At 42.6% G+C, this 270869-nt stretch overlaps 6 protein-coding genes across 7 annotated transcripts; 3 read left to right on the top strand and 3 right to left on the bottom strand.

The window, feature by feature from the left end:
* Positions 1 to 10730: 10730 nt before the first annotated feature.
* brap (BRCA1 associated protein) lies at positions 10731 to 34895 on the bottom strand. 2 transcript variants are annotated; one of them, XM_080743228.1, is made up of 14 exons: positions 34741 to 34895; positions 33277 to 33381; positions 31445 to 31606; positions 30347 to 30575; positions 28400 to 28589; positions 25791 to 25904; positions 21556 to 21704; positions 20456 to 20531; positions 19757 to 19895; positions 17197 to 17306; positions 15470 to 15559; positions 13567 to 13670; positions 12779 to 12918; positions 10731 to 11020 (listed from the first exon to the last, which is right to left on the bottom strand). In XM_080743228.1, exons 2-14 carry the CDS (start codon positions 33353 to 33355, stop codon positions 10794 to 10796), a joined length of 1809 nt encoding a protein of 602 aa, XP_080599354.1. In that variant the 5' UTR covers positions 33356 to 33381; positions 34741 to 34895; the 3' UTR covers positions 10731 to 10793. The 2 variants fall into 2 exon arrangements, with proteins under 2 accessions (XP_080599354.1, XP_080599353.1); XM_080743227.1 differs by having other exon boundaries at positions 30347 to 30578.
* Positions 34896 to 65700: 30805 nt separating this feature from the next.
* Positions 65701 to 84296, top strand: slc25a1b (slc25a1 solute carrier family 25 member 1b). The gene is made up of 9 exons (XM_080743230.1): positions 65701 to 66027; positions 72019 to 72126; positions 75796 to 75895; positions 77019 to 77157; positions 79132 to 79216; positions 79756 to 79860; positions 80210 to 80325; positions 81078 to 81151; positions 82263 to 84296. The coding sequence occupies exons 1-9, from the start codon at positions 65910 to 65912 to the stop codon at positions 82375 to 82377; spliced, it is 960 nt and encodes a 319-aa protein (XP_080599356.1). The 5' UTR covers positions 65701 to 65909; the 3' UTR covers positions 82378 to 84296.
* A 10100-nt stretch (positions 84297 to 94396) lies between these two features.
* On the top strand, positions 94397 to 201464 carry pi4kaa (phosphatidylinositol 4-kinase, catalytic, alpha a). Its single transcript, XM_080743222.1, has 53 exons — positions 94397 to 94510; positions 95963 to 96056; positions 97021 to 97109; positions 97220 to 97295; positions 98687 to 98955; positions 100132 to 100198; positions 102247 to 102395; positions 103685 to 103750; positions 104263 to 104359; positions 104749 to 104940; positions 110411 to 110511; positions 110705 to 110834; positions 113461 to 113590; positions 113985 to 114080; positions 115249 to 115432; positions 116527 to 116627; positions 117808 to 117982; positions 119560 to 119610; positions 121307 to 121415; positions 122218 to 122354; positions 124947 to 125080; positions 126272 to 126354; positions 127045 to 127115; positions 128439 to 128563; positions 130230 to 130311; positions 131036 to 131119; positions 133290 to 133379; positions 135379 to 135498; positions 139887 to 139979; positions 140917 to 141073; positions 148894 to 149021; positions 151588 to 151746; positions 152871 to 153022; positions 155342 to 155449; positions 156092 to 156312; positions 164366 to 164524; positions 169088 to 169167; positions 169541 to 169740; positions 171420 to 171507; positions 172605 to 172772; positions 173547 to 173600; positions 173868 to 173988; positions 175075 to 175204; positions 177283 to 177353; positions 179867 to 179939; positions 181786 to 181966; positions 193902 to 194006; positions 195196 to 195321; positions 196302 to 196422; positions 197471 to 197630; positions 198862 to 198951; positions 200185 to 200268; positions 200719 to 201464. Exons 1-53 carry the CDS (start codon positions 94412 to 94414, stop codon positions 200768 to 200770), a joined length of 6282 nt encoding a protein of 2093 aa, XP_080599348.1. The 5' UTR covers positions 94397 to 94411; the 3' UTR covers positions 200771 to 201464.
* On the bottom strand, positions 166054 to 168288 carry LOC308299087 (uncharacterized protein; the record flags this gene model as incomplete). The annotated part of the gene is made up of 3 exons (XM_080742812.1): positions 166054 to 166203; positions 166386 to 167581; positions 168218 to 168288. The coding sequence occupies 3 exons, from the start codon at positions 168286 to 168288 to the stop codon at positions 166139 to 166141; spliced, it is 1332 nt and encodes a 443-aa protein (XP_080598938.1). The 3' UTR covers positions 166054 to 166138.
* LOC308299088 (tRNA (adenine(37)-N6)-methyltransferase-like) lies at positions 189964 to 191517 on the bottom strand (the record flags this gene model as incomplete). The annotated part of the gene is made up of 1 exon (XM_080742813.1): positions 189964 to 191517. The coding sequence occupies one exon, from the start codon at positions 191515 to 191517 to the stop codon at positions 189964 to 189966; it is 1554 nt and encodes a 517-aa protein (XP_080598939.1).
* A 44423-nt stretch (positions 201465 to 245887) lies between the features above and the next one.
* Positions 245888 to 246922, top strand: LOC308299861 (P2Y purinoceptor 1-like; the record flags this gene model as incomplete). The annotated part of the gene is made up of 1 exon (XM_080743644.1): positions 245888 to 246922. One exon carries the CDS (start codon positions 245888 to 245890, stop codon positions 246920 to 246922), a length of 1035 nt encoding a protein of 344 aa, XP_080599770.1.
* Positions 246923 to 270869: the final 23947 nt, after the last annotated feature.

Here is a 270869-nt window from a genome sequence, read left to right on the forward strand (position 1 = left end):
TCAAAAAGAAGGGAATGTTCGCACATGATAAATTACTGCTCATCCCATGTTTTATTTAATTAACCAACATAAGAACAACATTTGGCCCATGCAGAGTTCACCAGGTTTCAGAAGTATGGTCTATTCTAGAATAATAAAATGGGTCAGTTAATGGGTGTCATCACTCAATCAATTCATTAAAGGTAGGCTATCTACAGTAAGTAAGGTTTCCCTACTATGAAAATGTAAAAAATGTGTTCCTTTTATGCCCATATATTCTGATCTCTGTATCTGTCTCTGTCTTGCCTTGTCAATATTTGCGAGCAGAGATATCTTTCTCTGTCTTCCGCCTGTGTCCCTTTTATGCCCATATATGGAGATCTCTCTGACTGGCTTTCATACTCTTGAAAAAGTCCAGGAATACAGAGAACCAATGGCGTGGTGAAGATAAGCTTCCATTTCGAATCCTTTTTTCTGTTTTTCTGTTGCCGTTGTTGGTCGTCATGGATGCCAGTTCCAACCTGATGTCTCGTGGAAGTCCTGACTGCTCCAGACCGTACTGAATAACTGCCAGCTTGCATAACGACTTCAGACTAGGACTTAAATCTAAGATGAACAGTTCATCAGCTCTATGTCCTCCAAAGAAGATGATACGATCTCCAACCATGCAACAGCACATCCTAGACATCGGACCGCTGAAGTACCCTTGGGCCCAAGGGGACTCTTTCCCGTTGGGCTCAACCTCCGTCCAGGAGAAGGTCTCTGGATTGTATTTGCAAAAATCATCGAAGTGCCGGTACATGTTATTTCCACCAAATATGTACAGCTCTCCGTTGTAGGCAAAGGCTGAATGACCCCAACGACTTTCTGGAAGAACCTGTGAATGTGTGGTCAGCCAGCATTTGGTCTCTGTGTCAAACACACTGCAGTTGTTGCCAAAGTAGTTGTATTCGTAGCCCCCGAACACAAACATCCTTGTCCCGATGATGGTGGCAGAGTGTTCAGATGCCAGTGTTCCTGTGGTGTCGATTAAAGACCAGACCATCGTGGTGGTGTCCAACTTGTGGATGTCGTTGTAGCTGTGTCCGGGAGCTCCAGATCCTCCATAGATGTACATGTCCTTCCCCAAGACGCAGGCCGAGTGCTGCCACCTCGCCTCTGGAACGTCCCCGTAAATCTTGGGCTTGAACCATGTTTGGGTGTCGACGTCAAAGGCGTAGAGGTCGTTGCAGTGCTCGTTGGAGTACTCCCCTGTGTAAGTACGCCCGCCCCAGATGTAGACGATATCCTCTATCAGAACAGCTGTGTGACCGTAGCGCATTGAGGGAACCAACTCAAGGGCGCCGTTGTCCTCTTCTCCGGCTCTCACTACTGGAGGTAACTTCACCCAGAGCAACGACACTGTGTTGAAGATGTGCACATCAATCTGACCAGCGTGGGTCTCCTCCCGCGAACACAGCCCTCCAAAGGAGTACACCTTGTGTCCCACTGCCACCGCAGCATGGTAGTCCCTCTTAAAGCCTCCTTTCTTATGCAGCGTCCACAGCATCTCAGAGACCAAAATTCAAGAGCCTTGAGAGCTTCGTCGTCGGTTATCTGATCTTTCACTGAGACGGGTGGTTTATACCGCTCTGGTCGTGACATCATCACTCAGCACGCCCAAATATGGGGTCTGTGATGTCAGACTGGCCTATTACTCTTCTCAACAGAAACCGCGGTAACCATGGCAACGTAGTACACAAACGTATTGCGTAACCGTGGCGACTTGATATCAACATACCTGGATGCAGTCAAGGCCTTTTTAAAGCCAATGACTGTTTTGGTAGAGGTTTGGGTTGTGTAGTCCGATGTTTCACAAACTGTGGGTCGAGACCCATTTTGGGGTCACGCAAGCAAGCATTTGTATGGACTGCTCCATGGACCAATGGATCCATTTGGTTCACTATGACTCAGACATAACTATGAACAAACCCGATACGCCAATTTATAGTCACAACTTTGACCACGTCACTGACTCGTACATATCGACCCGATGCACCCATATATAGGCAGGACTACGGGCATGTAACTCTGACTCAGACATAACCACAAGCAAAACTGATACACCCATATAAAGGCATTCTGTTATATGGAGATCCGGTTTTCCAGAGGCACAGATCCGACTGCTAATATGCACATATGCTCATGTGCCTAACGCCTAACTTTTGTTCAATGTATGTGAGAAAAGTGGGGTTGCACGTGCACCCATATTTGTGGGTGTAAAAGTGTCGGGACACATTAGACAGGCGGAAACAGAGATCTCCAAATATGGGTACAAAATTGACACAGACAAGTCCAAAGGGTACTATGACAAAGCCCCTTGTGTGTTTATGGTTACAAAATCACTCATATATGCCTTACAAGGACATGGCATGGCACCTAATATGTCCATATATGGACATGAATCACTCATATGCCCTTATAAGGCCATGGCAACTCATATGTCCATATATGGACATCATGGACATGATCACTCATACGCCCTTATAAGGACGTGATTCAGGTTTGTTTACAGCCGGTCGTCATGGTTACTACTATGTTTGAGTGAGTCCTGGTTGTTATGGTTACCACTGCTGGTGGTCTGACAGCACAACTCCATATTTGGTTACGGATGACTCATCGTGACATCACCCAGTACACACAGTATAAAAGCAGTCTACATCTATCAGGAAGCCACATTCCAGCTACTCCCTCTGTATGGTACTGAGACCTCCACAGCTCAGTGTCCAACCTGAGTTCTGCATCTGCGTATCTCACAGGGCTTTCAACAGTCAGTATCAACCAGGATCATCCAGACTTGTACTCCAGATTCCTCTACTGCCACACAGGGTCAGACAAATCTGGTTCAGTTGTGACCGGACCTCACCACCGCGGCGGGTCCCGGACCAATAATCCACTTTCTTTCCCCCTCGACAAGAAGAGCACTGTATGTCCACCTGTTCTCTCTGTGCAGGGTGGAACCATACGAATCGGCACAAAATGGGGACCGAAGACGAGGCCAATTGCACTCTCTTCGTCGGAAACCTCGACCCGAGAGTGACGGAGGAGCTTCTGTTTGAGCTGTTCTTGCAGGCGGGACCTCTCGTCAAAGCCACGATCCCCAGAGACGCCAGTGCCGGCGAGGGGAAGCAGCGGAGAGCCTTCGGCTTTGTGGTCTACAGAGACGAGGCATCAGCGCCGTACGCCGTGGCGCTGCTGGACGGGACGCGGTTGTTCGGAAGAAGCATCCACGTGCACCGAGACTCAGGGAGCACCGCTCAGGACGTGAGCTCTGCACATGCTCCTGATCCACACGGCCTCCAGAGCTGGCCTCACCACCCCACCTACCACAGCCTTCAGACACAGGGAGCCCGGGAGCGACGCTGGCCGAGCGGGTTGAGGCGCGTCGGCCGCCACGCACCAAACAGGCTTTGATGGCCTTTTGACAGGGTTCGATTTCCCCGAGACCATGCTTTCTTCTTTGTTTGTTTCCTGTCTTAGGGCAGAAACGCCCAGAAACAAATCTAAAATAATAACAACAAAACAACAAAAAAGCACAACAAATACAAATAAAAGTATTCAAACACGTTCCCCACTGAACACAGATCCATTATGTAAGTCATCATGACGGGGTGTATTCACCTTGACTTCCCCAGAACCAGAGTCCCCCAGTGTCTCCTCACTGCATTTGATTGTGAATCTCAGTGCATGGCCATCACTACAGTGAACAGGATGGGGGGGCAGAGTGTCACCCTGTAGGACGCTCGTTAGGATCTCAAATGATCCAATCCAATTCACCCTTTGTCAAGTCCCGCCCCTCTTCTGGGTCCTACCTCACAGCAGGTCATTCCATCTTTGAATTCTTCCAGTTCATTAATTTATAACAACAACCTTTGCGTCTTCTGGTTTCGTTTCATCCAGTTTGATACACACTTTGCAGCTAGCAGTCCAAGCATCTTGTTTTGTGATCTCAAATAAGCATTCCAGGGAGTGTTCTGTTGCTTTTGGTAGTCAATAGGCTCAGTTCCCACCTGATGTCATGTGGGAGTTCAGACTGCTCCAGACCGTACTGAATAACTGCTTGCTTGCATAACGTCTTCAGACTAGGACTCAAGTCAAGGATGTGCAGATCACCGGGTGAGTCATCATCCCGATATCCCTCAAAGAGGATGATGCGATCTCCCACCATGCAACAGCACAAACTAGACGTCATAGAGCATTCTCCCTTGGATTCAACCTTCCTCCAGGAAAAGGTATCAGGGTTGAACCTCCACAAGTCACTTTTGTCGATAACAATAACGTACAGCTCTCCATTGTAGGCAAAGGCTGCTGCATGCAAGCTTTGACTTCCCGGACAAAGCTCTGCAGAAGGTGTGTTCAGCCAGAAGTTGGTCTCTGTGTCAAACACTCTGACGTTGTAGTGGTTGACGTTGTAGTAGCGTCCTTTACCCCCAAATACAAACATCTTTGTCCCGACGATGGTGGCAGAGTGCTGCGCTGAAGCAGGCGGTGTGGTGCCTCTGGTGTTAATTAAAGACCAGACCATTGTGTTGGTGTCCAACCTATAGGTGTCATTAGTGAGTTCAGCCCACTTGCAGTGTCCTCCATGGATGAACATGATCTTCCTCAAGGCACAGGCAGAGTGGTGCTCCCTCCCCTCTGGAACCGTCCCGGACACCCTGGGTTTGGACCAGCTGTGGGTGTCCACATCAAATGCATGAAGCACGTTGCTGTAAGGAGGACGACCTCCCCAGATGTAGGCAACGTGTTCTATCGGCACAGCTGTGTGACCCTCAGGGCACCTGAAGTAACTCCATTCAAAACACCCTATTGTTCCAGTTGTCACTGAGGTCAACTTCCTCCAGCGTAAACACTCTGTGTTGAAAATGTAAGCAGTCAAATAAGTGTACTCGTTGCCAATACTTTCCCGTTCAAAGGCGTATACTTTGTGCTGCACTGCAGCAGCAGAAGAGGAACCTATATTCTTTTGTTGCTGCAGTCCTGCATTCACATGTACCATCCAGCAGAACATTTCTCACACTGTAAATCTGCTTGGATATGTAACAATTGGTTCTGAACAACACAGGAGTCCTAATGTGTGCATTTATCGCTTATATTTACTTCAGTGGCACAAATGTCACAGCAAGCTTGGCCAATCCACAAAGCCGATCAAGAGCCTTGATCAAGCTCACCGCTTCCCTGTTCCCTGCTCTACCCAAGGTCTACCGCGGTATGTTTTCTGTATGTTTCCTTAATGTTTAGACTACTCATGAAGTGTGTTACAAAATCATTGTCTAAACGTCCAAAATAGGACCATCATTTTTAGCTTGTGGCCTTTGGACTTTTTCTATTTTAAACCTTATTCTAGATAGCCTAAACTTTATTTGTGAATGACAAATCCATTGAGTTCAATGGGGGAGTGGATGCAATTGGAAAGTGATGGAAACACAATTGGGAGTGGTGCTAGCTCTAGTATTGGTTGAGCTTCACATGACAGTTAACTTGCTGCAGAATATAACCCTTGGCAAACACACTTGCGATTTCCATTTGCATCTTTCTCAACCGGTCAGCCAGATGGATCTCTGACGTCAGACACACTCAAATCACCATGACAGTCATAACCATATAAGTTCCCAGGTTTCCAATGCAGATACACCCACATATGGAATGTGTTGTTTAACCTCAAAGTGTCGTCCTGGCATCAGCTAACAAATCAGCCGGCTCCGTATATGGGCACAAAAGGGGGCATGCCCATATGGGCATAATGATGACATCATGGATCTCCATATATGGGCATAAATGGGACAAGAATATAAGAAGTAACACACCACTGACTATTGCCGATGATGGAGAGGTTATATAGCTTTATGTATTGAGAGGCACTCTTGCCGATTTCGTAAGAGACTCGTCGCCAATTGCAAGATATTTAAACGTTATTTGGTGCCATGATGATAACCCTTTCTTCCCACTACTAGACTAATAAGGATTTTTATTGTCTGTGTTATTGTTTACAACCACAATTAGTCACGTGTGGCAAGATCGCGGTTCCACTAGTTTTACTAGTAGGCTACTGTAGGCTTAGAAGCCTTTTCAGAAGTTAATTTAATGTTTTCCATTTGATTTCCTTTATCTTCATCTTGTGCTAATGCATGCAACTGTTTTCTCCAGGTTTAAGGTCTTATTTTAGTTGTTTTTCATAAGCTCTCGACCCTCCTTGCCCATCGGCCCCCACCGTTGCGCTTAGGTTCACCGGGAAAACCGCGGTCGTGTCAGACCTTTGACATAATGAGGGATGAGTTTATTAGAATCGCAGATCTTTAGCGGTACAGGAAACATAAACCAGGATGTACGGTTTCAGAGGGTAAATGATCTTCCTGTATCATAACTTCCGAAAGCAAATAACACACATGCTTCCAGGGAGAGTGTTTTTGCAGGTCTTTCAGTCCGAGTGTATCTTAATGTCAACTGGGTTAACCCTGCAACCGTAGCTTTTTGGGCACATTTTTTAAATCATTAAATTAAAAAAAAAATGTTATAATTAGTTTTCCTGTTCTTTTTTCACATTAACATCACCATTAAATCCTATTGTTTAGTATTGCCATTGGCCACGATATTTGCATATGAATACCCCCCACAGAGGCTGACATTCACATAACTTCAAGATCTCTGGAGTCCAGACGAACAAAATCTCATTTTTTCACTGAAGCTAATCCTCACAAAAACAAAAGTAAAATGCCTGTAATATTTTTTTTGTGATCATTAGAATGTCTAGAACATGTACATATTTTATTATTGTGAAAAATATCCCCAAAATGCTAATTAGAGCATGATTTATGACTATAAAACCTTATGAAAACATTATTTTTTTAACATCACATTTTCCTCTGATTAGGACTCCTACAACACCATCTGATTTTACAAATAATACAAAATTGGCCAATTAGAAATTAGTTCGGGCCTTGCGCGGAAGTGCAGAAAGTTGGGGGGACAGATGAGATACACCTACCATAAACCTAACCTTAACCCTAACCTGCCAACACTGTTAAATGCTAACCTGGTGAAATGCTAACCTGCAGACGCTGGTGAATGCTAACCTGGTGAATGTTAAACTGGTCGGACCAACGGTGCTTAACCCAGTTGCTTTTTTGATACACTTGGACTGAAAGACCTGCAAAAAACACTCTCCCCATGCTTCCAAGCTCCACAGAACCACTGCATATACACAATGGAAACAAGTGTCCAGAGCCTTTAGCCCTTTTTATGTGGTATCATTTTAGCCTTAATATCTGACTGACCAATCAATCAAAAGGTATATTTTATATATTATGGTGATCAAAGTAATTCCCAAGTCTGTAAGAGGGGATGATAGACTCAACAGCTACTCCAAAGAGAAACATTTTGGATAAAAAAAGCTACAACTTTCGCGGGTCTCAAAGATGAAATAGTCTTCGTTTCAGGCTACTCAGCCATTATATTAACTGTCTGCAGTTGCTCTTTTGATCCTATATATATTATGTATATCATACTGTGGTTCATCTATTGTATTTGTTCTATTTTTCCAGTGGGGTTCTATTCAAACCTCATGTATTTTATCTCTTTTCTATTTGGTAGTTTCTTCTTATATATTTATGTATATCGCTTCTACTGCGCTAACTTGTAGAAACGATTCACTGGCCAATCCGAAGGCGTCTGTACTATAGCCCGAGACCAAACAAAACTCTTCATCGTGACCTCCTAAGACTGCACATAAAACCAAAGGATGAATTTTGACAGATTTCACGATAGAAATGTTTTTCAACCAGGATTTAATAATATATGCACATATGAGCGAGTCCATTCATTCACCCACAACTCCTTGTCACTCAACATTTTTTATACATACTCATACAAACATATATATATATAAACCACCAAACTCCAAAGTTCCTCTTCATTTGGTTCACAAAGGAAGGCCACGCTTTCTTTCTTTCTTCTACAAAACGACTGTTTCGCTTTGTCTTCAAGTCCATTTTGACACTTTGGCCATCCTCCCTCCTCCTCGAAATACAATCTGAGCTGACCTGAAATATTATAAACAATACCTTTCCAAAACAAAGTGGGGCAAAACAACCAATAAGGCTATTTCTTTTTTTTTATGAGTCGGGCACGGGTGTCAGACTTAAGTATACAATGCCGAAAACAGCCGATCTACAAGCTTCGTAGGTTGCTTTTTACCCCATCACAACGATCAAATTAACAACTCTATATTCCTAAATTGTGTAGACGTCTTGTAATTTAAAGGAGGACTTTGCCACGTTTCAACCTATATTCATCTATATTCATATAACAGGTCCTCACTAATGTTCATAATAAAATTGCAAAAAAAAAAAAAAAAAAAAAAAAAGATTCTACTCTGTCCAAGTCTCTTAGGAGAGCTGTGGGAAGTTAAGAAATCCATAGTCTTGTGACATCATCGTTTGACAGATTGTTTTTTTTTAAACAATATAAAAAAAAAGAAAATAAAAGATTTTTATTATCGCGAGAACAATAGCTTCCACTTTAACATTGCAACTTTTCAGGAATAGAAAGCCTGCATTTTCTATTAGCTTGGATTCCCCATTGATGATGTCACAAGACCATGGATTTCTGAACTTCCCACAGCTCTCCTAAGAGACTTGGACCGAGTAGAATTTATTTTTTGCAATTTTATTATGAACATTAGTGAGGACCTATTATATGAAGATATAGGTTGAAAAGTGGTGAAGTAATCCTTTGAGTAACGCAGATGTTAACAACATTTTTACTCTTGAGAGTGTCAAATGTTACCTGTAAAAGGTCCATTTGGGCTCAGTTTACATTATGGGATCCCTTATTATAAAGATCTATAAGGGTCCATTTGATTACCGACTCTCGCATCGTTTAGCTGGGGACCACCCGGAATCCCCGGACCACTGGTTGAAAACGCACCACTGCACTACATTATGTACATACATATATCAATATCTAGGCTATGTGGACATACAGCTATATATCCACATGCATATGAACCTGAATATGGCATAGAATGCAGTATATATCCAGCATATACTTGCCGTATATTGGCAAAAATATATATAATTAAAACAAATTATATATATAAAAAAAAACCTTATCGTTCCTGTGTCGTGAAACCTTGTACATCGGCTATAGAGCATCGCAGTGGGCGTGGTTTACTGGTCCCACTAAAAAATATCCCGTTCATTTTCCTCGTAGACTTTCACGAAAATATGTATAACAATTATGTTAAGCCTCGAACCAAGCCATCCGAGATGGCAGTGAATCATGACCATACAACCTTTGTTTCTATCAAAAGAACATTTTGAAAATCGCTAAACAGAGGGTAGTTATTAAATGTAGTATATCAAATAATTTAATATTAAAATGTTTTTTTTTTCACATAGGATCAAAGGTTGTATGGTCATGATTCACTGCAATCCTGGATGGCTTGGTTCGAGGCTTAACATAAATATGTTTGTGAAAGTCTATGGGGAAAATGAATGGGAGATTTTTTAGTGGCACCAGTAAACCACTTCCGCTGCGATGCTCCATTCTGGGGGCGCGTGTGCCAGCGGCATTGAACATAGTATATAAACCAGGCCCCCTTCATACATCATATACATTGAACATAGTATAAACCAGGCCCCCTTCATACATAATAATATACATGTCCGTGCTTAGGAGAGTGTCGACGCCTCCTTCCTTCAACGTCTTTTTTCTTTTTTTTAACCCTTTAAGACCTGGAAGTGTGTCAGTGTAGATTGTAACCACTATAATAACCATTATTTAATGCTTTAGCTATTGAAAAATAGCAGATACACAAGCTGGCAGCGCGGCACTCGATCTACTATTTTTGAAAAATCTTCATTTTCTTTGAATATACTGTATATATTTTTAAAGCCAACATTTGTAACTAAAATATTTGCTTCTGGGGAGTCACTGATACATAATATTTTGAGATGGGGGTCGGTGGCCAAATATACATAATTCCAGGGGTCCTTGACGTGAAAATGAATGAAAACTTTAGAAGGATTTAGAAGACATTTATAGAATCGGGGTAACAAAGGTATTCAAAGACTTGCACAAGTTCCCACGACTTTTCCAAAAAATAGTAGATCTACAAGCTCGCAGCGCGGCACTCGGTGCCGTGAGCTTGTATATCTGCTATTTTTCAATAGCTAAAGCATTAAATAACGGGTTAAAGTAATGCGTAATAATAATAATATTAACCCATTTAGAACGGGTACACATTATTGTGTATCATTATTTTATGCTTTAACTATTGAAAAATAGCAGATATACAAACTCGCAGCGCGGCACTTTGAAAAATCCTGAAAATTAGAATTTTGACCCGATTCTATAGGTGTCTTTTGAATCCTTCTAAGATTTGAGCACCAAGAAAAGGTCCTTTTCACTTAACTGGAGATCAGTCTGTTCTTGAGAGACTACTATGTCAGTGGTTCTCAAACCTTTTCATGTGAAGGACCCCCAAAATTATATTTATTTGGCCACGGACCCCCATCTCAAAATATTTAGTTCCAGGGACCCCCCAGAAGCAAAATTTGAGTTACAAACGTTCGCTTTGAAAATACATGCATTCAAAGATTTGCACACATTTTCACGACTTTTTCAAAAATAGCAGATCTACAAGCTCACAGCGCGGCACTCGGTGCCGCGCTGTGAGCTTGTATATCTGCTATTTTTCAATGGTTAAAGCATTCAATAATTCTAGGCCTAAATGGGTCAATGCGTTCCAGGCCCTAAACGGGTTTTATTAAACATTATTTCCTCCTCTTGGCGCGGGCCCTCCTGCCCCGCATGGACGAGGGCCCCTCCCCCAAGGCCTCTGAGGACGGGGGGCTGGCGGGGGGGATGTTGATGTGTCCCTCCTGGATCTCGCTGCGGGCCTCCGGGGAGAGGCCCTCCATCTGCTGCTGCGTCTCCAGGTAGAACATCACGTCCCGCAGCTGCTCCTGCAGCTCCGCTATCGTCCCGTCCTTGTGCTCTCCTGGAGGGCGGGAGGGAAAAAGAACAGGACAATAAGACCACAGATATAAAAAGCTAGATCATGCCTCATCCGCCGCTGCAGTTCATTGGAGCGACGTGCAACAACTGGGGGCCGCACGTCCGGGAGTGTCGGTAGGCGGTGACCATGCTGCCAGTCAAAGTGACTTCTGGGCCAGTGGCCAATCACAACGCGTGTTTTCCGGGACTTATCAATTCATTTCAACAGAGCTTGTTTCCATCCAGTTCTGATGTTGCGCGGCTCAGCTGTTCTTAGAGGCTGCGCATGTAAAGACCTGCCTCTGATTGGCCTACCAACTGTCCTTTTTGTGAGTCCCGCGATGCATATGCCCCAGAGCCGAAGGATGCTTCTACCTTTCTATGAATAAGACTAGGGCTCAAAGAAAGGTGTCTGCACACTGGCTGCGTCTCAGGTCAGGTCCTTAAATTAAATCCTAATTCCTGCACTTGCATCCTTGTATATTAATCCCTCCCACTGAGGACACATAGAAAGAGAGGAAAGGATGAACATTTGTTTAGAGAAGTGGGACGTCAATTCCTCTGAAGTGGCATGTTGTGCGACATCCATTTCTGTTGACAACATCACAGGTGTTGGCCCCCTCCCTTGTAGGGGTGTTCTATTGTCAGCTGGAGGGGCGGAGTAATGCTTGCTCAGCTTGCAAACACTTCCCGGTAGGAAGCATCAAGGTTTCCTATGTACTACCTCCTCATTGATAGTCTCACGTAGCCAGACAACTATTCCACAACCTCTGAATGCTATACGCATAGAGTCTGGAACTACACCTCCCGAAAGCAGAGTAAGGGAAGTAGTCACTGCTGCACAGAACTAATAGTCCCATTGGAAACATAACAGTAGCACACTAGCACAGACAGTCATTATAATGAACTGTAGTCCCATTGGAAACATAACAGAAGCACACTAGCACAGACAGTCATTATAATGAACTGTAGTCCCATTGGAAACATAACAGAAGCACACTAGCACAGACAGTCATTCGAGCGGCATATTCTTGTTATGCGTGTATAGTTTAAGAAAACATTTGAAAACAACATGGAAGTAACACCAGAGAAAGACGAAATAACGCCCCCAAAAACATAAAAGAAGACATACAGTAACACTTCCAGTAGGACTTGTTATCGCTACTGCACCAAGGGAGAGGGTGCATCAAATCCGCTTTATCACATACCCATCAACCGTCTTGGCCACACGAGACTACCTCTTTGATGACTCCTGATCCTATTTCCTATGTCCTTCGAGCAGGCACAAGAGACTTGACCCGAGGAAAAGAATTGCCTGAGACTCAGCCCCTGGGTCATGCTCCAAAGTTAACCACTAGGGATGGGTATCGTCTGCGATACTTTTAATGGTATCGATTGATGACATCGATACTATCGGGTATCGGTTCACGTAAAAACGAACGATACCTCGTTTCCATACTCTGGAACGCACCCCTGGCCGGTCGCATCTGTAACAGTTGGGCTGCTGAGAGTTTAAAGACTGCTTTAGTAGGCTACACTCGTTACTGTGGAAAATAGCCGACAATAGCCTATAATGTTTATTATTATGATGATTATCCAACGTCTATACTTTCTTCTCCGCCACACAGTGTGATCATCATCATCACCTAAATTTAAATAAAAAGTATCGAAAATGGTATCGAAAAGGGTATAGTATCGATTTCCAGGTATCGAAAAAGGTATCGTATCGATTCAAAGGTGAACGATACCCATCCCTACTCACCACTCTCCCTGGCCTTGCGCTCCTCCTCGGCCAGCTGGGCTTGCAGCTCCACCTGGTTGGCCCGGAGGCAGCGGTTCATCTCCTGCTCCTCCTTCAGCTCCACGCTCAGCTTGGTCATACGACTGCTCAGATGACTGTACCTGGAAGCACATTAAAGGAGAGAGCAAGACCAAAACACACACAGGGTTACATCTGCCTTTTATCAGATCCATTCATACTGTACAAGCTGCAGTTGTTTTTTATATATACATGCCCCTGTTCTGCATTCTCCCCACCCCTCCACAGCTAAAACGGGGGTATTTGACTACTCGCTAATGCGGCTATTTCTGTCGCTCCAAACTTCAATGGATCGTGCATTTACATGACTCATAGATGCACTGTTCGTCCCTCCCTAGCAGCCGTTAATGCAGAAATGACGAGTAGTCTCTGTGTTGAGACAACCCTGCTTGTCTTTGTGTAGCAGCAGAACTTACTTCTTGTCCATGCCCTGTTTGTGTTTGTGTAGCATCAGAACTTACTTCTTGTCCATGCCTTGCTTGTCTTTGTGTAGCATCAGAACTTACTTCTTGTCCATGCCCTGTTTGTCTTTGTGTGACATCAGAACTTACTTCTTGTCCATGCCCTGTTTGTGTTTGTGTAGCATCAGAACTTACTTCTTGTCCATGCCCTGTTTGTCTTTGTGTGAGAGCAGAACTTACTTCTTGTCCATGCCCTGCTTGTCTTTGTGTAGCATCAGAACTTACTTCTTGTCCATGCCCTGTTTGTCTTTGTGTGAGAGCAGAACTTACTTCTTGTCCATGCCCTGTTTGTCTTTGCTCAGCTCTCCCAGCCGTCTCTCCAGGTTATCGCAGCGCTCCAGCGTCTCCTTAAACTTAGCCTTCATGTTAGTGATCTGAAAACAAATACACGAATGAAACAGAGATGAACACAACATTAACAGAAATGTCAAAACTATCATTACTTCAGAGTATATGGGACGAGTTACTGTATTATTTTAATTCCAGTACAAAGGACCTGATGGATAAGTCTTGTCATTTAGGGACAGCTTTTATGTAGCAGACTACAGTTTACAGATCCTTAAAAAAAATGTTTGAATAGTGTTATTCTCTAAAGTTTCATACTTTTTTGTTAAGATTTTGAATTTTTATGGCACACAGCTCATGAATATCAAAAGTCCAAATTTCCAAAATATTACAGCTGTCAGAGCCTATTGCACTCCTCTGTATACTGCCCCCTTGTGGGTAAAATATAAGCAGTCAAGCATCCAAAAGCTACAACAACTGTATGAGGATTCTACTCAGAAAACCTAGATGGTCGAGGTGCCAGTCAATTGTTAAGTAGGAGTAGGACTGACGTTTACGTTTATTTGTTGTCTGAATGTGTCTAATAATTTGATTATCATGCTGCTGACGAAACCCGATTTCAGTAATATGTTCTGATTGCTTTATCTTTTATTTTTTATTTTATTGGTGTGATGTTTTTAAATGTTGTGTTGTATATCTTCTTATTGGACCTTGTGTCTGTCAATAAAAGTTGATGATGGTGATGATGATTACAATATTACACGAGAAAAACAAGGATTTATAAGAAATTTCTGTAGTCAAAGTAGCTTGAAGTCCAGTGGGAAGTTTCCTCTGTCAGTTATGATTTGGTGTGCTATGCTGGCATCTGCAATGCTTTTTCACACAATATTCCTTTTTCTTTTTTTAGATGGATCTGTATGGGTTACGAGTTCCTGTGGTTCCATGAGGTGTTCATCTCAGATGGGGCAGTGTCTCAGGAGGATAAAGTTACTGTCCAAGTGTCCTTGAGCAAGACGCTGAACCAAGGAGCAGGTTGGTGCCTCGCATGGTTTCCTCTGTGTTTGAACATGTGTGTAGGGATCGGACGATTATCGTTATTATCGTGATAAATAACACTCACAATAATCGTGTCGTGGGGATTTACATTTATCGTGGAATTATCCTCATGGGATCAATTCACCATTTATTTGCAGAGCTGCATATCCAGTACCATGTATTTGAAACCCTCTATAATTGGTGAAACGGACCTGGAAATAACGTATAGTCTTTTTTCAGTTAAATCTCTTTGCCAAAAAATAGCCGATCTCACAACACAAGCTTGTAGATCTTATATTTTTTGGCAAATGTGCTGCCCCAAGATAATGGATGTTGGGGATATTTTGATTATCGCGATATCGTAAATCACAATTTCTTTGGTCACAATAATCGTGATATGAAATGTTCATATTGTCCTATCCCTACGTGTGTGTGTGTGTGTGTGTGTGTGTGTGTGTGTGTGTGTGTGTGTGTGTGTGTGTGTGTGAGAAATATGTGAGATATTTGATGTGAATATCTAAATACTGTAATACAATTCGAGCAACTTAAAAACTGTCTGGGGTGCTCACAAAGGCCTGAGTAGACGATAAATAATGCCAACAGAACAGTAATGCAGGCCATTTTGACAGTTTATTTGAGGGGGGTGCTACCCATACGTTTGGCTGTGTTGCTCATTCCACAAATGCCTGATGCATACAAGCTGCACCTCATTGTAAAGGTGGCGAATCAATGATAAAAAATATATAAAACACAGTATTGTTAAAGGGGAGATATAATGGACCGAAGTTGAGTTTCCTAACTTTTTGTGCGTAGTTTTCATAGTGAAAGGGCTTCATGCCATCATGTCTCATACCTCCTCTGCAGTGTCCTTCTCCAGATGAAGGATCTTGTTCTCCCAGTAGATCCGCTGGGAATCTAGTTGACTGGTCAGCAGGTAGGAGTACTGCACACAAAGAGAACATTTAACTCTCCATGGAGCCGCCTCAGCTCTCACACTCCGCTCTCTTTGTTGTCTATTAGGCAAAAAGTACACGGTAGTAGTAGTTGTTTTTTTTGTTTTAGTTTTTTGGCATCACCTCCTTTGATTGTCCAAGCGAAGCTGAATTGATACTACCAGTAAGACTCCCTAATCAGGAGATAAGTAGCCTCGGAAACCCAGGCTTCTTTTGGCGATAGGAAGAAAATGAAGCCTGGGCGATCGCGTTATGATCACTGTTGGAGGAAGTGTAGAATTTCCCTAACCAATCAGAGTGCAGAGATCGTCGCACCGAATGTGTTGACGTCATGACGCAGCAGCGTTCTCTGCGCTGAGCAGAGGAGCAGAGGGGGGTGGGGGGAGGAGAACACATGCTATTGGCCAGAGACTCGCGGAGAGATTTGCCGCGCCCGCCCATCTGCCTACACAAACTGGTCTGCGTTAGGTTAGAGTGGGAGATAAGTGACCGTCAGGTCGCATAAACAAACTTTAGAAGGCAATCGTAGCCAATCAGGAGGGAATATGGGAAATGGGACAGATCCATGTTGATGACATGACTGTAGAGATACTGTGACGCATTACTTGGTGTGATTTTAGGCCAAAATCTGTAGGAGGAGTGTTTTCCAAAAATCAGCCCGATGGTGGCGCTAGAAGAGCTGAATTGATACTACTACTACTTATATAATAATAACTAGTAAGACGCCTCTGGGCGACGCCAATTCTTTGCCATCTGTCCAGTGATGTACAGTATATCGGACCTGGTACCCATATATGGAGACCCCTGGTACCCATATATGGAGATCCATGTACTGTATATGGAGATCTGCTGTGAGAGCCCAAACATGCTTACTCAGTTATTCGTTATGTAAAAGTCCAATGATGTCTAGTATGACATATGACATCATACCCTTTTATGCCCATACATGGAGATCCCTGTCTGTAGAACCAGTCACACAGATACAGGCTGTCTTGGCCATCTGTCTTGGCCATATATGGATTCTGTTAGTGTGGTATGTGGCTGATGTGGCCTCATTCAGTATGGGCATTCCCATATGATGTCCTGTTAGACTTGGGCTTAATATTGATGACATCAGGGAACTCCACATATGGGCATAAAAGGGATTCTGTTAGTGTGCCATCACAGTGAAGCCAGACCGTGATGTCAGAGCACTTGGAATTGATTACATTTAGTTTGACCTCGGTTACAGAGATAAATACATATTGTGAAAACAGCCGATCTACAAGCTCACAACGCCACACAATGCCACAAATGCAAAGTGTTGTGAGCTCCTAGATTGGCTATTTTCACCTTGGTTTAGGAACCACAGCATTTAAAGCACACGTGGTAGGCCTGAAATTATGTTAGCTATTGAAAAATAGCAGATATACAAGCTCACAGCGCAGCACCGAGTGCCACGCTGCAAGCTTGTAGATCTGCTATTTTTTCATTTATTTTTTTATCTTTTTAAAAGCAAACATTTATAACTCAAATATTTGCTTCTGGGTGGTCCCTGGAACAACATATTTTGAGATAATGGTTAAAGTGGTTCAAATCTAAAGTGACACAAGTGGTTGGTTAGGGGAGGACAAGAAGGACAGCTCACCTCGAGCTGCAGAGCGTCTATCTTCTCGTCGTGGCAGGTGTCTCCTTCACACTCATACTGCACCATCTTCCCATCCGTCTTACTGGCCACCAGCCGATGGACGTAGTTGTCTGTAGGGGTGGGCGATATGGTGATAAATATCGTTGAGGCGATACAATGTCAATTGACCTTACCAGGGAGGGTGCTCATGTTGCTGCGTCGCCCTTTCTTGTTTTTCTTTGCACTGAACATTAGACACTTTTTTTGTCTGGCTCTGCACTATTAGGTTGTGTTAGTATTTTTTTTTTTTTAATGTTTTTTATCCCACGATTTTTGCAACCCATTTTTCTCACCCGGTGACTACCAAACCTGTAGTCCTGGTTTCCGCTCTCCCCCTGCCGCGCCAGGGGACATTGGGGAGCACCCAGCTGGCTAGGGGGAGGTAGTATAGAAACCAGGACTACTGCATGTTTTTGTGTGACAAGGAGACACAGGGAGAACATGCATGTTAGTAGTTTTGAGTATTTTGCTTAAGTTTGACATGGTAGTGAGATACTTGTAACACTGAATAGCATTGACTGTTATGGACACTTTTGTTTGGGCACTGTATTGTATTGATATTGTATTGATTGTACCGCTAAAGGTATCCTCCTCTATCAATGGAATGACCGGAGGCACCAGAGTTCTCACTCGGCCATTAATTAAGGAGCTCCTTGCAGCAGCCGCTGCATTCTTTTGGCGAGTCTGGATAGAGTGTTGAACTTCTTCTTGTCCAGGCAGTATGCCAACGCGTCTAGGGCACCCACAGCCCCAAACCCTACTGCCTCGCCAACTACGGCGCCGCGTGGACCTCCTCCAATCATTCTTCCAAGCAGAGTGCCAAACGTAACACCGAGAGCTAGCCTGTGCGTCGTGTCGAGGAGCCATCGTTCCTCGCGGCGACGGTAGAAGAGGTACGTCAGTCCTCCTCCGGTAGCTGCGACCGCTACCGCTGCGCCGGCTAAACCGCCGGGTGGACCTCCGGTCAGCTCTCCGAGGGCAGCTCCAAATAAGACGCTGCACTGTAGAACGATTGGCACTTTTAACGCTTGTTGATAATCCTCTTCCTCGTGGCGACGGTAGACGTATGCCAAAGCTCCTCTCGTGACCACAGCCCCTGCTGCTAAACCAAGTAGAGGCCTCGGCCCGGGCCCCACAATCAGTTGTGCAAGGTCACCCCCTGTGTTAGCGCCAACAATAATGGACGCTACCCAAGGCTGGTCCATTTATTTGTCTAATATTAAAATATTCAATACAAAATCCTTTCCTGACGATTCTCTTCCTCTTGTCTAGATCAGTCTAGTATGAAGTCTATTGAGTGTCTGGTGTCTGCTAGGGCTCGGTGGAATTCGCATCGATGCTTTGTGTCTTATGACGCTATTTGATTCTCAGGGTACAGCGTTAACCTTTTATATGTTTAGCTGCGGTGTTGCAGGTGTCGTTACGGTGATGTGGGGTCATATATCCATAAGTGGAGCCCCGATGTCCGTCATGCCCAAAGACAGGGTCTATGTATGATGTCAGGCTTGGCTGTTTATCAGTTATCTCCATATATGGGGTTCCAGGAGAGAGTCTATGATGTCTAAACTCTAAAAGAACAGTCTCTGTGCCGAAAAGGAAAAAAAGTTCGCATCGGTGCAAAGTGAGCGGTGCGAACATGACAAACGTGCATATATCTCCATTCTGTCCTTTTAGACCAAGTGTTTGTTTGTCTGCTGCTTTTACATTTCTTATAATAAAATATTAAGTACATTATGTCCATTTGTCAATATTTATACTTACACTCTATTATTTTCAAAATATCTTTGCAGAACGCATGTCAATTTAGGACATTCTGCATAACGCGAGTACTTATCCAAAATGAGTACTTACTTTTGGTACCTTTAACTTTTACTCAAGTACAATTTACTTCTACATTGTAGTATTGCTGCTTGTTCTCTGTCGGTGTTGGAGGAAGAACTTGTGTGTGTATGAGGAGAGGACTGAGGAGTCAAGTAGCCGTCCTCTTCACGTTGGTCGTGACAACGTGCTTTTGTTTTACCGTTTCTTCAACATATTTTTTAGGAAAGCGCGACCCTGACAGAACCTTCCAGAGACCCCACTTTGGGTAGCGACCCATAGTTTGAAAGCCCGCTGGTGTATACCAGTGGTTCTCAACCTTTTCAGGCCGCGACCCACAAAATAATCATATTTATTTTGAACCGGGGACCCCCCACCCTGACGAGCACTAAGTTCATTACATTTTGTATAACATGGCTCTATTGTGAAAATAGCAGATCTTCATGCTCACAACACGAGGCGTTGTGAGCATGAAGATCGGCTATTTTCACAATTTCTGCCTCTAATATTTGACAATTTGGCCCATGTTTCATTTGTCAAGTATCAAAAAGTCCTTAGATTGTCACTTTAGAAGTGTGCATAATTATACGCTCTATTACACTTAAACTTTATGTTGGTTTGTTTACTGTTTTGTGAGAAAAGAATGTTTCACATCAAGTTAGTCATCTGGGGGTCCCCAGAACATGCGCTGGTGTGTACGAACCTCCTGCGTAGTCCCAGACGCGGTGGTTGGTGAGCTGCATGGCGTACGTGTGCTGCGTCTCCTCAAAGTGCTTGTAGGCGTGGCGGCTGACGTAGCGGCCGCAGCCGATGTGACCGCAGATCAAACAGATCCACAGGTTCTACCGGCAGAAAGAGAGGTCAGGGGTGACGTTCACGACAGCTGGTGTTAAAGTCATGTAGGCCTAGAATTATTTTATGCTTTAACTATTGAAAAATAGCAGATATACAAGCTCACAGCGCGGCACCGAGTGCCGCGCTGCGAGCTTGTAGATCTGCTATTTTTGACAAATCGTGAACATTTTGTGCAAGTCTTTGAATATTTTTCACCCGATTCTATAAATGTCTTCTGTAAATCCTTCTTCTAAAATCAGTGGTTCTCAAACATTTTCACGTCTAGGACCCCCAAAATTACGTGTATTTGGCCGCGGACCACCATCTCAAAATATGTTGTTCCAGGGGACCACCCAGAAGCAAATGTTTGAGTTACAAATGTTCACTTTTAGAAAGATATATTCAAAGACTTGCAAAAGTATATTCTGAGAAAAATCATAGTGTTTGTTCAGTAACAGGGGGTCTTCCCTGTCCCTTTAGTAAAGCTCTTTAGTAAACAGAAAAATACATTTTCAGGCCAGGATACTACCAGCATCCTTTTTCTGAGGAGGTTAGGGTTCAGCCTCACCTCCTGCACTCCACACTCAAAGCACTTGTTCTCCTCCACAGGTTCTGGTGTCTGACAGTACCTGCACACAGGACACCTGGAGGACACAGCACAGCAAGGTCATCAACACCACACCACTGAATACAATGTTATTTCAGCCTTTTTGAGCGGCGCAAACCGCTGCCACGTTTGACAGAGTGTGTAGGTCTGTCCCTACGTCCCTATGTGGGCAGCCGCAGTAGCAACAGTTGCAATGCTGCATGGGTGACCTACCTACAAGTGGTGCTGTTGTGCCACCTACAGGGCCATTCACACTGAGCACTAGAACTGAATACAAGTCTGTTCACAGAAATCTTACACATCGAATAATTGCTGACAACAATGTGAGCACATAAATGTCAGTTATTGGCGAAAACTCCAGGCGAACGGACAGCAAATAATAATTGGCGAACGGCCGAGCGGGCGAACAGACTTGTTACCCTATATTAACTATAACAATAAATACCTATCCCTATGCACCGCTCACTTCACACAGGTGTTATTTTTCTTTTTTTGACACAATGATAATGAATAGTTTTGAAAACCACTGATGTATGTGTATGGGTGTATGTGTTGTGTATGGGTGATGTGTGTGATGTGTATGGGTGTGTGTTAACTTATGTGTATTTTTTTTTTTTTTTTTTTTTTATCCCTCAATTTTGTAACCCATTTTTTCACCCAGTGCCAATTGCCTATGTAATCCTGGGCTCTGCTCTCCCTCTGCCACGCCTGGGGAGACAACGGACTGACCTCATGCTTCCTTCTAAGCATGAGGAGTCCAAGTTGCTTCTTTTCACCTGACAGTGGAGATTTCCCTGGTTTGGACGTAGCGCGTGGAAGGAACACGTTATTCCAACCAGTTCCTTTCCCCTCCATCAGGCGCCCCGGCTGACCAGGGGGGGGAGGCATTATTGAGACCAGCATTACGTGCATGTTTTTGTGAGGGTATCGACCCCAGGAGACACGGGGAGAACATGCAAACTCCACACAGAAAGGCCCTATCGCCAACCCCACCTAGGGTGTGGGCGCTGATGACGCTGTTATGTGTATGTTTGTGCGTGTTATGTGAGTGTAGTACTGACGAGGCGTCCTCCCAGCGCTGCAGACACTGGCTGTGGAAGCTGTGGTTGCACAGGGTGGTCAGCACTCCGTTCACAGACTCATCCATCCTCTCCAGACACACCGTGCACTTGGGAAGCTCTGTCAGCTGCATGACCGGCAGACTGGCTCCCTGAGGGGGACAGAGTGAACAGAGAACCATAGGGTTAACACATGGACCAGCAGACTGGCTCCCTGAGGGGACAGACAGAGAACCATAGGGTTAACACATCGACCAGCAGACTGGTGACACTGAGGGGACACAGTGAACAGAGAACCATAGGGTTAAACATGGACCAGCAGACTGGCTCCCTGAGGGGACACAGTGAACAGAGAACCATAGGGGCGCTATATCAATCCTATATGACACCATCTCCAATCTGAAATCCGCGCCATTGGACAAGATAAGAGCTGACTGGGAACGGGATCTTGGGCTCGCTTTATCGGAAGAAAAGTGGGATTCAATTTTTTCCTCTATACATAAATCCTCCCTCTGTGCCCGCCACTGTCTAATACAGTTCAAAATAGTTCATAGGGCCCACATCTCTAAAGCCAAACTTGCAAGCATATACCCTGACGTGAGCTCTAGATGTGACAAATGTAACGGTGAAGCCACGCTTATACACCAATATTGGTCGTGCCCACGGCTACAGTTGTTCTGGAGTGGCGTATTCGATACACTGTCCAACATTTTAGACCGTGATCTAGACCCGGACCCCCTATTGGCTCTGTTCGGTACAGTCGGAACTGAGGGTCTTCCCCTAACACGGACAGAGAGTCGTATGGTTGACTTCACGTTATTGATTGCTAGACGTGCCATTCTGCTTAAATGGAAAGATGCTGTCCCGCCTGGGCTTAATCAGTGGCTTTGCACTGTGATGTCCTGTCTGGAGCTGGAGATGCTGAGGTTCTCAATTGCTGGCTCTGAAAAGAAATTCTATAAGACTTGGAGCCCTTTTATGATGTTCTACCGTAATACCCAAATGGCGTAGTGTGGCGCTTACCTGCTCTGACCAACCCAACACGTAGCAAGTTCTGAATATCTATTCCGCTTTCTTCTGACTTTCTCTCTTTTCTCTGTACTAATTTTTATCTTATTTCTTGTTTTATTGAATCTGGTGGGCAACCGTCCTGGGGATTGAGGGTGGGGGGAGGGGGGATAGGGGTCGGGTTTTGGTCTCTCTCATAATGATGTACTCAGATATCTACATTTGATGATGTTTTTTATTGAGATTGTCTACCTGCCTCTGGGCTATTCTATGTGAAAATATAATAAAAAGATTTGAAAAGAAAGAAAGGTGTCTCCACACCAAACAGCCTACAGCAGACTCCTTCTGACTGTACACAGACTGCAAAGAACTGCAAAAACTAAGCACTTATTTATTCTTTTCAGCCGACACCGACTGTAGTTACTGTATGGCAGTGGTGCCAGGTCTGCTCGTTATAAGCAACGTTGATCCTGTTTTCCTGTAATGTTGCTAGTTGTGAGTTGCTTTTGTTTGGGCTTGTTTCTGAAGTGTAGTTGCTTATTTGGCCTTGCTTTCAACATTATTTTAGAGAATAACTAATGTAATAGAGCTCAATAGGTGAAACTGGTCGCTGCTTTTGGGCTTATTTTCATAGACCTGGTCGCTTATTTCACTCACAGAATCTGGCAACCAGAGGCACTCTGTGTTCTCCATGCAGAGGAAAAAAACAACAACACGGGCAGCTGCAGCATTATTACTAGCCTACTACTAGCTTTGCTTTGGATCAGATTGGAATAGGAATTGAGAGTTGAGATTGAGAATCTGGTATTTAGTTAAAATGTGCGACGGGAAAATGTCTCTGGCTTATTTAGGCTTTGTTTCTGCAGCTGCAGCAAACTAATGTCCACTATACAGGAGTATCAAGTCGCCTAAATCCTACCGACCGACTGCAAAAGACTGAGCAGGTTCGGTTTTCGATCGACGGGTTCCGACAGCCCTATCGACGGCAAGCGCCTCTTGCCGACAAGTTGCCGATGGCTCCCGGTCGGCGGCAGACGCTTTCCGCCGCCGATTCGTGGCCGAATCGGTGCGGTTAAAACCTTGCTTAACACTTCGACCGGCAGACTGGTGACACCAAGGAGGGAGTGGAGGTGAACAGAGAACTAGGGCTGTCACAATTATGAGATTGTACATGACGATTAATTGCCACTCAAATAATTGCGATTAACAATTTAATTGTGTTTTTGTCGTTGAAAATTACTTTTCTGTTTGGCGTGTAGATTTGAAGTTGCACATGGCAGATATGACACATAACCTAAATATACAAAAATAATTACTGACATATTTATACTTTATACTTGAAAAATAATATTGATAGCCGATGTTTGTAGCTTGTAGATCTGCTTATTTACACTATTTTTTTAAAATGTTTGAAAATATATAAAATCTTTTCCACATGGAAACGATAATGACAAAGTAGTTATGATTATGTCAAATAATTGATTATGTAATAATTGTGACAGGCCTACAGAGACCGATACGGGTAAAAACTATGACGAGAAATATTCACAGAGATATTGTGGACCGTTTTGCTTGATGTTTGGACAAAAACATTGCAAACATATGGCGGAGACAACAGTATTCATATAAATGCAATATTCTCTGGAGATAATTTATTTTTTGAAGTTGATGAATATCAAGTGGGCATACTTCACTCTACACCAGGCGTGTCGTTGCCAGGATTTTATCTGAAGCAAACACGGAAGTCAAAGTTCCTATGATTGGCCGATAGTTGCGCTGTTTTCCCCCCGCGAGGTACCAAAAAGAATTTGTCTACATTGGACTAGGGCTGGGTTCGGTAACCGCCGTACCGCCGTATCGCGGTATACCGCGGCCTACCGCGGTGTCAGGGTCCTTACCGCGGTCAAAATAGTCTATTTTTTATTGAAAACAAGCGAGTTTTAAAACGGGGGAGAGGCGAGGACTGCATGCGCTCCATGCCGCTCTGCTCTGGGCCGCGTACCACAGGTTTGGAACGTCTATGGTTTGGAAGCCACATACGTCACTCGACTCGGAGACAGTCTAGTGAGTCTACACACAGACACAGCAGCAGCCTCGTAGTAGGGAGCACGGAGAAGCGTAAACTTTCTCTGACTGTAATCCACACAACACAAGTATGTTAATACATACCTTGTGTTGTGGCAGTAGTACCTTGTGGCATTTTGTTTTTTATTCATACGGATTACAGGCGGAGCGCGGACCGCGTGGACTAAAAGCGAAAATGAAACTATCTTTTACTTTTCCCACCGCGTCGCGCCGAGCCGCCGACTCGCCCGTTGTGCCCCGTCGCCGATTTTATAACCTTTTCTGTCAAGTCTTGTCACTAAAACCTGTATATATCAGCACTCAATCGCTGCGATTTCAGACGTGAGTTAATCACTGTACACGATCTGATTACCCGTCTCCGTCTCTCTTCTGGTTTGTTCACACACAGCAGTCTGTGTCTTAAAAGCCCAAGTAGCTACCGTTACTATGGTAACCCGTAGTAGAACGCGTCGCGGATGCGACGTGTTGTGAGCTTGTAGATCTGCTCCTTTCAAAGCCAAACCTGCTGTGCTGTACGGGGAAGTATAACTCGGGCAGTCGATCAGGCTGTGGAGAGGCGACTTTTGGGAAGACGATTGCAATATTTTGGCTTATCGCCGAACCTTAATTAATAGATACGGGGGTGCGGTAATTACCGCAATACCGGCGGTAAATGGGAAGACGGTAACCGCGGTAACAAAATGTCGATACCGCCCCAGGCCTACATTGGACCCTATTCGTCTTCCCCTTTGATTTTCTAACCTTAATAAACGTTGTCATAAATACTTTATGGTTCCTGTCGCTAGTGAAAAACTCCCTTTCAATCACCATGATATGCGTTTTGAGCAAAATATGGTCCAATTTATGTTAAACTTGATGATAGATTTGCGGGGGGGAGGGGGGGAGGAGCTGATACCAGCCGGCTGTGTTATTCTTCGTGTGCTGTATTTCGGGAGGCTCCGACCACATTCTCCCATGTATCCCTGCGATTCCACGTGACCGTTGGCAGCCAATAGCATTCCTTATGATTCCTGGGGTACCTTTCAAGCAATGATGGCGTCACCCATACAAGGGACAAGAAAACCTCATTTTCGCTGCATAGAAAGCAATGGTGTCGCGCCGTCCATATTTTTCTACAGTCTATGCTCTACACAGGCGGGGCCTACCTGTTCAGACTTGATGACCTCAGCCCTCTCCACATAGACCACTTGGCACACGGCTTCCTCTATGGAGTTGAACTGGTGGCCGTTACACGCCGTGTAGAAGCTGTCTGCGTCCGCCTGGTCGACACAGAGACGCAAGTGAGAGAGCAAAACATTAACTACCGGTATATTGTTGTAAAAAAGTGGATTTTTCTTTGCGCGACACTGTAGTATGATCAAGCAGGGCGTTGATTTAGGGAAGAAAAAGTAACAAACACAAAGTTAGAATATGGAGATAAAAGGCTTCTGTCCGACAGCAAACTGTATCTAAAAAGACACTTTCCCGGATTGAAAGATAATAATTTAACCAGATCTACAAGATTGTAGCACGGCACCAAGTAACACGCTATGAGCTTGTATATCTGCTTGTATATCTGCTCATTACAAACTTGTAGATTTGCTATTTTTTGAAAAATCATTTTCTTTTGGCAAATCTTTGAATACTATATAGGAGCCTGCAGTACCACTGCGGCTCAAGAATCCACCACTCCTGAGTGAAATGTTTGGCGCACAGGTCCTGGCCCTGGTGAGAGCAGGAGTGGACTGGTGAGACGTAGGAGGGGCCCGGACAGGAGTCAACCCACAGAGCCTAGTCCTTCCAAGCACCAGATTTCCTCTCCCAGTCTCGGCAGAGTAGTTCCGGAGCAGTGGAGTGAATGGTCCCGTCTTTCCCTAATGGGACTGAGCGTGGGCAGCTACTGGGACATAAGTCAGGACTTGATCAACCCCGGCTGGGTCACCGGAGTGAGGGGTATGATGTTGCGAGACCCAAATGAGCTTGGGCTACATCACTGAGGATATGTCCCAGGTGCATACATGCAATGTTTTTTCGTTATATCTATCTATAAATGCGACAAATCTCTGTCTGTTTGTTTGTTTGTTTGTAATCCGCGTATCTCGAGAACCGTTCGTCCCACCGGCTTCAGATTCGGCACGCGCGTTCCCCGCCGCGGCGCGGAGTGCAGTGCCGGGCCTCGGCCCGACCCGGCATGCGGTTTTCCCGAAGCGCCGCGAAACGTTCGGAATCTCCTTACGCGGAGCTGATTGTTAACATCAGGCTGTTCCTGAGGAAATCGGCACAATCGCTGACTCATTGTGACATCACTTCATAAAAGGCTCTGACATCACGTACGCCACATGAGTCAACACAAAATCTCTGTGAATGTGTATGTATGTATGTAATCCGCGTATCTCGAGAACCCTTCTTCCCACCGGCACGCGCGTTCTCCAGATATGGGCATAAAGTCTGACATCAGAGTTTTCTGCAACCGGTACTGTGTGTGCAGAGATCTTCATATATGGGCATAAGTGGACAAAGACAAACAGATGGTCAAAACGTGTCCTATGACAACAGGTATATTGGGGTTTGCATTAAAGGGTGGGGCATTCATGGGGTTTGCATTAAAGGGTGGGGCATTCATTCCCTATTTCAAATTCGGCAGGTATATTGGGGTTTGCATTAAAGGGTGGGGCATTCATGGGGTTTGCATTAAAGGGTGGGGCATTCATTCCCTATTTCAAATTCGGCACGTGCGTTCCCCACCGCAGCAGGTAGTGCAGTGCTCGGCCTCGACCCGACCCGACCCGATACACGATTTTCTGGAACCAGCACGAAAGGTTCGGATTCTGATGTCTGACATCAGGATTTTCCGGAACTGGCACTGTGTCTGCATAGATCTCCATATATGGGCATAAAATGGATGCAGACAGACAAATACAGATATCTCCATATATGGGCATAAATGGACACAGGCAAACAGATGGTCAAAGATCTCCATATATGGGCATAAAGTGGACGCAGACAGACAGATACAGATATCTCCATATATGGGCATAAATGGACACAGGCAAACAGATGGTCAAAACGGGTCCTATGACAACAGGTATAATGGGGTTTGCATTAAGTTTGTCTCCTCCTCCATCTGTTTGTCTGTGTCCCTTTATTCCCATTATGGAGATCTCTGTATCTGTCTGTGCCTCCGACTGTGTTGCAGACACATTGCCGGTTCCCCCTTTAATGCAAACCCCATTATACCTGTTGTCATAGGACCCGTTTTGACCATCTGTTTGAAAAAGCGACAGAAATCTCATATATGGGCATAAAATGGACGCAGATAAACAGATATCTCCATATATGGCATATATGGGCATACAATGGATGCAGAATCACAAAGATCTCCATATACGGGCATAAAAGGGACACAGACAGACAGATACAGAGATCTCCATATATGGGCATAAAATGGACGCAGATAGACAGATATCTCCATATATGGGCATATATGGGCATAAAATGGACCCAGAACTATAACTGCAGTGATCTCCATATATGGACATAAAATGGACACCGACAGACAGACAGATACAGATATCTCCATATATGGGCATAAATGGACACAGGCAGACAAATGGTCAAAACGGGTCCTATGAAAACAGGTATAATGGGGTTTGCATTAAAGGGCGGGGCATTCATTCCCTATTTACATTGTTCCGAGTTGGCCAGGTCGCCGACTAGACGCTGGGCCGCCCGAAGGGCGGCCCAGCTTCTAGTATATATAAATTGAACAGTTTACCTGGGTACTGAACTTGATCAGCACCATGTACTGGTTGGGCGTGGAGTCCCGGATGATCTTCATGTGCTCCATGACATCATTAAAGGGCGCCACCAGCTTCATGAGGTCATGGGAGGTCATGGTGGCGGGCACGGTCAGGATGCACAGCATGGCGCTCCGCCGCACGTCCTCCGTGAGAGACGTCATTTTACTGGAACCACAACGTGAGAGACGTCATTTTACTGGAACCACAACGTGAGAGACGTCATTTTACTGGAACCACGTGAGAGACGTCATTTTACTGGAACCACAACGTGAGAGACGTCATTTTACTGGAACCACAACGTGAGAGACGTCATTTTACTGGAACCACAACGTGAGAGACGTCATTTTACTGGAACCACAACGTGAGAGACGTCATTTTACTGGAACCACAACGTGAGGGAGGTCATTTTACTGGAACCACAACGTGAGAGACGTCATTTTACTGGAACCACAACGTGAGAGACGTCATTTTACTGGAACCACAACGTGAGGGAGGTCATTTTACTGGAACCACAACGTGAGAGACGTCATTTTACTGGAACCACAACGTGAGAGACGTCATTTTACTGGAACCACAACGTGAGAGACGTCATTTTACTGGAACCACAACGTGAGAGACGTCATTTTACTGGAACCACAACGTGAGAGACGTCATTTTACGAACCAGATCAATTCATTAATAACACACCAGACTAGTGTAACAGTTTGCGTTGCAGGACAAAAATCACTTGTTTTCCCAGCAGCTATAAAGAGCTGCTTGCATCCTGGCTTCTATGGAATCCAAATTACTAGGTTGTGTGCAACTCACGACTGGGATCTTTAATCCATGTGCTTGTAAAGCCATCCTCTCCCAACCCATTTCCTTAGCCTAAAGTGGCTTCGAGTCACACGAAAATGTGTAACAGTGAGGTACCCAAGGATCTAGTCAAGTATTTTGTGAATATCAGAGACACCTATCGGTTTATCACCAGATGTAGCTCTACAGACTAAGACTTTGTACCAATACACATTCAACACCTGTAAGGGCAAGAGTACGTTCTTATACTCCTACTGTAAACGTCTTAAATCCATAGTCTCAAAGGACAATTTTAAATCTATGCACAAAAAATGGCTGAATGAAAACAGGACATTTTCATAACATTGCCCTACTTTTGTAATATCATCTAGATATATTACTTTTATTTATATATTACTGTTGTGTATTGAACCATCTTTGAAAAGAACACAAAGGAAATAACCTTGCAAGCATTCTTGTGTTCATCCTTTTGACTATTGAATGTTTTCATAATGCTAATATGTCAATCAATCAATCAAATGCTTAACCCATTTAGGCCTGAACACATTATGACGCAATATTTTATATTTAAAATATAAAAAAATAGCAGATATACAAGCTCACAGCGCGGCACCGAGTGCCGTGCTGCGAGCTTGTAGATCTGCTATTTTTGAAAAATCGTGAAAATTAGAATTTTGACCTGATTCTATAAGTGTCTTTTGAACCCTTCTAAGATTTTTTGAAAAAACCTATGTTTCTATATCAGCAATCTGGCCAGCCATCGTCAAAGAAAAGGTCCTTTTCACTTAACTGGAGCTCAGTTAGTCTGTTCTTGAGAGACTACTATGTCAGTGGTTCTCAAACTTTTTCATTTTGAAGGACCCCCAAAATGATATTTATTTGGCCACGGACCCCCATTTCAAAATATCTAGTTCCAGGGACCACCCAGAAGCAAAATTTGAGTTACAAACGTTCGCTTTGAAAATACATATATTCAAAGATTTGCACACATTTTCACGACTTTTTCAAAAATAGCAGATCTACAAGCTCGCAGCGCGGCACTCGTTGCCGCGCTGCGAGCTTGTATATCTGCTATTTTTCACTGGTTAAAGCATTCCATAATCATAGGTCTAAATAGGTTGACTCACTTGGTCTTGTAGAGGTGCATGATGCCGTGCACTATCTCCACGGAGGGGTTTCCGCTGAAGAAGGAGATCTGGTCTGGCAGCTGCTTGGACGGCGAGTCCGGCGCCGCGCTGCTCTCTGTGCTGCTGTTGGCCGCGTCCGTGTCCTCGCGGTCCTCCTTACCGTCCCCCTCGGCCGGCTGAGACTGCTCAGCCTCACTGGTCTTAGTGCCCAGCGGGTCCTCCTCAACCCCTCCTGTGAAGAACAACAGAGGCTAAAATAGACCTGAAAAATATCTGTAAATGTCCTTCTATATCTTCTTCTTCTTCTATATCGGTTCTATAAAGGTTTTCTGAAAAACTTATGTTTCTATATCAATGGTGCTCAACCTTTTCATGTCAAGGACCCCCTTGAATTATATGTATTTGACTGTGGACCCCCCATCTCAAAACATGTTGTTCCAGGGACCCCCAGAAGCAAATATTTGTGTTAAAAAATATTCACTCTAAAATTTTAGTCTTGAATATCTATTCTGCTTCTACAGGGTTCCCACACATTTTTACCAATTAATTTCCAAAACCTTTCCAGAATATTTAACCCAATTTCCAGGACTATATAACAATAATTCAGCTCAATAACGAGTCACTTACTCCTATGCGCAAGGCCCAAAGACAGGTAGCGTATGCCTTTTCAGGCCGTGACCCCCAAAATAATCAAATTTTAACTGGGAACCCGGCACCCTGACAAGCACTAAGAGTTGAGGAATTTTGTATAACACGGTTCTATTGTGAAAATAGCAGATCTACATGCGTTGTGAGCATGTAGATCGTCTATTTTCACAATTTCTGCCTCTAATATTTGACAATTTGTCCAATGTTTAATTTGTCATTTCAGAGGTATTAACAAAATCAATAACCAAAGACAATGCATAGCTATTTTTTTCAGGACTTTCCAGGATCCTTGATCAATTCCAAAACTTTTACAGTACTGGATTATTATTATTTTTTTTTTTTTTTTTTTTTCAAATTTCAAAATATTTCCAGGAATTCATGACCGTGGGAACCCTGCTTCTAGCTTAGGGCCTCAGACCCGTTGGGGAAACCCCGCACACACCACCTTACCTGTCCCGGGCTGGAAGGTCTCAATGACCATGTCCCCCATGGCCCTGCTGCCGATGTGCTGGTGTAGCACCGAGGCACGTTCCAGCTCCGTCTTCCCTGCCAGGGACAGCTGGGCCAGGCCCAGAGCCTTCTCCTGCATCTCCTCTTCAGACATGCCTTCCACTGCACAGCAGGGGAGCACACAAAACAGCACCTTCTATGAGCTTCAGACGTTACTTCCACCGCAGCAGGTAATCACACAAAACAGCACTTTCTATGAGCTCCCACACCACGCACACACATGCACGTGTGCGCGCGCAACGCACACACAGGACATACTGTAAAACAAAGAAACCCTAGGTTGATCACAACTGTTCCATTTCCAGTTCCCTCTCTTCTCTTCTGCTAGTACACACACTCGCATTGTCACACATAAATTACACAATACGTTTTGTTTTCTGATTGTTGTTTTTCCAATAATGACTTCCAAGTGGAACAAACCTGCTTCTGCAGATAAACACCACCACACTACTGCAGGGGCTGATAACTGATGATATAGAGGGAAACCATGGTAAAAAAAGGGATTTGTGTTATGTAAACAAAGGGCAAAGTTGACATACTATGCCTGTAAGAGCCATTTGAGCCACGTTGCTTATTGTGATGATGTCCCTGAAGTGAAGGGCATGGTCAGTTGGTCACGCTCTAATTGCCCAGGAAGCCTATTTAACAGGGTCTCTGATCGGCCTCAGGTGTTGCCAGTGGCAGAGGCATGCAGTTTTTGACTGCGTTCATGAGAGTTGTCTGTTAAGCGTTTAGTTTACATTTAATTCTGGAGTTCTGCCTCTGATTCTTTTACCGAACATCCTTTTCTGTGACGCACCCGTAAAAAATTGCCTATCTTCTTTTTATCAAACGTCCCAGAGCCAGAGGAGGCGTCGACCTCTCTATGTCCATGGATGGTGATCCAGGGGTTTCCAAACGTTTTTGTCTCAGGGCACTACATGAATATTTTTTTAATCCGTTGGCACCCCTACATTATAATTTTCACTCCCAGCACCTTATATTTATTGCATATCGTCGTTGTTGGGTGGAAACCTTGTATGTCCAAAACCGTTAGTTTTGTATTCATCATCTATCTATAAAATGTGCTAAACTAGTGAAAACAGCAGATCTACAAGCACACAACGTGCGTTGTGTGCTTGTAGATCGGCTGTTTTCACTAGTTTTGTGCGACGGCCTTGTATGATTCTATTCGCCCCCTCTATTGATGCACCTTCTCTTTATTGGTTCTGTACTGCTCTTGTCTTTGTTTTGTTTTTTTCCCTCTTATCTATCTTTTCTTACGTCTCTGTAACTTTGTAAATAACTGTATACTGCTGTGCTACTACTGGACAACTGAATTTCCCCCTTGGGATAATAAAGGTATCTATCTATCTATCTATCTATGATGAAGCGGGGCTTTGCTTTACCAAAAGACGTACACATTTGAAACTTGGAGAATAAGATAGGAGGTTTCTGCCTGACAGTGACGATATTTTAGTGATTATGTTGCGAGGAAAACGTTGAGATAATAGCCATTTTGGTTAGAACTGACTGAAAATAACTTTGTACTTCAAGTTTAAAATTATGCTAAATAATTTTAGTGTATTTTGTGTCCAAATAAATTCCAAATATTATCAAATGATCTCGCGGCACCCGTAGACTGCTGTCACGGCACCCCAGGGTGCCCCGTCACCCACTTTGAAAACCCCTGTACCCAGCATAACCCCTGTACCCAGCATAACCCCTGTACCCAGCATCATCATCATCACCACCACCAAACAGCTGGACAGTGATTATGTTGTGAAACTCACCTGCAGAATACAGGAAGCCCTGGGGAGAAGGAGACTGCTCGGCTAGTTCCAGGCGGATCACCACCAGCGACACGCTCATGTGTCCCCCGGGAGATCACACACTTCCTAAACCACAAGTTTTACATTTTATATTTATTAATCACACAGTGGGTTTCAAAATGTTTTCACATCAAGGTCCATTCCATTATTTAAATCGACATTTGAGCCACGGACCACCATTTGATGAGATAATAGCATCTCAGACCCAACACTTAGAATATTCTGTTATCGTTGGATAAAGATTTTGTCCACAATTCTATGCTGTATTGATGTTGTACCACCAACCATAGGAGAGATGACAGGCAAATGTTGATCAAAATAACAAATCTTCTACATTCTCTAGCACACACACACACACACACACACACACACACACACACACACACACACACACACACACACACACACACACACACACACACACACACACTTTCTTAAAAGACTGTGTATATTTGTGTCATGTGATGTAATGTCTGTATGAATTGAGTACAAAACCCCAATGTAAACATTACAAGCCATTGTGCTTTCTTGGGTTTAAATCCTATTCTTTAATAGACCTTGCATCTGAACTGTACTGTCTTGTGCTTTTCCCATGTACTGTATGTGAACTGCTAATAAAGTATTAAATCAATCAATCAATCAATCAATGTATCTATTGCTTTTACAATATGAGCATTTCTTTTGTAGCTTGCTTTAAAGACAAGCAAGAGATAGAGATTGTTTTCATCTGAGGCATTCCAAAGAGTAATATCCTGTCTATATCTTTGAGAACTGAAGTAGGACAATAAGGGCAACAAAACAACAACAGATGACATAACAGTCAGCAGACATGCTAATCAAGAAGCTACACCTCTTATCAGGGTGCAGAGCCGGTGGTGTGCAGTCTAAGCCAGTGGTTCGACCACCTAGCTCTGGTCTGGTCCATAGCGGGACCATGCAGAGGTATAGGGACCACCAGTGGTCCTTGGGGGGGTTCCAGGTGGTCCCCAGCCAAATGATGGCGAGTTGGTAACCAAGTGGACCCTTATACTGTAGATCTTTAACTCTTGACGACTTTGAGAGAGTAACATGTGACGGGCTCATTTGGTTTCATGAACAAATTGTTGTTTAACATCTGCATTGCTACATTTAGAAGAAGTCTACACGATTACAGAATGTAGAAGAATTGTTATTTTGGTCAGGCTGTCATCTCATCTCTCCTATGGTACTAACATCAATACAGCATGGAATTGTGGACTTAAATCATATCCAACGATAACAAAAATATTCAAAGTTTTGGGTCTGAGAGGATAGATGTCATCAAATGGTGGTCCGTGGCTCAAAACACCGAAATAATAGACCGTGGTATGGAAAGGGTTGAAAACATGTATTGTAGTCTAGTGTAGGCTAACGGGCTAGCTTCCACATGATAGAATAGAAGTTTACCTGTTTTAAAATGTGTACAGTCTTCCCTGGGTGGAGGTTAACTACAGTAACGGCACGGCTGTCGCTCTGACGATAGGTTTAATTGAGATGTTTTGTCATCATATATAAATAGCCTATAAATGATAATTATTAGACTCATTACATCATAGCAACGTCTCTTCTTCCTCTGCGTTCTGTTTTAGACTGGGGGGATCATGTTCACAAGGTGCTTGATCCGGTCTGGGTCTGTACCGGATACGGAAACGGTTCTTCAATGTATGTGCGCGTGTAAATGACCGGATACAGTAGGCGGGCTCTAGACCGGATCACACTGGTTGGTTCGTAATAGGAACCCAGGCTTCCCACGGGTACTGAGGAAAGCTTGGCGAAGCGAGGTTGGATAAAGAGAGATGTTTATGTCTGACAACTTGTTTCTTTTTTTGTGAGGCTTCTCGGAGGCATCGCCGCCCCCTACAGGGAAAGAATGCGTAGAGCCACTTATCTCAGTGGTTCTCAAACTTTTTAACCCATGTATTGAATGCTTTAGTGAAAAATAGCAGATATACAAGCTCACAGCGCTGCCTGCACCAAGTGCCGCGCTGCGAGCTTGTAGATCTGCTATTTTTGAAAAAGTCGTGAAAATGTGTGCAAATCCTTGAATAAATGTATGTATTTTCAAAGCGAACGGTTGTAACTCAACTCAAAATTTGCTTCTGGGTGGTCCCTTTTTAAAAAAAAACATTTTAGTATTTCAGCATGCTCTAAAGCATCATATGATGCGAAATGCATCATATGACTATCCCAGAGGTGAAATGGTCCTTTAACAAAAAAAAAAGTGTTATTTATGAATACATTTCATTAAGCTTGGCCAATGTGACCCTGGGCGTAACTAATTTGAGCGCTTTGTGCAAAGATGTAGGAGTGGGGCATTAGGGATAATGTGGGCACCCGGAAGAGTGGGCACTTTGGGGGCAGAAGAAGAGTGGGCACCAGGAAGTCTTAAGATTCGTGTCCACAGAAAGTGTATTTGATGTGACCATGATGAAGACTCCCTGATCGGGAGATAAGCGACCGTCAGATCGCATGTATGTTGTCTGCAAAAAGCAACCTCATGGTGGTGCTAGAAGAGGGGCATGTGAGAAATCAGGGGCGGAGGTTGTGGTTTGCCAGCCAAGGAGTTTCGCATGGATAGGGGCAACGGTGCCGGAGATGAAAGTAGGGCCAAAAGTGTGACGTGGCGTGACGGACAGATGGAGGGACTGACAGACAACCGGTGGAGGTTTTGATAGTAACTGCGACCTAACGGTCGCAATAAAGACAGTGATTTTTTTATGTGGGTTTCCTTGCCTAATATTAAATAGGCTATGTACTGTAGGCTGCAGCGGGGATTATTACAATCACTTGTCCTGTCCAGTGTTTACCACCACTAATAATAAAGATAGTAAGAGCAAGCCAAGAGCACAAAATGCACTTTACAAGGTGAGAATATACTTGCGTGTGTGCGTGTGGTTCCCGTAAAGAATATGCAAACGGTCTTGATGAGCCGCTGTGCCAATCTTTCTGTTGTACAGTAGCTATTGATAATAGTAGATAATGCTAATTATTTGAAGCAGACAGAGGGTAAACCAGGGGCGTCACACCAAATTCTGGGCCCTGGGTACAAGGATTCACTGCGGGCCCCCCATGAATGTTAACTGAGTCATTCCACGAAATCGGTACGATTTGGACATTTTTTTCGGGAAAATTTGATCGAAATTAATTACTTTTCTGAATAGCCCACACCATTAAGGACATATTTAACATGCAGAAAAACATATTTTCCCATCTCAGGCATTAAATTAATATTTTTATATGGAATAATCCATTCAACAGGGTTGACATTGATAACGGGGTTGAGTGGAACGGGGTTGAGATTTTAGGTAGAGACCTGTGGTGATTAAGAGGAGACCACATGGCATGCATGACATTAGGAAATCAGATACATTGTTGAAATAACAAAGATAGTTTTCACAAATGATTGTTTTCTATCTTTATTTCATGTAGCGGGGTTGAGTTGTTAAAGTGATCCCTGACTAATACGACAAATATGTCTTAATACATTATACTTGTCCTCTATAACTACAATGTAAAATTAAAAACACCTTAAATATTTTATTTCTTCTAGAAATAGCTAATCTTTCACTCAGTAGGGGAAATGCCTGTCGCAAGTTGATGATGTCATAAATGTCATGTGTCATTTTTATGGCATGCATGTGCAAAAAAACAAAACACAAACACATTTGAAATATTGATTTGATGCTCATATTAACCATAGGAAGTATTAAGTTTGTTTTTATTTTCACATGCATGCCATAAATTCCATAGGGATAGATCACACATGACATTTATGACATCATCAACTTGCGACGGGCATTTCCCCTATTGAGTGAAAGATTAGCTATTTTTAGAAGAAATAAAATATTTAAGGTGTTTTTAATTTTACATTGTAATTATAGAGGACAATTATAATGTATTAAGGCATATTTGTTGCGACCGTAGGTCGCATTTACTATCAAACCCTGCACAAAGTGTAAGTCAGTCCGTCCGTCAGTCAGTCTGTCTGTCACACCTCACACGTCACACTCTTGCCCTGCTCATATCTCCGCAACCGTTGCCCCGATCCATGCCAAATTTTGCACACAAAATCACGAAAATCACTACACAGTATGTCTACACTCATGTCATCAACATGGATCAGGAAGATTTTGGCAAAACACATTTTTGCCCTATTTGTGGAGATAAGTGACCTACGGTCGCTTATCTCCCGATTAGGGAGTCTTACTGGTCGTATTAGTCAGGGATCACTTTAAGCTTTACGACCACACTATGAAAGTATAAATGACTATAAATAGGTGTAAAAAGTTGGGAAATGTCCTCTTTCTGCAGCATCTTGCTCAGAAGACTTGTAGAATGCCATTGCATGTTGTTGATGTCACTAAAGGAGCAGTTCATACTTTTTACAGAGAGGAGAATTACTTTGTAACGGGGTTGAGTGCGATTGGGGGACAGAGCTATATTATGTGATTTTAATGATAAATCATCTATCTATTAAAATACTAAACATGACCAGCAATAGAGTACATTGCTGGTGTTATGTGAATAGCATAATTTATGGATTATTTTAAATTTTTATTAGTTATATCTCAAGTCCACTTTCCTTAGCAGCCATCGGGGACATGAGAAAATGGACAAAATAGGTGGTGTCTACTAAAAAAAGGGAAGATAATTTCTGGAATTAAGATAAAATGTATGTAAGTTTTACACAATATTAAAGGGAACATTTCAATTAATGATAAAAGCTTTTAAAAATCAATTTTGGTGACCAAATAGATAAAATACAGCTAAAAGGATTAGAGGGACCTCAAATCGTACCGGTTTCGTGGAATGACTCAACTATTGAAAAATAGCAGATATACAAGCTCACAGCGCGGCACTCGGTGCCGCGCTGCGAGCTTGTAGATCTGCTATTTTTGAAAAGTTGTGAAAATGTGTGCAAGAAACCTATGTCAAGGACCCCCAAGATGATATGTATTTGGCCACGGACCCCGATCTTAAAATATTTAGTTCCAGGGACCCCCCAGAAGCAAAATTTGAGTTGCAAATGTTCACTTAAAAAATACATATATTCAAAGATTTGCGCACATTTTCACGACTTTTCAAAAATAGCAGATCTACAAGCTCGCAGCGCGGCACTCGGTGCCGCGCTGTGAGCTTGTATATCTGCTATTTTTCAATAGCTAAAGTTACTAGGGCCCCTCCACCTTGGGCCCTGGTAACTCAGTCCCACTTTCCTACCCCTTGTGACGCCCCTGGGGTAAACATGGACACATGTTGTGTCCACCGTGCTGCCATGCTGTCTCAGTATTGACCTCATTGTTTTGAGATGGTCACCAGGGCCACTGTTCTAAAGGTGATACACCATGCATTTAAAAAGTATTTATGTCATATTGTTTATGTCCCAAAAACGTTTTTCAAAAGGTTTGAGGCTAAATTACCACTCCTGAATAGAGAGCCTCTCTCATTTCTGAATGGCTCTCAGAGCATTTTCACCACCTTTGGCCTGAACTGCACCACCCCCACCCCCCCATTTTGTTTTTAATAAAAAGGAAAAAAGGAAAAAAAAAGTTTTTCTTCAAAAACGGCCGTCGATGACGTCATCGACGGCAGCAAATCTGGATAGCCTGTGTTGACAACCCGTGGGATGCTTTTAACCTTCGCCTTCCCAAAACCAGAGAAAGACACAATGGTCAGAAATGGGACTTTGTGAGGATAGAAGGTGCTAGTGGGACCCCAAAAAAAAGGTTTTAAAATAAGAAAAGTGAAATTTCATGTATCATCTTCGAAATGTTACAAAGTAAAAACCTACTCTTTAGGAGCAGCATATCGGTGTGCAGACTCTTGTTTCTTACAGTAGCCTATGTGTACAATAGCCTATGTGTCAAGGTAGGACCCGAGACAAAAATAGCGAAAATAGCTGATCTACAAGCTCTCAACGCGTCGTGCTGCGAGAGCGTGTAGACCAGCTATTTTCAGAGTTGCGCAACCCAGCACTCTTTAGCTAGTGGAGATGTGGTGTAACGTCATGATTCCTAAATACATTTGTTCAACACAAAATGTTGTGTTCAAGTTCAGGAGACTTCGGGAAAAAAGTAATTCACCTGAATGCTGAGTTCTGTTTCCACTAATTGGTGTTAATAAAATGTTGCCTTGGCTCCCAGTGTGGCTTATTGTCTCTTTAAGATCCTTCTGCAGTGGGCCGGCAGAAGACTTAGGTGTGCATAGCATTCCTGTGCACATCCTCATCATCCATCTACTACTACAATTCTTTGTTATCCCATGTTAAAGCCCTACAATAATATCCTGTTCAGAAATATTAAGTCCATGTTATTTAATGTTAAAGCAATTAGTAAAGTTCAGTACTCACTAATAGGTAGGTTAAAACACAGTTTGCTTTGACACATGAAGATATGATCATACGGTGTGACACTAAATCATTTGGTGTGACATTCCAAATGTGAAAAATCATACCTTTATTAATGATGAAACCAAAAAAATGTTTATGGATTACATAGAAAATAGTATCAGGAAGAGTCACACATATTTGTGTAATTTTAGAGAAAGTTTTGTCAGAATAAATTAAAAATATGTTGAACGATCGACAACATGGGCCTCACACGGAGTGTTGATTATGAAAATAATATACGGATTTAATTAATTTTCTCAAAACTATAGTGGATCACAGGTTAGTTATGATAAAGGATTTTGATAAAGTGAGTACATCAAACTGCTGAATAAAGTCTGATTCCAATAAAATCTCTAAAAACTAAATGTGTTTCCATTAAGTTGAGAGTGAGTAGAACAAAAGTAAATCATTTTTATGCCTGTCTTGTGTTGCACAGTGTGTGCAATCAATGCAGGACGACGACGTGTTACAATATAGGCTTATTTATTACAGACTGCTGGCATACATGTTATCAGGAAGGCTGACTTCACTCGACTGGCTCTGTACCTGAAGACACACCTATCTAGTGGGTGGTCCTAACATACACAACTGCTATATGGGCAGACAGACGCTAGGTGGTATCATCATATAGATAACACAGGTAACCATAGGTAACAGATATTCTCTGAGAATATTACATCCCCCTTCTTTTGAAAAGCTTGCACAGTACAGTTGTTAATAGAAATGCCTAAATAACGCAGTAGTCTTGACATCAAAAGAATATACTGTTGACCTTTAGCATTGTGCATTATTTCAAAATACATACTGTAACCAGTGCAAAGAAATATTAAATTTCAGTTATCAGTAGGCAGACTCCTTGTAAACAAAATATTCAATATTCAGAAACACACTTTTTTTGTATGCATCATAATACTTTCAAAACAGTAATGTCAACAGCAATCAAATATAACTCGGTGTTCACTCAAAATATTCAAATGACATTTTACAAGCTAATGCTTTTCTTTTTTTCAAGGTCATGCAACTCAGTCCTTGTGTGACTCTACCTACAAGTCCATAACACTTCTAGGTTTGACTGTACGTCCACACCTTGTCTGATAGGGGACAGTCATAGTTGGTGGTGCAGTGTCAGTCACAGCGGGAGGTGCGGTGTCACCTGTTGCCTGTAGGGCATGTGGTGTTGTGCACTGTTCATCTGAGCTCACCTCATCACTGTGCACTTCATTTGTGTCCAGAAGGTGGAGTCTGTTTCGCCTGTACTCACGTCCGTCTGTGGTGCGTACGTGGTAGGATCGATCTGTGTCAGCTGGCTGGATGACGACTGCTGGTTTCCAGTGGCCATTCTCCTGGAGTCGGATGCTTTGTCCTGGCTGCAGTGAAGTCATCGGGCGCGCTGACCGGTCGTAGTACTTCTTCTGATGATGCTGTTGCTGAACTCTCTTGTCGTAGACATCACCGTGGTTGACTACCTCTGGTTGCAGCTGCTGGTGGGTGTTGGGTAGGATTGAGCGTAGGCGACGGCTCATTAACAGCTGGGCTGGTGATTTGAAGTTGTCCACGGGTGTGTTACGGTATTCAAGGAGGCTGAGGTAGGGGTCTCTTTTGTCGACTTTGGCCTTCTCCATGAGTGACTTGGCAATGTGCACAGCTTTCTCAGCGAGGCCATTGCTGCGAGGATAGTATGGGCTGCTTGTGACATGTGCAAACTCCCATTCTTTGGCAAACAGTTCGAATTCCTTGCAGCTGTACTGGGGGCCACCATCAGAAATCACAGTCTGAGGAATGCCATGCTTGGAAAAGGCTGCCTTCAGTTTGTGGATCACAGCGGAGGCCGTTGTGCTGTGTAGCTTATCCAGCTCGAAGTATCGGCTGTAATAATCGATGACGATGTAGTTATCGTTGTTCCAAGTGAACAGATCCGTAGCCACTGTTTGCCATGGCCTGTCAGGGATCTGATGACACATCAAGGGTTCTTTAGTGTTAGAAGGTCTGTATGTGAGACAAGTGGGGCATTTTCCAACCATCTCCTCAATCTGCTTGTTCATCCCAGGCCAGAATAAGATGTCACGGGCCCTCAGCTTGCACTTTTCCATGCCCATGTGACCTGCATGTATTCGGGATAACATTTCTGTGCGCAGTAGAGCAGGAATGATGATCTTTTCCCCCTTGAATATAATGTCATTCATCACAGAAAGTTCACTCCTGTGATTCCAGAACTCTGCTATGCTCTGAGGACACATTCTCCTTTCCTCAGGCCAGCCAGACTGGATTGTTTCTTTCAGTCGCACAAGCTGTGTGTCTTTCTCAGTCTCAGTTCTGATTTCTTGCAGTTTGGTGTCACTGACAGGTAAGTTGCTGTACACTGTGTGCACCTGCATGTCCATACCTTCTCTGAGACTGTCATCCTGGTCAGACAGTGACTTCCTGGAGAGGGTGTCTGCGACAGGAATGTCCTTGCCTGGTCGGTGAATATTGGTGAAATCATATCTCTGCAGCTGGAGAATCATCCTTTGAAGTCTTGGAGGTGCTGCTGCAAGTGGTTTCTTCATGATGGACTCCAGAGGTTTGTGGTCGCTTTCCACGATGGTGTGGCGGCCATAGACATACTGATGGAAACGCTTGCATCCAAACAGAATAGCGTATAACTCCTTCTCAATCTGTGCATAGTTCACTTCACTGTCACTGAGTGATTTGGATGCATAGCCGATGGGCTTTCCTTCTTGTAGTAAGACAGCACCCAGTCCATATTTTGATGCATCCACTTGGAGTCTGAGCTCCTTGCTGGGGTCATAATATGTGAGAACTGGGCCAGGCTCTCGTGTGATCAGCTCTTTCATCTTCTTGAATGCTGCATCGTGCTGAGCGTCCCATAGGAATTCACTTGAGTCCTTCATTAGCTGACGCAGGGGTGCATTGATGTCTGAGAGCATAGGGGCAAATTTTGACAGATAATTGATCGTGCCAAGAATTGTTTCGAGCTCACCTTTGTCTTTAGGTGGTTCCATCTCTCTCACGGCTCTGACTTTGGCTGGGTCAGGCCTGATTCCATCTTTGGTGATGATGTGCCCAAAGTAGCTGACTTCTGTAGCGCAGATAGTGCTTTTCTCTGGGTTGAGCTTTACTCCTCTCTCTCTGGAGCGCTGTAACATGGCATGGAGGTTCTTGTCATGCTCCTCTTTAGTTTTTCCAAAAATGAGGACATCATCCACTATGGCGGTGACTCCCTGTAGACCCTCGTAGGTCTCGTCAACTCTCCGTTGAAACTCGTCTTGGGCTGATATGATTCCAAAAGGTAGGCGGAGGAACCTGTATCGCCCAAACACTGTGTTAAAGGTGGTCAGTTTGGACGACTCTTCAGTGAGCTTAATCGCCCAGTAGCCTGACCTGGCATCCATAACACTGAAATAGCAGGCTCCTGCCAGCTTAGCTGTGATGTCGTCGAGAGTGGGCAAGGGGTAGTGTGGCCTTTTGATAGCCTTGTTCAAGTCCTTGGGGTCGAGACATACTCTCAGCTTGCCTGTGCGTGGCTTTTCAGCTGCCACCATTGAATTGACCCATTCGGTCGGTTCTGTCACTTTGACAATGACCTGCTGCTTCTCCATGCTCTGCAGCTCCACCTTGAGACGGTCACGTAGTGCGATGGGAACACGTCTTGGTGGATGGACCACAGGCATTGCATTGGGGTCGACGTGGATGGTGCATTCACCAGGAAATAGTCCTATTCCTGTGAAGACATCCGCAAACTCATCTAGGATTGACACATCTGGATTGCCAGACACAGATAGTATGAGCTTGATCAGTCCAAAGTCCAGACATGCTTTTAAGCCTAGCACTGGGGGTGCACGTGTGTCCACAACATGCATTTTCAACATTAACTTCATGTCCTTGTATTGGCATTTAATGTTGCAGTTGCCCTTGACATTGAGTTGCTCACCTCCATAGCCATAGAGTGGGCGTTTTGAAGGCTCCAGTACATTCTGTACTCCTAGAGATCTGAATACATCTGGGGTTATGACATTTGTGTCTGCACCAGTATCCAATTTGAAGCGAACTATAGTCTTATTTGGGCCAACTTGTACATTTGCATAGGCTTGCTCTGTATTTTTGGTGTTGTTTCCTTGTGTCACTGCATCAATAAACAAACCATCATTATCATTATCTGTGTCTGGGTTCTGATTCATTTCACTTACTGTATGCACTTTGCTTGTTTTGGAACGGCACACCTTTGCAAAGTGGTTCCACTTGTTGCAAATCTTGCATTGCTTTCCTTTTGCTGGGCAAGTGTCTTGTAGTCCATGCGCCTTGTTTCCACAATATCCACACGGTTTAGAGTGGCCTCTGTCGCCCTCCGTTGGATTTCTGGGGTACTGCGCTTGTTTTCCCTTTGTCCATTCTTGGCGCGGCTTCCAGGCGGCACCCTTTGAAGTATGGCGCGTTACTGCATGAACAGCCTGTTCGCGCGGGCTCGCGCTGCTGTTAGCAAAACTCCTGAGCTGAGCTTGTGCCATATCGTGGCTCCTAGCAATGTCTATTGCTTGATCCAAAGTCAAATCATTTCCGACGTTGAGTAGCTTCTCTCTCACTTTAGGTGAATTGATCCCAAAAACCACACGGTCTCTGACCATCTCTTCTGCCATATTTCCATATTTACAGTCCTTAACAAGTAGCCTCAAATCTGTCACGAACTGTTCAAAAGGCTCAGTAGCTCCCTGCATTTTCTCATGGAACTTGTATCTGGCGAAAATCACATTCAGTTTGGGCTCAACATATGCTTGAAAGCGGTCATAGTAGGTTTTCAATACTTTACGTTCATCTTCAGTGAGCGTCCATGTATTGTAGACATCTCTGCCTTTGTCTCCAATCCAAAGAAGCAAATAGCTGCACTTTTCCTCTTCGCTTTTCTTCTTGAAAGGACCAGAGAACATTAACTCCACATGTAGCTTGAATTTTCGCCATGCTTCGGGCAGGTTGCTTGCATCCCAATCCATTCGGGGTGAAGGTACTCCAGCGTCCATATTTCCTTCTTCTTTTTACTTTTTACTAGTAGGTTCGGGTTACTCTGACACCATGTCTTGTGTTGCACAGTGTGTGCAATCAATGCAGGACGACGACGTGTTACAATATAGGCTTATTTATTACAGACTGCTGGCATACATGTTATCAGGAAGGCTGACTTCACTCGACTGGCTCTGTACCTGAAGACACACCTATCTAGTGGGTGGTCCTAACATACACAACTGCTATATGGGCAGACAGACGCTAGGTGGTATCATCATATAGATAACACAGGTAACCATAGGTAACAGATATTCTCTGAGAATATTACAATGCCTGCTATTTAAAGTTTTTTTTAAAAACATTTTTTTTGGGGCGTCACGTCACTGACCCATTTAACATTTTAAAAATGATTTAAAATAGTGAAAATAGCTGATCTACAAGCACACAAAGCCTCGCACAGCAAGGCATTGTACTTTTCACCCAGTTTTTTTTTCACTCACTTCACTTTGTCTGCTGACCTCACTCAGCAACGAAATAAACAGAAAATAAACAAAAATAAAAAATAAAACAATTCACAGGAGGCAAGCAGTGATCACCCCATGATGTAGTTTCAAATGCACTACATTGCAGGTGCTTTTTGAGAGTGAAACAATAAGAAGACCCTGCCACAGGAAATGTGCCAATCTCAACAGGAAACAATGGTATGCTTGTATATCTGAGTTTTATGTGAAGCAGGGCTTTACTTTACGAAAAGAAAACATACAAATTTGAAGCTTTAAGAGATACGAGGTTTCTGCCCAACAGTGACAATTTGGATCATAGCCTGACATCATTGAATCCTTTCTTCATCTGTTTATGTACAGTGGTCTTTAAAGACCCCCCATGTTGTTAACTGCTCTTCACACCAGTTCACCCCACAATAGGGCCCTCTGTAAAGTCTGTATCATTGATGTCAAATGAAGATCACTGTCAACACAAAGTTGAATGTAAAGCTCACCAGTTTGTTGATTCTCCTTCTTACAGATTGTGTATTGATTAAAGAGAAACACAACCTGCAGGGGGGGGGGGGGGGGGGGGGGTTTGTGCGTGCGTTGCGTGCGTCCATGCCTTAACCTATTTAATTTTGTTGACACACAATGTTCTACCGGTGTTGTACAGAATGTACTCCAGTAAACAGCTGCTTTTTTGTCCAGGACTTTGTTCACAGAGTCATTGGAAACAAGGATGCGTGGCTGGGATTGAGTGACAGAGAGACAGAAGGAGTGTGGACGTGGGTAGATGGAACACCATTGACCACACCAATGTAAGACTATACCCTCATTCTTCTACTCTTTTACTTCAATCATTTTAAATACATTTAAAATGATAAAGCGACAAGCGCCCTAAAGGGGCATTTGTGGGACTTTGGCATTTGGCCAGTGATATATATCAGATCAGTTACCCATATATGTAGACCCCTGTTACCCATATATGGAGATCCATTTACTGTATATGGAGATATGCTGTGAGACCCCAAACATGCTTACTCAGTTATCCGTTATGTCCTATGATGTCTATGACATCTGACATCATACATACAATCCATTTTATGCCCATATATGGAGATCCATGTCGGTAGAAACAGCCACACAGATATGGGCTCTCTTCCTCCAAGTCCTGTTAGATATGGGCTTAATATTGATGACATCAGGGATCTCCATATATGGGCATAAAAGGGATTCTGTTAGTGTGGTTCCCCTGACATCAGTCAAACCCATAGACCGTAAAAAAGCATACACGGATAGACAGATGTCGGGACGGAGACATGATGTGCCGTTTCTCATACTAAACTGTGACCTTCGGTCGTAATAACATAATTTGAAGTCATGATTAAAAAACGAAACTATTAGAGACTAATTAGAGACACATTCTTGTGAATGTATTGCATTGAATGAGATGTTTCTACTTCTACAGGTACTGGCGCCCTGGTGAGCCTAATGACGAGAATGGAAGAGAAGACTGTGCCCATTCTGATGATAATGGAAGATGGAACGATGCACAATGTACTTCCAATTATGTCTTTTGTATTTGTGAAATAGTTATGTAGTAGTAGTTATGTAGTAGTGTACATGATCTAGTGATAGTTATTGAGACCGTAGCTCACAGTTCACTATCAGAACCGTCACAGCTTGCCCGTACGTCCGTCCATCCATCCGGACATTTACACTTTTGCACGGTCTATGGGTTTGCCGCTCTGACATCATGCGTCTGATGTCACTGTGATGTCAGGGGAACCACACCAACAGACCCTCTTTTATGTCCAAATACAGTATGGATTTCCCATAGTATCATCAATACTATGGGTTTGCCGCTCTGACATCATGCTCTGACTTAACCATGATGTCAGGGGAACCACACTAATAGAATCCCTTTTATGCCCATGTATGGAGTTCCCTGTCATCAATATTAAGTCCATATCTAATAGGGCTTCATTTGGGAATGCCCAATATGGGGGGCCACATCGGCCACATACCACAGTAACAGAATCCATATATAGCCAAGACAGATCGCCAAGACATCGCCTATATCTGTGCGGCTGGTTCTACAGACATCTCCATGTAAGGGCATAAAAGGGATTGTATGTATGATGTCAGATGTCATAGACGTCATAGGACTTTCACATAACGAATAACTGAGTAAGCATGTTTGGGGTCTTAAAGCATTTCTCACCGCATATCTCCCTATCCAGTACATGGATACTGGTCCGATATACATCACTGGCCAAGACATGGCGCGACTTTGCCCTAAAGGGCGAGGTCGCTTGTCACCCTGAGGCGTCTTAGTGTTGTAGTAATAGTATACATGATATATATAAATAGTTACAGTATGTGTTAGGTTGTACAAACTGTACATGTAAAAGTTTGTGTTTGCTTTAGTTTGACGGCCTTGCAATTCTACCCATTATGCACTGTATATTACTGAACCACTTGAACCTGCTGTTCCTTGTCAAACGGAACAAAGTTAAAACTAGAGCACTTGTTTTTGGTTCTGTGTGCACAAAATCTCTTTGTGATGCGATGTGAGTTTGTATATATCTGCTATTTTTGGCAAATGTATAAGCATGCTGGGGATCAAGAGGATATAATCATATTCATATTTTCATGACTTAAAGGTGATACACCATGCATTTAAAAAGTATTTATGTCATATTGTTTATGTCCCAAAAACGTTTTTAAAAAGGTTTGAGGCTAAATTACCACTCCTGAATACAGAGCCTCTCATTTTTTAATGGCTCTCAGAGCATTTTCAGCTGCAGTACCACCTTTGGCCTGAACTGCGCCACCCCCCCAAAAATCGTTTTGATTTTTTTTTTTGAAAAAATAAAATCTTTTTGAAAAAAAAAAACGTCATCGACTGCAGCAAATCTGGACAGCCTGTTTTGAGAACCCGTGGGATGCTTTTAACCTCCACCTTCCCAAAACCATAGAAAGACACAACGGTCTGAAATGGGACTTTGTGGGGATAGAAGGTGCTAGTGGGACCCCAAAAAAAGGTTTTAAAATAGGAAAAGTGAAATTTCATGGTGTGTATCACCTTTAAAGGGGCGACTGTGTAATGTAACATGTAATACATGAATAATAGTCATTTGAGACAGATCAATGAAGTGTTTTGCATTCAGGTGTTGTACCATATTGTGATGGAACTGGGTTTGGATATTTCAGATATTTACATACAGTATACTCCATATCTAGACAACTATCAGTTTCTAATGTAATTATATGATTATGATTGTCTGTCCTGATGAAGGATTAACAACCAAAACGTTGAATAAAGAGCAACGTATGTTTTGCAAATTCCTGACAGGTATACTTTTCTTTGATCTCCTTCTGGATATATATAGGCCTATACCTTCTCCCCCTTTCTGAATTAGCATAGATTTTAGGCCCTACCGCAAAATATTGCACTTTGAGACAAATTTGCACGAAATTAGCATTTGCTCCCCTTAAATCCCCACACTATCAGCCATCGTCAAAGAAAAGGTCCTTTTCACTTAACAGGAGCTCAGTTAGTCTGTTCTTGAGAGACTACTATGTCAGTGGTTCTCAAACCTTTTCATGTGTAGGACCCCCAAACTGATATTTATTTGGCTACGGACCCCCATCTCAAAATATTTAGTTCCAGGGACCACCCAGAAGCAACATTTGAGTTGAGTTACAACCGTTCGCTTTGAAAATACATATATTCAAAGATTTGCACACATTTTCACGACTTTTTCAAAAATAGCAGATCTACAAGCTCACAGCGCGGCACATATCTGCTATTTTTCACTAAAGCATTCAATAATTCTAGGCCTAAATGGGTTAACCCATTTAATCCCACCCTTGAATTCATGGAAATATTTTAGTTTTTGGTCACAAACCTGAGCCAATCATTTGATGACCGGCGGGGACTCAAATGAGTCTTGAGAATGTGATGCTGCAGTACAAGAGACTTAAAGGACCAGTTCACCTCTGGGACAACCAGATCTTATTTTATCGTTGTTGTTTTTTTTTTTTTTTATCTGCGTTTTTAGATATTTTAGTATTTCAGCATGCTCTAAAGCAGGGGTGGCCAAAAGGTAGATTGTGATCTACCAGTAGATCACCAAGGGTGTGCAGGTAGACCACATGCCTCTAAAAATATATAATTAAAATATAAAAAGAATATGTCAATATGACATCAAGAAGGGCCTGTCAGCTCCCTTCATGGCTTCTAAAGTAGGCAAACCTCCAATGCAATACTTTGTTCAAGAGTCAGTAGCATTACAAAGAACCCCAAAACCTACCACTTCCGTAAAGAATGGGATGAAGACATTTCACCCATTATTTCCCATTTATTTCCCCCTTACAGTAAGTGTGTTTGCCTAAAATGTAACCGGCTGTCCCTCCGTCACTCCGTCACTCCCTCTGTCACACGTCACACGTCACACTTTTGCCCTGCTCATATCTCTGCAACCGTTGCCCCGATCCATGCCAGATTTTGCACACACACTCCTTGCCTGCCAAACTACAACCTCCAAGGACCCCCGGAGTTTCGGGGACCCCCAGGTCCCTGGGGGACCCCCAGGTGTAAAAAATTACCAAATGTGCAAAAATGACCAAATGACCACCCCAACGGGGCTGCTCACGGGGCATTCCCGGGGACCACCCACTCCTGGTGCTCCAGAACGGATGCAAAAGTGGTGGCGCCCCCAGTGGAGGACCCCCTGCCACTGCAGCTCACATAAAATGCCGTAACTCGGGCTAGGAGCGACCGGGAGAGCCGGGGCCGGTACCTATTCGTCCGCCTTGGCGGCGAGGAGACCCCACCCCTCATTTCTCACATGGCCCTCTAGCGCCACCATGAGGCCGATTCAGATTTTGCCCTAAAATCACGAAAATCACTACACAGTATGTCTACACTCATGTCAACAACATGGATCAGGAAGATTTTGGAAAAACACATTTTTGCTCTATTTATGGAGATAAGCGACCAACGGTCGCTTATCTCCCGATTAGGGAGTCTTACTGGTTGTGTGTGTGTGTGTGTGTGTGTGTGTGTGTGTGTGTGTGTGTGTGTGTGTGTGTGTGTGTGTGTGTGTGTGTGTGTGTGTGTGTGTGTGTTTGTGTGTGTGTGTGTGTGTGTGTGTGTGTGTGTGTGTGTGAGAGCGTGGTGTTATTTATGAATACATTTCATTAAGCTTGGCCAATGTGACCCTGGGCGTAACTAATTTGAGCGCTTTGTGCAAAGATGTAGGAGTGGGGCATTAGGGATAATGTGGGCACCTGGAAGAGTGGGCACTTTGGGGGGAGAAGAAGAGTGGGCACCAGGAGGAGTGGGCTCCTGAAGTCTTAAGATTCGTGTCCACAGAAAGTGTATTTGATGTGACCATGAAGACTCCCTATTCGGGAGATAAGCGACCGTCAGATTGCATGTATGCGCTAGAAGAGGGGCATGTGAGAAATCAGGGGCGGAGGTTGTGGTTTGCCAGCCAAGGAGTGTGTGTGCAAAGTTTGGCATGGATAGGGGCAACAGTGCCGGAGATAAGAGTAGGGCCAAAAGTGTGACGTGACTTGACGGACTAACAGACAGCCGTTTCTTTTTTTATATAATTTTTATCCCACAATTTTGGAACCCATTTTTCACCCAGTGCCAATTGCCTATGTAATCCTGGGCTCTGCTCTCCCTCTGCCGCGCCTGGAGAGACAACGGACAAACCTCATGCTTCCTTCAATGCATGGGTTTGGGTAGTCCAAGTTGTTTCTTTTCACCTGACAGGGGGGATTTCCCTGGGATGGACGTAGCACGTGGAAGGAACACGTTATTCCAACCAGTTCCTTTCCCCTCCATCAGGCGCCCTGGCTGGCCAGGTGGAGGCATTATTGAGACCAGGATTACTGCATGTTTTTGTGAGGGTATCAACCCTAGGAGACACGGGGAGAACATGCAAACTCCACACAGAAAGGCCCTATCGCCAACCCCACCAAAGGGTGTGGGCGCTGATGACGCGGAGGGAGGAACACACCCGCAGCACCCACAGCGTCCCCTGGCGGGAATCGAACCCAGGACCTTCTAGCTGTGAGGCGAAGCGCTAACCACTGTGCCACCGTGCCCCCAGCTGATGGAGGTTTTGATAGTAACTGCGACCCTGGCGGTCGCAATAAAGACAGTGATTTCTTTTTTTTTTTAGCTTGAGTTTTTTTATTTTCCCTTGCCATTTTCATGGAGTGGGGTTCCTTTTCCTTCCGCAGTAGCCTAATAGGCTATGAACTGTAGGCTGCAGTGGAGATTATTAGAATCATGTGTCCTGTCAAGACTCGTGAACAATCAACATTTTATGGAGGGGGGGGGGGACATTTCAATCACACAAACACGCACGCACGCACGCACGCACGCACGCACGCACGCACACACACACACACACACACACACACACACACACACACACACACACACTCAAAAGTATAGTCGCAAAAAGCCAGCATCTTATTTCCATTGTGGTCCTTTCATACTGTACGTACATATTTGGAAATTGTGTTGCATGATGTGATGTATGTGTGTAATTGTACTTAATTCCACACACCCAAAGGTGCAGAACTTGATATGGTTCACTGCACTTTAATGAGAAGAAGAAATGAAGAAGTCATTCATCATGATTAACAGACCGTCCCATTGACAGATGCAAATTCACCATGATCATTGTATTGAGTTTCCTCTTACATTTGTTGAGGTTACATCAGTTAAGGTTAGGCTGCTTGGCATTCATCAAATGGGAAGTTTGTAGGATTAATTGAGTTCACTATTCATTCAAAGCATTCATTGTCCTCTTCCTCTTTTGTGACTTTAAGTCTAACAACAAGCTGTAGAACAGATTCAGTCTGACAATGAACTACAATGAATGAGGAGGTGTATGTCAACACCGGGTCAGACCTGACCAAGAAGGTCAGATATGGCCAAGGAGAGAGACAGATAGAGATGGATGAGAGGGGAGAGAGAGAAGAGCCCATAGAAGATATATATCTCTATCCAGACGACCAGGAGCCCATCTATGCCACTGCAGAAGATGACCAAGACCAGATCTATGTGACTCCAATCGACCAAGACCCCGTCTATGTGTCTCCAGGAGAACTTGACCCTGGGACACAGCAGGATGCTGCAGCAACAGCACAGAAGAACACAGCACAAGAGCAGCAAGGAGGTAACATTTAAACAAATCACTTACAAAAAGGTTAACTAACATAATGTATGGATGTTACACAAGCACAGTGTAGTGGTGTCTGGAGAAGTGGGTAAATACTAACAGCTATGTTTTTGTCCATGCCTTACCCCTGGTGAAAAAAAATATTTTAAAATACTTCAAATAGCCGATCTACATCAACAAGTTGTGAGCTTGTAGATCAGCTATTTGAAATATTCAAAAATAGTAAACAAATTAAAAAACGTTTAGGGATAAGGGGAAAGGAATGGACGAAAACAGAGCTCTAATTCTTCATTACAAGGTGATCCATGCTATTGCTGTGGACTGTATGAAAAAAGTAGAGTAAAAAAAAGTTTAAGAGCCAAAATGGGCAAAATGTACCTTTGAATTTATGTGAATTTCTGTGACCATGTGGTGGCGCTGTTGGCTATAAAAGGGTCAAGTTCATGGGCACTGGTAGGAGGATTGACCCGGAAGGGCAATGGTTTTTGACCGCATTTATGCTGGTTTAAATGAGGCAGCGTGAATTGTTTATTTGATTTATTCATCTGTGATCTGTCTATGGAACCTGGAAAGTGGCTGTATGCACGGTGAAGTAATAAATATAAGCTTTTGCATTGAGAACTGCCTGCATCTCATCATTATAGCATTGAAACACAGCACGCGTCAGCCAGGTCTAACTACGGGCTCAACTCCTCAGCCGCTAGCCGTATAGGACGGGAGCGGCTCTAGCAAAAAGTGACTCTGAAAAGAATGCTGCTCTACATTGATTTCTGATCAGTCAATCAAAAAATCGAAAATCGAAAAAAAATTAGACCAGGGGTGGGCAACTTTGAAGATGGAGAGGGCCACTATATTGTCACACTCACTCCAGAGGGCCACAATGCAGACTGTATAAAAATAGCCAATCTACACTGCTCTGCGACATGTTTGGAGCTTGTAGATCTACAGTATCTACAAGCTCTATTTTTAGCTATTTTTAATTGGAATCCTGAAAAGTATTTTTAATTTATTTTCAAATGCATGTATATGTTGTGTTAACTTTATGAACTTAAAAAACTAATGCATACAGTAGGACATAAACAACAATATATCAGTATACCGATATTAACCTGCAGGCCGCCAGTTGCCCATGTCCAGGGGTGGGCAACTTTGATGATGGAAAGGGCCACTATATTTCCACACTCACTCCAGAGGGCCACAATGCATATTGTTACTGTCAAGCAAAAACCTCTCATCTCCAGTAAGAGTAGCAAAAATAGCCGATATACTTGAGCTTGTAGATCTGCTATTTTTGCTACTTTTGAATTGGAATCCCGAATTATCTTTTGTTATTTTTTAATTGGAATCCTGAAATGTAACAATTTTGTTTAATTTCACATGCATTTAGTTATACTTGTGTAAACTTTATGAACTTAATTACAAATACATTGGACGTAAAAAAGACTAACATTTTAATGCTACCAGTCATTAAAGTGGGTTTGCATTTTTCGAATTGTACCGGTAACAGCTGAAATTAATAATATAAGTTAATATCAGTAGCCTATTAAGTGGTGGGGGCTGCATGTGGCCCTCGGGCCGCCAGTTGCCCATGTATGTCTTAGACCATCAAACATGCATAGGAAATAGATCGCACAAAGTGGCAAGAGTTGCTTTACTTTTGTTTTATTGCATCTTAGGGTGCAATTAAACCAGTCATAAATTACAATATTTTTCATAGCATCACGTGGCACTTATTTTAAAAGTCTTGTTTTGTAACAACACTCTTTAAAACCTAATGTGAGTGTGATGAAGATGAGTCTTAATGTTGGTGTTGGTATGTTTTTCAGGCTCTGAAGATTCAAAGCAGAATCGCTACATAGCTGCTGCAGTGTGTGTGGGGCTCGGTCTTCTCCTGTTGGCTGGCATCATCGTCCTGGTCATACTCTGTGAGTAGCATTCTATAAACACTATCTTTACTGTTGATGGATGTTGGTTGGAATACTTTGGGCTCTGTTGTGAGGCATGCAGTGGAGGGGACTCGTCATGGTTTGGGAGGATATGAGGAGTAGTTGACTTACTGATTAGTCAACTCACTCTGTTGTATTTCGTTGTTGTAGGGTGTAAACCTTGTATGTCCAAAACCGTTCGTTTCGTATTTAACATTTAAAATAGTGAAAATAGCTGATCTACAAGCACAACACGCCTCGCACAGAAAGGCATTGTATGCTTGTAGATCTGCTATTTTCACAAGTAAAGCAGGGCTTTACTTCACGAAAAAACATACAAATTTGAAAAGGTTTCTGCCCAACAGTGACGATTTGGATCATAGCCTGACATCATTGAATCCTTTATTCAGCTGTTTATGTACAGTGTAGTGGGGTTCCGTGTACATGTAATTTTTTGTTTTCATTTTAAATTTGTGTGAAAGTTTATTTTTCACTTCCAATTTGTAGATTATGGTCCATAGAACAATTTTGGTTCGAGTGTCAAGACACCAGATTGAAGAAACATATATTTTTTTATTTCAAAAATGACCAAAATCGGAATTGTTTTTTTTAACAATGTCTTAGTTTTCCCACAAATGCTGTGTAATATATATTTGGTATTGCTATAACAAGTCAATACTGTGTGAGGAATCAACAGGAGTTCAAATATTTATGTTTTAAATATTTGGGTATATATTTCACACAAATAAGACAATATGAGGGGAACTAGAGTTAGATATGAGAATAAAAACCCCACTCCAGTTTTTTATTTTGTTCATAGATTTTATAAAGTACAATTAGTTGTACTATCTACTGCAGGTGTGTAGGTGTGACTTAATTTTTCAGACTTGGTAGCTGTTAGTTATCAGACAGTTGAGAATGTGCATGAGCTGCAGTACTGATTGTTCTCTTGTGATATTGATATTTTGAAGGCAAGCAAACAAAGTTAAACATGTCAGGAAGTATCCTAAAGTGTTTTATGAATTATGAATATGGTCAGTCATGTGAGATAAGTGGCTTAAGTCATTTATCCCAATAGTATAGCATTAAGCAAAGTGTATGCTAGGCTAGCATACTGACTATGACGGTGGATTCTGCTTCTCAATGTAGTTGGTGCCTGGACACTCGCATTGTAGCTTATGGTCTATAGAACAATTTTGGTGTCAAGAAACCAGATTGAAGACATTTCATTTTTTGCCTTATTTCCAATTTTTGAAATATGTCTTAAAGGGATCCCTGGCTAATACAACAAATATGCCTTAATACATTATAATTGTCCTCTATAAATACAATGTAAAATTAAAAACACCTTAAAATTTGTATTTCTTCTAGAAATAGCTAATCTTAAACTCAATAGGGGAAATGCCCGTCGCAAGTTGATGATGTCATAAATGTAATTTGTGATCTATCCCTATGAAATTTATGGCATGCATGTGCAAATAAAAACAAACGTAATACTTCCTCTGGTTAATATGAGCATCAAAACAATATTTCAAATGTGTTTGCATGTGTTTTGTTTTTTTGCACATGCATGCCATAAAAATGACATTTATGACATCATCAACTTGCGACAGGCATTTCCCCTATTGAGTGAAAGATTAGCTATTTCTAGAAGAAATAGAATATTTAAGGTGTTTTTAATTTTACATTGTATTTACAGGACTATTATAATGTATTAAGGCATATTTGTCGTATTAGCCAGGGGTCCTTTTAATATTCCCACAATTGCTCTGTATTATATTTTTATGTTGCTATATCAAGTCAATACTGTGTGAGGAATCAACTGGAGTTCAAATATTGTTCAAAATATATGATATTTCACACAAATGACAAGACAATACAGTAAATAGTGAGCTAAAACATTGTTATTACACGTTTTAACTGTACCACAATATGGTGCCATTGAAATTACGGTCACTATTGTAACCGATTACAATAGCAGCATAGTTTCTGGCTGCACGCCAACAGGGAGCTTCACCGGTCCCAACAACAACACAGTCAATCTGACATCCTGTTTCCGGTGTGGTACCTTTTATCCAGCCCACCTCCGCAGGTAATGTGTTGGCTGGGCAACACACATTGCACTATAAAAGTTACTGAATTATTCATTAATGCATTTCCAGCAGTGTCACATGTTTACTTTAAATTGTCACACGACCAGAGCTGTTTACTTCCTGTCTGCACCAAGAGGAGAGGATGGCGGCATCAAAGCCTCAAAAGAAATGTTAGGAAAGTATCTTAACAAAGAAAGGTACACATCTTATTTAAGGCGTCTAGTATTGGTGTAATTACTCAAATGTGTTCAATGTGGTCATAAACTAACAAACATGTCAACGGCAACGATAGTGACTGGTGGAATAATGCAATGCAACGAGCTATACACTTACTAATACACATAGCTAATTATTCTCTTTCTTCCGTGTTTTCTTTTAGTTTAACCATGGCTAAAATTCTAAATGATCTCCCAGGCAAGACATGCAACATTGCAATGATTCCCCCAAATGAGAAAGATGCTGTCCTCTCCTCAGTGATTGTGATAGTGATGGGTCAGACATGGAGGGGCAAACAGGCCATTTGCCAGCCAGGCTGTTGAATGCACATGCTGAAGTTATGCAAGTAGTTGAGTGGAATGGTGACCTCATCACCACACACCTTTCCCCATAGTCGATGAGGGATGCAGTAATGGTGGTCGATAGGTAGTTAGATGAGGGATGCTGTATGGTGGTGGTCACTTTCATAGAGGGTCCTGAATGGCATGGCCAGTGTATGGAACTCCAACCTCCCTGTCAAATCAAACTCAGCTTCTTATTTACAATGGTAGTCTGTTATTTTCTATGGCAGTGAATGCTGGACCCTGAAGCCAACCCTGCAGAAGTCTCTAGACTGATTTTGGACATTTTGGAAATATACATTTTTCTTCAATCTGGTTTCGTGATACTCAAAACAAAATTGTTCTTTAGACCATAATCTACAAATTGGAAGTGAAAAATAAACATCCACACACATTTGTGATGAAAACAAAAAATGTCATGTACACGGAACCCCACTATGATTATGGGTGGAAGGAAGAGGACAGCAAGCTGATTCCCATTTGGACCACTCTGCCCCTCACCAAGGATTTATAAAAGTGCTTGTGTGCCAAATTGCACTCTGTGCAGTTGAATGAATGAAGGCAGTTGCATGAAGTGTACAGTCTTCGCTAATGTACTTGTGAGAACTAGCTAGACCAGAGCAGACTGTGTATAAGTGTTAGAATAATTTGTCTTTGTTAAAATATTGTTCTAGTAGTCGTTAAAGCCAATGGCACTATATTGGTGTACAGTTAAAAGAAAAGTAAAGCCCTTTGCACACAGGACAGTTGTTTTTTTTTCGTTTGCTGCGTGAATAAAACGCATTGGATTTGGTGTGCAATGCTGTGCGGAATCGGCGCTGCGGATCCCAAAAGGAGTCATAAAAGGAGTGATGAGTTTTTTACCGCATGCGACAAGACGCACGAATCGAACTGGGTTCGATCGAGGAAAAAACGCACAGTCGCAGCCACTCGTCGCATGGCTAATTCGGATCCGGTGTGCATGAGGTCGTAGAGAATCATTGTTTTCTTTTTAAAAAATGAAATTGTCCGTTTTATCCGTGCGGATAAACGCGCCTGTGTGCAAAGGGCTTAACTGTATTGTTGTGTATGAGTGTAATAACCATGTTATTGTCTCATTTGTGTGAAATATATAATACCAGAATAATAATAATAATAATAATTCAAAACGAATATTTGACTCCAGTTGATTCCTCACACAGTATTTACTTAGATATAGCAATAGTAAAATTATTGCACAGCAAATGTGGGAACATTTGGACAAATCATAATTCCGATTTTGGTAATTTTGCAAATAGGGCAAAAAATATATATTTTTCTTCAATCTGGTGTCTTGACACTCGAACCAAAATTGTTCTATAGACCATAATCTACAAATTGGAAGTGAAAAATAAACTTTCACACACATTTAGAATTAGTGTCCAGGCACCCCACTAGTTGTGTTTAAAGACCCCCCCATGTTGTTAACTGCTCTTCACACCAGTTCACCCCACAACAGGGCCCTCTGCATGTAAAGTCTGTATCATTGATGTCAAATGAAGATCACTGTCAACACAAAGTTGAATGTAAAGCTCACCAGTTTGTTGATTCTCCTTCTTACAGATTGTGTATTGATTAAAGAGAAACACAACCTGCAGTCCCGTTTTGATCAGTTACAGACTAGACATGACAACCTGACCGGACTGAATGACCAGTTGAAGACTAGACTTGACAACATGATTGAACTGAAAGACCAGTGGAAGACCAGTTTTGATGACTTACAGACCAGACTTAACAACATGACTGAACTGAAGAGGATTCATTGTGGTCAGTGAAACGTCACATTGTTTTTAAACATTCTTATATCATGTTGTTCATCATTTGTCATTAATCTGAGCACGTAAAAAAAGTGTCTAACATTATATTTTGTTCTTAGAATCACATGGATTCACATTTGGTGATGGTGTGTGCTATTACCTCTCTACTGAGAAGAAAACCTGGGAGGAGAGCAGAACCTACTGTAGAGACAATCGATCTGATCTGATCATCATAAAGAGCAAAGAAAAACAGGTACTGTGTGTGTGTGTGTGTGTGTGTGTGTGTGTGTGTATGTGTGTGTGTGTGTGTGTGTGTGTGTGTGTGTGTGTGTGTGTGTGTGTGTGTGTGTGTGTGTGTGTGTGTGTGTGTGTGTGTGTGTGTGTGTGTGTGTGTGATACTTCAGTAACCAGCTGCTTTTCGTCCAGGACTTTGTTCTCAGAGTCGTTGGATATGCGGAGGTGTGGCTGGGATTGAGTGACAGAGAGACAGAAGGAGTGTGGAAGTGGGTGGATGGAACACCACTGACCACACCAGCGTAAGACTATACCTTCCTTCTTCTACTCATCAATCATTTGAAATACATTTAGCATATTTCCTGTATATTTTGTCTATTTTCGCCAGTTAATACCTATGACATAATTTGAAGTCATGATTAAACTAAACTATTCGACAGTAATTAGAGAAACATTCTTATGAATGTATTGCATTGAATTAGATGTTTCTACTTCTACAGGTACTGGGGCCCTGGTGAGCCTAATAACAGGAATGGAGGAGAAGACTGTGCCCATGATGGTCACAGATACAGATGGAACGACGCACCATGTGCTTCGAAATCTTACAATCGCAATTGGATTTGTGAAATAGTCATGTAGTAGTATGGGGCTTTTAAGCCGTGACATCATTTTGTAGGCAGAGGAGAATCTGCCCCCAGATCATTTTCTGTCCCACGCTATTTTCAACAGATCCGAGACAAAAATAACGACTAAAGTATAATTCTAACACTTTCCTTTCAACAACAAAGAGAAGAAAAATGTGTAAATAGTAAAAATAGTAAAAAGATTCACGGAAACTGGGGGCAGAAATTCTCCTCTGCCTACAAAATGATGTCATACTTAACTCATTCCCCGTCTCCCCCGATAGTCCCGAGAAAATCCCAATGTCGTTCCCCGCCAGGCCCGATAGTCCAGAGAATTTGCTTTTATATAATGTAATGTTTAATTACACTCTTCCCCAGCCCGTGAAAAAGTTTGAGCCTTCTGTCTTAAAGGGAACCAAAAATATCACACATCAAAGTAAGTGTGTTTGAAAAAAAGACTGTAATAATGTATAAATTGCAATACAAATGTATAAATCTCCCCATAATGTTCAGTGAACTGGCAAAGTGACGCATTGGAGCACACAAGGCTGGCAGCCGGAAAAAAAGAGAGAAGAAAAAAAGTTAGAACAGCTGTGTTTGTGTGTGTGTGTGTGTGTGTGTGTGTGTGTGTGTGTGTGTGTGTGTGTGTGTGTGTGTGTGTGTGTGTGTGTGTGTGTGTGTGTGTGTGTGTGTGTGTGTGTGTGTGTGTGTGTGTGTGTGTGTGTGTGTGTGTGTGTGCACATCTCTTAGCTGGCTGGTCCACGGACCACTGTCTGTTTCAGTGGTCCCCCTGATCAGCACACAGTCCCATAAATCAGAGATCTGCCTCTCTCTCTCTCTCTCTCTCTCTCTCTCTCTCTCTCTCTCTCAAGACACAAAAAAATTATCGCCAATTCGCCATATAAATGCTTCTAAAACATACCTGAGAATGGTTGATTAGAATCCACACCAAGGTTTATAATCCATATATCCAGGCTATAATATTTTGTTTTGTAATGGTATGTTAGTCCACAAGCAGATTGGCGCCAGGCGGTCCTTTGCAAAGGGGGGTCCCTGGTCGCCTTTCTAACGGAACCAATAGGGGGTCCGCGGGCCCAACGCTTCGCTCCCCAGAGCAGTGGGAACACGATAATCAACTCTTACACAACGTTGTAAAATCAATCAATAAAACCGCCCGATTACATAAAGTTCACACAACACAATCCAGTTGTGTCAGAGACAAGTGAAGTGGTCCCTGGAAGGGGGTCCGTCCTCTACCCTGGTCTCCAGCCAACACTTCTCAGGTGGTGGTCCGTGGACCAACCGCTCCCCACAAAAAGCAAGTGATCAACTAGTGTCGATAAGCCTCGTTAGCAAAGACGTGCAGCAGACTGAGCAGAGATGTTTAGCAGGGCAGTGCAGAGGATTTTTTTAGGGGCAGGGGGAGACATTTTTCTAACATGTCCTAGAATGTGAAAATAGCAGATCTACTAGCTCTACAAGCTCTCAATGTGTCACAGAGCGATGTGTTGAGCTTGTAGAGCTTGTATATCTGCTATTTTCGAAAAAATATATGTTAGAAAAAAGACTCATGCCCCCTTTGATGTCTATTTGTGTGTGTGCACCTGTACAGATCAAAAACCATCCGAGACACATAGAGACAGAGAGAAAGCGCCCCCAAGTGGGGGCTCACATAAATACTCACATTATACTGCAATATAGTATGTGAAATTGCTGAGTGTATGGTCAGACATAGCCAATAAAAATATGTTTCTCTGCATTTTTCTAAACAGAAAATTCAAAAAAAATAAAGAGCAACATTTCTTTTGCAAGTTCCTGACAGTGTGCAGGTCCTTTTCTTTAATGTCATTGTCAGAGATCTCCTTCTGAACATACTGTATGCACTTTGAAAGTTTTGCAAGGAACCAGTGTTACACCATGACGTTACACGTCCCCAGCTAAATGATGGAGAGTTGGTAACCAAATGGACCCGTCCCTTATACTTGTAGATCTTTAACTCTTGAGAGCATAAAATGCCCTAACTTAGGAATCTGCATTACTTAATTTACAAGAAGTCCTGAATGTAGAAGAATTGTTATTTTGATCTGTTATATCTCCTACAGCAGGGGTTCCCAAACTCTTTTGTCTCAGGGCACCCCATAAATATCTTTTGAATCCGAGGCACCCCTACATTATACTTTTCTCTCCCAGCACCTTATATTTATAGCATATCGTCATTGTCGGGTGGAAACCTTGTATGTCCAAAACCGTTAGACGCACACATTTGAAACTTGGAGATACAAGGTTTCTGCCCGACAGTGACGATATTTTAGTGATTATGTTGCGAGGAAAACATTGAAATAATAGCCATTTTGGTTAGAACTGACTGAAAATAACTTTGTACTTTTGTAATTCCAAATATATATTATCAAATGATCTTGCGGCACCCCTGGACTGCCGTCGCGGCACCCCAGGGTGCCCCGTCACCCACTTTGAAAACCCCTGTCCTACAGTACCAACATCAATACAGCATGCAATTGTGCACAAAATCTAAATCTCAAATGGTCCATGGCTCAAATGCAGAATAAATAATGGACCTTGGTATGAAAAGGGTTGAAAACCAAATGTCAGGGCATTGATTCCACATTATGGTGGCAGAGTAGTATAGCAATGTTGACTTTATGCTGTGCAATATAATGATTGCTATTCCATCCACCCTGAATCCACCGCTCCCCTGCGTGTACAGTGACTGACACATAGGCCTACTATCAGCATGGGTATCACACACTATAATTATTATATGATTTTATAGCCATGCCGCCCACACGTCTCAAAGCTTTGTAGTGGAAACTCGTGCCCCACCCTGAATCCATGCTTCTGCTGCATGCACACTGTCTGACTGTATACAGTACTATCACTGTACTCAGTGTTGCCATGTCTGCTTATTATAAGCTTATTATGTTCTGTATAGTCGCTTGTCAATAATATTTGTAGTTGCAGGTTGGAGCTTTTTGGTCTTTTTTCTGAAGTGTATTTTATTGCTTATTTGGGGCTTGCGTCCCAATATTGGTTGGTGGATCTCAAACATGTTCATGTCAAGGACCCCCATATTAATATACATTTGCCCACAGTCAATAAATTACATACAACATATCACTTAGCAAAATGGAAGCACACATAGGCCTATGGCGTGAGTGTGTGCCGCCCAAACTGTGGTAGGCCTATAGCCAAACTTTGGGTTGCTCCTTTTCGCACTTTCACACGCTTAGGGCACCTTACTAAATAGGCTATTTTGTGCAGGGACCCCTGTAATAAGTCATGGTATCAACTTATACAGTTGTGGCAAAAAGACGTTACCACAAAATAAAATACATCAACGTTATGTCCCTCCATCCTTCAAATATTTCAAAAATATTGCACATTTGTGCCTTTTTTCAGAGATTTATTTAGAAAATAGCTTCACAACGCGTTGCATCGCACCACGGTGTGAGCTTGTAGATTCTCTATTCTCAAATAGCCAATATATTTAGGTTTAAAGTACTCATGCAGTGATGTTACTAGGTTTTCAATGTAATGGGTCCCGGGACCCACAGGTGGTCATTCAAATGGGTCCCAGAAAGGTTTTATGAGTCCTCAATACAATGTTTTCGAGCGCTGTGAGCTTGTAGATCGGCTATTTTAAAAATGTTTGCCTATTTCTTATATTTATTTAACAATTTGGCTAATGTTTGAACTTAGAACTACTACAACTACTAAAACATGTGCCCCTAATGAATTCGGGCGCGCAAAATGGCGTCGGTGGAATCAAAACATTGACGTTTCTATCGCCTGTTTAAGACTTTCTACGTGGATTTTATTTGTGTTAACATAGGGTAAAGTAGGATGCTTTCACCCATGAACAATGGTGGTGTCTGTGGAATTTTAAAATGTTTTTCTTTTACCGCGACCCGGTAAATTATTTTAACATGGACTCCAATGGAGGCGCATCCCCGGGACCCCAGGACCATGAAATGAATGAGTCCCTGGGCGACTTGAATGAGTTTTTGATGCGGGATGCGCACGTAATGACATCACTGCTCATGTGGCCAATAGTCACTTCTTTTGGGCTTGTTTTCATATACCTGGGTGCTTATTATTGCTTAATAATGGCAACACTGGTGCCCCAGCCCTGCCTCCATGCTTCTGCTGCATGCATATTGTCTGCCTGCACATTCTGTACTATCAGGCTCAGCATCACTACACTGTCTGTCACTGTTGTTTTATAGCAACACTATCATTGCTGCTTCTCTTGGCCACTGGGGGAAATAAATAGATCCTGTAATATCAACAGGACTCACCTGATTCATTTAGGAAAAGTGGGAGGAAAAGTGCAGGCAGGTCTTATGTCTTGAGTCTTGACCATGGGTGATAATGTAGGCTACTGACTGCAGAGCTTCTCGGAGTGGGGTCCGGGGACCCCTATGGGCAGGGACGTGCTGGCCATTGGGGAAAGCAGGACAACTCCCGAACGGCCGGTTCATTCCCGGCCGGCCATTAGAAAAAAAAAAGAAAAAAAAAATGTCGGCCTTATTTTGGGGGCTGGGCGGCCATTCCGGCCATTTCGGGCAGAAACCTCGTATCTCCAAGTTTCAAAGGTGTAATTTTTTTTCGCAAAGCAAAGCCCTGCTTCATCATACAAGGCCGTTGCAAAAAAATAAATAAACAGCAGATCTACAAGCACACAACGCCTCGTGGTGCGAGGCGTTGTGTGCTTGTAGAACGGCTGTTTTCACTAGTTTAAAACATTTTTAAAATGATAAATACAAAACAAACAGTTTTGGACATACAAGGTTTCCACCCAACAACGACGAAATATAACTCATGTTATAGTTCCACTGGCTTGTCACTTAAGTTGTCATGATCTGAAATGGATCTTTGAGTAGCAACAGCGCAATAGAGAGATCTCTCTATAGCGCACAATGAGGGCCTCTCCAACTCTTTTATTTCCCGGGCTGAATCAGGGGCCCAGCACGTCCCTGCCTATGGGGTTACAGGGAGGGGATATTCCAGCAGGGAGTTCCCAGCAAAAGTTGATAATATAGCATTATACTGAGTCCCCAGAAGTTCCTTTTTTCGCCACTAGGGGGAAATATAGCATCACAATCATGTCTGTCAACCACCAATCTGACAAGCCATCATCAAAGAAAGGGGAATGCCCACTCGGTCTGTCCCCCTGAGTCAGTAGCCAGCTACAGACTCTGTCTCGAGGGAATGGTCAACCACTAAATCCATTTAGCCCAGGGGTCTTCAACGTTTTCAGGCAGGGACCCCCAAACTGATGGGGAGATGGAGCAGGGACTCGTAGGGTGGGTGTGGCTATACTACAACATATACACATTATACAATTGTGTTTCATGTGTATAAACATACAATGTTATAGTGCATTCAATACTATGCTATTCAAATAATAATACATTCATATAGCCTATTCATGCTTTTATTTTAAACATGCATGTACAACTGGTAGTACCACTTATAAACATAGGCCTACGTTGTTAACTGAGATCCAGTGTCAATACTATCAAGCTATCAAAATCATTTAAGCTATTCAAAAGACAGAATCATGAAATCCGAATAATAATACAAAATAATCTTCTATTATGGGGATCCCTGGCACAACAAAACAAAACAAAAAAGGTAATAATAATTATAATGTTTTGTCACCCAGGCTAGAGTTTTACACACTGTCTGTCTGGATGTATGGATGTCATATCAGTCAGACAGTTTACTGTCAACAGTCAGGAGGAGGAGGAGTCAACAAGCCAAGTATCCCTCACTGTAGCGCCGCCCACAGTCACATTATCCAAGCATAGACTGTAGAAAAGGTATCCAAGCTACAAACCAACAAGATGAGCCCCGCCCTGAAGCTCGACGCACCAGGCACCACTGTGCTGCGTGCACAGTCCACACACACACACCACTATCAGCATCTGGACTAGTAGTGACTGAGACAGATCAGATCAGGCCATACCAGGGGGGCTGCACTGCAGCCTGCTTGCTTCACTAGTGTCTAAAAGTACACAGGCTTCCAGTTTTCTTTATCAGCCTCTGAACACTTCGTACCAAAAGTCCAATGTTCAGCGCTGTTGTGCCTCTCTGCGTGTTGGAGGAGGAGGAGGCAGTTAGCAGCCTGCAGCCTTCTTTCTTTCTCTCTGCACAGATCTAGCAGCAGGCTGCATGGATGCACGCTGGCTCTGATGAACTGAATAGTTGTTTTTTTGAGCGGGGTTAGGGATTTATTAGGCTGCAACACAACAAAACAAACAAACATGTCTGTAAATAACGCTGGGTTGTTCGTCAGTCCCTTCCACAGACCTCGGTGTCTGGCTGCTGCTGCCCCGGCAGGGAAATCCAAGCTCACCCACCCTGGCAAAGCTATCCTGGCAGGTAAGCAAGGACTTATAAAGTTTACTACTACAAACTGACTGTTCTTTATAACACTGATGGTTCCCAAACAGCGGGTCGCGACCGATTTGTGGGTTGCCCGCCGTGGACACATTTTTGTATGTCCCTTTTACTTTTTTATTCCTATACGTTTTGTTTTTCGTTGTTTGTATGATTGCAAAACAGTTTCAAACTACTATTTTTGGGTCCCAGCCAGGCAAACGTTTAATTTCTTTTTTTGGGGTCTTTGAGCTAAAAGGTTTGGCAACCACTGCTTTTAACTGTCGTTACTATGTAGCAATAACAACACATGTACAACAGTTTGCACTCTTCCAAATAGTCTTGTTAGTATGGTGATGTGATCTTTATTGTCTTTCTATAACTGTCCTGTCCGAACATAATAATATCACATCTATAAGCATATATTAGGCTGTTTTCGTGACTCAGTGCAGACAGTGTGTTCTCGTGATGTTAGCTCTTTTGCTATCATTTTTGGTGCTGGAACTCAGCTGATCATTCTCAGTCAGGCTTTAACTTAACACAATTAAAAACCAGTGTAGGCTACATTTCTAATGAGACAGTTATAACCTACAGTTTTAACGGTGTGTTTGTGTGTATGCCATATTTGTGTGTCATCAGGAGGAACTAAATAGTACTCTATACTATACAGGAAGTTATTGAAGGGGAGTCTCTAGTTTTAAGATGGAATCTTGTGTTACTGCATTTTGCCCTGCAGCAGTTACTCTGTTATGCTGTTACTTTAGTACAGCGTGTACTGGCCTATAGGGTGTTTTCTGAACATGTCTCTTTAAATGCATTAGAATGAGCTGAACTCTTCTTAAAGCTGCACTGTGTTCTGTAACTTCCCTGCACTGTGTAACTTTCCTCCTATTCTACCGTGGTTTTTAACCTGGTTTACTGCAGAAAGTGCTTTTTATCATTGACCTATAGTAGATCCTGCCCATGCTTGCTCAGGGGATAAGTTGACTCTTGACCCTCATGTCACAATTCTTGTCAGATCCTGTGTCTAGGTGAGACATGACCTTTGACATGCTCTGAACGTCTCAATAGAAGAGCAGAGAGACAAAATACAACCACCCCAATTAAATGATATAGGTTATATGGCATTAACACATTCTATCATACAGATTTTATGAGTTTATGTTGCATTAACATACTCTACCATACATATTGTATAAGTTAAATTGTAATAACACAGATTGGACAACATTACATTGTATTCATAAATAAAAAGTCACACAGTGCTGCTTTAACCATGCAGGTGCTGCTGAAGCCTATTGATTGACCAGTCTCATCAATCAATGACAGGCTTTTGATCTCTTTGTGTGGGCAACAAAATCCTTATTTTAGAAAAGCAAAAACAAACAATAACACAAACACAGTTTACTATTATGTTAACATGATCGAAATTCAAACACCACCCCCTCCATGTAAAGGTATTTTGCTAATGATTCCTCAGTAAGAGGATTGAACACTGCAGTGCTTTTCAGCTCCGGTCCGTGAACCACCATGACCAAGCACATTGCTCTGTCTGACCTCAGCACACCCACCGTGCACTTTCACCTGCAGCACGCGCACGCACACACACACACACACACACACACACACACACACACACACACACACACACACACACACACAAAGCAAGTTGATCCACTGAACTGTCATGTCGGATTCATAGTTGGTCGCGTGCCGTGTTGTTGCACACCTAAAGTAATAGATCTGCCATGTGTTGTGTGCTTGTGGAATTGCTACTATTTAAAAGCTACACAACACCAGTGTGCAACCAAGTATAAACAAGGCTGTGTTCTTCTCAGTTCTGTAAAGCACAAGAAGACACCATCAGGGCTGTCACTGTCAAAATTACAAATGTGAGTGCTTTTTGGCATTGAACACGCCATGACACACAGTTTTTGTTTGGTCACAAAGTGATGTGTTGTAAGCCGGTAGATGTAGCTTGTAAAACGTTTGAAGATGTATGAATTCTCTTCAACATGAAAATGATTATGACAATTATGCAAAATAATCATGGTTATCTTCTAAAAATAATTGCGATTAGGCGATTACATAATGTAATAATTGTGACAGGCCTAGACACCATGAACTGTAAATAACACAGCCTCACACACACACACACACACACACACACACACACACACACACACACACACACACACACACACACACACACACACACACACACTTAATGACCAATGACCATGAGTTTGGTTGGCTCTCACTGACTCACTCGTGACTATATCAGAGATCAGCATCGTTTTTTTTATGTATTCACTGTATTTATAAAGTTTTAATTTGGAGCTTACCCTTAGAGATCTTTTGATTCTCCTTTGCGGTGGAAAACTAGTGCACAGCATATCTCAGGACTGTTTTGATGCTTGAGATTCCGTGTATCTCCACTGAGTTTGGAAAGTCTGCTTTCAACTTTTGTGCCCCGCATATCTTACAGCAGTGGTTTTCAAGATTTTTCATTTCAAGATCCATTATTTATTCAGCATTTGATGATATTTAGACCCTCAGACCCAAAACTTAAATATTTTGTTATCGTTGGATAAGATGTTGTTACCATAGGAGAGATGACACTGCAGGCAAACCTTGAACAAAATAACAATTTTTCTACATTCTCTAATTGTGTAGATCTCTTGTAAATTAAGAAATGCAGACTTTGGTCACAAGACCATAAGCTATAAGTGTGATCAATTGTAACCAAATGGACCCTCAAGGATCCATTTTGTTCAATTTTTTGTTCAAAGTTATATTGTATTAAAATACTCTACCATACAGCTTGTATGGATCTAAGGTTCCATTTGGTTTTGGTTTCATTTTACGTTCTCAAAAGTTAAAGATCTGTAAGGATCCATTTGATTACCTACTCTGAATCATTTAGCTGGGGACCACCTGGAACCCCCTCAAGGACCACTGGTTGAAAACCACTGCCTTAAATTGTTTGCCTAAGTACACCTCTTTTATTCCCTATAGGTCACTTTCAGTCGGATACACAGTATCACCTTTGGTCAATCTAAATGGCACCCGTCTTAATTGATGATGTTGAATTGAATGTGACGTAGTGTTCTTTTCAATCATGTTATTTTTCTATTTATTTTAAATTCATATTCATATTGTTTGTGCTTTTCTCAGACTTGTAATCTCGACACCACCTGGAAAAGAGGGTCTCAGCCCCTCTGTGTGTTTTCTGATAATTAAATAAAAGGTTGAAATGAGATGAAACATTTACATGGGATTAGCTCCTGTTAGTCAGTTACCCATCAGTCATACAGTATATTCATTTAAGTTATTACAATGAGATGCATCTCTTTCCCCCAGCTTAGGAATGAAGTTACAAAATGAAGGCTTTGGATTGGACAGGTGACGACATGCTCTGTGTGTCAGGGCTTTTATTCGTTTGGCTTATAATAAGCCATTTTCTAACCAAAGGAATGCTGTGGTTGTCAGTTTGTCACCCGTGTTTCAAAACTGACCATGATCTCTTGGCACCAAACATGTTTTTTTTTTTTTGCTGTGACTTGACTGAAGAAAATGTGTTTGTTTGTTTGTTTTGCTTGTACTGGACCCGATTCTATAAATGTATTCTAAATCCCACTACGTTTTTTGAAAAACACATGTTTCTATGTGAGTGGTTCTCAAACCTTTTCATGTCAAGGACCCCCAGAATTGTGTGTATTTGGCCGCCGACCCCCATCTCGAAATATCATGTATCAGGGAGGGACCCCCAGAAGTAATTTGGGTTACAAATATGTTCGCTTTAAAAAATATATATTTCAAAAATAGCAGATCTACAAGCTCACAGTGCGGCACTCAAGCTGTGAGCTTGTAGATCTGCTATTTTCTAAATATATCATTTTTAAAGCGAACATTTGTAACCCAAATTACTTCTGGGGGTCCCTTTTTTGATTGAGTATTTTATTAGGCAAAAGTGGAGAACAGAACAAGTATAGTCAATACATTAAAAGAATGTAGTACAGTACAAGTACAGTTAAAACACCCTGCCTAAAAGGAGCATCCCAAATAAGTCCTTTACATAAGTCCTTTTGTATCCCCTCATACATAATATTTCGAGATGGGGATATTTTTTTTGTAGTTAAAGCATAACATAATGGTTAAAGTGGTTCCGTTTTTCAAAGAATCCTAAACATTTGACTTGTTGGACTATTGGCCTGACCCTGCATGTTGTTGTGGTGTGCAGTGATGTGTTGGATGGCTCTGCATGACTCTGAAGCGTGCAGTCTCAGCTTGAAACATTTGGTGTACTGTAGACAATGACAATGCATGTTTTTACAGTATGCAAGTTTAACACAAGGTAATACTCAAATTAATTGAAAAAGTAATCTAGGATCATACAGTTAGGTAAACCAAGACCCATAAGGGTTCATTTGGTTTCTAACTATCCTTTATCTGGGGACCCCCTGGAACTTCCTCAAGGACCCCTGCAGTGGGTCCCTGGACCCCACTTCGAGAACCACTGAACTAATGAACCTGGCAAGGCTAGGTAGGGTAAGCGCTACGGGCTACTACGGGCATACTGTAGTAGTCATATTTCAACATCTTAGTTGAACTGTAACTATAGTACTGTATGTGTTATGCCACTAAGGCAGTGTTTTGAAGCTACACAGTGACAGTACAGCCCTCTGGAAGCGGACCAGGGGGGAGTATCACCATGTGGGCAGAATCACTCGCTCAGCAGCTCAGCCAATCATGCGCTGCCGTTGTGTTTGCAGTTGAAACACCAGATGTGTCAACCCACTGGTTCTTAAGGTGGAACCGATCTGTTGTAGAGGAATAGTATCGGACATTCTGTTCTCCTATGGTTTATACATTGCAGTCCATTCATGTTTAACATTTTAGATTAAACACGTTTTCAACAAAACAAAAAGGATATTGATTGAAATATTACATATTTTGTATACCATAGCTGTGGTGTAATACACAGTGCACAAGGCATGTAAACACCAAAGGGCAAGTCAGTCTCAACAAGGCACACCTGTACTCACATCTGTGAAAAATAGACTCTAGGCATGCATGGGTCTTCAACAGGGGGTCCGGGACCACTAGGGCATCCTCAGAGTCACCACAGGGTGGGGCCTCCAAATCTTGGAACCTTTATTTTTAATTTTTTAACATTAACCTGTTCTTGGTGTGTAGAGGAAAAAAAAGAGCAGACCAAGTACAGTGCCAAAGGTCTAGTTTACTAAGTAACACTGATGACAGTGCTGCTGTCAAAAACAGATCATCTGTGAACAATGAGATTCCTTTTTTGCCATGGACATACAAAATGAGTGGACAATAATAATATTACCCAAAACACACAAAGAGCTAGCCCTGAATGACCATAACAAGTCTTTAACTCTGACAATGCACAAATGGAACCAAATGGACCTGATAGGGTCCATTTGGTTCCATTTGTACACAGTCAGAGTTAAGAGGAAACTTGCGAATAAAGTATGTGAGGACCACTAGTACTAGTACTATTACAGTATGCCATGTTGTCATAGTAAGTAAGTGTCATACATATTCTGAAGAAAACCTGGAGACTTGACTTTCAGTAAAGTCTCATGATCCAAATAAGAACATTATTGTGTAAAACCAAAAAATCTAAAAATTTGCCACAGACTAGACCAGGGGTTTTCAAAGTGGGTGACGGGGCACCCTGGGGTGCCGTGACGGCAGTCCAGGGGTGCCGCGAGATAATTTGATAATATTTGGAATTTATTTGGACAATTAAAAACAACTATTTAGGATAATCTTAAACTCGAATTTTAAATCTTCAGTCAGTCATAACCAAAATAGCCATTATCTCAAAGCCAAAAAGGTTTGGGAACCCCTGGACTAGACCAAGCCTTTCTCACGGACACATTTTGTCCATGTACGGACACATTGATGCTTGTGTGTGTGTCCTGCTGGGTCTGTGAATGTGATGTGTTTTATGTGCTGTTCCAGGTGGTCTTGCAGGAGGCATAGAGATCTGCATCACCTTCCCCACAGAGTACGTCAAGACACAGCTGCAGCTGGACGAGAAGGCCAACCCTCCCAAATATAAAGGCGTTGGTGAGTCTGCTTCTGTCAGCATTCTGTCCTGCTAGCCAGTGACGCCGCTACCATGACGCGCATGACACAGTGTGCTTCGGACATGATACTGCTGAAGGCCACCAAAAAATGAATGAAGAAACATAACCAAGCCAATCATCATCATAAATTAATAATAACTAATATGTATTTGCTCCGCTTAAAAGTAATCACCAAAATGTGTTGCAATGGCCCTGCTGTTACCGATGGCTTACTTCTAACCCGGTTTTCTTCTACTAATCTGCCATTACAATATGATACGATTTGATTGATTGATTGATTGATTGATTGATTGAATACTGTGTTAAGGGTCATTCCCACCGGGAAAGTCCTGGGGGCTTGTTTCCATTTTGGTCTTATCTATTCAATTCAACAACATGACATACAATAAATACCACGATCATAACTGTCATCAACAATTTCAAACACTATTATGCACAAAAGAGATTATTATCCCCTTCGCTTGATTAAACCCATTAGAACCCAGGAAAGTATCATTTTAGATTTTAGATATATAGCAACATATGTTTTTCAGAACATTCTTAGCAGATCTGCTATTTTCACCATTTTAAAATCATTTCTTTTAAATGATAAATACAAAACGGGGCATACAAGGTCTTCTTAAAGGGGTTAATTGAGCTGGCCATGACCATGTTTGACCTCTTCCCCTAGTCCCCATCTGGCATTTAGCATCTAGACCTACTACCTACTGTACTGTATGTGTGAATCACTAATGCACATCCCCTGCATATAGACCTATTACCTTTCCTACTGTACTGTACCGGTATGTGTGAATCACTAATGCACATCCCCAGCATAGACCTACTACCTACTGTACTGTATGTGAATCACTAATGCACATCCCCAGCATAGACCTACTACCTACTGTACTGTATGTGAATCACTAATGCACATCCCCAGCATAGACCTACTACCTACTGTACTGTATGTGAATCACTAATGCACATCCCCAGCATAGACCTACTACCTACTGTACTGTATGTGAATCACTAATGCACATCCCCAGCATAGACCTACTACCTACTGTACTGTATGTGAATCACTAATGCACATCCCCAGCATAGACCTACTACCTATTGTACTGTATGTGTGAATCACTAATGCACATCCCCAGTGTGAATGAACCATTGTGCAGGTGCACTGACCCACTTTCTAACTGTTATCTGTCAGCAGCGAGCCGCTGGACTTTGGTATGTCTGTCTGATGCCTCTGTGCTTTCATCTCAGTGCACAGTTTATACCATTTACACCAGTGGTTCTTAACCAGTGGTCCGGGGACCACCAGTGGTCCTTGGGGTGGGTTCCAGGTGGTCCCCAGCTAAATGATGGGAGAGTTTGTAAATGACACTTATGGATCTCTAACGCTTACGGTCCATTTGGTTTCATTTTACGCTCTCAAGAGTTAAATTATTATTCAACACCTGCATTACTTAATTTACAAGAAGTCTACACAATTACAGAATGTAGAATACAGCACTTTTAAAAAGCAAGTTTACAAAGTGCTTCAAATCACAAAACCCCAACAACAGTGTGGGGGAAGAAAAACTAAACAAAATAAATCATGAACAAAAGCACAGACAAATTCAGTTGAAACAATACCAACAGCAAAAAAAAAAAAAAAAAAAAGATAAAATAGTCCATCAACCAGTACTCTAGCTAATCAGTCCTATGGCACCACATCAATACAGCATGGAATTGTGGACACAATCCTATCCAACGATAACAAAAACATATTCAAAATTTTGGATCTCAGATGATAGATCTCATAAATAAATAATGGACCTTGATGTGAAAAGGGTGGAAAACCACTGATTTAGACCATAGCCCATTTTTTTAAATATAACCCAAGTTTTCTGAAGTATTCAAAAAGAAATGTAAGAAAATTCATGTTGCTAATAGACAGCTAAATGACACAGATGCTTTCCCGAATTGAAGGGTATAACATTAACAACGTACATGCTTTCCAGTTTATTGGGGCTACCTACCACAGACACTATTATACTGTATTTCAGATATTTGAGAGCTATAATAAAATATCCCTAGATGTTTCCTTCATACCTGTCCTATGCTTCAGGTCACTCTTAACAACCCATTCTGTGCCCCAGAGATTAACGGATTAAAATGTCCAGAGTGCCTCTCGCTGGCCCCATTAACGGCCTGTCTCTTATTTTGAAGGCCAGAAGTCCATAGCGTTAACACTTCCGGTCTGACGTCATCGCGTCATGACGTCATGACGCTCGTCGTCCACGTGGTGTTGTGTAATGGCGGAACGGAGCTTTTTTTATTAGCGATCATCTATTGCCATCCTCCCACTTGAAAGTGTTGTTTTGAGATAATGGACATTAAAGATGAGATTCCCAGTCTGCCTCAATGTTATGGGATTACTATTTTGTGCTCGTGGATCCGTGATGATGAGAAATCAGTGACGGAGATCGGCTCGGAACCTTCCGCCATTGTACCCGGTAGGATAACCGCCGTTACAGTAATATATTACTTTTCGCGAGTATACTCGGGATCGGCACTCAGGCTACTCGAGTACTTTTCACGAGTATTCTAGGGAATGGCACTAAATCGGATAAGACAACAAATAGACTTGTGAATGATATACTGGAAGTTAACCTAGTTAATAGGTCAATGTAGTACATGTTAACATACTTTTCTTGTGATTGATGATACAAAATGTAGGCTACAACAACCAATAAGGTGCGGCAATAAATATTTTGATCACAAAATGATTAAGGGCCAAGATAAGGAGCTGATCCCCTTGTGATTCTATTAGTACCTGTCCCTTTTCACCTGAGGACACAGTACAGCTGGGGGCAAAGATCATCAACACATTTATCCCATTTAGAACGGGTACACATTATTAAATTATCGTAATTTTATGCTTTAACTATTGAAAAATAGCAGATATACAAGCTCACAGCGCGGCACCGAGTGCCGCGCTGTGAGCTTGTAGATCTGCTATTTTTGAAAAATTGTGAAAATTAGAATGTTGACCCGATTCTATAAGTGTCTTTTGAATCCTTCTAAGGTTTTTTGAAAAACCTATGTTTCCATGTCAGCAATCTGGCCAGCCATCGTCAAAGAAAAGGTCCTTTTCACTTAACTGTAGCTCAGTTAGTCTGTTCTTGAGAGACTACTATGTCAGTGGTTCTCAAACCTTTTCATGTGAAGGACCCCCACAATGATATGTATTTGGCCACGGACCCCCATCTCAAAATATTCAGTTCCAGGGACCACCCAGAAGCAAAATTTGAGTTACAAACGTTTGCTTTGAATGTACATACCGGTATATTCAAAGATTTTCACGACTTTTTCAAAAATAGCAGATCTACAAGCTCGCAGCGCGGCACTCGGTGCCGCGCTGTGAGCTTGTATATCTGCTATTTTTCACTGGTTAAAGCATTCAATAATTCTAGGCCTAAATGGGTTAATGATCTCGCCCCAGCTCCTGTCTTACTTTATATTACCTCCTATTCTCTCGCCTCACTCTGACCTTTCTTATATTGCTGTGTGTCTCTCCTCCAGGTCTGTGTGAAGCAGACCCTTTCTTATCCTGCTGTGTGTCTCTCCTCCAGGTCTGTGTGAAGCAGACCCTTTCTTATCCTGCTGTGTGTCTCTCCTCCAGGTGACTGTGTGAAGCAGACCGTAAAGGGTCATGGGGTGCTGGGTCTCTACAGGGGCCTGAGCTCTCTGGTGTATGGCTCCATACCAAAGGCAGCTGTCAGGTACATACACACATACACACTTAGTAGGTCTGCAATTCCTAATCAATTAAATTGATTCAAATCAATTACTAAACTTTTTATTATCAATCTTTTATCAGCAACGAATCACAGCTGTTTTTAGTAACCAATCGTGGCTGTTTTTCCAATTTAACACTTAAACTCAGCGCTAGCTTTGTGTATTTTATTATGAGTTGTAGGCTAATCAGCAGCTGAGCAAAATTGTATCCATGGGTTTCCAACGCCCCATAGTGCATTGCGCAGACGTTGTACCGAGCTTCCGGCGCCGCAGCCGAGTGTGATTTACAAGCTCACAACGGGCTGCATCTGCGACGCGACGTGAGCTTGTATGTCTGCTGTTAAACCGGAAGTGTGGTCCAAATAATCTCCAGTAAACTCCCGCGGAAACAGGTGGATAGCATATACTTTTGAATGAATTATTAATCTAGACAATCTATAATTGTCTTTATTGTTAGTTAGAACATGCCTAAAACAACCTAAATCTTAAATTCCTTAAAGGAGTAGTTCACCCCCCAAATGACTTTTTTTCTATTGATTAGTTATGCCATGGAGAGTAGAGTTCAATAATATTTTTTGGTTTTTGTCACATTCCTAAGACAAAAATGTGATAACAATAAATTTACCCCCATTCATTTCCCGGAATCAATGGGGGTAAATTTACTCAAATCAAATTTTTGTCTTAGGAATGTGACAAAAACCAAAAAATATTATTGAACTCTACTCTCCATGGCATGAGTAATCAATAGAAAAAAAGTAATTTTGGGGGTGAACTATCCAATTATTCGATTAATTGTTTCCATGATCACCTGATTAGTCGATTATGTAAATAATCGTTAGTTGCAGCCCTAGCACTAAATGGCTGTCCATACTGACCACCAAACCTTTCGTCGGAAAGGTCCGGTTTAACTATAAAATTACAACACTCGCAACTTCTGAACAGGATTACCGCAAATTTCAAAAAGCTGCAGGTTGGAAAGCTGCATCTTGCCGACGAAAAGTTCGGTGGTGGTCGGAGACAGTATGGACAGCCCTTTACACATACCTGTTGGCTCTGTTTTGTCATTTTTAAATCTCTCTCTCGTATGATCTTCCATGTCTTTGTCAGGTTTGGAGTGTTTGAGTTCTTTGCCAATAAGATGCGTGATGAGAACGGTAAACTGGACAGCACCCGGGGCATGCTGTGTGGTCTGGGGGCCGGCGTGGCCGAGGCTGTGGTGGTGGTCTGCCCCATGGAGACCGTCAAGGTACAGTTCAATATCATAATACTGTGGTGGTGGTCTGTCCCATGGTAGTCTGGCGTGGCCACACTGTTGACTCCCGCGATTTGCAAATGCTCCCGTCATACAGTCTGGGGCTGTCTGATGATGAGTATGCGATAACACGGAAGTGAAGCCTCCTCCCCACTTCCGTTTCGTTTTTAACACATCGGATGCCCACGTTAATTCAGGGTTTACCCTCACAGGGGCCCATCGTCTCCATGGCAACACGTCATTTACGTACCTTCGCGTCGTGGGAAAAGTATCCGTAATACGTTGAGTAAATGTAATCCAAGTATGTCCAGTTTATTTTCACGATGATCTTTTCTTTCAGTCAGGACAGCTTTTTACCAATCTTGGGCCACAGCGTGTGTATCACGGGCGGTAGAAAGGGTCGCGTTTTGAACATGGTGATTGAAAAAGCTAGACCAGGAGAGGAATCCGCCATGTTACGTTACCTCCGCAGCGTCACTGGGAAAATGATAAGAGTAAATGTAATCCACGGATGTCCTGTTTATTTTTACGATAAAGTTTTCTTTCAGTCAGGACATCTTTTTATCAAACCTGGGCCACAGCGTTTGTGTCACGGTAGGTAGAAAGGACCGCGCATTGAACATGGTGATTGAAAAAGCTAGACTAGGAGAAGAATCCGCCATGTTACGTGTATCTCCGCCGAGACTCCGTTACTGGGTAAATACTAGTATCCATGATTACATACGAGTCGTCTTAGCCTGCGAGGGGACGATAGAGTGCAGCGCAGGATAGGAACAGAAGCTTGTGATTGGCTGCAGGGGGACTGCACATCCTGGTCACATGTACCGCGCTGCATTTTGGGAAATGTAGTGTTTTTCCCATATTGTTGGCGTTTGATCACCGTGGTAGAGCCTTCATTGCGGTAGCAATGTACAGTAACTACAGTATTGTAAAACGCGTCAAACGCGTCGTGGGAACTGGGGCTGGGCATCCAGAGACATCAAAGAGATTGGCGTGTAGACACCACGTGGGCACCCGATGTGTTAACATCGCGCACATTTATCCTAATATAAATAAAAATCATCTAAGCATAATTAGCTTGTTGCTAGGCAGAAATGAAATGTAAAAATATATTTTCATGAACGGAAATGCCAGCTTCCATTACTCGCCGTTCAGGAGCTGTAGTTCCAGACTCTATATAGCATTCGGAGATTGTGAAATAGTTGTCTGGCTAGCGCGAGACTAGTCCCATCGAGACCGTCAAGGTCAGTTCGAGTTCACAGTAGGGATGGTACGATATGAAAATTTCATGTTACGATTATTGTGACCAAAGACACTGTGATTTACGATATTATCATGATAATCCCCTTGTTTTTAGTCGTATTCTTTTGAGTAAAATTTAATTTTTTAGCAATCTGAAATGTTTTAGATTTAGTCTAGTTTAAGTCGACTGAATATCATGAGATTTCAGTCAACTAATTCTACAGTTGATTTTGTCGACTAAAATGTATGTTGGCGGGCTTTGTCTTGATGGTATCGTAATGATGGATTTTAACACTTGGTTGCATGCTGAAAATAGCTTGTAGATCTGCTATTTTCAGAGCGCAACACCCCAGCGCGACCCAACACAAAATGACTTGTCTCTTAGTTCTACTGGATCTCTTCTCCACTAGTCCCGCCCTAACATTTTGTCAAATTTGTATTTGTTGACAAAATTGTCAATATATTTAGTCTTAGGTTTAGTCATCATGGCTTAGTTTCATCATGTTGGTTTTATTTAGTTTTCGTCAGTGAAAAAAGTAGCCGACGAACATTTTTCGTTTTAATTTTAGTCGACAAAATTAACATTTTCTCCATATTCTAATCTTTTGTGTGTGTGTGTGTGTGTGTGTGTGTGTGTGTGTGTGTGTGTGTGTGTGTGTGTGTGTGTGTTTTGTCAATTAACGTTTTTTTTTTTTTTTTCATTTTTTTTTTGTATTTTTTTTTTAGGTAAAATTCATTCATGACCAGACATCAGCAAACCCAAAGTACAAGGGATTCTTCCATGGAGTGAAGGAGATTATTAGAACTCAGGGTAAGGAAGGGCTCTTCAGTTGTGTATGTTGTCAGTTCATTTACTGTAAACCAGCACATATCATATCATATCATATCATATCATATCATGTCATATCATGTCATGTCATGTCATGTCATATCATATCATATCATATCATATCATATCATATCCCTGGAGCGCTTCTTGGTTATTATTGTATCATCGTACATGCTTTCATATCTTGAGGATGACTCACATTGGCTTGCATTATAGATGGTTCAGATCAGATCTATTTTATGTCACCTAAAGTAAACCTGTTTTCATTCAATTTCAATTGTTACATTCTGTAAACTTGTGCTGTTGTAACTGCTCCGATGCAGGACTGAAGGGGACGTACCAGGGTTTGGGTTACAGTAAATGACATTGTTACAGTGCTGTTCTAACTGATGGGTTAGGGTTGAATGACATTGTTACAGTGCTGTTCTAACTGATGCGTCCCATGCAGGGCTGAAGGGGACATATCAGGGTTAGGGTTAAATGACATTGTTACAGTGCTGTTGTAACTGCTCCCCCTGCAGGGCTGAAGGGGACGTACCAGGGTCTGACAGCCACAGTCCTGAAGCAAGGCTCCAACCAGGCCATCCGCTTCTATGTCATGACTGGACTGAGGAACTGGTACAAAGGTGTGTGTTGTGCCAGGCTATAACCTAAGTGGTTAAATGTACACATTAACATGAATCCAACACATTAATAGACAAGATAATGTGTAAAACAGATAAACATAGATTTACGCAACAGTGATGATACATGTTGTAAAACAAATCTATGAAGCTATCTATGAAATTCATTAAAAAAAAAGTTTAATCTGTGAAACAATGTTATACAATATGTATTGAGGGGTCCCTGTTTCATCTCTATCTCTCAGCTAAGGGGTCCTTGACCCGAACAAAAGGTTGAAGACCCCTGCTATAGCATGTTCAACACATTCATCCTCAACTCGATAACGTAATTTTCTATGTGTGGATCATTCAGGTGACGATCCCAACAAGGCTCTCAATCCCTTGATAACTGGAACGTTTGGAGCCATCGCTGGAGCTGCCAGTGTGTTTGGAAACACTCCCCTGGACGTCATCAAGACTAGGATGCAGGTACAGTGGGACACTTCACTCCTTCTGAGCCACACAATTAACTTGTGTTCTGAGGAGGGAAGCTGGGCGGGGAGGATGATATTTGTAACTACACGTACTAGGCTACTACAGGCTGGAGGGGTTTGATGGATTGATTGAAGACTTTATTAGAGGTTTGCTTAGGAAAAGGTACAGTTTCATGACACTGGTACAAGGTCAACTAAAAGGAGATCCAAGAAAGCCTTTCGGCTTATTTACATTCTTTAACTCATATAACATCGAATGACAGACAGATGGAACACCGTACTATGCAGAGGATATCATCAATAGCAAAAAGAGAAGAAAAACACAGTTGTAAAACAAAAAAAAAAAAAAAAAATAGAAGAAGAAAACAAAAATATATATATATATATTTAAAGGGGGAGGTAAATATAGGCTTTGTCTATTACCATTTTTGAGTTGCAGCCGCCTGTAAGTGACTTTTCAGACCACCAGAGGCAGCTAAGAAGTTTAGCTGCCTCTGGTGTTGTAATTGTGGACATCCTTGATGTTTTGGAAGTATTCTGTCAGGTACATGGGTGCTGTACCTGTTAGTGGGGAGTGTTTGGCCCCTACTGGGGCTCCTCCTCACTAGCAGGTGCTGTTGTGAGGATACAACAGCAGTGAACAATACACAGAAATAACGACTAAAACAATTGGGGAGAAAAATAAGTAAAAATCTAAAAAAAAACTGTGTTACGAAATTGTTAACACGTTTGTTTGTCATTCAACAGGGCCTTGAAGCTCACAAGTACAAAAGCACGCTGGACTGTGCCATGAAGATCATGAAGCATGAAGGACCTGTTGCGTAAGTTCTTCTGCCATGTGTATTGTGTTTGGAGGTAGTAGTAGTAGTGCATTCAGGTGAAGAAAAAAAACACAAACAACTGCCGTTTCAGGAACATACAAATGCATTATCCCATTTAGACTTGAGGCCAAAACTTCCAATACAAAAGAATGGTGTTGCTATACTGAATACAGTATTGTCTCTTTTGGGAGGAGTCCGAGCTTGTGGATCTGCTACTTTTGATGCTTCTGTGTGACATAGTATGATCAAGTAGGGCAGGGTTCCCCAATTAGCCAGTAGCTATGCCCCTCCCAAAAAGCTGTTGTCCAATGCTAGCTTAGAATAACTTCCTGCTTGCCAAGGTTTGCCTTGGCAACAGCCTTGGCAAGCTGCCGGTTGCTAAGCTAGCATTGGACAAAAGCTTTTTTCGGGAGGTGCATAGCTACTGGCTAATCAGTTTTCCCCAAGGGACGAATTCTGTCTAGGGTACCAAGCCGAGGGCCACAACATTGCAGGGGGGGCGACGGTGGCGTTCCCGCTACTCCAGCGACAGTTCAGATACTGTCGTTGTCGGGTGAAAATCTTGTATGCCAAAAACCGTTTGTTTTGCATTTATCATTTTAAAAATGATTTAAACTACAACGCCTCGCGGTGCGAGGCGTTGTGTGCTTATAGATCGTCTGTTTTCACTACTTTTGTGCGACGGCCTTGTATGATTTGCGAAAGAACTTACAAATTTGGATACAAGATTTCCACCCGACAACGACGATATACTAGTGTTGTTGCTGCTCTTATACCACCATTATTACTGGGGTTGGTGTGGGCCAGACAGTAGCCCCCCGCGGGCCGCAAATGGCCCGCGGGCCGCCTATTGGGGAACCCTGAAGTAGGGCATTAATTTACAAAAAAACAAATAAAGTTTAGAATATGGAGATAAGAGGTTTCTGACCCGACAGCAACAATGTATTGCAACAACAAAAATGTCTGAGGTGTTCCCAGCTTGATAGGTATAACAATGTAAAGGTGTAACAAGTCTAATAACCCATGAATGGAATGGACAAATCCTAGTGTACAGTACAGTATGTCAATAGCCCAAAGGACATACGCTCTCTTCTTCCTCTGACCCATGCAGCTTCTACAAAGGTACCGTGCCTCGACTGGGTCGCGTGTGCATGGACGTGGCCATCGTCTTCATCATTTACGAGGAAGTCGTGAAGGTCCTCAACAAGGTCTGGATAACGGATTGAGATGGACTCCCCCCGGGCCCCCCCAGGGATGAGTACTCAAGCTGAGGACGGGAACCTCCAACAGCCAAGTCCCAAACCTGTCTCCTCAGGTTAACAACAACAACGCTACTCTTTATAGGTTGTAATATCTACCTCCATAACAACTAACGTTTGAGTTGATTCATTTGCTGTAGATCTCCTTTATTTTGTATTTTGAAGCCAGCCACTTTATCAAGTCTAATCAATATCTGTGGAACAGGTAAACATAGGAGCAGAGATTGCAACGTTAATTGTTTACGCCTTACCCTCGCTCTCATCTTGTGATTCCTAATAAGAGGACGTTCCTTTTAGCGCTCAGGGAAGGGAACGAAGGATTCGTTTCACCAGAGCCAGCCTTCTACAGAAAGTGCTTTGATCTCTTGTTGTACATAGTTAATAATAATAATATTAATAATAATAATAATAATAATACATAATACAACATTTCCAACTTAATGTGAGGTACAGTAGCTAATGTTGTTCACAGATTATACTTGAAACGAGAGAAGAGAGAGTCAACGGACAAATTATTTTAAGGACCATTTATTTTGTATAATATGCAAGTATAGCAGATTCATAAAACAAAGAAATTATATGCTTTATCGATGATAATAGAAGTGTGATCGTTTGTTGATTTCTATCAACGGATGCAATTGAAACCTATGAATGCCTTACGTACGTACCCTACGTACATTTCACGTTCGCATTCACCAAGCATTTATTGAGATTGTATTTTGAATAGAGATTATGGAATATTTGTCAAGCTAATCGACAGAGTTGAGATTGTAGAGATGCTGATGAAAAGGTGATTGCGTTTTCCAGTCGCAGAAATGCATTAAAGCCTGATTTATTGGTAGTTGTGCGCAGGTGTCGCTCACGTCCCCACATCTACAAGCTCAGCACATTGTGAGCTTGTAGATCAGGCTTTCGTTTAAAGGCATCGTTCACGCCCAAAATAGTTTGTTTTTTTCGCATTCCTAAGACACTTTGTGTCTCCATTACGGAACAAAGTAGGAACTTTGTGTCTCCATAGGGAACCGCTGCTAAGTCATCAAATTACTGGCTTAGGAATGCGACAAAAAACAAAACGTATCCATGAATTCAAGTCTCCATGGTGTGAGTAATCGATATGTGAACTATCAGTTTAAGGTAGTCTCCTGTACAAGTGCCTACTCTATGCATTCGTATAATTAATTTACAAAGCCTTCTATGGATTAAATGAGGTAATTTGAATAAGTTGAATGTACATTGTCCAAGGTATAGCCTACACGATTCTATAGCACCTTCAGATGTTTAATGCAAGACATAATCTGCAGTATTTCTGAATATTACTTTTACTTTAATATAATTAACATTTTCATGGGATTTCCGCTTTGTAACGTTTCTTTCTTTTTTATGTCTTAAAGAAAATGTCAAGAATGGTGCTTTTTCCTTCTGTTAGAGGTGTTGGGTTTTGGAGGTTGAGGCTTTTATTGCAGATTTCCAAAAAAATCTTTTTGGAAAAATAGTTTTTAAGCAAAAGTAATTCGCCTAAACATGAATTGCCTTTTATTCCGTTACTTTTAATGATTGTGGACCACTTTTAATTGCCTTCTCATAATGAAAAAGCAAAAGATCCATTCCAGGATTGTGTTTAGTTAAAAAGAAAAAAAGGCAATCCAATGTTGATTTGCCAAATTAAATAAAAGATGCTTCTCCAAGAATGTGTTCTGAGAGATTAATGCCATAGCTGAATGAGCAACAAACCTGTTCTGCCTCGGTCATCAAGCTGAGGATGTTTATGTGCCTTCTGTTAGCCTTAACGACTGTTTGCAGACGACAGCACTATGAGTCTGACAGGATGCTGTCACTAATACTGTACACACTCACTAATAAAACATGGATGACATGGACAACAATAATTGGTCTTTACTCATTTTTTGCAAGCTTATGATGTTGAAACGTGAGTGTTCTGCTTTTGCTTAATTTTTTTTTATCATTATTTGAATTACACTTAAAGCATCAGCCTTCACAGGGTATTTGTTCACAGTTTGTGTATTAGTATTGGTACCAGAAGGTGGAACATTTTGTGAAACTGGCAAAGCTTCTAATGTTCTGTAACTGTAATCAACACTAACATCAGCTCCTTGCACAGGCCTTCATATCAGGATTTAGATGCACCCGACCCCTGGCTTAGAGCAGCTTGAGACACAAAAGAGAAATTAGACATCCGCCCAGGACCCAAACTAGTGATAATAGCAGATCTACAAGCTCTCAACACATCTCTTCGCATTGTGTTGCAAGCCTGTAGATCGTCTATTTTCACTATTATAATTTTTGATTGATGGAATTTCTTAGATGTGTTTATTTGTTTTAAAATGTATACAGTTATTGAAAAATAATAAGACTATTTTGAAATATATGTATTTTTTCAAATGTAGGAAAAGACAATTGGATTTGGATTGGATTTTTTACTGGAGTCCTGACGCATAGAAATTGGTCAGTGACAGTAAAAAGGCTTACAGAGGCTGACCTGAGCTATCCATGGTCCTGAACACACCTGACCTGAGCTGTCCATGCCACAGTTCTGGACCTGAACACACCTGACCTGAGGAGCTAGCCATGGTGCTGAAAGAAGTGCTGATTTATAGCTTTTGATTTTGTGTATAAGCAAAATGTTAAAACACACTGGTCGACGCGACTCCACACTAATAACCCTGGGGCATGAACTACTTGTGTCAAACATATTGACCAATCAAAATAATATAATATAATATTATTTATGTATCTATTGTTGACATTCATTAATTTAGATTTGTCTAAAAAACCCTGTCGTGACCTAGCTGTGACCTTTAATGACAAAGCATGCCGTTTTCCTGTTGTAGAGATACTTCAAACAGCCACATGATGGCAGTGTTCAACCTGGAAATACACATTGTTCGTGAGAACGCATCCTTCAATAAAGGACATTTGTTGACAAATATCAATATCAAAATTTGCTGGAAATATTTTATGGTCATGTGGTGGTATAATTAAACTTTATGTTGGCATGGCACACTGACTATCTAGACAGGTTTAATCACTGCCTGGCACACTGGCATAAGAGACAGAGGATTCTATTTTGGTTTAAAATAACATTTATTTAAAAAGACAATGAGTCAATTAAAATCAAGTCCCCTCACATCTGTATGCAAATGCAAATTAAACCCTGTACACAGTTCTACTTTTATTCTTTCAAACTCTGAACTCTAGTGGGGAAGGAGTCTGGGAGAGATAGTTATTGTGTCTAATGATTGAGTGTAATGATCATTACAATGTCCTGACGAAGGAAGAAATAAGGTTTATATGTTATGGACAATCAAAATCTGCTGGAAATATTTTATGCGTATGTGGTGTCGAATTTAAAGGCATAGTTCACCACGAAAAATACTTTTTCTATCGATTGCTCACCCCATGGAGACTTGAATACATAGCTTTGTTGCATTCCTAAGCCAATAATTTGAGGAGACTCTTTGTGTCTCCATAGGGAACCACTGCTGCTGGTCATCAAATTATTGGTTTAGGAATGCGACAAAAAGAAGTCTCCATGGGATGAGCAATAGAACACAAGTAATGATTTGGGTGAACTATCCCTTTAAACCTAATGTTGGCTTTCTGACAATCTAGAGAAAGGTTTCCAGCTATTTCAAAAAGGTTGACAACCCCTGCTTTAATATTTTGTGGCACTACTTTACTTTCCACCATCACTGAGGTGATGACAACCTATGAGGCTCATTCATTCCATTCATTCCAACGATCCTCCCTCCACGCGTGTATCTATTCTGCATCTAGCTTGAGGCAAGAAGACCCACATTCAGAGTGAAGATTTTTAACTCAAATATTTGCTTCTGGGGGTCCCTGACTCCCTGGAACTAAACATTTTAGGTTGGGGGTCCGCGGCCAAATACATATCATTTCGGGGGTCCTTGACATGACGAAGTTTGAGAACCACATTGATATATAGCAAGCAACATAATGTTTTTAAGAAAACTGTCAGGACTTCTTGGATAGAAGAATCGGCCTATATCACAGCGTCTGGGTCTCAAACTTTGTCATGTAAATGACCCCCAAAACATATATGTATTTGGCCGCGGACCCCCCATCTCAATCCCACCTCCAAAACCAAAGATTTTAGTTATAAAAATGTTCACTCTGACTTTGGGGTCTTTCTTGCCTTAAGCTAGATGCAGAATAGACACAAGCCTCCTCCCTCCACACTAATAGTGGACCTCGGTGCTTGCCGTACCTTATATTTCATGTTGATGTCAGCTGAGCTGCTCTAGTCTAGAGGTCTACTCTACAGTCTGTCTGTCCTGACTGGGACCAGGGATATAAACATGCTAACCTCTTAGCCTTTAGCTCGTCTTTTAAACTATCTTTTATAACAGATAAAACATGTCGTCTTTCACCGGAGGAGGAGGAGTAGGGGGTCCGTCCAGGGGCTTCTATTTCAGCACCGTGTTGTCCCTGGCTCGCTCCCTGGCGGCCCACCGGCCCACAGCACCCATACACAAGGTGAGGAAGAGAAGAGCCGACCCCACACACACATACACACACGGTCACACACACACACAACTAGCTTATTTTGCTTGCTTGAGCCGAAAATAGCAGATCTACAAGCTCCTAAACTTAACCTCTATGGAAGTGTCGCCACTCCGACAATAAGAAGTCAATTTCGGAGTGGCGACATGTCGGAATGGAGAGCGACACCCAGTGAGCTTGAACATCGGCGATTTTCGGTCTGAGTGGGATTAGACTGCACACTACAGTCATAACTGTCAACATTGTGAAACACATCATCAGCCTACACTTTATCTACGTTTAGTGGTTATATATGAATAATACACATGTTTTTGTTTAGTTTTTTGCTATGTGTATAATAATGTATGGCTTGGTAATGGCAAAGTTATTTAATTTCTATTTTTGGTAATATCATATGGCTTACATATATATCACAATATGGCTCAACATTGAAATACCAGCCTATGTGCACTTATATTTTAATACATTTTTTATTTAGTTTAGTTTGGTAAATGTGTATACTGTATGGTTTGGTAATGGCAAAAGTTGGTGGTTTTTATTTCAATTACATTTTTTGGTAATATGGCTCATTATTGTGAAACACCATCCCATACACATATCTATGTTTAGTGCTTTTATATATCAATACATATTTTGTTTAGTTTAGTTTGGTAAATGTGCATACTGTATGGCTTGGTAATGGCAAATGCTGGTGGTTTTTATTTAAATTCTACTTTTGGTAATCACAATATGGCTCATTATTGTGAAACACCAGCCTATACACATATCTACGTTTAGTGCTTTTATATTCAGACATTTTTTGTTTTGGTCAATATGTATACTCTGTAGTTAGTTATTTTTTCATTTTTATTTAATTTTTGGTAAAATATACTGAATACAAGTAGGCTAGGTATATCTACAACGTTTTGTAGTTTTATATTATAAATGTTTTTGTTTTGGGGTTGTATACTATATTATACTTTATGGTTTGGTAATGGCAAAGTGGGTGCTTTTATTTAATTTTAATTTATTTTCTTTTGGTAAAATCTGATATACAAGTAATATCACAATATGGCTTAACACAGTGGACAAACCTTTTCATATCAAGGTACATTATTTATTCAGTATTTGAGCCACGGACCACCACCAGCCTCTCCGACTCATAACTTCTGATTATTTTGTGAAGATTTTTGTCCACAATTCCATGCTGTATTATTGATGTGGTGAATGCACGCTCTGTTCCTTTTGGTTGTGGCACAGTCAGGTTCTCAAACCTTATAATTTCAAGGACGCCCCATAACTCTGAAAGTGTACAAAATAATTGTCCATTTGGTTCCTTTTGTACACTTCCGTAAGAGGCTAAATTAGAACCCCCATCAAGGAACCATGAGGGTCCCTGGAGCTCACTTTGAGACCCACCCACTGGTGTAACAGAGTGTTTCCAGTGGCCCAACATAGCACAATCAATATATCAGCACCCTGACTCTGTTTGAGCAGAATGGAACAGAGCCTTCATTTAGTATTAATAGTATCATAAATCATTGGTAAGACCCGAGAAGGAATTAAGGAAGAGGCCTAGCTTCTTTCCAACATGGATGCTGTGCATAGAGCCTATACTCTGCATTATGACACAGGGGGCTGTATTTTGATTGTCTTAAGTACCAGCTCTTATGCTTTAACTTAAAGGCCTGTCCATACTGTCTCCGACCACCGAACCTTTCGTCGGATAGTTCCGACTTTCCGACGTGCAGCTTTCCGAAGTCTAATTCGGGGTGATGCTTTTCAGAAGATGCAAGTGACGTCATTTTGTAGTTGAACCGGACCTTTCCAACAAAAAGTTTGGTGGTCGGGGACAGTATGGACAGGCCTTTAAATTGAGGCAAGCCATTCTCCCATGTTATCTTCCCATCTTTTCTTTTGTCTCCCTCGTCTCCTGCCACCTGTACGGTGCCTTGAACGATGGTAAGAGCTGGTAGTTAAGACGATCAAAATAGAGCCCTGCGTCTTAATGGTGGCTTCAGCTCCTGTGCGGAATACTTTATTCAGTGATATTAATGAGCCATTCACATTGAACTTAGTAAACTACTAGTTTCAACTTTACATTCGACAACAGGACTCAAACAGTATTTCTACGTGTTTTTTGCACTTTGCACTGCTGCAGAGAGTGACGATTTATGGAGGGGTGTGTGTGTGTGTGTGTGTGTGTGTGTGTGTGTGTGCGTGTGCGTACACAGTGTGTGTGTGTGTGTGTGTGTGTGTGTGTGCGTACACAGTGTGTGTGTGCGTGCGTGTGCGTACACAGTATGTGGTATGCAGTATTTTGTGAACACATGTGTCACGTGAGTCATACATCAAACTTGTAGCAGCAGCAGCCAGAGAGCAGGGACGTGCTGGCCATTGGGAAAAGCGGGACAACTCCCGAACGTCCGGTTCATTCCTGGCTGGTCCAGGCCGGCCATTAGTAAAACAATAAAAATACAATTTCGGCCTTCGTTCCATTTTGGGGGCTTGGCGGCCAACAAGTAAATCGTCACTGTCGGGCAGAAACCTTGTATCTCCGCAAAGCCCTGCTTCATCGTACAAGGCTGTCACACAAAAGTAGTGAAAACAGCAGATCTACATGCACACAACGCCCGTTGTGTGCTTGTAGATCGGCTGTTTTCACTAGTTTAAATCATTTTTAAAATGGTTTTGGACATACAAGGTTTCCACCCGACAATGACGAAATATAACTCATGTAATTGGTCCACTGGCTTGTCACTTGTCATGATCTTAAATGACAAATCTTTGAGTAGCAGCAGCACTATAGAGAGAGAGATCTCTCTCTATAGCGCGCAATGAGGGCCTCTACAACTCTTTTTTCCCGGGCTGAATCAGGGGCCCAGCACGTCCCTGCCAGAGAGACAGATGATGATTAACATGATGAAAGCAGAAATACAACAAGAGGCAGTTGAAGAAGAAGAAGAGGAAGTTTCACACAGAACAGTTGCACCACTGGGCTGAACTTCCCAATCATTGCTGGCTCTGACAGACCGTGAACCGCTTGCACCAACAGTGCATTGTTTGTTGAAGTCATTATGCAGTGGTTTTCACATTAATGGGGAGAAAATGAGGAAAATCGGTCTTGAGCTGTGCTTTAAAGCTATCCACAGAGGCTGCTTGTCTTAGATGTAGTGGGAGTTTATTCCAAGCTGTCTAGTTTAGACGGATCGTATTGTGTTTAAAGATGGTTGCGTACCCTCTCAAATGAGCACTTGCCCGGTCGGGCAACCTGAAAGCAAGCTCCACATGCCTGCCCGAACGTTTTTATTTACCTGCCGGGGGAAGGTGGGCAACCCTTAGTGTCAATGCCTCATGCCTGCATAATGTATATGTGTTGTTTTTGTTTTGTTTAAATATATGTTTTAGGGCTTCTTTTATGCCCTTTATTGATAGAGTACAGAGACTACAGACTGACAGGAAATGAGGGGAGTGGGAGATATGGGGAGTGAGAGTGACACGCAGCAAAGGTCGCTGGGATCGGGTCTCCAATCCGCGACTGTCAGGCTTAATGTCAGGCATTAGTAGTAGCCTGGGTGTCCTTACGGCTACGGTAACGTTCCGGGCAGCCCTATTTGTGTTTTTGACCAAGATTTATCCTTCATATGCTGCCAAGTGGGGAAAACAAAATCGTTTCCAGTTTCCACACTATACGTGTCAGACAACAAAACGATACCGTGATACAATGCGAGAGCGTTCTTCTAGCCCAGTGGTTCTCAACCTGTGGTTATTTTGAGGGGTCCCCAGATGATTAACTGAATGTGAAACATTGTTTTCTCTCTCAATAGTAAACAAACCAACATAAAGTTTAAGCCTATAGTGCCTATATGCAAATGCCTTCATAGCAGCGATTTAACATTGGTCTATGCATATCATGCTGCTCTTTTTTTTATTTATTTTTATTTAACCTTTATTTAACCAGATAAAAAGACATGATCTCTTTTTCGAGTGTGACCTGGCCAAGAGGCAGAAAAAAAAAATGACACAATCCTTGCTTACATACAAGACATCACAACAAAAAATAGAACATCCATGATACACAAACAGATACCTAAGAACTCCAAAAATACAAAATGTACACTAAATACTAAATACAATTCACAGGTAGCAGTACACGCACAGTATGCCCAGTGAATGTACCCAAAGGAAGAGATCACAGAGCAAATTAATTACAGGTCTGAACAAGTGCAAGTGTTTGTAGATCTGTCTAGAGTGATTCTCTTAAAACTTCTCAAAGGAATAAACACAGCCAATTTGAGTCTGGACTGAAGGTCATTCCATGACCAGGGACCAAAAAAGGAGAGGCTTTTTTTGCCTCCCTCAGATGAAAATGCAGGTACTACACAGCGTAACCAGGCATTTGATCTGAGATTTAGCCCATTCTTGACCAGTACAAATTTGGAGGAAATGTAAAAAGGAAGCTCACCAAGTAAGGCTTTGTATACAAAATTCAACCAATGTTGTAACCTGCGAGATGTCAATGAAGACCAATCAACTGCAGCATACAACATGCAGTGATGCGTCCTGAAAGGCGAATTTGTTATGAATCTCAGAGCTGCATGAGAGCAGACTGCATGCGAGCAGACTGCATGCGAGGCACAGATGAGCACCTCCTGCATGCAGTCTGTCTTCCTGTCTGCTGTTGTAGGACACACTGAACTCTACAGCGTTCACTGTTTATTTTACCATATAGGCCTATATATCATATGAATTGTTTGGAATTGAGACAATGTCAATGTATGATGATGATTTGTTAAGTTAAAAATCTTTAATCGAAACCAAATATCCCCGGGTCAAAATTACCAGCAAACAGCATTAGAGGGTAAGAGAAAAAGGTGGAAAGAATTTTAACTTCTACCTTTTCTTTTCAAGTGAAATTTGAAAACGGTTCAGAATGACCCGACCAGAACTTAAGGGTTAATGCTGTAGACCAGGGATCTTCAACGTTTTCAGGCCAGGGACCCCTTAGCTGAGAGAGACATGATGCAGGGACCCCCTCTACATATAATTTTATAAATGTGTGATACAGATTTCCATTGATTTCATAGATGGATTTCAGAAACTTGTTTGACAGCACTGTTGTTAAACTTTGCCTTTCACTCTGTACTTGGTCTGCTCTTTTTTTTTTTACCTCTACACCAAACCTATTTGCCAAAAATAGCCGATCTACAAGCTCATGCGAGGCGCTGAGAGCTTGTAGATCTGCAATTTTTCTCCTCAGAATTGTGTTCAGTTTCAAGTTGTTAATTTAAAAGAATTATCATATAACACAAAGATTTGGGCCCCCCCCCCCCCTGTAGTAACTCTGAGGACCCCCTAGGGGTCCCGCCGTCCCGGACCCCCTGTTGAAGACCCCTGCTGTAGACCAAGGGTTCCCTAAACAGTTCAGAGAAAAAGAGAAACAGTGCTAGTCTCATTCAACAGGGAGGACCTGAGCTTACTGCAGCACAACAACATTTATCAGAATCAGAGAAAGTAGTCATTGATTTATTGGATCTTGAACGTCCCTGGCCCTGCGTCTCACTCTGACTATACTGTATATATATATATATATATATATATATATATATATATATATATATATTCATTGAAGTGTTTTGTCCTTAATGGGTCTGCTGGTTTAATCCCCCTGAGTATTCTAACTTATCCTCCTTATTGTCGGGCCAATGTCGGCCTAATTAATGGTGGAGGGATTTATTTTGTGCTTGCCCGTCTCCTTCCCTGAAACCACATTAGGTTGACAAAATCACTACTATCCTTAATCATCAAATCTCTGTTTTTTGGACAAAGACAGCTTTATTCAGTACTATAATAAACCCATTAGTTTATTAAATTAGAGAGGTACACAATGTTTTATACGGCATGGCTCTTCAAGTGGCTAGCTGTCTAGGACTGATAGTAAACAGTAAACTGACAGGAAATGGGTAGAGAGAGATGGGATTGGCACACAGCAAAGGTTGTCATGATCGGGACTCGAACCTGTGACACGCTGTCAGGCTTATCGGTTACAATATAGATATTGTAATTTCACCAGATCCTCAGGCCTGGCAAAGACCATCCTGCAAGGCACCGTACAAGGTGGCAGGAGACGAGGGAGACACAAGAAAAGATGAGAAGATGACATGGGAGAATGGACTCACTTGAAACTCAGTTAGGCAATGAGAGCTGCCGAGGACAGAGAGGGATGGAGAGAGCTGCTCAGCAGATCGTCTCTTGGTGCCCCAACACGACCCTCCAGGGTTACGGGATAGACAAGAGAATTGTCTATCTGACAGTGAGATAATCAGTTCCTGAAACGGTTCTAAATTTGATGGAACAGATTACCAGCACAGGGATTTAATAATAAAAAGCAAGAGTGTAGAAATAGGTATTGAGCTGTGCTTTAAAGCTATCCACAGAGAATGTCTTGGGTGTAGTGGGAGTTTATTCCAAGCTGTCGGTCCATAGAAGCAGAATGCTGCTTCACCTTATTTTTTATATGCCATTTTAGGCACAGCAAGCAGGTCTGCACTAGAAGACCTGAGGGGGGCGGTTTGGAACTTATCTAGGCAGGCAGTCATAGATTGAGGTACGAAGGTACCAGACCATTGAGAGCTTTATGGTTGAAATGAGTTCTAAGTTGCTTTGTTAACTGAAGCGGAAGGAGCTGGTGGAGGTGATGTTGGAACAGAGTCTCATTGTTCCCTCACAGGGAAGGCTGTTTCTTTTGTGTAGCACATTTCAACAGCAAGGCAAGTCAATGGGCTTTACACAGAACCTCAAACAAAGGAAACACAAATTATACAATGATGACATTTAGGACAGGGGTCTTCAACAGGGGGTCCGGGACCCCTGGGTGGTCCTCAGAGATACTGCAGGGTACTGGCAGTCTGGAAGATACTGCAGCTACACATCTTTGTGTGATTTACATTAACCACTTGAACACTTGCATTCCTATTATGGAAATAGCAGATCTACAAGCTCAGGATGTGCCTGCGACACGTTGAGAGTGAGCTTGTAGATGGGCTTTTTTTTTTTTTACAAAGGTTCAGTGAATAGGGAAGAAATAGCCAACCAATTGCCTAGCAAAAAGGTAAAGTTTACAAAGTATTGAGGGTTTAAGTGGTTAAATCTCTGAAAGTGAAAACGCACATTTAACATGAATCCAATATGCAGTGGGGGTCCCTGCTCTCAGCTAAGGGGTCCTTGGCCTGAAACACCTTGTAGACCTCTGCACTAATTTAGGATAAGAAAAATCAAAGGCAGTGACAAACAAAAAGGTCTTTAGTTGTGTGTGTGTGTGTGTGTGTTTTTTTAAATAAATGCTGCTTCCCCACATTGTTTACCACCACAGGTGCAGAAGTTGCAGACAGTGCATGTGTCCTGGTGACTTCAGGGGACTCTGTGTTCCTCTGTTCTAAACTGTTTTAAACTCATCCAGGTGCAGAAGCTGCAATGCATGTGTCCTGTGGACTTCAGAGGAGTGTTCCAGCTGGACGAGAGGAGGAGGGATGCTGTCATCGCCCTGGGCATCTTCCTGGTGGAGTCTGAGCTGCAGGTATACTTTATACATGTTCCTGGTGGAGTCTGAGCTGCAGGTATACATTATACATGTTCCTGGTGGAGTCTGAGCTTCAGGTATACATTATACATGTTCCTGGTGGAGTCTGAGCTGCAGGTATACATTATACATGTTCCTGGTGGAGTCTGAGCTGCAGGTATACATTATACATGTTCCTGGTGGAGTCTGAGCTTCAGGTATACATTATACATGTTCCTGGTGGAGTCTGAGCTGCAGGTATACATTATACATGTTCCTGGTGGAGTCTGAGCTGCAGGTATACATTATACATGTTCCTGGTGGAGTCTGAGCTTCAGGTATACTTTATACATGTTCCTGGTGGAGTCTGAGCTGCAGGTATACATTATACATGTTCCTGGTGGAGTCTGAGCTGCAGGTATACATTATACATGTTCCTGGTGGAGTCTGAGCTGCAGGTATACTGTGTGATCCAACGCAACATCATCATCATCAACAACGTGTAAACATGGGTGTTGTTAATCAATTTCTGTCGTGATTTATTTCATTTCACATTCATAAATACTATTACAAGTAAGACGCCCTAAGCAAGGCCAAGGAGCGACCGCCAGGTCGTGCTGAAACAGAGCTTCTAAATACAGCACATTTAACTCATTAAAAGCCAACCCCGCGATGTCGCGGGAAAAGTACTCGAGTACTTATAGAGCCAAACGCGCGATATTGCGTGAAAAGTAATCTATTACTGTAACGTTGAGTACATTACCGAGTAGAATGGCCGGATGTCCGGAGACGAAATTCGTCGCTGATTCATCATCATCACGTCTCCACGAGCACAAAATAGTCATCCCATAACATTGAGGTGGACGGGGGATCTCATCTTTAATGTCCATTATCTCAAAACTACACTTTAGAAGCGAAGATGGAGGCAGATGCTCGCTTATATAACACATGTATAAATACTCCGACGCAATCCAGCATGGCACCAGTAAACAACGATCGGTTCCGTCGCAGGATGCGATGACGTCAGACCGGAAGTAATCACCTCGTGGCCTTCTGGCCTTCAAAATAAGATAACGGGAGTGAATGGGGCCTGGGGGGGGCACTCTGGACATTTTAATCCGTTAAAGTGGTTGGCTTTTAATGAGTTAAGAATCAGGAGATGGACTATTAATCTGGCAATGCACGCACGCACGCACGCACGCACGCACGCACGCACACACACACACACACACACACACACACACACACACACACACACACACACACACAGAGAGAGACAATATTAGCTTTTTAAAGCCTCGATCTGTGATTTCTTCACCTGGTTGGCAGTACAGTATGTAGAACAGCAGGAACAATTATGACTAAAATCATCATTTTACACATAATAATAGTGTGTGGTAATCCAACATATCATCGTGTAAACATGGGTGTTAACTAACTACTGTATGTAATTATTCTCTTGTGTTGCAGCACATCGACAGCATTCTGCCCTACCTGCTGACGTTGCTTAAGGGGCTTACCAGAGTTCAGTGGATTGAAGAAAGCTCCGAGCACAAAGGAAGGGGTAAAGTTACCTAAGATCGCTGGTGGGAAAAAAAAGCACTCAAATGTGTTTTACTAGAGTTGCCACATAGCCTGGTGTATTCTGTGTGCTCCTGGGGGTCCTTCACATGAAAAGGTTTGAGAACCACTGACACAGTAGTCTCTCAAGAACAGACTAACTGAGCTCCAGTTAAAGGAGCTATAGTCAACTTTTTCATTGTAGGGCCGACACTTTGTTTACATCCTAGTCTATAGACTAGAATGTAAACAAAGTGTCAGCCTGACAATGGCCAAAATGATTATTTTATCATTATTTTACGCTTTGTGTGGTCATTTTTGAAAAGAAACACATATATGAAGCTTATTCTTTTATAAAATATTTTCGAAACATTTTTATTTTAGCTTCCGTTTTTCAAAAAAAAGTTGACTATAGCTCCTTTAAGTGAAAAGGACCTTTTCCTTGGTGGCTGGCCAGATTGCTGACATAGAAACATAGGTTTTAAAAAAAAAAACCTTAGAAGGACTCAAAAGACACTTATAGAATCGGGTCAAAATTCTGATTTTCAAGATTTTTCTAAAATAGCAGATCTACAAGCTTGCAGCGCGGCACTCTGTGCCGCGCTATGAGCTTGTATATCTGCAATTTTTCAATAGTTAAAGCATAAAATAATGATACACAATAATGTGTACCCGTTCTAAATGGGTTTTAAACTAAAATGCTGCTTGTCTGCTTGAGTTGCCACATAGCCTCGTATATTCTGCATGCTCCAAATATGAAACCTATCCAGTCCATTATGTTATAGTGTACGTTCAAGTGCATGTTTTTATGATGGCTGTTTATGTTTCTCTGGTGCAGAAACTCTCCCTGTAGCAGAGAACTATGTTTTTATGATGGATCTTCTTGGTGTTTGTGTCGTGCAGAAACTCTCCCTGTAGCAGAGAACTATGTTTTTATGATGGATCTTCTTGGTGTTTGTGTCGTGCAGAAACTCTCCCTGTAGCAGAGATCTTCAGCTTCTCTCTGGTAACACTGCTCTCAGATGTCGCCCAGCGAGATGAAAGCTTACGTGGACAGGTGTGTGTGTGCGCGTGTGTATAAGTGTGCGTGTGTGTGAGTGTTCATTTTGATTTTGTGTTATTTTATTTTAACAAAAACTAATCTCTTTTAAATCATCTTCCGTGTAGATCATTGAAGCCATCATGGACACCATGCAGGTGCTACAAGACATCTGCAAGGGTGCAGAGGAGCATGACGATAAAGGTACAAACACTGGACAACATTATATAACCTAAGTAACCACTTCAACCCTGGCATCCTTATTCTGAGGGGAAACATTAGCAGAAAGCCGAAAATAGCAGATCTGCAAGCTCACGTCGCCTCTTGCTGTAGTTTGGCTATTCCTGGTGGCTGTAGCTCAGGAGGTACTGTAGGGCAGGTTTGCCAATGATCCATGGTTCATCGGTTCAAATTAGGGATGTGCCGAAAGCAAAATTCTTGGCCGAAACCGAATACCGAATATTGGAAACATTTGGCCGAAAACCGAATACCGAATAGCCGAATAATACATGTATATAATGTATTTTGTATTAAAAAAAATTGCACCATTGCTGTACCTTTGTTGTAAAGCTACCTGATTATGTCAAAAGACATGATTATGGCAAAACCTACCTTAAATAATAATCACCATATGGTTCCATAAAACATTTATTTCTCACTTTTGAATGCACACATAACATATTTATTTTTGTGTAGAATTATTTATTTACTATTGTGTAGTAAATTTGTAATAAAAGACAAATTATGTCTCAAAATATTAACATTCATATAGTTGAATTATTGCATCATAAAGAAATATCAATGTAATTATTGTTATAAAAAATATATACATATATATATATATATAATATATATATATATATTGAATATCCTATACATTATTCTGTAGTATTCGGTAGTATTCGGTATTCAGTATTCGGTAATATTCGGTATTTGGTATTCGGTACTATTCGGTAATAATTATTCGGCTGTAAAATCAAACCGAACCGAAACCGAATATGCGTTTTTTGGCACTATTCGTCCGAAAATATTCGGCGCCGAATATTCGGTCACATCTCTAGTTCAAATCCCAGCTTCTCCTGTCAACATGTTGAAGTGTCCTTGCAGCAAGCCTCTGAACCCCTATTTGCTCCTGGTGAGCAGGTTGGTGCCTTGCATGGTTTCCTCTGCCATCGGTGTATGAAGGTGTGTGTGTGAATGGGTGAATGTAATGCATATAAAGCGCCTTGGCGCTATATAAATGCACCATTTACCATTTACCCGGAAAGAAATACCTGATCAAGTACAGAGCCAATTGTCAAGTTTACTAAAGTGTTGAGGGTTCTTGTGGTTACACACAATCATTTTATAATTTATTTTAACATCTGACTTTCATAATGACGAAATGTCTCCAAAAGGTTTTGACTCTGTGGAGCTGCTCTAAAGAGCCAAACTGCCCCTATAGATCCCACCCACCTCCGGTCAGAGCTAACTTGCTAGAAATTGACTAATTGATGGAAAAATATCAGATTACCGTAACAAAAGCACTTGTCCGGAATTCTCCTTTAGTTCATTAATGTGGTGACGTGTGTCTTCCTCTGCTCTCCCCGGTCCAGAGTACCTGTGCAGGTACACGGTGCCCTGCCTGCTGGGTGTGGCACGGGCGTTCGGCCGATACAGCAACACGGAGGAGCCCCTGCTGTCCAAGCTGTTCCCCAGGCCCCAGGCCCCTCTGCTAGGCACTGGGGCAGAGGACGGAGACTCGGCCCGCCGGAGGTCCTTCAACGACTTCCGCTCCATCATGCCCGCCTCGCTGCTCACAGCGTGCCAGGGAGACGCCACCGTCAAACGCAAGGGCTCCTCTGTCTCCTCCATATCACAACAGGTACGGTACATATGAAACACTCCTCTGTCTCCTCCATATCACAAAATGGTAAATGGTAAATGGTGCATTTATATAGCGCTTTTATCCAAAGCGCTTTACAGAGATTGTGCATTACATTCACCCATTCACACACACATTCATACACCGGTGGCGGAGGCAACCGTGCAAGGCACCAACCTACTCACCGGGAGCAATGTGGGGTTCAGGGTCTTGCTCAAGGACCCTTCGACATTAACTCAGGGGGAGCCCGGATTCGAACTGGGAACCCTTCGGGAACCCTTCGTGCTCTAATAACGGTTTCTCTACCCCTGAGCTATGCCGCCCCATCACAACAGGTACGGTACATATGAAACACTCCTCTGTCTCCTCCATATCACAACAGGTACGGTACATATGAAACACTCCTCTGTCTCCTCCCTATCACAACAGGTACGGTACAATATGAAACACTCCTCTGTCTCCTCCATATCACAACAGGTACGGTACAATATGAAACACTACTCTGTCTCCTCCATATCACAACAGGTACGGTACATATGAAACACTGTGACGCTTAACACCACACCCTACTTCAGTGGTGGTCCTTGAGGGGGGGTTCCAGGTGGTCCCCCAGCTAAATGATGGAGAGTCGGTTATCAAATGGACCCCTTATAGAAACCAAATGTCCATTTGGTTTCATTTTTACGCTCTCAAGAGTTATATTATTGTTAAACATCTGCATTCATTAATTTACAAGAAGTCTACACAATTAGAGATTGTAGATGTAGAGGAATTGATATATCTTGGTCAACGCTTGAATGTTACAGTATCTCTCCTAGAGGTACCAAGATCAATAAGGCATGGACAAAAGCAAACTGTAACAACATAGTCTATTCTAAGTTTTAGGCCTGAGAGGCTAAATGTCATCAAATGGTGGTCCGTGGCTCAAATGTGGAATAAATCATTGAATGGACCTTGATATGAAATGGGTTGAAAACCACTGGCATACTTGTTCACCTCAGTAAACGTATTATCTGTAGTGTGACGTGAGGAATAGTTGCTGCGAACTTCTAGTTCAGATATTTTTGAAAAGTCTTGACAATGTGTGCAAATCTTTGAATATGTATTTTTGAAGCAAACATTTTGTAACTCAAATTTTGCACCACTGACTTTTCCCCTTCTTCTGGTTCTTTCCAGGGCAGCCCAGAAAGAGTAGGTCTAACTCCCAGCTCTCCTGCTGACCATCCTGCCCACTACTTTGAAGGTAAGAGGACTCCAGAGTCCTACTAGGCCTTGTGTGTTTGCGTGCGCGCGCACGTGCGTGTGTGTGTGTGTGTGTGTGTGTGTGTGTGTGTGTGTGTGTGTGTGTGTGTGTGGCATCGATATACTAAGTATATCGGTAGCACTTTACAATAATGACCTGTTATAAAGCATTTATAAACATTTATAACACATTAATAAGCAACTTGTAGATGAGTAATAATGAATGAACAAGCGGTTAATACATGTTTATTTAAACATTTATAACTATATTTAATAATCATTTATAAATTGTTAGTAACTAGTGAACTATTCATGAATAAGCCATTTATAAACAATTATAAATATATTTTAAATCATTTGTAACCAAAGTTATTTAGTATTTATAAGCTATTTAGAGATAAATAACTAATCATTTACAAGCTATTCATATACATTGGTAAATGTTTAGTAAAACATTTATAACCCTTTTTATGCCTTTGTAAATGATTATTAAAACATTAATAACACAGTTATAAGTTATTTGTAGATAAGAAACTAATCATAGACAAGCTATTTATATACTAATTCATTATTTACAACTGTCTATTTATGTGGCCTCCATTTTTGTTCATGTTTAACAAATGCTTTGTAAAGCATTCCTAAATTATCTATAAATCATTGCTAGATGTTATCAAGAGCCCTAATGTAAAGTGAAGACACTTCATAATCTACAACTGTCTGTTAATAATGTGGCCTCCATTTTTGTTCATGTTTAACAAATGCTTTGTAAAACATTCCTAAATTATCTATAAATCATTGCTAGATGTTATCAAGAGCCCTAATGTAAAGTGAAGACACTTCATAATCTACAACTGTCTGTTAATAACGTGGCCTCCATTTTTGTTCATGTTTAACAAATGCTTTGTAAAACATTCCTAAAATATCTATAAATCATTGGTAGTGTAAAGTGAAGACCACGTTAACAGACAGTTCATGTTTAACAAATGCTTTGTAAAACATTCCTAAAATATCTATAAATCATTGGTAGTGTAAAGTGAAGACCACGTTAACAGACAGTTGTAGATTATGAAGTGTCTTCACTTTACATTAGGGCTCTTGATAACATCTAGCAATGATTTATAGATAATTTAGGAATGCTTTACAAAGCATTTGTTAAACATGAACAAAAATGGAGGCCACATAAATAGACAGTTGTAAATAATGAATTAGTATATAAATAGCTTGTCTATGATTAGTTCCTTATCTACAAATAACTTATAACTGTGTTATTAATGTTTTAATAATCATTTACAAAGGCATAAAAAGGGTTATAAATGTTTTACTAAACATTTACCAATGTATATGAATAGCTTGTAAATGATTAGTTATTTATCTCTAAATAGCTTATAAATACTAAATAACTTTGGTTACAAATGATTTAAAATATATTTATAATTGTTTACAAATGGCTTATTCATGAATAGTTCACTAGTTACTAACAATTTATAAATGATTATTAAATATAGTTATAAATGTTTAAATAAACATGTATTAACCGCTTGTTCATTCATTATTACTCATCTACAAGTTGCTTATTAATGTGTTATAAATGTTTATAAATGCTTTATAACAGGTCATTATTGTAAAGTGCTACCAGTATATCTATAGTTCCCATCAAAACCGCTCTTATGCTCTAGTCTGAAATGATGAAAAACATCTAGTCTCTTAGATTAGATTGCGTGTCTTTTATTAGGGGAAGGGGGGAAATCGTTTTGCTCGGGTCAATACACGTTCAAGACCAGGCAATAAATAGCTGTGCACGGCAGCAACCGACAATAAAGATGAGAAGTACTTAGTCTTAGACACTCTACAAGGTGTGCCTAGTTTTAAATTTAAAAGGGTATTTAAAAGAAAGCAATATCCTTTGGGCACTGCGCATAGGAGTAAGCAACCTGTTATTGAGCTGAATTATTGTTATATAGTCCTGGAAATTGGGTTACATATTCTGGAAAAGTTTTGGAAATTAATTGGTAAAAATGTGTGGGAACCCTGTGTTTTGTGTCCTTTTAGGCTCGTACCTCCCCGATGGCAGCGCCGTGGACCCAGACTACTACTTCTCCACCATCAGCTCCAGTTTCTCTGTCTCGCCTCTCTTCACCGGGAGCAGCACCGGAGAGTTCGACGTCCCTCTGGACATGCTCAGGCAGCTCCTGCACATGGTTAGTTCCATATCGTTACTCACGTATTAAAGTTCTCAGTCACTACAACTGATTTCAGTCATTTGGATTCAACACAAGGCATGTAAGCACACTGAAAAAAACTTGTACTGTTGTTCAGATATTTTCTGGTTGTTTGTTTCTAAGACGGAAGAGTATTTGAATCGGTCACACTAGCCATAGAATGTCTGTGTCAGATAGTTTCTACTTTGCAGTATTGATACTTCTACTTATCAATACTATCAATACTGCTGAGTGCTGAAACCCATTCTGAGAGTGCTGTGTGCGCAGGGTATGGCAGCTGCAGGGGTATGCCGCTGCCATACCCTGGGTCCAGGGGGAAAAATAAAAGTTACTTTTAAATATAAATCCTTGAATGTCTCTTTGTCTATCTGCGCTGTTTATTATGTTGTTAAATTACAGTAGAATTACTACAAATGCTACATTTTACAAAATGGTTCCTTTAAAAAGGTATTATAATGATATTCTCCACACTTGTATTCTCCCCATCTTGACAGAATGGTATATTCCCAGGTTCCGCAGGTCAGCTGCACAGGAGCAATGCATTATTGTTAATTGTGGCACATTTACTAACATGCTAACTTGAACAACCATTCCAGGCTGCCATATCCAGCCCTAGAAACCGTAGAAACCTGTGTAAAAAAAACTGACAAAACTAGTTTTTTTTAGACATTGTGAAAATAGCCGACATGCTCACAACGCCTCGCAGCGCAAGGCGTTGTGAGCATGTAGATCTGCTATTTTCACAATAGAACTGTGTTATACAAAACGTTAATGCCTCTTTTCCATGAGGACTCCCTTTTTGCCATACCCTAGCTTTTGCTGAACTGACGCCACTGGCGTGTGTGTGTGGGTGTGTGTGTACTCAGAGCTCTTAGCTGGGTGTGCGAAATATGAAACCAGAAGGCTTCTAATATCTGATAGATGTTGACCACTCTCAACCCGGCATCCCTGGTGTGGGAAATGGCCGATCTACGAGCTCACAACGTGCCGCGATGTGGGCGCGTTGTGAACTTTCAGTGAACCACTGAAAGTAGCAGACGAAGTGGCTCGCTCTGAGCTTGTAGATCTAGCTTGTACATATTTTGAATAGCCAACATATAAATTGATAAAGTGGTTAAGATGATTGTGATGCTACGTTAACTACTTGTGCTGGGGACCCCCTGGAACCCCCCACCCAAGCACCCCAGGGCGTCCCCAGACCCCACTTTGATGAGAACCAATGCAAAAAAGCTTTTATTTTTTTTCTCTCTCTCTCCTCTTTTGAACAGGTGGAACAGCTTGTCTCTGAAACATTTTTGAAATCTCTGGATGACACCTTGACTGAAGTTACAGAGGTATGTGAAGTTCACATTCTGTCTCAGCAGCACAACACAGTTTGAAAGAGGACTTTTTTAACTAATTTGCTGCTATTTTAAACATAGGCTGAACTGTTTTCCTGCCAAATTGTCCCTACCTTTTAACGTGGGCACGCGCACGCAAAATAAAAATAATCCGCGTGAAAAAATACCATTCTATGGCCGTGCAGTCAGCTCACTTGTTTACAATGAAAAGCTATGCGAACGGAGCTGCGATTGGACCTCAGACCGGATATGGAAACCTAGATCCGGTCCAAAAGGGAAATACGACCGGATACAATTAGGAGGCGGGCCTAAAGAGCCAGAATCGGCTATAATCAGCAACCATACTTTAAATCGTTTCATAATGATTAAAGCTAATTAAATCTTCGGGCTCCTCGGGCATCGCAGAGTGGTACAGCGGGAAATCTCCGGTTTCGACGGGGATCGCCGGAAATGAGTTAACAGCTCAAGTTCAACTGATTTGATGACCATTTCTTTGTGTTTGGTAGTTGAACCCTGGCATCCATGTCTACTATAAAACCTTCAGTGATGCACTGTACGTGGCCGTCTTCAAGATGCTGAGAGACACCCTGTACAACCTGAAAGGTAAGAACACATCCCATCCCAATAATTACCTTTTTATTGATTGATTGATTGAATACTTTATTTGTCAGAGATGTAAACGGCAGCATGTGGTACAGTCAGACATGAGTTAAAGCAGTGGTTCTCAACCTGTGGGTCGGGACATCATTTTGTAGTCAGACTTCCAAGTAGATTTATTGCCAATATGTGTCCCTCACTATTTCAACAGATCCGAGACAAAAATAACGACTAAAGTATAATTTTACCACTTTTCCTTTCAACAACAAAGAGAAGAAAAATTAGTAAATAGTAAAAATAGTAAAAAGAATCATGGGCGCTGGGGCCTTTTGGCCCCAAAAGTTCTCCTCTGCCTACAAAATGATGTCAGACTTAACAGCCCCATATCTTGTCAGACCTCCAGACAGGCTTTGTGAAGGACGTCCATGACTTTGTGCTGGAGCAGTTCAGCAGCAGCCAGTCTGAGCTGCAGAGGATCCTGCATGACGTGGAGTACCTGCAGAGTGACCTGAGCCCCCTGAAGCTGCGCTGCCAGGCCAACGCAGCCTGTGTGGACCTGATGGTGTGGGCTGTGACCGAGGAGCAGGGTGGGTGTCTGTCTAATACCATTATATATATATCTACCTGATGGTGTGGGCTGTGACTGAAGAGCAGGGTGGGTGTCTACTGTACCTTTACCATTTATTTACTGTATATCTGCCTGTGTGGACCTGATGGTGTGGGCTGTGACCGAGGAGCAGGGTGGGTGTCTGTCTAATACCATTATATATATATCTACCTGATGGTGTGGGCTGTGACTGAAGAGCAGGGTGGGTGTCTACTGTACCTTTACCATTTATATACTGTATATCTGCCTGTGTGGACCTGATGGTGTGGGCTGTGACCGAGGAGCAGGGTGGGTGTCTGTCTAATACCATTATATATATAATATCTACCTGATGGTGTGGGCTGTGACCGAGGAGCAGGGTGGGTGTCTGTCTAATACCATTATATATATATCTACCTGATGGTGTGGGCTGTGACTGAAGAGCAGGGTGGGTGTCTACTGTACCTTTACCATTTATATACTGTATATCTGCCTGTGTGGACCTGATGGTGTGGGCTGTGACCGAGGAGCAGGGTGGGTGTCTGTCTAATACCATTATATATATAATATCTACCTGATGGTGTGGGCTGTGACCGAGGAGCAGGGTGGGTGTCTACTGTCTACCATGTTATATACTTAACTGTACCATTATACTGTATATTTGCCTGTGTGGACCTGATGATGTGGGCTGTGACCGAAGAGCAGGGTGGGTGTCTGTCTAATACCATTATATATTATATCTACCTGATGGTGTGGGCTGTGACCGAGGAGCAGGGTGGGTGTCTGTCTAATACCATGTACAGTTATTATTGAGCGGTGGTCACAACGCTCCTATACGTGGCCGTGTGTGTGGGTCTGTCTGTATGTCTGTCTGTCTCCGTGTCCGTAGCCTGCAGTAACCTTTTCTGACCACACATGTTAACTCTCCCCACGCTTTGAACGTTCACGTTCGCCCGATTTCGCAAGACCTCTCCGCCAATACGGCGCTCGTTCGGTTCGTTCGTCTGATGACTGTAAGCTGATGAGGGGTCGCGCGGCCGTCTACTGTAAACACATTTTCCGCGGTGATGGTGTAAAAAATCCATTATGCGTTAGATCAACGGAGAACAATTCACTTCCTTGTTGATTTCCTCTGGCTCTGAGGCTCTGTGGCCAGTGACTGGTCTTCTTCTTCTTCAACACATAACAGGCAAATTCACATTCATTCTCGCATGACGCCGCCCTCTGCTGCCTGGCAGACCAAAGTGCACTATTGCACAACCCAAAAAAATAAAAATAAATAAATAAATGTCTGTCTGTCTATCTACTATAACGTCGCAAAGGTAAGCCGCTTTTTGATGGCGCCAGACCCAATAAATAAATAAATGATCTGGCAGTAGGAGAGTTAAGGGAGGGGCGCTGTTGCACACACACACACACACACACACACACACACACACACACACACACACACACACACACACACACACACACACACACACACACACACCACCGCTCAGTTCACACGAGTGTGATTTTTATATATATATCTACCTGATGGTGTGGGCTGTGACCGAGGAGCAGGGTGGGTGTCTACTGTCTACCATGTTATATACTGTACCATTATATTTCTGCCTGTGTGGACCTGATGGTGTGGGCTGTGACCGAGGAGCAGGGTGGGTGTCTGTCTAATACCATTATATGGGGCTTTTAAGCCGTGACATCATTTTGTAGTCAGACCTCCAAGCAAATTTATTGTCAATATGTGTCCCTCGCTATTTCAACAGATCCGAGACAAAAATAACGACTAAAGTAGAATTCTACCACTTTCCTTTCAACAACAAAGAGAAGAAAAATTAGTAAATAGTAAAAATAGTAAAAAGATTCGCTTTTTTGGGGGGAAAAAGTTCTCCTCTGCCTACAAAATGATGTCAGACTTAACAGCCCCATATATATCTACCTGATGGTGTGGGCTGTGACCGAGGAGCAGGGTGGGTGTCTACTGTCTACCATGTTATATACTGTACCATTATACTGTATAGCTGCCTGTGTGGACCTGATGGTGTGGGCCATATATATATTTTAAGTATATATATTTTTGAGCTATGGTAAACCGCTCCATAGATTGGCTGTGCGTGTGTCTGTAGCCACTTTTCCTCAGCGTTTTGCCATAGCAATGTGTTTTCCTCAGCGTTTTGCCATAGCAATATGTGTGTGTGTGTGTAGCCATATTACATCACATTACATCACCAGTTACATCCTAGACCTATCTGTAGCCACTTTTCCTTAGCGTTTTGCCATAGCAATGTGTTTTCCTCAGCGTTTTCCCATAGCAATATGTGTGTAGCCATATTACATCACATTACATCACCAGTTACATCCTAGACCTATCTGTAGCCACTTCTCCTCAGCGTTTTGCCATAGCAATGTGTTTTCCTCAGCGTTTTGCCTTAGCAATATGTGTGTGTAGCCATATTACATCACCAATTACATCCTAGACCTATATCCTAGTCTTTTTCTTCAGCGTTTTGCCATAGCAATGTGTGTGTGTGTAGCCTGTATTACATCACCAATTACCAATTGAAGAAGCACGACCACCGCTCACTTCACATTGGGTGTTATTCTTTACATTATCTAAAGAACGGTTGGAAGAGGCGAAGCGTGTGGAAGGGGTCAAATTTCTAGTAAATAATTAAGTAGCATAGAACAATAGTGTGTTTCCCTGGTGGGCAACCACACTAATAGTCGCACTAGAACTATACTTTGTTGACCCTGTTGGGCAACCTTTCTAAATATGGGATCAGAGTACATCTGATCCTATCAGATTAGGTCAAAATTGGAGTTATTTGCATGACATTTGTGCCGCTGTACTGATATAAGTTGTGGTGATTGTTGTGGTGATTGCAGTAAAAGTACTTAACAGTGTGAGACAGGATCAGTATATTCATATAGTGGGGTGCCTTTGTCTACAATGTTCCGCTGGACATTGCATCTGAAAGGATCACATCGGAGAACCTTCTCCGCTGCTGTGACAGTAGGGCACAAGCTGTACTCCTTTGGAGGGTACAGTAAAATGAACGACGGTGATCAGATTCATGTGAGTGTCTTCAACACTGTGTCTTTGCGCCGCATGAAGTTGCCTCCCATGACAACTGGAAGAGGACAACTTACCCCTGAGGCTCCCGCCAACCGCGTGTGCCACACAGCTGTGCTGATAGACCATATCGTCTACATCTGGGGGGGAGTAGTGGATTTTGAAATAGAGGACGTTGAGTATGACGACCGAAAAACTATCAAGGGTAAACACTGCAACGTGCTTTATGCATTTGATGTCGACACTCACAGATGGTTTGAACCCAAGATGTCTGGGACCGTTCCAGAGGGGAGGAAGAACCACTCTGCCTGTGTCCTGGGGAAGGTCATGTTTATCCATGGAGGATACAATAATCTGTCTAGATACACTAATGACATCTACAAGTTGGAAACCGCCACAATAGTCTGGTGTTTAATTACAACCAGGGGCGCTGTACCATTTGTCTCAACAGGTCATTCTGCCACTATTATCGGGACACAGATGTTTGTATTTGGGGGAAAATCCCGGGGGGGCTACACCAACACTATCAGAGTGTTTGACACGGAAACCAACAGCTGGCTGAACACGCGTTCTGCGCGGCTTTGTCCAAAACCACGCAGGAGTCATTCAGCCTTTGCCTACAATGGAGAGCTGTACATATTGGGTGGCTTCAACTGTAGCCGGGACTTGGGTGACATGTGGAAGTTCAATACAAAGACCTTCTCCTGGAGGAAGGTTGAGCCCAAGGGAAAAGGCCCGTCTAAGTGGAATGCAAGGAAATGTTGCATGATGGGAGATCGTGTCATCCTCTTTGGTGGATTCAACCTGCATATCTTAGACTTCAGTCCCAGTATGAAGACGCTATGCAAGCTAGCAGTTATTCAGTACGGTCTGGAGTGGTCTGGACTGCCACACAACATCAAGTGGGAACTGGCAGCCATGACAACCGACAGCAACGGAATAAGACCTATTCACGGCCCGCCCACTCAGAAAATTTCTCAGCAATTTCCTGGTGCTGACGTCAGCTTTGGAGGGTAAAATAACACCGAAATTGCTGGACTTAAAGCCAACAAATCATTATTTTGAATGGTAAAGTAAATTACAATGCTTTGTGGCTTTTTACTATCTTGTGTTCTTGATCATGCTAGCCGTATTTTATACTGTACTATTCGGAAATTGCATTAAATTTGCGATTTCTGTGTTAACTCTATGGGCTTTTAGCAGGGTTTTACCCTTCAAAGCGAGACTTCAGAACCAGGAAGTTGCCGAGTGGGCGGGCCGTGAATAGGGCTATGTCATAACCTCTGATCCACCGTCCCTCCAGGCTATGGGATCAGATCAAAGCATGTCTTGTTTTCGTCGAAATTCGATGTTTGCTACAAACAAACAAAAGGATTGGACAATAATATTACCAGAAACACATAAAGAGCTTTAGCCCTGAATGACCATAACTGGTCTGTGACTCTGAGAGTGTTCAAATGGAACTTATGGGTCCATTTTATTCCATTTGAACACACTCAGAGTTATGGTGGTCCTTGCCAATAAAACATGTGAGAACCACTAGTACTGATGGACTCATAATGTGCCATAGTGTCCTAGTAAATCAGTGTCATACGTATATTGAAGCAAACCTGGAGACTTGATGTTCAATAATGGGGTCTTACAGTATGATCAAAAAGAAAATATGTAACAAAGAAAATATTAAATTTACCACATTCACGATGTCCCTCAGGTTCACGTCGAAGACGGCTTGAAATGAGGTATTGGTGTATGTGTCAAATTAATTAACAGACACAATATGAATGCATGTAGCGCATGCAAAAAAAAACCCCGTCTGTAACCAGGTGTGGTAATTTCAATAAAACCATTGTTGGTTTTGCAGTGCGCATGCATGGATATGCTATTCATTATCTGGGTTAGGCAGGCAGTGGACATAACAATGTTATCGAATATCGAAGGTTTTCCTAAAATGTATAAGTGTGATCCCTTTCTGTTAGTGATGTTACGATACCGATAATGGTATCGGATCAGACTCCAATATTGCCTTATTTGGTCATATCGGTATCGGCGAGTACACCAGTCAACACGCTCAGTGAGTACTGCTCATTTTGTTTGAGGGTTAATGCCATTGCACTACTGTTGTAACTGTTACAACAAACGGCTTTACATTTAAATAAAGAGTGTCTGGACTGTCGAACTAAGTTGGATAATAAAAAGGAAAAAAAAAACAGGAAACGGGGGGGAGAGATGGGGAGTGAGTGACACACGGAAAAGGCCATCCGGATCGGGAATCGAACCGGCAACGCCGCCAGGCATCCATGCCTATGTGGCGATGCCTAAGTCGTATGCGCCTGGAACAGTAGGCCAGCGGGTGCCCCGGAAAAAAATTATTGTAACATCCCTACCTTTCTGTCACCAGGAGCTGAGAACCTGTGCACCAAGCTGTCAGAGAAGCTTCAGTCCAAGACGTCCAGTAAAGTCATCATCGCTCACATGCCTCTGCTTATCTGCTGTCTACAGGTAACAGCTTACTAACTCTTTTTACGGTCTCTCTTTAAATGCCCAGGCGGGGTTCTTTTTATATTCATCTTGTCCCACTGTTGAGCACTGAGCCCCACGCAACTGTCTGAAGCGCGTTGGTCTTTGTGACTTATGTACTGTGTGTGTGTGTGTATGTGCGTGTGCGTGCGTGTGTTTGTGTGCACTCGCTCAGGGCCTGGGTCGTCTGTGTGAGCGCTTCCCCGTGGTGGCCCACTCCGCCACGACGTCACTGAGGGACTTCCTGGTGGTGCCGTCTCCTGTCCTGGTCAAACTGTACAAATATCACAGCCAGTACACCACAGGTATGAAGACAACATAACAAATATCACAGCCTGTATACGACTGGTATGAAGAAAACATGACAAATACCACAGCCAGTTGTAAGTACACTACAGACATGAAAGGATTCTTTTGTGTTAGTATTTTATTTCGCTCACAGGGCTCGTTTTAAACGTGAACGTGATTTAAAAGTTAGATTACGAGAAAAATCCACTTTTGTGAATCTCATAACACTGGCTCTCTATGAGGTTAACCGGACTTCCCGGTCACGTGATTTCCCGTTGCATTTCGGGAATTGGAGTGTTTTCTCTTCACCCGCGGATGCCTCATACAGTAAGCTACAGTCTAAGCAAGGGATATTGAATGGCTCCGCGGTGAATGACGATATATAACAGACCGACGGACTGATAACTCCCCGAGGCGCTATCAGGCCGAAGGGATGTTATATATCGTCATTCACCAAGGAGCCATTCATTATCCCGCTTATTACCTGGCTACTAAATAAAATGTATAATTTTACTCAAAACTAAAACCAAAACAAAGTATTTCCTTGTTTACAGACGTCTGAAAGTGCGTCCCCCCGAGCGCAACACGGTCGCCTTGGAAAACAAGGAAGTGCTGATCAAATAGAATCCATTTTCTGTTACTGCGTCGTCTATTTCTCGCCTCAAATGTTTTTTAAAACATTCTTCAGAGCAACGTTTGGTTGTAAATGACGCTGTGTGTTTGTTTATATGGCAGACATGTTGGATACAGCACTAAATCCACGCAGTGCAGCCTGAATACAGCAGCTGCTCTGATCCCTTGATTAGGCAGCGGTGAATTATAGAGCGGAGCGGTCGTTATACGCCTATAATTCACTGCTGATTTCAGCGCTCGACCAATCAGAATCAAGCATCCAAACAAGCCGGGTAATAATTTTAAATAATACATGACGTGTCAAATGCGTCGTTGGCCCTCTGAGACAGAGGGCCTGAGACATCAAACATTGACGTGTAGGCGTGTCGTTGGCATTCAATGCACGGCTCCATAATGGCATGAAAATGAGGAAATAGCCAGGACACAATGAATGTCCTTTTCACATGGTTTATTGACCTCTCAGGGACAGAAACAACGGACGTATTAGGAACAACTGGTCTTCCTCATCGAGGTAAATTAACCATGTGAAAAAAGGACATTCATTGTGTGCTGGCTGTTTCCTCATATTCATGAAGAAAACATAACAAATATCACAGCCAATACACTGCAGGTATGAAGACGTGGACATGAACTCATTCACTGGTTTTCCCTTACGTTTCAACAAGTCACAGAATATTTCGCTTCAGTCTGAAGGAGTTCCCCCCCTGATCGTTGGAAAACACAGAGCTGTCTCTGTGGTTTCAAAAGATGTTTTTGGGGGGGGGGGAATGAGTGGGGAGGCTTTCCTCTGCCCAGCACTGAGCATCGTTGTGGGAAGATATATTGTTTTTGCCAGAGTTCTCAGAGAGTCAGCTGTTGGATTGACAGATAGGGCTGTCACAATTATGACATAATCGTCTAATCGTGATTATTTGACATAATCGTGATTATTTTTCACAATCGTCATAATCGTTTCCATGTAAACGCGACGCGTTGTGAGCTTGTAGATCGGCTATTTCCACTATCAATGTTCTTTTTTAAGTATGAAGTTGTCAAATATGTCAGTAATTTCTTTGTATATTTAGATTATGTGTCATATCTACCATGTGCAACTTCAAAGCCTAAAAGCCAAACAGAAATGTAATTGTCAATGACAAAAACACAATTAAATCGTTAACTCTCCTACTGCCAGATTATTTATTTATTTATTGGGTCTGGTGCCATCAAAAAGCGGCTTACCTTTGCGACGTTATAGTAGATAGACAGACATTTATTTATTTATTATTATTATTATTTTTTGATTGTGCAATTGTGCACTTTGGTCTGCCAGGCAGCAGAGGGCGGCGTCATGCGAGAATGAATGTGAATTTGCCTGTTATGTGATTCAGACCAGTCACTGGCCACAGAGCCTCACAGCCAGAGAAATCAACAAGGAAGTGAATTGGTCTCCGTTGATGTTAACGCATAATGGATTTTTTACACCATCACCGTGGAAAATGTGTTTACAGTACACGGCGGCGCGACCCCTCATCAGCTTCAACAAGGTAAACGAACGAACGAACGCGAACGAGCGCCGTATTGGCGCGGAGGTCTCTTGAGAATTGGGGCGAACAGGAACGTCCAAAGCGGTATAAGAGTTAATCGCAATTATTTGAGTGACAATTAATCGTAATGTAAAATGTCATAATCGTGACAGCCCTATTGACAGAATGTCAGGTTCAAAAATATACAATTGAATTGAACAGAAATTATTTTGAACAGATTAGCATACCAACATCTCTATTATACCACCTGACTCGTTACCACAACCTCGAGAAGTCCATGTTTACTGTTGTTTCAGCCAAGCTATTTGTGCTAATAATGCATATGACAGGACGAACGAGCACAGCTATGGTTGAGTGTGAACTCTAGACATCCAAAGTGCTCCTCCGCTCATAAAACTACTGTTCTGTGGACATGTTGACCCCCTGAAATCTGAATAAAAACACATTTCTGAACCTGCATTAAATGTTGTCTCCTCCACATTGAAAGGGGGCGGAGAGATAAAGATCCACGTGACCAACGAACACTCCCAGTCCACCCTGAGCTCCCACTCCAACAGGAAGAGCCAGCCCTCCATGTATGAGCAGCTACGGGACATCTCTATAGACAACATCTGCAGGTGAGAACAGCCCTACTCTACATGCAATGCACTGCAGTGCACATCGATCTATACATTTCACAAATCTCTGTAACTGTGTATTGTATGTATGTACAGTATGTATGCGGCTGTCCTTCACACATCTTGAGAGCTGTTCAAACCAGTTAATTTCAAGCTTGAGCTGTGCATTGCTGAGCATCCATGCAGTTTGAAATCAGCGTCTCTCCAGAACCTGCAAAGTCAATGCACGAGCGCATATACACGCCAATTCACGCCGGGCGTTTCCCGCTGAACCGAACTCCATATTTTGGCAAGACTGACATGATCAAATGTCTTGGGGTGATGGAAGTGGCCTGTGAATGGCGGCGGTATAAACCGTGCTTACATGAAAGTGACGCGTGTCCTTCTCCCTCAGGTGTCTGAAAGCAGGGCTGTTGATGGACAGTGTCATCGTCGAAGCTTTCCTCGCCAGTCTCTCCAACCGCCTCTACATCTACCAGGAGAACGACAAGTAAGGAAAGCATGTTGTTGGGACTGTCTTTAAAATTCCATTTTGTCGGTGGTGTGGTGGCGCAGTCTCCACCATGCCCACAAGCCGCAAGTGATGTTATCTATGGATAATCGCTATTAAAACACTCACAATATATATATTATATATTTTGTTTATCGCGCTAATATCGTAAATCGCAATTAACAGTAACTGTACTCTGCCATAAATCAAAATCATCTTTTGGATCAGACTGCCATACTTTTCTTACCTTTTAACAGGGGCACGTGCATGTCCATCGTGCACGATCGCGCACAGATTGTGCACCAGCGTGTGCACCCCGCTCACAGCGTTCAAACAAAAACTTGCAAAACGATGCATACAGTACATTGCCGAGCTAGCTTTATATGTGTTTACACAGTAAGCCAACATCCCATTTGACATTTCCGAGCGGAAATGGAAATGTCCATCCGTCAAATGGGACTGGAAAGGACTTTTTTTTTAGGGCACTTACATGTAGCAACCAAAAAGCTACTTTTGATTGTTTTATATCGATTAAAGCATATTACATTTTCGGGTTTCCTGGGCCTGGCGGCCTGAAACAACAGCCTTTCTTCGAGATTCTTTGGTTAGGGCAGTAAATCGTGATATGAAATTTGTATACCTAACCCAGGGGTCGGCAACCCAAAATGTTGAAAGATCCATATTGGACCAAAAAAACCCAAAACAAATTTGTCTGGAGCCGCAAAAAATTATAAAAGCCTTATAAATCGTTGTTTTCAGGTGGAAACCTTGTATGTCCAAAACTTCGTTTTGTATTTATCATTTAAAAAATTAACTAAACTAGTGAAAACAGCCGATCTACAAGCACACAACGCCTCGCACCGCGAGGCGTTGTGTGCTTGTAGATCTGCTGTTTTTACTACTTTTGTGCGTCTTGTATGATGAAGCAGGACTTTACCTTTGAAACAAATTTGAAACCTGGAGATACAAGGTTTCTGCCCGACAGTGACGATAAAAAAATTGTTAAAACAAAAAATAAATGTTTTCATTTTTTTTTCATGAATTTTTAAAAAAGCTCCAGGGTGGCGCTAAAGAGCCGCATGCGGCTCTAGAGCCACGGGTTGCTGACCCCCGACCTAACCCCTAATGTTATCCCTCCTCTGCTTTTGTTTGGTTTTCCCCCTTGCAGGGACGCCCACCTGATCCCGGACCACACCATCCGGGCCCTGGGCCACATCGCGGTGGCTCTGCGGGACACGCCCCGCGTCATGGAGCCCATCCTGCAGATCCTCCAGCAGAAGTTCTGCCAGCCCCCCTCGCAGCTGGACGTCCTCATCGTGGACCAGCTGGGCTGCATGGTCATCACCGGCAACGTCAGTTTAATATTCAACACTTGAAGTTTCTTTGATTTAGTTTTTAACCCATTTTAGGCCTAGAATTATTGAATGCTTTAACCAGTGGAAAAATAGCAGATCTACAAGCTCACAGCGCGGCACCGAGTGCCGCGCTGCGAGCTTGTAGATCTGCTATTTTTGGGAAAAAAGTTGTGAAAATGTGTGTGAATCTTTGAATATTATGGATTTTCAAAGCGAACGTTTGTAACTCAAATTTTGCTTCTGGGTAGTGGTCCCTGGAACTAGATATTTTGAGATGGGGGTCCGTGGTCAAATACATATCATTTTGGGGGTTTCACATGAAAAGGTTAGAGAACCACTGACATAGTAGTCTCTCAAGAACAGACTAACTGAGCTCCAGTTAAGTGAAAAGGATCTTTTCTTTGACGATGGCTGGCCAGCTTGCTGACATAGAAACACAGGTTTTTCAAAGAATCTTAGAAGGATTCAAAAGACACTTATAGAATCGGGTCAAAATTCAAATTTTCATGATTTTTCAAAACTTGCAGATCTACAAGCTCGCAGCGCGGCACTCGGTGCCGCGCTGTGAGCTTGTATATCTGCTGTTTTTCAATAGTTAAAGCATAAATTAATGATACACAATAATGTGTACCCGTTCTAAATGGGGTTATACTCAACACTTGAAGTTTCTTTGATTTTGTTTTTAAAATTGACTGCAGCAGCAGTCAAGACAAAAGGAAAGTGTTTCGGCTACTCAGTTCTAGGGATGGGACGATATGAAAAATCACGATTATTGTGACCAAAGAAATTGCGATTTACGATATTATCGCGATAATCAAAATATCCCCAACATCCATTATCCTGAGGCGGATCTCTTGCTAAATATTTTTGATCTACAGCTTGTAGATCGACAACGCGTTACGTTGCGACACATTGTGAGCTTGTACATCGACAATTTGTTGGCAAAGAGATTTGGTAGAGGGTGAAAAAAAATCATGATAAATGATTATCGTCTGTATAAAAGAAATTACAGAAAATGTATTTTATTTAAAAAATGTTACACCCCTAGCATCTTTCTCTTCATGCTGTACATGTGTGTGTTGTACGTTCAGCAATACATCTACCAGGAGGTGTGGAACCTGTTCCAGCAGATCAGCGTGAAGGCCAGCTCCATGGTCTACTCTAACAAAGACTACAAAGATCATGGATACAGGTATGATGTTCTAAATTGTTACTATGTAGCAGATGACCTAAAACTCGTATTTCTTCCCCGGATGATAGGGAATTTCCTTTAGTCTAGAAGACAAGATGTCTGCTTTCAGCTCGGGAGACCAGGGTTTGAATTCGAGGCTTACATTGTTGGTTTGTTTACTGTTCACTGAAAAAGAATGACACTGATTGCCCTTGTTGTCTTCAGCCATTGCAATTCCCTGCTTCAGGTTCCCTCCATAACGTGAGGTCTTGAAGTAAACTGATAGCAGCTCAACTAATAGGCACCTGTGGGTTGACCATGCTGTGTTCCTGGTCTAGAAAACACTGTTCGCTGGCTGTGATCAACGCTCTGGCCAACATCTGTTGTTCTCTGTTGTCCATGGTCTAATACAGGGGTTCCCAAACTTTTTTGTCTCCCCATGAATATTTTTTTAATCCGAGGCACCCCTACATTATAATTTTCACTCCCAGCACCTTATATTTACAGTATAGCATATCGTCGTTGTCGGGTGGAAACCTTGTATGTGAAAACAGCAGATCTACAAGCACACAACGTTGTGTGCTTGTAGATCAGCTGTTTTCACTAGTTTTGTGCGACAGTCTTGTAAAAAGACGTACACATTTGAAACTTGGATATATGAGGTTTCTGCCCAAGTGTCCAAATAAATTCCAAATATTATCAAATTATCTCACGGCATCCCTGGACTGCCGTCACGGCACCCCAGGGTGCCCCGTCACCCACTTTGAACACCCCTGGTCTAATAGACACTGTTCCCTGGCTGTGATAAACATCTCCTCTGTTGTTCTGCTCTAATAGACACTGTTCCCTGGCTGTGATAAACATAAATTCTGTTGTTCTGTTCTAATAGACACTGTTCGCTGGCTGTGATTAACATCTCCTCTGTTGTTCTGTTCTAATAGACACTGTTCCCTGGCTGTGATCAACATAGACTCTGTTGTTCTGTTCTAATAGACACTGTTCTCTGGCTGTGATCAACATAGACTCTGTTGTTCTGCTCTAATAGACACTGTTCCCTGGCTGTGATCAACATAGACTCTGTTGTGCTGCTCTAATAGACACTGTTCTCTGGCTGTGATCAACATAGACTCTGTTGTTCTGCTCTAATAGACACTGTTCCCTGGCTGTGATCAACATAGACTCTGTTGTTCTGCTCTAATAGACACTGTTCCCTGGCTGTGATCAACGCTCTGGCCAACATCGCAGCCAACCTGCAGGCCGAGCAAATGGTGGACGAGCTGCTGGTCAACCTCCTAGAGCTGTTCGTCCAGCTGGGACTGGAGGGCAAGAGAGCCAGCGAGAGAGCCAACGACAAGGGGGCGGGGCCCGCACTGAAGGTAACTGTACTGTACTGTACTGTACTGTACTATAGAGAGCCAACGACAAGGGGTGGGGCCCGCACTGAAGGTAACTGTACTGTACTGTATGTGCTATAGAGAGCCAACGACAAGGGACCCGCACTGAAGGTAACTGTAATGTACTGTACTGTACTGTATGTACTATAGAGAGCCAACGACAAGGGACCCGCACTGAAGGTTACTGTACTGTACTGTACTGTACTATAGAGAGCCAACGACAAGGGGTGGGGCCCGCACTGAAGGTAACTGTACTGTACTGTATGTGCTATAGAGAGCCAACGACAAGGGACCCGCACTGAAGGTAACTGTAATGTACTGTACTGTACTGTATGTACTATAGAGAGCCAACAACAAGGGACCCGCACTGAAGGTAACTGTACTGTACTGTACTATAGAGAGCCAACGACAAGGGGGCGGGGCCCGCACTGAAGGTAACTGTACTGTACTGTATGTGCTATAGAGAGCCAACGACAAGGGACCCGCACTGAAGGTAACTGTAATGTACTGTACTGTACTGTATGTACTATAGAGAGCCAACGACAAGGGACCCGCACTGAAGGTTACTGTACTGTACTGTACTGTACTGTACTGTACTATAGAGAGCCAACAACAAGGGACCCGCACTGAAGGTAAATGTAATGTACTGTATGTGCTATAGAGAGCAACGACAAGGGGCCCGCACTGAAGGTAACTGTACCGTACTATACTGTATGCCAGAGCTGGGATACCTGACCGAAAACCCGCGGAACCAGTCGGGGACCCAAGAGTTTGTGCTCGGGACGGACGCATTTTCATAATTGGCAGTCGGGCTTCGATTCGGGTCGGACATATTGTTGATATACGACATGCATCATGCACTCTCTCTGATGTTGCGCACTTTCGCACAACTCCTGGTGTGTGTGGCACTGTGTGTGTGCTGCTGGCGCTGATGCAGCAGGCACAAAGACATGACTCTAAGCACAGAGAATGTCCCAAACACTGAGGTAAACGTGTTGTTGTGGTTTGATTGGACGTTGCGTGCTGCCGAAGGGAGCTCGTAGCTTGTTGGCGACGTGTTCCCCACTACTGTCCCTTGCATTGGATGTTTATTTTGCGGCGCTGTGTGTGCAATCGCCTCGTCCGTCCAACACACACATCACCAAAGTAAAGCCTGCCGAAAGTGGCTGATCTACAAGCTCACAACGCGTTGCGGATGCAACGGGGTGTGAGCTTGCAGATCGGCTATTTTCCAGAAGCGGAAACTTGCAGGATGTAAAAAGACATGTTCAGAAATGTTTGCCATCGCAATAAAAGCGTCAGTTGGGCCGCGGCGCAACAGACAGTCCACACTCACAAAATTACTTTCTTTTTGCTTAACTGCAGTATGACACACATGCACACGCATACACACACACACACACACACACACACACGCACACACACGCACACACACTCACACTCACACACACACACACACACACACACACACACAGTATGCGCACACACACACACGCGTGCGTGCGCACACGCCTATTCAAGTTCAACCTCATCTTTCTTGTACTTCTCCATTTCTCAAGGCATCAAGCAGTGCTGGGAACCTGGGCGTGTTAATTCCAGTCATTGCTGTAGTAAGTACTTGACATATTTTAATAGCTTTGACCTGCACTCATAACAGCTCCCTGCTTTTTCTTTTTTTAATCTACAAAGCCTTGCTTAAGAAATTGCCTAATTATCTTAACCCATTTAGGCCTAGAATTATTGAATGCTTTAACCAGTGAAAAAGTGCAAATCTTTGAATATATGTATTTTCAAAGCGAACGTTTGTAACTCAAATTTTGCTTCTGGGGGGTCCCTGGAACTAAATATTTTGAGATGGGGGTCCGTGGCCAAATAAATATCATTTTGGGGGTCCTTCACACGAAAAAGTTTGAGAACCACTGACATAGTAGTCTCTCAAGAACAGACTAACTGAGCTCCAGTTAAGCGAAAAGGACCTTTTCTTTTACGATGGCTGGCCAGATTGCTGACATAGAAACATGGGTTTTTGAAAAAATCTTAGAAGGATTCAAAAGACACTTATAGAATCGGGTCAAAATTCAATTTTTTTTCAAAAATAGCAGATCTACAAGCTCGCAGCGCGGCACTCGGTGCCGCGCTGTGAGCTTGTATATCTGCTATTTTTCAATAGTTAAAGCATAAGATAATGATACACGATATGTGTACACGTTCTAAATGGGTTAAGAGCTTATTAAACAGCTTAAATCAAGGCTTCATCTCAACACTAAGTGGTCATAATTAGATCCTTACCCTGTATGGCCCACTCCTCTAGACTGCATTAGATTCTTCTCTAAGTGGAACACTTGATGTACTGTATAGAAATGTAATCCTTATGTAAGCAATACATATTATGTAAGGATTTAATTTTCCTTGTTTTATGGTTGCTTGTACGGTTAGTTGCTTGTTGTTTGAGGTCTAACTATGGGACGATAAGCTATATTATCGTTTATTGTGATAAGAAAACAATCCCAGTGTATATTAAATCTCTACTGGATTGAAAGCCTGTGACATATAGGACACGCTCCAGTGACTGGCTCATATTAAAGGTCCCCAATGAAAACACTGAACTGGGGAAGACAGCCTCTTTTGCTTTAATACCCCAACAACTTGGAATGAGCTACAACTAAATTTCAAGATATGTTCTCCCATAACATACGGTCAATTTAAATCTTTAATTGACAACCTACCAACAAAATTTGCTTTGTATTGTCTGTTTTTTGTGAATATTGAATATTGCTGTTGTGTTGTTATGTATCTCGATGGCACTGCAAATGAGGGCAACCTCAATGTCTTTTCGAGAATAAATAAAGGTTGAATGAAAAACTCACGATAATCGTATCGTGGAGATTTAATTTATTTTGATATTATCCTCCGTCATGCACAGGGATCAATTCACCTTTTATTTACCGAGCTGCATATCCGTTACCATTTAAACCCTCTATAATTGGTAAAAGGTACTTGTAATATACAGTACGTACTTTACAGTCTTTTTTTCCCCACCCTCTATCAAATGTCTTTGACAAAAAAATAGCAGATCTACAAGCTCACAACGCGTTGTGATCTTGTAGATCTGCTATTTTCTGGCAAATGCTCCGCCCCAGGATAATGGATTTTGATTATCGCGATAATATCGAAAATCGCGATTTCTTTTGTCACAATAATGGTGATATGAAATGTTCATATTGTCCCATCCCTAGGTCTAACTGCAAATGCAAATCTGTTCTATTCTATTGTAACTGTTCTCTGTGTCTCTGTGTCTCTTTGCAGCTCACCAAGAGGCTGCCACCCATCAAAGAGGCAAAGCCACGTCTGCAGAAGCTGTTCAGGGACTTCTGGCTCTACTCTGTGGTCATGGGCTTCGCTGTGGAGGGATCAGGTGGACTATTAAACTAATATATATATACTAAACTACTCTGTGGTCATGGGCTTCGCTGTGGAGGGATCAGGTGGACTATTAAACTACAAACTATATATAATATATATACTAAACTACTCTGTGGTCATGGGCTTCGCTGTGGAGGGATCAGGTGGACTATTATTAAAGCATTTATTTGTTCAACCATCATTAAGTTGTATCTTCTTCAGTGCATCCCAATTTTCTGACGTAATTGGAAGACTCGCCTCCACCTTAGCCCGTAGCACTGGACCTAGCCTTGCAGTCTTATGCCAAGGTTCAAATGTAACTTAGAAAGCATGTTATGTAGACCTTTTGCACGGCTTGTTTGAGTGCTTGATTCTGTTTGGTCAAGCGCTGAAATCAGTGGTGAATAAACTACAAACTATATATATAATATATACTGTATACTAAACTACTCTGTGGTCATGGGCTTCGCCGTGGAGGGATCAGGTGGACTATTATTAAAGCATTTATTTGTTCAACCATCATTAAGTTTTATCTTCTTCAGTGCATCCCAATTTTCTGTCGTAATCTGAAGACTCGTCACCTCAGACTCCACCTTAGCCCGTGGCAATTGACCTAGGCTTGCAGTCTTATTATGCCAAGGTTAAAATGTAACTTAAAAAGCATGTTATGCAGACCCACCTATTGCACGGCTTGTTTGAGTGCTTGATTCTGTTTGGTCGAGTGCTGTAATCAGTGGTGATTATAATTGGACAAATTCAGCCTCATTTCCAACAGTTATCAGATATAATTTAGTTGTTTTCTGTTCTACCTTCAGGTCTGTGGCCAGAGGAGTGGTATGAGGGAGTGTGTGAGATCGCCACCAAGTCTCCACTCCTGACCTTCCCCAGCGGAGAGCCTCTCCGCTCTGAGCTGCAGTACAACTCTGCCTTGAAGAACGACACCGTCACTGCAGTGAGTACATTACATACAGTACAATACATACAGTACAATATATACATACATATACAGTACAATACATACAGTACAATACATACAGTACAATATATACAGTACAATACATACAGTACTGAAGAATGACACTGTCACTGCAGTGAGTACATTACATACAGTACAATACATACAGTACAATACATACATACATACATACAGTACAATACATACAGTACTGAAGAACGACACCGTCACTGCAGTGAGTACATTACATACAGTACAATACATACAGTACAATACATACAGTACAATACATACAGTACAATACATACAGTACAATACAATACATACAGTACAATACATACAGTACAATACATACAGTACAATACATACAGTACTGAAGAATTACACTGTCACTGCAGTGAGTACATTACATACAGTACAATACATACAGTACAATACAATACATACAGTACAATACATACAGTACAATACATACAGTACAATACATACAGTACAATACATACAGTACAATACAATACATACAGTACAATACATACAGTACAATACATACAGTACAATACATACAGTACTGAAGAACGACACCGTCACTGCAGTGAGTACATTACATACAGTACAATACATACAGTACAATACATACAGTACATTACATACAGTACATTACATACAGTACTGAAGAACGACACTGTCACTGCAGTGAGTACATTACATACAGTACAATACATACAGTACAATACATACAGTACTGAAGAATGACACTGTCACTGCAGTGAGTACATTACATACAGTACAATACATACAGTACAATACATACAGTACAATACATACTAGGGATGCCCCGATCAGGGTTTTTTTGCTCCCAAATATTATTGCTTCCGATTCGATCCCGATCTTTCCCGATCCGATCTTTTGGCAAGGCATTAAAAAAAAAAAAAATCTATTCATTCTATCACTTAGTGCAGCACTGAATCAACAAATTAAAAACAAAGCTTATGAGTAGTGTATAGTGATATAGGCCTACTAGTGCAGTGTTTCTCAATCATTGTGCAGGGGACCTTTGGTGTGGCCTTTGAAATTTGGCAGTGAAGTCACGATTTAAGGACTTTAAAAACCTGTTTAATACCTCAAAAAATAAAATAAAATAGACCATTACAGCATCAAAAAATAATCAACAAACTATATAAAAACTGGTAAAACATTGGCCATTTTTAAAGTTGAAACAAAATAAGTTAAGAACCAATTAACCAGTCTGCTTAGTTGACAGTGCAGAGAGACATACTTGCCTTCCTTTGATCCATTAGAAGGGGCCAATTACTACTTATTGGCATCAGCTGCCAGCTGGACAGAGTCTGACACAAACACCTTCCCTCTGTCTGTCTCATTTCTCCAAAAGCAAAAGCCCTTGAATATGATTGAAAATGATTAAGGATTACTGTGATTATGGTAAGCTTACATTTCATATCGCATTCACCTTACCTGTAACTTTCAGTACTCCCAGGAAATATTTTTTTGAAAAAAAAAAATGAAAAAAAAACTTTTTTTTGATATTTTTTTCCCGATCTCCGATCTTATAAAAACGGCCATATCGGCGGCCGATCACGTGATCGGGCATCCCTAGTACAATACATACAGTACAATACAATACATACAGTACAATACATACACTACTGAAGAATGACACTGTCACTGCAGTGAGCACAATACATACATACAGTACAATACATACAGTACAATACATACAGTACTGAAGAATGACACTGTCACTGCAGTGAGTACAATACAATACAGTACAACTCTGCCCTAGCAAGATTTTAGCCACCTCCCAGACAATATCGCTGGGATAATTTGTTTATGTTCTGGACCACGATTCTTATGAGACGATTCTAAGATCATTATCTACTGGAATATTTTCCCTAGAGAAATGACTTCCGAGACATGAGTGAGTGTCGTCAGAGTATCAGATATGACATGCCCAGGACAGGGCCACCGCTAGGGTAACGTGTGGTTTAACCAGGGTTCCCACGGTCATGAAATTCCTGGAAATATTTTGAAATTAGAAAGATATTTTTCCAGTACTGGAAAAGTTTTGGAATTTATCAAAGGTCCTGGAAGGTCCTGGAAAAAATAGCTATGCATTGTCTTTGGTTATTGATTTTGTTAATACCTCTGAAATGACAAATTCAACATGGGCCAAATTGTCAATTATATAGAGGCAGAAATTGTGAAAATAGCCGATCTACATGCTCACAACGCCTCGCAACGCAAGGCGTTGTGAGCATGTAGATCTGCTATTTTCACAATAGAACCGTGTTATACAAAATTCCTCAACTCTCAGTGCTCGTCAGGGTGCCGGGTCCCCAGTTAAAACATGATTATTTCGAGGGTCACGGCCTGAAAAGGTTGATAACCACTGGCATACACTACCTGTCTTTGGGCATTGCGCATAGGAGTAAGCGACCTGTTATTGAACTGAATTATTGTTATATAGTCCTGGACATTGGGTTAAATATTCTGGAAAAGTTTTGGAAATGTTTTGGGAATTAATTGGTAAAAATGTGTGGGAACCCTGTTTAACGGTTCCTGTGTTTTCAGGCGGAGTTGAATGACCTGCGCAGCACCATCATCAACCTGCTGGACCCTCCTCCTGAAGCCAGCGCTCTGGTCAACAAGCTGGACTTCGCCATGTCCACCTACTTACTGTCTGTGTACAGACTGGAGTATATGAGGTACCAAGCTATAGACAGGCCCATGTGTCCACCTACTTACTGTCTGTGTATAGACTGGAGTATATGAGGTACCAAGCTATAGACAGGCCCTTATGTCCACCTACTTACTGTCTGTGTACAGACTGGAGTATATGAGGTACCAAGCTATAGACAGGCCCATGTGTCCACCTACTTACTGTCTGTGTACAGACTGGAGTATATGAGGTACCAAGCTATAGACAGGACCATGTCCACCTACTTACTGTCTGTGTACAGACTGGAGTATATGAGGTACCAAGCTATAGACAGGACCATGTCCACCTACTTACTGTCTGTGTACAGACTGGAGTATATGAGGTACCAAGCTATAGACAGGACCATGTGTCCACCTACTTACTGTCTGTGTACAGACTGGAGTATATGAGGTACCAAGCTATAGACAGGACCTTATGTCCTAGCCTGACTGCAAGCGTCAGACTCTATCACACACTTCGTTTTGGGAAGAGAGTCTGAGATTTCGGGCATACATTCCACTTCTGGGGGGGCGGGCAGGGGGTGGTTTAAAAAAATGTTAAGTTGACTTGCTCTTATTGCTCCCTCTGAACTTCAAAGGGCTTGTGAGCTGCTGTAATTGATTGAGCCATACAAGTGTCAATACCTCGTTAGTCACTGAAAGCATCAAAGACTACAATCTGTTTGATGTCTGTAATAAGAGTGGAGGGGGGAATGTGTTTGAATACACACAGACTCGCCTGATTGGCTGAATGGTTTTGAACCAGGCCACCACCCACCACGTGCCCCAAGCCTACAGCCCTGATTGGCTCGCCCTCTCTGAGGGCTGGTGGAAAAAGCTTATTTAATGTGAAGGGCCAGACTACAGTCTGGTTTATTAACCAGGCTACTTATGTCCACCTACTTATTGTCTGTGTACAAGGTGGTGTACATGAGGTACCAAGCTATAGACAGGAGGGCATTTACACTTACTGTCTGCCTGCGGTCAGTAAAGCTCTTCTTTACTTACTGGATGCTTGGCGTATAAACAATTCAAAAATGCAAAATGCTCACATCAAAACTATTGATCATATTATGATTGATTGAATACTTCATTAACCACATTATTAACGTTACAGGAAGCACAGTCAAAGGTTAATCTAAAAGGATAACACAATTAACTACTTCCTCATGTCTCCTCAATGTGTTCTCATCTCTCAGGATGCTTCGTTGTCTGGACTCGGATCGCTTCCAGGTCATGTTCCGTTACTTTGAGGACCGGGCCATACAGAAGGACAAGTCTGGTGAGAGTTACTGACTGACTGACTGATTGATTGATTGATTGATAGATAGAATACTTTATCAGTTTGCAAAAAGAACAGAGATACAGTTATACAACTAGTAAGACACAAGCTAGAAGACTTGTCTAAGTCCAGGAGGTCCAGTAGGTCCAGTTGCAAATGTGCAAATTGCAGACAGTTTCTCTATGGCAAATTTGAAGGAGGGTGCACTTTTTGATGGCTGGTGGTATGGCATTCCACATTCTGGTTGCATAATGCTAAAATGAATGCATCCCTGTGTTCGTGTCGAATCTGAGGGGGGTAACGAGAACAATGAGAGCAGCGGACACGTTTCAGACGAACAGGTCTCGCTCTGACTACTGTAGGAGAGGTAACACTCTGACTACTGTAGGAGAGGTAACACTCTGACTACTGTAGGAGAGGTAACACTCTGACTACTGTAGGAGAGGTAACACTCTGACTACTGTAGGAGAGGTAACACTCTGACTACTGTAGGAGAGGTAACACTCCGACTACTGTAGGAGAGGTAACACTCTGACTACTGTAGGAGAGGTAACACTCTGACTACTGTAGGAGAGGTAACACTCTGACTACTGTAGGAGAGGTAACACTCTGACTACTGTAGGAGAGGTAACACTCTGTAAAATATGAGAACCTTATTTACTCTCTGATCTCTGCCGTCTTCTCTTGCAGGTATGATGCAGTGTGTCGTCGCGGTCGGCGACAAGGTCTTTGAGATCTTCCTGCACATGATGGCTGATAAAGTGAGGGGGAATTGTTTACACCTTGCACATCATCACATACAGTAGTAGCCCTTTTGCATCAGGATGTGTTCTGGTGATTTCTGATGCCCATATAAAGCCTCTATCAGAGTCCAGGGTGAAGAGCTATTCACCGCAAATTTTAGGTGTAAAGCTATCCACCTAAAGTGAGAAAATAAGTGGAGGCCATCATAATCCGTCACGGTGAAGTGCTAACACTGTGACTGACTGGTCTAGATCGACCAATCAGTGAACGGGGTGATGGGTTGATCTGTCTGATAGTAAAAACAGAGAGATGTGTCAGGGTTCGCGGTGGATAGCTCTTCACCGCGAGTAATGACGCAATGTTGTAGTTCTATGACTTAAAAAGACTACACCGCGGTGGATAGCTTATCACCGCGGTGCCTACTATGATAGGGGCTTTAAAGGCCATCATGTCTAGGGCCGTCACGATTATGACATTTTACATGACGGTTAATTGTCATTTGTCACTCAAATAATTGCGATTAAGGATTTAATTGTGTTTTTGTCATTGACAATAGCATTTCCGTTTGGTTTGAAGTTGCACAGATAGGACACACAATCTAAATATACAAAGAAATGACTGACATACAGTATTTGGTAACTTTATACTTAAAAAAGAACATTGATAGTGGAGTGGAAATAGCCGTTCTACAAGCTCACAACGCGCCACGATGCGACGTGTTGTTGCGTTGTGTTATTTTTTTGGAAAATATAGGAAAAAATGTTAACATGTAAACAATTATGACAAAATAATTGCGATTAGGTCAAATAATTGCGATTTAGACGATTATGTAATGACTGTGACAGTCGATTTCGCCGACTAAAACTATGACGAAAAATGTTTGTCTGACGAAAACTAAATAAAAACAAAACAAAAACTAAGCTGTGATGACTAAAACTAAGACTAAATATATTGACTATTTCGTCAACAAAATAAAAACTACCGTAGACTAAAACTTTAGGGAGGGACTAGTGGAGAAGAGTAATTTTATGTTTGGTTGCTCTCAGGTGTTGCGCTGCGACGCGTTGTGAGCTTGTAGATCTGCTATTTTCAGCACAAAACCAAGTGTAAAATCAGTCATTACGATGCCATCAAGGCCTGCCAAAATACATTTTAGTTGACTAAATCAACTGTAGATTTAGTCGCCATAAAATCTTATGATATTTAGTCGACTAAAATTAGACTAAAACTAAAACTTTTCAGGTGACAAAATTATGACTAAAACTAAATTACATTTTATTCAAAAGACTGTGACTAAAACTAAATCAAAATTTGCTGTCAAAAACAACACTGTGTTCCAGGCAAAGACCAAGGCCCACGAGGAGGAGTTGGAGCGGCACGCTCAGTTCCTGCTGGTCAACTTCAACCACATTCACAAGAGGATCCGCAGGGTGGCCGACAAATACCTCTCTGGACTGGCTGAAACGTGAGTTAAATACCTCTCTGGACTGGCTGAAACGTGAGTTAAATACCTCTCTGGACTGGCTGAAACGTGAGTTAAATACCTCTCTGGACTGGCTGAAACGTGAGTTAAATAAATACCTCTCTGGACTGGCTGAAACGTGAGTTAAATACCTCTCTGGACTGGCTGAAACGTGAGTTAAATAAATACCTCTCTGGACTGACTGAAACGTGAGTTAAATAAATACCTCTCTGGACTGGCTGAAATGTGATTTAAATACCTCTCTCTCTGGACTGGCTGAAACGTGAGTTAAATACCTCTCTGGACTGGCTGAAACGTGAGTTAAATACCTCTCTGGACTGGCTGAAACGTGAGTTAAATACCTCTCTGGACTGGCTGAAACGTGAGTTAAATACCTCTCTGGACTGGCTGAAACGTGAGTTAAATAGCTCTCTGGACTGGCTGAAACGTGAGTTAAATAGCTCTCTGGACTGGCTGAAACGTGAGTTAAATAGCTCTCTGGCTGAAACGTGAGTTAAATACCTCTCTGGACTGGCTGAAACGTGAGCGCTGCAGTTCACCGTACATGCAGCCCTGCTGTTTTCATGGACAAAATGTTTATACATACTAGGGCATACATGGGCAACTGGCGGCCCGGGGGGCTCATGGGGCCCCCACCTTCACTTAATGCGGCCCGCAGGTTAATAACGGAATACTGATATATATTATTGATTTCTGCTGTTGCAATTCCAAACATGCAAACATGACCAGACTAATTATCAGTCTATATCAGTAGCTATTGACTAGTGCTAGTCTTTTTTTATGTCCACTGTATGTATTATGTATTTAAGTTCGTGAAGTTAACATACAGTAAGAACATATAAATGCAATTTAAAAAATGGCTCAAAATAATTCAGGATTCCAATCTACATGCAGGATTCCAATCTACATACATTCCATCTACATGCTCACAACGCCTCGCAAAGCGAGGCGTTGTGAGCATGTAGATCAGCTTTTTTCACCATATTTATCTGTGGAACCTAGTCACATTAAATGTAATACCTACAATTCCAAGTGCTTGTCAGGGTGGGGGGTCCCCAGTTCAAATATGTTTATTTTGGGGGTCACGGCCTAAAAAGGTTTGAGAACCCCTGGTATAGAGCATTAACAAATTCATCCACCAGGGCCATTAACAACTCATTCTTATGACTTCCTATCTAGCCAAGCTTTATAAACTATATATTTTCTAAAGAGAAAAAAAGCGAATATTCGACTTCGGTGAACAACGTCGAATAGTGACTTTGATATTCGAATATTTGGTGAATGCCCTAATACAAGCATGGATCAACCATTTAGACCTGAGGCCGAGTCTTTAAATGTCTTCTAAATACTATCGGTTTTCTGAAAGCACTTATAATATCAGTGGACCCCCATCTCAAAATATTATGTGTCGGGACCCCCCAGAAGCAAAGATTTGAGTTATAAATATTCGCTTTAAAAAGGGATATATTCAAAGATTTGCACAAATGTTCATGAAATTAATGAAATGATTTTTATTAATAGTAGATCTACAAGCTCATAGCACTATGAGCTTTTATATCTGCTATTGTATATCTGCTATGCTTTTTGAAATAATCATAAATGTGGACTCTTGTAACCGTTAGTATTAACAGTGTTTCTATCCTCACAGTTTCCCTCATCTGCTGTGGAGCGGTCGTGTGTTGAGGACTATGCTGGACATACTGCAGACACTCTCCCTCTCCCTCAGTGCCGTAAGTGCTTCAATTATCCACTTAAAACCTACTTTATGCTGAGTCATACCGTGGGCATCGCATAGAAACCAGACAATCTGTCTGCCCACCACTGCGGAGGTTGCCGGTACACCGCAGGTTCATAACCTGCGAGGTATCAGCCTTTGTCGAGCGTCTACTTCACGATCACAACCATCCCGTTTTAGTTCGGGGAGGGAACCCGGGGCGGGGAGGAGGGTTATACAACAGCAGTGACAGCACACAGAAATGTGCTTGGGGAGGAAAGAATTGGCATAACATGCGCACAACATGTTTGTGAGCTTGTAGAGATGGGGCTACTTTCACCTTAAAAAATATAATATTGTGTAAAAGTTCATTTTCTTCTGGAATATAATTCAAACGTTGAAACTTTCATGTATTCTAGATACATTGTGCATGCAGTGAAATATTCAAATGTTATGGCATACAGCTCATGAAAATCTAAAATACATATCTCAAAATATTACAATATTACACGAGACCACTCAAAACAAGGATTTATAATACAGTAATGTACAACCTTCTGAAGTCAGAGTTGCTAGAAGTCCAGCGTGAAGTTACCGCAGTCAGTGATGATTGAAAATATGGATGCCAGGGGTTCATGTGGTATTCCTACATGCTATCTATCCCTGTTAAGGTGAAATGAGTGTAAACATGCACATGTATGGATTGTCAACACTGTGCTGCTATTGATTCTATGTTTCAGGACATTCACAAAGACCAGCCGTACTATGACATTCCAGACACGCCCTACAGAGTGACCGTCCCCGACACGTACGAGGCCAGAGAGGTAGGAAGCCACCGCTCTGCTACTGTACAGTGGTGTAAAGTAACTAAGTAATGTACTTAAGTACAATTTATAGGTATTTGTACTTTACTTGAGTATTTTCAGTACTTTTACTTCTACTCCACTACATCTCAGATCCAATTATTGTACTTTTACTCCACTACAATTATTTGAAAACTTTAGTTACTAGTTACTTTGCAGATATAAATCATTGTATTATATTATAAAACATAAATTAATCCACTTTAGCCCTATTTTATACCTAGGCTATTTGAAAATAGCTGATCTACAAACACGTTGTGAGCTTGTAGATATTTTCAAACATTTTTAGTACTTTTACTTTTTGTACTTTAACAACATTTTGATGCCAATCCTTTTGTACTTTTACTAAAGTAAATTTAGAATTTCGAGCGTTTCGAGCTTGCAGATCTGCTACTTTTGCTACTGTATGTTTGAAATATACATATTTTATTTATGATTACATGATTGCTAAATTGAAATGTTACCGCTGGTCCATTATGCTGTATAATCAACCAAATGTGTGATCATCAATATGTGTGATTTCAGAGCATAGTGAAGGACTTTAATCTAATGAATATGTGTGATTTCAGAGCATAGTGAAGGACTTTAATCTAATGAATATGTGTGATTTCAGAGCATAGTGAAGGACTTTGATCTAATGAATATGTGTGATTTCAGAGCATAGTGAAGGACTTTGATCTAATGAATATGTGTGATTTCAGAGCATAGTGAAGGACTTTGATCTAATGAATATGTGTGATTTCAGAGCATAGTGAAGGACTTTGATCTAATGAATATGTGTGATTTCAGAGCATAGTGAAGCACTTTAATCTAATGAATATGTGTGATTTCAGAGCATAGTGAAGGACTTTGATCTAATGAATATGTGTGATTTCAGAGCATAGTGAAGGATAATGAATATGTTTGATTTCAGAGCATAGTGAAGGACTTTAATCTAATGAGTATGCGTGATTTCAGTGTAAAAAAAACATCACAAGGATGCAACTGGGACATATCATCAGTGATGTAGCCTGGGGTCGACGGGTGTTTCGGGTCTCGCAACATCATACACCCTCGCCCAGGTGACCCAGCCGGGGTTGATCAAGTCCCGACTTACGTCCCAGTAGCTATCCACGATCAGTCCTATTAGGGAAAGACAGGGTCACTCAATGTGCTGCACCGGAACTACTCTGCCGGGATTGGGGGTACCATTCTGGCGCGTGGAAGAACTAGGCTCTATGGGTTGACTCCTGGCCGGGCTCCTCCTACGTCTCACCAGGTCCTCTCCTGCTCTCACCAGGTTCAGAACCTGTGCGTTGCACCAGACCCAATTCAAACATTCCATTCAGCTGCTGCATTTGAATGGCCCTCCTAAAGGCCTCACCGTGGATTTGTTGGGCTTCTTCCTCACGGAAGACACAGGCTCAGAGCATAGTGAAGGATAATGAATATGTGTGATTTCAGAGCACAGTGAAGGACTTTGATCTAATGAATATGTGTGATTTCAGAGCATAGTGAAGGATAATGAATATGTGTGATTTCAGAGCATAGTGAATGACTTTAATCTAATGAATATGTGTGATTTCAGAGCATAGTGAATGACTTTAATCTAATGAATATGTGTGATTTCAGAGCATAGTGAAGGACTTTAATCTAATGAATATGTGTGATTTCAGAGCATAGTGAAGGACTTTAATCTAATGAATATGTGTGATTTCAGAGCATAGTGAAGGACTTTAATCTAATGAATGTGTGTGATTTCAGAGCATAGTGAAGGACTTTGATCTAATGAATATGTGTGATTTCAGAGCATAGTGAAGGACTTTAATCTAATGAATATGTGTGATTTCAGAGCATAGTGAAGGACTTTAATCTAATGAATATGTGTGATTTTTTTCAGAGCATAGTGAAGGATAATGAATATGTGTAATTTCAGAGCATAGTGAAGGACTTTAATCTAATGAATATGTGTGATTTTTTTCAGAGCATAGTGAAGGATAATGAATATGTGTAATTTCAGAGCATAGTGAAGGACTTTAATCTAATGAATATGTGTGATTTCAGAGCATAGTGAAGGACTTTAATCTAATGAATATGTGTGATTTCAGAGCATAGTGAAGGACTTTAAACTAATGAATATGTGTGATTTCAGAGCATAGTGAAGGACTTTGCCGCTCGCTGTGGGGAGATCCTAAAAGAGGCCATGAAGTGGGCACCGTCCGTCACCAAGTCTCACTTGCAGGTAATCTATCTGCTGGCCTGTTTTTCTCCTTGCTATTGGGTATTATTATTGGTGGAAACGGCTAAACTTTCTAACGACCTGCCCACTATACCAAGACATCAGAGACACATGCTTCCCACAGATTACACACACCCAAAGTGAGTTTGAAAACATGACCACAACGACAAAAATCTCCCATACTGTACCTATTGCGAGAAATACAAGTTGCGAACACAGCAGCAAGATTAGTGAAGTGTTGCGATAAACGAAGGCTAGCGAATGCAACCACCATAAGGACTATAAACCATTGAGTGGCATCTAGACCTACTGCACATACAGTATGAAACAGAGCTGCTACCTTTAAACACTGTTTAAATCCATTTAGGCCTAGAATTATGGAATGCTTTAACCAGTGAAAAATAGCAGATATACAAGCTCACAGCGCGGCACCGAGTGCCGCGCTGCGAGCTTGTAGATCTGCTATTTTGGAAAAAGTTGTGAAAATGTGTGCAAATCTTTGAATATATGTATTTTCAAAGCGAACGTTTGTAACACAAATTTTGCTTCTGGGGGGTCCCTGATACAATATTTTGAGATGGGGGTCCGTGGCCGAATACATATCATTTTGGGGGTCCTTCACATGAAAAGTTCAAGAACAGACTAACTGAGCTCCAGTTAAGTGAAAAGGGCCTTTTCTTTGACGATGGCTGGCCAGATTGCTGACATAGAAACATAGATTTTTCAAAAAACCTTAGAATGATTCAAAAGACACTTATAGAATCGGGTAAAAATCATAATTTTCTCACTCGGTGCCGCGCTGTGAGCTTTTATATCTTCTATTTTTCAATAGTTAAAGCATAAAATAATGACCCGTTCTAAATGGGTTAAACACATTTTAAATCTGAGGCTTTTTTGTATACTATTTACAATCGTTTTGAGGAAAAATGCTGCCTTTTGTCCCAAAGTGACTACAAAAGATCGCTGCTATTTGTTTCAAAAAGCTTTATACCCTGGCCTGTATATATAACATGTATATAACAACGAAATGTGACATAGCTCTTACACAATGATGTGCTGTACATGTACTCCCTCCAACTGTATATATGTTACTATTTTCAACAGTTTTTATTATATTTTGAAACTTGCTTTGGCAATGTAAATGTCTTCTCATGCCAATAATGCTCCTTTGAAACAAATTGAATTGAATTGCAAGGCTAGACAGAGTTAACTAAAATACATTAAACATTAGACAAACATTTGATTCCTGATTTTCTGTATGATGCGTCCCATCTGCATTAACATTCATAAAAGTATTACGTTCATTAGTAGCCGGGGACCCACAAGCCCAAAAGCTCAAGGAATAGGGTAGGTCTGTCTCTGAGGCTGTCTCGAGAGATTACTGTCCCATTGACTCTACTAGAAATATTAAAAAAATAAAAATAATCTGCATGTGAGGGGTCAAACTAGGGGTTCTTCATGATTCTGATTCCATTGCAAGCATTTGTTTTGCATGAAAAACATTCCTTGGGTTAACTTTCGCAGCCCAAAACTGTGAAAAGTGGGAAAACAAGTGATGACTTTTCACAGTTTTGGGGGGCCGAAATCTAGCCCAAGGAATGTTTTTCATGATCCAAAACAAATGGAATGAATTCAGAATCATGAAGAACCCCTAGTTTGAGCCCTCACATGCTAATTAAAGCAGACTTATTTTCTTTTCAGAAATATTTCTAGTGGAGTAGATGGGACAGTGAATATACAAATGGCCATAACTTTCTTTTCACGATGTCTCCAGCAGAGCAGACCTCTCATTCTGTGGACCTTAATGACCAACAATAGATAAAACAGAAATAAAAAGTACGGCAGAAAATCACAGGTCCCCTCCCATTTTGGTGACTGGGTCCCCGGCTATAGGTAGGTGGTATTGGTCCGTGATAAAACCAGTAATACAGCTGTAATTTCACATTATGTGTTAATGAAGGAGGGTCCTTGTTCTAACCGTTCACGTGTTCTGTTTTTCCAGGAGTATCTGAACAAGCACCAGAACTGGGTGCCGGGTCTGTCTCAGCACACGGGTCTGGCGATGGCCACGGAGAGCATTCTGCACTTTGCTGGCTACAACAGACAGAGCACCACACTAGGGGTGGGTCACACCTAACCTACAGTCAGGGTTCCCACAGTCATGAAATTCCTGGAAATATTTAGAAATTAGAAAAATATTTTTTCCAGTACTGGAAAAGTTTGGGAATTGATCAAGGGTCCTGGAAGGTCCTGGAAACAATAGCGATGCATTGTCTTTGGTTATTGATTTTGTTAATACCTCTGAAATGACAAATTAAACATTGGCCAAATTGTCAAATATTAGAGGCAGAAATTGAAACGTGTTATACAAAATTCCTCAACTCTTAGTGCTCGTCAGGGTTGGGTGGTCCCCAGTTAAAACATGATTATTTCGGGGGTCACAGCCTGAAAAGGTTGAGAACCACTGGCATACACTACCTGTCTTTGTAGTGTATGTAGTTATGTAGCAAAAAGAAGTTATTGGAATTTTTCATATAGATTCTTGTAAACCATGTTTTTTCTGTTCTATGGACCCAGTAGGACACAAAAAAAATGGTTTACATTTTTTCCCCCACCCTGGCACTATTTTGGTAGCCTCGCAACAGCCAGACTCTCCAAAAGGAGAGTCTGGGAGTTCTCCATAGACGATGCATTACGCGATGACGTAGTTACTAGTTACTCACTTTGACTGACAGGTCCATTCAGTAGTCATCAGCGCATCAAAACATCGTCGGGAGAACATCAAAAACGTCTTTTCCAGACAGAAATTCCAAAGGTGCAAACTGTTGTTCGTTTTTAAGTTATGAGATGCCGTTGATTTCAGATAAAACTTCGCTTAATGCAGCTTTTATTTGCGATTTGGTAACTCGCATCGGACATGGGGTCCGCCATGTTTGTTTGCAAAATGCGAGAGCTGTAGCAGCCGCTCGACCAATCAGGAGCGGTGTGAGGCGGGTTCGCTCGAAATGCAGCCTTTTGATTGGAACTTGAGAACCTAAATTCTCATAAAGAGACTCAATGGGAGGGATACCAGACCGAGAAAGGAAGCACATTGGTGATGACGTAACTCGGGATGGCTTGCGAGGCTACTATTTTGGCACCATGGCAACATATGGCAGTGTGAGGCAATATTTTATGTCTGTCTGTATTTCTGTCGACATCATTTCTTCAAATCTGCCTGGCTGATTTTCACCAAATTTGGTGCACAAGTGTATGGTGTGTCCCATAAGACCCCATAACATTTCCACCATGATCGGCCCATAGGTGGCGCTACAGCAACCAATTAAAAAAGCAAATTCATGGTTACTTACAAACTACTCATCCACTTTTTATCAAATTTGATGTGTTGCTGCATCATGAGCTGAGGCACAACCTCTGAAAATGTGACCACAATCCACCTATAGGTGGCGCTACAGCAACAGATTCAAGAATCAAACACAGGATTTTCAGGACGATGATCTGCATCAATCATATCTCAGCAGATTGTTCAAGCCCACAAATCTAATATTAAATTGTTGCATGACCCAAAGACCCCAGATGCAACATTTCCATCGACAATTGAAACTCCTATCACACTAGGCATTTCACTGTATTGTGAACACAAATATAGAAGCCAGAAACTGTCCAATTTACTTTCTCATGCCGGTATAGGAGTTCCATACAGACGAGTCAAGCAGTGTGTTGCTCAAATCTCAGAAGGAGTACAGAGGAATATGGAGAGTAATAATGGAAGCTATCTACCACCTGGACTACAAAATAAGAAGCGGCTGCGTTTCTCCATCGACAACCTGGATGCAGGTGTTGATACTTACGATGAAAGAAATTAATTCCATGCAACAGCTATGGCTGTGTATCAACAGGAACCCAGAAGGAAGGAAAATGTGGAAGTAACAGAGTATGCAATCCCCACACAGGGCAAAGGAACAGGGCCATTGGAGGATGTACCCAAGACTGTCATCCCATTGATATCAAGCTGGATAAAAGGGGCTCCTAAGCCTCACAACAGTCCACAATATCCAAAATTCAAATTGGGAATGAATGAGAAGGAGCTCAAAATACCTGCAACTGATGTTCTAGCTTGGCTGTTGGTTCGCCATTCCGATCGCACTGATGCCAAACCAACAAATGACTCAGCCGAGTCGCATGATGACAGTCATGTTCAACAACAGCCTGTGCCTGTCTGGACGGCATACAATTCACTTCTGCGTGTCAAAACTGAATCTATGACACTTGACCGAGTGCATGCACTGCCTCTCATAAATGCACCAGCCCAAGAATGGACAACCCTTACTACAGCATTGACTTTGGAAGACACTCAGGATGTTGAGCCTATACTTGTTTGGTTAGACATGGACTTGTACAAAAGAGTTCGAAAACTGAGCTTCCTTGACCAACAGTTCCAATCCATCATCATAGCAAGTCCGGGTGCCTTCCATGTCGTTCTGTGTGCTGTACGATGTCTCGGAGCAATCCTTGAAGGGAGTGGTCTGGATGAAGCTTGGGTTGAATCCGGTCTATATAGCAGGGTTACAGTTGAACAAATACTGAATGGCAAGCACCACAACAGAGCCTTGGAAGCTCACCAGATCACACTGCAAGTTCTATTTGAATTGTGGATTGAAGCATTCTTCGAACAGCACCCAGTGCTACACCAGAAACTGACATCTGCACTCGAAGATCTGAGAAAAGCGTGTGAAAATGGACTAGGTGTTTCTGAAGCCCATGGCACACTGGTCAACATGATATCTGATCTGCAGCTGATGGAAAAACTTGACCAATTTGACAGTGAGAATGAGAAGTACCCGATGTACAAATGGGTTTATATATATGAAGCAGGTCAACAATCTTCTCCAGTTCATACGAAGTACTCGTGATCAGAATTGGATCTTGCACCTAGCCTCATTGGAGCAGATGTATGTCTAAACAGCTCAAGGCCAATCGAGGTGTGGAAAAGATATGTCCAATGCAAGGGTCCATCATAGAACATATTCTGCGAGCACATTGGCAACAATGTATGAGCACAAGACATTGTAGCTCAGCCAAAGGTTTTAGATCCACTATCTTTGGGATGGAGGAAACAAACGGATGGAAGTTGTGTCCCTGTAGTCTCAAAGATTCCACCTGCACCAGAGGCCGTCGTAGAACTAGTCAAGTGTGCATGTGTTGCCAGCAAATGCACCGGCCGCTGTTCTTGCAAAGTCAATAATCTTCCATGCACAGAGCTCTGCAAATGTGAAGCTGCAGAATATTCATGTAATAATCTTCCAAATGACGGCTGAGAGTGATGATGATGATGATGACGATGATGATGATGCCTACAGTGATTGATTCTTTGTTAAGTTGAGAATGGGTACTGTTGAGCGTTCCTTTTGGGTATTATTATTATTTTAGTTCTCTTATTATCAAGGATTCATGTTCCATTTTATCAAAGGTTCAAGACAAATAACCCCTTTGAATTGAAATTAAACACTTTCTGTTTCTGATTAAATAAGTTATTTGTTAAAAATCATCAGGTAGCTTTTGCACCATTGTGTATTTGCATATTGAATCTGTGGCTGTAGCGCCACCTACAGGTGGATTGTGGTCCAATTTGCTGGGCATGTTCCTCAGTCTATGGTGCAACAACCCAGCAAGTTTGATTAAAATTGGACGGGTAGCTTGTAAGTAATCATGAATCTGCTTTTTGAATTGGTTGCTGTAGCGCCACCTATAGGCGAATCATTGCCAAAATGTTATGGGGTCTTCTGGGGCACATCATACACTCATGCACCAAATTTGGTGAAGATCGGCTTGGCAGATTTGGAGAAATGATGTCGACAGAGATACAGACAGACACAAAATATAGGCACACACAGCATTATATTGCCATGGTGGCAAAACATGGCCAGAGTGGGGGAAAAAAATGTAAACCGATTTTTTTGTATCCAACTGGGTCTATAGAACAGAAAAACATGGTTTACAAGAATCTATATGAAAAATTCCTAAAAATACACAATGACATATACTATTGGGCATTGCGCATAGGAGTAAGCGAATTGTTATTGAGCTGAATGATTGTTATATAGTCCTGGAAATTGGGTTAAATATTCTGGAAAAGTTTTGGAAATGAATTGGTAAAAATGTGTGGGAACCCTGTACAGTAGAGTAAACCTGTTGTCAGTTAACTGTTGATGACGTACCAGTACACCCCCTGGACATGACGCTAGTATGTCACCGGAACTTAACCCCAATACCTACCCTTGATGCTGAGTGCCAAGCAGGGAGGCATTGGGTCCCATATTTTATAGACGTTGGTCAATTGTATTCTTCAGTAAAGAAATGTCAGTTAAATACTGTAATGGTACTTTCTAATGCAGCAGACGGTCATTGGTGTCCTGCAGAAATATCAAGGACAACAATATGACTAAATGTTTAACCTAAAATGTCATGAAACATTCATGTTCTATATAATAAATCCTTGTGTATCCACAGACCACACAGTTGATGGAGAGGCCAACCTGTGTGAAGAAGGACTACTCCAACTTCATGGCTTCCCTCAACCTCAGGAACAGATATGCTGGAGAGGTAAAGCCCACCACCCACTCACCCACCAGGGACGTGCTGGGCCCCTGATTCAGCCCGGGAAAAAGAGTTGGAGAGGCCCTCATTTTTTTTTTATATATATTTCGTCGTTGTCGGGTGGAAACCTTGTATATCCAAAACCGTTTGTTTTGTATTTATCATTTTAAAAATGATTTAAACTAGTGAAAACAGCCGATCTACAAGCACACAACGCCTCGCGGTGCGAGGCGTTGTGTGCTTGTAGATCTGCTGTTTTCACTACTTTTGTGCAACGGCCTTTTATGATGAAACAGGGCTTTGCTTTGCGAAAAAATGTATACATTTGAAACTTGGATATACGAGGTTTCTGCCCGACAGTGACAATTTACTTTGTTGGCCGCACAGCCCCCAAAATGGAACGAAGACCGACATTTTATTTTACATTTTTTCCTAATGGCCGGCCTGGACCGGCCGGGAATGAACCGGGTTGTCCCGCTTTTCCCAATGGCCAGCACGTCCCTGTCACCCACCCACCCAATCACCCACTCAATTCAATTCAATTCAAAGGAGCTTTATTGGCATGAGAAAACATACGTTTACATTGCCAAAGCAAGTGTCACAAATAAAATAAAAACAGTTGAAAATGGGGAACATATATACATTGGGAGGGGGTACAGCATCGTGTACTCACCCACACACCCACCCACTCACCCATATATGGAGATCCCTAATGTCATCAATATTAAGCCCATATCTTACATTAGGACTTCATATGGGAATGCCCATATGTGGAGGAAGCCTACATGCTACATGCTCACAATGTTGTGAGCATGTAGATCTGCTATTTTCACAATAGAACCGCGTTATACAAAATGCCTCTTTTCCATGAAGACTGCCATCTTTGCCATACCCTAGCTTTTGCTGAACTGACGCCACTGTTCCTGTCCTCTCTTGTGTCCAGGTGTCAGGCATGATCAACTTCTCCCAGGCCGTGCGAGGCCACTCGGACCTGAGCCGGCTGCTGATCAAGCAGATGGGCGAGGCCCTGGACAGCGGAAACCCCGACGCCTTCACCGAAGCCATGTTCAAGCTGGCCGCGCTGCTCATCAGCGCCAAAGGTTCGTCCGTTTCCCCCGCGTTGGTCTCCATCGTTCCCCGTACTTTGTTATCTTTAACCATGTGAACCCTAGTGTTTCTTTTCTTGGCAGTCATTCGCGATGTATACGGGCTCACACACAGAGTACAGAGTACAGTAGAGATGGACATCGGAATTGGCCGGTATCAAAAATCGGCCGGTGTGATATCAAACCGGCCGCATCGGTGACCAGCCAGTCACTGACATGAATTCAGTTTTTATGCCGATTGTGACTATGGCACTGCACAGCATGATGCTCTGGTCCTGTGACTAAAGTAAACATTAGCAGTAGACGCCAGTCTACTTAGTGGCAGCCTACAGAATACAGATGGTGCTGATTACCTTTGCAATGTATAGGGGAAAAAAAGCATGCGTCACCATGCTTTCCGCCTCCAGTCCAGACGGTACATGCAGAAGGAGTTTACTTTCACTTTCATTTAACAGAATGCAACAGCATTGGAAAAGCTGCAAGCTACAGAAAAAGGCATCCTATAAATGTCCCTTTATTTTGGCCAGTTTCAAAGGAAAATCACCTCACGTTTCTGTTGTTGGAAAAAAAAAAGAAAAAAAAGTCAGTTCACTTTGCCTGGTGTCGTCGTGCACACGCTGTATTAATGCATGTCAGCTGAAGCCCGTTAAAGGTTGTTAGTAGTCTCCTCCGATAGTTTCACAAAGTACATTAAGCAACAGAAATGTATTATGTAACATTTTAAGTCCCTTATAGAGGTTTTACAAGCCAAAACAACAGGAGGGAGCAGTGTCATGAGGTAATATTTTGCCCTTAAATATTTGGAAGGAATAGACTAGAGTCAGACTACTGTGACAAGGTAAATTTCTCACCTTGAAAACAATGAAATGCAACCTCCTTATTTATTTTAGTTTTTAAGAAAATCGTTTTGCATAAAGATACGATTTTGCTTGTTAAAAAATATTTATTCAATAATAATATAATTAATAATATTTGAAATAAATGATCTCAATATGTACCCATAATACCCATAAATCTAAGTGCGACAGGGAGTTTATTCCACAACTTGGGAGCCAAGAGGGCAAACTGTCTCGGACGAGTGGATTTTTGCCCTGGAGTTTTTAGCGAGGGTTCGGTCAGCATCCCTGTGTTGGCTGATCTAAGTGAACGAGTGGGGGTGTAGGGGTTGATCTGATTTTGGAGGTATGGAGGAGCCATACCCCTGGCTGCTTTGAAGGTCAGCATCAGTGTTTTGTATTCCATGCGGGCAGCAACCGGGAGGCTGCGGAGAAGGGGAGAGACATGTGAGAACTTAGGCTGGTTGAAGACCAACAGTGACACAGACATAGCAGCAATGGCACAACAATTAAAAAAAAATATATATATATATATATGTATTTTTTACTTTAGGCCTTTCAGTGAATGATCAGCTGGCATCAATATTATATCCATATCATATTAGACTGGATATTGTGTGATTTTGGATATTGTACTATTGTAATTGATTTGGCATTTGGGTTCTTCTTGCTTATTGGTACTCAAATTGAAGTATGTCTTGTTGGCCTACTTGGCCTGAAAAAGGGTATTGGAGCAACCCTATTTTCTAGTTCTTAGCTAAAGAAATCGGTATCGGAAAAATCCTTTTTTGCAGGTCAGACCTTCATAAAACCGATGGATCGGTACCGGCCAATAATTTTGCAATCGGTCCATCTCCAGAGTACAGTCCATAGTCCAAATATGGATGATGACACTCTAATGACGTCATAGATTACTAAACTCATAGGCTGGCATCCAATATAAATGGTGGCACACATTATAAAACACAATCATTTGCAGAGCTAGCTGCTGAGGATCAGTTCTTATTCAGAGTTTTGCAGCTGAGTCAAATGTTGCACTGGACGGTGAATGTGAGAGGAAAACCAAAAGATGGAGGTCATCAAGCTGCAGTGGCCGTGGGGAACAATCTTCAGGCTGCAGTGGCTGTGGGGAACAATCTGTACTCATTTGGAGTTCACTCAGGTGAACCTCTAAAGGATCACATCAACGTGTACATCTTCAACACAGTGTCTCTGAGATGGAGGATGTTGCCCCCAGTGGCAACTAGAAGAGGAGAACGTCCCGTTGAAGTTCCCTGCATGCGCCAGTACCACGCTGCTGTGCTGGTAGAAGATACCATCTACATGTGGGGAGGTCAGACTAACACAGGTTGCTGCAATGTGATTTATGCATTTGATGTCGACACCCACAGATGGTTCAAACCCAGGGTGTCTGGGACTGTTCCAGAGGGGAGGATCTACACATCGGCCTGTGTCTTGGAGAAGATCTTGTTTATTCATGGAGGATTGACCGGGCTGACTGGATGGAATAATGACATCTACAAGTTGGACACGACCACAATGATCTGGTCTTTAATTAACACCAGAGGCACCACAGCACCTGCTTCAACAGGTCATTCTGCCACTATCATCGGGACAAAGATGTTTGTATGTGGGGGCTGGAGTGACGGATCCACAGATGGTTCCACCATCAGAGTGTTTGACACAGAGACCAGCTGCTGGCTGAACACAACTTCTGCACAGCTTCTTCCAGAAAGACGCAGTGAACATTCAGCCTTTGCCTACAATGGAGAGCTGTACATATTTGGTGGTGTGAGTGGAAACATCATCAAGATGAACGCCTTAAAAGATCTGTGGAAATTCAGTCCAGAAACCTTCTCCTGGATGGAGGTTAAGCCAAAGCGGGAAGGCCCAGTAATGATGATCGATGGCTGCTGTTGCATGGTGGGAGATCGTATCTTCCTCCTCTTTGGAGGATGCAATGATGACCTTTTTATCTTAGACTTGAGTCCCAGTCTGAAGACGTTATGCAAGCTGGCAGTTATTCAGTACGACCTGGAGCTGACTGAACTCCCACAGGACATCAGGTGGGAACTGGCAGCCATGACTGATGGAAATACATCTAAATAAAAACAAAGTGGAGCGCATATCTTCACCAGGAAATGTGACCAGTCAGTCATCTCCATATTTGGGTACAAAAAATTACTTTCATTTAAGTGTTACAAGTTCCAATAACACTTAAATGTTTTGCAACTGACATGTTAGCACTGGAAGCCAAACACCTGGGTGGATTCCAAGCCCCAGCCTCCAGGGGGAGCTGGGCAGCAACTTGGACGCGTATCGATATTTCGATGCCCCGTCGTGACGAGGTCCCAGTAGTCCGAGGCTAACCTGTCGCTGCAGGTGAACGCTAACGTGCCGCCGCAGGTGAATGCTAACCATGTTGAATTCTAACCCAAAGCCTAAACCCTAACTAGGGCTGTAAGCGAAACAATCGGATATTCGAACCTCTGTTCGTTATGTTGGCAATCGAAGTTCTAAATGAATGGGTTCAGTTTTCTTTTCTTTTTTTGAATACACGAAAAATATATTATCAGAATGTGATAGGCCTATTCAGAATATCACAGTAGTAGGGATAGCCAAATAGGTTACCGGTAAACTAACGGTTAATGGTGACCGTTAATAAAAAGTTTTAAAATGCGCCAGAACAGCCTGGACCAATCGAGGACTGTCATCCGCTCCAATTCCGCTCCTGTTGGGGCCGCGAACCACATGCGTTCTGTGCCTTGCTGACTAGGGATGGGTATCGTTCACATTTGAATCGATACGATACCTTTTTCGATACCTGGGAATCAATACGATACCCTTTTCTATACCATTTTCGATACTTTTTATTTAAGTTTAACTGCTCTACCGCAGGTGATGATGATGATCACACAGTGTGGCGGAGCGGAGAGTATAGACGTTGGATAATCATCATAATAATAAACATCATAGGCTATTGTCGGCTATTTTCCAGAGTAACGAGTGTAGCCTACTAAAGCAGCCATAAAACTCTTAGTAGCCCAACTGTTACAGACCGGCCAGGGATGCCGTCCAGAGTATCAAACGAGGTATCGTTCGTTTTACGTGAACCGATACCCGATAGTATCGACGTCATACAATCGATACCATTAAAAGTATCGCAGACGATACCCATCCCTATCGCTGACCCAGTCGGGCTTGCTGACTGAGAGCACAGAGCAAGGCAGACTTTGTGCTCGGCGAACTCCCATAGCGTTTCTCCTAAGCATGAAGCAAAGATGGATTTCATTGCATACCCCCAAAGGATCCATAATGCAATTTCTGGGTTTGTTAGGTCGAGACCAGATCAGCCCGTCCGCGACGCGGTCACCAAGTCTTACATCATCCATGCAACTCCGACATACGTTGACAGAGAAAGGAAAAATGAAACAAACTTCTCCGATTGGATTTTCCAAAACAGATCCCATCACCCCTCGAATTGAAACTCCCAACTCCCAACCCTCGAATTGAAACTCCCAACCCCGTTTTAAAGAGAGAAAAAGTAAGAGCTTAAACACAACTTGCTTATGTTTTAATGGGTAAAATGGTGTTTTTTTTCTTTTTTTTTACAAAGTAGCTTGGTAAAGTACAAAACCATCCATGGTTCTGAGGTTCGGTTTTTATTAGTTCAATTAAAATTCGATAATTCGTACTTTGTTATCTTTAACCACGTTGACCCTAGTGTTTCTTTTCTTGGCAGTCATTCGCGATGTATACAGGCTCACACACAGAGTACAGTCCATAGTCCAAATATGGATGATGACACACTAATGACGTCATAGATTACTGAACTCATAGACTGGCATCCAATATAAATGGTGGCGCACATTATAAACACCAATCATTTCCAGAGTGGGACATAAAGATCAGTTCTTATGCAAAGTGTTGCAGCTGTGTCAAATGTTGTGCTGGACGGTGAATGTGAGAGGAAAACCAAAAGATGTACGTCATCAGGCTGCAGTGGCTGTGGGGAACAAGCTGTACTCATTTGGAGGTCACTCTAGTGAACCTCTAAAGGATCACATCAACGTGTACATCTTCAACACAGTGTCTCTGAGATGGAGGATGTTGCCCCCAGTGGCAACTAGAAGAGGAGAACGTCCCCTTGAAGTTCCCTGCATGCGGCGGTTCCACACTGCTGTGCTGGTAGAAGATACCATCTACATGTGGGGAGGTCTGGTTAACACAGGTTACTGCAATATACTTTATGCATTTGATGTCGACACCCACAGATGGTTCAAACCCAGGGTTTCTGGGACTGTTCCAGAGGGGAGGGAGAACCACTCGGCCTGTGTCTTGGACAAGGTCATGTTTATCCACGGAGGATGGACCCAGCTGACTGGACGGACTAATGACACCTACAAGTTTGACACGACCACAATGATCTGGTATTTAATTAACACCAGAGGCACTACAGCACCTGCTTCATCATATCACTCTTCCACCATCATCGGGACAAAGATGTTTGTATTTGGGGGCTATCCGGACTTTGACAACACCATCAGAGTGTTTGACACAGAGACCAGTTGCTGGCTGAACACGCCTTCTGCACAGCCTCTTCCGGAAAGACGCAGTACTCATTCAGCCTTTGAATACAATGGAGAGCTGTACATCCTTGGTGGTTTGAACTGTAACTATAAAGACTTAAAAGATCTGTGGAAATTCAGTCCAGAGACCTTCTCCTGGAAGGAGGTTAAGCCCAAGCTGGAAGGCCCAGTAATGATGATTGCTGGCTGCTGTTGCATGGTGGGAGATTGTATCTTCCTCTTTGGAGGATGCAGTGCTGACCTGTTTATCTTAGACTTGAGTCCTAGTCTGAAGATGTTATGCAAGCTGGCAGTTATTCAGTACGATCTGGAGCAGACTGAACTCCCACAGGACATCAGGTGGGAACTGGCAGCCATGACTGATGGAAATACTTCTAAATAAAAACTAAAAAGGTGGCATGTACTCAGTGGAGTGCATATCTTCACCAGGAAATGTGACCAGTCAGTCATCTCCATATTTGGGAGCAAAAAATAACTTTCATTTAAGTGTTACAACTTCCAATAACACTTAAATGTTTTTTAACTGACATGTTGACACTGGGAGAAAAAAACGCACCACCATCAATGCGCAATTGTCCCTCAAAGATGAGTGAAATCCCGGCAGTCCAAGTGCACAGCTGAAGTTGAACTTGGCATTGAATGTGTTAAACAGTTAGCGTTGTGCTGTAATGCCACTTCTCGCGTCAGAGCCTAAGTACAATGCACCTTAACCACTCAGCTGTTGGCACCCAAACTCAATGCTTAAAGAGGTGGTGCCATAGTTTTGTACTTTTTCTGGTTTTCATGTGTCTAGGAGGTTGACAGTATTTCATTAGACCCCCTGGTGTGATTGTTATGAGCAACTCTGTATTCCCTTTGTATTTTGGGTTTCTTCCTCGAGGCTGCCAACTTGTGGCTCAAAAGTGCCGATCCAAAAACACAGATAGACTGACATCATATAATCATCCCCTCCCCTTTTACCATTCACCCAACACTGTGGGTGCGGCTAACTTCAGCTGGGTCACCACCCACCATGACAACCACGCATACCAATGAACTGATGGGTGTGGCCACATAACAACCTAATTTTAACTCTTTCTGTACACTTCTTTGGAAAACATCTTCCTCCTAGTATAATCATAATAGCTGTAATCATGTTTTTTTTTGTGTGTGTGTGTGTGTGTGTGTGTGTGTGGGGGGGGGGGGGGGGTCATGGCACCCCGTCTTTAAATAAACAGTGACTTCTACACATGGGCATACAGCAGAAATAGATTAAGCTCATAATCATATAGAAACAATACCTCCTCAAAAATGTAAAGTGGGAAGGTGTTACCTTCACCCAACCTTGAACCCCCCCCCGACCCTCAGCTGCTGTTTTCTTGTTTCTCTTATAGAATGTGTTACATCAGTGGTTCTCAAAGTGGATCCCTGGGACTCCGTGGGTTCCTTTAGGATGACGGAACAATAGTTGTACTGACTCTGACCTCTAAGGACCTTCCAGGGAGGGTGCTCATGTGTGTCTGGCTGTGACACCCTTTCTAGTTTCTTTTCCTTTCGAGTTGTTTTTTTTCTCGCTCTGATTTTTTGACACTGCACTATTAGGTTGTGTTAGTAGTTTTTGAGTATTTTTGCTTGTGTTTGACATGACAGTGAGATACTTGTTGCACTAACTAACATTGACTGCTATGGTCACTTTGTTTTGGAACTGTACTTTTTTATGCAAAATACTAGTCATTGCTAGTTGCACTAACTAGCATTGACTGCTATGGTCACTTTGATTTGGACACTCTACTATTTTGATAGTTGTGCTTAAGGACACTTTATGTATATATATATATATATATATATATATATATATATATATATATATATATATATATATATATATATAATTTGTTCACTCTCTTGATGTACCTTGCTCTTTACTGTACTCTGTTCTTGTTTTATTTATTTTTTCTTCTTACTTCTCTGTAACTTTGTAAAGAACCTTACTTACTTACTTACTGCTGTGCTGCCTCTGGGCAACTGATTTTCCCCCTTGGGATTATAAAGGTATCTATCTATCTATGGGGGGGTCTAAATTGACCCATACAAGTCTGTAACTCTGGCAGTGTGCAAATGGAACCAAATGAACCCTAACGGGTCCATTTGGTTCCATCTGTACACTGTCAGAGTTAAGGAGAGACCTTGAGATGTGAAAGTTTGAGAAACACTGTTACAGTACTTCTTGTTTCTCTGTACAGAATGTGACCCCCTGCTGCACCACCTGTGCTGGTCTCCTCTGAGGATGTTCACTGTGTTACAGTACTTCTTGTTTCTCTATAGAATGTGACCCCCAGCTGCTGCACCACCTGTGCTGGTCTCCTCTGAGGATGTTCACTGTGTTACAGTACTTCTTCTTTCTCTATAGAATGTGACCCCCAGCTGCTGCACCACCTGTGCTGGTCTCCTCTGAGGATGTTCACAGAGAACGGCATGGAGACGGCCATCGCCTGCTGGGAGTGGCTGCTGGCAGCGCGCACCGGAGTGGAGGTCCCTGTACGTATACTGTTACTCTACCCTTATCTCATTCACTGCCCCCTAGTGGAGGTCCCTGTACGTATACTGTACTCTACCCATCTTAACTCATCCAGAGCCCAGGACATTAACGGATTAGGGGGTCCAGAGTGCCCCCTCCCGGCCCCATTAACGGCCATTGTCTTATTTTGAAGGCCAGAAGTCTAGACCGGAAGTACTTCCGGTCTGACGTCATCGGATCCTGCGACGGAACCGAACATTGTTTACGTGGTGCCATGCTGGATTGCATAGGAGCGTTTATACATGTGTTTTATAAGCGAGCATCTGCCTCCATCTTCGCTTCTAAAGTGTTGTTTTGAGATAATGGACATTAAAGATGAGATCGGCCGTCCACCTCAATGTTATGGGATGACTATTGTGTGCTCGTGGAGCCGTGATGATGACAAATCAGCGCGGATTTCGTCTCCGGAGCGTCGGCCATTGTACTAGGTATTTTTACTCGCCGTTACAGTAATATATTACTTTTCGCGCGACATCACGCATTCGGCACTATACGTACTCTAGTACTTATCGCGTGACATCACGCGAAAGGCACTAGATGAGTTAACACATTCACTGCTCCAGGAAATACATGGAGTGGAGGTCCCTGTACGTATACTGTACTCTACCCTTAACTCACTTACTGCCAATTAAAAATGCCCTCGAGTGGCATTAGTGCCAGCCCTCTCCATAGACTTCCATGTAATTTGTAGTGCACAGATCATGCACACCCATGCACAGATCATGCACCATGTTTGTGCAGGCTGTTCACAGCTTTCAAACAAAAAAAAAAGATTGGAAATCCGTTCAGGCATTCTTGAGATAATAGCCATTATGTTTTACATGTTATGTAAACAAAGATGGCTGCCCTGTATAAAGATGGGGTTGTATGGGGGTGGAACATGCAAAATCGCGATTGAAATCATGTTTACTAGATTTAATGGGGTCCAAAAAGATTTTAAAAAAATATATATATATATTATTATTATTTTTTTTTCTAAGTAAAAGTCGCCCAAAGTCGCTTGGCAGGGAAGCCCATAGTGAGAAAGTTGCTCTAAAAGTCGCCTGGCACTGTATGAGTTAACTCATTCACTGCTCCAGTAAATACATGGAGTGGAGGTCCCTGTACGTATACTGTACTCTACCCATCTTAACACATTTCCTGCTATCCCCGTCGAAACCGGAGATTTCCCGCTGTACCGCCCTGCCATGCCCGTAGATCCCGGAAATGTAATTAGCTTTAATCATTATGAAACAATTAAAAGTATGATCGCTGTATATAGCCGATTCGGACTCTTTAGGCCCGCCTCCTAACTGTATCCGGCCGTATTTCCTGTTTTGACCGGATCTAGGTTTCCGTATCCGGTCTAAGGCCCAATCGTCCATTGTAAACAAGGAAGCTGCCTGCACGGCTATAATATGGTCTCTCTTCACACAGATTTTGTTGTATTTGGAAGCTGTTATCATTCTTTTACCCGCCTGGCATATGATCTGTGCACATATCGTCTGCTATGTGCGCAAACGTGCCCTCGCAGGACCATAGCGCACAGCTCAGCCTTTTTTTACATGAGTTTTTATGTAAACAGTGGCGGATATTTCTTTTTCCAATGGGATTGTTTTTTTCGAAAGCTGTGGTCCGGTCTGCAACGCTGGTACATGTTACATGCACAGATCGTGCGCGATGCATGCATGTGCAAACGTTAAAAGGTAAGGACAATTTGGCAGTTGCTGAGTTCAGGCTATGTTTAAAATGGCAGAGAAAAAGTTAATTGCTGCTAAAATGAAGACAGACATCACAGACATTACTAACCAACCCTCAAATGATTTCTGCCTGAGACTCTGACCAAACTCCAACCCAGTGGTGTGTTCTACCGTGATACGCAGTATACAGTAGGTAGTGTGTATTCTTCGTAGCCAATAGTAGCCATTCAAAAAACACCAGAGAAAGCGTATCTGATACTTATCTGATACTACTCTGTTCTTGTTTTGTTTTTTTTCTTGTTCTTTTCTTACTTCTCTGTAACTTTTGTAAATGTCCTTATACTGCTGTGTACACTTTTCCACCGAAGCTAGGAGACTCCTTACCACGAGCCCTCCACACCCTGGATGGACCCTTGACCACTGGAACAAACAGTGGTCTAAGTCAACATCTACGTTGAGGAAGTTCATCAACTCTCCTTCAACCAATCCTCCTGGGTGCGACTTACCAAGAAATGCCTGGGTCAATCTCAACAGACTTCGCTCTGGAGTAGCTAAGACCGAATACTATCTGCACATGATTGGAGTGTCTGCCACTGACCTCTGTGAATGCGGAATACCACAGACTGTTGAACACATCATTGACGAATGCCCAATCTTCAAATCACCACATGGAGTCAGTGGCCTAATTGAACTGGATGACGATACCACTTCTTGGCTGATGTCTCAATTGCCTGTGTAGTCCTACACGAACGAACGACTGCTGTGCTGCCTCTGGGCAACTGATTTTCCCCCTTGGGATAATAAAGGTATCTATCTATCTACTGTATCTGTGTGTGTGTGGTTGCAGTTCATGCGTGAGATGGCGGGCGCCTGGCAGATGACGGTGGAGCTGAAGATGGGTCTGTTCTCTGATGCCCAGGTGGAGGCCGACCCTCTGGCTGCCTCTGAGGAGAGCCAGCCTCTGCCCTGCCCTCCAGATGTCACTCCACACTACATCTGGATAGAGGTTTGTGTGTTTGTTTTGATTGATTGTTTGAAGACTTTATTAGAAGTTTCCACAAGGAGATCCGTTTAGGAAGTATTTTGTCCAGGGCCAGGCCCTTTGCAAGATGCTGTACTCAGCTACCGTGAGACACCCCACACTTAAAAAATGATAAGAGGTGAGGTGACCCTTGTTTGTTTTGGTCCGTTTGGAGCATCACGATACCATGCGCTTTCCCAAAGTGTGTGATTGGTTGAATACTTAATTAACAGTTTGCAAAAAGTACATAGAAGTATGTCACAAAAAGCCCCGAGGGCATGTTTCCATTGTGATCCTGTGTATTCAATTCATCAAGACATATAAAGACAATACTAGGAGCAGTAAAAGTATATTTACAGAAAAACAGTGGGGTGTGATTTCTTTTTAGCTAAACTGGAAGACCTGTCTACAGTAGGACCAGTTGCAAATTGCAGACAGGTGCTCTCTTATGGCGGTTTTGAAGGAGGCTAGAGAGTTGCACTTCTTTCATGGTCCCCATGTTTGTGCCAAATCTGGGGGGAATGAGATGATTGGAGCTCCCTCATTATTGTACTGTATGAGATGTTGCTTCTCTTCATCCATCCCAGTGTTGAATTTAACATCATATTTAGTTTTATTGAATACAATTACATTTAGTTTTAGTCATATTTTAGGCATCTGAAATGTTTTAAAATAGTCTAGTTTCAGTCGACTAAATCTACAGTTGAATTAGTCGACTAAAACATTTTATGGTGTCGTAATAGATGACTTGCGGAATGCTTGCGGAAAATAGCTGATTTCAAGCTCACAACGTCTACAAGCTTGTCTATCTGCTCTCCGTGATATTGTCGGGGAGGTGGCTCTGCATGGCTCTGCATGGTTTTCAGTCACTAATATTTCATACAGTCTGTTTCTAGCGAAAATGTAACTAATTCGGTGACAGTATCATTAGCATTTTCTCACCATCAGTTGTTTCTTCATATCCATATGAGTCATATGAGTCAATGAGATCATTATGTTTGGAACACAGTTCTTATGATGCGATAGGAAAAAAGGTAGTCGACCACCATTTTTCATCATAGTTCTTTAGTCTACGAAATCAACACTAATCCATCCATCCCTCTATGCAGTTCCTGGGTCAGAGGTTCGAGATCGCCAAGTACTCCAGTGTGGACCAGGTGGAGATCTTCTGCAGTCTGATGCAGCGCTCGCTGTCACTCAGCGTGGGAGGAGCCAAGAGCAGCCTCAACCGCCATGTGGCCGCCATTGGACCTCGCTTCAGGTGCACGCACGCACGCACGCACGCACATAGGGCTGTCACGATTAGGACCTTTTACATGCCGATTTTACATGCCGATCACAACGCGTTGGATCTGGCATTTCCACTATTTTTGAAAATCTTTGAAAATATATGAACATTTTTCAACACGGTAACGATTATGACAAAACAATTGTGATTATGTGATTATGCGATTAGACGATTATGTAATCATTTTGACAGGCCCACACACACACACAAACACAAGTGATTTTAAATAGTATACAAAAAAAGCTTCAGATTTAAAATGTTTTTAAAGGTAGCAGCTCTGTTTATATGTGCAGTAGGTCTAGAGTTCACTCAGTGGTTTGTAGTTCTTAGGGTGGTTGCGTTCCATTCTCTAGCCGCCTTTTATCGCAGCAGTTCACAAATCTTGCTTGCTGTGTTTGCACATTCAGGTGTTGACACTAAGGTCTCAGAGGCACTTGCCCGTTGGGCAAGTACAGGTCATGTTCTACTTGCCCAAAGTTCTTGTCCACTTGCCCGAAAAGTAAATCGTCCATTATGAGATGATAGTACATTTTAATTACTGCACAATTTAACACTTATTTCTTTAATTTCTGGGGCTGTGTGACAAAATGTCATATCTCAATACCTCCAAGTCTAAATACCTACATAGCTACAGTATGATTGAATATGCCTATGTTTTCACACTTATTTTATATGTTTAAGTGTAGCAACAGTAAAAACAGCACATTATAGGTAAACAGTGCTCTTATTCCACAGACCAGACCAGACCAGACAGAGTGCGTTGGCCACGCTCAGGTGTTTAGACAGATATCTGGTGTTGTGTTTATAGACGGTTTTGTCCCCTCTCAAATGAGCACTTGCCCGGTCGGGCAACCTGAAGACCAATTTCACCTGCCCGAAAGTTTTATTTACTTGCCGGGGGCAGGTGGGCAAGCCTTAGTGTCAATGCCTGCTTGTTGTATTTCTCCCAGTAGGTATGGGAGATTTTTGTCTCCACCAGCCGAAGGCATGGGGGAGAGTATGTTTTCCCCTCCGTCCGTCCGTGTGTCCGTCCGTCCGTGTGTCCGTCCGTCCGTGTGTCCGTGCGTCCGTGCGTCCTCGCAGTTTGTGTGCAGCTAATCTCAGTCGCCGTTGGCCCGGTCGCTGCCAAAGTGAGCACACACATTCCCTGGATGCCAATCTAGAACCTCTGCCCTAAATTTTTCAAATGGGCTTTTTCTAGCGCCACCTAGTGGCCGATGTTCGCAAGACACATTTCTGTGCACTACTATACAGATTTTGTCCAAAAATCCTACAAATCGGTAGGCAGTATCTCGACAGTCATGTGATCGACACGGATCTGTCCGATTTTTCATATTCCATCCTGATTGGCTAAGATTGGCTTCCAAAGTTTGTAGGATTGAGCCGTTTGGAACAAAATGCCTCAAATCCCAAACGCAAAGTGCAATTATCATGAAATCGCGCACAAATGTTCCCACTAGGTCGAAGAAGAAATGACACTTAACATTTTTGAAATCAGCCTCATGGTGGCGCTATAACAGGCCGATTTGTGGTTTTACCTATAACTCCATCGATCAGTTTCAAACTTTGTAAGCGCATTCCCTAGAGGCTAAGGATAAACCTTTGCCCTGCATTTTTCACATCAGCCTTTTATAGCGCCACCTTTGGGCCGACTTATGTAAAACACATTTTTGGATATTACTCCTTGAGATTTTATCCAAAGATCACGCAAATCGGTACACAGTATCTCTATAGTCATGTGATCAAGTCCGATCCGTCTGTATTTCATATTCCATCCTGATTGGCTAATATTGGCTTCCAAAGCTTGCAGGATTGCTCCGTTTTTGAACAAAATGCCTCAAATCATCAACGCAGCTTGCGATTACCGTGAAATTTGCCACACATATTCCCACTAGGTCAAGGAACAAATGCTACCTTTTTCACATTGGCCTGTTATAGCGCCACCAGCAGGTAGACTTTAGCAAAACTCATTTTTGGAACACAATGCTTCAAATCATGCATGCAGCATCAGATTGCCATGAAAGATCTAAGGTGAAGAACATATGCCACCCTTTTTACATTGGCCTATTATACAGTAGCACCACCAGGACGCACGGCCTGGTGGAGACCTGTGCTCGGAAGAGCACTACTTCTAGTTGGTCATTGCCTTGGTCATGTTTTCAATGCCATGTGTTGCTCTATACCACAGGTATACCACTCTGGGTTTGTTCTAATACAATGTGTTGTACTGTGTACCACAGGCTACTGACTCTGGGTCTGTTCTAATACAATGTGTTGTTCTGTGTACCACAGGCTACTGACTCTGGGTCTGTCTCTGCTGCACTCTGATGTTGTCACCAACGCTACCATCAGGAACGTCCTCCGAGAGAAGATCTATTCCACTGCCTTCGATTATTTCAGGTAAAGAGGGGACGGAATTAGTCCATTGGAAAAAATGGCAGATATACAAGCTCACAGTGCGGCATCGAGTGCCGCGCTGTGAGCTTGTAGATCTTCTATTTTTGAAAAAACATGAAAATTCAAATTTTGAATTCTTGAATATTTTTTTACCCGATTCTATAAATGTCTTCTAAATCCTTCTTCTAAATCAGTGGTTCTCAAACGTTTTCAAGTCGAGGACCCCCAAAATGACATGTATTTGGCCGCGGACCCCCGTCTCAAAATATGTTGTTCCAGGGACCACCCAGAAGCAGAGATTTGAGTTCCAATGAAAAATATATCCACGAGTTTCCAGCTTCCCATCGTGCTTTGCACAGCAGGTGGGCGGCAGTTGCGGTGTCGCAGCTGAGTGAGATCTACAAGCTCACAACGGTCGCATCTGCGACGCAACGTGAGCTTGTATGTCTGCTGTTCTCCGGATATGTCCCACACATAATTCTATAGTAAATTCCCACGGAAACAGGTGGATATATTCAAAGATTTGCAAAAAAAATCTGTGCCACGCTGTGAGCTTGTAGATCTGCTATTTTTCAATGGAATAATTCCTGGTCTACATGGGTCCGTCCTCTCTCTCTCTCTCTCTCCCTCTCTCTCCCCCTGCAGCGCCCCTCCAAAGTTCCCCACCCAGGGCGACAAGCGCCTGCGCGAGGACATCAGCATCATGATCCGCTTCTACGCCAGCATCCTGTCGGACAAGAAGTACCTGGCGGCGTGCCAGCTGGTCCCCCCCGGTGAGCTCGGTACCACCCCGGCACCCAGCAGCCTCTCTGCCGGCATATTCGGATCGCTTATCGTGTCCAGCACCTCTCCGATATCGCTCTTAAGTAAGCTGAAACGCAGTGGGGGACAACACCCTGCGGCGCAGTATAGCATGTCTTTTTAAGCCTGTCAAATTTGATGCTGTTGTTATACTATATCCTCACACAACGTCGCTGTTTGCTGATGCATGCGTCTGACTGTCTGCTCCGCTCTTGTGTTTTCATATCATCTCTCTGGCGTCCTAGGGATGGGTCGATAATTGCTATTGTTTATGGTGATTAAAAAACACTCACGATGATCGTATCGTAGAGATTTAAATTTATTGTGAAATCGCCCTCCGTCATGCACTGGGATCAATTCACCTTTTATTTGCCGAGCTGTATTTCCAGTACCATTTATTTTAAACCCTCTAGAATTGGTAAAACCTGGAAATGACCTACTTGATACTGTCTTTTTTTTCACTCTCTACCAAATCTCTTTGCCCCAAAAAATAGCCGATCTTCAAGCTCACAACGCGTCGCGTTGTGAGCTTGTAGATCTGTTATGTTTGGCAAATGTTCCACCCCTGCAGGATAATAGATGAATGCATATTTTGATTATTGTGATAATATATTGTAAATCGTGATTTCTTTGGTCACAACAATCGTGATATGACATTTTCATATCGTCCCATCCCTAGTGGCACCTCTCGCACACCTGCTCTCACTTCACCCGTTTCATCTCTCTGGCCCGCTCTCAAAGAACTGCTCTCATTTCATCTTCACGCATCTCCTTTTCTGTCTTTCCTGTGCCTTTTCAAGATTAGACTGCATAGATGCATGTGGGGGAAGTTCAGGTGTCATAGCAATAAGCAGCAGTAAGCATGAAACACAGCAGGTACTCAAGTGGATGGCAGAGTTCATATCACTATAATGACGCTAGTGGTGAACAGCAATATTGTTGCGACCGTCAGGTCGCAGTTACTATCAAAACCTCAACCAGCTGTCCGTCAGTCTGTCAGTCAGTCAGTCAGTCAGTCTGTCAGTCTGTCACACGTCACACTTTTGCCCTGCTCATATCTCTGCAACCGTTGCCCCGATCCATGCCACATTTTGCACACACACTCCTTGCCTACTAAACCACAACCTCCACCCATCAATTCTCACATGACCCTCTTCTAGCGCCATCATGAGGCCGATTCTTGCAAAACACATTTTTGGACACTGCTCCTACAAATTTTGACCTAAAATCACTCAAATCGGTGCACACTTGGTCTACACTCATGTCTTCAACATGGATCTGTCCCATATAGCGCCACCTTCAGGCCGATTTTTTCAAACACATTTTTGGACACAGTTCCTACAGATTTTGCTCTCAAATCACGCTGCTACCTGACGGTCGCTTATCTCCCGATTAGGGAGTCTTACTGGTTATATGATAGTGATAGATAGTGCTTGGTGGGGACAGACCTTTAGAGTCTGACCCTAGACTATGAATAAATATAAATAAAATTACAATCTATGTATATGTACATATAGTGGATAAGAGGTTGATGTACTGTATATCAGGGGCTCTCAAACGTTTCAGGCTGTGACCCCACAAAATGATTATGTCAACTGGGGGCCACCAGTTTTTAACAATGACATTTAGTTTTTTTCATTAACAATGGACATTTTCTGTAGCGTACAGCGCAGTAGTCCCATGGACAAGCAGGAGTCAGTAATCCCAGAACAGAACAGCACAAGGTCTTGAGATTCTTGATTGTGGAGCTTCATGGCTACAGGCACAAAGAGGACTGTCCAAGTGGCTTTGTGTTGCTTTCGCACCTTGAGATCATGAGTCCGTGGGTGAATTATTCAATCCCTTTCTGGTAGCACGTCATAATAACTATACACTATTAAGCATTAATACATACTTAATTCAAGGTATTCATAATCAAACTCGCGATTTATTAAGCTAGTTACTTGTCGTTAGTCAAGTCTTTTTTTGTGAGCCAGTCTAAAGGTCAGGACTATGTGCCTTATAAAGCATTTATAAATTAGATAAAAGCAGTAAGATAGAAAATGCATAACTAATGCTAAATAGTGCTTAGTTGAAAAGTTTATAACTGTGTTTACTAATGCTTAGTAATGTACGAATAATGCTTTACAAATGATTAATTCTTGATGAATTAACCCAGCAAGCACGGCCAGGACCTATCAGTGACGTCTCGATTGGGGCCAGATCATGACTAGTCAGATCTGGCCTAGAATTTCACCTGATTTCAACCAACATGAAATCCTGCCCACGCAAACGGACGTCCTGGATTAATCAAAGAGGGTACGATTGAGGCCAGATAAATATCATAACTAGTCAGATATGTCCTAGAATATAACCGTATATGCTCATAGTTCAACTAACATTACAAATAATAACAATAATCCTCTCAAACAAAAAAGTCCATATGATGTCCGGGTAATGACGTCAAGATCATCCCCATATGGGCTGTTATCTGGCCTAGTTCTAAACGTCACCGGAGTCACCGGAGGACGTTATCATGACATCATCATGACATCTTTTGGCTTGCAGGGAAGTATTTACTCATGCTTAACTAATGCTTCAGTTTATAGTCATTACAAAGTGCCACCCTCTGTCATTCCAACTGTCCCATTACTGTCACTTGCTTTGCTTTCCATCGTGTCTGTCTTTATTAATGCTCTTTTTCCTGCTGTGAGGAACAGCACAAATTTGTCATTAAAATGCATGACTTACTGTATCCATCACATCGACCCGCCCCCTCCATTTGGTAAGAAAGATAAACGCACATTTAAATTGAAAAATGTGTGTTTTTTTCCTAGCCCCGTTTGGAACCTCGCCCTCTGCTGTATACTGCTGGCAGAGCATGACACTGACCAACGGTGGCCAACATTGTTGATCCTTACCTTTTTCCACACATTGTATCCAAAAACTAAAGCTATTCCCTGCTAGCCTGGCGTTGCTCATACCGCCAGGGGGTGGTGTTGTGCGGTCTGGTTTATTAACCAGGCTAATTCCCTGCCTGCTGACTGGTTGAAACAAGCATTTAAACTGTTTAAATAATCAGGTCTGGATGCAAATCTGTGTCACTTTAGATTTGAACCATTTTAACCATTATTTTTTGCTTTAACTATTAAGAAAATAGCAGATATACAAGCTCACAGCGCAGCACTCAGTGCCTCGCTGCGACCTCTCTGCTATTTTTGAAAAATTGTGAAAAGTCTTTGAATATTTTTGACCCAATTCTTAATGTCTTCTAAAACCTTCTTCTAAATCAGTGGTTCTCAAACTTTCCTGTCAAGGACCCCCAAAATTACATGTATTTGGCCGTTGCAAAAGAAAAAGAAACGCTCAGCTGTGATTGGATTTCACTCCCTCCGAAGTAGTGAGGAACCAATCAAGGCCCATTATGCAAATGTATGGCAGCTTTATCGCCAGAGGCATTTTTTTGTACCCGCCGCTTGGAAATGCTGGTTCCACACTGAGATTCCAGGCTATTATCTATGCAGTGATATTGTTTTTCCAATAAAACCATAACAGGAGCGAGGGCAGAGGTTGATTGGCCACAGACTGACTTAAAAGAGCGTTTTAAAAGCTTGTTTCAACCCGTCTGTAAAGGTTTCTTGACCGCTAAAATGTAAAACGCCAGAGAGCAGGCCTTTTACCTTTTGGATACGATGTGTGGAAAAAATGGTAAGAATAAACGTCAACAATAAATAAAATAGAGCATCGCAGTTGAAGCCCCACCCCGTCCTCACTCTGGTATCGGAAGCGTTTTCCCCATTCATTTCTTCCATAGACAGGCAGGCAGGGTACAAGACTGTGTACATCATTATTTTTAAAATTGCGGAAACTACACTCCCAGAATGCATTGCGAATGACACTTGTTTCCTGAAATATAGCCCTTAAATCACGCTCAGTTTAGTTATCCAGGCCAGCATATGGCCTGAAATGTAGTGATTGTCATCTCTGTGGACGCTCTTATCGTCATCCTTAACATAGTGCATCATATTTGTAAAAGAAAGATACTCGCTCACGGAGTTCTGCTGAAGTGCAATAATCTGCCGGGCAGACAGGGGGTAGTAGCTACTTCCACGGTAACCGCAAGATATGTGAAAGAAGAAGAAGCTAGACCAATCACAGACGCCGATTTCACGGGATGTACATGTTTAGCAGTATGGGAAATGCAGTTCTTCTCCGTGCGATCTTGATTAAAACGTGTTTTTACTAAAACTAGAGTGATTGCATACATACTCGGGGGTTCTACAGGAGCATATAGAACCATTTTACAATCACCAGCCTAGTGGTAAGTGTACATTGAATTGCTACGACTTTGTGGCTGATAATGAAAAACCCTATGGTAAAAGTAAATGGCCAGCTTGCTTCCGACACCTCACTGCGATGCTCTATATTGGCCTCCCACTCTGTCGTCAACCGATGCAGTAGGGTATCTCATCTCGGAGCTGTAGAGCGGAGGGAGAGGTTCGGATTGGAGCTAGTTTTTTCCCCCCTCCACCATCCAGATACTCACTGCTCTGTTCTCTCTTCCATGAGGAACGTCACAGAACCGTCTCATTTCTCATACACACCACCGTCCACCGCTCCACCTCAGGTAGACCCACCCCCAAGTCCTCTAAACCACAGATCCTGGAGCAGATTCGTCTCGGCCCGTCTGCCGCTGTCGCCGCTTAGCTCAAGCCCGAAAGAGAAATTACTGTGTAGACCAGGGTTCCCCAATTAGTTTTCCCCAAGGGCCGAATCATGTCTACCAAGCCGAGGGCCACAACATTGCAGGGGACGACGGTGGCGTTCCCGCTATTCCAGCGACAGTTCAGATATCGTCATTGTCGGGTGAAAATCTTTTATGTCCAAAACCGTTCGTTTTGCATTCATCATTTTAAAAATGATTTAAACTAGTGAAAACAGCCGTTCTACAAGCACACAACGCCTCGGGTTGTTGTGTGCTTGTAGATCTGCTGTTTTCGCTACTTTTGTGAGACGGCCTTGAATGATGAAGCCTGCTTTGCGAAAGAACGTACAAATTTGGAGATACGAGGTTTCCACCTGACAACGACATATACTAGTGTTGTTGCTGCTCTTATACCACCATTATTACTGGGGTTGGAGGGGGCCAGACAGTAGCCCTCCCGTGGGCCGCAAATTGGGGAACCCTGGTGTAGACGCTTGCCCCGCGGGGGACCAAACTATAGTGAAAATAGCAGATATACATTTGTCACCTTAAAGATCTGCTATTTTCACTACTACTTGAACGTTTATTTGATTTGTTTTGTTTTATTCATCAAATACTTTTAATATATGTTGGAATTGTTCTTAATTTAACATTCTTATAAATATATAATATACAATATATTTTTTTTTTAAATGTAGCAATCTAAGAAAAAGGGGATTTTAAGTCACGACCCAGACATGGGTCCCTGACTCACTGTTTAGTCAAACATGCCATAAAATAAATAATATCTGTTCCAATATCAGTGGTCCAGACAGAGCTAACTCTACCTTACTGTATATGTTGGTGGTTTTCAACCTTTTAAGATAAGATTGTGTCCACAATTCCATGATTTGATGTGTTAGGAGAGATAACAGGCAAAATAACAATTATTCTACATTCTCTAATTGTGTAGACGGGTCCATTTGGTTTAATGTTACACTCTCAATAGTTAAAGACCAATAAGGGTCCATTTGATTACCAACTCTCCGTCATTTAGCTGGAGACCACCTGGAATTCCTTTCAAGGACCACTGGTGGTCCCCATGACCACTGGTTGAGAACCACTGGACTATATGTGAAAAGCATGACCATCTCAACTCCACAGGTCAAATCATCTCATCCTCAGAATGTCCCTCACCACCAAATAATGCCATTTTGATCTGTAAATGTATGCTGTAAATGTACACAGTGTTTGTTATAATGTGAAAGGTAGAGAATGTAGACCTGGCCTGCTCGCTACGTTCCGTGATTTGGTTTTGTCACTCCGCTACTCAGTCTGGACAGCTTCCTATCTCCAAGGTGAGGCGGGACATAGAAAGCGAGTGGAATCCAAACGCGGCTTCTTATTGGTCTGTGGTGCGGGGCGGGACAAATACACCAGTGTGTATTGGCTGGCTGATGACGTAGCTACCCTAACCCTACTCTGATTCATTGGAACAACGTCCAATCAGCTACGACGTCGCCTACGTCACAACTAGGGCATTCACCAAATATTTGAATATTCGAATATCAAAGTCACTATTCGACGTTGTTCTCCGAAGTCGAATATTCGCTTAAAATCTATAGTTTATAAAGCTTGACTAGATAGGAAGTCATAAGAATGAGTTGCCCCTGGTGGATGAATTTGTTAATGCTCTATACCAGGGGTTCTCAAACCTTTTTAGGCTGTGACCCCCAAAATAAACATATTTCAACTGGGGACCCCCACCCTGACAAGCACTTGGAATTGTAGGTATTACATTTAATGTGACTCGGTTCCGCAGATAAATATTGTGAAAATAGCAGATCTACATGCTCACAAGGCCTCGCAATGATGATCCTTTCTTTACTAGAAGAAGCCAGGCGCCAACGTTCATGTCTGCATTGAAGAGTCAATTGTCCACTCTGGCTTTTGGCAAATAGCTTGTTTATTTTTGTTAATGCAAAGCGTCAAAGTTATAATTATTAGAAAAACATACAGTTGCCATTTCAGGTATGATTTCCCCTTACTACTTAAGCCCTATTTTATGCTTGTGGACGACACGTTGCATTCTGACACACTGTGAGCTATTTTCAAGAAAAGGCATAGAAATAGGTACGCCAAGGATAGTGTGGGTAATTCTAATCACATTGGAACAGGATATTGTCAGGTTAAGTGGAAAGGCTGAAGCACAAGAGATTAGAAGTGTAATAGTTTGAGGATCAAAGATAAAGATCTTTAATAGAGTCATAACTCTTGTAGGAAGCTATGAGCTGGACCCTGTACAGTACGTAATCTGATGACTTTCCTCTGGTCTGTGATTTAATATCTGTTCTGTTCTGGTGGTGGGACTGGTGAAATTGAACTGTTTACTGTATTTTGCCAACTATGAACTAAATGAAGGACTTGGACTGTTCGTCTTGACTTCTGGGTGCATTTACACAGACAGCTGAATCGAAGCTCGTTCTAAACCACATATCAAGAGAAAAACTATCAATTTGGTCTTGTGGTTAAGATGTTGGGCTTTCACGTGGGAGACCGGGGTTCGAATTCCAGGTGTTTAAGTAGTAAAAGTATAATTACATAAAAAGAGTTTGGGGTCATTTCTTTAGTCAATCTAGAAGACTTGTCGAGGTCCAATTGCAACTTGCAGACAGCTGCTCTTTTATAGTGGTTTTGAGTGAGGGTAGAGAGTTGTACTTGATGTACCTGATTCATTTCCCATGCATTCCACATTGTGGTGGCATAATGGTAGAATGAATCCATCCCCATGTTTGTGCCAAATCTGGGAGGGAAATGAGATCAGTGGATCTCCCTCCGGTGTTGTGCCCTGTGGGCGTTACTCACTATATTTATACGGGTGCGCTTGTGTTTAATTTGTTGGTGAAGGGGTGTGAATGAATGGGATGGTAACATATCACTGTCTGTTTGCAGCACACCAAGGGAAGTGAGGAGTCAGTCAGTCAGTCGGCTCATAATGTGTTGCGCTGTGAGCTTGTAGATCGGCTATAATTATGGTTCCGCTAGAGCAGTGGTTCTCAAAGTAGATTTCAGGGACTCTCTAGGTTCCTTAAATAATGGGGGTCTACATGGACCCTTACAAGTCTGTAACTTTGACAGTGTACAAATGGAACCAAATGGACTGTTACTGTCAAAGTTAAGGGGAGACCTCCAGATTTCAAAGTTTGAGAACCACTGTGCTAGAGTGATAGGGAGGCTGAAGAGGACGTTTGAAGAGACTGAGAGTTTGTGTGTGTGTGAGAGAGAGATTGTCGACTTGTGATGCTTTTGTGTGACACTGAACACAACGTTAAAATACGGAGATACAAGGTCTCTGGCTGACACCGACGTTGTGCTTCCGTCATGACTTACTGTGTGTGTGTGTGTGTGTGTGTGTGTGTGTGTGCGTGCTTGCGTGTGTGCGTGCGTGCTTATAGACAACCAGGACCCGTCGATGAACAGCCTGTCAGTGATGAACGCAGCAGACCTCAGGAACAACATGGACTCCAGCTCCCGCTCGCAGCAGAGCGGCCAGAGCGGCTGGATCAACACCTACCCTCTGTCCAGCGGTGTGTCCACCACCTCCAAGAAGTCAGGTAATCACTACCCCCTGTCCACTACCACCTCCAAGAAGTCAGGTAATCACCTATCCACTGTCCAGTGGTGTGTCCACCACCTCCAAGAAGTCAGGTAATCATCTACCCCCTGTCCAGTGGTGTGTCCACCACCTCCAAGAAGTCAGGTAATCATCTACCCCCTGTCCAGTGGTGTGTCCACCACCTCCAAGAAGTCAGGTAATCACCTACCCTATGTCCAGTGGTGTGTCCACCACCTCCAAGAAGTCAGGTAATCACCTACCCTCTGTCCAGTGGTGTGTCCACCACCTCCAAGAAGTCAGGTAATCACCTACCCTCTGTCCAGTGGTGTGTCCACCACCTCCAAGAAGTCAGGTAATCACCTACCCTATGTCCAGTGGTGTGTCCACCACCTCCAAGAAGTCAGGTAATCACTGGACCCTCACTATACTACACCACCTCCAAGAAGTCAGGTAATCACTGGACCCTCACTATACTACACCACCTCCAAGAAGTCAGGTAATCACCTACCCTCTGTCCAGTGGTGTAGAAGTCAGGTAATCACCCACCTTCTTTCCAGTGGTGTGTCCACCACCTCCAAGAAGTCAGGTAAACATTGGACGTTCACTACATGGCCGGGTCTGTGAACCTGACACACCAACAGTTTACAGTTTACAGTTTAGGCATTTAGCAGACGCTTTTAATCCAAAGCGACTTACAATAAGCAGATAACATCACAATAATAAACAAGATAATATGTCAGTACATCATCAACAATATAACAAATGCAAATGGATATCTATCTAGAAAAAACACAATATAATCAAAGTTCTGAAAAAACCTAAAGAACAAAAACAAATGCTAACTAGCTTCATGTATTCATTGATTCTTTTTCTGTAGTGCTAAGGGTTTAGGTGGAGTCTGAAAAGGTGAGTCTTCAGTCCACGGCGAAAGCTAGCGAGTGAGTCCGTTGTTCTAAGTGCGACAGGGAGTTTATTCCACAACTTGGGGGCCAGGAGGGCAAACTGTCTCGGACGAGTGGATTTTTGCCCTGGAGTTTTGAGCGAGGGTTCTGTCAGCATCCCTGTGTTGGCTGATCTAAGTGACCGGGTGGGGGTGTAGGGGTTGATCAGCTTCTGGAGGTATGGAGGAGCCATACCTTTGGCTGCTTTGAAGGTCAGCATCAGTGTTTTGTATTCAGTGCGGGCCGCAACCGGGAGCCAGTGGAGGCTGCGGAGAAGGGGAGAGACATGTGAGAACTTAGGCTGGTTGAAGACCAGTCGTGCCGCGGCATTTTGGATCAGTTGGAGAGGTTTAAGTGCACATGCCGGGAGACCAGTGAGGAGAGAGTTACAATAGTCAAGCTTTGATATGACAGATGTCTGAATGAGGAGCTGGGCTGCCTCCTGGGTGAGGAAGGGTCTGATTTTACGGATGTTATAGAGTGTGAACCTACATGACCGGGTGACTGATGCAATGTGTGCCTTGAATGATAGCTGGCTGTCCAGGACCACACCAAGGTTTCTAGCAGTAGGAACTGAAGTCACAAATGCATTATCTATGGAAATAGTGAGATCTTGCATGGGGCAAGACTTAGCTGGGAAGAAGAGTAGCTCCGTCTTGTCCGGGTTCAGCTTAAGGTGGTGGGCTGACATCCACTGTGAGATGTCGGCCAGACATGCAGCAATGCGTTCTTCCACCTGGGTGGTAGAAGGGGGGAAGGACAAAAACAGTTGAGTGTCATCAGCATAGCAGTGATAGGATAGATTGTGAGCAGAGATAACAGCACCAAGGGATTTGGTGTACAGGGAGAAAAGCAGAGGGCCAAGTACGGATCCCTGGGGGACTCCCGTTTGGAGGGTTCGGGGGGATGAAAGCAAACCTTTCCATGAGACCTGATAGGTCCGGTCCGACAGGTAGGAGGAGAACCACTTTAGTGCCGTCCCGGTGATGCCTAGGTCAGCAAGGGTGTCCAGGAGCAGCTGGTGATTCACTGTGTCGAATGCCGCTGATAGATCCAGAAGAATCAGGACTGCAGAGTGGGAGGCAGCCTGGGCAACATGGAGTGCTTCCGTGACTGCTAGGAGTGCAGTTTCTGTAGAATGGGCTGGTTTAAAACCTGACTGGTTGGGATCCAGCAGGTTGTTCTGTGAGAGATGGAGAGAAAGCTGGTTAGAGACCACACGTTCAAGGGTTTTTGAAAGAAATGAGAGGAGGGATACCGGTCTGTAGTTCTTGACGTCCGAGGGGTCAAGAGTTGGTTTTTTGAGGAGTGGTGATACTCTGGCTGCCTTGAAGGCAGCTGGGACACAGCCTGAGGTTACAGAACTGTTGATGATGGCGGTTATGAAGGGGAGTAGGTCAGGTGCGATCGTCTGGAAGAGTGGAGAAGGGATTGGATCCAGGGCACAGGTGGTAGGTCTAGAGGAAGTCACTAGTTTTATGACGTCATCTGTAGAGAGAGGGGAGAAGGAGGACAGACATGTTAAGTTGGGGATACAATTCCGTGTGTTAGACACTGTATTCTGGGGGAGATGGGAGAATGAACTACTGATATCGTCAACCTTCTTTTCAAAGTAGGCGACAAAATCATCCGCTGAGAGGGATGAAGGAGGGGGGGGAGGGGGGGGTTTGAGGAGGGTTGAGAACGTGCTAAACAGTTTCCTAGGGTTTGAGGTACATGATTGAATCTTTGTGTGGTAGAATGATGATTTTGCAGTGGAAAGTGAGAGTGAGAAACCTGACAGGAGTGTGTGAAAATGAGATAGGTCCTCTGGTTGCTTCGTCTTGTGCCACTTCCTCTCTGCCGCCCTGAGAGGTGTTCGCTCAGATCTGAGAGTTTCAGATAGCCATGGGGGAGGTGGATTTGCACGTGCTGGCCTGGTCGAGAGAGGGCAGAGACGATCAAACGCTGCGGAGACAGAGGAGAGAAAGGAAGATGTTAGAGCGTCAGAAGGGAGAGTGGGAAGGACATCCGGGTTTGGGAGGGAGGAGAGAATGGAGGAGGAGAGAGTGGAGGGATCCAGGGTTTTCAGGTTGCGTCGTGTGGTGACGGTCAACGGGTGGGTAGGCACAGATCTGAGGGAAGAGAGGGAGAGAGAGAAGGTTATGAAGCAGTGATCAGAGCATTTGACAGGGGTAACAGTGAGGTTTGAGGAAGAGCATGCTCTGGTGAACACAAGGTCCAATACATTCCCTGCCTTGTGGGTGGGAGGGGAAGGGGACAGGGACAAGTCAAATGACGTCAGTAGGGATGTAACTGGAAGACACTTTTCTGCAGTTGGTAGGTTGAAATCACCCAGTAGAATCAGGGGAGTTCCGTCCTCCGGAAATGAGCTGATCAGAGAGTCCAGTTCTTCCAGAAAATCCCCAAGGGTCCCTGGGGGGCGGTAGAGCACAATGATGGTGAGAGGTACAGGTTGTATTATATAGATAGCATGATATTCAAATGTGGACAGAGAGAGGTGAGAGAGGTTTAACGCACGGATCTTCCATTTGGGAGATGTTAAAATGCCTGTGCCGCCCCCAGTACGATCTGTGGGACGTGGCGTGTGTGTAAATGTATGTGCTGCAGAGAGTGCAGCAGGAGTAGCTGTATTATTCGGTGTTATCCAGGTTTCTGTCAGTGCAAGGAATTGCACTCTTCTAGTAGGGGTCGATGTGGCTGAGTGGGTAGAGAGGCCATTTGTGTTCGACAACTTCGACCCAGTCTACGTGTCGACGGAACAGAGCATGTGAGCGGAGCGGAATGGGTGGACATGACGTTCCTTGCTCCAGGGGGCCATTATCACGCTTGCTATTTTCTAATGTTGATCCCCCCCCCCAGCTCCGCTCACCCCCGCTTCCGTTGCCCACCTAGATTTTCTCACCAGTCGCTTTTTGTTTTTGCTTCGTGACTGAAACACTTCCTATTTTGGCACACATGCCGTCCCCATGAGCCCAGATGGACAGCTAGGCATACTATGTTGCAAAATACGCCATCCAAGTTTCCTTTTCATGTAGACATTGTCTTTTTTTAATAAGATGGACATATCAAAACCTTTGGGTTAATGATTAATCACCATGCCGTTCGAGAGGTGAGAGGTGGAACTCTTACAGCAAGTGTGGTTCCTTTTCGCCAAAACCCATCACTTGCGTTTCAATTGTGTCCTTTGATCGGCTGGTGATATACAGTAACTCAACTGACACAAGGTATTTATAAACATACTTGTGTGGTTATGGAGAAATGTGATGAAATCTTGTTCAGGGACACTGCTGCCTGCAGTGTTGAGGATTTCTTTGTGTCTGTCTGTGTCACCTGACCGTACAGTACATGCTCAAGCAGTTCTGACTCATTTTAAAACCTGCTCCAGTCCACGCTCAATTCAAAATCTCGCCACTCCACTCCCCGCTCCACTTTCACTCCGCTCCGCTCACATGCTCTGCTTTCGAACTGTCCCTGAGCAAGACACTCACCAGCGCACGTCTCAGCAGCCATCTGCTGGGTTAAGCTGCGAAAGCAAACTCCCCCTTGCAATAAACAATATGTACAGTGAAAAAGAACCATGCAGGTGTTTGATAACGGCTCTCTCTGCTCCCATGCAGGCATGTCTAAGAAGAGTAACCGAGGGACCCAGCTTCACAAATACTACATGAAGAGAAGGACCTTGTTACTGGCCTTACTGGTGAGTCAATTCCATCTTGGCTTCCCACATGAAGAACAATCAATACTCATATTATCTAATCAGAAAAGGGACAGAGACTTTTGGGGATACAGAAAAAGGTTACAAAAACGTCCATTGAACTCGATGAACAAAAAAGGTTAACAAGAAACAGGTTTACTTTAGCTGGCATAAAGGTTCTCAGACCTAGAAATATAGTGTGTTGCACTGTTGTCTATAGCAACCACACTAATTACTCATAATTGTCCACCTAAGCACAACCTGGTTTTATTTGTGTCTTACCACCGCTTTACCCCACCACACTCTTCTCATCGATGCCTCTCTCTCTCTATCTTGGTCTCTGCACTCATTATGCTCTCCCTCTCCCTCCCCCCAGGCCAGTGAGATCGAGCGTCTGACCACGTGGTACAACCCCCTGTCGGCCCACGAGCTGGACATCTCCACGGAGCATACGGTGGAGACCAGCATCGCCAACTGGAGGTCCAAGTACATCAGTCTGACGGAGAAGCAGTGGAAGGACAACGTCAACCTGGCCTGGAGCATAGCGCCCTACCTGGCCATGCAGCTCCCAGCCAGGTACAGTAGCTTTACTCTTTATGTGTGAAGCTGGCCTGGAGTATAGCTTTAATCTGTGTCTTTATGTGTGAAGCTGGCCTGGAGCATAGCTTTACTCTGTGTCTTTATGTGTGAAGCTGGCCTGGAGTATAGCTTTACTCTGTCTTTATGTGTGAACCTGGCCTGGAATATAGCTTTATTCTGTGTCTTTGTGTGTGAAGCTGGCCTGGAGCATAGCTTTACTCTGTCTTTATGTGTGAACCTGGCCTGTAGCATAGCTTTACTCTGTGTCTTTATGTGTGAACCTGGCCTGGAGCATAGCGCCCCCTACCTGGCCATGCAGCTCCCAGCCAGGTAGCTTTAATTTGTGTCTTTCTCTTAAATTACATTGTTATCCTCTCTCTGATTTAACACATTAAAGAAATAGTTCACCCCCAAAATTAAAATTATTCTATTGATTACTCACGCCATGGATACTTGAGATTCTTTAGTTTTTTGTGGCATTGAGACAAAAATGTGATTATAGTAAATTTACCCCCATTGATTCTGGAAGAGGACCCGAATGCATTTGGGTCCCCAGACTCCCCATCCAGAATAAGACCGCATTAAAAAGGATCCCTGGCTGATAAGCCGAATATACCCTCATGCATTATAATGGTCCCCTGTAACTAAAATGTAAAATTAAGAACACCTTTGATATTTTGTTTATTTTAGAAATAGTTATGTGCCCTCCACACTAGGCGCGGTTGCCGTCGGGGCTGCCGCTAGGATCAGCAGTGGCCGTACCGCGGTGAACACAAACACACTCAAGAGATGGATTGTGTTCACAAAGATGAACACAATCCATCTCTCACCGCCCGCGTACGCATGCACAAACGAGCACGCTTGTGGTGGATTTCACGGGACCGTGCCCGCTCACCTCGCCACCCCAAAGCTGAAAAAGCCGCCCGCCTCTCATTGAAAATGAATTACTAGCAGGCGGTGACCGCGTACCGTGTGGAAACCCCCTTTTACTCAAGGGTTACTGCTTTCTGTACACTTTTGATGAATTAACCCATTTAGGCCTGAACACATTATGACGCAATATTTTATGCTTTAAATATAACAAAAGCGCGGCACTCGGTGCCGCGCTGTGAGCTTGTATATCTGCTATTTTTGAAAAATCGTGAAAATTTGAATTTTGACCCTATTCTATAAGTGTCTTTTGAATCGTTCTAAGATTTTTGGAAAAAAAAACGATGTTTCTATGTCAGCAATCTGGCCAGCCATCGTCAAAGAAAAGGTCCTTTTCACTTAAATGGAGCTTCAGTTGGTCTGTTCTTGAGACACCACTATGTCAGTGGTGCTCAAACCTTTTCATGTGAAGGACCCCCAAAATGATATTTATTTGGCCACGGACCCCCATCTCAAAATATTCAGTTCCAGGGACCACCCAGAAGCAAAATTTGAGTTACAAACGTTCGCTTTGAAAATACATATATTCAAAGATTTGCACCCATTTTCACGACTTTTTCAAAAATAGCAGATCTACAAGCTCGCAGCGCGGCACTCGGTGCCGCGCTGTGAGCTTGTATATCTGCTATTTTTCACCGGTTAAAGCATTCAATAATTCTAGGCCTAAATGGGTAAACTTGTGCTGTACTGGCCTAGTCAAGAGCATGTGCTAAATGCCTAAATCATAAATTGTGTGCATGAACCAGGTTTAAGAACGAGGCCATCGTTGCAGAGGTGACCAGACTGGTGAGACTGGATCCTGGAGCAGTGAGCGACGTCCCCGAGGCCGTGAAGGTGCGCAGCTTTATGAGCTTCACTATGCTCTCTCTCCAGTACAGGGGCCATCAATGTAATCTGTCTGTACACGGACAAAATGTGTCTGTGGCAAAGACGTGTCCTTGTCCGTGGCAAATTTGAGATCACATTTTTTACACGCCATTATAATGTTCTTATTTTGATTATAAGAGCCAATTAATGAATGGCAAGTCTACAGGTTTTCTTCAGAATATGTATGTCACTGATTTACTGTGACACATTGCATGCCTCAGAGAATCAGAGAAATTACAAACCTTTATGCAAACAGAGGTGTTGTATGTGCGACATCTAGTGGCTGAATGTTGTCTATGTTTGCAGTGGTTCTCAAACCTTTTCATGTCAAGGAGCCCTGAATTAATATACATTTGAGAACCAACTGGTCTATAGCGTCTCTAAGCTTCTAAGCCAGGGGTAGGCAACCTTAGGCACGGGTGCCAACATTGGCACAGGGGAGGGTTATCACCGGCACACTGGCAGAAGTGTGAGAGAGAGGAATTTTATTTCTAAAAACAAATCTTTTTTTAAACGTAGTCAATTAAATGAAGTTAGCTAATTTAGAGCAAATTACATCGTGCGCAAAATTCTACATTCATTAAAACTCTGAACTCTGACTGGGGAGGGAGTTGGGAAGATAGGTGGATTATTGCTAATGATCGTTATAACAATGTACTGCCAATCAAAATATGTAAAAATAGTTGTCATTATTATTTTTTAAACGTGGTCAGTTAAATGAAGTTAGCTAATTTATATCAAATTAAATCTTGCACAAAATTCTACATTCATTAAAACTTTGAACTTTGACTGGGGAGGGAGTCGGGGAGGTGGATTATTGCTCTGAGTCTAGTCTAATGATCGTTATATCAATGTCCTGCCAATTAAAATATGGAAAAATATTTGTCATTAAAATGTATGTTGACATGGCACACTGACACTCAAGAAAATAATAACATGGCACTTCATTTCAAAAAGGTTGCTGACCCCTGTTCTAAGCTTTAAAAACAACAATACTCGGATGTAGGTTAGCAAATTTGGTACAATGAAAATAACATTTAGATGTTTCTTCCTCCTCCCTCCAGTTCCTGGTGACATGGCACACCATCGACGCAGACTCTCCAGAGCTGAGTCACATCCTGTGCTGGGCTCCGGCGGACCCTCCCACCGGCCTGTCTTACTTCAGCAGCATGTACCCTCCTCACCCTCTGACCGCCCAGTACGGAGTCAAAGTGCTGCGCTCCTTTCCTCCTGTAAGTTGTCGTGCTTGTGTTAGATTCATTGTAACATTCACACACTGTACGTACAATTTACAATTTAGGCATTTCGCAGACACTCTTAATCCCAAGCGACTTACAGTAAGCATCATCAATACATCAAATGCACAGCTTTAGCAATCTACAGTAAGAAGAACATGGGAAGACCAAGCACCTACTGAATAAAAAATGTTTTTGAAAGAACGGATCTATCTAAAAACATGTATGGTCTTTAAGCGTAGGCAAGTGGTACTGTACGGTAAGTGCTATGGGCTAAGGTGGAGTCTGAAGAGGTGAGTCTTCAGACCACGGCGGAAGCTAGGGACTCGGGAGTGAGTCTGCCGTTCTAAGTGCAACAGGGAGTTTATGTGTCCGTCTGTCTGTCTGTCTATCTGTCTGTCTGTCTGTCTGTCTGTCTGTCCGGCCGTCTGTGAACAGTTAATCTCCTGCACCGTTGGCCCGATGGCAGCAAAACTGCTCACACACACTCCCTGGACCACTGCCCCAAATTCATGAAGGCCTGTTATAGCTCCACCAGGATGCAGATTTTTACAAAAGTATATTTTTGGTATTACTTCTACAGATGTTGTCCCAACATCACCCAAATCGGTACAAATTATCTCTATACTCATGTCAATAAGACGGACCTGGCAGGATTTTTCACTGACTTTTGACTTCTACTACCTGGCCTGGCGGAGACCTGTACGTGCTCCGAGACGAGGAACCAAATGGACGTTTCCTTCTTTCAGCTGACGTTGTGTTTCTTTTTAGGACGCCATCCTGTTCTACATCCCTCAGATCGTCCAGGCTCTCCGCTACGATAAGGTGATTATTAAACAATCACACCATTCACTGTAATATTATTATCACTAAGTTAAATCAAGTGTTGTTGTAATCCTGGGTTGAGATGGGTTACGTGAGAGAGCACAACAAAATATACATATATTTTTAGATTCTGTCCCTAATATGCATTGTGAGCTTGCAGATCTGCCATTTCAAAAGATGTTTATATACATTATACATTTGAAGATATTCTGCATAGTGAGTACTTTCTACTGTTGGTACTTTAAGTATATTTTGATACCAATACAGATGGGGTATGTCAGAGAGTACATCCTCTGGGCGGCCCAGACCTCTCAGCTGTTGGCTCATCAGTTCATCTGGAACATGAAGACCAACATCTACCTGGACGAGGAGGGACACCACAAAGACCGTGAGAGACTCTTTGTTTTTCATTCATTCATTGAATACTTTTTTTTTTTGCAAAACAGTTTGCAAAAAAAAGGTACATAGAAACAGTTATACAATAATGCTAAAAAAGGATAACACAAAATATCCCTCTGAGGGCTTGTTTCTCTTTTGGTCCTGTGTATTCAGTTCATCAAGACACATAAAGACAATTTTATCTCTTGTATACAATACCATACAAGAGATCATCAATACTAGTAGTAATAACAGTAACAGTGGAGGGTCATTTCTTTTGGCAAGCTAGAAGACATGTCTACGTGAAGTTGCAAATGTGCTCTTTTATGGTGGTTTTTAAGGAGGGTAGGGAGTCACATTTTTTGGAGCGGTGTGTGAAACACAGCAGCTCCGCTATAGGCAGTAATGTGTGTCTGTCCTCACTAGTACAAGTCTGTCCAGTCAAGTTTGAAGAGGATCTGCGCATGCGCGATTTTACCACACACACACACACACACACACACACACACACACACACACACACACACACACATGCGCACAGCAGTTACACAACATTTCGGTACCTATCGAATTGAGTTCCCCTCCGCCCGGATGCATGGAGGCTGATGGGATTTATGTCTCTTTGAAGTGAGCCGGATCTCTGGGATCCGTTCCTTTCAAGGAGCCGTTCGGAACGGCTCCCATCGTTCATTTCAAACAGCCGCTCAAAGGACTCAATTCGTTCGCGAACGTCCCATCTCTAACATAGACTACTGTTCACCGCAGCAGAAGTGGATTGGAGGAGCAGTCACAGTTACGTGAAACACAAGTGGATTGATTGAATCTAAAACATAGACCTGGAACTGCTTAAATTCACCGCTCCACTTCGAACCAGGTTTGATTTTGATGTCTGGTGGAAGGACATTCTACATTTTGGTGGCATAATGGTAGAATGAATTCATCCCCATGTTTGTGCTGAATCCAGGGGGAATTCTTTTCATGCTTGATTCAAACGCCCATAGTACCGACAGCATTGCACGCTGAAAGAAGCAGATCTACAAGCTCACAAGCCATGCTGACAGGAGGTTAATTGTTAAATTATATTTTTCTGTGTCAGCTGACATCGGGGAGCTCTTGGAGCAGATGGTGGAGGAGATCACAGGCTCTCTGTCCGGTCCAGCCAAGGACTTCTATGAGCGAGAGTTTGACTTCTTCAACAAGATCACCAACGTGTCTGCCATCATCAAGTAGGTTTTGTTTCGCATGCACGCACGCATGCACGCACACACGCGCACACACACACACACACACACACACACACACACACACACACACACACACACACACACACACACACAGATTTAGTGTAGAGGGGGAAAAAGAGTAGACCAAGTACAGAGCTAAGGGTCAAGTTTACTAAGTATTGAGGGTTTTACATACATGGAGATCCCTGTCCCCCACACAGATATGGGCTGTCTTCCTCCATATAGGGGCATTCCCATATGAAGTCCTGTTAGATATGGGCTTAACTCATTTACTGCTATTTTAAAACCCTTCTAAAGTTCCACATCACCAGGATTTTGCCTATCTTTAACGTGGGCGCGTGCGCGCATCTCGTGCGTGATGGTTCACCGATTGCGTTCGCTCTAGTATCCCTCATGGTAAGCGTAAAAAAAACAACAGCCCTCCATTTTCCTTAGCGAAACAGTTTGCATGCCACGTGGTTGTTGCGTAACGTTGAAGTGAATGCGCTCGGAGACAGGATACTGGGGGTGGGTTTCCCTGCCCCCCTGATCCGGTCTGGGACTTCCGTTTCCGGTTCACACGGACTCTACCGACTCTATAGCGAAAAAAACATGTCGGATCAGCGATCATATTTTAATATTTTTATAGCGATTACAGCATATTTATGACTCGTCATACTCGTCATACGCAGAGTGGACCCATTTATATAACTCGTCAAACTAGTCATACGCAGTAAATTAGTTTTAATATTGATGACATCAGGGATCTCCATATGTGGGCATAAAAGGGGATTCTGTTGGAGTGGTTCCCATGACATCACAACATACAATCCCTTTTATGCCCATACATGGAGATCCCTATCTGAACAGCCACACAGATATGGGCCATGTGGCCAGTGATGTATATCGATGACATCAGGGATCTTCATATATGGGCATAAAAGGGATTCTGGGGAATACCCATATATGGACTTTTACATAGGTGGAGTCACCTATGATATCACCTGTGATGTCACAGTGATGTGTCAGGGGAACCACAGTGTCAGGCGTGACCTTCAGAGATACACGGATACGTGGACAAGATGTGCCGGTTTTCATATCAGAAACCTCTAGCCCTGAATGACTATTACAGGTCTGTAACTCTGAGAGTGTTCCATTTGAACACTTGGACATAAAACGTTTGAGAACCATTAGTACTAGTTCAACTCCTAATATGCCATAGTGTCGTAGAAAATCACTTGACATTCAGTAATTGGTTCTTAGGATCGAAATAAGAACATTATTAACACCTTCTAAGCCAAGGGGGGCCCCTTAATGTTAAAACCGTACTATATCGCACATCCCCCCAGGGACTCTCAGCCAGGCCGTCTATTCCCGGACTTTGTCTTTAAAACCGGAATAAAAGCTTTTGATCCGAAAATCGGCGATCGTCTAACCTTCCCTAGTCACCACTCGTGCACTGATGGCTCATGCAGACCGTGCATGAAGCAGAGGTGACGTCAGCGCCTCTCCTTCTCCAAGGCACCTTCCACCCATCCGTTTACTGTCTACACACTCGAGCTCCTCCTGCAGCCATGCTTGGGGCTATGCTAGCGAAACTTTTCAGTTCTGTTCTTCAGTCACACATGGACTATTTGCGGGGACATTTACGTGAAAGGATCGCGCACGCGAAACGCACGGGGACATCGACGATCGGCCAAAACCCCCATTCTATCCCAACGGAGATCGAGAAAATCATGGTGAGTTACTGGCCTGGGGGGGAAAAAAAAGAAAAAACAGCGGCGCTGTTCAAGATGGAGGGGCTGCGGGGTCATGTTTATAAACATAATATTATGTCTCAGATCACAATACAATAATAGAAATTTCACGGCTAATCTACCAACCACCATTCTATTTCGGACTGCAACGTGTTAATGGTGCGTAAAAAAGAAAATGTCAAAAAACACATTTGTCCGTGTACAGACAAATTGATGACCCCTGCCTTGGGCCGAAAGGTGTTGAAGACCCCTGCTGTAAGCTATCTGTATCTGTTGGAAATAACAATCATTCTGATTATTCAGCCTGTGTTGCTTTTTTTTCAGGCCGGTTCCAAAGGGTGATGAGAGGAAGCGAGCCTGTCTCAAGTCCCTGTCAGAGATCAAAGTCCAGCCAGGTAACCATGTTTCTCCTGGCTATTCTGATAAACATGCACATTATTTTCAGAGATTCTCATCATAAGACCTACAGTAGCTAACTAAGAGAATATTGGTGACAATGTTTCGTTGTGAAAGTTCTGATTAATGATTACTGATTGATTGTAAAGTAGGGCTTTTGTTGTCAGTTGTTTTTGTCCCAGTCGACCAAGACTGAGCTATATTTAGTCCATGCCTGACCCCTTATCCCTAAACTTCTGTGCTTTTTAAAAATAAAAAAAACATTTTAAAATACTTCCAATAGCCAAGCTACATCGAAATGTTGTGAGCTTGTAGATCCGCTAATTGAATTTGCTTTAAAGGACAACTTTGTTTTTTTACAACAAGGGTTCATATTTTAGATTGTAATTAGAGAAAAGAAAAAGTGAGTGTTAAAATGTTTTCATTTGCTTCGTTCTATTGTTTTATCGTGTTTACCGTGCTAAAGTGTGGGGCATGCGTACGCATGGGGGCATGCGCACAAGTGGCTCAATATGTCTTTTTAGACACAATAAGCCAGCAGTTTCTTTATTGCTATTTACAGTAACACTTCTAGCCCCCATAAGTCACATCCAACCATGAGAGGTTGTGTTGTATCTTGAGAATGGGCTTATTCTGTGTAAAATGACATATTTAGCCACTTGTACGCATGCCCCCAACCACTGAAATAAGAATCTATAAAACAATAGAAAGAAGTAAATGAAAACATTTTAACACTCATCTTTTATATTCGTTAATTACAATCTAAAATATGAACCCTTGTTGTAAAAAACTAAAGTTGTCCTTTAAATGTTTTTCAAAATAGTAAAAAAATGTAAGGGGTAAGGCATGGACAAACTATATTGTATATATAGTAGGGATGCGAAGATATACCGGTACGGATCGTAATCGCGATACAAACGTCCGCGATACGGTTGAATCGGTACATTCAGTGTGTACCGGTACAATAGACGGCCGAAATCGTGATGGATCGTACCGTGAGTGTCTGGATCGGTAAATTCCGCGATTGTATCGGTTCTTCCATATAGTATTTCATTCTATCCTGTGTTTCCGAGGCGCCATGAATGCACCATCATCAGCCGTTCAACCCCCTCCCCAAAAGCCAGTCTTTAACGCGAGCTGCGACTCGGACAGACGGACAACATCTGCACTCTGCATGCAGGCAACCAGGGAGACAGACAGTGCAGCGAAATGCGAGTGAATCAACAGACGAACTAGCAGCCCCACGGGTTAAAAAGATGCAAGATTAGTTGTACAGTACTTAGCTTTATAACATCCAAGTCCACTGCGCTGATTGTTGTCACAGAGTAGCACAGGCTGATCGAGTGATATGTAATCAACAGCCGTTTCTTAGCGAATCTCCGACGGACAATTGATTGAGATCATCTTCTGCGCTATATTAACTGCACACACACAACAACAATGTTGCTGGGTGTTGTAGGACTACTGCTTGCGTTTAAAACAAAGTATTTGTCACTGTTCTACAACTTTCCTGTTGATGCAAGCAACTCTCTCACTTTCTCTGCTGCTAGTTCTGCTCTGCATGGGAAAGAAGCCTAATTTATACATCGCAGTACAAGGGTGTCGCACCTAAAATAGCAGACCTACAAGCTCACAATGCGTCGTGGATGCGACGCGCTGTGAGCTTGTAGGTCTGTTTTAAAACATTTTGGCTATAAAAATTGCATAATCCTGGATTAAATATAATATAATATAATATAATATAATATAATATAATATAATAATACAAACCAGGGAGGGACTTTATTGTTTTTCAGGTCAAGGACCCCTTAGCTCAGACAGAGATCAAGCAGGGACCCTCGCTGTAGGCTAGGCATTATAGCCTACTGTATCACACAAATATTTGGCAGGCCCCCTGTAATAACCCTGGATTGGGGTCCCTGACTCCCAGTTGAAGACATATAGGCCTACTAATAATGACATAGGCCTTCTATATGATTAGTTATGAAACAATTCTACAATAGCCAGCAGCTTTGTGTTCTCCCAGAATACTATAGGCCTATGTTGGGTTGTTAGACAGAGCCTAGTACTACAGTGAAACAATAAATTGCCTTGAATTTAAATTTCATACATTTTTAGTCGCTATGTTTTGTAAATTTTGGGATTTGGGCTTGAATCGTGGTGAATCGTGAATCGTATCGCATCGTATCGGGAACAGGGGTGGATCGCGATGTATCGTATCGGCAGGATTTCAATGTATCGCAATTATATCGTATCGCTGGCAGTGTATCGAGGTCCGTATCGTATCGCCTCAGTGGTCGAGATTCGCATCCCTAATATATAGTCAATGGAGACTGTCTTTACAGTAGGTGAGAAAGGAGCATCTATCCTTCTCCCAGCATCTGGTTCATTGGTTAGGATTTCTGTAGCACTATCTTTTTACGTGGCAGGGTCGCTGGCCCTGCTGTAAAGGAGGCCCTACTGTAAATAAAAGCTATTGCAGACCCACTGTGGCATGTCTTTCTCTCTCTAGGCTGTTATCTCCCCAGCAACCCAGAAGCCATAGTCCTGGACATCGACTACAAGTCAGGAACCCCTATGCAGAGGTAAGCTCACTTTCTTCTTTTGATTTCAAGGTTTTATCCATATACCGTATATTACAAATGTCTTATAAATCCTTCATTTTTTAAACTCTTTCAATGCCACCTTTTCACCACTAGAGGGCGCCCAATGGCCATAGAATCCTACATAGACAAGCGCTGGTATATGCACAAGCCGTGCGCAGCCATGACTCGCCTGAACACTTTCCTTTGTGCATGTACAGGAACAGGATGAAGTTAGCTTGAAGTTAGCTATTGGCTACCAAGCATTTTAGAAGCCCTATTTTCGGCGATCTAGCCATGATTAAACCTTGCACACCCCATGGATATGCATGGAACAGAGAAAATGAGCTCTAAAGATCCTGGATTGCATTGGAGTGAATGGTAAATATCGGTGGCGCGACGCTCTCGCGGGCCGTGTAAACAGATGACGGCCGGCGGCCCGGCTCGGAAAAAAAATATATAATTATTTTTTTTTTTTTTAAGCCGAACTAGTTCAGGATCGGCACCCTGATAAGGACAAATAAAGCCGAACTAGTTCGGGATTGGCACAGTAAGAGTTAAAAAAACATACAGGAAAAGATTTCTATTTCACGATAAACTAAATCCCCACGATACGATTATCGTGAATGTTTTTTTATCACGATAAACGATAATATCACTTATCGTCCCATCCCTTATTAGAACTCCATGCTGATAATGACTTCCTACAGTATTGTCCCTTCTTTGCCGCCTGGTATGCAGGGTTCCCACGGCCATGAAATTCCTGGAAATATTTTGAAATTAGAAAAATATTTTTCCAGTACTGGAAAAAGTTTTGGAATTGATCAAGGGTCCTGGAAGGTCCTGGACATTTCTTTTCTGCATTGTCTTTGGTTATTGATTTTGTTAATACCTCTGAAATGACAAATTAAACATTGGCCAAAATAGTCAAATATTAGAGGCAGAAATTGTGAAAATAGAGGGCATGGTGGCGCGGTGGTTAGCGCTTCGCCTCACAGCTAGAAGGTCCTGGGTTCGATTCCCGCCGGGGGACGCTGTGGGTGCTGGGGGCGTGTTTCTCCCTCCACGTCATCAGCGCCCACACCCTAGGTGGGGTCGGCGATAGGGCCTTTCTGTGTGGAGTTTGCATGTTCTCCCTGTGTCTCCTAGGGTTGATACCCTCACAAAAACATGCAGTAATCCTGGTCTCAATAATGCCTCCCCCTGGCCAGCCGGGGCGCGTGATGGAGGGGAAAGGAACTGGTTGGAATAACGTGTTCCTTCCACGCGCTACGTCCATCCCGGGGAAATTCCCCCTGTCAGGTGAAAAGAAACAACTTGGACTACTCATGCATTGAAGGAAGCATGAGGTCAGTCCGTTGTCTCCCCAGGCACGGCAGAGGGAGAGCAGAGCCCAGGATTACATAGGCAATTGGCACTGGGTAAAAAATGGGTTGCAAAATCGTGGGATAAAAAAAAAAAAAAAGAAGAAATTGTGAAAATAGCAGATCTACATGCTCACAACGCAACGTGAGGCGTTGTGAGCATGTAGATCTGCTATTTTCACAATAGAAACGTGTTATACAAAATTCCTCAACTCTTAGTAGTGCTCATCAGGGTGCCGGGTCCCCAGTTAAAACATGATTATTTCGGGGGTCACGGCCTGAAAAGGTTGAGAACCACTGGCATACACTACCTGTCTTTGGGCATTGCGCATAGGAGTAAGCGACCTGTTATTGAGCTGAATTATTGTTATATAGTCCTGGAAATTGGGTTAAATATTCTGGAAACGTTTTGGAAACGAATTGGTAAAAATGTGTAGGAACCCTGGGTAATGTAATGTGTGATGTTTGTTGCTCCCGTCACGCAGTGCGGCCAAGGCTCCTTACCTGGCCAAGTTCAAGGTGAAGCGCTGTGGGGTGAGTGAGCTGGAGAAGGAGGGCATGCGCTGCACCTCAGACTCCCTGGAGGAATCAGAGGAGAACACGGATGCGGCGCGACGCGTCGTCTGGCAGGCGGCCATCTTTAAAGTGGGCGACGACTGCAGACAGGTATACTTCAACCCATTTAAGGCCCATTCCCACTGGGCCAGATAACAGATATCTGGAGATATTTCTCCAGATATTTTTCCATTCAAAGTGGATGGTAGATACAGATAAAAAATATATATACCACAGATATTTGCCACAGATACTTTTATCTGTGGCAAAACATTTTTTTATCTGTATCTACCATCCACTTTGCATGGAGAAATATCTGGAGAAATATCTCCAGATATCTGTTATCTGGCCCAGTGGGAATGGGCCTTTAGAGTGGGTACACATTACTGTGTATCATTATTTTATGCTTTAACCAGGCATTGACACTAGCGGTTGCCCGAGGCAAGTGAAAAAAGAGGTCGGGCAGGTCAAGTTTGCTACTGAGTTGCCCGACCGGGCAAGTGCACATTTTGAGTAAGAATAATGAGATCTGTGCCTACTTGAACGGGGCTAGTATTCTGTCGCTCTCTATCTCACTCTCCCTCCCTCCCAAGTCCATCCCTACACACACTGAACAAACGTGCAGCCAGTGCGTGGCTCATAGACAGTAAAAGCAGTGGCATACATGAGCCCAGGCGAAAACGGCTAATCTACAAGGCGTGCAAACTCACATTATGCTAAAGCATGGCCAGATTAATGCACACGCTTTACGATGGGGAGAAAGTGAAAGACAGAACTATTCCCGTAAAAGTGCCGAAATCTATAGCAAAGGCTGCTGAAGGAGCGCTCGAGCGCAAAAAATGTGGACGCTAAGGTTCAATTGGTTAATATAAAAAAGAAAGATTTGAAGGACCCTCTGAAGTAACTCTGAGGACCCCCTAGGGGTCCCGGACCCCCTGTTGAAGACCCCTGATGTACATCATCTCACAACACGGGTTCCCAAACCTTTCAGGCCGTGACCCCCTAAAATAATCATATTTTAACTGGTCTGGGGACAATGTCCCATGTATCCCTGCGGTTGCACGTGACTGTTGGCAGCCAATAGGATTCCTTGGGTAGTAATGGGTACCATGATGGCGAAACCCATACAAGGGCAAAAAAAAGCACACTATTCGATAGATAGACTAAATTAGCAGCTCAGTGTCCTTGTGGTTAGAGTGTCAGCCTGAGACTGGGAGTTCAACCTAAAAGAAGGTTCCCAGAACCTTCTCTGAAACTGGGCTGTGTTATATGAAAAAAAGAAAATAGGTTCAGGTTCTGGAACGTTCTGGTTCCACCTCGTGGTGGAAAAGGTGCTCCTGTATGGGGATAACTGACGTTGATACCGTGAAAAATAACGGTGCTAACCACTCCCATGTAGGCCTAGTAGCCTATGTTTGATTTGAACTACGTTCATGTCAGTTGTGTGGTTCGACAAGTCATTAATTATGGTTATCTTGTAATTAGCATGAGGAATGTTTTGACCTGAAAACAGCTTTGGAACTCAGTGGACCAAGCAGCCTTGTAAAAAAGAAGTGTGTAGAGAGAAGGAACACCTGCGCCAATCTGTGCTGTTACACATGCATGTCTACCACATCAGAGCAGAGCTCCAGTCAGCTTATATAAGACGCTGCAGATATGTGATAGATTGAGGCAGTTGGAGATATTTGGAGGTGTGAGAGAGCGACTGAGAGAAAAGCTGTGAAGAGTGCAAAGACAACAGACAAGGGACAGAGACAGACAAACAGACAGAGAGAGAGAGAGAGAGAGAGAGAGAGAATGTTGTGCTGGGCGGTGCCTGTGACAGGAGAGAAAACAGGACCGTCGCTTTTTGGTCCTGCTGTGCCAGTGGAGGAAAAGGTTTTCTACTTTGGAGGGTTCATTGAGGAGAAGACCTACGACGACACGCATCAGATGGAGGTGCATGTCTTCAAACAGTGACTTTGCACTGGGCGAAGTTGCCCCCAGTGGCAACTGGAAGAGGAGGAAGATGTCCTTTTGAGGTTCCCTCCATGCGGGAGTTCCACACAGCTGTGCTGATAGAAGACACCGTCTACCTCTGGGGTGGGAGAGTGCTGCTTCGTGAGGTAGAATATGACACCAACGCTCTTTATGCATTTGATGTCGGCAACCACCGGTGGTTCAAGCCACGGGTTTATGGAACTGTCCCACAGGCGAGGGTCGGTCATTCAGCCTGTGTCCTAGGGAAGGAGATGTGTATTCATGGAGGAGGATGGTTGCTTCCTCCTAATGACTTCTACAAGCTGGACACCACGACAATGGTCTGGTCTTTAATCAAAGTCAAAGGCACTCCACCACCTGCTTCTACGCTGCACTCTTCCACCATCATCGGGACGAAGATGTTTGTATTTGGGGGCTATGCGTGCCAGGACGCCACTAACGACATCAGAGTGTTTGACACAGAGACCAACTGCTGGCTGAGCAAGCCTTCCACAAAGCTCCATCCAAAAGGACGCCATGGTCACGCAGCCTTTGCCTACAATGGAGAGCTGTACATAAGCGGTGGTTACAACATAAACGGTCCCAGGTATTACAATGATCTGTGGAAATACAATCCAGAGACCAGCTCCTGGAAGAAGGTTAAAGCCAAGGGGAAAGACCCTCGTCCAATGAAGGGTGCGCTCTATTGCATGGTTGGTGATCGTGTCCACCTCTTTGGATGCATCCACAACCAACCCGTCTTACAGATCTTACATCTAAGTCCTAGTCTGAAGACGTTATGCAGTTATTAGGTACGATCTGGAGCAGTCTGGACTCCCCCACAACATCAAGTGGGAACTTAAAGCCATGACTACCGACCACAACAGAATGATAAAGAAAAGGGAAAGAAAAAGAAAACATGGTGTGTGATACGCAATGTAACCTCACCCAGAGCCGTTGAAGAGAGAGATGTGTCACACTGTGATCTCACCGCAAAGCCGGCTGCTACTGGCTGTCGGTCCAAACCCTGAGACAGAATGAGAACTTCCTCATTCCATTCTTACAATGGGTCTACGTTTGTGACGCAACTCTCTCTCGTTAGAAATAGGACTTTGTGAGGATAGAAGGTGCTGGTGGGACACCAAAAAAAGTAATAAAAATAGGAAAAATCATACCCAATGTGAAGTGAGCGGTGGTCGTACTTGCATAACGTCTTCAATTGGTAATTGGTGATGTAATACAGGCTACACACACACATTGCAAAACGCTGAGGAAAAAGACTAGGATATAGGTCTAGGATGTAATTGGTGATGTAATATGGCTACACACACACACACACACACACACACACACACACACACACACACACACACACACATATTGCTATGGCAAAACGCTGGGGAAAACACATTGCTATGGCAAACGCTGAGGAAAAGTGGCTACAGATAGGTCTAGGATGTAATTGGTGATGTAATATGGCTACACACACACACTGGAAAAGTGGCTACAGATAGGTCTAGGATGTAATTGGTGATGTAATATGGCTACACACACACACACATTGCTATGGCAAAACGCTGAGGAAAACACATTGCTATGGCAAAACACTGAGGAAAAGTGGCTACAGGCACACGCACAGCCATTCTTAAGGTGGTTGCACACTGCTGCGTTTTTCGTTGCGAAATGCGTTTTTCAGGGCAAGGAGAGAGAGAGAGATAGAGAGAGCAAGGGACCGAGTGGTGCGCGAAACGGGCGGCAGTGTGCAAACGTGACTGACATAACGTGAGGTTGATTTTTTATTTGCGTGATCCAAAATTCACTCCGATATTCGGCCCGAAAAACGCAGCAGTGTGCAACCACCTTAAGGAGCGGTTTACCACCGCTCAAAAATGAATATTCATGGTGTATTCATGGTGTAGTCCCTTTAAACTGAGTTAGAATCGCACAGACATCCAACCCATAAACTCAGAACATTTTAGATTAATATGAAAAAAAGGGTTTCATTTGATACTGATGAAAAGCAACTTAAAGTATACCATCGTCACCTTATTGTGGGCTCGCCTGAAAGGCTCTCGCCACGATGTTATCTTCATTATTTATAGAGTGAGTTCCGTCGCAGACAGTACAAAGGCAGGGCCCTTAGCCAATGAGGTGCAATCGAGGTGTGGAAAACCTGGGAGTGGTGTTAGCTGGAGTATCGGTTGAGCTTCACATGACAGTTATTCACGCTGCAGAATATAGTCACGAACGAGCCCACACTGTTTCGTAGGAACAGTATTTCTAGTTAAAATGATGGTCTCAGTCATTTTCTAAGGTTTTCAGGAAGAAATTAAAACGAATCCAAAACGAAACTATATGATATTTCGTATACATTTTGCCCAACATGTTAATACATAATGACTACCTATCTAAAAATAACACTAATTTGGCTTTAGTCAGTGGGCTCGCTGAAAGGCGAGACCAGTATGTCTTCAGGTTTATTCTCTGCCAAAAAATTACAGACAGTACAGCCAATGAGGAGCAGCGTTCTTGGTGACATCATCACCAACAACTGTGACCTGATATAAATAACACCACCATGTTGGCTCGAGACCAGTATGTTATATCAGCATGTTATGCTATACTTTATACCAAATCTTTATTCTCCGCCAAGAAATGACAATGACAGTACAAAGGCAGGGCCCTTGGCCAATGAGGTGACATCATTTATATTAGCAGAGTTAAAACACAGTGGCTAAAAACTAAAACACAAATAGCACCGGAATGACAATAATAAAACTTACGGGGGAATTAAAACAACAAACATGGAGACAGACAACAGGAGACGTGACTTCACTTCACACAGCCTTTTTCTCAACCAGCTGCCCTCACTGCTGTGAGGCTTTTTGGAGCCGTGTGCAGAGCACATGAGCTCCCTCTGAGTGGCAATGTGTGTCCTGTCTCACCAGAGTCTGTGTCCAGTCGAGTTTGAACAGGATCTGCCCATGCGCAATTCTTTGGATGGGATTTATGTCACTTTGAAGTGAGTCGATTTTTTGGATGGGATTTATGTCACTTTGAAGTGAGCCGATTTTTTGGATGGGATTTATGTCACTTTGAAGTGAGCCGATTTTTTGGATGGGATTTATGTCACTTTGAAGTGAGCCGATTTTTTGGATGGGATTTATGTCACTTTGAAGTGAGCCGAATCTCTGGGATCCGTTCTTTTCAAAGAGCCGTTCAAAAGTTATTTATTTTGTAAATACTTTGTAGATTTTGATTATAATTACAAATCACTTCAATCAAAAACATAGACCTGGAACTAGGGGTGGGCGATACTGGATAAAAGCATTATCACGATATGCTTCATGCAGTATCACGATACACGATATTATCACGATACTGTTTTATGCGGGTTTTTAGGTTTATTATGATTATTAGACCCTCACATATATTCTATAGATAATCTATTCATTTGTATGCTGCAGATAGAAAGATAGATAGACTAATCTATGATTTTTTTAATGATAACATTCAGATTTTTGATTAAACAATTATCATTTTTTACCTCAAAATATTTACTAGTTGGTGTGATGATGGTTCAGGTCATTCAAATGGGTCCCAGAAATGTTTTATGGGTTCCCTTAAAATGTTATCAGAGTGTTGTGAGCTTGTAGATCGGCTATATTCAAAACAATTTGGCGGGACCTCTCTGGGGGTCTCGACCCACAGGTTGACAACAACCCATGCCTTACCATTGAAACTTGAGGGAAAACAAATTACCTTATGGTTGGTTTATTAGACCCACACAGATATTCTATAGATAATCTATTCATTTTTATGCTGCAGATAGAAAGATAGTTTTTTTTTAATGATAACATTCAGATGTTTGATTAAACAATTATCATCTTTTACCTCAAAATATTTACTAGTTGGTGTGATGATGGTTCAGGTCATTCAAATGGGTCCCAGAAATGTTTTATGGGTTCCTTTGAAATGTTTTTTGAGTGTTGTGAGCTTGTAGATATAGGCTATATTCAAAACAATTTGGCGGGACCTCTCTGGGGGTCTCGACCCACAGGTTGACAACAACCCATGCCTTACCATTGAAACTTGAGGGAAAACAAATTACCTTATGACCAACCAGAGTCAGGATGTTTGTTATGATACAAGCTTTATTTTTAGAGAATTACTCACTCATTATCATCCTAGCTTTTCGCTTTTCTACTAACAATAATGGCATGGTTTTTATGACTAAGCCAATTATGTAATAGATAAAATAGACGCAAAATAGACGCGACGATTTCACCGCGATTCGCGACGACACACGCATGCATCAATGGTGAAAACATAAGCACTTTACAAATAGCAGCAAATAGCTACTTGTTTATAGTTAATAAAAACAGATGCATGGATTTACAAGGTGATCTAAATCATCTCATCAATACTGCCAGAACACACAGCTATGGATGAGACTCCAGCACAGTTCAGCTTTGCAAGCAGTGAGATGGCTGATAGCGATAGCAGGACGGATAAGTAGTTTGCGTCCTGTTAGTTTAATGCATCCATTATAAAAAATATGCTTCAAAGAATGCAGGCCAAGCTGCATCACTGCTTTACTAAAGTCCCGTGAAAGTGAAACTAAATCGTGGACCACTGTGCCGTGCTCCTGCACACAATCACAACTCAGTCAGTGCTGTAGACACTCTGTAGCCTGTCTGCGTGCTGCACGGGGGAGGGGCCGTGAAAGCAGGGGACAGATCCTCAAACTATATGACACGTTGAGCCGCGACACGTTATAGCTTGTAGATCTGTTCTTTTTGGCGAATTACACCACAGTACTATAGAAGTATAAATTAAGCAATAGAGCTGCGACTCATGGAACGTGCACTCGCTGTATCCAGAGCCTTTTCTAAATGACTGTTTGTATCACGAGAGAAACGATATTCTGAAATGGCCTATCGTGGCAAAGCTGTATCGCCGAGACGATAATTATCGCCATATCGCCCACCCCTACCTGGAACTGCTCAAATTCACGGCTCCACTTCGAACCGAGGTTTGATTTTTATTGAAACACACACCCAAATCAGAATGAGTACACGCCCACTCGCAGGTGGCTCAAATCAAGCTCATCATCACTTCAGTAATCATTCAACAGTCCACATTAAGTTGCCTAGTTTCATTGTCCATTTAGTAAATAAACAAATAATAAAGATAGAAATATATAAAGATATCACATAATGTGAGAGCATAACTCAACAATTTATGCCCAAATATTTATATACGAAAATGATTCTCAAAAAACCGACCTACAGTACAAAGGCAGGGCCTTTAGCCAATGAGGAGCAGCGTTCTTGGTGACATCACCACCAACAAGTGCGACCTGTTCTAAGTATCAACACCACCCACATGACATCTTTGTAGGAGTCTCAGAAGTAATGTTCAGAAGAAGTAATTATGTTCTCCCAAATCGTTATATAGTAAGATTATTCTCCTCAAAACTGACCGACAGTCGATGAGGAGCAGCCAAAGGGTAGATCTTTGTGCCCATACATGGTGTTCCATGCGAGCCCAACAGTATTTCTAGTTTATATACTAGAGGTTTGTGACCGCTCCGCCCGCATCACCCAGTTTTATAGTAAGATATTATTTTTGCACGTAAAACTTGACCAATCATGGAGATTATTTATATTATTTATATTTATTCATATTGGCCGAAATGTCATGTGAAGCTCACCAAACCTCCAATCCTCATGCTTAATGGACATATATGCCTGTTTATGCCCAGCTGATTCTCTGCGAGCATAGATGGCCCCTCTCGTGGCCCTTATACAGTATATGCCTCGATATTATGATGTCACCCTTTGCCCCTCTCTTTTATAGATGGATGTCCCATCCACATTTTTTGGCCACCTAAAACTCGTCTTTTGTTTTTGAGCTACAAATTTCGTTCAAACTTCAACTTGTTCAGCCCATTCACATTGTTTGGCACTTAAAAGTAGTCCACATTTTTTAGCTACACATTTTGTATGCATCAACAAATTCTGTCTTATCATACATTTACAGTATATTATGGTAATATAAATGGTATAATGCTATATATTCAACACCTGTGCATGTTGCCACAGAATCAGTGTTGCACATTAAAATCATCTGGGGACCCCCCAAAATCATTTGGGGATCCCCCCTGGGGGTCCCGAGCCACAGGCTGAGAAACACTGTTCTACAGGTCGGACCTGCAGGACCTCGGCGAAGCCTTCTCCAAACCAGCAGGTGACGTCGGCCGTGTCCAGGGTGAAGTAGAACAGGCGGTCCCTGCAGCGGCGCCTCTCGTACACCGAGCGGGGGTCCGCCGCCAGCACCCCCCTGATGGCCGCGGCCGCCTCCTCGTGACCGCGCAGGAACTTGAACCTCGGACCACCGCTACCTCCAGAAGGTCCTCCTTCCTCTTCGGAAGGAGGCGACGGCGAAGGTGCTCGGAACTCCTCCAGTTGCTTCTGGGCCTGGGGCGTGAAGCGCACCTCCAGACTGGACACCGGGGGGTCCCTGACCCACGGCGCTACGGTGACGCTGGCCCCTCCCTCCCCGCAGCGAGGAGGAGGAGGACCCGAGCGGCCTTCTTCAGCCGAGCCATCCGCTAGCTCTGGGTTAGAGGAGTCTTCTGAAATCCCGTCGTCGCCTTTTGTCAAAGAGGCCTCCATCTCCTCCAGAGAGGTCAGAAGGTCTTTGGGCAAAGAGGACGGAGGCCCAGTCGAGTGCAAGGCGTTTTCTGCGATCGAAAGCTCAACATCGGATTTGTCTCTCGAGATCGTGGTCCACGCGTCGTCAATCAAGTCTCTTTCGCCTTCCTCCGAGTTCAGCTCAGCGTCCGTCCCACAGGATACGTCCCTCCTCGAGTAAAGACTCGAGGAGGCCGTCGTCGCGTCGCTGTCCAAAGACGGAACAACAGGAGCTTCTCCGCGCTGGTCGGCATCCGCCGCCGCTCTAGCGGGAGCGCGGGGTGAGTCGTAGTCCGGGATGTAGGGCTTGACGTCCAGGACGGGGGTGCCGGTGATCATGTCGATCCCCGACAGGTGCAGCGTGTCTCCCACGATGCCCTCCAGCCGGGCCAGCGTCAGGCCCAGGGCGTTGGGGCGGTGAGGGCTGCGCGTGGAGAGCACGCCCACCCGCCGGCCGTCCAGCCTGGGCGGCGCCACCTTGGCCTTGTGGCTGAGGTGTCCGTTCCTGTGGAACAGGAAGAGGAGCCAGACGTGGGAGTAGTGCTCCAGGCCCAGCAGGGCGTGCTGCGGGTTGCCGAAGACGCTCCTCTGCAGCCGCAGCGTGGCCCTGGAGGAGTCGCCGCAGACGGCCGGCTGCCGAGGGGTCCCGTTCTTGGTGGGGAAACAGGAGGCGACGTAGCCGATGGGCACCGTGCGGATGTTCCCTCGTGCCAGAGCCTCTCTCTCGTCGTCGGCGGCGTCGTCCGCCCGTGGTCTCAGCGGTTCCGATGGACGGCGTTCGGCGATGCCGCCGCCGCCTCGACCGATCTTTGAGACGTCGTTCTGGAGGGACGCCATGTGCTTTCGGTTGGCTCTGACGGCGCTCTCCAGCGTCTGCCTGAGGTTCCTGATTTCTTTGCGCATGACAGAAACTTGCTCATTTAGTCTCCGGACGTGTTCCCCACAAGAGCTACACGTAGCGGACGTCCTGCTGTCACATGGTGGTACAGGCGGTACAGCCTCCATACTTTGCTCGTGAAATTATGATCGCCGCAATACAAACCTATTCACTGCCTCCATATGACTGGGTGTCCCTCCGTATTAAGCTGACCAGCTTCGACACTGTGGTGTCTGCCATGCCAAATATGGAGTTCCCGGGTCAATCGTGCCCAAATAAGGAGTTCCCATGACATAAGACTAATGAGATATAATTGCGACCGTCAGGTTGCAGTTACTATGAAAATCTCCACCACCTGTCAGTCTTTCAGTCAGTCACGTCACGTCACGTCACACTTTTGCCCTTGTCATATCTCTGTCACCGTTGGCCGTATCAATGCCAAACTTGGCACACACACTCCTTGGATGGCAAATCACAACCTCTTTCTCAATTTCTCAAATGGCCCTCTTCTGGCACCACCATCAGGTTGATTTTTGTAAAACACATTTTTGGACACTGCTCCTACAGATTTTGGCCTAAAATCACACATAGCGGTCGACTCAGTATCTCTAAAGTCATGTCATCAACATGGATCTGTCCCATTTCCCATATTCCCTCCTGTCTCAGAAGTAATCTCTATGCCCATATATGGTGTCCCATGTTGGGAGTGCCCGTTGGGTAGATCTTTATGCCCATACATGGGTGTTCCATACGAGCCCACACTGTTTTGTAGGAACAGTATTTCTAATTTAAGAATGTTAGGCCATTAGTTTAATAAGGTGACACTATGTTAGTTCCATTGATCCAAGATGGAACATAAATTGATACAGAAAGGGCATTATGATGGTCCTTGGAGGCCAGTGTATGACATCAGCACTATGACATCATATTGATGACATCGCCATCACCAAAGTCAAGCCGATCTGCAAGCTCACAATGCAAAACTTTTGTTAGTGTGGTTGTCCAACACACTAACTAGCCTATAGTAACTATAGTTCTCCAATCAGCTTTATTTTGGAGCGGTGCTCCTTTGTTCGTTTGTCCCGAGAAAAGGGTTGTCAAAAAGGGTCACACTGGCCAAGCTTTTTAGGTTCGCAGAAGTCAAGTTTAGCACTACATCAAAAGCAGGTCCTAAAACCCATTCAGAACGGGTACACATTATGTGTATCATTATTTTATGCTTTAACTATTGAAAAATAGCAGATATAAAAGCTCACAGCGCGGCACCGAGTGCCGCGCTGCGAGCTTGTAGATCTGCTATTTTTGAAAAATCGTGAAAATTTGAATTTTGACCCGATTCTATAAGTGTCTTTTGAATCCTTCTAAGATTTTTTGAAAAACCTGTGTTTCTATGTCAGCAATCTGGCCAGCCATCGTCAAAGAAAAGGTCCTTTTCACTTAACTGGAGCTCAGTTAGTCTTGTTCTTGAGAGACTACTATGTAAGTGGTTCTCAAACCTTTTCATGTGAAGGACCCCCAAAATGATATTTATTTGGCCACGGACCCCCATCTCAAAATATCTAGTTCCAGGGACCACCCAGAAGCAAAATTTGAGTTAACAAACGTTCGCTTTGAAAATACATATATATTCAAAGATTTGCACACATTTTCACGACTTTTTCAAAAATAGCAGATCTACAAGCTCGCAGCGCGGCACTCGGTGCCGCGCTGTGAGCTTGTAGATCTGCTATTTTTCACTGGTTAAAGCATTCAATAATTCTAGGCCTAAATGGGTTAAAAAGGTTCCCAGAACCATGTCTGAACCTGAGCCGTGCGCTGCTCTGGAAACAAAACCAGAAAAAGAATAGTTTCAAGCTCTGGAAAGTTCTGGTTCCACCTTGTGGTGGAAAGGGGGCTAAATTCTGCCCGAACCCGACACTACCCGACCAGATCCCGACGTTTTCGGGCCCAAAAGATATGCTAATTAGTCGGGCCGTTTTCAAGATGTTGGGGCCATTATCTCTGGAACGGAAGGTCCAATTTTCTCATTTCAAAGCTTGTTGGATGAGTGACTTTGGGGACATTAAAGGAGTAGTTCACCCCCAAAATGACTTTTTTTTCTATTGATTAGTCATGCCATGGAGACTAGAGTTCAATAATATTTTTTGGTTTTTGTCACATTCCTAAGACAAAAATTTTATTCGAGTAAATTTACCCCCATTGATTCCGGATGGGGACCCGTTTCGAAACGGGTCCCCATCCGGAACGAATGGGGGTACATTTATTGTTATCACATTTTTGTCTTACAAAAAACAAAAAATATTATTGAACTCTAGTCTCCATGGCGTGACTAATCAATAGAAAAAAAGTCATTTTGGGGGTGAACTACTCCTTTAAGCGGGTTTTCGGGCCTAAATGTATGGTAATTGTGGGGGCCACATGGCTCAGCAAGGCTTACTTACTGCTATGCTGCTGCAGCAAACTCTCTCAGGTATAACATTCACCCCATGTGTCTCTCTCACGCCCCCTACAGGACATGCTGGCTCTGCAGATCATCGGTCTGTTCAAGAACATCTTCCAGCTGGTGGGACTGGACCTGTTCGTGTTCCCTTACAGAGTGGTGGCCACTGCCCCGGGGGTAAGAAGATTATTATTATTAAGGGGGCACGGTGGCGCAGTGGTTAGTGCTTCGCCTCACAGCTAGAAGGTCCTGGGTTCGATTCCCGCCGGGGGACGCTGTGGGTGCTGGGGGCGTGTTTCTCCCTCCGCGTCATCAGCGCCCACACCCTAGGTGGGGTAGGCAATAGGGCCTTTCTGTGTGGAGTTTGCCGGGGCGCTTGATGGAGGGGAAAGGAACTGGTTGGAATAACGTGTTCCTTCCACGCACTACGTTCATCCCGGGGAAATCCCCCGTCAGGTGAAAAGAAACAACTTGGACTACTCATGCATTGAAGGAAGCATGAGGTCAGTCCGTTGTCTCCCCAGGCACGGCAGAGGGAGAGCAGAGCCCAGGATTACATAGGCAATTGGCACTGGGTGAAAATGGGTTGCAAAATCGTGGGATATAAAAAATAAAAAAAAATAAAAAAAAAGAAGATCATTATTATTAATGTTCTACCACTGCCCATTCTTTCAAGACTATTTCGAAAATGGCAGATTTACAAGCTCACAACGCACAAGCTTGTAGATCTGCCATTTTCAAATAGCCACTGTATATCGGTTTAAAGTGCTCATATGTGGCCTATGATAGTCACTTCTTTTGAGCTTGTTTTCATAGACCAGGTCTGGCAACACTGCGTATAACACGTTACAGTGTAGGCATTTAGCAGACGTGTAACATACGTGTGGTGTGTTTCCAGTGTGGTGTGATAGAAGCAGTGTTGATTTTGTCGACTAAAACTAAATAAAAACTAAGCTGTGATGACTTAAACTAAGACTAAATATATTGACAATTTCGTCAAAAAAATAAAAACTAGACTAAAATGTTGGGGAGGGACTAGTGGAGAAGAGAGTCATTTTATGTTTGGTTGCTCTCCGGTGTTGCATGCTTGTAGATCGGCTATTTTCAGCACGCAACCAAGTGTGAAATCAGTCATTACAATGCCATCAAGGCCTGCTCAAATATATTTTAGTCGACTAAATCAACTGTAGATTTAGTCGCCCTAAAATCTTGATGATATTCAGTCAACTAAAACTAGACTAAAACAAAAACTTTTCAGGTGATTAAATTACATTTTATTTAAAAGACTATGACTAAAACTAAATCAAAATTTGCTGTCAAAAACAACACTGGATGGAGGTTATAACATCGTGTGGTGTGTTTTCAGTGTGGAGTGATCGAGTGCATCCCAGACTGTAAGTCCAGAGACCAGCTGGGCAGACAGACTGACTTCGGGATGTACGACTACTTCAGGAACCAGTATGGAGACGAGTCCACCCTGGCCTTTCAGAAGGTGTGGAGAAGTAGTATTATTATCCTTACCTCTAATGTTCTTTTCTTTCTTTAGTAAAAGGGTTGTGGAAATAAGCAATGGCTTCAGCCTGTCCTTTTTTGCCAGACCCATGAAATGGGTAGGCCTACATAAGCAAATGTCGGTCTGTCCCTTTTCTATATAAAGGGTATATATGATGATGACATGATGATGACATGCCTACAAAAGGCATGATGTCATAAATGATGATGACAGACAGGGGGTTGGCAGCCTATAAATGTACCATTAAATTTATAGGCCCAGAGGGTTGGCAGAACCGGGGTCTGGCACAACCAGGTTGACCTGGTCTAGTTTCTCCGAAATTTGGTTATTTTTCTCTTTTTGAAGCGGTGAAAGCCGCTTCCAAGGTGTGGCTTTGTCTGTCCCATGTCTGTCCCGTGCATGCAGAATTGAGGATTGGTCAAGCTTCACATGACAATTTGGCCCTCCAGACAAAATCATTCATTCATTCAGAATTCATAAAAATAGAACTAAACCACATAGAAAGTATAGATCTAGAACACAGAATGTATAGATCTAGAACACAGAGTTCATAGCTCTAGAACACATAGAATAAAAATTCACCGATTCACTTCGAACCGAGGTTTGATTTTTACATACCATTATTATGTTCTTATTTTCATCATAAGGCCCAATTACTGAATGTCACTCGCCAGGTTTTCTTCAGAACGTTTACGGTTTGACACATATGTACTATGACACTATGGCACAATAGGGTTCAACTAGTACTAGTGGTCCTCAAATGTTTTATTTGCAAGGACCCCAATAACACTGAGAGTGTACAAATGGAACATTTGTATGTGTTACATACCTGTTATGGTCATTCAGGGATATCTCTGTGTTTCTGGTGATATTGTCTTCTCATTTTGTATGTCTGTGGCAAAAGTGTCCTCCACAAGCCAGCATGGTGATGATGTGTAACTGTGATGGTCTCTCCCCAGGCGCGCTACAACTTCATCCGCAGCATGGCGGCCTACAGCCTGCTGCTGTTCCTGTTGCAGATTAAAGACAGGCACAATGGAAACATCATGCTGGACAGCAAGGGCCATCTCATCCATATAGGTACAGTGGCGTCAGTTCAGAAAAAGCTAAGGTATGGCAACATGTTGCCATACAGTACCTTAGCAACAGGCATGATACATTTATTTAAGTACATTCTATTTTTTCCCCCGTTTCTACGGTTTCTTGGGCTGGATATGGCAGCCTGGAACGGTTGTTCAAGTGCAGCTCAACTTGGTTAGTAAACGTGCCACAATTAACAATAATGCATTGCACCTGTGCAGCTGACCTGCGAAACCTGGGAATATACCATCTTGTCAAGATGGGGAGAATACCAGTGTGGAGAATATAATTATAGTACCTTGTTAAAGTGACCATTTTGTAATTTACCAACATAATAACCCGCGCAGATAGACAAAGAGACATTCATGGATTCATATTTAGAACTAACTTTTATCTTCCCCCCTGGACCCAGGGTATGGCAGCTGCATACCCCTGCCATACCCAATTGACGCCCCTAAGGTACTGTACATTTATAACTCCTAATCGGGAGATATAAGCGGCCGTAAGGTCACATACACACTTTAGAAGGCAATCGTAGCCAATCAGGAGGGAATATGGGAAATGGGACAGATCCATGTTGATGACGTGACTTTAGAGATACTCTGAACCGCTTTGAGGGCAAAAATGTGTTTTGCAAGAAACGGCCTCATGGTGGCGCTAGAAGAGGGCCATGTGAGAAATCAGGGCTGGAGGTTGTGGTCGTTTGCCAGCCAAGGAGTGTTTGTGCAAAGTTTGGCATGGATAGGGGCAACAGTGTGACGTGACGGACAGACTGACTGATATAGGCCTACTCTGCCATATAGGCCTACTCTGCTGCCCCTAATTAAACAAACATGTTGAGATGAATAGCACGTTTGAATAGTTCTGTATCTGTATTGCACTTTGCACTTTTTAAAGTGTCTGTTGTTTTTAAATGTGACGAGCAACCATGAGTTGCGTAAAACTGTATTTTGCTCCCATGTAAGCCTATAGTGTGTATTATGGAAGTAACAATCAAACACATTCTCATCCTGAGACCCATGTCCGTGCTGCTACGTGTTTTGTGCAGACTTTGGCTTCATGTTTGAGAGCTCTCCTGGAGGTAACCTGGGCTGGGAGCCGGACATCAAGCTGACCGATGAGATGGTGATGATCATGGGCGGGAAGATGGAGGCCACGCCCTTCAAGTGGTTCATGGAGATGTGTGTCCGAGGATACCTGGCCGTACGGTGAGAGCTGTCATCAGCTAACACACATTATGTTCTATCATGTCTATACTGTATGTTGAAGTTAGTGGGTGACTCATTTGAGAGTGTGTGGTTTAGGTCTCCCCTTAATTCTGAAAGTGTACAAATGGAACCAAATAGACCCGTTAGGCTCCATTGGTATGCTGTCAGAGTTACAGACTTGTGTATAGTCCATTTAGACCCCCATAAAGGAACCCACAGAGTCCCTAGAATCCACTTTGGGGCCTTTTCCACCGGCAAAGAACCGGTTCCAGAACCAGTGCAGGTTCAACTTTCTTGGAACCTTGGTTTGTTCTTGCGAACCGGCTTGCGTTTCCACCAGATTGAACCATGACTGAACCAGAGGAACCAAGGATTTTGTGGTTCCCGTTCGGAACCACCTTTTATGGTTCGGAACCAACTCCGGTTCTCGGTGGAAAAGCTCACCTCTGGTTCATCCCATAGGCGGGAGAAAGAACCAGAAACAGTTCTTTGCCGGTGGAAAAGGCCCCATTGAGAAATACTTGTCTAGCCAACACCAACTATGGACTCCTGGATCGCTGCCCTCCAGTGGTGTGTTCTAGACTTTTTTGGTAGGCATACTATAATCTATGATCCATACTATAATCTATGATCCATACTATAATCTATGATCCGTGGCTATTTGTGTGGCCAGGCCATACGCCAGTGCATAATGTCCATCAAATACGCTACTTTGAAAGGTTCACGAGGGCAGACGCTGTTCATATTTGTATTTCCGACAGCAGACGCTGTATACGTGCGTTACAGGTAGAACACAGCACTGCTGCCATCCACACTCTCCTACCTAACATCAGGGTCTCGAGCTCTACACAGTGTTGTTAGCTAAGCTGTCACGCCACAATGCTTCTACCTAGGTTATGTGCTCTTCTTGCCTGTCCTGGCTTTGTCCCATAGAGTCAGTTTGCTTGCCTGCCGCAGTGCCCTGCCAGCCTCATCCTTCTCTCTCTGTTAGTTTACAAAGCAGATGCTTGACCACTTTCACCCTGGTGGCCCCATTTTGGGCATGTCATTCTAGACATACCCGTAGATTGACGCTATGATTGTGTTGACATTGTGTCCTGTGTCTCTCTATGATGTGTTGACATAATGTGTGTCCTGTGTCTCTCTATGATGTGTTGACATAATGTGTGTCCTGTGTCTCTCTATGATGTGTTGACATAATGTGTGTCCTGTGTCTCTCTGTGACTCTCAGACCGTACATGGACGCTGTGGTCTCGCTGGTCACTCTCATGTTGGACACTGGACTACCATGCTTCAGGGGACAGACCATTAAACTCCTCAAGTAAGTGTGTGTGTGTGTGTGTGTGTGTGTGTGTGTGTGTGTGTGTGTGTGTGTGTGTGTGTGTGTGTGTGTGTGTGTGTGTGTGTGTGTGTGTGTGTGTGTGTGTGTGTGTGTGTGTGTGTGTGTGTGTGTGTGTGTGTGTGTGTGCGCGCGCGCGCACACAGTAAACTAGAGAAAAGGATTCACACAAAATGGTAAAGGGTGCATTTATATATTTATATAATGCCTTTATCCAAGGCGCTTTACAGAGATTGTGCATTACATTCACCCATTCACACACACATTCATACACCGAAGGCAGAGGAAACCATGCAAGGCTGGTGCAACTAGGGGTTCAGAGTCTTGCTCAAGGACTCTTCGACACTAACTCTGGGGAAGCCCGGGATCGAACTGGGAACCCTTCCGGAACCCTCCGTGTTCTAATGACGGTTTCTCTACCCCTGAGCCACTGCCGCTCCAGAATGTAATCTGTTGGCAGCATTGATGAGAGACTTATAAGAATCCAAGCAACTCTGGAGAGGAAGTGCGGCACAATAAATGGTAAATGATGCAGTTGTATAGAGCCTTTCTCTAAAGCAATACAATTTTACAATGCTATACATTCACTCATGGACGGAGGAGGAAACCGTGCAAAGGGAGCAGTTATTGCCTCAATTGTTGTTCTCAATTCATAATGTGTTGTGCGAAGGTGTCCTGCACCAACAATAGCACACTGGAACCTACACGCTCACTCTGCTATTCTCTGCACACGACTCCAATCGCACAACAATGTATAAACTACTAGGGCATTAACGAAAAAGACGACAAGTCGACTCAGTCGACTCCCACCAGAGAAAGTCAAAAGTCGAAGTTGAAAAAAAAAAATCTATTGTGAAAATAACAATTTCTGCCTTTATATATTTGACAATTTGGACAATGTTTAATTTGCCATTTTAGAGGTATTAAAGAGTCCTTAAATTGGCACTTTAGAAATGTGAAGATACCCTCTTTACAGTTTATGTTGGTTTGTTTACAGTTGAGTGAGAAAACAATGTTTCACATTAAGTTAATCATCTGGGGCCCCCCCAAAATAATTGTGGGGTCGTGTGTGATGTGATGCCGCCAGCAAACGGTAAAGTCGACTTCAACTCAACTTTTTACTGAGGCGAGTCGACTTGCAAAAATCACAAGTCGTTAATGCCCTGGTATAAATGTGGTTTCAGTCGACACAGACGATGTGTGTTTGTTTTCCAGAGGCCGGTTCAACCCCCAGATGAGTGAGAAGGAGGCAGCAGCCTACATCATCAAGATCATACAGAGCTGTTTCCTCAGCAGCAGGTAAGATAGAAACTCCATTTACAATGCAACGGTTTGACCTCCAACCTCATTGTGAGCCTGGGCCTCGGACACACATTTAAAGCATGTGCTTTATGCTTTACCTGGGGGGGAGGGGGGGGATAAAGCAGCATCCAATTAATTCCCCATTTTGACTGCTTCATGGGGAAGGGCAGCCTTGAAGCAAGTTGCTTTCTTAAAAATAGGGAATTTTCCATAGGGAATGAATTGGACGCTGCTTTACTCCCCGCCTCCCCCCCACAGGTAAAGCATAAAGCACGTGCTTTTAAATGTCCAAGGCCTTGGAGGTCCATTCAGCTGTTCTTATGAATGATGGACAAAACCTCCTAACTCCACTTGAGCTGGATGTTTTCTGGTTTCTGCCACAACAGCAGAGATATGCATTTTAAAGAATGTTTTGTTTTGTTTTTTCATTTCTTTCTTTCTCAACAGGAGCAAAACCTACGACATGCTGCAGTATTACCAGAACCAGATCCCCTACTGAAGACCTACTAGGAGGCCTCCCTCCTGTCTTGCTGCCTAACCTCTGCATCCTACTCACACTGTACAGTGCTGTACAGAACACATGGGAAGGTTCTTCTAGGATGCAAGCTTTGTTTCTGTAGAGTACACAGTAAAGAATCCTCAGTGTCTGTTTAACTGAGAGGGAACCACTACCGAATGTGGTGCCTTCCTTCTCAAGTAGTTAGGAAATAAATAAATGGACACTGAGAATCTTGACTGCGTACTGGATGCACTTTACAACGTCATCCTGTTCTTCCCGATCTTCAAAAAACGTAACAAAATAGGACTAAATAACTTCTGGTAAAAGGGGGTGTTCAAAGATTTTTCAATAAACTGTTCCAAAAGAAATAGCAGATTTACAAGCTTGCAGCATGGCACGAAGTGACACGCTGTGAGCTTGTGTTTCTGCTATTTTTAAGAACATATTCTTAACCACTGTAAATCCGCTGCAAATATCAAAGCAATGAAGGCGAAATACAAAAGAAGCAATACAGAGGTGTGCGATAGTTTGAGCCACCCTCTAGTGGTGAAAGACGGCGGCAAACTGCCTCCTCTACAATAGTTTCTGTGGCTTTGACATTTTGATCTGAGATCAGCGCAGCTTGATTGTTAATGAAATTCTGTATAAAGTTTAGACAATATAGAACATACTTGTAAACATGCAAGTGTGTCAAAACCACTATCGCATATGGAAAATGTGTTTCTTTCAAATGGGGGTTAAGGTGATATGTCTTTGCTCAAAAAAAAAGAAAAAAAATGTTTTAATCTTTTTTTTTTTAAAGTGAAAGCTTTATATTCTGGTTGTAAATAATTGCTATTTGCGGTGATTGTTCAGTAATGGTCTCTCTTTCTCTCTCTCGCTTTCTGTATCTCTCAGCTCTATTAGTAAACTGAAAATAAATTTTCAGGCGGGGGATACCGATTTTTATCCAATCAGGGGAAGAGGACCTCACAAAGACCATTTTATCTGCTTCCATTTTTATGAAGTTCCATTTCCGATGTTTTGTTTGACCATTCTTTGTGTTTATCATTACCTCCAATTTCACTTTGTTTTATCCTGTATATCCTTGTACTGTAATGAGGTCTCTTACTCTAATGGATAAAATCAGTATCCCAACCTATTTCTTATTTAAATAGTTTCTGTTTACTCAGAGTCAGAGAGAATGCGTGAACCCTGGTTACTGAATAAATACTCTATAACAATTATTGCTATTAGAATATACAGCTATTTAACACTTACTTTAACAAAAAAATGTCTTACACCCCCTTTTTATTATAGGTTTTAGTATAATAGCTTTGTTTGGTTTGCTTTGTTTTTGTCATCGCTGTTTATTTGTGACTCAACAAAAGCCTACGCCAGGGGTCTTCAACAAGCGGTCCGGGGACCCCTAGGTGTGTCTCAGAGATACCACATGTGATAGGAACTTTATTTTAATTTTTTTTTATTAACCACTATTAACCCTAGAACCCTATTCTGGGGGGAACATTGGCCAAAAATAGCAGATCTACAAGCTCGCAACGCCTCGCAGCGCGAGTTGTTGTGAGCTTGTAGATCTGCTATTTTCGGCAAAGAGCTTGATGTAGGGGAGGGGGAAAAGCAGATCAAGTACATGTTTTTGAGTGTTGAATTGTCTGAAAATACACATTGACATGAATCCATCACAGCGCCGCACATTGATAGTGAGCAAGTCTATGAAGACATCTATGAAAAGGTTTCATCTTCAACACAGGTTTATACAATATGTAATGGGGGTCCCTGCTTCATCTCTGTCTGGGGGTCCTTGGGGCTGTTGAAGACCCCTGGGGCCTGCGCAGCAGTGTCTAGGTATACGATGGCCATGAAGCTATACCGTAGCTGCTGTTCTTGTTTTTGTTTTGTTAAATGCAGGTTCCCAGTATAATAATGTTATTTATAATGATGCTGTCATTCACTTTTACGCACTTTATATAATAAATATCGTCGTATTACGTTTAGGTCTCATCGTCGTCGTCGCGTCTGCAATCAGGACAACTCGGATCGGACCGATAGAACAAGCTGGAAAGTAATCGACTAATCAAAGAGTCCCCTCAGGGCTAAAGTCATCAGCCGATCAATAATTAACCACTGAAAAGGGCTCTATTACTAGTTCACTTCGTCTTGTCTAAAATATCTTTGCAGAAAATAGCCTCGATCTACGAGCTCACAACGTGTAGCGTTAGGACTTGCCTAGCGGACTTATATATAATATATATTGCAGATTCAGTTCAAGGACAAAATCGATTTTATTTTTTGTCTCCAGTTTACACATAAATCTTACTGATCAAATCAAAATACAATTATTATACAGTGATTTACTGAATTGCGTGACGATCAAAAGGTTTATCGTACCGTCTCTGATTTGGTTAACGATGGAACAAAGCCAAGTTACTGTAGAATACAGACTAAAAACGCTAATGGCTTTGGTTTTTGTCTGATGTTTACTTTTGAAGTCAAGAAAGACCAATCAGGCTCCATTCCTGTCCGCCGTTGCTGTATTATCTTAGAGTTAGCTGCAGTACCACCACATTAAGGTGGAAATTATATATAAAAAAATAGACTAGGTCTTAACAGTATATATAAATGCGTAGGACACCGTAGGTGTCATGCAGCGAAAGTTTCAGATCTTCAAGCTGCGCTTGTAGGTCGGCTATTTCCTTCGCGTACGACAGTCCCTCTGGCTTTTAAGTCCAATATCTTTTAACCGTATATATATGCGTCTTGTTTTTAGCCGATCATGAAAAGCTTTTCGTCCGGATACGAGCGTTACCACACGCTTGCCGAACCCTTTACTAGTATCACGTCGGATGTTTGTTTTTTAGAGACATTCCACTCTCGTGTACAAAACAGAGAAAGTAATAACGTTATGACTTTATGTCCAAATCTGTACTTGAAGCTCGGAGATTTTGGGGGGTTTTGTTAGTTTCTCTTGTTGCTAAAGAACGATGACTATTAATGCCTAAAAAAGCCATTTCTCTTCAACTTTGTGGCACAAACGGAAGAACAATAGTGTTATTACTTGAGAACAACACAACCTTATGCAATATAACCCTGTATTATAATGATCCATATTCCATGTGTGTAGTGTACAATACAACAAATACGTTTGCTAAAGAGTCATTTGTTTCCGTCGCACCGCGGCGTCGCACCCGTAGAAAATACGCGGCTAATTTCTACAGGCGCAACGTCGCCATGCGACGGAAGCAGAAACTGTGGACTTTTTGGGTTTACTAAATCGTGTGTGAAACACTGTAGTGTATCTATAAATTGTTTTTGTCTAAGTCGGTAATGATCTTATTTTAGAGGTGAAACCCTTTAAGTATTCAAAACATATTTGAATTGCTTGTAAACTAAAAACTAAAGACAGACAGTAGAGGGAGGTGTTATTCATCATGGTTGACATTTAAGTTCAATCTTGTATCGATTGGCACTAGTTCATATCACCCCCCTTCCCCCAGCCCCCTTAAATGACCCCAACTACAGCAATACTGTATATTTCTAAGATTAATGTGTGTTTGAACACCTAAATACTTTCAGCTCGTTTGGTTGTGTACACTGTTTTATGAGCGTGTGTATGCTTGTGCGTGTTTACGTATACCTGTGTGCACACGTGTGCCCGTGAGCGTGTGTGTGTGTTTACATATAGCTGTGTGCACGTCTGTCCGGGCAACCGAACTTGCCCTTTTATTTCTGATTAGTTACTGTAGTTGCGCGTGGTTTTAGAGTTACACACAGTACAGGTCCATCTAAAGAAATTTAATATTGTGTAAAAGTACATTTTCTTGAAACTTTCATATGTCTTGAAACTTTCATACATTCTAGATACCTTGCACATTCAGTTGTTTTTATGACATACAGCTAATGAATATCAAAAGTCCATATTTCAAAATATTACAATATCACAGGATACCACTCAAAACAAGGATTTATAATACAGAAATGTCAACCTTCTGAAGTCAGAGTTGCTTGAAGTCCAGTGTGAAGTTTCCAAAGTCAGTTCTATGGCATCTGCAATGCTTTTTTTTTTACACAATATTCTTCTTTCATTTAGATGGATCTGTATAGACATTATAGCTGATCTACTGTATCTACAGTATGAGCTCACACCAGCTATGTGCGCTTGTACTTGTAGATCTACTATATATGTGGTGCAGGGAGTCGGGAGGGGTCGCCACGCACAACTCGGTATGAATCAGACGTTGGTGTTGTCTGTAGAGAGAGTACTGTAAACTGTACATGTTCTGGCATTCTTTGATTATGTGTGATGAATCATTCGTTAAAAGAAAATCTCTTGTCACAGATTAAATGCGTTCACCATTCTCTCTGTTTTTTGGATTGATTGAATACTTCAGCGCCTTCCAGGGACGTGCTGGGCCCCTGATTCAGCCCGGGAAAAAGAGTTGTAGAGGCCCTCATTGCGCGCTATAGAGAGAGATCTCTCTCTATAGCGTTGCTGCTACTCAAAGATTTGCCATTTCAGATCATGACATGTGACAAGCCAGTGGGCCAATTACATGAGTTATATTTTGTCGTTGTCGGGTGGAGACCTTGTATGTCCAAAACCGTTTGATTTGCATTTATCATTTTAAAAATGATTTAAACTAGTGAAAACAGCAGATCTACAAGCACACAACGCCTCGCACTGCGAAATGGGTTTTACTTGAAAAAAAAAATGCTTCTCAGGTCAAATATCGATTTGCGATTAAAATTTGATTAATTGCGATTAATTAATCACAGAGCCTGTAATTAATTAGATTAAAAATTGTAATCGCATCCCAGCCCTAAAAGATATATATATATATATATAATCTGATGGGGGTCTGTGGCCAAATACGTATAACTTTGGGGGTCTTTTGGGGGTACGAAAAGGTTTGAGGACTTCCCTTCATTACATACTCCGACTGTTACTGGAATGGTCAGGGTCACCATGTTAAAAAAAAACAAAAAAACATCAGCAGTAGCAAGATAATGTTTGCAGTACTGCTGCTAATTACATGCTCAATGGCCTTATGGTTCGAGTGCCCGCCCTGAGACTGGGAGGTCGGGGTTCGATCCCCAGCCGGGTTCATACCAAAGATTGCAGGACCGCTGCCGCACGGCGCATCCATTTCCCCCGGTGGCACGCTGGAAAAATAGAACAGCGTCGTATCAGTGCGGCAGGCGAGGCGGCAGACCCGCGCCTGCGTGCTCTGCTGATCACACAAGTATGTGCACAAGTAGCTGCGCAATATGAAATCTTAATCATGGCCCCAGTTCAGATAATAAAATCCACAAAAATAGAACCAGGTCCTATTCCATTATTCCTAGCTGCAGTATTCAGGCGACTAGGGCCTGCTTTGAACACAATTTTTTTCCAAAGTAAACGCTCCGGATCCCAGCGGGACACTCAGTTAAGAGCATCGAGGGGGCGCCGGAAGGCAGAGGCTGGGACAGACGGTGGCTCGCCTGGCGGCGGACGGTCAGCTTTTTAACTGCAGCAACTTTAAGATAAGCTATTGGAGCTGGAATTACCGCGGCTGCTGGCACCAGACTTGCCCTCCAATGGCTCCTCGTCAAAGGATTTAGAGTCCACTCATTCCAATTACAGGGCCTCCAAAGAGTCCTGGATTGCTATTTTTCGTCACTACCTCACCGTGCCGGGAGTGGGTAATTTGCGCGCCTGTGCACAAGGTGTAAGTTGACAACTCAACGGAGTAAAGTATTAGTTATTTTAGTCTTTGAATTGACCCTAACCATCAGTCATGGCTGCCAGTTCCCACCTGATGTTGTGTGGGAGTTTAGACTTCTCCAGGTCGTACTGAATAACTGCCAGCTTGCATAACGTCTTCAGACTAGGACTCAAGTCTAAGATAAACAGGTCATCACTGTTTATTTGCACATTGAAGACACTGTTTATCACTCCAAAGAAGAAGATACGATCTCCTACCATGCAACAGCAGCCATCAACCATCCTTACTGGGCCTTCATGCCTGGGCTTAACCTCCTTCCAGGAGAAGGTCTCTGGACTTAACTTCCACAGATCTTTGAAGTCTATCCAGTTACATGTACAGTTAAAACCACCAAATATGTACAGCTCTCCGTTGTAGGCAAAGGCTGAATGACTCCTTCGTGCTTCTGGACGCCGTGCTAAAGGCGTGTTCAGCCAACAGTTGGTCTCTGTGTCAAACACTCTGATGGTGTTGTAGTGCGGAAACGCCCTTGAGCCCCCAAATACAATCATCTTTGTCCCGATGACGGTGGCAGAGTGATGTGATGAAGCAGGTGCTGTGGTGCCTCTGGTGTTAATTAAAGACCAGATCATTGTGGTCGTGTCCAACTTGTAGATGTCATTATTCCGTCCAGTCAGCTGGGCCCATCCTCCATGGATAAACATGACCTTCTCCAAGACACAGGCCGAGTGGTTCTCCCTCCCCAGTGGAACAGTCCCAGAAACCCTGGGTTTGAACCATCTGTGGGTGTCGACATCAAATGCATAAAGTATATTGCAGTAACCTGTGTTAGTCCAACCTCCCCACATGTAGATGGTATCTTCTACCAGCACAGCAGTGTAGCACCAGTGCCTGCAGGGAACTTCAAGGGGACGTTCTCCTCTTCTAGTCGCCACTGGGGGCAACGTCCTCCATCTCAGAGACACTGTGTTGAAGATGTACACGTTGATGTCTGTTAGAGGTTCACTAGAGTGACCTCCAAATGAGTACAGCTTGTTCCCCACTGCCAATGCAGCCTGATGATGTACATCTTTTGGTTTTCCTCTCACATTCACCGTCCAGCGCAACATTTGACACACCTGCAACACTCTGAAAAATAACTGATCCTTAGTGTCTCGCTCTGTAAACAAACTGAGTCTTATAATGTGTGCCACCTTTTATATTGGATGACAGTATGAGTTCAGTAATCTATCCTTTGTGATCCTTTATGGCTCGCTCTGGAAATTATTGGTGTTTTATAATGTGTGCCACCATTTATATTGGTTGCCAGTCTATGGGTTCAGTAATCTATGACGTCATTATTATATATCATAGACTGTACAAAAGATATGGACAAAGCGAAGCCATTGGTTTCTATGCAGCGCAAATGACACAATATGGGTCCTTGGCATGTAGTGGGAGTGTTTCAGGCAAAAATCGTGCACTTTATGAAAGAAGCATGAAATTTGGCACACAGTTAGAACATGCCATATGGAAATTTTTTGGCTATAGGGGCATCGCAGATTTGTCTTGGGAAACTTGTGGGAGCCAATCAAAGTTGGGCTCTCATAGACTTTACTATAGAGTAAAATAATACAAAAAATAAATATGCTTTAAGTAGCATGTGAGGGGTCAAACTAGGTGTTTTTCGGGATTCTGAATCCAATGCAAGCATTTGTTTTGCACGAAAAACATTCCTTTCCGAGAAACGGCCACCACAAAACTGTTGAAAAGTGTTGACTCATCACTAAACCATACTTTTATCACTTATATGGGGTCCGTTTTTAGCCCAAGGAATGGTTTTCCTGCAAAATAAATGTTTGCATTGGATTCAGAATCCCGAAAAACACCTAGTTTGACCCCTCACATGCTACTTAAAGCATATTTATTTTTTGTATTATTTTACTCTATAGTAAAGTCTATGAGAGCCCAACTTTGATTGGCTCCCACAAGTTTCCCAAGACAAATCTGCGATGCCCCTATAGCCAAAAATGTTCCATATGGCATGTTCTAACTGTGTGCCAAATTTCATGCTTCTTTCATAAAGTGCACGATTCCATCAAAATACTGCCCGAAACGCCTGCACTAATGGGAGTTGCCATCATAGATTGTAAAGGCATCAGAGGATGCTATTTGCTGCCAACGGTCACGTGCAACCGCAGGGATACATGGAAGAATGTGGTCGGAGCCTCCCGAAATACAGCACACGAAGAAGAACACAGACGGCTGCATAGATATATTAGTTGGCCACGCCCCCCCAATTTATCATCAATTTTAAAATAAATGGGACCTTATTTTCACAAAACGCATATCATCGTGATTGAAAGGCAATTTTTAACTAGCGATAGGAACCATAAAGTATGTATGAAAGTGTTAATTAAGGTTAGAAAACAAAAGGGGAAAATGAATAGGTTCCAATGGAGAACAATTCTTTTTGCGATCGGCCGGGGGGGAAAACAGCGCAACTAGCGGCCAATCATAGGAAGTTTTAGTTCCGTATTGGAGTCATTTTAAATCGGCGGAACTATGCCCCTGTTATATATATATTACACACTTGCTCTACACTCATGTCATCAACATGGATCTGTCCCATCTAGCGCCACCTTCAGGCCGATTTTTTAAAACACATTTTTGGACACTACTCCTACAGATTTTGCCCTAAAATCACGCAAATCGCTACACAGTATGTCTACACTCATGTCATCAACATGGATCTGTCCCATATAGCGCCACCTTCAGGCCGATTTTTTAAAACACATTTTTGGACTCTACTCCTACAGATTTTTCCCTAAAATCACGCAAATCGCTACACAGTATGTCTACACTCATGTCATCAACATGGATCTGTCCCATATAGCGCCACCATCAGGCTGATTTTTTCAAACTCATTTTTGGATACTGCTCCTACAGATTTGCCCTAAAACCACGCTGCGACCTGATGGTTGCTTATCTCCCAATTAGGGAGTCTTACTGGTATTATATTGTGTCATCATCCATATTTGGGCAGTTGCAGCCCAAGATAGATGGATGGCTTTATTGCTTGCACCAGCAGAGCGTGCAAGTACTGCGATCAGCTGGGTATACATTTATGTATGTCGGTGTCCTCTCTAGTTTAAGACTGTAGCCCAATCAGGGACCAGCATCTCTGTCGACGTCATCATTAACAGGCAATGAGGAACCAGTATTCCTGGTGATGCCCGTGGTGATGTCATTGGTCATAATATATCAGTATTCTTTGAAAGCGGTGATGCCAGTGGTGAGCATGGCACACTCTGCTGGCGCACAAGTAGGCCATACATGGCCTACCTGTGCAGTTCTAGTTGATGCTGTGGTGGGGATTCAGGAGGCAGAGACAGCACAGCAGTTTAAGTTACAGTGCAGGTCATTTGAACTACAATATGATACAATCAATAAGAAGAGTAACAGCACAATTAAAACACATTTGATCAGAATAGGAAGGTCCTGGGACCCTCCCAATAGACCTTATTCACCTGGCGGCCATGTTTGAAATTTGCATTGGAAACTGCAGCAGAATGTGTGTTTTTGTTGAACCTAACATAGTTAAAATGGAGTTTGAAATTGGGTGTGTATGGGGAGGGGCTCAGGACTTTCCTATTCTGATAAAATGAATATTAAATATCTAAATACTGGATGAAGCAAATTAAAATCTGTCCAGGGTCTTCCCAAAAGCCTGATTAGATGATAAAATGACCAAAGTTTCTTAAAAAAAAAAGAAAAAAAAAAGAATGTCCCTTGAAGACCAGGAATTAGCACCACTGACATAGAAACATGCATTTTCCAGAAAAACCTTTGAAGGATTTAGACGACACTTCTAGAATCGGGTCAAAATATTCAAAGATTTGCACACATTTCAAAGATTTAAAAACAAATAGCAGATATACAAGCTCGCAGCGCTGCACTCGGTGCTCTGCTGTGGGCTTGTATATCTGCTATTTCTTTATAGTTAAAGCATACAATAATGAGTAATAATGCGTTCCCTGTCTTAACTCTCCTACTGCCAGATTATTTATTTATTTATTGGGTCTGGTGCCATCAAAAAGCGGCTTACCTTTGCGACGTTATAGCAGATAGACAGACATTTATTTATTTATTTTTTTTATTTTTTTTTATTGTGCAATAGTGCACTTTGGTCTGCCAGGCAGCAGAGGGCGGCGTCATGCGAGAATGAATGTGAATTTGCCTGTTATGTGTTGAAGAAGAAGAAGACCAGTCACTGGCCACAGAGCCTTACAGCCAGAGGAAATCAACAAGGAAGTGAATTGTTCTCCGTTGATCTAACGCATAATGGATTTTTTACACCATCACCGCGGAAAATGTGTTTACAGTAGACGGCCGCGCGACCCCTCATCAGCTTACAGTCATCAGACGAACGAACCGAACGAGCGCCGTATTGGCATCGAGGTTCTGTAAAAAATGGGGCGAACGTTAACGTTCAAAGCGTGGGGAGAGTTAATGGGTTAAACATAGCCTAGGTGTAGGCTAGTTATAACTTATAGCCTACATAGTTATAGAAATCCAAAAATAGCAGATGTACAAGCGTGGAGGTTGTAATGTAGCCTATCTGCTATTGTTGATTTTTTATTTTTTATTTTTAATCTTGAAAGTGGTTAAAGGCCGGGTCCGGGCAGCTATACGTTCCTTTTCAACCTGACAGCGTCAGAGTCCCGATCCAGACGACCCGAAATCTGCCTGCCCCTGTTGCTAGATTTCGGATGCCCCTGTTGCTAGATTTCGCAGGCCCTCTCATAACTAACAGAGTAGATAGTCTTTATTCTAGTGCGGTTATTTCTTTAGCTTCGAAGTTAGTATTTTTTATTGGATTGTGTTTACACAACGTCCTGAGACCAGACCAACCACACCACTGTTTTGACCTCACAGGCACCCTTACTTGTCAAACAGACGAGAAGATCCTCTGCTTCTCCCCTCCCTTTCTAGGCTCTCCTCTCCCTGCTCTGGTGCAGAGCAGAAGCCGTTTGACAAGTAAGGGTGCCTGTGAGGTCAAAACAGCGGTTTGGTTCGTCTCAGGACATTGTGTAAACACAATCCAATGAAAAAATAATAACTTTGAAGCTAAAAGAAATAACCGCACTAGAATAAAGACATCTAGCAACAGGGGCAGCCGAAATCTAGCAACAGGGGCAGCTATGAAAAAAAAGAAGACAAAAGCAGGTATGAAGGGGTATGATAAAAGGCAGATTTAACCCTATATGTGTTTTGGTCTGAACGACTCCTTTAAGAATGTTGATAATTGTTTGGACTTTGAAGACAAATCTTCTCTTCTGGTGTCTCTGGCCAAATGCATAGATAGATGAGACATAGGAGTGGATTTATAGATAGATAGAAAGTCACAGTGGTAAAGTTGCTGCCCAGCGCCCTGGGGGTTGGAATCCACCCAGGTGCGTTTGTTTGGCTTCTAGTGTCAACATGTCAGTTGCAAAACACTTAAACGAAAGTTATTTTACTCCCAAATATGGAGATGACTGACTGGTCAGTGGTCACACACTTCCTGCCTGGTGAAGATATGAGCTCCGCTGTGCGCGTGCCACCGTTTTTAGTTTGCTGCGTTCGGCCACGTACAGTATGTAGGTAGGTAGGTAGGTAGGTAGCCGTGTGTGTTTAAGCCCGTAGCCCAATCAGGGACCAGCATTTCTGGAAACTTCATCTTTAACAGCCAATGATGGTCCAGCATTCCTGGTGATGCCAGTGGTGATGTCACTGGCATCGCTGGTAGTGATGCCAGTGATGAGCGCTCTGCTGGCACAATGTGCAAGTTGGCACCTCGACAGAGTGCAGTTCTAGTTAGTGTGGTCGCACGTAGGGAAACCACACTATTGTTCTAGTCCGGCCTGTTTTTTTGTTGTTGTTTTTTTTATTTGTTTGTTTTTTTAAGCGGTGAAAACCGCTTCCAAGAAGTGGCTTTGTCTGCGATCTCGTGTGTCCCGATGTGAGGACTGGTCAAGCTTCACATGACAATTTGGCCCTCCAGATAAAACCATTCATCCATTCAAAATTCATAAAAATATAGAACTAAAAACAGCATCTAAAGTATCTTAGCTCATAGCTCTAGAACACATAGAATAGAAATTCACCGCTTCACTTTGAACCGAGGTTTGATTTTTTTATCAACTTTTAGCCAATCAGGAAGCAGCATTCTCGGTGACATCACCATTATAGAGTAAGTCCATTGAGATCATTGGGGGAGTGGTGCTAGCTTGAGGATTGGTCAAGCTTCACATGACAATGTGGCTACCCAGACAATAAATAGACAACCACACTTGCAATTTCCAATTGCATCTTTCTAGTGATATTTATTTTAGTCTTTGAATTGACCCTAACCATCAGTCATGGCTGCCAGTTCCCACCTGATGTCATGTGGGATTTCTGACTGCTCCAGGTCGTACTGAATAACTAACAGCTTGCATAATGTCTTCAGACTAGGACTCAAGTCTAAGATAAAAAGGCCATCAATGAAGAATCCTCCAAAGAGGAAGATACGATCTCCCACCATGCAACAGCAGCCATCAATCATCCTTACTGGGCCTTCCCGCTTGGGCTTAACCTCCTTCCAGGAGAAGGTCTCTGGACTGAACTTCCACAGATCTTTTAAGTCTTTCCGGTTACAGTTCACACCACCAAATATGTACAGCTCTCCATTGTAGGCAAAGGCTGAATGACTCCTGCGTGCTTCTGGAAGCTGTGCTAAAGGCGTGTTCAGCCAGCAGTTGGTCTCTGTGTCAAACACTCTGATGGTGTTGTAGTAACAGACCTTGTCCCCTCCGCCCCCAAATACAAACATCTTTGTCCCGATGATGGTGGCAGAGTGATGTGATGAAGCAGGTGCTGTGGTGCCTCTGGTGTTAATTAAAGACCAGATCATTGTGGTCGTGTCCAACTTGTAGATGTCATTATTCCGTCCAGTCAGCTTGGCCCATCCTCCATGAATAAACATGATCTTCTCCAAGACACAGGCCGATGTGTAGATCCTCCCCTGTGGAACAGTCCCAGACACCCTGGGTTTGAACCATCTGTGGGTGTCGACATCAAATGCATAAAGCACATTGCAGTAACCTGTGTTAGTCAAACCTCCCCACATGTAGATGGCATCTTCTACCAGCACAGCAGCGTGGTACCAGCGCATGCAGGGAACTTCAAGGGGACGTTCTCCTCTTCTAGTTGCCACTGGGGGCAACGTCCTCCATCTCAGAGACACTGTGTTGAAGATGTACACGTTGATGTCTGTTAGAGGTTCACTTCCTCCAAATGAGTACAGCTTGTTCCCCACAGCCACTGCAGCCTGATGACGTACATCTTTTGGTTTTCCTCTCACATTCACCGTCCAGCGCAACATTTGACACGTGCGCTTGCTGAATCCCAACTGATCCTTAGTGTCTCGCTCTGTAAACAAACTGAGTTTTATAATGTGTGCCACCTTTTATATTGGATGACAGTATGAGTTCAGTAATCTATCCTTTGTGATCCTTTATGGCTCGCTCTGGAAATGATTAGTGTTTTATAATGTGTTCCACAATTTATATTGGTTGCCAGGTTCAGTAATGACGTCATTATTATATATCATAGACTGTGATAGAATGGACAAAGCGAAGCCATTGGTTTCTATGCAGCGCAAATGACACAATATGGGTCCTTGACCTTGGCATGGGTGTTGTAAAGGCATCAGAGGATGCTATTTGCTGCCAACGGTCACGTGCAACCGCAGGGATACATGGGAGAATGTGGTCGGAGCCTCCCGAAATACAGCACACGAAGAAGAACACAGCCGGCTGCATAGATATATTAGTTGGCCACGCCCCCCCCAACTTTATCATCAATTTTAAAATAAATGGGACCTTTTTTTTCACAAAACCAGAGTTCGAGTTATACTCCGAGAGCTATGGGGTCCCTCTAGCGGCGCCGAAGGCGCCGGCGAAAAATAGGGCCCCCATAGTTATGGGGGTGGCCCCCATAGTTATGGGGGCCCTATTTTTCGGGTATAAAGTCGGCTAAAACGAGTATTTTCCTATATTAAATCATATTAAATCAGGTACTTTTCGGTATATAGTCTGGATTTCTTGGTACCAACAGACAGACAACAAGTGCCAGTTTCATAAAATCATTCAGTTCCCAGAGCTTTTCAGTTAATCTACTTAGTTACTTTACACCACTGTCTACAACAGCAAGCAAACATTTTAGCCCGTGAACCTGTCTACAACAGCAAGTATGATGGTTCCCAAACTTTTTAGCCCGTGAACCAAGAGACATTACTACCTTGTACCAAACAAGTAGTGAAAATAGCAGATGTACAAGCTCACAACGAGTTGCTTCGCACTGTGTTCAGTGCGTTGTGACCCATACAACGTGTCTGCCACATCGGTCCAGACCCCAGTGTTAGGAAACAGCTAGCCTCGGAAACCCAGGCTTCATTGGCGATGGTTCTGGTACACCATAGCCATTAGCCACTAGCTAGCCCAAACGTTAGCCTAGCCAGGCAGCACAGCAGCATAACATAGCATTCATTCATCATTACAAGTCTATAGCCACGAGCCCACGACTCACCAGTGAGGACGCCAGGGCTAGCAGAGGGCGATGTTTAATGTCTTCATAGCCTAGGTTGTGTTGTCTTGGTGTTCTGTATATTCCTTTATGGCCGTATTGTTATAATCCACCGAGTCCATGACGCATCAGTTACGCACGGAGAGACAGACGTTCAGACAAGTTAAAAGGGAAGTCCTTTGAAAGCCATTTCCTCTCTGAACAGTGCCCAGAAGCACATTTCAAAACAAGAGCCTTTCTTTTTTTTTTTTGTCTATACAATCGATCATTCAACACATGTTTATTTTGAAATTGTACTGGAAATAGAAGTAGCCAATAGCTCCTACTTCACGCCACTGATGTCAGAGCCTCTACTTGCCGATCGGCAATATTTTCCCCCCAACCCCCCTTTAGGGGGTGCGGTGGGACGTGGGGGAGGGGGTGCGGCCGCACCCCCAGCACCCCTACTTCCCTCGGGTATGGTCTTGCTAAGACAGCGTTGTTTTGTTTGGTTGTTTTGTTGCTCTCCGGCGTGTCCGCCTTCCTTTGCCGTCCGGGCCGTGGCTAGAATTGCAAAGACTCGATGCAGTGGTTCCTAGCTTAGCCTATGCCCAGGCCATGGCGAGACCACGCAGCTGGGTAGGTCTGCATCCAGCTGGGGGAAAGGTAGGAACCATTGCAGCGAGTGTGTTATAACCCGGACGGTAAAGGAAGACTCACACCCCACATTAAATGCGCCTGATTTATAATAATAAAATTAATAGTAGGATTAAACGGTGTGATGTCATTGTTCAGTCTTACTGTCTAACATGTTTATTTAGTATATCTAGTTAACATAAATAATATAAATTCTTCCAATGGAACATAAAAAAAAAAAAAAAAACGAGAAAAAAAAAAAAAAAAACACACTTAGAAAAAAAGAGACCCCAAAGGGGGTTGTTGACTATGGGGTCCCAGACTTTAACTATGGGAGCTAAGCTCCCACTGGCCCCCGCATAACTCGAACCCTGCACAAAACGCATATCATCGTGATTGAAAGGCAATTTTTAACTAGCGATAGGAACCATAAAGTATGTATGAAAGTGTTAATTAAGGTTAGAAAACAAAAGGGGAAAATTAATGGGTTCCAAAGGAGAACAATTCTTTTTGCGATCGGCCGGGTGGGAAAACAGCGCAACTAGCGGCCAATCATAGGAAGTTTTAGTTCCGTATTGGAGTCATTTTAAATCGGCGGAACTATGCCCCTGTTATATATATTACACACTTGCTCTACACTCATGTCATCAACATGGATCTGTCCCATCTAGCGCCACCTTCAGGCTGATTTTTTAAAACACATTTTTGGACACTACTCCTACAGATTTTGCCCTAAAATCACGCGAATCGCTACACAGTATGTCTACACTCATGTCATCAACATGGATCTGTCCCATATAGCGCCACCTTCAGGCCGATTTTTTAAAACAATTTTTTGGAATCTACTCCTACAGATTTTGCCCTAAAATCACGCAAATCGCTACACAGTATGTCTACACTCATGTCATCAACATGGATCTGTCCCATATAGCGCCACCATCAGGCTGATTTTTTCAAACTCATTTTTGGACACTGCTCCTACAGATTTGCCCTAAAACCACGCTGCGACCTGATGGTCGCTTACAGTATCTCTCAATTAGGGAGTCTTACTATATTGTGTCATCATCCATATTTGGGCAGTTTCAGCCCAAGCCGTCTAGATAGATGGATGGCTTTATTGCTCGCCCCAGCAGATCGCGCAAGTACTGCGATCAGCTGTGTATGTATTTATGTATGTCGGTGTCCTCTCTAGTTTAAGACCGTAGCCCAATCAGGGACCAGCATCTCTGGCAACGTCATCATTAACAGGCAATGAGGGACCAGTATTCCTGGTGATGCCCGTGGTGATGTCATTGGTCATAATATATCAGTATTCTTTGTAAGTGGCTGGTGATGCCAGTGGTGAGCATGGCACGCTCTGCTGGCGCACAAGTAGACCATACATGGCCTACCTGTGCAGTTGCAAGTTGGCACCTCAAGAGAGTGCAGTTCTAGTTTATGCTGTGGTGGGGATTCAGGAGGCAGAGACAGCACAGCAGTTTAAGTTACAGTACAGGTCATTAGAACTACAATATGATACAATCAATAGGAAGAGTAACAGAACAGAACAATTAAAACACATTTTGATCAGAATAGGCTCGTCCTGGGACCCTCCCAATAGACCTTATTCACCTGGCGGCCATGTTTGAAATTTGCATTGGAAACTGCAGCAGAATGTGTGTTTTTGTTGAACCTAACATAGTTAAAATGTAATTTGAAATTACAATGGGTGTGTACGGGGAGGGGCTCAGGACTTTCCTATTCTGATAAAATGAATCTTAAATATCTAAATATGGATGAAGCAAATTAAAATCTGTCCAGGGTCTTCCCAAAAGCCTGATTAGATGATAAAAGTTTTTTTTTTTTTTTTTTTTTTTTTTAAGTTGGAATATCCATTGAAGACCAGGAATTAGCACCACTAACATAGAAACATGCATTTCCCAGAAAAACCTTTGAAGGATTTAGACGACACTTCTAGAATCAGGTCAAAATATTCAAATATTTGCACACATTTCCAAGATTTAAAAACAAATAGCAGATCTACAAGCTCGCAGCGCTGCACTCGGTGCTCTGCTGTGAGCTTGTATAGCTGCTATTTTTTAATAGTAGTATAAAATAATGAGTAATAATGCGTTCCCTGTCTGTCTTAATGGGTTAAACATAGCCTACTTGTAGGATATGTAGGCTAGTTATAACTTATAGCCTACATAGTTATAGCTATCCAAAAATAGCAGATGTACAAGCGTGTAGGTTGTAATGTAGCCTATCTGCTATTGTTGAACTTTTTTTTTAAATCTTGAGTGGCTGAAGGCCGGGTCCGGGCAGCTGTACGCTCCTTTTCAACCTGACAGCGTGTCGCGAGTTTGAGTCCCGATCCCGACGACCTTTGCTGCGTGTCACTCCCTGTCTCACTCTCTCTCTCTCTCTCTCTCTCTCTCTCTCTCTCTCCCCATTTACTGAATACTATCTATAAAGGCTGAAAAGTGTTTTTAAGAATGTTGATAATTGTTTGCACATTGAAGACAAATCTTCTCTTCTGGTGTTTCCTGGCATTAAAAAAGAAAATCAGATGGGGGTCCGTGGCCAAATTCATAGATGAGACATAGGACTGGATTTATAGATAGATAGAAAGTCACAGTGGTAAAGTTGCTGCCCAGCGCCCTGGGGGTTGGAATCCACCCAGGTGTGTTTGTTTGGCTTCTAGTGTCAACATGTCAGTTGCAAAACACTTAAACAAAAGTTATTTTACTCCCAAATAATATTTGGGAGTAAAATAAGTTTGTGACCACTGACCAGTCAGTGTTCTCCATATTAAGGAGATGACTGACTGGTCAGTGGTCACACACTTCCTGCCTGGTGAAGATATGAGCTCCGCTGTGCGCGTGCCACCGTTTTTAGTTTTCTGCGTTCGGCTGTGTACGTATGTATGTAGGTAAGTAGGTAGGTAGCCGTGTGTGTTTAAGCCCGTAGCCCAATCAGGGACCAGCATTTCTGGAAACTTCATCTTTAATAGCCAATGATGGTCCAGCATTCCTGGTGATGCCAGTGGTGATGTCATTGGCATCGCTGGTAGTGATGCCAGTGATGAGCGCAACTCATGGCGCGCTCTGCTGGCACAATGCGCAAGTTGGCACCTCGACAGAGTGCAGTTCTAGTTAGTGTGGTTGCACGTAGGGAAACCACACTATTGTTCTAGTCCGGCCTGTTTTTTTTTTGTTGTTGTTGTTGTTGTTGTTTTTTTTTGTTTGTTTGTTTTTTTAAGTGGTGAAAACCGCTTCCAAGAAGTGGTTTTGTCTGCGATCTTGTGTGTCCCGATGTGAGGACTGGTCAAGCTTCTCATGACAATTTGGCCCTCCAGATAAAACCATTCATCCATTCAAAATTCATAAAAATATAGAACTAAAAACAGCATCTAAACATCATCTAAAGTATAGATCTTAGCTCATAGCTCTAGAACACATAGAATAGAAATTCACCGCTTCACTTCGAACCAAGGTTTGATTTTTTATCAACTTTTAGCCAATCAGGAAGCAGCATTCTCGGTGACGTCGCCATTATAGAGTAAGTCCATTGAGATCATTGGGGGAGTGGTAATAGCTTGAGGATTGGTCAAGCTTCAGATGACAATGTGGCTACCCAGACAATAAATAGACAACCACACTTGCAATTTCCAATTGCATCTTTCTAGTGATATTTATTTTAGTCTTTGAATTGACCCTAACCATCAGTCATGGCTGCCAGTTCCCACCTGATGTCATGTGGGAGTTCAGACTGCTCCAGGTCGTACTGAATAACTGCCAGCTTGCATAACGTCTTCAGACTAGGACTCAAGTCTAAGATAAACAGGTCATCACTGTATCGTCCAATGAGGAAGATACAATCTCCCACCATGCAACAGAAGCCATCAATCATTGTTACTGGGCCTTCCCGCTTTGGCTTAACCTCCTTCCAGGAGAAGGTCTCAGGACTGAATTTCCACAGATCTTTTAAGGCTTTACAGTTAAATGTACAGTTCGAACCACCAAATATGTACAGCTCTCCATTGTAGGCAAAGGCTGAATGACTCCTGCGTGCTTCTGGAAGAAGCTGTCCAGAAGGCGTGTTCAGCCAGCAGTTGGTCTCTGTCAAACACTCTGATGGTGTTGTACGGAAACACCCTTGAGCCCCCAAATACAAACATCTTTGTCCCAATGACGGTGGCAGAGTGGCGTGATAAAGCAGATGCTGTGGTGCCTCTGGTGTTAATTAAAGACCAGATCATTGTGGTCGTGTCCAACTTGTAGATGTCATTATTCCGTCCAGTCAGCTGGGCCCATCCTCCATGGATAAACATGATCTTCTCCAAGACACAGGCCGAGTGGTTCTCCCTCCCCTCTGGAACAGTCCCAGACACCCTGGGTTTGAACCATCTGTGGGTGTCGACATCAAATGCATAAAGCACATTGCAGTAACCTGTGTTGGTCTGACCTCCCCACATGTAGATGGTATCTTCTACCAGCACAGCAGTATGGTACCAGCGCATGCAGGGAACTTCAGGGGGACATTTTCCTCTTCTAGTTGCCACTGGAGGCAACATCCTCCATCTCAGAGACACTGTGTTGAAGATGTACACGTTGATGTGATCCTTTAGAGGTTCACTAGAGTGATAACCTCCAAATGAGTACAGCTTGTTCCCCACAGCCACTGCAGCCTGATGACGTACATCTTTTGGTTTTCCTCTCACATTCACCGTCCAGCGCAACATTTGACACAGCTGCAACACTCTGAAAAATAACTGATCCTTAGTGTCTTGCTCTGTAAACGAACCAAGTTTTGTAATGTGTGCCACAATTTATATTGGATGCCAGTCTGTGAGATCAGCAATCTATGATGTCATTATTGTGTCATCATCCATATTTGGGCAGTTTCAGCCCAAGCCGTCTAGATAGATGGATAGCTTTATTGCTGGCGCCAGCAGAGCGTGCAAGTACTGCGATCAGCTGGGTATGTATTTATGTATGTCGGTGTCCTCTCTAGTTTAATATCCCTTGAAGACCGGGAATTATTTTCTATACTTTAGCTATTGAAAAATAGCAGGTTATGTTATATGTATTTTTATAGCAAACAATTGTAACTCAGATTTTGCTTCTGGGGGTCCCTGGAACAACATATTATGAGATGGGGATCCGTGACCAAATACATATACATATAATCTTTGAAGGATTTAGGCAACACAGAATCGGGTCAAAATAATCAAAGATTTGCACACATTTCCAAGATTTAAAAACAAATAGCAGATCTACAAGCGTGTCACGCTGCACTTGGTGCTCTGCTGCGAGCTTGTATATCTGCTATTTCTTTATAGTTAAAGCATAAAATAATGAGTAATAATGCGTTCGTTCCCTGTCTTAATGGGTTAAACATAGCCTACGTGTAGGCTATGTAGGCTAGTTATAACTTATAGCCTACATAGTTATAGCAATCCAAAGATAGCAGATGTACAAGCGTGGAGGTTGTAATGTAGCCTATGCCTATCTGCTATTGTTGATTATTTTAATTTTTTTTAATCTTGAAAGTGGTTAAAGGCCGGGTCCGGGCAGCTATATGCTCCTTTTCAACCTGAATACAAGTCACTTCGCCAAAAATCCAGCTCGCCAAATCAACTTGCTAGGACACCTCGCCAATGAGCAGGGTTGTCAACATTGGACTGTCAGTCCAGGAGCATCCAGGAGATTTATTTTTTAGGGGGTGCGGGGAACTCCCCAACAGGGGTCTGGTGGTCCTCCCCAAAAAACCTCTTAACAGATATATTTTCCTGTGTTCTGTTGAATTTTGTGCATGTTTGATACTGTTATCAGGCTTGCTTCACTAGCATGGGTATAATTTCAGCCTTAAAATGCCAAATGTAGGTGTATAGATTTGATGACTGAAGCAAAGTAAGACATCCTTAATAATGACTTCTCATCTGGGGGTCCTCCCCCAAAACATATTTAACATAGTAGATGTAATTGCCAATCATCCTGGCGAATCCAGGAGCATTGACAAGCCTGGCCAATGAGCGTGGACAATTTGGCGAGTTGGATTTTTGGCGAAGTGACCTGTTACCTTCAACCTGACAGCGTGTTGTGAGTTTGAGTCCCGATCCCGACGACCTTTGCTGCGTGTCACTCCCTGTCTCACTCTCTCTCTCCCCATTTACTGAATACTATCAATAAAGGCTGAAAAGTGTTTTTAAGAATGTTGATAATCGTTTGCACATTGAAGACAAATCTTCTCTTCTGGTGTTTCCTGGCATAAAAAAAAAATCAGATGGGGGTCCGTGGCCAAATTCATAGATAGATGAGACATTTATAGATAGATAGAAAGTCAGTCGTAAAGTTGCTGCCCAGCGCCCTGGGGGTTGGAATCCACCCAGGTGCGTTTGTTTGGCTTCTAGTGTCAACATGTCAGTTGCAAAACACTTAAACGAAAGTTATTTTACTCCCAAATATGGAGATGACTGACTGGTCACACACTTCCTGCCTGGTGAAGATATGAGCTCCGCTGTGCGCGTGCCACAGTTTTTAGTTTGCTGCGTTCGGCCGCGTACAGCATGTAGGTAGGTAGGTAGGTAGGTAGGTAGGTAGGTAGGTAGCCGTGTGTGTTTAAGCCCGTTGCCCAATCGGCGACCAGCATTTCTGGTGATGCCAGTGGTGATGTCACTGGCATCGCTGGTAGTGATGCCAGTGATGAGCGTAACTCATGGCGTGCTCTGCTGGCACAATGCGCAAGTTGGCACCTCGACAGAGTGCAGTTCTAGTTAGTTTGGTTGCACGTAGGGAAACCACACTATTGTTCTAGTCCGGGCTGTTTTTTTTTTTTTAATCAACTTTTAGCCAATCAGGAAGCAGCATTCTCGGTGACGTCACCATTATAGAGTATAAGTCCATTGAGATCATTGGGGGAGAGGTGCTAGCTTGAGGATTGGTCAAGCTTCGGATGACAATGTGGCTACACAGACAATAAATACCACACTAGCAATTTGCAATTGCATCTTTCTAGTGATATTTATTTTAGTCTTTGAATTGACCCTAACCATCAGTCATGGCTGCCAGTTCCCACCTGATGTTGTGTGGGAGTTCAGACTGCTCCAGTTCGTACTGAATAACTGCCAGCTTGCATAACGTCTTCAGACTAGGACTCAAGTCTAAGATAAAAAGGCCATCACTGAATAATCCTCCAAAGAGGAAGATACGATCTTCCACCATGCAACAGCAGCCATCAATCATCCTTACTGGGCCTTCCCGCTTGGGCTTAACCTCCTTCCAGGAGAAGGTCTCTGGACTGAACTTCCACAGATCTTTTAAGAATTCACTGTTAGAGTTCCAACCACTAAATATGTACAGCTCTCCATTGTAGGCAAAGGCTGAATGACTATTGCGTGCTTCTGGAAGAAGCTGTCCAGAAGGCGTGTTCAGCCAGCAGTTGGTCTCTGTGTCAAACACTCTGATGGTGTTGTAGTAAGGGACCTTGTCCCCTCCGCCCCCAAATACAAACATCTTTGTCCCGATTACGGTGGCAGAGTGATGTTCTGAAGCAGGTGCTTTGGTGCCTCTGGTGTTAATTAACTCTTATTCTGCTTTGAACGTTCCTGTTCGCCCCAATTTTAACGAGTGAGGACGGCCAATACGGCGCTCGTTCGTTTACCTCGTCTGATGACTGTAAGCTGATGAGGGGTCGTGCCGCCGTGTACTGTAATCACATCGCGAGCAGTGATGTTCTTAAAAATCCATTATGCGTTGACATCAACGGAGACCATTTTGCTTCCGTGTTGATTATCTCAGGCCCTGGGGCTGTGTGTGCATTTGTGTCTTCCCATTGTATGGGAAGAGGAAGCGGCCACATTCACATTAATGGCATTACGCCCCCCTCTGCTGGCTGGCCTGCGAAAGCGCAGCCTACCAGGCAATATAAGGCAAAAAAAAAAAGAAAAAAAAAGTCTCTAAATCTACTATAACGTTGCAAAGGTAAGCCGCTTTTTGATGGCGCCAGACCCAATAAATAAATAAATAATCTGGCAGTAAGAGAGTTAAAGACCAGATCATTGTGGTTGTGTTCAACTTGTAGATGTCATTATTGCATTCAGACGATCCAGTCACCCGGATCCGTCCTCCATGGATAAACATGACCTTCTCCAAGACACAGGCCGAGTGGTCCTCCCTCCCCTCTGGAACAGTCCCAGACACCCTGGGTTTGAACCATCTGTGGGTGTCGACATCAAATGCATAAAGCACATTGCAGTCACATAGTGATAATGATACGATAGTCAAACCTCCCCACATGTAGATGGTATCTTCTACCAGCACAGCAGTGTAGCACCAGCGCCTGCAGGGAACTTCAAGGGGACGTTCTCCTCTTCTAGTCGCCACTGGGGGCAACGTCCTCCATCTCAGAGACACTGTGTTGAAGATGTACACGTCGATGTCTGTTAGAGGTTCACTAGAGTAATGACCTCCGAATGAGTACAGCTTGTTCCCCACAGCCACTGCAGCCTGATGACGTACATCTTTTGGTTTTCCTCTCACATTCACCGTCCAGCGCAAAATTTGACACAGCTGCAACACTCTGAAAAAGAACTGACCCTTAGTGTCTCACTCTGTAAATGAACTGAGTTTTATAATGTGTTCCACAATTTATATTGGATGCCAGTCTTTGAGATCAGTAATCTATGATGTCATTATTGTGTCATAATCCATATTTGGGCAGTTTCAGATAGATGGATAGCTTTATTGCCCCTGATTCAGCCCGGGAAAAGGAGTTAAAGAGGCCATCATTGCACGAGGGCATCGGTCGCGCACCAGATTTTTTCGCCTTCCGGACGCACTGCGAGGCCCCAAATACTAACCGATGAAAGGTTACTGTGAGTTTAGGTCTCATCGTTTTTCTGGTATAAAGAGAGTATACTGATGTTGTATGTAGACCATCTAGGAGTAGTCAAGGAAGCTAGGGAGTAGTGGGCCAGTTTTCAGATGATATACAAGCCAGTGGGGCCAATGTGATGGCTCTGTGGGCTGCTGCTACTCAGCGCTATAGAGAGAGATCTCTCGCTGCTGCCACTCAAAGATTGGCCATTTCAGATCATGAGAGACAAGCCAGTGGGCCAATTACATGAGTTATATTTACTTTATTTTGTGGGCCGGCAATTTTCTTTTAATGGCTGGCCTGGACCGGGCGGGAATGGACCGGCCTTTCGGGAGTTGTCCCGCTTTTCCCAATGGCCAGCACGTCCCTGTACTTAAGTATATAAAATAGGAGTCTCAGAAGAAATGTTCGAGTACCCGTTGGGCAGATTTTTATTCCCATATATGTTGGAGTGCCTGTTGGGTAGATCTTTGTGCCCATGGCGTTCCATGCGAGCCCACACTGTTTCGTAGGAACAGTATTTCTAGTTGTGGGCTCGCCTGAAAGGCGAGAACACCATGTTATCTTCATTATTTATTTACCAAGTTCCGCCGCAGACAGTACAAAGGCAGGGCCCTTAGCCAATGAGGTGCAATTGGCGGAAAAACATCTGGGAGTGGTGTTAGCTGGAGTATTGGTTGAGCTTCACATGACAGTTGGCACGCTGCAGAATATAGTCACATTGGCAAACATAAGAAATGAAGGAAACATCAAACCTCGGTTCGAAGTGAAGCGGTGAATTTTATTCTATGTGTTCTATGAAATCTGTATTCTAGATCTATGCATTCTGTGTTCTAGATCTATACTTTCTATGTGCTTTAGTTCTATATTTTTATGAATGCTGAATGAATGAACGTTTTTATCTGGAGGGCATGTACGGGACACACAAAGCCACTCCTTGGAAGCGGCTTTCACCGCTTCAAAAACAACAATTTATTTGATTAAGAGTTTCTATTTTAGTTATTTTTTTTAATTATTTCTTTTTAGAAAGGGAGACCACACTATTTCATAGGAACAGTACTTCTAGTTAAACTAGAGATCCATGTCGATTATTAGAAAGAATTAGAGATTGGACGGGTGATAAATACCCATATGCAGCCAGCCGTTTATATGCCTTGATATTATGATGTCACCCTTTTGCCCCTCTCTGATTGGCTACGGATATACACGGTCCGACCCGTGATTGGGTACGGGGGTAAACAGCAACATTGATTTTTTGGATTCCCCATGCTCAGAGGATTCCAAAAATGTATAGTTTTGCAAATCTCCATAAACTTTGAACAAAGAAACATAGAACCTGACTGTAGCTGTTACTGTTCCAAAGTTATGTCCCCACACAAAAGATTCTTCTATGTCAAAGACAAATATTTATAGGGTATATAAAAATTCCAAACATTTTGGATTTTTTTTATATTTTCTAAATGAAAGGTTTAAAAGGTCATCTATACCATTGGACAAAAAAAGCACTTCATGTTACGAGTCTGTGTGTCACAAGATGATATTTATTAATTTAAAGGTAATAAAAGTGATTGTTTTTTGGTAAAAAAAAAAGAAAAAGAATAACACAAATATCCATGAATGTTGAAGAAAAAAAAAGAAAGACATTGTGAAAATAGCAGATCTACAAGCTCGCAACGGGTAGATAAGCTATTTTCACAACAGTGCTTGAAGGAGTAGTTCACCCCCAAAATGACTTCTTCTCTATCGATTACACACCCCACAAGGCCCTGAATTCATGGAGGTTTTTGAGCAGTGCTCCTGGAAGGAGCTAAGCTCCAACATCTGGCTTTGTTCGGGATGTAGCGTCTCGAAGCATGGCCTACATCTGGTCTACATCTGGCCTACATCTGATCTACATCTGGCCTACATCTGATCTACATCTGGCCTACATCTGATCTACATCTGGCCTACATCTGATCTACATCTGGCCTACATCTGATCTACATCTGGCCTACATCTGATCTACATCTGGCCTACATCTGATCTACATCTGGCCTACATCTTGGCACAAAGCGCTCAAAGTTTCTTGTACGCCCAGGGTCACATTGGCCAAGGTTTGCGGGACGCTTAATGAAATCAAGTTCCTGAGCATGTCAATCAACGCAATCAAATGATTTTCTCAGGAATGTGACAAAAAAAGAAAATCACACCAGTGTGAACTGAGCGGTGGTGTCCATTAATTTCAAGGCTGTGTCTGTGTGTGTGCAACTGTGCATGCATGTACATTTCAAGGCTGATCAACAGCACCTCTCTGGTCAACCAGCGGTTTTGCAGTTCAGGCTACAGAAACACATACTAGATGCATAGACACACGCATAGCTACACATATGGTCACGCTAAGGAGACGGTGTGACCACCGCTCAAAAAATTCACCATGAATTCAAGGCGTCATGGGGTGTTTATAGAGAATAAGTCACCCTATCTTTAAGGGGAACCCCAAAACGGCCACCACTGCTCTACACTCTCTCACCTCCAGGGGGAGCTCAGGAGGCGCTCAGCGTGTGCATGCGCAGGTGGCTGACCAGGTTGCGCTGCTGCGTGAACCGGCCGCCGCACAGCCGGCACTCGTAGGGCTTCTCGCCCGAGTGGACGCGCGCGTGCTCCGTCAGCCGGTACTGGCGCGTGAAACGCATGCCGCACTCCTGGCAGGCGAAGGGCTTGAGGCCCAGGTGGCTGCGCATGTGGCGCGTCATGGTGCCGCGCTGCGTGAACAGCTTCCCGCAGAGCGCGCACGGGAAGGAGGCCCTGGCGGCGGCGCCGGCGGCCGTGGCGTTGGCGCCGGCCGCCAGCCAGTGGTGGCGGCTCCTCTCGTGCTGCCGCAGAGAGGCAGCGTCCTCGTAGCGCTGGTTGCAGACGGAACACGCGTGCAGCGGGAGGTGGAGGTGGGAGGAGTGTTCCTCCGCTTCCTCCGGGAGTTCCTCTTTGGTGGTGGTGGAGGCGTCTTCTGGGTGGTTCTCGGGGTCCGCAGCTTCGTCGTCTTCTTCATTCTCCTCCTCATCCTTCTCATCCTTCACGCCGGCGTTTCCCGATCCGGGGTCGTCGTCCGGGGCCGCCGGGTCGTTGCCCCCTCCGGCCTGGTGGGGGCGCCAGAAATCACAGGGAGGCCTGCGTGAGGTCACCACATCTGTTTTTGGAGGTAGTATGACATTTTTCAACACGTTGCACAAAATCATTACTTGCATTTTTGGGGGTAATGCAATTATCAAAATGTGTCTACATTTGTATTCACCTTTTAGTAATGGATGGTTATTATTAAATTGTAAATGGTACACATTTAGCACATTTATCCATGGTGCTTTAGCATTAGATTCACCCATTCACACACACATTCATACACCAATGGCGGAGGAATCCATGTGCAGTGATGCGCAGAAGCAGGGATTGAACCCGGGCCTCCCACCCGCCAGACCAACGCACAAACCTTCGTACCAATAGGGCTGAGCCCAAATAGGACTGAGCTCAATTGGCAGGACTGTTGTGGGCTGGTTCATGGCTGTATTAAATATGGGGGCTACACATCACATGCAAGGCACCAACCTGCTCATCAGGAGCAACTAGGGGTTCAGAGTCTTGCTCAAGGACGCTTTGACACTAACTCTGGGGAGCCCGGGATCGAACTGGGAACCTTTCCGGTTCCCAAGCAGCCGCTCTACCCTCCTGAGTCACTGCCGCCCAAAAATGCGAAGGGTTCCCAGTTCGATCCTGGGCTCCCCCAGAGTTAGTGTCGAAGTGTCTGTGAGAAAGACTCTGAACCCCTAGTTGCTCCCGGTGAGTAGGTTGGTGCCTTGCATGGTTTCCTCCGCTATCGGTGTACAGTATGAATGTGTGTGTGAATGGGTGAATGTAATGCACAATCTCTGTAAAGCGCCTTTGCTATATCAATGCACCATTTACCATTTAAAAGGTTTTGGGGAAAGTAACAAAAAAACATTGCAAACATTGCTCACTCACCCTCCTCTTCTTCCACCTTGACGTCCATATAGAGCTCCTCTGCGGTGTGTGAGTCTACGTGAGCGTTGAGCTGCTCCGAGCTGGAGAAACCTCGTCCGCACGGGATGCACACGTACAGGTTGTCACCCACAGCGGGCTCGTCATCGACTTCATCATCCCCCCCTGGTGGGAGCTGGGGGTAACTGCAGGCAGCGGCAACTCCCTCGCCCTCCCTCTGGATGCCGATGATGTCACCATCACGAGGCTCCATGTGATTGGCTGACACCTCCTGCAAAAGGTAAGTAGACACAAAGAGAAGCATTGAAGAAACATTTGGCTCTTTTCGACTTCCAGAGGTTCGAGCCGCCATGCAGCACTCACATCTGGCGTTCGGGCGGCTACGCGGCCCTCACATCTACGTTGTGAGGGCCGATCCCACCAATATGTCTAGTCATAGTGTTTTGTCAGAGTACCCTTTTATGTCCATATATGGAGATCTCTGTATCTGTCAGTCATTGTCCCTTTTAGGCCCTGATGTCATCAGTATATGTCCATGTATTGGAATGCCCATATATGGGCATATTGGTTGGATCAGCAGTACTCTGCACCTCGAATCCTCGAGATTTAAGTCGGTCGGTCCTGAATTTGCACATGACCATATATGGGCATAGCGGTTCTGTGGCTCTGGACAACCACATTTCTGCACCTGTCAGTCCTTGTCCCCTTTATGCCTAGATGGAGATTGCTGATGTCATCAGTATATGCCCATAAATGGGCATATGGAGCAGAGTGATTTGTTTGCGCCTGTTGCCATGACGACACATTGGGGTTATTTTTGGGACAGTGGTTTTTGCAGGTCTTTCAGTCCGAGTTATCAAAAAAGCACTGCGGAGACGACCTAACGTTGGTCCGACCAGGTTAACATTCACCAGGTTAGCATTCACCTGCGTCGGCAGGTTAGCATTTCACCAGGTTAGCATTCACCAGCGTCGGCAGGTTAGCATTTCACCAGCGTTAGTTTTACTGAGGTTAGGGTTAAGGTTGGATTTTCCGACACATTTGTTCATGTACGGACAGACGAAAGTAAAAGTGGTCCCACCTCCTCCCGACTCGGGCCCAGATCTCCTGCTCTCTCCTCCTCCTCCTGTGAGGGAGACGTTCCATCGTCTCCTCCATGGAATCTGGCCTTTCTGTCCTCCTCCTCCAGACTCCTCCTCCCATAGTGTCCGTTGAGGAGCGGTGCTCCTCTCTGCAGCCAGCCCTCGCTGCCACCGGGGGCGCCCAAGGCTCTGGTCCTCCTGCGAGCCGCTGCCCTTTGCTGCCGTTCCGCCGTTGTCAGATCTTCTTTTAAATGAAATGTCATTTAGTTTTAGTCATATTTTCATCATTCTGTTTTAGTTTAGACTGAAATGTGTTTCCTCCACTAGTCCCTCCCTATAACATTTTAGTCTAGTTGTTATTTGTCGACAGAAATTGTATTTAGCCATTGTCAATGTATTTAGTCATAGTTTTAGTCCATCATACAGTAATTTCGTTTTTATTTAGTTTAATTTGTCAGTGAAAAAAGGTATATATTTTGTCATAAGGGTAATAATAATAATAATAATAATAACTTTCATAAACCCAAGGCGCTTAATCATAGTTTTAACAACAGTCCCTGTACCTGTTGGACTCTTCCTGGTCAGGTCCAGTCCCAGGTCACGCATCATCTCAGCGCTGCCAGCGTCGGTCACATCTCCCACTGCAGAGGGGCGGAGCGACGGCCACCGCGACCCCACCGCCTCGTCCTTTGGTGACACGTCCCTGCCCTGGTGGTGGCGCTGGTGTCTCTCCTGGGGGGTCGTTCTCCTCTCCGTGCCCCTGGACATGGAGGTAAATGGCAGGGACGTGCAGAGAAGGTTAGAGATGCAGGGGCAGAATTTTTTTTTGGAAAGTTTTAGTTACTAGTTACTTGATTATTATTACTAAACATACATTAACCACTTCCGCCCTATATACATTTCGGCCATTTGAAAATAGCCGATATACAAACTCACAATGTGTCGCGAATGCGACGCATTGTGAGCTTGTAGATCTGCTAAATGTTTTATAGACTTTATACATTTGAATGAGTTCTACTTTAGTTACTTATTTAGATACCAAAACCTTTTGCTCCTACATTTCCAATACCTGACTTGTACCTACTTGTAACAGAGCATTTCTACAATGCAGTATTGATACCTTTACTTAAGTAAAAAAAAAAAAGAAAAGTCAAGTCAGTACGTTTTCCACCAGTGGCCGTGGTTGGCTCTGGGGTTGGAGAAGGGGTAGGGGGGCATCAGGGAGGACAGATGCCCGTTGGAGGCTTGTTGTTGTTGTAGAAGGTCGGTGGAGGTGGTCGGGGGAGTCCTGACAGAGCTTGAAGGTCTGAGTCTTCTGTGGCAGTAGGCTGTCAGGTGTTGCACCTATGAAATAATATGAATAAAACTAAACTAAATTATTTATTCAGGTTCAGGTTTAGCTTTATTGTCACATATATCCATACAAAGCATAAATACAATGACATGCTTGTGTTAAAAGCACTCTCGGAAAAAATGCCTTTTTTTCTATTGTCACACCATGGAGACTTGAATTCAATATATTTTTTTTCTCTTTTTTTTGTCGCATTCCTAAGACAAAACATTATTCTAGTGAATGTACCCCCATTGATTCTGAATGGGAACCCAAATACAAGGTCCTGGATGGGGACCCAAATGCATTTGTGTGAGAATCAATGGGGTAAATTTACTTGACCCTTGACCCTAAATTTACCCCCATTGATTCTGACCCAAATGCATTTGGGCCATCCAGGCCCTTGCATTTGGGTCAATGGGGGTAAATTTACTATAATAATGCGACAAATACAAAAAAGATATAATATTATTGAACTCAAGTCTCTATGGTGTGACTAATCAATAGAAAAAAAGTCATTTTGGGGGTGAACTACTCCTTTTAAGACATGGTCACAGTGACCGACAAGAGTGTAGACCTATAATACCACATAGGCTACACAAAACAAGTCCCAACAGACATAAATATGCATTTACACACATAGGGCTCTATTATGATCCAGGTCTTATGCCTTATGCCTTAACTTCTTTGCCTTTTTTTACTATTTTGAAAAACATTTTTAAATACTTCAAATGCTGATCTACATCTGCACGTTGTGAGCTTGCAGATCAGCTATTTGAAATGTTTTAAAAAATCTATATAGTAAAAAAAGGCAAAGAAGTTAAGGCATAAGGCATAAGACCTGGATCATAATAGAGCCCATATTGTGTTACAAAGTGCTTTACACATGAGGCAGGGTACGCACAAGCAAAAACAACAAAACAAGAAGCATCAAGAGACATTTCAACAGTCAACATGATAAATGATCAATTTAAGCAGAGATTTAAAGGAAGAGAGGGATTGAGCGAGCCAGGGTGCTGGAGCTCTGCTACTAAAAGCCAGATCTCCTTTGCGAGCCGCAGCGTTCTGCACTAATTGAAGACAGTGGCGTCAGTTCAGCAAAAGCTAGGGTATGGCAAAGATGGGAGTCCTCATGGAAAATAGCCATTACATTTTGCATGTAGATCGGCTATTTTCACAATGTCTGAAACAGGTTTCTACGGTTTCTTGGGCTGGATGCCTGGAACGGTTGTTCAAGTGCAGCTAAACCTGGCATGTTAGTAAACGTGCCACAATGACCAATAAACCTGTGCAGCTGACCTGCGGAATCTGGGAATATACCATTCTGTCAAGATGGGGAGAAAACAAGTGTGGAGAATATAATTATAATACCTTGTTAAAGTGACCATTTTGTTACATTTTGCATACGTAGTTGTAATTGCAAGCGCAGATAGACAAAGAGACATTGATGGATTTATATTTAAAAGTAACTTTTATTTTCCCCCCTGGACCCAGGGTATGGCAGCTGCATACCCCTGCCATACCCAATCGATGCCCCTGATTGAAGACGATGAATAGATAGATACAGTATACAGTATATAGACCTGCAGGTAGGAGGCTGCCGTGAGGAGGTCAGCAACGCCCTGGTCAGTGACGTGGTCAGGGTTGGTTACGCTGCCCATGTAGATGAAGTCTAACACCTGGACATGTGAGAGATTAGAGAGAGAAAGGTTCACTAAGGTTGTAGTCTAACACCTGGACATGTGAGAGATTAGAGAGAGAAAGGTTTACTAACACCTGGACATGTGAGAGATAAGAGAGAGAAAGGTTTACTAACACCTGGACATGTGAGAGATAAGAGAGAGAAAGGTTTACTAACACCTGGACATGTGAGAGATAAGAGAGAGAAAGGTTTACTAACACCTGGACATGTGAGAGATAAGAGAGAGAAAGGTTTACTAACACCTGGACATGTGAGAGATAAGAGAGAGAAAGGTTTACTAACACCTGGACATGTGAGAGATTAGATAGAGAAAGGTTTACTAACACCTGGACATGTGAGAGATTAGAGAGAGAAAGGTTTACTAACACCTGGACATGTGAGAGATAAGAGAGAGAAAGGTTTACTAACACCTGGACATGTGAGAGATAAGAGAGAGAAAGGTTTACTAACACCTGGACATGTGAGAGATTAGATAGAGAAAGGTTTACTAACACCTGGACATGTGAGAGATTAGATAGAGAAAGGTTTACTAACACCTGGACATGTGAGAGATAAGAGAGAGAAAGGTTTACTAACACCTGGACATGTGAGAGATTAGATAGAGAAAGGTTTACTAACACCTGGACATGTGAGAGATAAGAGAGAGAAAGGTTTACTAACACCTGGACATGTGAGAGATAAGAGAGAGAAAGGTTTACTAACACCTGGACATGTGAGAGATAAGAGAGAGAAAGGTTCACTAAGGTTGTAGTATGGCTGTTGAAACTTCTAAATCCTAACAGTTTTCTGGAGAGAAGAAAATAATAATAACTTGGGGGCAGCAGGAGATGGCAATTGCCACCCCTAGTGTTCACATCCAACCTTGAATTCAGTTATTTTATGCATATTGTCCACAACTCTGAATAGTTTTTGCAGATTCATCTGATTTCATTTCATTCCAATCGATGCCCGTCCATCTACATGTGACACATGTTATGATTTACATAAGTGTTGTTTTAGTGTGGTTGCCATAGGCAACACTATTAATAAAAATCACACCCGTGTGAACTGAGCGGTGGGGGGGGGGGGGGGGGGGGGGGTGCGTGTGTGTGTGTGTGTGTGTGTGTGTGTGTGTGTGTGTGTGTGTATTGCAGTTGATGCACAGGCCAGGCTAGACTCAACAGCACCTCTCTGGTCACCCAGGGTACTGAGGCTACATACACCAGAGGCTACAGACAGACAGACAGACAGACAGACACACAGACACGGATACACACACGGCCACGCTATGGAGACGGTGTGACCACCGCTCAAAAAAATAAAAAAGATCCCAGTATAGTGAACCTGTGTAATGTTATCCGGGTTGTGCGGCTGTACAAGGACTTCCAATGTAAAAAAAAAAGACTGTAAAAGGTCTTTATTTCAGTTCCTTTTAGGCAGGCTGTTTAACTGTACTGTACTACATTTCTATTGTATTGATTATACTTGTACTGTTCTCCATTTTTTTCTAATAAATAATCAATCAATCAAAAAAACTACAGAAAAGTTAAGCTTTTGATCAAGCTTCACATATGACCTCACGATATATAATACCAGTACAGTAAGACTCCCTAATCGGGAGATAAGCGACTGTCAGGTCGCTAATGTTAAAACTACAGAAAAGTTAAGCTTTTGATCAAGCTTCACATGACATCACAATATATAACAGCGCTATTCAACCTGCGGCCCGTGGGCCACATGCGGCCCCTGCAGCATGTCTGTGCGGCCCGTCATGGTCGTACCAATAAAAATAGATTTTGTCTACTTTCAGTGTGGACACATTATTTTGGATACATTTCTCTCCAAAGCCACTAGGAAACAATTGTTGTCTTGTTTTAAAGACATGGCCTTTTTTTTTTGCTATTTTGTTGTCTGTTCATCATGACAATATTGTTGTTCAATGAGGTGTGGCCTTATAGATAGTAAATGTGTCTGTTTTCTGTGTGTTTCCTAAATTTTTTGACTACTCATGTAGTGTGTTGCAAAATCATTGTCTAACCTCTTTTTCACCCTATACTTTAACATTACTAATATTACAGCACTACTCTCACTAAAACATCTGTAGAGTTTACATAGTTTGGAATATATTCATACAAGTTTGCCTATCAATTGATGACACCTTGGTGAACAATTTCTCTATTCACTATATATGTTTTCAATGAGGTCTTGAGGCTCATTCACTATTCAGAAGGCAAAATTTCCATAGGCTGTTTCAATCATCTTTTCCTTGGTAAATGATCACAGCAGGACAATTGGTAAGAGAAATGTGATGTTTTACACTGCATTTGTGAATTTTCAGGGGTTAGCTGACATTTGGTGAGTCAAGAGTAGCGACAATCATGGTAGTTTTGTGTCCACAACTGTTCCAATTTGGGCATACATTTTAGGCGGATTTTTTCCCCTGGACCCCCCTGGGGTTTAACAGCCTAAACATCCAAAATAGGACCGTCATTTTAAGCTTGAGGCCCTTAGACTTTTGGTATTTTGCTGAGTGGCCCCTGAGCCATCTTAAGTTGAGTAGCCCTGATATATAATATAAAATGGTATTAATTTCCCAGTGGATTCATTGTGACTCGCATCACAGGAACCACACTTGCAATTTCCCAGAATTGTTTAATGGTTAATGCAACCACTAAAGACCCCGCCTGTGTCTGTCCTGACGTTTCCTCCAGGTTAAGAGGTTTTTCGTTACCACTGTCGCAAAATTGCTTGCTTCTCCTACCATGAGGTCTCTGCTCTGTAGCCTATGTTAAGGAGATAACGTGTTATGATTTTGACACTTTGAATTGATTTGAGTTAACCAATTTCTTTCTGAAATCATGCTTCTGTAGGCCTACTGCTGGAGGACAAACGACCAAATAAATCCTAGTTTGCTGACCTGTTTAAAGACTGCAGGGCTGATCATCTCGGTGTCCAGGGTGAGCAGGTTGTCGTGCAGCAGCAGGGACTTGAAGTAGCTGCTGCTGGCGGACAGAACGTTCTTGTGGGCGCGGAACAGCGCGTTCTGGACCACCACGATGACGTCACACAGGTAGCCTTTAGAGCGCTGCTGGTTCAGCTGCACTAGGAGCTGCTTGGCGTAGCTCAGCTGCTCCATCCTCACCACCACACTCTGTGGGAGGAAAGCACTGAGGTCGTCAATATGTCTGTACACAGACATATGTGTCCGTGGAAAAAACTTGGGGCTCTATTATGCCTTAACTTAACCCATTTAGAACGGGTACACAATATTGTGTATTATTATTTTGTGCTTTAACTATTGAAAAACAGCAGATATACAAGCTCACAGCGCGGCACCGAGTGCCGCGCTGCGAGCTTGTAGATCTGCTATTTTTGAAAAATTGTGAAAATTAGAATTTTGACCCGATTCTATAAGTGTCTTTTGAATCCTTCTAAGATTTTTTGAAAAAACAATGTTTCTATGACAGCAATCTGGCCAGCCATCTTCAAAGAAAATATCCTTTTCATTAACTGGAGCTCAGTTAGTCTGTTCTTGAGAGACTACTATGTCAGTGGTTCTCAAACCTTTTCATGTGAAGGACCCCCAAAATTATATGTATTTGGCCACGGACCCCATCTCAAAATATTTAGTTCCAGGGACCACCTAGAAGCAAAATTTGAGTTACAAACGTTTGCTTTGAAAAGACATATATTCAAAGATTTGCACACATTTTTACAACTTTTTCAAAAATAGCAGATCTACAAGCTCGCAGCGCGGCACTCGGTGCCGCGCTGTGAGCTTGTATATCTGCTATTTTTCACTGGTTAAAGCATTCAATAATTCTAGGCTCTGTACGTACTGTCTCCATCCACAGAACGTTTGGTTGGAAAGATCCGGTTCAACAAAAGAATTACGCCACTCGAATCTTCTGAAAAGCATCACCCCGAATTAGAGTTCGGAAAGCTGCAAGTCGGAAAGTCGGAACTTTCAGATGAAAAGGTCGGTGGTCAGAGACAGTATGGACAACCCTTTAAGTTTAGGCATAAGAGCTGGTACTTAAGACAATCAAAATACAGCCCTTGGTTGGTCTTGTTCAAGGCCAATTTTAGGTTTTCTTTTTTACACACCATTATAACTTATTTTGATCATAAGACCAAATAATCTAATGTCAAGTCTCCAGGTTTTCTTCAGAATATGTATGACACAGAAATGATTTATTGTGACACTATGGCACATTATGAGTCCACCAGTACTAGTGGTTCTCAAACGTTTTATTTGTAAGAAGGATCACCATACTGTAAACTAGTCTGAGACTGTACAAATAGAACAAAATGATGGACACATAATATGTCGTGTCGCATTATGGAGAGAGATAGACACACACTCAAAAGTTAAACTTCCCAAATATGGAGATGACTGACATCATAGATGTCTGACATCATAGACTGAGACTGACACAGTACGTGTATGTCCATATATGGGCATTCCAAGAAATGGGCTTAATATTGATGGCATCAGGGATCTCCATATATGGGCATAAAAGGGATGGAATGGTTTAGCACGCGCAAATAGGGACAAGGACAGACAGATACAGAGATATTTATTCATATTTATGAGTAATGCAACCACGTGCAATTTCCAATTGCATCTTTCTAGTTTTATTTATACCTTCTTCACAAGTTTTCAAAAGTATTAACCCATTTAGGCCTAGAATTATTGAATGCTTTAACCAGTGAAAAATAGCAGATATACAAGCTCACAGCGCGAGCTTGATCTGCGATTTTTGAAAAAGTTGTAAAAATGTGTGCAAATCTTTGAATATATGTATTTTCAAAGCGAACGTTTGTAACTCAAATTTTGCTTCTGGGTGGAACCCTTGAACTATAATATTTTGAGATGGGGTTCCGTGGCCAAATAAATATCATTTTGGGGGTCCTTCACATGAAAAGGTTTGAGAACCACTGACATAGTAGTCTCTCAAGAACAGACTAACTGAGCTCCATTTAAGTGAAAAGGACCTTTTCTTTGACGATGTTCTGGCCAGATTGCTGACATAGAAACATAGGTTTTTCAAAAAAATCTTAGAAGGATTCAAAAGACACTTATAGAATCGTCTCAAAATTCAAATTTTCTATATTTTTCTAAAATAGCAGATCTACAAACTCGCAGCACGGCACTCGGTGCCGCGCTATGAGCTTGTATATCTGCTATTTTTCAATAGTTAAAGCATAAAATAACGATACACAATAATGTGTACCCGTTCTAATTAAATGTATAAAAGCTGTTTGAAAATAACTCTGCTGACTTATTGTGAGCTTGTAGATCGTGTATTTTCAAAATATTTTTATACATCTGCATAATGAGTACTTTCTACTGCACTTTGATACCAATACCTTTGTACTTTTACTGAAGTAATTTCTTTTATTATGGACTTTTACGAGTGTTTCTACATTGCAGTATTGATAGGCCTACTTTTATTAAAGTACTCTTTTCCACCACTGATGCCCGTCAGGTTTACACTGGTTAAAAGATGGAAGGAGAAAGACGATAAAAATAGAACGACAGACAGACAGACAGAACTCCACCCTGACCAGCTCTCTCTCTCTCTCTCTCTCTCTGTGTCTCTCTGTGTCTCTCTGCCACAGATAGATAGCAGCTCTGATAGTTATCACTGCCATTATCACTGCTGCCAGCCTCATCCAGTCTGAGCATAGCTGCACCACTTTTACTACAGATCTACACTTTTACACTGTTTCCCCAGACAGTGGGTGGGGACACCCGTGTTTGTGTCGGCCTGTCAGGGACCGATTTTGTATGGGTTGTGAATATGGGTCGCGAGTAAAATATATATATTTTTTCTATATAAAGGGATATAGTCTACTTGCCAGCCCATAGAGCCCCATTGTGAACCCGGACATATTGAGTACAGTAAGGTTTTATGTTAGAAATGTTGAGTATGGGTCCCCAGCATGTAGAAACTGCCGGATGCTAACTTGCATATTATGTTGAGCAATTTTCATAATTTGCATAATTCGATTTATTTAGCATAATCCCCCATAATAATGGATAATATGTCAAAAACTGATTGGCCGATTTGAACAATATTAGAGTGGTTTTGGGGGTTATTGAGGATGGTGAATCCATTTTCTAAATTCAAAATGGCCGTTTTAAACCGAAAATGGCCTTAAACCAACTTAAAGTGGGGTGATTTTGATACTTTTTTGTTGATTTTCCAGTTGGTATATTATGGCCATTTCCGGTTTAAAACGGCCATTTTGAATTTAGAAAATGTCAGAAATGGATTCAGCATCCTCAATAACCCCGAAAACCACTCCAGTATTGTTCAAATCGGGCAATCAGTTTTTGACATTATCCATTATTATGGGGGATTATGCTAAATAAATCGAATTATGCAAATTATGAAAATTGCTCAACATATGCAAGTTAGCATCCGGCAGTTTCTACATGCTGGGGACCCATACTCAACATTTCTAACATAAAACCTTACTGTAATCGATATGCCAGGGTTCAGATTCTGGCAAGTGGACTAATAGTTTACCCCCAAAACAAAAACGTATCCATGAATTCAAGTCTCATGTGAGCAACTGAGCATTTTTTTTTAAACTATCCCTTTAATTCAAAACGCTTAAATGAAGACAGCACTACTTTTCATCAATGAGGAATAAAAAAGGGGGAAAAATAGAGCATTGTCATTGTGAACTTGTAGATCTGATTTATTTTCTGGTTTGGGTCCCGGGCAAACGTATTAATTTCTCTCTTGGGTCTCGAGCTAAAAGGTTTGGGAAAGCAGTCTGATCTGCTATACTCACACCGTCTGTGCGTCTGATCAGCTGCAAACACATCACCTTATAATGTCATGTATAAAAACAGATCTACAAGCTCACAACATGGGGATCCCGCCCCCCCCCCCCCCCCTTAATGACCCCTGCCACTGCACATTGAGAATTGATTTATCCTTGTTTAATGATTTATTTTGTTATTGATTAACATAGAAACGAAAAAAACACATATTTCATTTTTACCAGGAGTGATAACTAGGGAAGGAGCTCGAAACAATAAATACTCGATAACAAATGTATTGAATCCCCGGTATCAAGAAAGCATTGAGCTTATCAAGCTTGTTATCAAGCATAGTGGCCCATGACATCATTTTTAAACAATCAAGACAATAGGCAATCGAGAAATGATTACAGTACGTACTGCTGTATTCTTACTATAAAGCCAGTCAACACTTATTGCGCACTAATGAATGAATGTTTTAATGATAATATTTGTTACTTTTGTCAATTGTCATCTTCATAGATGGTGGTCAGCCACTAACTCACAGTGACAACAAAAGGCCAATAAAAAAAAGATACCAGTTCTGTTCAGAATTTGTTGTCTCACGTCTTTCCACAAAATATTATAAAACTCTCAATAGTGGGCTTGATAAAAGCCCGACTCAATAAGCAGGATCGATAAGCTGCTCATTATCAATAAAAATGTATAAGCTCCAGCCCTACTGATAACTGACCAATTATATAAACAAACAGACACAAATATATAATATAATAATTAACACACAAAGCAAAATAGCAACACACCAAACTAAAACAACATCACAAAACTAGCACCCAGAAGCCCACAGCGTTCCCCATCAACCTAAACCTTAGAGAATACTCACACATGCAGCAACACACACCTTTCAATGCACTGTAGCTTATTATTCAGAGCTGGGAACGCCGTCATATCCCCCATCGTACACAAACGGTAGGCCTATTGCACCCAATTTCAAATCATAGATTTTTAATCATATGCTTTCTTCCGTCTCACCATGCAGTCTGTATGACACACCGCTCCAAGGCTGCCAGTCGCCCAGGAGGGAGAGGTGTACCAGTGTACCACCAGTACCACAGGGACACACGGGCACAGGGGTGTGCCAACGGGACACACGGGCACAGGGGTGTGCCAACAGGACGGCGCAGGTGCAGCAGAGGTGGCTTTCCAGTCTTTACCAATAGCCTGGTAACCAAATGGACCTTTACAGATATTTTATGGCCTAACATAAGCAGTGTTTCTCAACCACTGTTCTCAACCACAGACGCTTTGGTGTGCCCTTTGAAATTTAAGGACTTTTAAAACCTTTTTAATACGTCAAGAAAGAAGAAAGAAGAGCATTACTGCATCAAACTATATAAAAACTGGTAAAACATTGGAATCAGGCAAACATTTGAAAATAGCCACACACACCGTATATCTAGGTGTGCCCTAGCTGGGATCTTTTGGCAATGAAAGGTATGCCCTGGCAGAAAAAGGGTAGGGAAACACTGGCTTAAAGTAGCAGGATCGCCCATAGGGGCCGATTTAACTGTGTGCCACTTGGTGCTAAACCCGAGCGCCCTGGTTTCATTTTATTTTGAAAAATAAAAAAAGAATTGAATTGCTTTTAACTGATAAAGCAACCATGCATTTCAGGGTTGCCTTGTGAATGAAAACATTATTTACATGGGTGCCCAGAGCCAAAAAGGTATTAGGAGAATGGGGGAACCACTGCTAAAGTTCGCCCATAACTGCATTCAGCTCTGGCAGAGGAATCACCATCCCCCCCTAAAGGTGCTATTTTTAAGTTTTCTTGCAAGGTTGGTATACAAAGATAGAATATTGCCTGCTGATAAGGAGCAGCAAACGTATGTGTGTTTTTTGCCATACATAGATATAGAACGGCGTATCTCTCTCTCTCTCTTGCCCCCCAAACTCTCCTTCTAAAAATACACACGCAACGTTTGAGCCACGCACCTATCTGAGAGCTGCACACTTTATTGGGTTCTGGAGCCCCTCTACTCTACCCTGGGCAGGCTGCGCACGCACACGCACACACACACACACACACACACACACACACACACACACACACACACACACAGTGGTCGTTCAGGGCACCCAATTTAATATGTATTTCTCTGTGGATTGTCAAAACTATTCTAAATAATTTTTTTCATGAAAGAATGCATTAGAACAGTGGTTCTCAACCTTTTCAGGCCGTGACCCCCAAAATAATCATATTTTAACTGGGGACCCCCCAAAAAAAGAAGGACACCTGGGAACGCAGATTAGGGACCCCCACCCTGACGAGCACTAAGAGTTGAGGCATTACATTTTTATGACACGGTTTTATTATGAAAATAGCCTTGCGAGGCGTTGTGAGCATGTAGATCTGCTATTTTCACAATTTCTGCCTCTAATATTTGACAATTTGGCCAATGCTTAATTTGTCATTTTAGAGGTACTAAAAAAAATCCTTAAATTGTCACTTTAGAAATGTGCAGATAGCCTCTATACTCTTAAACTTTATGGTGGTTTGTTTACTGTTGAGTGAGAAAACAATTTTGCACATTAAGTAATCACCTGGGGACCCCCCAAAATAATTTGGGTTCCCCCCTGGGGGTCCCGACCCACAGGCTGAGAACCACTGCATTAGAAGGTATAAGTATCAGTCACTAGAACCAGGGGGGGGGGGGGGGGGCGTGTGGTTTTAAATGTCTAACATGGTTAAAAGTGATGGTTTGAAGTGATATAGTCTGATAGATATACAGAAAGTGATGTTAAAATGGCCCTAGAAGTGTTTTAAAGTGAACATGAACCCCATAGTGTCCCTTTTCTGGGCATGTCATAGTGGGTTTCATCGTAGGCATATGTTACGCGAAAGGGATTGGATGGAGGTTACGAATGGCACTATCAGAATTGTGGAGCTCTATAGCAGGGGTTTTCAAAGTGGGCGACGGGGCACCCTGGGGTGCCGCGACGGCAGTCCAGGGGTGCGGCGAGATCATTTGATAGTATTTTGAATTTATTTGCACACTTACAAAATATTTAGTATAATTTTAAACTTGAATTACAAAGTTATTTTCAGTCAGTTCTAATCAAAATGGCTAGTATCTCAATGTTTTCCTCGCAACATAATCATCATCTGCTGTTGGGGTGGCTGTTTTTACTAGTTTACATTTTATAGATGATAAATACAAAACGAACGGTTTTGGACATACAAGGTTTCCACCCGACAACGACGATATGCTATAAATATAAGGTGCTGGGAGTGAAAATTATAATGTAGGGGGCACCCCTACATTGAATTAAAAAAATATTTATGCGGTGCCCTGAGACAAAAATGTTTGGGAACCCCTGGCCCTACAACGTAGATGCACTGCATTTTTTGTTGTTATAGGTCCTACGCAACAAAATACAAATGCTTAATGTATTTTGGCAGCACATTTGGATATTGAAGAAAGTTGTCGTGCAAACATTTCATAGTGTGTCTCTCCAAATATGAGCCTTATACAGTATTTAGTACAGTAGTAAACCCAACATATGTTCTCTATCTTAGTAGCTTTTATCCATCAATTATGTTCACACTACAGGCTATAAACATTGGGTCCAAATAAAAATTATGAACATGCTATCTTACTTTTTAACATGGATTATCACGAGGGATGTTGCAGAGGTTTGTATAAGAAAGGGTAAGGTTTCATGACAGTATACAGTTCACTGGTATGAGGTCAACTAAAAGGATAAACACCTCAAGAAGCTTTTGGGCTTGTTTCAATTGGGGTCCTTTTACAGTAACCTATTAGGCTACGGTGCAAGTGATAGCTGGTCTGTAACACGTCTTAGCTTACCATTTTTCTGTAGTCCAGTGCTTTTCAACCTTTCAAGGTCCATTATTTATATTTGAGCCATGGACCACCATTTGATGAGATTTATCCTCTCAGACCCATTACATAAGATTTTGACCACAATTCTGCATGTTTGATGTGGTCTTAGGAGAGATAACAGGCAAACGTCGATCACAATAACAATGCTTCTGCATTCTCTATTTGTGTAGACTTCTTGTAAATGAAGTAATGCAGATGTTTAACTATACTTTAAGTCTTGAGAGTGTAACATTAAACCAAACAGGGTCCATTTGGTTTAATTTTACGCTCTCGTTTTACACTCTCAAGAGTTAAAGACTCATAAGGGTTCAACCCATGAACCTCAAGGACCACTAGTGGTCCCCCGGACCACTGGTTGAGAACCACTGCTGTAGACTCTAATAGCAACCTATACATTTTACATGTTTTTTAATTGTGTTTTAGTTCTTAGTTAAAATTGCCAGTATAGATTTATAGATTCAATACAGCGAAAACATCTCATCTCTGTTTAGCATTGAACGATGAGATTTATTATTCTATTAATTATTTTCACAAACTTGATTTTAACCCTGCATATGCATGGTATTGTAATTGTAGGCTTGTGTGAAATATGCTTATTTGTAGAGTGAGGAAAATGCAACAATTGGAACTTACTTTGTGAGTTTGAGTTAAATATTTCCGAAAAACAAAACACACAAGAGTGGATAGGGCTATTCATGACATCTAATTAGTATAATGATATGTTAAATACGTATATCAAACCAGTCCATAACCAAAGACAAACGATGCAGGAATATTTTAACCCATTAAGACCTGAGGCCGATTCTAAATATGTCTACAGTTTACTGGAAAACCTATGCTGCTACAGTATATATCAGACGGTTCTCAAACTTGTTCATGTCAAGGACTTGCAAACTTATATGCATTTGGCCGCCAATCCCCCCATCTCAAAATATTTTGTTCCAGGGACTCCCCAGAAGCATAGATTTGAGTTACAAATGTTCACTTTAAAAGAATATTTGTATTCAAAGATTTGCAAAAGGTTTCATTATTAAGAAAGCAGATCTACAAGCTCACAAATTGCCACGTTGTGAGCTTGTAGATCTGCTATTTTTGAATAGACAAAATCTAAAATATATTCTAAAAGATTGTGTTATTGGTTTAAAGAAACTTTACAGTGACTAGGCCTATAATCTTCAAAACATACACACACGCACACACACACACACACACACACACACACACACAAATGCTATGTACACAAATTATATGTGTCTGCTCACCTCTCAATCGATGACAGCCTTGTTGTAGACAAAGGGAACTTTTAAAATGTTAAACGATGTGCCTGTGTGTGTGTGTGTGTGTGTGTGTGTGTGTGTGTGTGTGTGTGTGTGTGTGTGTGTGTGTGTGTGTGTGTGTGTGTGTGTGTGTGTGTGTGTGTGTGTGTGTGTGTGTGTGTGTGTGTGTGTGTGTGTGTGTGTGTGTGCGCGCGCGCATTTACATTGGAAAATACTTGTGGGTTGTCAGACTTACTGTATGACAGCCATCCTCTTCATTAAGGTCCTCCAGCCACCTTTCTATAGAGGCCTGCTTTAGTTGTCAACTATACCAACATACATACTGTATGTAGTGCTGCCACCTAGTGCCAGACTGCTAATATGAACATTATGTCTCTTCTGTTGGTCCCATTATGTAGTGTTCCTCTGCCTCCCCGTCTCTGAACTATAGGGCCCTGCACTGCAAGTCTTACACAGTATGCACTACACCAGTGGTTCTCAAATGTTTTAATTTCAAGGGCCTAACCTTTTCAAGGGCCTAACCCTAACCCTCTCAAAGTTCCAAGACAACACTTTTTTTTACTGAATTTGTGCTTGGTCTACCTATGTTTTTCTTAGACTACTATTTCTATGCATTTGATGTATCGCTGTTGATTTATTAATGTATTACCTTGCTTATTGTGAATTGCTCTGGATGCATTTAGCAGACGCATTTAGCGTCTGCTAAATGCCTAAATTGAGAGAGAGAGAACACTCTCTGAGCTGCTTATGTAGGGGAGAAGGAAAGCCAGAAAGCCACTCCCTCCTCAGATGAGAAACAGACAGGCATTAATTAGCAATTAGACAATCACCCAATTAGACATTAACATGATAGATAGGAGAGAGAGAGAGAGAGAGAGAAGAGAGACGGATAGTGTCCAGACCGAGGCCTCATCACATCACAGGGGCATAAAGGTTTGTGACGTTAGGGTGAAGGTTAGACATAATGTTTGTGAGTTTACTTACGGTTAGGTTCACGTTCACGTTCAGGCATGGCTGGAAGGTCATTAGGCCTACTCATGCATTAACTCGCACACGCTACAGAAACAGGAGATAATGCACCAACGTGCCACATGGCTCTGCAAGGCTTATTATTAGGTTATGTCAGGTCCGGTGGTGTTTCCTGCTTACTGAAGTGAGGTGTTGGCAATGCATGCTGAGAACAGGAAATTGTAGAAAACCACTCTGCTTCTGCTTCTTGTATGACTCATATATATAACGCCCACCACAGCTTCTGCAACAAGCCTCTGTCTGCATATCAACCTGCTGTTCACTGGGAGACAGAATGATGAACGCTTCATTGTGTCAGTTTAGCCTCAACTTTCCAAGTAAATTCTTACCGGGTGTTTACATCGCAGTACTCGTCGTTGGTCTGATTGCGAATGGCTGGGGATTGAAATCCTTGTCCCACAACTGGAAGAAACTGGGGAACGTCAACATCTTTGTCTTCAACCTTGGAATAGCTGATATGCTGTATCTGCTCACACTCCCGTTTCTGGTGGTCTACACTGCTCTGGGGAACCATTGGATCTTCGGAGACGTCTTCTGCAAGATAACACGATTCTGCTTCAACTTGAACTTGTACGGCAGCATCGGTTTTCTCACTTCAATTAGCGTTTATCGTTACCTGGCTGTAGTCCATCCAATGAGAGTGATGGGAAGAATCACTCAGACACACTCTGTGATCATAACGGCGATGGTCTGGGTCTTGGTGTGCGTTCAGATCGTGCCGGACGCGCTCTTCACCAAAACGTCCACTAGAAACGGAAGCAGGAAATGCTTTCAAACCACCTCTGCGGACGAGGTCGACGGCTACCTGACGTACAGCCTCGGACGGACACTGACCGGCTTCTGCGTCCCTCTGCTCATCATACTGGGCTGCTACGGGCACGTGGCCGCGGTCCTCTGCACCAAGGCCAACATCGACGCGGTGCTGAAACGCCGGTGCCTGCGGCTGCTGTTCATCCTGCTGGTGCTTTTCTCGGTGTGTTACATCCCCTATCACGTGCTCATGAACCTCAACCTGAGGGCCAGGATCCTGGAAAAGAAAGGCGATTGTCGGGAGTGGTTCGACAGGGTCTACATCGCCCACCAGACGAGCCGTGGTCTCGTGTGTCTGAACAGCGCCATCAACCCCCTGATCTACCTCCACGTCAATGAGGGGCTCCAGGACAGGCTCAGGCAGAGCCTCAGGCGGGTCCTGGGCTGGCGGGTGCGGCGGCGGCGGGGCATGGAGGGGACGTCGTCACCCACCAGCCCGACCAGGGAGATGCTCACCACACGTCTTGAGGTTGAACACTTGACATCTGACCATTTTTAATTCTCTGATGTTTTTCCTGTTTGTGTATGTGGGTGTATGTGTGAATTTGTAATATACTGTGCGTTTAGTGAAAACAGCTCCGCAGCATTTGCAAAAAAGATGAAACATCTTTTGAGTTTGGTAGATTATTGCAAAAAGGCTACATAGATATATAACATCCAGTACTGTACATACCGGTAGCAATTAAAGCTGGGGAAAGTGCTTTTTGTTGTACCTGGCTACTCTGCAAGCTCGCCTGCAACAGGTCTTTAAGTCATACTATTATACATATAGAAACAACTTTCATGCTGAGTGTAGACTCTGTTAGCAACATTGTCCAGGTCTATGGTTTAATTTTAAAATTGTTAGTTAAACATGTTAAGCATTGAATGATGAGACCTATTCTTTTATTGATTCCTTTCACAAATATAATTGATCTTAACCCTGCATATGCATGGTCTTGTAGGCTATTTGAATGTGAGAAATCTTGGTTATTTTGTGCAAAGTAAATTCCAGACTTGAGGTTTAGGGGCTTTTCAACTGTGTGGGTCGCTAAACAGTTTCGAGTGTTGCTGTCTGACACACTGACACATTTCAGTTTTGATATGGCACAACCACAGCACATCCTGCTAACAGCGATGAAAACATGCAACGCTCCTACCGATCACAGAGCATTAAGAAAAGGTGTGCTGAACTCCAGAGAATAGTTATTTAGCTGGATGCAGATTCTTGAACTTTCATTAAGTATTATTTAATTCTTTAGCTATTGAAAAATAGCAGATATATAAGCTGGTAGAGCTTGCTGCGAGATCTGATATTTTTGAAGAATCGTGCAAATATCTCGACCCGATTCTATAAAATGTCTTCTAAATCCATCTTCTAAATCAGTGGTTCTCAAACTTTTTCATGTCAAGGACCCCCAAAGTTACAGGTATTTGGCCACGGACCCCCCATCTCAAGTTGTTGTTCCAGGGACCATGAGAAAGAAAGATTTACAAGCTGATCTACAAGCTAAACAAAAGTGATTTTTGATATAATCCTTCATCTGGTGTATTGTTTCACAATCATTCCATCATCAAATCATTCCACATAAATGTATTTATTTGACTGCTTCTCTAAATACCCTTTTAGTCATGAGTGACTGTCTGCCCTTCGACAAATGACATGGGTATCAGAGTTGTACCGTAAATAATAAGGAAATGAGGAATTGTGGGTCAGCACATTTAAGTTCCTTCCCTTTTAGTAGTATCTGAAAGTAGCTGACATCCAAGTGTGAAAAACAGCTGAACTTACTCCGCTCAGTTGATTTTTAACTGAGTCATGGTTTTGATTGGCAAAGTTTAAAAAACGCACATGTGACCAACGCGTTTTGTCTCAAGGGCCCTGATCAGGGTCCAATCTATCATGTTAAGGGGGTCCTTGCCACCCATTTCTTTTCGTGCCAAGGACCCCCAACATGATGATAGATTGGACCCTGATGAGGGCCCTTGTAGTCACGCTACGGCGATGCTATCGTCTAATCTTATCAATTACATTTTCAGACAAACTAGACATCCTCCACCTACAGTATATATTAGTCAGAGCCCTTATCAGTCTACACAGGAAAGACGAACCAATAAAAGTAAGAAGTAAGAACCACAAGCAGTGCTACCACATCTAGGGCAGTAGTTCTCAAACCTTTTCATGTCAAGGACCCCCAAATTAATATGTATTTGTCCGCGGACCCCCATCTGAAAATGTTTGGTGCCAGGGACCCACCAGAAAGCAAAGATTTGAGTAAAAAAAACATCTGCTTTAAGAATATATATTGGTCATATTGAGTGATTTGCCAAACCTTCATGATTTTTTATACAAATAGCAGATCTACAAGCTCATAGCACAAATTCACATGCTAAGAGCTTGTATATCTGCTATTTTGGAATAGAAAATGTATTAAATATGGTATACCCTGTGGCGACTGCGAGGTCGCCGGATTTGACCCGGAATGAGCATCTTTTGAGGGGAAGCGTTCTGGTATTGTTCAGAACACTGGCCAGTAAACTGAACTCAAATACAAAGTCCACCTTACATGAGCCAAAGAACTGTGTAGCGCAGTGGTTTTCTGATAGGAAATAATTGTTATGGTTAATATCATCTTTTTATCAATTCACATTGACAGGGTTCCCACGGTCATGAAATTCCTGGAAATATTTAGAAATTTAGAAAAATATCTTTCCAGTATTGGAAAAGTTTTGGAATTTATCAAGTGTCCTGAGAAGGTCCTTGTGGAGATAAGTGACCTACGGTCGCTTATCTCCCGATTAGGGAGTCTTACTGGTTGTCTTTGATTATTATTTTGTTAATATCTCTGAAATGACAAATTAAACATTGGCCAAATTGTCAAATATTAGATGCAGAAATTGTGAAAATAGCAGATCTACATGCTCACAACGCCACGCGTTGCGAGGCGTTGTGACCATGTAGATCGGCTATTTTCACAATAAAACCGTGTTATACAAAATTCCTCAACTCTTAGTGCTCGTCAGGGTGCCGGGCTGAAAAGGTTAACAACCACTGGCATACCTGTCTTTGGGCATTGCACATAGGAGTAAGCGACTCGTTCTTGGGCTGAATTATTGTTATATAGTCCTGGAAATTGGGTTAAATATTCTGGAAAGGTTTTGGAAATTGATTGGTAAGGATGTGTGGGAACCCTGTATTGATGACTAACTGACCATCTGACACCAAGGCCCAGCTTGTGACTGGGTGACACTGACCAGATTAAACCTTGGCTTTGTGGAATTCTGTGCACAGTACCCACACGGCCAGGTCACTGTCTTGTAGGAACAGGCCTTATCTACTGCCATGGAGCCTGTACCTTGGTTTATAAGGCTTCGCTGACACCATGGATTACAATGAACTCTTTGTCTTTGGAAACGTCCTATGAACTGTTTAAACGTCATCGATGGACTTACCAAGTGACCATACATATCGTCGTTGTAGGGGAGAAACCTCGTATCTCCAAGTTTCAAATGTGTACGTTCTTTCGCAAAGTAAAGCCCTGCTTCATCATACAAGGCCGTCGCACAAAAGTAGTGAAAACAGCAGATCTACAAGCACACAACGCCTCGCGGTGCGAGGCGTTGTGTGCTAGTAGATCGGCTGTTTTCACTAGTTTAATTATTTTTTTAAAATGATAAATGCAAACCGAACAGTTTTGGACATAAAAGGTTTTCACCCGACAATGACGATATACTCATGTCAAAACATCATTTGTCCGAGAGAGCCCGAACCTTTGAACCATTATTTCTGTTGTACCTGTCTTGATTACTCTCTCTCCATAGTAAATTCCATTTACACTCCGATTCACTCTCCTTTCTTATTTTTTTTGTGATTGAGTATTGTATCTCATATGGGAATAAGAAGGTGTTGTTGTTTACAAAGAATTTATTTTACATTTTCAACCCTTTTTCATATCAAGGTCCAGCGTTTGAGCTGCGGACCACCATTTGAAGAGATTTTTCGTTTGCTTTTAAAGGACAAGTTTTTTACAACAAGGGTTCAAATTTTAGATTGTAATTAAAGAATTTAAAAGATGAGTTAAAATTATTTCATTTACTTCTTTCTATTGTTTTAGAGATTCTTATTTCAGTGGTTGGGGGCATGCGTACAAGTGGCTAAATATGTCATTTTACGCTAGAAGTGTTACTGTAAATAGCAATAAAGACACTGCTGGCTTATTGTGTCTAAACATACATATTTAGCCACTTGTACGCATGCCCCCATCATGCGTACGCATGCCCCACATTTTAGCACTGTAAACGCGATAAAACAATAGAACGAAGCAAATGAAAACATTTAAAAACTCACTTTTTCTTTTCTCTAATTGCAATCTAAAATATGAACCCTTGTTGTAAGAAAACTAAGTTGTCCTTTAAAGGTAGATTTCCAGAGGAGGCTGGTTTACGAGGCTAACATTAACCTTCAGTGTTTCAGAAATCTGCATGTTTTCTAGTTAATTAAAATGTTAACTTTCCTCTCTATGCTAAACCTCTCACCTCTCATATCAACACAGGAAACTGAAACTAACACCAGCTCACTTGTCTTCAGCCACTTCTTTGCACCTTTATTTCAAAAGGATGCAAGCCAGTTAAACCCTGTATGTGCATATTGTCGTTGTTGGGTGAAAACCTTGTATGTCCAAAACCGTTCGTTTTGCATTTTTCATTTTAAAAATGATTTAAACTAGTGAAAACAGCCGATCTACAAGCACACAACGTCTTGCACCGCGAGGCGTTGTGTGCTTGTAGATCTGCTGTTTTCACTACTTTTGTGCGACGGCCTTGTATGATGAAGCAGGGCTTTACTTGGCAAAAGAACATACAAATTTGAAACTTGGAGATTTACACCCGAGGTTTACACCCGACAACGACGATATGTATTTTGTCATTTCCAATATATTAGGGATCTATAATCTCCTAATCTATGGGCCCCCCTCACAGCAGTACAAGGCCCTTTTGATCTGAAAACCCATGCAGAATAAGATCTAATTTCGCCCCTGCAACACAGGAAACTGAAACTAACACCAGCTCACTTGTCTTCAGACACTTCTTTGCACCTTTATTTCAAAATGATGCAAGCCAGTTAAACCCTGTATGTGCATATACCTCATATATCATTGACCGGGGGTCCCCAAGCGGTATATACTCTACTTGGTCCCTTCCTTTATTCACCATAGTGTATCTCTTAGCCGGAAATAGCAAATCTACAAGCTTGCAACGCGTTGTGCTGCATTGTGCAATGTTCAAAGGGAGAGAGAACTTTGTTTTCTTTGGGTTTTTATTTTTTTATTGACCAGATCCAAAACATGTAATAATAAACAACATTATAAAACAATAAATGTACAATATTTACAATTTATATTATTTACAATATGAATCTCTGAAGTATAGAGTCTATAAAGCAGTGGTTCAGGGAGTGTAACCTCCTTTAAAACCGCTCTGAAAAGTCACTTACAGGTGGCTGCAAATTGTAAAAAAAAAAAGAAAAAGAAATGAGTTGTAAAAGGGACCTTTGAACTGTACTGTCATGTACCTTTTCTTATGCAAACCTCTAATAAAATCCTCAATCAATCAATCAATCACAAACCTTTTATCTCAAGGCCCAAAAGAGAAATTAAACGTTTGCCCAGGTCCCTACAAGCTCACAATGCGTCGCTTCGCACCGCGTTGCAAGCTTGTAGATGTGCTGTTTTCACTACTTCTTAAACATTTGTTTTTTAATTTATGGAATTCCTTCTACTTTGAATTCATTTTTAAATCATGAGTAGATTAAGCTTTTTATTTTATTTTTTTTATTTTTTTTAAATAATAAATTAAAACCAAAATGTAAGCATAAAGGGACTCATAAAAGATGTGTCCGCGACCCACAAATGGGTCCCGACCCACTGTTTGGGAACCAGTGCTATAAAGCATTGGTTCCCAAACCTTTTAGCCTGTGAACCAAAAGATAATTTGGACATTTGCATAAAGCGTCACTTCATGCAGCGTTTAGATTGGCTATTTTCACTAGGCCTACTTCTTAAACATTTGTCCTCTAATTTATGGAATTTCTGTCATTTTGATTTCTTCATGAAATTATTGAACAAATCATTGAATTTTGTTTTTAATTCATTCACCTTTTTTGCTTTTTTAGGGGGAAATGTTTTTTGAAAATGTTTTGAAATAATAATCAAAAACAAAATGTAGGAAACCAAAAATGAGGGGACCCGTAAAATTGTGTATCATGGAGCATAAACGCCACGTGCGCGGCAGGCCATCTCCAGGTACTGCAGCCTCTGCAGCAGCTGCTGCTTGTCCTCCTGCAGAGCCTTGACCTGGCTCTCCAGAGACGCCACGTGGAGCTTCTTCTTCTGCCGGGAGGCCCTGGCCGCCTCCTTGTTCTCCTGCAGACGGAGCTTCCTCTTCTGCTCAGCGTCCATGTTGGCGGTCCGCCCGTCCCACCAGTTGCGGCGGCCGGGCCGCGTCCTCTTCTGTGGAGGAAGACCTGAGCTGGGACTGTTGTTGTTGACCGTGGCCGTCAGAGGAAGGCTCCAGCCAGGGTTGGTAGTAGTCGTGGTGGTGGTGGAGGTGGACATCATCGTGGTCCTCTGAGAAAGACCAGGGGAGCCAGCAGGGCTTGGTGCCGTGACCATGATCTGAGGAAGGTTCTCAGCTGTGGTGGAGTCCATCGCCATCGTCGTCGTCCCTTGAGGAGGGAGGCTTGAGCCGGGGCAGAGCAGTTCGTACAACCTGTTCATGTCTTCATCCACACCATCTTCTTCTCCTCCCACCGCTGCTGCTGTGGCGGCTGCTGCTGGCGTTGTGGTCTGAGGAACACTGGAGGAACCAGGGCTGTGACGTTCTCCACTGGACATCACTGTCCCCTGGTGAGGAGGAACCAGGCCTGAGGTGTCAAACAGCAGCTCATAATAGGAGTCCCTGCAAGGCTGCAGATCATGATACTGCAAGGCAGCGTGGCCTTCCTGATGCTCCAGCATCTCCTCCATGGTGGTGTAAGCAGGACACAGGGGTGGAGCTGTGGTGGCGTCAAGGAGGACATGACATGGTGTCTCCTCCATCACTGCTGTGGGAGGGAGAGGTGGATGTGCTGAGGGAGCAAAGAGCATCTTTACTGGTGATGATCTCACAATGTTACTCTGTGCTTGATGTGTTGATGTGTTGATGAGGTCTATTGTTCTCTCTCTCTCCCTTTGAACTGTGCTGGACAAAGACAAAGTGTGACTGATGTCTTTGAACTTGACTTTCAGCCTTTTTATGGGGGAACTGAACTGGCTCCTCCCACCTGGTTTGTTGATAGCTCCTCCCTCCACCATCAACAAACCTGGGCCGTTGCCATGGCAACGCCGATGCGACGTTCAGTTCAGTGACGTTTCTTTTTTGAAACAGAACGGTCGTTGGGAACGCGGCTCGTGATTGGCCGAGAGAACTCGACCTGTGATTGGCCGAGACGCTGGAACGGAGGCGGAGCGGAGACTCGCCAACGTTCAATGCTAATTAATGCTAATAACAAGCTAATACCTTTGATGGTGCAACACTGCCCCCTGTCGGTGGTGCAATGCATGGTGAGCTTTTATATATTTGAAAACATGAAATGGGACATTTTGCATAAATGAGTAGGCCTATACTTTCTACTTTTGGTAGCCTACTACCTTATAAGTAGCTACATTTTGATACCATCACTTTTGTACTTTTACTCAAGTCCTATGCAAAGTAGGTCAATGTTCTATCTGTCTGTCTTTCAATGACATCGGCCTATATAGCCTACATAAAGTACGTGGTTCGATCCTGTGTAAATACGCCGAAAAGCTTACTAGGATCTCCTTTTAGTTGACCTTGTACCAGTGATTTGTACTGTCATGAAACAAACTGTACCTTTTCCTATTGCAAACTTATAATAAATTATTCAATCTTCAATCAAGACATTTATTTTTATTCCGGACTTTTACTTGTAACAGGGTGTTGCAGTAGTAGGCCTATTGATACTTTCCCCACTCCTGGGTCAACGCATCATCAACCAAAAGGATTACATGTGACCATGATGTCGCTTTAGTTTCACAAATACTAAATTGAGCTGAGTTTTGCACAGCTTGTTGGAGCTGCTCTGCATCTGATCTTGTCGGCGAGCGACACCACGTGGTACAACAGAGTAACAGCAACAGAACGTCCTGAAACTAAATGATATGATGGGATGTTTACTTTATTTAATCAGACATCAACACAATGCAGTTTAATGCAGTAGGTAGACCTGTTTCAAACCTTTTTCACATCAAGGTCCATTATTTATTCGGCATCACCATATTTTTAGATTTAGCCTCTCAGACCCAAAACCTTTTTTTGTTAGTTGGTTAAGATTTTGTCCACAATAGAGTTAACAGGCCAACTTTGAGCACGGGTCAATTGTGTTCGCATAGAGCTTGTCGATCGGCGCGCGCGCGCACACACACACACACACACACACACACACACACACACACACACACACACACACACACACACACACACACACACCGCTTTGACCATGTCTGCAGGTGTAAATCATCTGTGTTGATTGATTGAAAGCAAGTTGTGAGTGACTGTGATTAGATATAAATAGAAGGCAGGTGAGAGATTCCAGTCCAGACACTGGATCACTTCAGAATGGAACCTGAGTTACCTGACCCTCTGCAGCAGCCAGCAGGTACAAACTCTTTGAATTGTTATGACTATTACATCGTTTTAGCTCTGATTATTTAACATTGTAATTAAATTGGGCTTTCAGACTGAACTTATACTAGCCTACAACTAAACTAAACAGGCCTAAGAGTCTTCAAACTTTTCCATATCAAGGACATATGACAAGGGGCCCCAAAGGCTACAAGATTTGTGTTGTATTCCAAACAATTATGTTGAGCTTGTAGATCTGCTTTTTCAAAACTGGTGGAAAAATATTTTTGAAACGAACACTGATTTGTAGCCTATGTGAGTCCTGGCACATGTGTTTTCAGTCCTTCAGTAACATAAGTGTTTGACAACCACTGGGTGTCTTAGTTAGTGTGACCCTAGCCTGCACAACTGAACCTTTCGTTTTCTCTCCTATTCCAGAATCTGAAGTTGACCAGTCACCAGAAGACATCTTGAGGACATGCAGGTGGTTGGCGTGGACGAGGAAGACTTGGAGAAGGTAGGGGACTCTATGCTGTTGCTGCAGCGTGTGCAGTGAAGATTGCTGGTCAGGTATGGACCTTTTTATTTCTATGCTTTAGTCGCTTTCCGTGCCATTTGCGTTGGGTTATTTGTGTGGCGTCACTGGTCATTTTCGTGCCATACTCACTTACATTCCGTGCCATTTGCGTTGGGTCATTTTGCGTCATTGGTCATTTTCGTGCCATACTCACTTACTTTCCGTGCCATTTGCGTTGAGTCATCTTGCGTCATTGGTAATTTTCGTGCCATAGGCCTACTCATTTACTTTCCGTGCCATTTGCGTTGCGTCATTGGACAATTTCCATTGTCAGAAAACAATATGAAGAAAAGCAAAGAATATGAAGTAAAGAAGAGAAAACTGCTCAAGGTTGCTCAAGGTAAGTATGTTTATTTTCCTTTGTGGCTGCTGCAGGGTTAGGGAGGTTAGGGAAGATGGCTACGGCCATCAAAAAACAAACAAAACAAAGGCGCTGGTCTGGACTCCTGGTTTTACACTGGGATGGGGTTCGATTCCCTGTGGCGCCCTGTTCATTGTTTGTTGCATATTTATTTGAACTAATTGATAACTTAAGGGGGGGGGGGGGCAGATGCTACATGTTAAAATGTGTATGCACTACTGCATGCACTTGAGTGCATCTTCAGTCCACCATCTCCGTCACCTGAAAGAAATGCACTGCACCTTACTTTTCCCAATATTTAATGGCAGATCTACAAGCTCTCAATGTGTCGTGATGTGACATTGCGAGCTTGCTGATCTACTATTTTCAAATGGCCAATGTAAATTAGTGAAACTGCCTCTGCTTTTGGGCTTATTTTCATAGACCTGGCCACTTGGTTCTTTGGCAGAATCTGAAGTGAAAAAGATGTTGACTGACGCAGCACGCAGAAACGTCAATGGTGCCTTGGAGAATGTCAGGAATAATGTGAATATAAACATTTCCCTTCCACAGTGTAGATTTGTACTGTATTGCCAAGTCTCCTGCTGGTGTGAAATAATCCAGCTGCATTTATTGTCTGTATCCCCATCACACTGCCAAGGTTGGGTCTTGAACCTATGACCTTCCGCTCTCCAGGTAGTCCCACTTCCCATTCACCTATAGACTGCCCTCTTATTTATAATGGTTCTCAAACATTTTTCAGGTGAGAAAAATATGTATTTCCATTCCAAATTTATTTTCAAATAGTGTGCCGTGTTGAATTGTCTTATGTGGGATTTGAACTCGGGACCTTGGAACACACAGAGAGGGTCTCAACACACTGAGCTATTATGATGACTAGATCACTCTCGGATAAATATGAAAATCACTCTCAGATAAATGAAATAGTAGTCACAAAAAACACGGGATTGTGCTCCATGAAATCTCAAACATCGAAATAAACAAGCAACAACACAACAATAATACAAAACATTTATTTCAACTGATTCACATGGAGGGTCCGTAATTTAGGAGGCCTATGTAATTTTTACATGAAAATGTTTGAGAACCTTGAAGAAATAGAAAGTAGTCTAAGGTGAATGGGAAGTGTGACTACCTGGAGAGCCGAAGGTCGTCAGTTCGAGACCCGATCAATTGTCATTTATAAAAGAAGGAATGTTTTTGACTAACAACTACTGAATAATTTAGTGCAACAACCTGAATTAAACCAACACAAAGTTTGTCTTTTAGTTATTTTTGCTTACAGCTGTCGGACTCAGTCGGTAGACGGGACAACAGCAGCACCAAACAGTGAGGTGGGAGAGTGCAGATTTGTACAATATTTATTGTCATGATTCATAATCCTACTGCACTAGTGCAGTAGGATTATGTCCACATTCCCATTTATCCAACGGGTCTTGAACCTATGTTCTTCTACTCACCAGGCAGTGACACTTCCCATTCACCTACAGACTACCCTCCTGTTAACATTGGTTCTCAAACATTTTCCATTTCCATGAAAAAATCATGTATTTGGCCATGGGGACCCCCATAAGAGAGTTTATATATTTAAAAAAAGAAAATCTTGACAAATTCAGGAATAGAGGCCTACCTGGGCCCGCCCCTTTCCCCCCTCCCCCTGAGCGGCAGCCATGATGGAGTTACTCCTGCAGCAGTGTGTGTCTATGTCTATGTCTATGGAGATGGGACTTTTAATGAAATTAGTCATTACCAGTCCCATCTCCATGATATTTAGATCTAATTCCTTCGCCAGTTCCATCCGCATGATTTGTAGATCTAATTCTATGAGTCCCATCAACATGATTTGTAGGTCTAATACCATCGCCAGTCCCATCCTTATGATTCATAGATCTAATTCTGTCTGTTCCATCTCAATTATGTTTAGGTCTAATTCCATCGCCAGTTCCATCCACATGATTTGTTGATCTAATTCTATATAGTTCCATCCTCATGATTTGTAGATCTAATTCCATCGCCAGTCCCATCCTTATGATTTGTTGATCTAATTCTATCAGTCCCATCTCAATTATGTTTAGGTCTAATTCCATCGCCAGTTCCATCCCCATGATGTGTAGGTCTAATTCGATACATTCCCAACTCCATGTTCTTTAGATCTAATTCGATAGTCACATCCCCATGATTTGTAGATCTAATTCCATCACCATTCCCATCCCCATAATGTGTATGCATTATGCATAATGCATAATGTCTCGAAGAGCTATACAACATACTAAAGGACGGGTGCTTAAAACTATTGGTTTCCGAGTTATCGCACTTTGAAAAATCTAGCAGTGTTTAGCATTAGCATTTGTCAGCATTAGCATTTGTCGAAAAAAAGTAGGGTTCCAGGGGTCAAACAGCAATGTGTCACACATCCACACGTTCGTCTCGACGAGCTATACAACATAACAAAAGATTGGCACTATCGAAAATTTTGGACTTAAAATCTATGTTTTGACGCCTTACTATAGTCTTATGTAATTTTGGGGGTTTTGAAGTCAATCTGAAAAAAATGAATACATTTCATATCCACGCGTTCGTCTCGAAGAGCTATACAACATACTAAAGGACGGGCGCTTAAAAACTATTGGTTTCCGAGTTATCGCACTTTGAAAAATCTAGCAGTTGTTAGCATTAGCATTTGTCAACATTAGCATTTGTCAAAAAAAAGTAGGGTTCCAGGGGTCACACAGCAATGTGTCACACATCCACACGTTCGTCTCGACGAGCTATACAACATACCAAAGGATTGGCACTATCGAAAATTTTGGACTTAAAATCTATGTTTTGATGCCTTACTATATAGTCTTATGTAATTTTGGGGGTTTTGAAGTCAATCTGAAAAAAATGAATACATTTCATATCCACGCGTTCGTCTCGAAGAGCTATACAACATACTAAAGGACGGGCGCTTAAAAACTATTGGTTTCCGAGTTATCGCACTTTGAAAAATCTAGCAGTTGTTAGCATTAGCATTTGTCAACATTAGCATTTGTCAAAAAAAAGTAGGGTTCCAGGGGTCACACAGCAATGTGTCACACATCCACACGTTCGTCTCGACGAGCTATACAACATACCAAAGAATTGGCACTATCGAAAATTTTGGACTTAAAATCTATGTTTTGACGCCTTACATAGTCTTATGTAATTTTGGGGGTTTTGAAGTCAATCTGAAAAAAATTAATACATTTCATATCCACGCGTTCGTCCCGAAGAGCTAAACAACATACTAAAGGACGGGCGCTTAAAGCCTGTTTGTTTCCGAGTTATCGCACTTTGAAAAATCTAGCAGTTGTTAGCATTAGCATTTGTCAACATTAGCATTTGTCAAAAAAAAGTAGGGTTCCAGGGGTCACACAGCAATGTGTCACACATCCACACGTTCGTCTCGACGAGCTATACAACATACCAAAGGATTGGCACTATCGAAAATTTTGGACTTAAAATCTATGTTTTGACGCCTTACTATATGTAATTTTGGGGGTTTTGAAGTCAATCTGAAAAAAATGAATACATTTAATATCCACGCGTTCGTCTCGAAGAGCTATACAACATACTAAAGGACGGGTGCTTAAAACCTATTGGTTTCCGAGTTATCGCACTTTGAAAAATCTAGCAGTGTTAAGCATTAGCATTTGTCAGCATTAGCATTTATCGAAAAAAAGTAGGGTTCCAGGGGTCACACAGCAATGTGTCACACATCCACACGTTCGTCTCGACGAGCTATACAACATACCAAAGGATTGGCACTATCGAAAATGTTGGACTTAAAATCTATGTTTTGACGCCTTACTATAGTTTTATGTAATTTTGGGGGTTTTGAAGTCAATCTGAAAAAAATGAATACATTTCATATCCACGCGTTCTTCTCGAAGAGCTATACAACATACTAAAGGACGGGTGCTTAAAACTATTGGTTTCCGAGTTATCGCACTTTGAAAAATCTAGCAGTTTAGCATCAGCATTTGTCAGCATTAGCATTTTCGAAAAAAAAGTAGGGTTCCAGGGGTCACACAGCAATGTGTCACACATCCACACGTTCGTCTCGACGAGCTATACAACATACCAAAGGATTGGCACTATCGAAAATTTTGGACTTAAAATCTATGTTTTGACGCCTTACTATAGTCTTATGTAATTTTGGGGGTTTTGAAGTCAATCTGAAAAAAATGAATACATTTCATATCCACACCTTTGTCTCGAAGAGCTATACAACATACTAAAGGACGGGCGCTTAAAACCTATTGCTTTCCGAGTTATCGCACTTTGAAAAATCTAGCAGTTGTTAGCATTAGCATTTGTCAACATTAGCATTTGTCAAAAAAAGTAGGGTTCCAGGGGTCACACAGCAATGTGTCACACATCCACACGTTCGAAAAATCTAGGATTGCATTTGTCGAAAAAAAAGTAGACTTAAAATCTATGTTTTGACGACATACTATCGTCTTTTGTCTATACAACATACTAAAAGATGGGCAATTGAAACCTATTGGTTTCTGAGTTATCGCACTTTGAAAAATCTAGGATTAGATTTAGAATCAAGGAGAACATTTCTAAGACATTTTAAGTGTGTGTGCAACCTTGTGTAGTGGTTAGCATTATCATTTTCAGCATTAGCATTTGTCGAAAAAAGTAGGGTTCCAGGGGTCGCAGAGCATTCTGTCACATGTTCGTCTCGACGAGCTACACAACATACTAAAAGACATGCATCGGAAAATTAGGACTTAAAATATTATTTTTTTTTTACGACATACTATCGTCTTTTGTCTTTTTGGAGGTTTTGAAGACAATCTGAAAATAAAATGAATTAAACTCTTCTTGGCGAGCTATACAACATACTACAAGATGGGCAATTGAAACCTATTGGTTTCTGAGTAATCGCACTTTGAAAAATCTTGGCTTAGATTTAGAATTAAAGGGAAAAAAGTGGGGTTCCAGGGGTCGCACAGCAATGTGTCACACATCCCCACAAGCTATACACAAATCTTTTGACGTTATCTTTGGTCGTCTTTGGTGGTTTTCGAGGACTTTGAAAAAAAAAGGTGGAAAATCTTGAGTTTCGACAAAATATCAGGTTTTTAGATTCTGTGTTCTAGATCAGGACAGAAGAATTAGAATGAAAGAAAAATGATTTTAAATGGAAAGGAACGAAAGATCAAAACATGAATTAATACAGTTGTACAACAAACCCCTCAAATCAACATTCCTGTAAGTGCAATCAGCAGGACACCTCAGGGAATTGAACCCCATCCTAGAAAACCAGGAGTGCCAGACCAGCGTCTTTTGCTTCTTGACGTATTTACAGGTTGAAGACAAACGTAACCATTAGACTTTTATGACACTGGACTATACACCCTATGTGCTAAGACACTGATAGATGAAAATATCCTTGTATTAATACATATCTTTTAAATAAAATATATATTTTTTATTTTTTTCCCCCAAAAGGTTGTAAATACACAAAATCAAGTCATATAATAAGTGCAAACAAAAATGAATAAACATAAGTACTAGTGAAGACAACAGATACAAGATCACAATGTGGCGCGAAGCAACACATTGTTAGCTTGTACATCTGCCATTTTTACCAGTGAGTCCTGGGCAGGTTTACCTTTTGAGGCTTGAGCTAAAATCATTCCCAATGTAAATGAGGTGAACGGTTGCCTTCAACAACAATACACCAGAAACAACGGTAGCAGCAGCTGCAGTTTGGTCTGTTAAACCCTCACCCTTAAAGGAGGCATTCAGCTCTGCACCAGAGCAGAGAGAGAAGAGCCTGTGAGGTCAAAACAGCGGTTTGGTTGGTCTCAGGACGTTGTATAAACACAATCCAATAGAAAAATAATAACTTTGAAGCTAAAGAAATAACCGCACTAGCCTGAGGACAATCCACCATGTTAGTTATGAGAGGGCCCGCAAAATCTAGCAACAGGCCACAGGGGCAGCTATGAAAAAAAATCGACTAAAGCAGGTATGAAGGGGTATGATAAAAGGCAGATTTAACCCTATATGAGTTTTGGTCTGAATGCCTCCTTTAAGGACAACTTCACCACTTTCGGACTGACATTTAATATGATTGTATAAATATTATATATGAAGATAGTTGAGGTCCAGAGGGTCTCTGGACCTCTTTCAGAGCCACTACAATAATACATGTATGCAATGAATAAAAAAAATAATAATAAAAAAAGGCTATAGCATGTCTTCTGGGGGTTTTCAAAGACTTTGAAAAAAAAAAAGATGGACAATCTTGAGTTTCAACAAAAAGTATGTCGTCTTCTGGGGGTTTTCGAAGACTGTTCATAAAAAATAAGGATCCCAACCCAAGATGCAACATAATGAGCAAAAAAAAAAAAAAAAAAAGAATACAAAAAAAAGCAGGGCACTGCAGGGAATTGAACCCCGTCCCGGTAAACCAAGAGTTCCATACCAGTGCCTTTTGCTTTTTTTTTTTTTTCACTTCACTTCACATTTACATTGTACAGTATGCATTTATCAGACCATTTATACAGAGTAAACCGATACACCGAATGCATAGAGACAGTTTACCAGTGATTCTGGTTCACTGAGACACTACACTAATGCTGCATTCACACTACGAAAAGCCAAGCTAATGGTTTGCTTGGTAATTAAATGTATTCTCTATGCAAACCAGCTTTAAAAATGTCCAAGCTTTTTTTCCAGCTTGGAATTTTTTAAAGCTGGTTTGCATAGAGAATACATTGAATTACCAAGCAAACCATTAGCTTGGCTTCTCTCAGTGTGAATGCAGCATTAGAAATGGCAGTTTAAACAGTACAATAGCAAAACTAGAAAGCTACAATTCTTGGAAATTTCAAGTGTGGTTGGAGTCTTGAGGAATCTGCTTAGGGATTACAGCATACAATACAAAATGATACATTTATATTGGGTTTTATAAACTGTAATACAAACGAAAAATCGAAATGAAATAAAACACAGTAAGAGGCTCTGCAGCAAAGCAGTCCTTCTGTAGAATTATTCCATGATCTTCACGTTACAATAGTCAGTTTAATTATTACAATAATAGTACAATCCATATTATAGATCCGTTCACAGTCTCCTATGTAACTTTACAAACAAACAAACTTGTTATAAGAGATGCATAATACCAATCAATAATAATAATAAAAAATCTCCACAAAGTCTAGCTGTAGCTTTGCCCCTTTATACAATTGAAAACAAGAAAAGTCTCCATTCACTAAATGCTTAAGGAAAATTAAGATAAACTAAGAAAGATATTTATTTTGCATTTTGCTTGTGCTCATAAAGTGTTCTAAGTGCTAAAAGGATAAAGTGCAGCAGCAAATGTTAAGGTCGTAGGGCCATCGTCAGTGCCTCGCCTACTGACCGCCGTGGATTGTGAAGCTTTAGCCACAAATAATGCATAAATCACATCAATGCACATCACACACTGGCCGCATATGGGCAATGTGTGATGTGGACTGACGTGCCGAGCTTTCCCCGCAGACGACGCAACATAAGTGACGTGAAGTAAGAGTCAACGCAAATCACATTACGCATCGCAAGTGACTCAGAAATATACAAGAGATGAGTATCACATCAATCCACATCACATACCCCTAACCTCCCTAGCCTTAACCCTACGTTTGTATGTGATGTGGACTGAAGCTTTACTCGCATAGTATGAAACGACGCCGACACATCAATCCACATCACATACTGGGCCCTAATGCATGTTCGCATGTGATGTGGACTGGCGTGATGAAGCTTTCCCCGGAATATTATATTTGGTGTCATAGCACTGACCGTGGTCCTATGACCTAAACGTTTGCTGCTGCACTTTTCACTTTGAGCACTTGGAGCACTTTATGAACAAGAACAATAATGTAATAAACATTTTTCTTAATCTTTGTCTTAAGGCTTTTCCTTAGGCAGAGAGAATTTAGGCATTTAGCAGACGCTCTTAATCTAGAGCCATTTACAATAAGCAAGGAGCAATATCCCTGCAAGCAAGCCAGGGGTGGGCCTCTGCAGGCTATGTGTGGGCAGTGAGGGCAATGCCAGCCCGCACTTAACCTGCACAGGCCCATAGTGGGATTGCCTAAATGAGGCCCACAGCTGTTGACTCATCATGGGCTAACCATGGGCGTACTGTGGGCAGCCTGTACGTGTGAAAAGAGCGGCAAATGATGTGGGCTGCCCACACAAAAACTGCATTGGGCCCAAAGGTAGAACTATGCTATGGGCCTAAACGGGCGTACTGAGGGCAGCCCTCAAAATTTGCCGCTCTTTTCACCTTTTTTTATGTATTTATTTATTGTTCCCGCCTTTTCATTCACTACCACCATGACTACCACTGGACAGCAGCTAATGACAGGAGGAGATGAACCAGTGATTTGGACATGGCTGCTATTTAATGGTGAAATGGTACAGTAAGGACCTGCTTTTCACATTAATATAAGATAATAGCCAATAAGATAAAGCATTTTCTGTTCTTTCATTTCTCTTAGCATTGTTCACACAAACCACAAAGGGTGGATATTGGCATTAGCTAACTTAGCTAACTCAACTTGTTAACTTTGGCCATAGCTGGCCAGCTGTTAACACCAAGTTATTATTGTAAACTTTGTGAGCTTGTAGACCTGCTATTTTCAGGTACCAAATACATTGTGCAATGGAGCATAAATACATATCTAGCTAAATTAGCAATTTATAAAACAGTGTAAATTATATGTGAATTATTTCTTAGTAGCTATAGTTTGGTTTGTGTCAAAACTAGTGAGAAATGGCTAACAATTTGTGCACACTCACACACCATCATAATGTTGCCCTAAATATTTTTCTGTTCCTTACTTATTTTCCTAAAGTTGGATGAGTTTGTCAAAGATAACCATATAGCCTACATGGAATCTGACTGAGTGGGTCATGTCTTTTGAAAGTATGTACTGTAATATGAATTTTACTACACATGACTGTTGTTGGTATTTATCTCATATTAGATAACCACATTATCCCTTTGAAACAGGCAGCCTTTAAAAACAGCTTGTAAAAACAGTTTGTGTCTCTGTTAAAACAATATTTTGCAGAGCAACGGATTGACACAGAGTGCTTCTTTCTCCTGGAATGGAGAACGCATTCTTCATACTGTATGAAGCCACGGCTGAAATTTCAACGACACCTGCTTGAGGTACACCAGAGTAGGTCTAAAGAGACAAAATGTGTTATGTGTGTTTCAAAATGTAGTTATTAGTTAAGGTATTTGGGGATAAAGGATTTTTTTCTTTTTTTCCTTAAAAACTGGGAATTGCTCCTTTCATTGCATATCAGGAAACTGGGGCCTGTAGTTAACTTCTGGTCTAAATTGTGACATGCATTTTAAACCCCACTTTGAACTGGGGACCCCAACAAAATAATCACATTTGAATTGATGACCCCCTAAAAATATTATATTTGAATTGGGGACCCCCAAACCCTGACAAGCACATGGACTGTTTGATTCGGTTCCATTGGTAAAATTGTGAAAGTGGCAGATCTACAAGCTCAGAAGTTCAACCGCAAACTGGTGTTGTGAGCTTGTAGATCCCCTGGGGGTCCTGACCCACACATTGAGAACCACTGGGGTAAACTATACTGTATAGTAAGTGTATGCAGTGTTTTGTGTAATTTTTTCTTTTTTTTTCTCCTTTATTTTTTATCATTTAAACAATGTAGCTCTGACCCTGGTGCTAATAAATTTCTTTTCATACTTTTATACTTTTCTATTATTCTAGCCCCACACCAGAGCCTACTATTTTGCTGCAGCCCATACCAGCACCAGAAGACTCACCACAACCAGTATTGCCTACAGACCAGCAAAAAGCTTTGGTGGAAGATGGAGCAACATTCGTAAGTTCACTTTGTCTGTGCGAGCAGCTTTGCAGCCTTGCTTCATTGACCGTAGGGAGGGGAGGGTGGTCTAGTCTACATTTTGAAATTAATGTTATGTAGTTTTAATTTATTTTGCCTTCTCTTTTTTATTAAAAAAATATCTGTTAGATCTTCAGCAAAATATATATGGGAAATGTTTGTTTTGTGGTCTTCAGAAGAAGCTCTCCTGATCAATCTCTATATCAATGGTCCATATACTGTATGCCCACCTGATGGAGGAGCGCTTTGGAGAGAAGTGAGTATTCTCAATCAAGATTAAGCCATTTTTTAAATATATATATAGCCTGATTTAGCCAGACTATATACTCATGCCGCTAACTAACTGCAGTATATATCCCCACCTTGTTTTAACATGGGTGGATTGTCTAGCTGAGCTAGACTAACTACTATACACTATATCCTATAAAATGCACAAAGCAAATTATGAACACACATTGTCAACTTGGTGTTGCTGCCTGTTGTGTAACGTGTGTGTGTTCCTTTCTGCTTATTTCCTTTACGTTAAGATGAATGGTTCACCCCGGGGAGGAGTCATACATAAACCAGCATCAGGGTATCTGGAGGAGCACCTCCACAATGTCTGGAAAAGGTGCCGACAGCGCTAGGGCAGGCAGTTGAATTCACCACAAGAGGGAAGAGACCCTAGTCATCCTGCCAGGTACAGCAAGATCAAGGTGTCAATACAATGTAGTATATTCAACTCACTTGCATTTCGAAGTGGATGACTGTATGCTCTTTGCAACAAAGAACTCTACATTGTAAACTCGGATGTCTTCATCTACCACTATTTTCTAAGTGAGAATGTATTATTTTCTCTGCTCATCACAGAATCAGATGTAACTGCAGAGCAAGTCCTGCAAATGTCAGAGTGGCTGAAAAACAACATCAGTCCGGCCGATACATTTTGCAGACCTCCATTTATAGGGTACAGTGGATACGAGAAAATGGGACAAAGCCAATCCAAGCCATAGTTGAAGAGTTCCTGCGTCACAGTTCCAAGGACACGGCATGGTGAGCTTTTGAATTAAATTGATTATTGTTTGTTCCTTAGGGCATGGTCAACCAAAGTTTAATTCTACCTGTGGATTCTGTGAAAGCTTTTCAATGGAAATGAAGTATAAAAATGTTAGCACAATGTGTGTGTCTCACACACACACACACACACACACACACACACACACACACACACACACACACACACATACACACACACACACACACACACATGCAGATAATCTAATAATTATGTTTTTATATATTTCCAGATGAATACAGCCACGAGAAAGGACAAGCCTGGGTAATGTTTGTGAGCAGTAAAAGAAGAAACATCCTGGAAAATTGACACATGGCTCAAGTCACAAGGTGGGCTGGTGGTATAGGGGACTTACCGTTGACGGCTGACTGGAGGTTGGTTGTTTTGTTGTTGTTGTTGTTTATAGTTTGTTTAAAAAAACTATTTGTTAAAAATGTGTGTGTTTTTGTTTGAAATCAATCACACAATCTTAATATTCTGGGTCCTTCGTTCCACAATCCACCCCACCCAGATCAACACTTGACAATAAGCTGCAAAGTTAGTCTGTGCTATTGTGGACACTTCTGCTTAGTAGTCAGTTCCTGACATTTTATTTTCTCTTTTTTTTCTTCTTTTTTATTACCCACAGTTGCATGTAGTGCTGAGGTCTGGGTATAAGGAGTAGTTATAAGGGATTTAATTAAGAGATGAATGTAAATAATGTTATCCTAATCCCTGAATACTCAACAAAGTAAAAGTACAAAAGTATTGGTATCAACATTTACTTAAAGTACCAGAAGTAGAAAGTACTCATTATGCTGGATGTCCCATTTCACAAGTTTTCAAATGTATAAGATCTTGAAAATTGCAGATCTATTAGCTCACTATGCGTCACATCACAGGCTTGTAGAGCTCTTTTTTCAAATGGCCGAAATGTATAGGCTGAGGTGGTCAATGTATGTTTTTTATAATAATCAATTTTCAATTTAAAATGATTGTAGTGGAATAAAAGTATAATGTCTGCCTTTTAAGATATAGTGAAGTAAAAGTATTGAAAATTGGAAACCCCAATGTTCTACTGAATGTATGTTGTGTTGTTTTATATTTGTTTTGTATTTAATAAATACATTGATTTTAATCCCTTTGACTATTGTTATTTATTGTTTATACATTTTAATGAATAATAGTTATTTTTTTTTCCTAAAGTGAACTTAAGTTACAGTAGTTGAAATGGTTTAAACATAATTATTGCTACAATAGAAGAAATAGACTACAAAACCATTGTGGGCATAGTCAGGGCCTAGTTAGGGCAGTAAATAGGGCTTCCTGAGGGCCAAGTGAGGGCTGCCTATTCAGGGCCCCCAAGTGGGCCTATGCCGGCCCAGTGTAGGCTTGTGAGGGCAGCCCTTACTTAGCACTCACAATGTGAGGGCTAAGTAAGGGCTGCCCACGCAGGCCCAGCACTTTGGGGCCAACACTTTGCCGATGTTCAAAACCTCTCGGGCCCAGTGTGGGCCGCCTACAGGGGGCCCTTTGGCCAGTCCTAAGTGGGCCTGGACAGGGCCAGTGCAGGCTTGCTTGCAGGAAATGCATAGAAATAGTAATCTAAATGCATCAAAAGTATAGAAATAGTAATCTAAAATACATAAAATGTATAGATACAGTAATCTAAGATCATAGGTAAACCAAGTATCAGTCTAACAGTAGATGAACTAAAACAATCATATGTACATACATGTATAAACTATACACACTATAGGATGTCAGGTCATCAATGACCTGACAACAGCCTACATAACATGATATATTATATTTTAGCCTTTGAGATAGAGAGACTATGGTCTCAATGTATTTTTTTTTTCTTTACTGGTTAAATAAAACATAGAGGACATGTTATAATTTACGTCATTTATGGACGATCGGCGCAAGTTATACCAGACATGATCGACACCATGTCAGCAGCCGTCTTCTCTTCTAGACTTCAAATTCTTCTTAAAATGACGAGCAAGAATGTAAGTTTATTGCAAATCAAAAGCAGCAGCAGCATTCGCTCTTCTTTTCTGCCAAATTACGAACGTCGTCCGAAAAAATAAGTAAATACAAACTTCTCACATAAATGCACATCACATACTGGCTGTACTGGTTGTATGTGATCTGAACTGACCTGATGAAGCTTTAACCGCAAGTGACCGCAATAGAGCAACACTTGTGGATGACATTAATGCACAACATACTATGGACGACATTAATACACAACATACTATGTGTAGCAGAATGGGCGTTCGTTCCCACAGTCCACTCTCCGCCCACTCAGCAGTGAGTTGATTGCCACCAGTATATAGGCCACACAACTCCTCTCACAGTCAGCCGTCTGTCTCTGCTCACCTAGTGCCACCTAAGTTGCAAATAAATGCTTTGATTTGATATTCGACCATAGCCCTAATACTGCCTATTCATTTGTTATTTACCCCCCTATAGGGAATATTTCTCATGTCTCCAACAGGCTTAAAACATATCTTGCAGGGAAAAGAGACAATGAGAGAGATTTACATTATGGAATACTCTGCCCTATAATGTATTCCAGTAGTCCAGTGTGGTCCAGTCTAGCTTGCTGTGAGCTCACGTTAAGAGCTTCAGCTTCAGCAACATTCAGCGCACCTATATCAACACCTGCCAGTCACAATGTGGGACAGAGTTTCAATTTGGGGGACGCCTGAAAAGTCATGGAAATGTGGCATTGTCCCTCGCAAAAGCACAGCATGATTCTGATTGCATTGCAAGCATTTGTTTTGCATTTGTTTTGGGCTAAAAACATGTAATTGTTTTTTGGGGAGTAAAGTACGGCATCTCACTTCACAGGTCATCTCACATTATTGGTGACGGGGTCCCCAGATATTACCAAACATCAACCACTCTTCCCAAATATATATTTAAATAGCAGATCTACAAGTGCACAGCCTAGTTGTGTGCTTGTCAACTATTTTCAAATAGCCAGTTTAAATAGGGGTATGTTTTCTAATATTAAAATCTACAAAGTAACTGGTAACTATTACAAATAATTGTAGTGGAATAAATCGTTGCTGTTGGGCAGAAACCTCTAATATCCACAATGTCTTTTACATTTCTTTTTTACCCGTAAATTAACTATTTCACCACATCTACTACGTCACACAAAGCATCTCAAGTAGCAGATCTGCAAGCTCGAAACGCAGAGCACAGCTGCACGTTTTGAGCTTGTCGATCTGCTACTTTTGCCGTTTTCTTTTTATTTGAATCCTGAAAAGTACAGAAAAGATTTGGACATATGACTTTTCCATCCTGACAGAGACAGGATATACTCTAAATCAGGGTTCCCCAATTAGTTTTCCCCAAGGGCCGAATTATGTCTAGGGTACCAAGCTGAGGGCCACAACATTGCTGGGGGCAACACTGGCGTTCCCGCTACTCCAGCGACAGTTCAGATATCATCGTTGTCGGGTGAAAATCTTGTATGTCCAAAACCGTTCGTTTTGCATTTATCATTTTAAAAATGATTTAAACTAGTGAAAACAGCCGATCTACAAGGACACAACGCCTCGCACCGCAAGGCGTTGTGTGCTTGTAGATCTGCTGTTTTCACTAGGGTTGTGCGACGACCTTGTATGAAGAAGCAGGGCTTTACTTTGCGAAAGAACTTACAAATTTGGAGATACAAGGTGTCCACGAGACAACGACGATATACTAGTGTTGTTGCTGCTCTTATACCACCATTATTACTGGGGTTGGTGGGGGCCAGACAGTAGCCCCCCGCGGGCCGCAAATGGCCCGCGGTCCGCCTATTGGGGAACCCTGCTCTAAATAGTCCCAGTCAAAGGGACAACTAATAAATCATTGCCCAATAGGATTCA

Source organism: Nannobrachium achirus (assembly GCF_963921795.1).
Source record: "Nannobrachium achirus genome assembly, chromosome: 15".
NCBI lineage: Eukaryota > Metazoa > Chordata > Actinopteri > Myctophiformes > Myctophidae > Nannobrachium > Nannobrachium achirus.

Bases quoted from the DNA above. Each gene is read 5' to 3' on its own strand.
- slc25a1b (XM_080743230.1), top strand. From the start codon at position 65,910: ATGTCTGTAAATAACGCTGGGTTGTTCGTCAGTCCCTTCCACAGACCT. The intron at 79,217-79,755 runs GTAAGGAAGGGC...CTCCCCCTGCAG, and splicing joins GGAGATTATTAGAACTCAGG to GGCTGAAGGGGACGTACCAG. The intron at 81,152-82,262 runs GTAAGTTCTTCT...TGACCCATGCAG, and splicing joins AAGCATGAAGGACCTGTTGC to CTTCTACAAAGGTACCGTGC.
- brap (XM_080743227.1), bottom strand. From the start codon at position 33,355: ATGAGCGTGTCGCTGGTGGTGATCCGCCTGGAACTAGCCGAGCAGTCT. The intron at 19,896-20,455 runs GTGAGGCTGAAC...TTCTGCCGGTAG, and splicing joins TTGAGTGTGGAGTGCAGGAG to AACCTGTGGATCTGTTTGAT. The intron at 11,021-12,778 runs GTGAGTAGGGAT...CCCGCCCTCCAG, and splicing joins GCGCAAGGCCAGGGAGAGTG to GAGAGCACAAGGACGGGACG.
- pi4kaa (XM_080743222.1), top strand. From the start codon at position 94,412: ATGTGTCCTGTGGACTTCAGAGGAGTGTTCCAGCTGGACGAGAGGAGG. The intron at 100,199-102,246 runs GTAAGAGGACTC...GTGTCCTTTTAG, and splicing joins TCCTGCCCACTACTTTGAAG to GCTCGTACCTCCCCGATGGC. The intron at 195,322-196,301 runs GTGTGGAGAAGT...GTCTCTCCCCAG, and splicing joins CCACCCTGGCCTTTCAGAAG to GCGCGCTACAACTTCATCCG.